Source organism: Cydia fagiglandana, chromosome 9 (assembly GCF_963556715.1).
Source record: "Cydia fagiglandana chromosome 9, ilCydFagi1.1, whole genome shotgun sequence".
In the NCBI taxonomy this organism is placed as follows: domain Eukaryota; kingdom Metazoa; phylum Arthropoda; class Insecta; order Lepidoptera; family Tortricidae; genus Cydia; species Cydia fagiglandana.
In genome coordinates this window covers 914,805-1,142,026 of record NC_085940.1, presented here as the reverse complement: position 1 = coordinate 1,142,026, position 227,222 = coordinate 914,805, and the positions used below count along the sequence as shown (strand labels likewise).

General features: G+C 39.8%; 5 protein-coding genes and 1 long non-coding RNA gene across 9 annotated transcripts; 2 read left to right on the top strand and 4 right to left on the bottom strand.

Moving 5' to 3' along the window:
• Positions 1-9,653: 9,653 nt before the first annotated feature.
• Positions 9,654-13,591, bottom strand: LOC134667114 (cuticle protein 7-like). Its single transcript, XM_063524397.1, has 4 exons — positions 13,515-13,591; positions 12,149-12,316; positions 11,127-11,360; positions 9,654-10,186 (listed from the first exon to the last, which is right to left on the bottom strand). The coding sequence occupies exons 1-4, from the start codon at positions 13,524-13,526 to the stop codon at positions 10,076-10,078; spliced, it is 525 nt and encodes a 174-aa protein (XP_063380467.1). The 5' UTR covers positions 13,527-13,591; the 3' UTR covers positions 9,654-10,075.
• Positions 13,592-25,350: 11,759 nt separating this feature from the next.
• LOC134667113 (coiled-coil domain-containing protein 40) lies at positions 25,351-62,493 on the bottom strand. The gene is made up of 22 exons (XM_063524396.1): positions 62,370-62,493; positions 61,222-61,410; positions 60,507-60,622; positions 59,761-59,899; positions 58,660-58,746; positions 58,207-58,339; positions 57,621-57,778; positions 57,369-57,482; positions 54,444-54,574; positions 50,511-50,653; positions 47,714-47,814; positions 47,285-47,467; positions 46,169-46,336; positions 44,587-44,664; positions 43,813-43,981; positions 34,237-34,445; positions 33,513-33,632; positions 32,385-32,480; positions 28,100-28,303; positions 26,804-26,962; positions 25,949-26,091; positions 25,351-25,569 (listed from the first exon to the last, which is right to left on the bottom strand). Exons 2-22 carry the CDS (start codon positions 61,402-61,404, stop codon positions 25,389-25,391), a joined length of 3,015 nt encoding a protein of 1,004 aa, XP_063380466.1. The 5' UTR covers positions 61,405-61,410; positions 62,370-62,493; the 3' UTR covers positions 25,351-25,388.
• Positions 62,494-62,573: 80 nt separating this feature from the next.
• LOC134667585 (intraflagellar transport protein 56) lies at positions 62,574-77,117 on the top strand. 3 transcript variants are annotated; one of them, XM_063525018.1, is made up of 13 exons: positions 62,574-62,624; positions 65,080-65,202; positions 66,317-66,500; positions 67,118-67,173; positions 67,705-67,880; positions 69,120-69,182; positions 69,840-69,986; positions 70,902-71,025; positions 72,790-72,969; positions 73,491-73,688; positions 74,506-74,661; positions 75,554-75,660; positions 76,834-77,117. In XM_063525018.1, exons 1-13 carry the CDS (start codon positions 62,622-62,624, stop codon positions 77,033-77,035), a joined length of 1,719 nt encoding a protein of 572 aa, XP_063381088.1. In that variant the 5' UTR covers positions 62,574-62,621; the 3' UTR covers positions 77,036-77,117. The 3 variants fall into 3 exon arrangements, with proteins under 3 accessions (XP_063381088.1, XP_063381089.1, XP_063381090.1); XM_063525019.1 differs by lacking the exon at positions 69,120-69,182 and having other exon boundaries at positions 76,834-77,114; XM_063525020.1 differs by lacking the exons at positions 62,574-62,624; positions 65,080-65,202 and adding an exon at positions 65,281-65,304 and having other exon boundaries at positions 76,834-77,116.
• A 10,123-nt stretch (positions 77,118-87,240) lies between these two features.
• On the top strand, positions 87,241-88,391 carry LOC134667584 (uncharacterized). The gene is made up of 2 exons (XR_010098657.1): positions 87,241-87,901; positions 88,200-88,391. It is a non-coding gene; the product is annotated as an uncharacterized LOC134667584 (long non-coding RNA).
• Positions 88,392-90,925: 2,534 nt separating this feature from the next.
• On the bottom strand, positions 90,926-92,410 carry LOC134667108 (protein FAM234B). Its single transcript, XM_063524390.1, has one exon. The coding sequence runs from the start codon at positions 92,294-92,296 to the stop codon at positions 90,965-90,967; it is 1,332 nt and encodes a 443-aa protein (XP_063380460.1). The 5' UTR covers positions 92,297-92,410; the 3' UTR covers positions 90,926-90,964.
• A 4,956-nt stretch (positions 92,411-97,366) lies between these two features.
• On the bottom strand, positions 97,367-143,723 carry LOC134667107 (suppressor of cytokine signaling 2-like). Of its 2 annotated transcripts, none has more exons than XM_063524389.1 (5): positions 143,359-143,723; positions 106,143-106,360; positions 102,824-102,969; positions 98,887-99,117; positions 97,367-98,340 (listed from the first exon to the last, which is right to left on the bottom strand). In XM_063524389.1, exons 1-5 carry the CDS (start codon positions 143,375-143,377, stop codon positions 98,247-98,249), a joined length of 708 nt encoding a protein of 235 aa, XP_063380459.1. In that variant the 5' UTR covers positions 143,378-143,723; the 3' UTR covers positions 97,367-98,246. The 2 variants fall into 2 exon arrangements, with proteins under 2 accessions (XP_063380459.1, XP_063380458.1); XM_063524388.1 differs by lacking the exon at positions 143,359-143,723 and adding an exon at positions 112,572-113,238.
• Positions 143,724-227,222: the final 83,499 nt, after the last annotated feature.

Sequence of the window (227,222 nt, the reverse complement as noted above, 5' to 3'; positions counted from 1 at the left end):
CTTGAATGAAGGCGTTTTTTTGCTGATAAAACTTTATTGCGTATTCAGCTGCTCTGGAAGTAGGGTTCTAGCAACTAATTAAAAGCTAATTGAATATATTCTAGATTTATTAATGTCTTTATTATTGCAACACTGTAGACGCATATGGCACAGGTTCATGTTGAAATATATTTAGATCGCAGAAGAGAGACTTCTACGAAGTAAGTAAATGCTTACGAGTAACCCAGTAGGAATCACGTATTTGTACTGTACCATCGCCCTCACTCTTAACTGTGGATTTAGTTTTTGTAATACGGTTCACCGATGGACAGTTAAGAGTGTTGGTGTTTGTACTCGAACTGTCAGGTATGTTATAACATTATATTTTTTTTGGTCTTCCTTGTCCTTAAACTTGAAAGTATTAAATTACTTTCAAGTTTTAGGACAAGGAAGACCAAAAAAAAATATAAAAATTTTACCTTCCAATAAAATTATTATTATGTTTCCTATCCACATCGGATATCTTCATTGAGAGAGTAACGCGATCGTTGACCAATGATGCCGCTAGCGTCTATGTAGTCGCTCCGCCCCACGCCGTGACGTAGTTCCGCTTCCACTTCCTGCGAACCGTTGCTCGCTTCCCGCCACTCGCCACCGCCATGTCATTGTTGAGGAGAAGTACCGTCGGCATAAAAGTAGCCTAGTAGCCTGCCAGGAAGGCATTACTCAGATATCCGATGTGGATAGGAAACATAATAATAATTTTATTGGAAGGTAAAATTTTTATATTATGTGTTCCGTACTCCACATCGGATATCTTCATTGAGACCTGTTTATTATCTCCTGGTGGCGAGTTAGCGGGCGCGCAAGCGATAGGGCTACACCTACTGTCATAGAACTCAGAGAACGAATAAATATGTATACACCATATTGCAACCCATGAAATCACAGTGACTCGTTATAATGTGAATTACAGGAAATTGAGAATTGAAATTGTAATCTCAGGTTCGAATCTGACGTTAAACTGGTTTAAGAGAATTCTCATTCGAAATCGCATCCGATCCGCAGAATCTCGGCGAGTCATGTTCCCAATTAACATAAGCGAAAATATCGCTAAGTGAATAGCTTTCCAGCCAATTTAGTTATTAAGTACATCGTGGATCAAAAGCAATCGTAGGCGAGGCCGGCTTGGATGAGACTGTGGCTGAAAGAAATAAGCGAAGTGTCCCCTAACATTTTGTGTAATTCTCGCAAGGTGACGTACCCAGACTACCTACTTATACTGGGTCTATACTTTATTCCGGAGCTTCTAAGAGTCCAGTCGGTAAGACACGTTATCTGGTTTAGAGCCGAATTTCGGACACAAAATAATAGCGTTAAAGTTATCTATAAATAAATAAATAAATATTGGTGGACGTCTTACACAGATCAACCTAGCCCCAAACTAAGCAAAGCTTGTACTATGGGTTGTAGCTTGTATAGCTTGTATCTATATAATTGCCCGGGCTACAGTGTAGTAGAGTAAGGTCATTGACCCTGCGGCCTGATGCTAACAGCAAAAGTGCGGCAGCTATTCTATCGTACTTCTTCTAACGTACCTAACGTTGTAGGGCTATTTAAATTAGGGCAAGTAGATGTCTCGCGTCCCAAGCTGGTGCTTTGGGAGGCGCTGGTCTCGCTATTAATGGCGTTGGAAGAAGGCATAGTGTCCGATAGTGGTTCATACACAGCACTTGTGAGAGGCTTATGAACGAGTATCGTTCTGAAAGCTAACATGGATAATAGAAATAGACGTCTGAGATAGCTCGCTACTTCACTGGATAGAGGTACCTGGCAGTTGATCTTATTTTTGATGCACCATAAAGACCGTTTCTACATTGTGGCCGTACATGCAGCCTAGACAAGGGGACGATCTAGGGGCTCCCGTTACTGTGTACTGTGTTTCTATACAAACACAGTACCGGAATCGGGAATATCCGGTTCTTCCATATTAGACAGTTGCGTTTCGTTCGCTACGTAGCGTTAGACCTTGGCATGTTATATGCATGCGCCAGTCACGCCAGTAGCGGACGTCACTCCTGATCCCGCCAGCTCGGTGTTGGAGCGTCCTATCTGACAGGAGCTACGCCTCATTCTTAAGGTCGTTGACTCGTAAGGGAGGGCGGTCTGACGTTGTGTTCACTAGGACCGCCAGTAAATTGCAAGCTTACCACAGCTGCTTTAGGACTCCTTATCACGCCGTCGCAGTACACAGACTAGGCTGGGAGGTGGAGACATCCATGCCAAGTCTCACAGGCAGCTGTCAAAGGTCGTGGTAGCAGTTCAATGAGTCTGTTAAGAAATACCGTGGCACAGTGCGAGGGCTCTCGAAAGCGGAGGCCGGCCAACAAGGCGCCTGTCAGGTGAAGACAGTCTCGGCGGCTGCTGGGCGCAGCTGCCACTCGGGCGCGCAGTGACTTCTTGATAAACCGTTGCCCTCGGGGGTTGTACCGACCTGGCAAGTAGCAAGCAACCAGCGCGACCTGTAGACGGTCTGCTGGCATCAGCAGTTTTTGCGACAGCCGTAGTAACGGAAAGGATGTAGTGTCGCCGTCGTTTTATGTATACTGTACCGGTGCGGTTGTATGTTTACACTTCTGTCGTCAGCGCTGCAGATGCGGCCCGTTAACGGTTACTCTTCGCTGAAAGGGCCTTACCTCGTACATTGTCTACCAATATTGGAGATTGTAACGGACTGCTTGCATAAGATGAGGAAGAAAGTGGTGCGAGGCTTTCGGCAGCTCCGTGTTGCTGGGGACTGCGAAGGCTTCACCTTCCTCCATGAACTAAAGTTTGCGAATTTGAGACTGAACAGAAGGCATTGAGTCTCATTTCTGCGAGAAACTCTGCAGCAAGGCAGGCCTGTATGTCGCGAAAAAGAAAACTTTCAATCGGTGTGTTGTGCCGCGTGTCCCACGTGATGTCTAGGAGCGTGATGGTCTAATTCGCTTTATCCGAAGAGACACCCTATATCGAGTTAGTATAGGGCATCGAGTTAGTAGCATGCTTTTAAGGAAATCGAACTGATGAAATCAAGTCTAAAATCGATTTTGGCGCTTTGCGTAACAAAACTGTTTCGATAAAGTCGAATACAGACAGATGGAAACTGCTGGAGTCCTCCTGGCCCCTTTCTCTTAGCACCGGAAACTCAAGCTTGTTCAGGCGCAGCGGGTTTATTTGTCCCATTTTGTTTATTATGGCTTTTCGCACGAGTTCGTCTTTGTAAGACGGAACTTAAGCTGGAGAGCGCGAGCAAGTAGAGATAATTATGTGAAGTCTGCAGACCTTTTCGATGCCTTTCACCTCGGTTTCGAGCGGTCGCACAGGGCCTTGTCGCTAGCTGTTCTCCGGTTGGACCACTCCATGGCCTCGAGAAGTCGTAGGAGCTTCGAAGCGACACAGCGAAGTCGATCAGCACCTTTATGAAGCCCGGGAACACGACGTATTTTCCTCTGAGTATCGACATATCTTACCGCTTTCAACTCCGGGCAGTCGAGCCGCGCTAGGACGGGGCTCTTTACGACCTTGTCTGCCGTCGCCGGAGGATTCTTTAACCGAAACCAAGAGCTTAGCGGTCTGTTCGTGCTGTACCATACCATACCTATACCTGCACCATAGCTATAGGCGCCTGCGTACCTCAATGGAACCATGTGGACAGGACAAAACTGATACTGTGGCGCCCAGCGAGCAAGGGACGACATCGTCGTAGTTGCAGCATCGGTGGACAGCATCGGCGTGATTGTGGCAACCGCCGCCGCTCGGGAGGCGCCGGTGCGTGAAGCTAGGGGCGCCATCGTGGCGGCCGGCTCGGGAGGGGGGGGGGGGGCACCGGTGCCTGAGGCTGGGCGGCTCATGGCGGCCGCCACTGGTTCGGGAAGCGCTGGTGCGTGAGGCGAGGACCCATAGTGGCGGCCCGCTCTAGAGGCGTTGTCGCGTGAGGCGGGCGGCTCCATCGTGGCGGCCGCCGCCACCGGCTCGGGAGGCGCCGGTGCGTGCGGCGAGAGGCGCCATCGTGGCGGCCAGCTCGGGAGGCACCGGTGCATGAGGCGGTCGCCGTCTGGCTAGCTGGTCTGGGATGCACTGCTGTGAGGCGAGAGGCGCCATCGTGGCGGCCAGCTCGAGAGGCGCCAGTGCGCAGGTGGTGGTGCCATCGTGGCGGGCGGTATCATCGTGGCGGGCAGCGCCATTGTGGCAGCCGCCGCCGCCGCGTCGATGCGTAATGCGAGAGGCGCCATCGTGGCGGCCAGCTCGGGGGGCAGGCGGTGTCATCGAGCGGGCGGCGCCATCATGGCGGCCACCGTCGCCAGGCTCAGGTGCGAGAGGCGCCGTCGTGGCGGCCAGCTCGACAGGCGCCGGTGCGCGTGACGGACGTTACCGGCACGGGAGGCGCCGATGGCTAGGTTCGTAGTTGCACGCATCATCACGGCGACGCTGTTGCCCTCGGCGGTGCCATCGTGGTGGCCACCACCGGCGCGTAGGTCACCAGCGACGTCATGACGGCCGGCAACCAACGCGGCGATCGTCGCTGTACTCGTAGCCTTTCCACTGCTTACACGTAACTTACCTTCCTTCCGCTCGAGCAGTCGGGACGCAGAAGCGGTCCGCCTTCACCTTGGCGCGATCCACCCGCGATGCGCCCGCAGCTGCAGGAGCGGGCGTGTGACGCGCAGAGCCACGCGGATCTCTCGGAGTCCCGCTGGACTGGAAGCGTCCGCACCGCAACTGCAGCAATAGGAGCGGGCGTGTAACGTCTCGTGGAGTCCCGCGGACTGGAGGCGTCCGCACCGTGACTGCAGCAACAGGAGCGGGCGTGTGACGTCTCTCGGAGTCCCGCGGACTGGAGGCGTCCGCACAGCGACTGCAGCAGCAGGAGCGGGCGTGTGACGCCTCTCGGAGTCCCGCGGACTGGAGGCGTCCGCACCGCGACTGCAGCAACAGGAGCGGGCGTGTGACGTCTCTCGGAGTCCCGCGGACTGGAGGCGTCCGCACCGCGACTGCAGCAACAGGAGCGGGCGTGTGACGTCTCTCGGAGTCCCGCGGACTGGAGGCGTCCACACCGCGACTGCAGCAACAGGAGCGGGCGTGTGACGTCTCTCGGAGTCCCGCGGACTGGAGGCGTCCGCACCGCGACTGCAGCAACAGGAGCGGGCGTGTGACGTCTCTCGGAGTCCCGCGGACTGGAGGCGTCCGCACCGCGACTGCAGCAACAGGAGCGGGCGTGTGACGTCTCTCGGAGTCCCGCGGACTGGAGGCGTCCGCACCGCGACTGCAGTAACAGGAGCGGTGTCCACCGTGGCCCGCAGCGTCGCGGTGTCTCGGAGTCACCTTGGACGACAGCAGAAGACGCGGCGCGCGCGGGCGGGGGCGGGCGCCGGGCCCGCGCCCCCGCGCCGGGGGACGGGGCGCCCCGGTCGCGCCGCAACTAACAACACGAGGTACTCCCAGGCTACTGCCTGAGAACCCTCCGCGAGTGACGAAGTAACTTCTGAACGCCAATAAAATTAGAATATCTTAAACTGGCTCACCGGATGGTTCGAGACAATCCAAACCTCCTTATCAGCGAAGCGCGGCGCCCGAAAGCAGCGCGCGCAGGCCGTCCGCCGCCGCGCCGCCCGGGCGCCGCCCCCGCCGCCGCAGGCACGATGACCGCACGTTCCCTCTCCGATGCGGAGCGACTTGTTACCACTTGTTAACAAAAACCACTGACGCACTTCCTACTTCGATCTCGAAAATGCGAGTTAACGGTAACGATTTTAGCAGCATGGAATGTGAAAATTAATTTAGCAAGAAAAAAGTGGGTAGAATCGAAAAGCACCGTTCGATGACTTCGATCGCGAGACCGCCAAAAGACTAATAGTGGCGATCTCTGCCATATCTCACTATTTAATCGACCGAGCTTTGGATCGGAAATGTTAAAGCACCATGCTGAAAAAATATACGCAAAAAATATTTGCGGACCATCGGTCAAGACGGTCGACGAAACAATGACATGGCGGTGGCGAGTGGCGGGAAGCGAGCAACGGTTCGCAGGAAGTGGAAGCGGAACTACGTCACGGCGTGGGGCGGAGCGACTACATAGACGCTAGCGGCATCATTGGTCAACGATCGCGTTACTCTCTCAATGAAGATATCCGATGTGGAGTACGGAACACATAATATAATGTTATATATTTTTTTTGGTCTTCCTTATTATTTAAAATACCTACCCAACTAGCAAAAAAGTCTCAGATTGCGCACTTTATAAGAGTAGTGAGCTTATAGCGCTCTTATTTTTGTTTTGAACTTGTCATCGCTCTTATATTAGTCTTAGACAAGCTAATACGCACTTTAGTAAGTTTAGTCTTATTACCTAGTCTTATATATGTATATAAGAGCATTTTATAATACCATTATAAGCCTCTCGCTCTTACAATAACATTTACTAAGTCTCATTGAACTTGAGAGTACCTGGTCTTATATCCACATTCTCTAAGTTCATTTGATCTTATAATAGACTTTCTAAATGCTATTATAAGAATGTAAGGCTAATATCAACATAGCATAATACTATTATAAGCCTCTTGCTCTTACAACAACATTTACGAAGTCTCATTGAACTTGAGAGTACGTGGTCTTATATCCACATTCTCTAAGTTCATTTGATCTTATATTAGACTTTATAAATGCTATTATAAGAATGTAAGACTAATATCAACATGGTATAATACTATTATGAGCCTCTCGCTCTTACAATAACATTTACTAAGTCTCATTGAACTTGAGAGTACTTGGTCTTATATCCACATTCTCTAAGTTCATTTGATCTTATATTAGACTTTCTAAATGCTATTATAAGAATGTAAGGCTAATATCAACATAGCATAATACTATTATAAGCCTCTTGCTCTTACAACAACATTTACGAAGTCTCATTGAACTTGAGAGTACCTGGTCTTATATCCTCATTCTCTTAGTTCATTTGATTTTATATTAGATTTCTAAATGCTATTGTAAGAATGTAAGACTAATATTAACATAGCATAAGAACACTGTAAGTACGTACTTTTCTGATCTTACTAAAGCTATAATAAGATCAACAGCAGCACTTTAGTAAGATATTAGAGTGATATAAGATCAATACACTTATATCACAATAGAGAAGATCAATATCAGATGGTTTGATCTTAAATCGTTTTTGGGAACACTATTGTTAGTATAAGTAATTCAACATGGCCACATCATTTGTATTCAGAATGCTTAAAATACTCTAATAGTGCGCTTGAAAAATGCACCTACATCAATGGCTGACTATCAATACAAAATAAAGAAATAAAATAATTATAAAAATATTCAAATACCATATTTGAGTAGGCGCATAAAGTTTGAAGTGTAAAACAGGGTCTACTTTACAATAAATAATATTTTCCCATGTGAATACTTACCCTGAAACATAAACAGACGATGATAAACAGCACGTTATTATATTTAAACATAATTCATAAAAAGTTTGATAAACACTTACACTAATATTGTTTTTGTCACGTTGCAGTTAATTTCACCCGTATATTTATACTTCACAAATAGAATGTTTCAAACCAAAATAAGCTTATTTAGGCTTACAAGATTCTAACGTTCGACCAATATAAGCCTATGTAGGCTTACAAGATACTTACGTTCAACCAATATAAGCCTATGTAGGCTTACAAGATACTTACGTTCGACCAATATAAGCCTATGTAGGCTTACAAGATACTTACGTAAAAGCGATATTAGTCTAAAGCAGCTTAATATAGTTTTGAAAAAGATTACTGTGAATGCAAACAACATTCAATTAGACTGATATTAGAACGATATTAAAATAAATACGCTTATGCTTTGTGCCCAAACCCGGGCTTATACGATGATATAAAATCAATATAAGAGCGACAAAATTGTAGTCTAGAGACTGTTGTTAGCGTGATTTTGCTAGTTGGGTACACTGCGGACAAACGGACATAAGTTAACTAAAAGCCGTGCGCGCGAACTCGTATGCGATTTTAGTTACATTGAGGACTATTGGTTACATCCAATTCAACCGGCCGATCAAAACCCGCAATGGTATGAAACTCGCATGCAAGTTCTCGCATCCTCTAAATCAGCCCCAAGTAGATTGTTAGCAGAGTTTTAAATAGGTAAGTGTGTAAACATGTGTTTTCTATCTATAGTCTCCAGTGAAATGAAAATTATCCATTATTTTGTAACGTTTATCTATATCCGATAATAATCTGCGTAGTTATCTAGCTGCCTTACGGGGCTGGCTCGATTAACATATGTCTTGCCCTAACCGCATGGTAATACTTAGCTCGTTAGGCGAACGGAAACTTCACCCAGTCTACTGACCGCCGTGTGCCACATACACAGATGTAATTACTTCTTAAACACTCTACCTATAATGGAGGTATAAAGTAACCTTTAATATCGTCGGTCTAAGTCGCAAACCTCGTAACTCCTCCGGGGGAGTTACGTGGTTTGCGACTATAAGTACTGTTGTCAAAATACAAAAATACAAATACAAATACAAATGCGTTTATTTCATTACTTTTTACATAAGTTCTTAGGTATAGGTTGTCCAAGGTAGCAATTACTAATTTCCTTGAAATGGAGTTACGAGGTTTGCGACTTAGGCCGACTATATATTATGTATATTCAAATTTTTTATTATTGTCCGCACGAAAACGACATTTTCCAGGGTGATTTTGATTTATACAAAAACTTATTTTATATTAATTAATTCACTAAGCTAAGCCATTCGGCCATTAACATTGAAATGATTTTATGGTCTGTCTTAGTGATATCATCTACCACTTAGATATCATCTAACTATATACAACGTACCTATACCTATATGGTGCCTGCAATACAGCCACTTGGGCACCAAATTCTAGGATACTATATTTTTATAAATTAGGTACTACGATCTAATCTCCAAAAATGATTAACTCTGAGATATGGCCGTATTGCAGGCATCATCTCTTGTATCTCGTATTGGAGCAGTATATTAATCTTCGTGATTTCAAACCTCGGTTGCGTTTGAAAACATGGCATCCAAGGTACAGCTGACCTCAAAGATATGTTTACATTTTTCACCTTATTATAGGAACCTCTAATCGAGGGGGTGCAGGAGTGTAGGTAACCTAAATGTAGATAGAGGAATAACATATGTATACTAATCTATGGGTATACGGTAATCTTTAACGTTGACTGTAGAAAAAACACGTTTCAAATGCACTTTACTACCTCAAATTAAGAATCGATGACAAAGTTGAAGCAAATTATGATAATTTTTAGGTCAGCGACGTAAGCCACGCAAGTTGACAGCAGTTTAATGCTGTAATTAGTCGGGATTCCGACATATTGATTGATTTATCACTCGTAACGTAACTGTTGGAAGTTGGTTGGAAGAGATCGTGCTCAAATATTTAGTTTTCCTTGAGTGATTCAACGATTAGTAGGTTACATCTGTTACTTAGATCACCGGATACACTTGGATCTTTTGATTGCCTGTTCATATGTTGAACAAGTGGATACTAATACCTAGAGCTAATAGAACCTAGGTCCTTAACAGGTATCTCTTACTAAGTAGGTAAAAAATCGAGGAAAATGAAAAATATTAGAAGTCGGTGCAAAACTTGCATTTATTTATTAACTATTAGGTACATTATATTTACATACGTAAACGCGTCAAGATCATGTTCGTAGGCAATAGTCAAAGCATTAAATAAATACATAAACAATATTCGTGTCGTTCGGTCCATGGGCGAGCATTGCTGAGCAACAACCACTAATAATACTTTTAAACTTAACCGACGAAATTCAAAAACCATTCCATTTCTTTCCATTCTGCGCTCGCTCTCACAGAACTTAGGCGTTTTTACAACTTCAAACAAAACACAAACGGATTTAAAACGGAAAAAACGCCGCTTGATTTATGCGCAGTCGAAAAAAACGCCTCATTTTCAAAATATCACAGACTAACCTTGCTTAACCTTTGCTATAACTAGAGCGGGTGTTGGTCAACAATGCGAGGGCGGGTGGTCGGTTAGCCCCAGGGGTGGGCGATGGCGGGGAGCGTGTAGCGGGCGGCGGGGGCGGCCACGGCCACCGGCGCGGGCGCCAGCGCCACCGGCGCGTGCGCTACCGCCACGGGCGCCTAGGAACAAATGCAAAGGCATGGTATAATAATATACTCCGCCTGGTACTCTCTTCCCGTCTTTTCTAGGTCACCTGACGGACACAAGCCTACGTCATCATGCGACAGCGCTATATGATAATATGCGATAGCGCTATATATAGCGGCCATGTTATTGTGACGTAGGCTTGTGTCACTCTGGGAAGAGAAGACCATGTTTTATTAGACTATGTGCAAAGGTTTTAAGTTTTCACATAGTGCTGGCACGCAAGGAATGCGAGATGATGAGAGAGTAAAAGGCAGTCTATATATCTAGTTTTTAAGTACCGTATCATTCATTGGACAACTGGCTTTAGCTTTCAGGTATGTTACCCTGTACTCCATTCCCAATTTCCCAGGTTCCAATTGTTTTTTTGTCTGCGGCGCACTTGTAAGCTTAAAATTTTGGCGCCCTAATCTAATTCGAAATAGATAGGTAACATGGTGACGTGGATTGCCTCACGGCGCCCCTCTCCTCCTGTCTACGGTGCCCCAGGGCGCCGCGGCGAACAGTTTGGGAACCCCTGCTAAAAATTATGTCAGGAGGTTCGCTTTCTTCAATTAGATTTAGTAATATTTTTTAGTAACAATAATACTGGCGTATTCGAACTTCAAGAGAGACGACACGTACTAGATCCATTCTAGATACGTTATAGTTTAGATATCAACTAGTTCTCTTTTGCAGCGCAATTCGGGCAACCAATGTCACTTTTACGTTAGATAGAGTCAGATATCTATTAGATGTGAATTGGATCTCTAAGTCATATCCTGTGGAAATCGTTCAAGAGTATCTCCAGAATCGCGCAAATGTCAAAGGTTAGATCTTAAACATATCGTTATCGTATCTTGGTGATGTCTAAAAGATATCTAATAGATGTCTATTTCAAAATCCGAATCGGGCCCATAATAGCCTGTAACTCACCGCATGAGCAGCAGCGCCAGTCCTCTCCACAACAGCATTGAACCCGTTCACCTTGTCGGCCGTGTACGTAACCTTCCGGACATGTCCGTCGGGCTCCACGAGGCTGTACGAGCCGTGCACGACGCCGTTCTGCAGCGTCTCGGCGGCGTTCTTCTGGTCGCCCGTCGACGGGTCCGCCACGCCGTACGAGAAGCTGTACGCTGGGTTGGGGTCTACTGGCTCCGCGCGAATTATCTGGACACAAATTAGTTGATTAGGATAATTTATAAGTACTTTATATGCTACCTTTCTTACTCATAAAAATACACATCTATTAGGTAGGTACATACCTAATGTCATTAGAAATTAAAATTATAATCATTTAACTAAAACAAAAGTTATCTTCAAAATATTCTCATTAAACTTTGATATACAAACGCAATCAACAAAATGCTGCAGTAAAAGTTATAGCTTCGATTTTTATACACTTACAATGCAGTAAATGTACCTACAGAATATGTAGTGCACAATTATTTTCCATCGGAGGTATTTTCACGGAAACGTACGAACGTTGTCTTGCTATTTCAGTTAGTCTAGGCCGTCTAGGCACAAAACATAGGTACTGACATTGACAAGTAGCATATAAGAACGTTTCCGATAAAATACGATGGAAAAGAATTATGCACTACATATTATAGTCTGTTTGAGATCCTGAAAACGGTGAAAAATAAAGATACTACTCCTAAAAATACGTTATTATTAGTACATATTCTGTACTTTTACAGCGGGTCAAACGAAATACATACGAAATTTGATTCAACGTTCGTTGATGTCTTTTGTTCTGCGGTTTGGTTTTGTCGTAGTACCGGGGGTGTACCCAAAGGCTACAAATTTAAAAAATGTAGACGCGAAAGATCGATCTTCCATACACATTTTGAATTTCGCGCATTATTCTACTGATAAAGTTGGTTTGCCAAAGTATAGTTTGGTGTACAAAGCCTTGATTCAAACATAAAAATATGGTAATTTACTAATTTACTTACCGGCGCATGCGCGATGGCGGGCGCATAGGCGGGAGCGATAGCGGGCGCGATGGCGGGCGCATAAGCGGGCGCATAGGCGGGAGCGAGAGCGGGCGCGAGGCCGTGTCCGAGCGGCGCGTACACCGGCACCGCCGCCGCCGCCGCCAGCGCCATCACCGCCACCAACAACTAACACAATTAATCTTAATCAAATAGGTACCATTTATATGTCGGCGGCCGATCGTAAGATCAGGCAAATCGTAACGTTCCTGTATAATGTTTTGACGATAGTCACATTAAACCAATATATAGGCAGGATAGGTTCGTTAGGTTGCTTCTGATGCCCGAAAGGCAAACTGCCCAGAAATAGGAGCGTAGCGGGGCTCCGTCGTCGACTCAGGGAACGTGTTAAAGATTTTCACGTTTTACGATATGCCTAGCAATTTCACGATATGCCTGATCTTACGATCGGCCGCCGACATATATACAGTCAAGTGTAAAAATATAGGTGTAGAGAACTTACTCAAAAATATGTCCCATAGTTCTTACCTAACTATGTCAGCGAATGAACAACTATGGGATATATTTTTGAGTAAGTTCTCTACACCCATATTTTTACACTTGACTACCATTTATTTCCAGGCAACTAAGGAACACACACTTTATAAACTATATACTTAATACACTCTATAGTTATAACCTGCGTGCCGTGTGGTGCCGGCATCAGTAAGAATAGCACCACCCCATCTCGTCCCGTGGGTGTCGTATAAGGCGACTAAGGGAAAACTGGCGACAGATATGCATATGAGCAAGGCTCTCCCGTATCCTTAGTGGGGTCCTTGCTCACGCGCGCCACATTGAAAAAAAAAAAGTTATAACTTGCACCAAAGAAGGCCCGGTTCATAAGCTGGACTACTTTTAAATTTTCAAGCTTTTATAAAAGTGCGAATGGGTTCAATTTGGCGTCCATGTTCACTAGTAAGTACTATAGACTAAAACTGCAAGTTAATATAAAATAGAAGAAAAAAAGAATTTACAGCTGGGAAGCTCGGAGCCGGAATTTCATAGATTTCACAGATTTTAGAATTTTTAACGATTTCAGGGTTGCCTCTACAGTGAAAGTTGTTCCGTATGGTACAGACAAAGAAAATAGAGTACGGATGACGGACAAATACACCTCAGTTAAATTTAATAAATAGTTTATAATATACGTATTATAGAAAATGTATGTTCCATGATTTTTAATGATTTTAAAATTCATTTTTAATTTATTATTATTAAATTTAATAATTAATTTCGGCCTCCTTTAATTTTGTTACTATTATCTATAATTTCCTATAATATTCTTTGATAAAAATATTAAAACGCTTTAAAACAGATATCGTACCTTAGCGATCATGATCTTGCGTGGAGGTAGACAGCACGTGTGGCCGGCCCGGCGCACGCATGCTATATATGTGCGCAGGAGTCGCACTTGATACATATTTCGCAACGTGCACAGTATAAAGCTACAGGCAGTAACCGAAGTTGCACGCTCAAGGAATTTGATTTCTGTGTGAATCAATATGCCTCTAGGGAGACATCGTCTCTAGGTACTAAAGTAACACTTTTTCTTTATACACTAGCTAAGAGTATGCCTAGCATATTGTCCCAAAATAAAAACAATGTGGCAGATGGTGACAGACGAGATGGACGGATGGACGGACGGACAGACAGAGTCGCAGCGTAATCAATCAATCAATAATATTTTATTTCGAACCAGCCGGCCTAGGTTCGTTAGTAGTAAATGATGTGTCACAAAAACTAACTTTTCATTTCATATCCTTTATTGCCCTGAATAGCTGATGGAAATAAGTTTAGCACCTGTTTGAGCTTTTGGTAAGTTTCAGTGTTTATTTAATAGAGTAACCTTAATTGTCCGTGAGTTTCCTCAGGGTGAAACCCACAGCCGGGCTAGGAACATTTACGTGACAAGGTTACAATCGCTATCGCTTCGACAACGAAAACCATTATGTCTCTCTATCACACTTCCATATTAGTGCGACAGTGACAGTTGCGTTTCGATCGCTACGGAGCGTAAGCGATCGGCATCTTGGCTAGGCGGCCTGAAGTCCATATGTGTTAGTAACATACTAATGCTTAAATCTAGGGTTAGTACAAACAAAACATTAACATTAAAACAGATTTTTACATAATGGGGCATGTAGCTGCACCCAGTGCTTCAGCCATGGTGAGTCCCACCGGTCGGCCAACATGCACAGGATGGTATTCGAGCTGGCGCGCCACCGCCTCAACAGCGAGCTGCACCGCTTCCTGATGATCGCGTGGAAGCCATCGATCCGTCCCTCCGTGAACATTCCCGAAGCGCTGCAGTGAATGGTTCCTTTTGTATCTTTTTGGTACGGAACCCTAAAAACTATTGTTCCAATTTGGTACAAAAGCGATTGGATAGAAAGACTAGAAAGTGATTGGATAGTCAATAGTGCATGGCCAATTGAACTGTCATTTTAGTATAAAAGTAAAGTTAGTTTTAGTTTAGTGTAAAGGAAAGTGCCTTTTGTGGGACGCCACCTGCGTCAGTACATTTGCCGCCACGCACCTTGGCCGCACTGTGAGGTCGGCAAGTGCAGCCGCTGAGCAGGCGGCGTCCCTTAAGAGGGACAAGTACTCGGGGTTAACGAACTACTTGTTCGTTCCCTTGGCTGTGGAGACATCGGGGTATTGGTGCGCGGAGGCGAAAACCTTTCTCGGGGAGCTGGGGCGTCGCCTGCGGCAGAGGGGTCTCGACCCCCGCTCCGGGTTGTTCCTGGCGCAGAGGTTGTCCATCGCGGTTCAACGCGGTAACGCGGCAAGTGTGATGGGCACCTTTGCGCCGGGGGCGATGCGGGGTGGGTTGTTTGAATAGTTTTTTAGGTTAGTTTAAGTTTAGGTTTAGATGTATTTTATAGTTTTAGATTTCGTAGTTTTTAAGTGAAATTAATGTTTATTAATGTGTTTTTAATTAATTTAATGTTTAGATTATGTAGTGTATTTTAACTGTTTGCCTAATAAATAAATAAATAGTATTTTAGTATAATATAATATAATATATCTGTAATATACAAAACCGAACAAGTGAATGGAATTCCTTGCCGGCGTCTATATTTCCGTGTTCTTATAACCCGGCAACCTTCAAATCAAGAGTGAACAGGCACCTTCTGGGCGAGCTCGCTCCATCGTAGGCCACGTCTACGCCTCGGCTAGTCTGTGGCCATGAGTAAGCCCATTCATAAAAAAAAAAAAAAAGTGGGAGTTGGACTCGCACTTGTTGGGCGGTCCGAGGGTTCCGTTAGTATTTGTTGTTATAGCGGCAACACACCCACATCATCTGTGAAAATTTCAACTGTCTATTAGCTATCTCGATAAATCGATTCATAAGATACAGCCGGTGACAGACAGACAGACGGACAGTGGAGTTTTAGTAATAGGGTCCCGTTTTTACCCTTTGGGTACGAAATCCTAAAAATAGAAACTGAGAAATATAAATTTGTTGAGTGACTGTATTATTGTAAGTACTGTGCTTTGGGTAGCGACCGAACTTGGGTCGAATGTGGGACTAGATAATCTAGATATTCATTAATTCATACAACAGGCAGTACTGTGTCTATCTAAATTGTCTTACAAAACTATGGCTTGTTCTTATAAACCTCTTCTTTAAAGTGCAGTTTGCATAACCTAATATAAGAATATAGCTGTAACATTACTTCATTGGCTGTAATTTTTTTAGACTAAAAGTTTTTCCCACCGGTGTAGGGGGACAATTTTGACTGCGGGAAATTTCAACTAATTGAAATATCTTCCATGTTTTACATTATTAACTAGAGTGCCATATATGTCCAGATAGCGAAAAATATGTTTCTATTTTTGTTTCGGATTTTAAACAGCGCGCCAAGCAGGATTTCGAAAGTTCTCGTTCTATTTCTGCAAGTTTTCATAAAAAAAAAATCTCCATACAAAATGATACCTACATAACGCAAACGCGTAGTGTACGTCACGTCACGCTATCGAATCAAATTTACACTAGGAAAGTATAGTCGCACCAATAAAAGTCTGCAGCGGATTTGATAGCCCACGCAGTGTATACGTCATGATTTCATAGAAGTTTGACGTTTAAAATGACACTTGCACTGCGTGGGCTATCAAAATCGCTGCAGACTTTTTATGCTGACTATAAAGACATTGAACATAATTTCAACTTGATATCTATTTTTACATTGTCTTGACAAAATAGGTCATCATTCATCAATATCGACTAGAGTAGGAGGGAGGTTATTGTTGATTTATAAGAACTTCATGAAAATACATATTATGCAATCTAGAAAATTATTAAGGCCTCTCAGCCCACTTACTTTAAATATTGAGACATTTCTCGGGCTTCGTTACTCGTTATGTTTGACGCTGATTGGCCACATGAGTCTAGTTCTGGTTCGCAATCAAATATTTGCATATATTGGCTACATTTTATTTTAATTTAGACATTTACATACCTCCCTAACACCTAAGAGTCTTGGTTTAGGTACCTAAACTACACCATATGTACTTATGTCTATGTTTGATAATAAGAATCCTGACCGAATTCACTTTTTGCATTATTTTCGAGAAATATTACTTTTTGTTTTGTAGGTACAACATAGTCGTTTCTCCAATGATGTTCGGCTCGAACACCAGATCTTCAATTTCCTGGTTTCTGCGGAGTCTCCATGTTCCATCCTCTCTACGTACGTACGAAAGCCGCCAAACTCCGATGGCGGGCACGTAGTCCGGATGGGATACGCTCGTGCAGTCAAGAAGCATACACTCCGAAGACCGTCTGGACGTCTCAGATACCGCTGGAGAGACGAAGTACTTAAAGATCTTAGTGAAATCGCCGCCTTACTGGACTGAAACGGCTTTGGACAGAGAAGCATGGCGGTCTTTGGTGTCGCAAGCCAATATCCACTTCGGGTCGTCGCGCCACAGCAGTACCGTATTAGGTATATAGCATAGCACAGTCGAGGTATATAGCACCCACGACGGCCACGACACTATACATACCATACGTTACAAAAGTTTTAAAGTTATTACTTCAAGGAATACGAAAAGTCATTACTTCAAGGCGCCACCTTCAGTAAAATCTGACACAATATCTGCAAACTATTGCGTGCCCTGTCACTACAACCACATATTAGACAGGATATACTACACATAACATTAACCACTTGATACCGTGCGTATATTTGGTCTGGGCAACATATACGGGCCAATTTACATAATTTACGATCGATATTGCCTACAAACAGTCGCAAGGCTCTTTAATAAAACATTACGCCCTGTGTAACGTGTTCCTGGGACAAATATATTGTGCTAAGGCCTACGCAATTGTTGCGTGTGGTACGGACATGTACAGTTGTTCGCATAAATATTTGTGAATACCTTCTTCACTTAAAATTCCCACTTGTTTTGATAATTGGTTAGCTTTACTTTCCATTTTCCGCGGGCATATTGGTGCGTGTGAGTCGTGAAAACTGCAATCATATTTCATATTCAATTCAAATATACTTTATTCATGTATCAACAATCACTTAAGAATCGTTGTTATTACATTATCTTACAACTACGAATCCGCTTCCAAAAGACAGATTCTGTTTTACCAATTTGTTTTGGTTTTGAAACTTTTGGACTTGTAGGTTGTATTAAAACCAGCAGCGATATTATGGTTGCTTTTTTATCACCTGTCATGTCATGCGTTACTTACGCACTTACATACATGTTAGAAGGTGACAGGCATGGTGAAAAATAAGGGTGTGTAATGTTTAATATAATTATAAAAAAACTATCATACATTTGTTATAACGCCATTTGATATATTATTGTATGTTATAATGTAATTTTTAATATACGTTTCCTTTAATATATTATGATTTCATCTAAATTGTCATGATATAATGCCTAATGTGATATAATTTTCAAATATTATAAAGACATGTTTTATAATAACATTTGTTATATTATATTTTTGTATAACGTAATACTTCATACAATTTTATCAAGTATAAATACATATATTGTATAACCTTTTGTGTCATATTTCATTTACTGATAACGTAAAGTTTTACATACTTTTTATAACTAGTACGCAAGCCTACTGCTTTTGCTAGCTATTTTAACCTAGGGAGGTCACAGTTCTAACCTAACCTAACCAATTTTTTCACGTTTTTCGTTCTGCGGGGGCCGCAGTTCAAACCTAACCTAAACCACTTTTTTGTTAGAGTATTTTATTCTACGGAGGGTCAAAGTTCTAACCTAACCTAACCCTCCTTTTGTTAGGTAGTTATTCGTTTATACATAAATAGTCGCAGTTCCAACCTAACCTAACCCATTTATGTCATGCAACTATTATGCCATACAAATAATTATGTGATGTCACTTGTTATAACAAATAATACACTTTAGAGTATTTAATCATTATGACAATGTATATTAGGGGAAGTGTAAATATACCTTATGATCATTATATCAATAATAACATTATGTATACCGTTAATTAGGCATTACGGTAGTATGCCATTTATTACGTTATTCCAAATAACGATATATCAAACTATAATATATGAAAAGTAATTATAACAAATGTAATGCACCCGAAAAATAATAAAGAGCCGACCATCTTAGTCCTACTGCTCAAAACTGTAACAATTCTAGGTCGTATCAAAACCATCTCAAAACTATAACAAATTATTATATCAGAATCAAGCCCCAGGTGTGAGTCTACGTTTGACGTATGTAATGCGGGCATGGCGCATGGTCCGGAGCGGCATGCCGGGCGTTGCTGTCACAGCTAATTGCGGAGGGAAGGCCGCTCACACAGTTCCGAGGGCCCAATCACATAGTGTTACACGTGGCCTGCGAGTAACGAATACTTAAATGTACTTAGATAGCTAAAAACTAAAAGTTATATAAGTAATGTGAGAACATAACTGAGCAAGGAAAATAACCAATTTGTATGTTCGTAAGCTACTTCGTATAAATCGTTCCCACACCCCGTAGCAGCATTCAAAAAGATCCGAGTGCGTACACTGAGAGAAAAGTACAACAAAAATACACTTAGAATTACATAATTTTTAAGAAAAAAAAACCGACTTCCATGGGGGCCGATGAAAGATTACTGTAGATGGTACACTATGTAGAAAAGGAGGTAAAACCACCCACTTTTCTACTATCATTTCGCTTCTGTATAATGGCTCCTCTACAGGATGGGCCAACGCCGGCCACTCCAAGGGACGCAGCCATGCGGTAGAATGAGATAGCAATATCACTTGCTCCCTCTAACGCATAAATGCGTCCCTTGGAGTGGCCGGCGTTGGCCCATCGTGAAGAGGAGCCATGAGGGTCGTAGTTCTAGCCTAACCTAACCCACTCCTCAGATAGCAGTTCGGTTCTGTGCGGATCGCAGTTCGAACCTAATCAAACCCACTTTTCAAGTAGCATTTCGTTTCTGTAAGGCTCGCAGTTCTAACCTAACCTAATCCTTGTTCGGTTCTGTGAGGATCGCAGTTCAAACCTAACCTAACCCACTTAATGGCGCATGCCGTGCGGTGTACGGGGGTTTAAGCGGGAGGGGCTAGTAAGATTGGCATCATCGTACTTTATACCTACATTAATTTTATGGTAGGTAATCATAGTTGTTTATTTAGTTAAGGTATCATAGTGGTTTTCTGGATCAAGGTCCGGGTCCGAGTCCGGGTCCGAGTCCGGGTCCGAGTCCGGGTCCGGGTCCGAGTCCGGGTCCGTGTCCGGGTCCGAGACCGGGTCCGAGTCCGGGTCCGAGTCCGGTTCCGAGTCCGAGTCCGAGTCCGAATCCGGGTCCGAGTCCAAGTCCGGGTCCAAACCGGATCTGGGTCCGAACCGGATCCGGGTATGAGTCCGAGTCCGGGTCCCAGTCCAAGTCAAAATCGAAATTCGTAATCACCAAACGTGTACCATGCGTCATTGAAGAGTTCTGTTCTGGTCATCATCAGCAGTTCCACTTCATGAAATGCGACAGTTTTTAATGTAAATGCTTGATTTTATGATTAAAATACAAAAAAATCTATACGTATGCCTTTAATATTTGAGGAGTTCCCTCGATTCCTTATGGATCCCATCATCAGAACTCGAACTTGACAAAAATGTGGCTTAAAAACTTAACTTGCTTAACGAACATAACGAAAAGGAAAAATCGCCAAACGTGAACTATGCGTCGTTTAAGAGTTCTGTTCTGATCATCATCAGCAGTTCCACTTCATCAAATGCAACAGTTTTTAATGAAAATGCTTGATTTTCTAATGTAAATACAAAAATCTCTATACGCATGCCTTTAAGATTTGAGGAGTTCCCTTGATTCCTCATGGATCCCATCATCAGAACTCGAGCTTGACAAAAATGTGGCTTAAAAACTTAACTTGCTTAACAAACATAACGACGAGGACAAATCGCCAACTGTGAACTATGCGTCGTTGAAGAGTTCTGTTCTGATCATCATCAGCAGTTCCACTTCATCAAATGCAACAGTTTTTAATGAAAATGCTTGATTTTCTGATGTAAATACAAAAATCTCTATACGCATGCCTTTAAGATTTGAGGAGTTCCCTTGATTCCTCATGGATCCCATCACCAGAACTCGAGCTTGACAAAAATGTGGCTTAAAAACTTAACTTGCCTAACAAACGTAACGAAGAGGAGAAATCGCCAACCGTGAACTATGCATCGTTAAAGAGTTCCGTTCTGATCATCATCAGCAGTTCCACTTCATCAAATGTCACTTTTTTGGGTGTATATGCTTGATTTGTTGATAAAAACCCAAAAATCACTATATGTATGCCTTTAAGATTTGAGGAGTTCCCTCGATTCCTCATGGATCCCATCATCAGAACTGGGTTTTGACAAAAACGGGACCAATCTGTATGCATATACATTCAGTCAAAAAAAGAATTTTCGAAATCGATCTAGTAATGACGGAGATATGGAGTAACAAACATAAAAAAAAATAAAAAAAATAAAAAAAAACATACAACCGAATTGATAACCTCCTTCTTTGAGATTTGGAAGTCGGTTAAAAAATAAACTTAATCCGGGGACAAGGAGAGTTAACTAATAGGAACAAATTGACTTTTGCAATTTCTATTATCTGTTTCTTGAAATTATATTTGGGATTACTGAGCTGTTTGTAGAAATAAATAAACTTTACAGAAATAGTGAAACGTCCATAATTATTACTAAAGCTTAATTTTTTCCCCCAGTACAGAACTGTTTTTTAATTCCTGGTGATGATTTTTCTCTCAGTGTAGGTGGGCATTTTCACTTAAAAGTGTACCATTTTTTTTTTCGAAAATCCTACAAGTTTTGGGTTATTTCTACTCAGAATCACGACCGTTACAAAACTGACACCCAAAATTTGTATGAAAAACTGGGGACACTTGTTTTCTTTGTCTCATTCAAGAGTACCTGAGTCTAAATAACCCAAAAGTTGATGTTTTTTCAAAAAAAGTAAATGGTACCATTATTTCTGAAAACCCCCAGGTAGGTGACCCGTATGTGGAGCATTGGACGTGTGATTCAAGTATGTAATTTGCTTGGACTTACGAGGAAATTAAAACTATTTGTACGGGGACTGTTCACCTGTTGACACTTTCCTTTTTCCTCCAATATCATAAATTATTAAGCTTAGACTAGTTGGACTTAGTTAAAACACAGCATATAATTGCACCACATAGTTCTAAAGAATTTTGCAATCTCACTAACTGTATCAATTGAAATCAACCCGATCCTGTGTCGTTATACACTTTAATCCCTGGTGATAAAGTGCAGTTTCGGTAAACAGGTACATACGAGATATTAGAAGTGGGGTTTGTATAGAAGTGGGTCACATTCGATTCCGGTGCAAGCCACATGGTGCGTGCTTAAATTCATATCTGCCGCGCCCTGTCGCCGGCACAAGGATTAGTGCTTAGGGAGATGACAGTATTGGGTAGATGCGGCATTGGTATCAACTTAGCTAATTAGGGTTCCATACCCAAGGGTTAAAAATGGGACCCTCTATTACAACGACTCCACTGTCCGTCTGTCTGTCACTAGGCTGTATCTCATGAACCGTGATCATTGTCTTTACCGTGATCAACCGTGACAGACAATTGAAATTTTCACAGATGACGTATTTCTGTTGCCCCTATAACAACAAATACTAAAAACACGGAACCCTCGGTGGGCGAGTCCGACTCGCACTTGGTCCAGTTTTTTTATTTTATTTTTATGTCCCAGATTCTAAAACAGGTCGGCTCGTACAGTTAATTGTACAAATATTGGTGTACACATCATACCCATAAATATGTCCCATAGCTCTTATACATATTAGCGAATTACGAACATTTTAACTAAGCAATTGCATATATGTATTTATAACTATTATATTATTAACTATGGGACATATTTTCGTAACTTATTGTTGTACGATATAGTAGGTCAGGAAATGAATGCTCAAAAAACGTTGTAGAGGGAAATGCTAGGAACACAATTTTTGACTCCGTAACTTTGTTTAGACTAGTTAGGAGGTGAATATATCAAAAGTCCCCGGCTGTAGCCCCGGTGCTGCGGGGTAGAGGGGGGTAAGAAGGTCGAATTTTTCGGTTTTTCATTGATATCTTGGAAACTTTGCATCTTAGCGACATGACGACTAAGACAAACCGAAAGCTCATAAAATTAGTTACAAGTTTTATTCAGTCAAGTTTTTCGATATCTTGAATAGTTTTTGAGATAGACGCTCTTGAAAGTTTATTTAGGGATTTTAATGTTATCTTGATATCTACATCAGTGATGCTGTTAGGCCATGTTTGGCATCATTTTCGTATAAATCGGGGGTGCTGAATTCATTTATGGTATCACATTGACATTATTCCGAAGTAAAAACAAAATTAAAAAAATATATATATTTTTTAAATTCCCTCTTCACGCTTAAACCGCTGAACCAATTTCGTTGAAATTTGGTACAGAAATAGTTTCAGTCTCGACACAGGACATATGATAGTTTTTATAACCAAAAGCATCTTTTGAGGATGTGAAAAGTGGGGTGGAAGTTTGTATGGGGAGTCAGTAACCGCTGAACCGGTTTAGGTGAAATTTAGGATGGTATACATCTGTGATTTAGATGAAAATGATACCTAACATGACTTCAAACCTTACCTTAAGCAGTATGAACCTCAGGAATTCAGTTTCGTCGATGAAGTTGAATTCCCCCATACTCCATTTCACAACTTTAAAGGATGATTATTGAGATAAAAAGTATCTTATGTCCTGTCTTGGGACTTGAAATATCTGTATACCAAATTACAATTAAATCGGTTGAGCGGTTTAAGCGTGAAGAGGAACTTAAAAAAAAAGTTATTTGTTTAAAGTTTATATGTTTTTTCTTAGGAATGGTGTCAATGTGATACCAAAGATGAATTCAGCATCCCCGATTTATACGAAAATGATACCAAACACAGCCTAACAGCTTCACTAATGTAGATATCAAGATAAAATTTAAAGCCCTAAATAAACTTTCAAAAGCGGATATCTCAAAAACTATTCAAGATATCGAAAAACTTGACTGAATAAAACTTGTAACAATTTTTATCAGCTTTTGGTTTGTCTTAGTAGTCATGTCGCTAAGACGCATAGTTTCCAAGATATTAGTGAAAAACCGAAAAATGAGACCTTCTTTCCCCCCTCTCCCCCCCAGCACCGGGGCTACGGCCGGGGACTTTTGATATGTTCACCTCCTAACTAGTCCAAACAAAGTTACGGAGTCAAAAATTGTGTTCCTAGCATTTCCCTCTATAACTTCTTATTTCTTGGCCTATAGGTATCATCTGACATTTACCAGTCGTTTTCAGTGAAGGAAAACGTCGTGAGGAAACCGGACTAATCCGAATAAAACCTAGTTTCTCTTCAGATGGCAGTCGCTTGGGATTATTTGCAAATCGGACCTCAGGCTCCCATGAGGCGCGGCAAAAGCCGGGACAACGCGAGGAGGATAGATAGATAGAATACTCTTTATTGGCACACCTCAGTAAAAAGATACATAAAGCAAAGAAACAATGATTAAATGTAGAGGCAGACAACAGGCGGTCTTATCGCTAAAGAGCGATCTCTTCCAGACAAACCTTTGGGTAGCGGAGACAGAGAAATTAATCCAAAAAGTAGGTGTTGCAAAACCGTTATGGATATGGAGTCTATATTTACACACACACAATTACAGTGATGATGATGATTGTGTGCATTCAATTTAACAGCCAGCCAATTACAAGATTGACTAACAAGTTTATAACTGCGGCCGTCAGCTAGACACACTTTGCCTGAGACTCACACATCTACCGATAACCTGCATCAGTCCCGTATGTTGCAAGGACAGGTCCACGCCTGGCGATATGTTATCGGTCGTTCATTACATTAGGTACACTAAGCACTATCGGCCCGGCGTCCTATAATTCATTAATTATTCCTACTTGCGCAAAATTAGTGGTGCACGTGCAGTATGGAAAGCATAGGGTTGTTGAGCTGATAACAATTTAACACATTCAACACCAAGAACCCGACTGTCGGGTACACTGTTCGTAGCGACTACGCGCTACATACGGCGAAACCGTGGCTACGCGCTACGAGCGTAACCCGTAGCACTTAGTGGTAATGAATGTGTTAAATCAGCTGTCAAAAATAGATGCATACCTTTTTGTTCTAACTCTGGTCAGATGGAAAATAAATAAACAACCACAAATAATAATACAGTAATTTTATTCATTTTACGTTTGCGTCTAATCCGGTATTTCTGATTTTTTGCAAACTTGTTTATGATGTTGCGCCAATGAATAATCCAAGTTTGAGACCTCGAGCGCCGAACGCAACTTTGTCAAAAATCGAAAAAACCGCGAAAATTTCAGATTTTGTTTCGTTGAATCCAATCCAATCGTGTGAATAAATATATCACATGTCTCCATTTGTGTCATTCAAGCGCTTTTTTAACTCGCATTGAAAAAGCTCTCGTGTAAATGGGGCCTCAATAAAAGTAAAAACTTGTCAAGAACCTTGTTAAAATACTACAATATTTATTTGAAGTCATCAAAAACACTAAGTACTCACACATAACAACTAAATGTATCATAAATATTGAGCATAAAAAATCATGATCAAAAGATGTTCAGCGTGTCTTCAACCGCTACTAAATTAAGTGTAGTTAAGGGCACAGTGGTTTCTCAGCGACATCGCTAGCTTCCAGCTCGCTAGTGATACAATCCCCTCCCTCGTCGCAAAGTTGAGGCATCTCGATCGGCTCAAAGATGTTCAACGTGTTGGAGATAGTCTCCAGTCTCTCTTCTAGGTGAGGGTATTCGCGGCTGAGCTTGGCTACTATGAACCTGAAAATTAAATTTTCATATGACATGCTAAAACGATCACTATATTTTACATATAAATAATATTATCAAGGTCAGAAATATTACGTATCTGTTCGAAACTCTTTATTTGGAGTTCGGTAAGTCAGTAAAATTTATTCATAATAAATAATAATAGAGTGAGCCTAATACAGACCCTTTGGGAACGCCTGTGTTTAGTCAGTAGTGTGTATTGTGTGTTAGTCTGTAAACTCTAATAATGTCTAAAGTATATATCTATGCTCCAATGAGAATATTTGTCCATTGATCTACAATCTACTGTCTTTGACCGAAGCTTCCATAGAAAATTTTCATGTTAGACTCACTCAAAGGCCTTTGTCTGTTCTAAAAGGTCCAGACTTACCTGATGCGTTCATTCAGCTCAGTAGCCTGCTTATACTCAGCCAGTACGGTGGCTTTAGGTTTCTTGACTCTCAGAGACTGCCGTTTCACTGCCGTCCCCAACTCGGCGCCGAGACGCTGAGCGCGCACCACTCGCTCCAGGAGCTATGGATGAACATAGTCCAATTCGTGAGATGAGAGAGACAGCGCAGGCACTTTTAATTTGCATTATTATGCATGTGGATGCGCCTTATGTATCAGATAGTTATAGATAGTAGATTGGCACGACGTAATTTGTTGGTGTCTGCCGTTTGCCGTTATTACATCTTTGAATGAAGTACTGCGAAAAAGCTCTCGTAATTTCTGTGGTAAAAAGCAATGTCTCTTATCTTTGACTCTTGCCATGTACCTACACTATGATATGATGTTGATGAGATACAGGCGACGTACAGTCGAGATGGCTTACTTTACTTATAACTGAACTAGACACTTTACACACTTTTATAACTGAACTTTGGCTTGGCTATTCAGCATGAATAATACAAGATATGACTGCTAAAATGGCCAAATATATCAGAACACATCGTTATTTTATTTCCTATGGTAACAAAGGTGTGTTGCGATATATTTGGCCAATTTGACCGTCACTTCGATAGTGACTGTACTATTTCTTTGACCTTCAACCGCTGATCCTAACCTTCAAGTAGCACTGACTTATTGCTTGTCCCGCCCTCCGTCTTTCTCTACAGCCTGCTATTTCTGTCTACATCTAGAACTGACCCACTGCTTGTCCCGCTCTGCTGGAGTTGCGTATTTGAGAGCCCTATACTCTGTCTTTCTCTACAGCCTGCTATCTCTGTCTACATCTAGAACTGACCCACTGCTTGTCCCGCTCTGCCGCGCGGCAGTCGCGCAGCAACGCGGCAACTTGCTCCTCGAGCTGCGCGTTGAGAGCGCTGGTTTCTTTTGTCTCTTTCTCCAACCTCGCTTGTTCTTGTTGAAGACTCTTCATTTTTGCATTCGCTTCTGCTAATTCCTGCAAATTCGAATGAGCGAGAAATTAGAAAAAACCCTACCTATTGTATATTGCAAGCAGGAACAAGCTTGTAATTTATTCAATTCAATTCCACAAAACTGATACATGCGTTTAAAAAGGTTGTGTGTGTCGAGTGGCGAGTGTCTGTGTGTGCGTGTGTTCAGAGTGTTCTGAACTTGGTAACTCGTTGCACGTCAGCTCTCGTCAGCCTCAGTTCATGATGGTACATACATACTGTGTCTGTGATGTATCAGAATGAAAGGCCAAGAAAGAGACCCATTAATGTTTAGGTCATACTGAGCAACTTTTACTATGGGACCAACCCCGAAAACGCGGAAAAAAAATTTGATGTTTCATACATTTTGCTGGTCTGATGTTGAAATTTCCTATGGGAGAGTTAATTTTTTTCCGCCTTTTCGGGTTTAGTTCCATAGTAAAAGTGGCTCAGTATTACCTAAAATGGGTCTCTTTATTTGCCTTTCGTTCTGATACATGCTGTATAGTACAGGGTGGCCAAATAAGAGGTATACACTTTATTTTTGAAATTTTATTCTATAAAACATAAAAAATATTAAGTATTCCTTGTTAAATATAATATGTAGGGTCAGCAATTACACATGGAAAATAATGTCAGACAAATGTTCACCTCTAGCAGCATGGCAGATGCGAACCCTTTTCATCGCGTTTTCATCACTTTTTCACACATTTCTGGCGTTATCTCAGCGACAGTGTTACGAATATTTTGTTTTAATTGCTGAAGGTTCGTTGGCCTATTAGCATAGACACGTCCCTTTAGATAGCCCCACAGAAAAAAGTCAGGAGCTGTTAAATCAGGCGATCTTGGGGGCCAGTCAATGTCACCGTTTCACGAAATTAATCGACCGGGATACGTTATTTTTAATGTTTCTATTGTGGCTCGTGGCGCGTGACACGTGTCCCCGTCTTGTAAACGCTCCATAACAAATTTGCCGTATCTACACAAAGTAATTTTCATGCAACAACTGTCATATTTGCCGCCAAAACAAAATGGCGGCAAAAAAAAGTTGTATACCTCCAAGTTGGCCACCCTGTACCATGGGAACTATGACTCCAAACAGGTTATGACTTGACCTTCAGACCTTGACCTATTATTCTTACCTTGGTGACTCGTTGTACATCAGCCCTCGCCAGCCTCAGTTTATGATGATACTGCGTCTGTGACGTGGTCCCATGGGACCCGTGGGCGACCTCGAGAGCAGCCTGCGAGCGGTTCTTTTCTATGGCGGTCTCGCGTCGGGTGACCATCAACGCCAGATCATCCGACAGTTTCTCGGCGGTGCGGCGAAGTTGTTCGCGCCGGACCTGTGCAAACTTGTTTGAGACTGGCTTATCTTCTGGCACTTTAGTGTCACAGTCAACGGCAAGCTATATTTGACAGTCATTTATAAGTTTAAGGTAAAAGTACGCTTCACCGAACGCTCAATATCCGTCCGTATCACCGAATTTCTTCTATTTTAGGCTATAAGTCGATTATTTACAGCTGATATTTACTTGCGTATTTTTTTTCCACGAGTTAAATACCTATCCCTTCCACTATGCCTCAGAGTCGGCCAATTTGTCCCGCAGTTGGGACGTGGCAACTGATCGAAACGGATCGTTGCTGCCGATTGCCACTTTGTATGGGCAACCTTAAAGAAATCGGTAAGAAGTTGCGTATATTTCTTAAGGTCATAAAACCTTTTAAATTTATTTCTGTGTTTCAAAGTATGGTTTTTCAGTGTGACTACTTAATTAGTTTGTGTATTTTAGTAAATTTAATTAATTTAGTGCAGTCATATTATCAGAAATTAAGCTTAATGTGAGTTCGGTGATGAGTACACCGACAATTTGATTGGATGGTATTATCGAACAGCGTCCGGAATCAGGGAAAGCGTATGTTTTTGAAATTATTTTTATAATGGTTGATTACGAACTATTTAGATTAACTACCTAATTTCACAAATAACTTAATGTATTTGTAATTTTATGAGCAATTGCCGAACAACAATAACCTATATAGATTATTATAAAACTGCGTTTGAAATGTTCATGTTTTACGACTTTTTGGCATCAAAATAAGGTTTTTGGCAAGACTATTATCAAACAATAATTTTAGATATTTACGTCAGTATTAGCAAGAACTTTATACATGTACGGTTTTGTAATGGATTCAAGTATTAAATTTAATGATAGATTTGTAGTTATACCACATTGATTACGATTTAAATACTATTTTCAAAATCCGTTCGCGAAATAGGTTCCACATATTTTCCATGTTTCGTTCACCGAACGGCCGTTCGGTGACTGGTACCCATGGTCTCTGCTACCGAACTCATGTTTGCGTTGGCCATGTTTCTATTCGACGTTCATGAGAATATCATCCTTATTACGATAACGGCTAGGTCGATATTTATATGTTTATTTTTTGTGACCATTATTTCAATGCCAGCGCTTTTCAAACTTTAGACATACTTATTGGACGCCTGATAATAGTCTTGGAATGTGGACAAAAAAACTGAATAGGATAATAAAAACAATGAAGCAATAATATTTTATACAGGGTGGTCCTAGATGTTCAAAAATTTTTTTTAGATTCCTCTCGTCGTGGGCGATTGTGATTTTTTAAACTTTTATCTTTTGTTATGAAATTCCGGGGTTCCCATACAGGGTGGCTAAAAATTAAATACATTCCCATTCCCAGGGAGGTTTTGGGATTATACTGAGCAACTTTTACTATGGGACCAACTCCGAAATCGTGAAAAAAATTTTACCCTTCCATAGAAAATGGACCAGCCAAAATTTATGAAACAGCCAAATTATTTTATACATATGCGTACATGTTTTATAATTGTTGCGTACCTTACTTACTGACTTATTTTTCAAAAGTATTTTTCAATAAAAAAGACACGTCAAGATCGCTTACCATCTTTATAATGCTAAAAAACGAAGCATAGTAGGGATTTAATAGTGAACTACTGAAGTTTGAGCACCACTCAACACCATATTTTCATACAATTATTTCCTAGTTCGGTAATGCGGGCTCCCTATTCGGTATAATGTGCAAATCTCGTTTCTTAGTTCGGTAAACGGTACAAACAAGGACATTGGAAGAAATGACTTTAAAAATGTATTTAATACACGTCCAATAATTTCAGTAATTTATAGGTATGTTTAAATGAGGACAAATTTATCTGTGTTTCTATTTTAGTATTGAACATATTCGTAAGAAAATATCAGAACGAATAAAAAAATTAAACGTAAGTCTAGGGCTTAAGCATTCGGTGAAGCGTACATTTACCTTATTATGGGAAGTATAGTTCTCGTCTTAGTGACAGACCAGTCCAACATTAATGGTTGGTGCAACTAGCCCTTGGTCCTAAAGTAAGTGCTGGTTCAGCAACCCAAAGAGGATCGTTACCTCCGACAAAAAAGCCGCTCTTCTCTATTCTGGGCCACTTCACAGTAGTTGTCATTTTCTAGGACAGTTAATAAATTGTTCATTATTTCATTCGAGAATCTACAGCTTGGCAAAAAAGAGTAGAAATTAAAAAGTGTCGTCCCCGTTTTCTTATTTAAATTGGTTTGAAAGAGACACTATCATTTATATATTTTAAGTAACTATATATGTACTAGCTGTTGCCCGCGACTTCGTCCGCGTGGAATCTTATCTTCAACATTTTACATCTTTAGTACCTATAATTTTCATATCCAAGCAATGTTGAAATTACTTTTCTTATTTAGCAAGTTGTATGAAGTTTTAAGTCAAGTGGATTTTGATGTTGGTTGCTGAAATTACTTTTCTTGTGTTGTAATTTAATAGGTACGTTTTTACAAAGCTTCAAGTTCATAGTTTAAAAAAATTGCACCTGAAGACGAACTTTCATCTCCTTTTTAACCTCCTAAGGGGTTGAAATTCCAAAAATGTTATAAATACTTTTTTTGCAATCGGCTATTATGCCTTTCTAAGAAGTTTCAAAACAGTTTGTAATGGATTCAAACTTTCAACCCTTTACTAACCCTGTTAGGGGACGAATTTTACAAAAAGCTGAAATTACTTTTCCTGTCTTCTAATAATATCCCTAAATACAAAGATTCAAGTCCCACGCTCGAAAAAATGTTTGATATCTATACAAACTTTCAACCCCTTTTTTACCACCTTAGGGGATGAATTTTCAAAACCACTGAAATTAGTTTTCTTGTATTTTAATAATATATCTTTTTACGAAGTTTCAAATTCCTAGATTAAAAGAAAACTTTAACCCCATACAAACTTTCATCCCCTTTTTAACCCTGTTAGGGGATGAATTTTACAAAACGCTGAAATCACTTTTATTGTCTTCTAATAATATCCCCAAATACAAAGATTCAAGTCCCACACTCGAAAAAATGTTTGATATCCATACAAACTTTCAACCCCCTTTTCACCACCTTAGGGGATGAATTTTCAAAAACGCTGAAATTAGTTTTCTTTTATTTTAATAATATATCTTTTTACGAAGTTTCAAATTCCTAGATTAAAAGAAAACATTAATCCCATACAAATTTTCATCCCCTTTTAAACCCTGTTAGGGGATGAATTTTACAAAACGCTGAAATTACTTTTGTTGTCTTCTAATAATATCCCCAAACACAAAGATTCATGTCCCGCGCTCGAAAAAATGTTTGATATCCATACAAACTTTCAACCCCTTTTTCACCACCTAGGGGGATGAATTTTCTAAAACGCTGAAATTAGTTTTCTTGTACTTGAATTTGATACCTTAATACAAAGTTTCAAGTTCCTAGCTTAAAATAAAATTTGCACCCGAAGAAGAACTTTCATCCCCTTTTTAACCCCCTTAGGGGTTGAATTTCCAAAAATGTTGCAATAACTTTTTTTTGTAATCGGCTATTATGCCTTTCTAAGAAGTTTCAAAGCATTTGTAATGGATTAAAATTTTCAACCCCTTTTTAACCCTGTTAGGGGATGAATTTTACAAAACACTAAAATTACTTTTCCTATCTTTTAATAATATCCCTAAATACAAAGATTCAAGTCCACCACTCGAAAAAATGATTGATGTCCATACAAACTTTCAACCCCTTTTTCACCACCTTAGGGGATGAATTTTCAAAAACGCTGAAATTAGTTTTCTTGTATTTTAATAATATATCTTTTTACGAATTGTCAAATTCCTAGCTTAAAAGAAAACTTTAATCCCATACAAACTTTCATCCCCTTTTTAACCCCCTTAGGGGTTGAATTTCTCAAAATCGCTTCTTATCTCTTGTACACTTTATAAATGCAATCTGGTGTGCAAATTTCAACTTTCTGGCTTTTGTAGTTTCGGCTCTGCGTTGATGAATCAGTCAGTCAGGACACTTGCATTTATATATATAGATATAGAAAAAACACAGTTCTTACTTCCATCCTGTGAATCTCGATCCTCATTTGACCGACTTCACCGGCCGCGGACTTGGCGTTTTGCATGTTTTTCTTCAGATCAACAGCCATAATACCCTGTCCAATACAACATTGTAACTAAATCTTCATGGAAACGAGGAAAATCCAAAGCAAAAAAATTAACGCAAGAAAATATATTTATTGTAGTGTGTGGAACAATGCAATATAGATAAGTAGGTAGGTACTGTACTATTTCTTTCTGTTTGACTCATGGGGATGCATAGGTTAGAAATGCTTAGTTAGGTTAGGATAAGCAGGTTTGGCCATACATTACATTCCCTGTTCCGTGCCGTGGACCACTATTAGCATATTAGGTTAGCATTATGGGCGGGATCATTTCTTGGTAAACTATTTATTTATTTTATGTTTAACTTTCTTTGTTGCTTTATATTGTGTACGAATAAATGCGATGATTATGATTAGTGATTACTCTCAGAATGTAATGTCAAAAAGAAGTAGGTACCTACCAACCTACTTAGGGCGGGTATTGCAACCATCACCTCCTCATAAGGTACAGAACATTACGGCCCAAAGAAACTGGACTTTTTTGGATTCAACGGGCATTAGTAATGAACTTAAAAGGGCCGTCACAATAGATCACTGCTTGTTCGACGTGGCAATCAAAGGCCCACAACACTCCAGTAATAAAAATAATTTTGGTAATGGCATCAAAATGTCTTCATCTGGCATTGTAAAGAACCGCATATACAAAGAGTAAAAAAGCCTGCACTAGGGCGTCGCGAGCTAATGGGCTAGGTGGGGGACAGTTCATACGGCCTATGGCCTTGATCTTGGCTTGGGAGGAACATACATTTTGTTAGAAATTTTGTTCTCTAGCCTGCCCTCCCTTGGCGACGCAAATGAGTCTGCAAAAGCAGGAAATAAGGGTATCGTCTTGGGTCGTCCCATTCGTTTTTCGTCAAGTTCTTAAATTAGTCCTATTCTGCTTTCGTCACTCATTCTACATTGAAAGCCACCGACGATTGTGACGAATGTTAGAATGGGTGACGAGAGCAGAATAGGACTAATTTAAGAACTTGACGAAAAACGAATGGGACGACCCAAGACGATACCGAAATGAGAAGCCACCTTCCGTTGCCAAATGAGTGCTTCCCTCTGCACGCGGTCGAGGCTCTGCGTCAGGTTCATCTTCTCCTTGTCCAAGCTCTCTATAGTCTCCTCCAAGTCGAACACTTCCGCTTCCGCATCCTGCAAGTGAGTAATGGGTTACATTTCTCAACTAATATGTTTATTCTAGATCAGCGGTCGGCAACAAGCGGCCCGCGACTCGCGAGCCCCCCTGGCTATTTTGTATATAATATTGTAAAACAACAATGTCTGATAAAGTCACACATAACAAAAGTACGGCCCGCGTCAACTTCCTTAACTACTATGTGGCCCGTAATTAGCTGCTAAAAGGTTGCCGACTGCTGTTCCAGATGTTTCACTTGCCGAATTTTCATTTGATCGGACGTGTTTACCGAAAACCGTAAAATTGTTAAACTTTTGCACAGAGCATCCTGTAAAAGCCATTGGGTTAGGTTAGACTAGATTGGTAACCCTTATAAAAATTCTTTTTTTTTAAAAGGTGTTTGGTCAAATGAACGTTTTTCTAAATTTCAATAATCGTGTGTTTAAAATTCTCTGAGACGACGTGTCACGCCAAGGAAAAGAAAGGTGACGTGAAAGAAGTAGTCGACGCCTATGATCTATGAACGTACAGTCAGCCAAGAAAGTAGTCTACCACTTTTCGACTCTATCATCTGATTCATAGAGTCGAAAAGCGGTAGACCACTTTCTTGGCTGACTGTACCTTGAGCTTGGCCTTGTATGCTATAGCCAGTGAATCGTATTCCATCTTCAACGCTTCCCCTCTCTCTCCGGCCTCCTTTCTCTCTCGCTCCAACACGCCTAGGCGCCCGCGCAGCTCACGCAGCGAGCGATCTACGCTTGCGCGCTCCGCGGCCACGCTCTCGATGTCCGCTTGGATGCGCATGCTTTTTTGATCGCAGATTTGGATTTCTGTAAAGAAAAAAATGGTTTAGGACGCGTCCGAGACAAAAAGAGACGTAGGGTGCGACATTTATTATGATACAGAAAACTTAATCCAAAATGTTTTTGGATTATAAACACACACACACACACATACACACACACACACACACACACACACACAGACACACACACACACACACAAACACACACACACACACACTCATATGGACTTGCAAGTCCATATTCTATGTTAATTTTTGTGCGGGTTGCGGGTTGGCGGTGATGTTAAAACGTCCGGAGAGTAGTAGCAAAAGGGGTTTATTGTATTACAATGTTCAATGTTAGAGTTTAAAATGTTAAATAATGTTAAGTCTAGAATGTTATAATGTTAGTAAAAATAGTGAATGTTAATGTTTCGAATGCACCCGGTCGCGATGGTCCCGAAAAGTACACTAAAAGTAATTTTACTGTAAATTATTGAGGTAATGTATCTTTTGCTGACTAGATGCACGTGCCGCACGAGGCTTAAAACGTGTTAAGGTGCATTGCACCGAACATCTTGACGGGGGCAAACGATGAGATGGGATGAGTTGCTAAGATATTTAAGTGGTACAAGGATGATCAACAATGTTTCTAAATCTATGTAATTAATTTCTAAACGATGTTTGTCGGAACACTGGCGAGCAACTTCTGTCCACTTGTTTTAATTCAATGTTTTCTAGTTTATCGCACTTTTCCACTTTTTTCACATTTGCACTGCACTTATCACTATCACTGACGCTGCAATGACGCGTCAGCCCGCGGCGTCCGCGAGGGCTGCGCGTGCGCGGAGCGGGGGACGGCTCCTGCGCCTGGCCCTGCCCGGCGACACGTACTGGATCAGCTGCTCCTTGTGGTTCCGTAATTATCGATGGTGGTGCTACTTTGACCTTCCACTGGCAGCGCATCTTTCGACTCGCATAAATAATTATCCCGATGATCACTACACCCCATAGGCAGTATATAGCGGTATAGTGATGTATGTCATTCGAGGAGTAGTTGTCCAGAAGGGGTTGATTCTGTTTCATAGTGTTTATTTTGTTTCCTAAGTCCTTTAATTCTTCCTCATTGTATGAGCTATCGCTAGTGCTATTTTCGTAGTCAGATAATGTTATATTTATAATGTGGTTTATAGGGTCTATTTCCGGTGTTAGTATGTTTAGTTTCACATTAACTTGGCTTTGCATATTTTGATGCGTGTGAATAGTAAAGTTATCAGTTTTGACAACGCAATCCTCGTCTACGTTAATAATGTTCGTCTGGGATACCGTCTGAGACGTAACTTGACTCTTGCATAGCGTGCGCAAATGACACGCGTCACAACAGAAGTATAGGTACTGATTCACTTTCGATAGACTTATCCATTTGTTTTGACAAGCAGCTGTGTTTATTTTGCATTGATAATTTTCATTTTTAATGCAGAGGTCTTTGTCGGAATTCATTTTGAAAACTGGGGTTTTTAGGTAGCACATAGTTGTTGTCACGTCTCGAGTAATGCATTGCTCCATTTCCTTCTCCGTTATAGGCAAATAGGCATCCTTTCGTAAATTGATAGCTATGTATTTTTCTATAGGGATAATCGATATCATGTTTCTTCCTGTACTGTGTTGTATGGGTATAATGTTGTATAAGTCATAACTAACTCGGCTCACAAGTGGAATACGGATCTCTATAATCATGTATTGGTCAGTCATCTTGGCTTTAATATTTAATAGGTGATAGATGTCTTGCAAATTGGTTTGAATGTTATCAATAGGTAACGATAAGTCGCTTACTAGTTGTCCGGATATTATGTTCAGTTCTCGTTGAAATTGTTTAGGGTCGATGATGTGAATGTTCATTTTTCCGTTATATATGTTTGTAAGAGTGTCTAGTAAATCATTCTGAATAACTGTTAAGTGATTTAGTAGGTTATTAGCGGCCATCGCTATCATGTTGAATTGCGCCATGCACTCTGCGGCGCTTACTTCTTTTTGCAATGCGGAAGTCCCTTGATCTAAGCTAATTAAATGAGCGTGTATCAATTTATGTTGTTTTTGTATGGTATCTTTGTTTCTTAATAACATGTTGTATTCGGCCTCCATTACTGATGTCTGGTTTTTCCAAAGGTTGACGAGGTGCTTTTCGTTGTTTTTAATTAGTCCAATGTCTTTTTGATATTGCTCTGCAAATCTATCATCCAGAACTCCAAACAGGGTATTTGCGAGATTTCCAACTCCGTTAACTAGGCCACGCCGTCTCCGGGTCTCTGGTTTCAACTGTTGACTCGATAAAATGCGGTTGTAGTGCTGTAATTCGTCATAAGAGTGACGTAGTTGCAATATAACGATATCACAGTGTGTTAATGTTTTAACTTGTTTACAAATGTTTTCTAGTTGAGTGTTATACTTTTTATAGGCCGTGATTCCTTCCCAATATGGATTGAGGTCCTGGTACGCTACTAGCTTCCATTCATCTTTCACGAGTAGCATGTTTCCAATGTTATCGAAGTATAGACCTTGAGTTTTATTTACGTGAGTTACTTGAACGCAGCTTCCCAATGTTAATAATGACATGAAGTACATTAATGTCATAAATATTGTAGTTGCACATCCGAGCTTTTTGTTAGGTTTCTGTTTGTTCGTTTGTTGTTTAGGCTGGGATTCTTGTTTATCTTGCTGTTCGGTGTCCTTTGGTATTGGTAAGAGAGATAGTTTTATTACTGGGCGCTTTAGGAGTCCATTCTTTGTTTTCAGAGTAACAACTCTAACATACCCGTCTGGTCCGGCGTGAGTGTTTACAACTCTTCCGAGGGCCCACTTTCCCGCGGGTAGGTTGTCGTCGTGTATTACTACCATGTCATCTATTTCAAGATTCTTCTGAGGTGTGTTCCACTTCGGTCTGGCGGACAGTTGACTTAAATATTCGAATTTCCATTTTTTCCAAATGTCTTTAACAATTTTTTGTGTTAGGTGCCATCTCGTTCTAGCGTCCTCTTCTGTTTCTATTACCGTGAGCCCTGCTCGGCCTGTTAAAAAGTGTGCTGGAGTGAGAAAGTCAAGGTCCTCGATATCTTCAGTTAGTGGGCATAACGGCCTTGAATTCAAACAGGCCTCCAGTTGCGCTAAAATCGTAGAATATTCTTCGTACGTAAGTTTCTGTTCTCCTATTACTCTCTTTAAGTGGTGTTTAAGACTTCGCACTGCCCTCTCCCAGAGGCCACCTGCGCTGGGCCACGACGGGGCATTGAAATGCCATTCAATCTCCATTTCCGTAATTTCCGAAAGAAAGCTGTTGTTAAAAATGTTCCGTAAGTCTTGCCATTGTTCTTGTAGAATGTTGTTCGAGCCCACAAAATTGGTTCCGTTGTCAGAATACATGTGACGAGGAGTTCCTTTTCTGGCCGCCATTCTTCGTAAAGCAGCTAAGAATGCTGAGCTCGTTAACTCAGTCACCAGTTCCAGATGAACAGCCTTGGTAACCATACACACGAAAATCGCAATGTATCCCTTTAATGTTTTTATGCCACGACCTTTGCTCGCCTTGATATCCACATATCCTGTGTAGTCTACACCTGTGTGATAAAATGGCTTGGCTTCATTCACTCTAGCGGCAGGTAACGCACTCATTATTTGTTGCTGTTTCTTTCCTTCAATTTTCTTGCACCTGACACATTTTCCAAGTTGTTTCTTCACCGTGTTCATTCCTCCCATCACCCAATATTGTTCTTTAAGCTTAGCCATGGTGAGTCGGGCACCACCATGGAATGTTAGGAGATGTGCTTGTTCTATTAGCAATGTTGTCAATCGTGCATGTTTTGGGATGATTTTCGGAAATTTCATCTCGTAGGGAATGTTAGCTTCGTTAAGTCTTCCTTTTGCCCGTAGAATGTTGTTTTCATCAATATAAGGGTTTAGTTTCAAAAGATTACTTTTTGTTTCCACTCTGTCATGTTTACGTAAGTACTCTATGTCCGTTCCCATTTCTTCTGTTTGCACATGTTTTATTATTGTCAATTTAGCTTTCTGCAACTCCGGTAACGTGAGATATGTAGGTAAAGTGGCACGAGTCGGTGTCAATACCCTGAAAATCCATGCGACGATTCTTATTACTTTTGCAATTGAGCTATATTTATGTAATAAGTTGTTTATAATGTTGTCTTGGTTATCCGATTGCGTCAGACAGAGGAGGGTACTGTTGTTAATGTTTGTTTGGGTTATGTTGTTTGAGCGGGTTTTTTTCTCTTCTTCGTTAGTTGTGTACTGTGGATGTTCTAAGTTATCGAAAGTAGGTTGAAATGTTAAGAGCCAGGATGGAGCTTGCCACCACAAAGTATGGTTTTTTAATTGCGATGCTGTGAGACCCCTGCTAGCTGCATCTGCTGGATTATCTGATGACTTAACATACCTCCACTGGTCTGCAGGCATTACTTCTTTTATTTGTGTTACTCTGTTAGCCACAAATGGCTTCCAGCGGTTCGAGTCGCCTTGTAACCACCCAAGGACTATTTTTGAGTCAGTCCAGCCAAATGTTATCATTTCATGTTTGTTCAAGGAATGTTTAATCTTTTTCATCAGTCTTGTTAGCAAATGTGCACCACTAAGCTCGAGCCGGGCTAATGTTAATGTTTTCTTATGGGGCACAAGTTTTGTTTTTGCTGCCACCAGTATTACTCTGGATTGTTGCGGTATTCTCGCATATACTACGCAAGCGTATGCTTCTATGGATGAGTCACAGAATCCATGGAGTTCAATGACGTCGTTCTCTTTACACCCTAACCACCGTGTTATTTTGCATTCGTTGAGTTGTTCGATATCCCTTATCGTCCTTGACCATTCTGAGAGGAGTTCGTCAGAAACCAAGTCATCCCATTGAGTCTGTTCTTTCCATGCCTTTTGAAATAATATTTTGAGTTTTACTATGAATGGGGCGATCCAACCGAGTGGATCGTACAGTTTGGAAATTTCGGATAAAAGTGTTCTTTTTGTTAGTTTCTCTTTAAGTTCGGGCATTTTACATTTGAATGTGAAGTTATCTTCGGTCGGGCTCCAGCATAAACCCAATGTTTTTGTAATGTTGTCTGCCTTGAAGTTGAATACCATTTCTTCTCTACCCTGTTCTCTGTTTATGTACTCTAAGATTTCCTTGTTGTTTGACGACCACTTTCGTAAATTGAAACCTCCGGTTTTTAAAAGATTGTTTAAATCAGAGACTAACTTTTTCCCTTGTTCTAATGAATGTGCGCCATGTAACAGGTCATCCATGTAAAATGCTTCCTCGACTACTTTCGCTGCTTCCGGAAAATGTTCTCGTTCGTCGGCTGCTAGTCTTTTTAACGTCATCATCGCTATAAATGGTGCTGATTTTGTTCCGTATGTTAGTGTTGTTAGTTGAAATGTTTGTAATGGTTTTTCAGGACTATCTCGCCAAATTATTTTCTGTAAATGTTGGTCAATCTCATTCACGAGTATCTGACGGTACATTTTCTCAATATCCGCCGTAAATGCGTATCTGTATTGTCTCCACTTTAACAAAAGTACTTGCAAGTCTTGCTGTAAATTGGGGCCTGTATACATCAAGTCATTTAAAGATCGCCCTGTAGATGTTTTGACTGATGCATTGAACACGACCCTGTGTTTTGTAGTTGCTGACTCAGCACGTTCCACAATATGATGTGGCAAGTATGACTCTAATTCCGAACTTGTGTTTGCTGGTTTCATGTGCCCTAGGTCACTATATTCATCCATAAATTGTTTATAAGCTTCTGTTAACTTTTCTTGTTTTTGTAACTTCCTTTCCATGTTTTTGAACTGGGCGATTGCTCTGGATCTTGACTCTCCAAGTTCTTCTTGAAATTGAGGTTTCATTGGAATGCGTACTTCATACCTTCCGTCGGGTCTCCTCTTCGTGTTTTCTTGATAATGTTTGATGCATTCCTGATCCTCTTGAGATAAGTCTCCTTCTTCTGTAATTTCCTCTACCTCCCAAAATTGTTTGATGTCTTCTAAATTGTTAATTACTACGTTACAGTTGAAGGTACGAGCATTCCCACTTATCATCCACCCTAGCTGAGTTTGCTGTAGCAGAGGCTGGGTATAGTCCTCCCCTTTAATCATTCCGTCCATAATAATCTGCTGGTAGACTTCGGCTCCAAGCAATAAGTCTATGGGTCGCTTTACGTAGAATTGGGGATCGGCAAGATTTAGGTTCTGTATAACAGACCACGATGGCTTGGGGAATGTTCTGTTAGGTAAGTCGTCCATCAGGTCTTTCACAATGAAAACTTCAACATAGAAAGCAAAATCGTTGTAAAGCGAAGCGCCTTCTATAATCCTTTTCCCATTGAAGCTGTTTTGTCTCTTTCCAACACCGTTAAAAATCCCATTAAACTTCTCGCTCTTTAAATCTAATAGTTGTACGGCCTGTTGAGTCATAATCGACATTTGACTCCCTTGGTCAATGAATGCTCTAAGTGTTGTATAAGTTCCATCACCAGCCTTAACCTTAATCAGGGCTGTTGCTAACAAAACCTCCGAATCCTCGTATGTAGGTAATTGCGAAATGTTTGTTGACTTGTTATTTTCCGTAATGATTCCATTTGCTGATGGAGCAGAGGTCGACGGCCCTGGTGCTGACGATAATGTTTTGACACACGCCTCATGTATCAGCGTATTATGTCGGCCAGTGCATTTGTGGCACGTTTTTGTTGAGTTGCATTTATTGCCGTGGTGTGTAAAAAGACAGTTAATACATAGTGCCAGTTTTTTAACTGTCTGATATCGTTTTTCTATCGGTAATTGTAAAAATTGACGACAATTGTAGATTCCATGTTGATTGTTACACATGGGACATTGGATGCTTGACACGTGCAATGTTTTACCTATTGTTGAAGTTCCGTAACTTTTATTGACCCCGTTGTTTGTATAAGTGGAGTTAGGATACTGTCGGTTATTATGTTGTGTTTGAAATGTTCTTCGTTGGTTCGTATCGTAGATACTATTTGTAGCTGATTTCCCATATGTTTTAGGATTGACAGAGTCTTGTTTTCGGCGAGATGTTTCAAGGCTCGTAAACTTGCCTTCCATGAATTCCATGAATTCCTGCAGGACCGGTAGCGCTCGGGAGTTGGTTAAAATATCCCAGCAAACGATGTAATTGTCAGAGCTTATTTGTAAATGTTGAATGAGTCTCTCCGCTTCTCCTTTCACTCTGGACTTTAAAAACTGCATTTTCTGTGCATTTGATAAAGCAGTGTTGTTATGAATGGCTTCACAAAATAAGTCTTTGAATGAAACCCAAGTGTTGTAGTTCCCATGAAAAGTTGGTATATCTAACTTAGGTGTTGATTTTTCGCGATGCGCCACTGACCAAATCTTCTTATTTATTTCTTTTTTCAAACTGTTAAATGTTTCCTCATGAGCGTTAAATGAAGTCTCGTATTCGACGTCTGTTTCCGTGCCCTCACTCTCTAACTCCCAATGAAGTGTATCTATCGCTGTCCAACGAGCTTGTAAGGACTTGAGCGCGTCTTCTAGCTCCCACTTATCTGTTAGTGTGAAAATAGCACTAGCGATAGCTCATACAATGAGGAAGAATTAAAGGACTTAGGAAACAAAATAAACACTATGAAACAGAATCAACCCCTTCTGGACAACTACTCCTCGAATGACATACATCACTATACCGCTATATACTGCCTATGGGGTGTAGTGATCATCGGGATAATTATTTATGCGAGTCGAAAGATGCGCGGCCAGTGGAAGGTCAAAGTAGCACCACCATCGATAATTACGGAACCACAAGGAGCAGCTGATCCAGTACGTGTCGCCGGGCAGGGCCAGGCGCAGGAGCCGTCCCCCGCTCCGCGCACGCGCAGCCCTCGCGGACGCCGCGGGCTGACGCGTCATTGCAGCGTCAGTGATAGTGATAAGTGCAGTGCAAATGTGAAAAAAGTGGAAAAGTGCGATAAACTAGAAAACATTGAATTAAAACAAGTGGACAGAAGTTGCTCGCCAGTGTTCCGACAAACATCGTTTAGAAATTAACTACATAGATTTAGAAACATTGTTGATCATCCTTGTACCACTTAAATATCTTAGCAACTCATCCCATCTCATCGTTTGCCCCCGTCAAGATGTTCGGTGCAATGCACCTTAACACGTTTTAAGCCTCGTGCGGCACGTGCGTCTAGTCAGCAAAAGATACATTACCTCAATAATTTACAGTAAAATTACTTTTAGTGTACTTTTCGGGACCATCGCGACCGGGTGCATTCGAAACATTAACATTCACTATTTTTACTAACATTATAACATTCTAGACTTAACATTATTTAACATTTTAAACTCTAACATTGAACATTGTAATACAATAAACCCCTTTTGCTACTACTCTCCGGACGTTTTAACATCACCGCCAACCCGCAACCCGCACAATTTTAAAATATATATTACATAACAAGGAAGAGCGGTGCCTCTTAACACAGGTATTTATTACTTAAAAAGAGGCGCCAACACTTACAATTGTATAAGTACTTCGTAAACTGAATAAATATTTTTTCATTTTCATTTTTTTCATTTTTCATTTTCATTTCATTTTCATTTTTCATTTATCACTTTACCAAGTACCATTTGTAGCTCGAGTTTCAGGTTGCCGTTAAAACTCTTCAGTACCTTCTATTCTCAGAGCCCTGTAACTATTAGACAGCAAAATAATTATGCGCGTTCGATAGAGATGGGAAATGGCGGATCAATATACAAAATTCTTCGAGCTTATCTTCCTTACTAGCTAAATTGTATAAATATACCTGAATGATTATTTAATAATTTGTTACCTTTTAGTTACTGTTATGTTTATTTTTTCCTCTCTATGTGTTGTCTGTTTTTAATGTTATTATTGTCTGTATTCCCTATTAGCTTTAAGTTAATTATAATTTATATAGGTCCCCACTGAAAATCAGCGCTGCGGCTTACCGTAGCATTACGCTGAGTGGGGGTCCTCTTTAACGTTCATCTGACCAATGTCTTGTTTTCAATTTAACTGGTTTTGTAACTATGATGACGTAAATAATAGTACATTGTGCAACATGGGGCGTAAGTTGAATTTTGCAAACGAGAGTAAGTTTTAATTTATAGACTCGAGTTTGCAATTATGATTACGTCCCGAGTTACATACAATATTTTTCATCACACTTGCGATACAAAAATTAAGTATAAAGACAAAAAACTGTTAATTATGGCATTAGAAACTTCATAACTCCCTGGGGAGGCTTTTTCTATAACTCCCGCTAAACCTGCGTGCAATTCCACATTTACTGAGCGAGTGTGATGAAGATTTTTTTTTTTCTTTCTTTTCTGAATATTGCAGTAGCACTCACGCTTGTTGATGAGGTGGACGTCGGCCACCACCTTCTGGTGCTGCTGCGAGAGCTTCACCACGTTGCTCTGCAGCCGCAGCCACTCGTGCTGCATGCCCTCCGTGCGTTCGCGCAGCCCCTTGATCTGCATCTCCAGCTCCTCGATACGACGCTCTTGGGGGGATTTACTCTGCGTACAAAATTTAATCATTTGTAAGTACTTTAATTAATCCTTTAATCATTTGACATTTCTTTCTAGTCATTCGATTTCGAACCGTAATTCTTAATAGTAGAGATGCATTTTTGTTTTAAGCATGATGGCAAGCATGTTGCCGCTACGGACTAAAGGGTTAACTCATCATCTTTCTCGCGTTATCACGGCGTTTTGTCACGATTCATGGGAGCCTGGGGTCCGCTTGGAACTAATCCCGAGAATTGGCGTAGGCACCAGTATTTACGAAAGCGACTGCCATCTCACATTCCAACCCAGAGGGTAAATTAGACTTTTTGGGATTAGTCCGATTTCCTCACGATGTTTTCCTTCGCCGAAAAGCGACGTAAATATCAAATGATTTTTCGTACATAAGTACCGAAAAACTCATTGGTAACATTACATACGAGCCGGGATTTGAGCTTCGGATTGAACGCTCTTGCCGCTAGGCCACCAGCGCTTCTAAGTACTTCACTAACTAACAGCAATTAATATATTTTGTTTGGTAATTATACTAATTATTGGCGCATCCTACACGGAAACCTCTAGATCTACATTCAAAATCATCACTCCAGAACACTTACGTCAAAGATCTCCTTCAGTGCGAAGTATTTCTTGGTGATGATATCCAGCTCTCTTTGTTTTCTTGTTGCAGCCATTGTCTGAAAAGTGAATATCATATCAAGTACCTACCTACTTAGAGACGTCTCAGAAATTAACTCACATTGATAGACGGGTCTAACGCGAAATTTATTCAATTACCTTTATTTACCGACGTTTCGAGTTTCGACACGGGTTTCACTGGTCGTGGTCGCGGCGGTAATAATAATAATAATAAGCCCCCAGGGCAGCTTGTGGCGAGCTGAATGGGAAGTGACGTCCCTTGGGTCCCATACCCCCGAGAGTCGGTCAGGCCCCTCTCTCCAGCTTGCCTTCATTGGCCGGCTGGAGTGAACACTGAGCAGGGGCCGCAGGACTCTCACCTCTGGCTTGCCTTAACCGGCCGTCCAGAGTGGGGTGTCAGAGCTATATGCTCGCAGGGCGGAAGTGAAATATGCCTAAGACGCGAGTTGGCACAGTGGCTGCCTACAGCCACTGGGTAGAAAGCGGTGCACACCTCTCCACGCCCTGAGCCGCTCACGTGATGTTGTCCCCTTGTCGCTCCGTGCGAGCGGCCGTTTTCGGGGACCCATATTGTGAGTTGGCGAGTCACCACCTGGCCCATTTTTTCATGTTTTTAACATATGAGCAGGGCAGGTGCCATAGTCTCCACCATAGTCCCGGTTACTAGCCCACTAGCAACTCAACGCAATAGCCCGGTTTCTTTTTGTACCTTTTCTTGCAATAGTCCTACACTAACCGGGGCTTGTCCTTGGGTGCACTACTATAGTGCAAACAGGGATAATCGTCGGTTGGTGTCACATTACATTTAGAGTAAATTGTCTTATTACAAGGGGCCTCTACGTGTTGGCTTCGGCCCCACGCACGCCTTCCAAATGCCCGGGACCCCATGGTCCCGAGAATTTGTAAAAGACAATAATAATAATAAATTCATTTATTTCAGATACATGATCCATAATTACACAATTAACACATAAAACACACTCAATATGTACATTAAAATTAAAATTAGAATCAATAAAAAATAAATTAATTAAAATAATAACATAATGTGTGATGTGTTCAAAACGCGGAAGTTTTAAATATTATAAGTCTCAGAAAGTTTTCACAAAGCTTAATAATTTCTCGGAAACTAGAAAATTGTGTAACAAATCGAGTGTGAGAGGACGAATGGGAGAAGTTTACGTATTCAGCACATTCCTGAACAAAAGATCATCGAAAGCAGTTTTCGTAATTTGACATTTCATAGAAGTGTCAGATACGTGACGATATTTTTGTAACACTTAGGTAAGAAGATTAATAACATAATATATAATACAAATTAAAACTAAACTAAACCTATCTTAATATATGGGAGTCCAAATTATAGCTACAAATATCTCCAATTCCGCTGGCACTTGATAGTGGCATGATAACGTTTAGTAACTCAGGTTTAATTTCTGCAGATTACCAAGGTGGCTGCCATACTCCACATACTCGTCTTGTACCCGACTAAGTAAATCTTAGTTCATCTTAAATCGGTGATAAATGAAAGGCAGTGGTCACCTTTTGGCTATACTTCTCTTCGAGCTGATCGATCTCCCTCTCCCGCTCGCGCACCTTCTCCTCCACCCCTTCCAGCACCTTCTTGTTGCGCGCGGACAGGCTGCGGTACACCTCGATGTCCAGCATCACCTTGGCGTGGGCGTTCTCCATATCTACTAGACCTATTTCCTGGAAAACGCGAAAAATTTTATGAGCCAATAAATATTGCATGGCGAAATTGTTCTAGAATTTCCTTGAGTTGGGTCTACAAATTCGGTGGAACCAAGACATCTGCAGTCAGCGTTTAAAAAAACTTCACTGCGATGCGACGTTGATCAGTCCGCTAGTTGTGGTTGGTGCAACTGGCCCTGTGAGAAACTGGCCTTGTCGTACAGCCTTCGAGCAACACCGGCTTCCGACACATCGGAAGGGAGGGGCCCAAGCGATATCTTACCGTACAAATCTTTCTGCCATTTTTTGCGGGGGGAAGGTGCACACAGTCGCACTTCTCACTCACTTACATACAAAATCTAATCTGTAATGACGACACAAATACATAGAAAATGACACACGTCAAAGACAAATCTTGTAAACCTCGATCTCTTTTTGTGTACGGACGAGTGACAAGTGTCACAACACGCACATTAACACATTTTCGTTGAAGTATTCTGAGAGATAAAAAGTCGGATTTGTCGCTCGACCGATCCGCAATTTGTACTGGGCGAGCAAAATCAATAAATCCAACAATTACATGAGACTAGCTATAATAATTGTGTTAAAATGTAATTAAACGTATGATATGTAAAAAAAATATTTCATGTGAAATGTAACACCTTCTTTTTGTAAATTTGATGTCCCAGACCTCTTTTTACGACAAAAAACCGAGCAATTAGGCATTTTTTCAGCTGCTGTGTGCACGCGCGCGTCAGGACTCGGTCTAGTGAAAAATCCGAGCGCAACTAGTTTTATTACCCGCGCTAGATCAGTTGATCTTGTACCTAGGCAGAGGGGAAATAGTGCGAATGCCGCCTCCTGTATATAGGTATTTTGCAGATCTCTGTCTTCAGCTTCTCTTTAACTAATCTCTTTAGTATCGCTCGCAGACGTTTCTGCTCGATAAAAAATTGTTTAACTAACCTGTTTCCTGGAAATCTCTCTCATCTTCTTGATGCCTTTAGCCATGGCTTCTACGGCCTTGTCGTTAAGCAGACAGTCCTGTATGTTCTGCAGTATCTCCGTCTCCAGCTTAAGTTTCAACTCCGCCTTGTGGGCGTAGTCTTTCTCTGTACTCGTGAGGATATTTTGCATTGCTTTGTTTTCCTGGAAGCAAACGTTAAATTACTGTGTCTGTTGAATACCGCACTTAATATAGTGCGCTAGTCTGTCTAGGCTAACTCTGCGTCGATTTTGCAGTGACAAAATTTGGAAATGTGTAAAGTCCGGAAGGTCTGTCGCTTGCCAAGGCGATGCAGAGTTGGGTTAGTATGTGTATCGTCAACATTCGACAAGCTTTGCTCAGTTTGGAGCTTGCTTGATATGTGAGATTGCCCACAAAGATTTAATAACCATTGTAATAAGCTCTTGGTCCCTCTCGGTCATCTCGATAGATTCGGTGAGTTCTTGTATCTGCTTCTCATACGCCTGGCGCTTCGCTTCCTCCCCGTCCACTGTAAAAGTAACAACATTATGAAAACGACTTTAAAAATTACTTAAAATTTCAAGTCGTCTATTTTCCTCTCTTGCATATTCGTGCGGAAGAAAAGCAAATAGACGAACGAACGAACGAAGGGCTTCGCGGTTATTTATTACTTACTAAACGACCTCCTAGCCTAGTCGGTAGTGACCCTGCCTACGAAGCAGGAGGTCCCGGGTTCGAATCCTGGTAAGGGCATTTATTTGTGTGTTCATCACAAATATTTGTTCCTGAGTTATGGATGTTTTCTATGTATATAAGTATTATATATGTGTATATTATATATATATCGTCGTCTAGTACCCACAATACAAGCCTTATTGAGCTTACTGTGGGACTTAGCGGAGTCAGTTATGAAGTTGTCCCAAAAAAAATTTATTAAGCTATGAGCTTCATCACATATGATCTTTGAGTAATTCTAAGCATTTCAAGCCTGGGAGGCCATAAGGGGAGGGGGGGTACAAAGATGGCCGCCACCCGTCATCATTCAAAAAAATCTGTCCTGGTCCTGGTGGCTACTAGGGCAAGTTTGGTATCATTTTCGTATAAACCGAAGACGTAGAATTCATTGCTGATATTTGTTTTTTTCAGCTTCATAGTAATTTTACAAGCAAAACGTAAAAAGATGAAAATTTAGGATGGAGATATTTGCTTTGAGAGCTAATAACTTTTGTATAGTAGCGAAAAATATCATATAAAAAATACTATAATAAAGCGTAATTCATGCAAATTCTAAACATATACACGTTGAGTAATATCCTACTGCAAAAAGACGGTGAAAAAATTATTAAATGACCGCAGCGCGGGTAGTTGGACTTTCGTTTATCTTGCGGACCGTCGTTTATCTTACAAAATGATCGAGTACGAGTATCTACGTAGGTATGCTTACTTTGCTAGATTTTATAATGACGAATAAAATACTTTCATCCACACATAATTCATCATACAGACATAATTTTATGCACTTTAATTTTAATGCACTTGCAACGATTTGAGTGGGGCCTAGTGTTATTTGACCGGTGTTTTCTGTAAGGTGGAGGTAAGTACGTACTTCCCCAGTTGGGCTCTGCTCGGATAGATCTGGAATGACATCCGCTGTGCTGTGCCCTACCACACAAAGCGAGATGACATTTACAGTGCCCATACCTCTCTTTTGAACGTAGTTTAAGGATATACCCGGGTCCAAAATTGGGTCCGAGAAATAACTATTATAAATGAAATTATTCTAATAAAATAGCGCTCTTATTTTTGCTGATAATATTAAAACACTATTTATGAGAGAAATTGTACTACTTAGGAAGAGGCAAAATATTTATTTTCACGATAATTTTCATGCTATAACTCACTTTAAGTAATTTTATAGGTACTTACTTGTTGTTTTTAATAAATAACTTCAACCTGCACATAACATTCATTTGGATTTGATTTGGTTTGATTTTGTTTGATATTTTACATTTAATATTTGCTTCAGGTTGGTGTGGTGAAAAATTCTGTGTTTCACTCGGCGGCAAATTTTGTTTAACCCTCGTTCTTTGAAACCCTTACAACGCTCAAGATTTCATTTTTCGAACCACTCACTACGCTCGTGGTTCAATTTTGAAATCTTTCGCTTGATCGGGTATCAATATTAGCACGAGCGGTTAAACAACAACTTTGCCCCCTTGTAAAACAAATAACTATTATGCGGAGAGCTTACATTTAGAAATCATAACAGCTATGTATATTTGTCATACTAATATAGGTTATGCAAGTATGACTTGGTGACAAACCAACGAAGCCCCGAAGGGGCTTTTTTTTTTGCTCTGAGGGATAAAAGGTAACTAACGAATCTAACCCAACCTGAAATTGCGGTTGTACATGATCTTATTTGTTAAGCGAGCCGCCCTCCTCTTTAGACATGGGGATACCTGTGTCTATTTTTTTAACCTATACCAGATTATGTCGGTGTACTGGAAACTGCGGACATTAAATATACAGAAAGCATTTTATTCGTCATCATAAAATCTAGCAAAGTAAGCATAATTACCTACGTAGATACTCGTACTCGACCATTTTGTAGGATAAATGCCGCCTAGCGAGAGTCCAACTACCCGCGCTGCGGTCATTTAATAATTTTTTCACCATCTTTTTGCAGTAGGATATTACTAAACATGTATATGTTTAGAAGCTGCATGAATTGCGCTTTATTATAGTATTTTTTGTATGACACTTTTGGCCACTATACAAAAGTTATTAGCTCTCAAAGCAAAAACCTCCATCCCAAATTTTTATCTTTTTACGTTTTTCTTGCAAAATTACTATGAAACTGAAAAAAACAAATATCAGCAATGAATTCTACGTCTTCGGTTTATACGAAAATGATACCAAACTTGCCCTAGTAGCCACCAAGACCAGAACAGATTTTTTTGAATGATGACGGGTGGCGGCCATCTTTGTACCCCGCCCTCCTCGACTAGACGCACGCTTCTTATCGCCTCCGAGGCTAGAAATGCTTAGAATTACTCAAAGATCATATGTGATGAAGCTCATAGCTTAATAAAAATTTTTTGGGTCATATATGGCAGCGATCCGTAACTGACTCCAGTAACTAGGTTGATCTGTGTAAAATTGTCCTATAATTTTTAATTATTATTATTTATTTATTTATGGTCAAGTATGGCCAGTACCCACCGAGCTTGCTAATGGCGCCGGTATCATACAACAGCTTGTCTTTGTGCATGGCCAGCTCGGCACTCTTGCCCATCTCTTCCATCGTGATCTTCTTCGTGATCTCCAGATTGTTCAGGAGTGTGCGGTAGCTCTCCTTCAGGGTGCTGAAAGTGAAAAGGACTTCGTTTAATTTTTCAACACGAAAACTCTCCCTACTCTGATCTAATCTATTTTAGAATACATATACTAACTAAAACCATTTTCTCAACCCCGTGAATGTTTAGGTCATACTGAGCAACTTTTATTGTGGGATTAACCCCGAAATCACGAAAAGAAATAATATATGGCAGTCATTTTGGCTGGCCTGATTAGGAAAATTTCTATGGAAGAGTATCTTTTTTTTATCGCGATTTCGGGGTTGGCCCAGTAATTAATAAAAGTTGCTCAGTATAGTAGTGGACCCTATAATGGACGTGGAACCAGTAATGGGACAAAAAAACATAATTCCTCTAAAATAAGTATGTAAAAGTAGTTTATGAACACTGGCTGTATATTATCATAAATAAGAGTCCTAGAGCTGTTATAGTTTGAAGTTTTATTAAATTTGGTTGTTTTTTAAGAAATTGGCGTCAACCTAAAAGTTGTCGTGTCACTGAAAAAAAAATACCACTACGAATTCTTAACAACTTCGCTAAGAGAGGTGAGTTAATCTATTAAATTTTAATTAATTAATACTTGATGAAAACTAGAATGTGTTCTGTTAATTGCATTTACCATAAGATAAGGTATACAACACACTATGTTGTGACTCCACACATGTAAAAAAATAGTGGTATTTGGCCCAATCCCATTATAGGAGCCTTAAAACTGCGTACCTCCTATGATGGGACAAATGACAGAATGATGCTTGCTATGCCATAATTTCATGTTTAAACAATACCGAAATAAAATGTAGTTAAGAAATATGTCAATCAGGAGGTATTCTCCGACTTCGGATAAATTAATATCGTTTTTCCAAACTTTTATTTAACTTGCCCTGTTAGTTAGTGTGGGTCCAATCTTGGTAGCTGAATTTGAGCCACTTTTCGATTTCCGATTCAGTTGAAATTTTGTGTAAGTACGTAATTAGGATTGTTCATTTTTTTTCAAATGTTCTATTTCGAAAACCATTTCTAGATATAAGGTTTTTAAACAGTTTCCGATATTTGCTGCGATATAATAATTGAGGATTGAAGATATTTCAACAAATATCCTTATGACCTTAGTTTGACCTTCTCCTGGGCTGAATGTAAAGTCATTGCATAATAAAAGTTATCGAACCATAGTAAATAAATCCATCACTCACGTATTGTCAAAGTTATCATTGTCATCGATTGTCATAACAAAATTTTTCAGTTAAACCGCTGCGCTTGTTTGTTACAATTTGATTTATAATTAATACCTAAACAGTAGATTTCATTGCTTAATAATATATCAAAAACCTTGTTCCTATGTGTGGGAATGATTCACAAAAATAATAGTTCGAATCCACGAAGACCTACGACGTGAAAGATGGTGCCGTGAATTAAACTTGGAATACCTACCTACTTCACGTGTTACACACAGTATTGCTGTGAGAATCACGTCGATGTAAGTATAAAATTAATATTAATTTACTACAATTAAGTATTTAAAAGCCCACTTTATTGGTAGGGTCGTGGTATCTATTTATTTTCTGTGGTAATGTAGCCAGAGTATCTAAAGGCAAACCGTTAAACAGAGATGGTGCCTACTAGAAAGAAGGAATATACAAGAATACATAGCCATACTCAAAATTCAGCCTGAAACTGCTTTAAAAAGATATAATTTCTAATTTCCAGGTACATGTTGCAGTTCAAGCTGCTGATATCATGTTGGACAAGACTTAATAAAGAGTTGTGAATAATAAAACATGTTTTTGTTTACCTACTTTTTTATTAATTTGGGAAATATGTTATATATGTTTCCAAAAAAAATAGTAACTTTACATTAAATGTATGTTTATCATGTTCTGCACGAGCATCTGACAATGATGGCTTCTTGTTGACCATCCAGAAGAGAAGTGTATGGTTTGTTATTTACTCTGTTCCCAGGCATTATTTACGGTCGTAAAGTATTACGACCATTAATAATTAATATGACGTTCGTTTCAATACAAAATGCTCAACTTTGTTCTGGGCCCAAGTGCAGTTACATATCTCACAGCTGTATCTAAATAGGAATCACGATGACCTGAAATAATAGGATATAATTAGCAAAATTGGCATGTTCCTAATATAGTAGTATAAGTATGTAGTACAATATCCAAACAATGGTGACAAGCCGGTAGAAAGCACCCACTGGGTGTTAAGCTACCTTTAGCAATGGACGCTTGTAACGATTTTATGAATCCAATCTTCTTACAAATCGAATCAGTTAAAATATAGATGATGTAGGTAACTTACATTTGTATTTTTGCTCCCTTGATTTCAGCCAAGTTATGGTTGGAGTTGGATGCTATATGAATACATACTCCAATAAAACTAAGTTATATTATATAACTTAGGCAGATTTCTGGAATCAGCTTTCTCAAATGTATAGCGTAGGTATTTTGAAATTAATGATTCAAAATAAACGAGTTTTCCATTCCAGACGATTGTTATTTATAGAAACACGTGACACTGACATTGTCGACAGGTGACATTACAATCAATTGACAATGACAACTATTTTTTTAATGCTTGTTGTTGCTTGTGCATTATCCTAATCAGCCGACGACATGTAATTTACGAGAAGTCGTATCTCATATTTTCAATAAATTATAAATATTCAACCGAGCCACGAATTACTAAATCATTCAAATAGGTATCTTAAATTAACCTATATTTTCAGAAAATAAAATAAAAATGGGGGTCTAAAAAAAATGAACAATCCTAATTAAGTATGCAAATCGGATGATAATGCAATATTATGATAACATGGACCTGATCTGATGATGGAGACAGGAGGTGGCCATGGGAACTTTATCGCATTAAACCCTAACTAATTGTGTTAGGGTACCTATATTATAATTGTCTCGATGGATCTAATACAATAATAATTGGCTGTGGAAAGAAAAATACATTCAGCGATAAAAGCTTATACCAAAAATTGTTTTATTTTGCCGTAATTTATTCCCCATTTCAATATTTTATACTGATAGAGCAATGTCCATTATAGGGGGCCCATTACTGGATCCACGTCCATTACCGGGGGCCCATTACTGGAACTTTGGTGTCCATGACTGGAGAAAAAAAGCATAGTTTTAATTTGTTAAATATGTGGAAACTAATTGCAGTATCTTTGATACAACACGCCTAAAACATGAAAGACGGATAGGACTTTCATTTTTTAACACGCTAAGCGGTAGACCATTTACATGTATAAGGGAAATATCATAAATACTCCAAATTTCCTCTTAAATGTCTCATGACTGGTGCTGTTACTATATGACCTAAACATTTAACAGGTTTGAGTAAATGGTTCTTGTTAATATACAAGGGTATAATCCTACCTCTATGGACTACATGAGAACGGGAGTTGTCAATAGGAATTCTCAGCTAATTCCGCATAGGCAATGACAAAACCTATCCTATAAGACAAATGGGAATAACGCTTTTTAGTGGATTCTGGAAGAAAAAGACCATAGACTTTGTCAGCTATCTATGTAGCGCGATTCTGCACCAAGGATCTTTCAAAATCAGAAAAAATGAATTTACAATAAATTGTTTTATCTTACGAGACAAGAGCCGTCTACGAAAGTATTCGCCGCGATTGTTCAGTCTTTATTCAGTTGATAGAGCGGTGCACCGGTGCACACATCTAGTAGAGCTGTGCGGAGTTGAGTATAGTTGTATTCGATTCTCGCTCGAGGTGATGATTTGTTTTCGATTTTACTTCATTACTCTATTTACTCACTTGTAGTCGTCCCGGACAGAGTCGAACACCTTGTCTCGCTGCGAGATGTTGACGAGCACGGAGTTCCAGAGCGCCACCAGACGCCGCTTCTCCAGCTCCAGGTCTTCCAGCTCCGTCGAGTATGCTGTCACCTGGAAAGGCACGGTATCGTCTTGGGTCGTCCCATTCGTTTTTCGTCAAGTTCTTAAATTAGTCCTATTCTGCTTTCGTCACTCATTCTACATTGAAAGCCACCGACGATTGTGACGAATGTAGAATGAGTGACGAAAGCAGATTAGGACTAATTTAAGAACTTGCCGAAAAACGAATGGGACGACCCAAGACGATACCAAAGGCACATCGAGACTGTTGAAAAATCTATAAATATACACCCTGTTTTTTTTGATTTCCGTTAATTTCAATGGTGCATTCCTGAGCTTAAATCAAGTAACTTTCTCAAAGACACCGATATTCTAATTAACTCCATTTCGGAGATAATCATTAATTTTTTTTATCTCTAAGGCCTCTAAGGCCACCAAGTGGATGCCGCAAAAGAAGCGCGGACGTGGCAGGCCCAGACGGAGATGGCGGGATGACTTGGACGCCTTCATCAGTGGCTGGCCGGAGAAGGCACTACAACGGGAGTCATGGAAATCAGGGGGAGAGGCCTTTGCCCAGCAGTGGGACACCACAACAGGCTAACAAAAAAAAAAGGCCTCTACAAGTGTGTACACTTGCCTTAGGGCCGGTTTACATATTGATTAGTGTTTAGAATGAGTTCATACATTTGCTACTAAACTTAAGTACAATCTCGGGTCGATCGATGTACGAAATGACATTGATATGTCACAGACTTCAATTGTTTTGTTGAGTTAAATGTAATGCCCATGTTACAACAACGCTATATGCTACATTTAATTACTTTTTAAACTTATTTTTTTTCCTAAAAAAAGCTCAAAAAACATATTTTTTTAAGATATAACTATGCCATTTAGTTCTTTTAAACGTACTTAACCATACCCCGAAGTTAACGGAATTCAATAAAAACACGGTGTAGACCAGGCCGCGTAGCCAAGATGCCGATCGCTTACGCTCCGTAGCGATCGAAACGCAACTGTCACTGTCGCACTAATATGGATGAGTGATAGAGAGACATTATACTTTTCGTTGTCGAAGCGATAGCGATTGTAACCTTGGCTAGGCCGGCAGGTAGGGAAAGGCTACGTTGAAAACTCTGAGGGTAATTGCAATTTGGTCACTAAGCTCGGTGATGGATGAATGATGATGTGAAACCTTCTATCTGCCACAGAAGACATTTTGTCGCACCATTCGAGTTTCTGTTTAAGATTGCTTGAAACTCAATATCCCTACTCGCGGAAATACTAACTATAACTAATATTCTGCATAATGCCATTATGCAACCAAATATAGTAGTGTACCCTATAATGGGCGTGGAACCAGTAATGGGACAAAAAACCACAAATCCTCTAACATAAGTGTCTAAAAGTAGTTTATAAACACTGCCTGTATATTATCATAAATAAGAGTCCAAGAGCTGTTTCCGTTTGAATTTTTATTAAATTTGGTAGTTTTTTAAGAAATTGGCGTCAACCCAAAAGTTGTCGTGTCACTGAAAAAAAATACCACTACGAATTCTTAACAACTTCGCTAAGAGAGGTGAGTTAATTTATTAAATTTTAATTAATTAATACTTGATGAAAACTAGAATGTGTTTTGTTAATTGCATTTACCATGAGATAAGGTATACAACATACTATGTTGTGACTCCACAGATGTAAAAAAATAGTGGTATTTGACCCAATCCCATTATAGGAGCCGTAAAACTGCATACCTCCTATAATGGGACAATTTACATAATGATGCTTGCCATGCCATAATATCATATTTAAACAATACAGAAGTAAAATGTAGTTACGAAATATGTCAACCAGGAGGTATGCTCGGACTTCGGATAAATTAATATCGTTTTTCCAAACTTTCATATCTTGCCCTGTTAGTTAGTGTGGGTCAAATCTTGGTAGCCGAATTTGAGCCACTTTCCGATTGAGTTGAAATTTTGTATTCGTAATTAAATATGCAAATCGGATGATAATGCAATATTATGATAACATGGACCAGATCTGATGACCTATTTCAATATTTTATACTGATAGAGCAGTGTCCATTACTGGGGGGCCCATCACTGGAGCGTATGGTGTCCATGACTGGAGAAAAAAAGCATAGTTTTAATTTGTTAAGTACGTGGAAACTCATCGCAGTATCTTTGATACAACACGCCTGAAACATGAAAGACGGATAGGACTTTCATCTTTTAATACGTTAAGCGGTAGACCATTTACATGTATTAGGGCAATATCACAAATACTCCAAATTCCCTCTTAAATGTCCCATGACTGGTGCTGTTACTATATTTAAATGTTATGTTTTTCTTTAAGACGAAACAGGAGCTGAGTTTTAAATATTTTAGGTAAATATACCCGTCTCGCTAACGGAAGCGGCTCCTAAAACTAGTGCGATAAGGACAAGGCGAAAAATCCTGCATAAAAATCTCAATAATCGAGGTTTCGTACTCGACTGTTTCCTCCTCTAAAACTTAACCAATCGTAGCCAAATTTGGAAATCTAAATGATTATGAAAGTAGCTGTGTCGGACCGTTTTGCTTTTTTGGCTAATTGATATCAGTTTTGATTACTACGCCTCTCATTGCGGCATAGTCAACGAGGCCATTTTCGCCATTGTTGAAGGGCAAAACGGTCCGACACAGATATTGACAAAACTAATCTGTGTTGGAAAAATCAGTGCTCTAGCATCACAACCCACGGAGGAAACAGTCGAGTACGTTTGTATGGAGAAATGACCACTCCAGTTGGCACTCTAAAAATTAAATGATAGGGGCAGATTATATTGGCAAATTTCTAAGCGTACCCTGTCATTAATTATTTCCATCTCATTGTTCTTGATCTCGAACTGCTTTTTGAACATCTCCAGCTTGGACTCCAGTTTCCAGACCTCGTTGCTTAGACCGTAGATCACCATGTCCTGCAAATAAGTAGTTTTTATCATAAATATGTAGTAATATCCCTTCTACAGGAAACTGCCGATCTCTCAATCTCTTGTTTCTTGTGAGTGTGAAGTATGATGTATGACACCATAATAGTACATCTCTCTCTAACTCACCAGCTGTCTCTTCTCGTCAGCCATCGTCTTCTTCTCAGCTCTCATCTTGTCAGACATTCGCTGTTTGACCGTGAGTTCTGACTCTGTCTCCTCGCGCCACGCTTCGAGCTGTCGGCAGAGCGATGTCAGTGCCTCCATTTCTTCTATTGCTTCTCGTTCTGTATTAAAAACCATATTACTGAGAAATATGTTCTTCATTACTATTACATTTATCAACTTCTTTCATGTTTAATAGAACATCATAATCACGTGAATAATGTTCAAGGATCATTTCAACTGGCAATATTAGTCCCATAGACTCTGGTGGCCTAGCGGCGAGGACGTGTGACTTTCTCGGCTCGAACGAATAGTTTCTCAGCACCAGCCCTTATGTGAGAATTATCATTGGCGGCATTTACCAACCACTATTCAGTGAAGGGAAACACCGTGTGGAAAACCTGCATACCTCATCCGCGAAGAAATTCAAATGTGTCTGTGAAGGCCCCAGCCAACATTGTGTCCGCGTGGGGACTATAGCTAAAGCCCTCTCGTGTATGGCAGAGGCCTTAACTCAATGGCGGCGGTAAAGGGATAACTTTATACGTACCTGCGATCATGTTCTGTTCCAGCTTCTCCTTAGCCCGCTTGTAGTTCTCCGTGGACTCCTGCGCACGCTTCTCGGCTGCGATTCTGAGCTCCCTGTTCTTGGTGATGGTTGCCTCGTACTCTTCTATCAGGGTCTGCAACATTGCATCAAGTAATCTACATGTTTTGGAGCAGCGATCGATAGTTCTTACGCCTGCAGTGAAAGGCACTTGAATTGTAAGTTGCATAGGGTTAACTTTGAAAGCGGGGTAATTTCGAAATAATTTAGGAAAGCAGAAAATCAGCGCCGTTGGCAACGCTTATTAGTCGTGCCAACCACGTTCGACGTGTTGTCTCCCTGCCACACTTAAGTACGAATTTACAAGTGCGACAGAGAGGTAACACGTCGAACGTGATTCGAGGTAGGCCCTCTGCTTATGCATATTTTACTAGTTTAATAAATTAATTATCTTACCCTTTGCGCATTAGTGTCGTGGTCGCTTCTGTAGATGTTTTCCAAGTCTTGATCATACGCCAACTTACTCAAGCGCAGCTTGTCTTTCTGTCAATAAACTTAGTGTCATATTAATCAACATTAAGTGACTAAAAAGAGGACATGGCTTTTCTGAGCTAGCTCCGCTAGTTTTGCCAGGCGTGGCTCACTCCGCGATTTCGTCGCTTTGCAACAGGTAGCTACATTTATTTCCGTTCCACGCCAATTTTGGTGGCTATTAGCCATAAGCCGCGCGTGGCGCTGTCGCCACCTAGCGGCCATACCTGTCCTGATCGTAAGAGACGCGTTTTGTTAGAGTCTTCTGTACCTATAGTACTATTATTTATTATGTGGTTTTGTGTCAGTCTTCTACACCTGCAGTACACATGGGAATCATTATATACCGCTAATAGGTTAGCGGTAACTTTCAGGGCAGCCTGAATAAGGGATCCCTTTCCTACAGACAGTGGAAAATTGGACCATTCTCATCATAAATATATGTATGTAAATAAATAAATATTATGGGACATATTTACACAAACGGACTAAGCCCCACGGTAAGCTCAAGAAGGCTTGTGTTGCGGGTACTCAGACAACGATAGATATAATATATAAATACTTAAATACATAGAAACACAACCATGACTCAGGAACAAATATTTGTGTCATCACACAAATAAATGCCCTTACCGGGATTCGAACCCGGGACCATCGGCTTCATAGGCAGGGTCACTACCCAGTAGGCCAGATCGGTTGTCAAATCATGTCCATAAACATACCAGCTCTAGTATCTCCTCAGCTGCGATAGTGTTCTCTTTCGCTAGGAATTGCCTGAGTGAGGCCTGGAACTGCTGTTTGAGGCGTAGACTCCAGCACAGCTGTCATGGCGCCTACGTCGCGGTGTGACAGACAGAAGTATGATTATACATACGAGTTCCAGGATCTCCTCGACTGCGATAGCGTTCTCCTTCTCCAGGAACTGCTTGAGTGAGGCCTGGAACTGCTGTTTGAGGCATGGACTCCAGCACAGCTGTCATGGCGCCCACGTCGCGGTGTGACAGACAGAAGTATGATTATACATACGAGTTCCAGGATCTCCTCAGCTGCGATAGCATTCTCCTTCTCAAGGAACTGCTTAAGCGAGGCCTGGAACTTCTGCATGAGCGGGTGCGTGGACTCCAGCACAGCTGGCATGGCGCCCACGTCGCGGTTCCTGCGCCATCTGTTGGTATCAAAAAGCGTTACTATGAGAGTCGACGTCTGAAGTAATTATAATGACCGTGATGATTAGACATAGGTGAATTTGTCTTGTTAGGTCTGATTTACATGTGAAATAATTATCTTATCATAGTTAGTTAATAATCAATCGCACAACAATCAATGTAGCAATTATGGCATGTCCCTAACAGAACCGTATATCTTCACCAACTCTTAGTATAACTGGACCATCAAAATGGCTGCCACCGCCCTTCCTCTACGATGACACTGCATGGCTGTTAGAGCTGTCAGAAAATATTTTAGATGTTATTATAAATAAAAAAACCGTCAGCCGGTTGTACCTATAGCGGTGGAAACACCGTCAGCTACTTGCATAAACACGTAAAAAATAAGCGCTGTACCATTTTATTATATAGCATCTAAACTATTATCTGACAAAGTATCAAGCGGGAGGCGATGACTGACGATATTTGCTTCTGGCCCGTGGTCTACTGGATCACATCGTCGCCAAAGCCGGTAGTTTACAACTCGGCAGCTGGATCCTTCAACTAATAATGTAGCTGCTCTGACCACATGAGCATAAAGCTCTCTACATGTATCAGAAGACTCACTCATCGACCGCCTCTCTGCCTGCCTTCCTGCAGTGGCATTGCTCCGGAGGGCAGCTGCAGCATTTACACAAGCCGTCTTCGAACTGCGGCGTCACGCACTCACACACCTCTGGTACCTGTTAAAAAAAGTAAAAAGTATTTATTTTCAAGAATATGGGTTACAGATTATGACAGGGGTCTCCGCACTAGGCTTTGCCTGTATCGCGGGGAACCTCGCACGATACTGTAGAAGTATAATCAACGTCTTATACTTATAATACCTAACATTTTGCAGCAGGCCATACGCTTATAAGGCGGATCACTCACGTAATTTTGATGGAATTCCGTTCGACAAATTTCGATCAATTAGGTATGCAGTGGGATGCAGGTGCAAAAGTGCAGAGGAAGAAGATCATTATTGATCGAATATTGACTAAAAATATGTGTGACGAGAAAGATTTAAATCTTTGTTTATTGAATGAAACAGATCCGTTACTTTAACTACATACACCGCACTTAAAGAAATATTTATGTACAGTATAACCGCAGTCAGGTGTGGACATTAAAGCTTACGTGTGGATATATGAGGGTCTCATGTTTGTACATGAGACAGTGCTCCTCATGGATCACGATGTCGCGCTCATCTCTGGGGCACACGCAGTGCGGGGACAGCAGACGCGGCGTGGATTCTTTGTCTTCAGTACAACCGCAGTCAGGTGTGGACATTAAAGCTTACGTGTGGGTAAATGAGGGTCTCATGTTTGTACATGAGACAGTGCTCTTCATGGATCACGATGTCGCGCTCATCTCTAGGGCACTCGCAGTGCGGGGACAGCAGACGCGGCGTGGATTCTTTGTCCTCAGTACAACCGCAGTCAGGTGTGGACGGCCGGCTTGTGCCGCTTGTGGACTGAGACATGGTGATCTATGAAAATATAATACACATTTTATTTCATTTTAGATATCCCGATGGCACAAATAGAGTATGTAATCAATGTAAAGAAAACATGATCACGGTTATTATTCTAACTCCTCAAATACCTCTCTAACTCCATAAATAGGTACTGAATATTTTAATGTGTATATGCAAAACTATAAGGTGGTGGTACTGGTGCTCGACGAGGTCCCAGTACATGTCATCTTGAAACTTAAGTCATTGTCAATAGAGGTGACAGCAGGGTGACATTTATTGGGCATTAGCATGTCGAGCACTACTACCATCACCTTATATAGTGCCTGTATTTTAGCAATAGCAAAATTAAGTAAAACTTCGATTTGCCGTGTATGACTGTATGTGGACTTACCCTCTTATTCATAAACGTTTACTAAAGTTGACTAGCCGATAATAATCGTTTGTCCCTTTCCGACGTATTGGTATGATGGAAAGAGACAAACGATTATTATCGGCTTGTCAACTTTAGTAAACGTTTATGAGTAAGGGGGTTAGAGCATAAGCGCTGCGAGCTGCGACAGAATTTACATAGTAACTAGTTAATAATCTGTGGACAGAATCTCGCGCGCGAGGTAGACTACTTGTCTTTCTTTAAGTAGTAGGTATATTATTAATTAGAGAGGGACGGGTAGCCTACCTCGCGGGCGGAATACTGTCGCGGCGTTCCTGTGCTAAGCATACTGCTCTAGAGTACCTATGTAGGAACTTACCGAAGCATTACAACTAATAGGTGAGACACAACATTGCTTTAAAATGTCAATCAATTGCTTGACTGGCAGATATGCCTTATGGCCTAAGTCATCAATTTTTACCCTTAATTTTATTTTAACGAATAAAGGTAGGTAAATTAAATAAATCACAATGTTAATCCTAAAGGTATGACGGGTATAATGTTAAATGTTAAACTATACACTCCTTTTTTTGGTACTTACCTACAGTTATATGAACACAAATCTTCCAAATAACTACAATAAATAACACACAAAGAAATAATCCACAATTTTATCAAAATGATTTTCATTAGCTTCTCAACGTGCGTTTCCCAGCAACTGTTTTCGTTCAAATTGACAAAACTTTTCGCGCGAAGCGTTGCCATGGCAACGCGGGTGGCGACTTTATGTCAACAAATGTCTGTCGGGTGTTTAGAGGTGAAACGCATGTAAAACAGTGAAATATCGTGAAAAATGGTAAGTCTATGTATCTTTAGTAGGTACCCAATTAATACATATTATATATACGTACTAAGTTGCTAACTACACAGTATACTTCAATTGATTTAAAGGTACCTACTTTTTTTACGGTGGATAGTTGAATATTGGAATTGAGCAAAATATAAGGTCCTGACTTGATCCCACTTTTTTTACTAGCTTCTGCCCGCTTACCTTGCCTGCGTAGAGTATATAGGTAGAGTTAGACCAAGAAAAGTCTGCAGCAATTTTGATAGCCCACGCAATGCAAGTGTTATTTATACGTCATTCATAATTGCATAGAAGTTTGACGTTTAAAATAACACCTACACTGCGGTTACATATCAGAATACCGAAAACTGATTTACCTAATGTTGAATCACCTATGCTTGATTCACCTATTTTTAAATTACCTATCGATCATTTTACCTAAACATTGACTAACCTAAGTTTATAATACCTAAGCTCAAATAACCTAATGGACGAAACACCTAATGCACGATGTACCTAATGCACGTTTTACCTATTGCACGTTTCACCTAAAGCTATTATACCTAATGCACGAATCACCTATAGCTGATATACCTAATGGACGATACACCTAAAGCTGATATACCTAATGAACGATGTACCTAAACTTGATTTACCTAATGGACGAAATACTTAAAACTGTTAAACCTATCGCACGAAATACCTAAAGTTGATATACTTCCTGCACGAATTACCTAATGTCGATATGCCTAATGCACGGAATACCTAAAGTCTATATACCTAGAACAAAATTCATATCATTTTGCCGAATGATCAAGTGGCAATTCCACCCAATAATTCGTATAATTTCCCAATATTACAATAGAAACTGTTTGTTCGGATAACAACTTAAAAATACACTTTTTGAAACGCTACTTTTAGGTAGTAGAATGATTTTGTAAGTCTGATACAAAATTAGTTATCTTATCAAAAACTAAATTTTTGTAAATTAACATCATGACGATGAAATAAAAGTCGGTTTTGGCACTGTTTGGTCGCAGTTAACCTAACACGCTCCTCCTCGCTTTACTCGTCGTCGCACCTATCTCGACTCTGGCAAATAACTAGACCTTATATTATAATAAAAAATAGTTAGCCAATTGAATGATTTGGCTATAAAATGTATACTAAATGTTGTATGCCCTAGTAATATTCTACTAAACAATAATTATATTTTTTATTTTAGGTACATATTTCGTTCATTAAGTGCATCGACTTCAGGTATTTCGTGCATTAGGTGTATCGAATTTAGGTATTTCGTTCATTAGGTATGTTAACTTTAGGTAATTCGATCATTAGGTATACCGACTTTAGGTAATTCGTGCAGTAGGTATGTTAACTTTAGGCAATTCGATCATTAGGTATACCGAGTTTAGGTATTTCGTGCATTAGGTATATCAACATTAGGTGTTTCGTGTATTAGGTATATTAGCTTTAGGTATTTCGAGTATTAGGTGTTTCAACTTTAGGTGAATCGAGCATAGGTATTCTGAGCTTATGTAAACCAATTGTAGGTGAAACGTGCAATAGGTAATTCGTTCATTAGGCGTTATGAGCTTAGGTTAATTGATCAGTAGGTATTTAAAAAAATAGGTGAAACGAGCATAGGTGATTCAACATTAGGTAAATCGATTTTCGGTATTCTGATATGTAACCTACACTGCGTGGGCTATCAAAATCGCTGCAGAGTTTTCTTGGTCTAACTCTAGGTAATGATGATTTCCCCGGACTCTATCTTCATACCTAATTTCGTCTAAATCGTTTCAGCGGCTTAAGAGTGAAGATGACAGTATATTAGTAGGGATTAGGTACCTACCTAGGAGAATTTGTATGTATTCATTTATAAGCATCTTATTTTTTAAGTATGTAGGTAGATTAAAATATGATCTTACAGTAAATGAATTAGATTGAATAAGAAAAATCTAGATTTTTATTTGGGGCATTATCTATGAAAAGGGACCTTATTGTCGATGGCGCTTACGCCGCACAGCGTAGCGCGGCATTGTATTTATATTGGAGCATCGTTAATAATGGCGTAAGCGCCATCGACAATAAGGTCCCTTTTCATAGATAATGCCCCATTTTATTTCAAAGACATTTATCAACAAAGCCTCAAAAAAACGTAAGAGGTTTATAATAATTATAATAATAGGCTACTTTCCTACTAGTCAAATCAGCTTCTTTTTTAGAACTGTCAAAACGATTTGCTAATATGGAATTTATATGAAAACGAATATAGTGACGTCACGGTCAACTCACGTACTTTTTAAATTTCAATCGAAGTTATAAAATAGAAATTGTGCTTAAAAATAACTGATGTGACATCAGTGATGTCTATGGTTTTCTAATAATTATCTGGTGCTTTATTTCGTGCACAGGGTGAAATAATTTATTTTAAGTAGAGGAAACATCCCTATTCCAACAGATCCTGTCAAGATCGAAGCCTGCGACTGACAGCCGCGCCAGTAGCAGCTCAGTCAAGCATGTGCCGCAGCTTGAGGACTTCGTCGCGAAGCGGGACTATGTTGGGGCTCTCACGATGCTTGAGGTAAGACTATGTTGGGGCTCTCACGATGCTTGAGGTAAGACTATGTTGGGGCTCTCGCGATGCTTGAGGTAAGACTATGTTGGGGCTCTCACGATGCTTGAGGTAAGCCACACCGAATACATGCGTAGCTCCTCCAAACCCCAGGGGTATCACATACGCGATGTCAACCCTTAAAAATCCTACCGACTGCGCCATGTACACGCCATGTTTAGTAATATAACCATTTGTTGCTGACACTGAGTTTATATTATAATAATAGTAAATAATTACTTTGGCCCACTTGCACCATCCCACAAACCCGGGGTTAACAGTACAATTTGACACTGGATTTACGGTTTAACCGCTTAACCCTGGGTTAGTGGGATGGTGCAAGTGGGCCTTACACATGTGCCTTAAATCAATATCTAGGTATCTACCGGTGCGGCGCGCTCATTCTTTCTTCCGTGGGTAAATCCAATATGGCTTAAGTGGCTAACCCTAAAGTTACCCAGTTGCATTCTTCTTCAACAGCCTCTGTATTACTTAACAAATGCCTTGGGTCATAAACAGTCTGTAGTTGCGATCTGTTACAAGCATACATTACAGTAGGTACACCTTTTTTGAAGAACTATGTACCATCAGCCGTAGAAGTGCATGGCGACTTTATCAATTAATTCATTCGTAATTTCTCCTGCAATTTCGCAGCTTAGGTACTTTGTGCCCCCTCGAGGAAACCTCGGCATTACTAACCCGCGAGCATTTTTTGCGGCAAAAAATATCTTAAGCCTTACAGTATGTTGTAATTTGCTATGGTCAGTTAACAGAATCCCATGTGTAGCCTGATGTAATTTCGTCTACACTTTAGTTTTAGATACCTACTACTCGTACTTATAGTCTGTATTTAGGTATTTAAATAAAAGTAAACAAACAATTTGTACATTTCGGGTAGTTATAAAATTTATTGGTTAACCGACCAATTACAAAACTGCCTGGATCAGTCACTGAACGACCTGACTTTAACCTACATTATTTGAGCGTCTAATGTTTTCATCTACCCTCAATTTCTGGGTAGATATTGTTTACTTTTATTTAAATACCTAAAAATACAGAGTATAACTCAACGAACAAATTGCAGTTCCTCAAGCACGAAGGCAATACGGAGGTGTGGCCTGACGTGTGGGCTGCGTGGTGTTACTTCCACCTCGGCGAGTATCGGCATGCACTCGACGCGTACAAGCGCGTACTGGCGCGCACTCCGCTCGACCCGCTCATCGCTGATACTGGACGAATGGATCTCGCTGTCTGCTACTTCTACCTGGGTTAGTGTGCCTTTACTACTGGGTGAATACACAGAGAAATATAGTAAGACAAGAGTGCTCACTCCATACCAAAAATATTAGTATTTTCATAGTCGACATCTATCATCGAGTAGCGGAATTATCAGTACTTGCCAACAGATGTAGCGGCGACCGAAAAATCTAATGCTCAACAATTGTCAGCCAATATTATGAACGGATTAACCGGAACTCTATTTTCAACTTCTTCTGCTTCTAATATTAGTTGTAAATTGTTGTTCAATACAATTTTCGTGGGTCGCCACTCGAGAGACATCTAGTATCGAGTAGCGGTACTGATAATTCCGCTACTCGATGTTAGATGTCGACTATGAAAATACTAATATTTTTGGTACCAAAACTGATGTATGGAGTGAGCACTCTTGTCTTACTATATTTCTCTATGGTGAATATGAACGCACTTCTCATCGCACACATACTCGTATCTTTATAAAGATCTTATCCAAGAGAAAATGTGTTGGACCTAAGACGTTTCCTTGTGGTATTCCAAAAGATTCCGATTCAAGTTTACCTCCACACGATTTTATGAAATAACGTGTGCGGTATGAAATAAAAGCAAATAAACACTTCTTTTTGCGTAGGAATGTACAAGGAGTCTCAAGAGGCTGTGGAGGAAGCACCGAATTGCGCACTCAAGGTAAACGAACTAAATGTATATTTAACATTTTATCAATACACTGTGATTAAAGTCGGATGGGTGGTGGGTAAGAACAACGGGGAAAGAGGGATACTTGTAAGGGATTGTCATTTTGTTTGTATACCTAATAAATAAACTATTCTATTTCTTTTACCTCATCATTCTCCAATGATTGTGACGAGATAAATTTCGACAGTTCTTTATTAAAGAGTCGTCCCATACCTAATAAGAATTATGTAGCAATGTCGCATGTTCCTATATAACCAGGGCCGTCTTTAACTATGCTGGGCACATAAGAATTTGGGGCCCTTTCGGAAAGTAATTCGGAAATAAAGTGGAGGCAATTTTTACTACTATGATCTTCTATTTAATATGGGTAATCAACTAATCAAATATACTGTTACTGTCTGTCCTTCGGGCCCCCTGAGGATGGGGGCCCTGGGCACGGGCCCCGTGTGCCCTTATGGTAAAGACTGTGAATAACATAATGCTTCGACCCTGCACGTATTTATAGAACTCTTTAATCTTCAGACCCGTCTCCAGTTCCACCTGGCCCACAAGCTCGGGGACGAGGAGACACTGATGAGTGCGCACGCGGCGCTCCGCGACGTGCCCGAGGACCAACTCAGCTTAGCCTCTGTGCACTACCTGCGCGCGCACTACCAGGAGGCCATCGATGTTTACAAGAAGCTTCTGCTGGAGAAGAGGTATAATAGCTTTCGTTCAGAGTCCTATCTTCAGCACCATTCTATAGGCGTATCCATTCATTTTTCATTCATTCATTGGCCTGTTACATCAATAAGGTGATGGTCTAAACAGCGTCTATATTAAGAGTGCGGCACTTCCGCAAATCCAGATTAGTCAATTTTACGCCAATCTGATTCAATTGCCCGATCGAATCAGGAGGTGCGGAGGCAAATACCAATTTGGCTCGCCGAATTTAACCGCTGATAATGACCGATATTACCGATAAAATGAGGTGCGGATGCAAGAATACCAATTTGTGAGGCCATTTTCGTTCTGGGGCATTTCTTCAATTTAGAGGGCTCTAATATCACCATAAATCTAAAATTGGAGATTGACGCCAATTTCATTTCTGATCGAATCTACCGATTTAATCAGTCCCATCTGGATACCTTTATACGTGCCAGTGCTGGGAACAAACTATAGAAGAGGGTTTGAGCTATATATCGGTTTTCAACGATAGTTTCAACGATAGCTAATGCACTACCACAGACATAGACACACACACACACATAGAGAGAGTGTATATGCTAGACTTATCTTAACAGGCGTTTGAAGGTTTCTTTACGATGATTTACAAGCTTTTTATAAACTTGCAATGTAACTGTGTAACTATGTTTGTACGGGTCAAATCTTACATCGTTGTAACTTCCAATCGATCGCTGCTAGTGTTTATAACAGTAATGGTATTATAATTATATGTTAATTTACGGATAGCACATGGGGTTTTTTAGGTTTCCGTAGCCAAAATGGTATAAACTGTTGCCTTACACTCATTTTAAGTGCAGATACCTACTAATCGTTATTTGAAAGTACGAAGGTTAGATTATGAATTTATGACATCATAGTAGTAGAGGGCATTGCATTGACATTGTTTGTGCCTAATTATTATGTGTCTGCAGTGCATGCCCTGCATAAGCAAATAGGTATAAATGACTATCTGAGTTATATAATCCAATCTCTTATAGCATAGACTTGGGGTCTCGCGCTAAAGCATATAAATATATCTACAGATTTGAAGAAAGGATGTTCATTACTTATATGACGTTTTTGTGAGTGGAACTTGGGAAGGACTTATTATCAATTATTAATAATAGTTTTAAAAGGTCTTTGAGTTCTCCAAGTGAAGATGAAGGTACCTAACGTTCATCTTGTAGCCCAGTGTCTCGGCTGCGGGCTATTAATGATTATAACATTTACAGATATTATAAATACCAAGACGATGACGAAACGGATTGGATTAAACTATTGCCGTATGAATCAGGGTAACTTAAGCTTACATACCTAGATAAACATCTATCTATATCTATATCTTCAAGTATCTATACAACACTGTAGATGGGTCAAACACATCTAAATAAAGTATTTCCACTACACCTGTAAGTAAACAAGCGGAATGCATTTTTCAGTAATTGAGACCCAAAAAAATGTTATATTTGTATCCTGGACGTGAACTTTTTTCGACAACAGGGACATTTTTCTAAAATAACTATGTTTGACCCTAATATTGAAATACTTAGGTATCCGTAGGCACATATAAATATTTAGATTTAAAGATAAATTTAGTAGAGTCATAACATAATCATAACTATTAGGTACATTATTCAGTAGTAGGGTAGTTTAGAGCAACCAGAAAGTAATATTCGATGTATAAGTTAAAATCTTCCGTAGTTTTTGACATAAACGGCGGTTGCATCATCATCATCATCATCATATCAGCCAGAGGACGTCCACTGCTGGACATAGGCCTCCCCCAAAGAGTGCCACAATGACCGGTATTGCACCACCCGCATGCAGCGGACTCCCGCGACCTTCACCAGGTCATCAGTCCACCTTGTGGGGGGTCTAACCACCATAATTCGTCACATAAAAATGTCAAGCAATCCCCCTGATATATTTAACCGATTGCGTTGTTCTTCTAGGGCATACATGGCCCTGAATGTGTACGTGGCCCTGTGCTACTACAAGCTGGACTACTACGACGTGTCCCAGGAGGTGCTGGGGGTGTATCTGGCGCAGCACCCCACCTCCACCGTCGCTGGCAACCTGAAGGCCTGCAATCTCTTCAGGTGATGGACCAATTTTGACCAGCACGGATATGATGGTCGTTCTTGTCTACTTGACAGCGTGATACAACGGTGTCCGTCACTTTCTATCCCACGGTGTTAAAATGTGACAGTTATTTTATCACGTGGATAAAGATGGATAAACCTATCCATAATACGCCGGCAGGATGATTCAATATGATTTCCTTCATTGACGTACAATATCTAAGGATGGGCCTTACGGGCACTAAAAATGGTACTAGTTCTGCGGTGTTACTCACGAATTCCAGCCAATCGTGCAGTCTAAAGCAACTAGTTGCGACCAATAGCGCGCGTAATGCAAACTCGTCAACCAATCGCGCGCGTGACGCGAATTCATCAACCAATCGCGTTGTAGCGGTTTCACACCGCTGTACTGGCCCCTGTCATATCTCATTATTATTGTCCGTAAAGCCAGTCCCTAGATATCTATGTCAATGATTTCCTTCCAAAAGTTTGTTTGAAAGTGAAGTATTAAAAAGGTAATAAAGATGTAGCGCATAATTGTTTTCCATCGTATTTTCTCGGAAACTTAGTCTGAAAAAACCTCGTCAACTTTGTCAATCTCGGTACTTTTTGTACCGAGACTGACTGAAATAGCAAGACGTGTTCATACGTTTCCGTAAAAAATACGATGGAAAATAATTATGCACTATAGGTACATTTGTATCCCTGTATAAGTCCCTGTATGAGTCACTGACCCGTAATCATAGCGCATGTCTAACATCAGAAATCATGCACTCAGCGCTAAGAAAAATCAAAAGTGTTTGACTGTGATTTGACAGGCACGATTACGATTTCCGCGGTACGTACCTACGCTGCACCGCATAAATCGAAATTTCGCTGTAGGCCTGCAATAAAGCGCTGTCCTTACCCATTTTTCAACTGTTTATCGAACAGGCTGTACAATGGGAAGGCGGCCGAGAACGAGCTGAAGCAGATCGCGTCGGAGCAGCATACGTTCGGACAGGACCTCGTCAAGCACAACCTCGTCGTGTTCCGGAATGGAGAGGGAGCGCTGAAGGTATGGTTCCTTTTTTACGGAAGAGACATATAAGTATACAAGGTGTAACATGAGGAAACCGAATAATTTAACTCACGCATTTCTGAGGTCAAAAGAATGAAAAAATGTAATATGAGTTTAAGTAAATTTCGCCAAAAAAAAAAATTTTTTTTTGTTTTGTTTTTTCAATTTTTTGATGTATTTGTACATAAAAAATAAATGTTATCGGTAAACTTGTTACTTAAAATTGAATTTTACATTTTTTTTTCGTAAAACCTTCTTTTTGCAAAGTGTTACTTGTCACTTTTTTACATCTATCAATAAGGATATTTAGACTACGTCCTATAGCAGCAACATTACCATCAAAAAAGCCTTTTACATCATGTAACAACAGAAACTTGTTTATTTTTAAATTAATATTATCTCTGAAACTATTAGGCGTTTTAAAAAAAAAGTTTATAGGACATTTTTGTCTCTAAATATGATCAGGAATACGCTGTTAAAATTATTCGGTTTACTCATGTTACACCGTGTATAAGTACGATTCCTTTTTTACGTAAGAGACACGACATCTTCTTCTCATGGGAGCCTGGGGTCCGCTTTGCAACTAATCCCGTGAATTGACGTAGGCACTAGTTTATACGGAAGCGACTGCCATCTGACCTTCCAAGCCAGAGGGTAAACTAGGCCTTATTGGGATGAGTCCGGTTTCCTCACGATGTTTTTCTTCCTGTGTGTGTGATGTGTCCGTTTACGTAAGAGACACATATATAAATACTTATATAAGTACGAGTCACTGAAACTGAAGATGTCACTTTCAGAATTCGACTCAATCCAAACCCTTCTTACCTAATTAATGACAAATCACTAAAATAGATAGAAGCGTTGGTAGACAAGCGGTTAGGGCGTGCGGCTTTCAATCATCAGGACGACTGTTCAAACCCTGGCTTGTACCAAGAGTTGTCTGAATTTAATCACTACTCACTGGCGTTCAAAAGTGTATTTACCGGTCGCTCTTCAGTGAAGGAATTAATTTAAACACTGTGAGGAAACCGGACTAATCTCAATAAGGCCTAGTTTATACCTTCTAGGTTAGGTCAGAGACAATTGCTTTCGTAAAAACTAGTGTCTACACCAATTCTTAAGGCCCCAGTACACAGTGGTGAAGGATGGTCCATGCCGCGCCTGAACATCTACGTGATATAGGCCTAAAGTTGCGCATTGCAAAGCATGGCTTGGCATGGACCATCCTTGACCACTGTGTACTGGAGCCACAGACAAAACATCCTCTAGACTGAGCATAGTCGCGCTACCCCCTCTGCCACGCATACGGTAATATTACTCCATGTTCGTGTCGAAAATGTGATTGTGTGGGTATCGTCTTGAGTGGTCCCATGCCTTTTTCGTCAAGTTCTTAAATTAGTCCTGTTGCTTTCGTCACTTATTCTACATTGAAAGCCACCGACGATTGTGACGAATATAGAATGAGTGACGAAAGCAGAATAGGACTAATTTAAGAACTTGACGAAAAACGAATGGGACGACCCAAGACGATACCATTGTGTGACGTCCGTGTCTTTGAACGGACCAATCATGGCACGGGACTTCGCTCACCTCGTCCCGCGCACCCCCGCATTTTAGGCATCATCGGTTGTATGAAATAATTTCTCTAAACTCGGTCTAGAGGATTCCTAGTTTATAACTGGAGCCTTTAGGATTAGTTACCAAGGGCACCCCATAACCCGTAAACGGGATAAGAGCAAGCGGCCGATGACTGATTTCCAGGTGTTGCCTGAGCTGGTGGACGTGGTCCCCGAGGCGCGGCTGAACCTGGCCGGCTACCGGCTCCGCGCCCGCGACGCGCTGGAGGCGCGCGCCCTGCTGGAGCCCCTGCAGCCCACCTCGCCGCTGCACTACATCCTGCGCGCCGTCGTGGCCGTGCGCCTCTACAACGACACCGGGGATGTGAGTACACGCCCGGTGACGCGAATACATCAAAATCATGTCAAACGATATAAGTAATTAAAATTGGTTTAAATAAGACAACATGAATCTCTCCGAATGATCCCGGCTCGTCCAGGCCGCGTAGCCAACATGCCAATCGCTTACGCTCCGTAGCGATCGAAACACAACTGTTAAATAGGCCAGCAGATAAGATTTTCGATATCTATGTACGCAATATCATTTGATGTTTTCCGTTGCTTATTCAGTGAAAAAAAAAACCACTGATCCAAATGAGTAGGTAGTAGTAGTAGTAGTAGTAAACACTTTATTCCACAAAACAAGTACATAACACAGAGATAATACAGTATTATGTACAAAAACAGAAATGTGTGTATGAGGTCTCCCCTCTGTCGGTCAGAGATGGCGGTCGTTTTTGTACAACCCAAACGCTTTTGTTATTTGGTTGACTTGTGCCAATTCTATTTGATTGTCGAGTGGAGCTCAGTCTCCCTAAGTTATGAAAACGTTTTTGTTCCATTCAGGAGGAGCAGATGAAGCTGGCCCAGCAGAGCTACCACCTGGTGGGCAGCTCGGCGTCGGAGTGCGACACCATCCCCGGCCGGCAGTGCATGGCCTCCTCCTACTTCCTCGCGGCGCACTTCGAGGAGGTGCTGGTCTACCTCAACTCCATCAAGAGCTTCTTCGTCAATGATGATACCTTCAACTTTAACTATGCTCAGGTTAGTTTATTGGTGTTCTCGTTTGTGCCCGGAAAAAAGGCCATTCTTCGAACCTAGTGAGCATGTGAATTTTATGTGAACAGGAGCTCTGTTATTTCAGACAAGGTGGCGAACCAGCAGGAATTTATCATGTGGAAGCTCCAAAACTAGGTACTCAATGTCCAAACCAGGTGGGATATTGGAAGAAGCATCCCCAGGCAAAGTCCATAAGTTGTAAGCGATGCAACCCTATCCGGTCCCATATTGGGATACCCTCCTCCAATTGAGGGGGGATTTAAATCTTCTCGAGGCAGAGGTGTAGGGTAGGGTTGGAGCCGGTGTAGCTTTATTTGACGTTCATAAGCACATTGTAGTAATGCCTACTTGAATAATAAACTAGGTATCTTTATCAACTGTGTCCTCTGGTGCAAAGAGAATAGATAGTATAGAGGGGTCCTGTCATAGTAAATTTTGTAGTCACTGTAAATTTACTGCCATCTATATATCGACACACGACTAAAACTCAAAATAAACACGTATAAAATTATCAAAATAGTGTATATAAATGGATAAATAATTTTATTATTTTTATATTATTCTGATCCATGTTCATTCTTTGATATCTATGTTAAAATTGTTAAATATGAAACGGTGTCGTCACGCCATCTAGCCGAGCATAGGCCAAAGGTGTGTGCGCCATCTATCCGAGAATGACTTTTTCTTGATTTCCGAGGCACGTTTATTTCTTAGTCATCTTATACGAAGTTACATATGTCTTTGTCTGGTGCTTCTGATAATTTGTGTTACATTATTAGAGAAATGGATCATTTGTTAATAGGCTAAAGTGGCGACGGGATTGTACCGGGAGGCGGAGGAGTGCCTCCTAGCCATCCAGGACGACGCCATGCGGAGCTCCTTCACCTACCTGGCGTGCCTGTGTCGCTGCCACATCATGAACAAGGACGCTCATCTCGCCTGGGACATCTGTGCTAAGGTCACATAACCTCCTAAGGTCCAAGGTCCTATCTATAGTACCTTTTCAGTTCGATGAAATTTAAATCCTATTCAATTGGAACAAAGTCGCTTTTCCTTTGTTTTTTGTTCAATTTTCCAACAACGCAAGATCAACACTATTTCCTACTATATATAGGTTTAAATTTCAGTGGCAAGTTTTGGATTTTGGATTTGTATGGCTGGGTCTTAGGCGGATATTAACACACAAAGGCTCGTGTCACGAGAAAAGAGACGTGATAGTCACATTGAACCTTTTAGGCGGCTGTCAGCGGTTACGGTTATCTATTGATTGGGCGAGTTTTTATGCATGCGAGCAGATATCCGTATAATCGGGGTAAGGGGGTACTATAGTCTTATCTAGAAACACTTAGCGCCACTTGTACCATCCCACTCACCCAGGGTTAACCGAATAAACCTGGAGTTACCATGGTTACCAGTACAATTTGACACTGGATTAACAGTTTAACCGCTTAATCCCGGGTTAGTGGGATGGTACAAGAGGCGCTTAGGGTATAAACAATTCTGTCATCGCACTTTCTCGCCGCTGATCGAACAACTCTCTAAAACAGGGCTATAACCGCGAAAATCGAAGTTCGCAAATTGCGGGCATTTTTCTCTGTCACTCTAATTACGCCTTCATTGGAGTAAAAGAGAAAGTCCCCGCAATTTGCGAATTTCGGTTTTGGCGGTAGCCCCTCAGACATTAGCTATGTAAATCTGCGGGCTCAGCACGGTTCCATTTTTATCGACTATCACTATGCGCGTCCCTTTCGCACTTACATACTTGTTAGAACGTGACAGGCATGGTGACAAGGGATAAAAACGCGACCGTGCTAAGCCGCCTGATATTCATCCATGCGTCCGTGTAACAGGCGGCGGGCACTCCGGACAGCTTCGCCCTGCTTCAGCTTGTGGCCAATGACAGCTACAGGATGGGGCAGTTCCTGGTCGCTGCCAAGGCCTTCCACATGCTTGACAAGTACATCCAATCATACACTTATAATAACTTCGCTTCGCTCTTTCTCCATTTATTAACTCGAATTTTAGGGTTTCGTACCCTAAGGGTGAAACGGGACCCTATTACTAAGACTCCGCTGTCTGATGTCCGTCCGTCCGTCTGTCACCAGGCTGTATCTCACGAACCGTGAAATTTTCACAGGTGATGTATTTCTGTTGCCGCTATAACAACAAATACTAAAAAGTACGGAACCCTGTGGTGGTGGGCGAGTCCGACTCGCACTTGCCCGGTTTTTACGTAACTACTAAATCAACCAACTCATAACGATAACGCAGCATTAATGTTTCCCATCACTAATGGTGGTCCCACCAAACCAAGCGTGTCTGTACCCAAACTAAATTCGGACGTGATAGAGGTCTTAGGGACAAAGGTTAGGAATAACCGGGTAAGTGCGAGTCGGACTCGCGCACGAATGGTTCCGTACCATAATGCAAAAAAAAAAAAGCAAAATAAAAAACGGTCACCCATCCAAGTACTGACCCCTCCCGACGTTGCTTAACTTTGGTCAAAAATCACGTTTTGTTGTATGGGAGCCCCATTTAAATCTTTATTTTATTCTGTTTTTAGTATTTGTTGTTATAGCGGCAACAGAAATACATCATCTGTGAAAATTTCAACTGTCTAGCTATCACGGTTCGTGAGATACAGCCTGGTGACAGACGGACGGACGGACGGACGGACAGCGAAGTCTTAGTAATAGGGTCCCGTTTTACCCTTTGGGTACGGAACCCTAAAAACGATTCTGGTCTTACAATTTGTTAAGATTCTCATCTTGTTTTGACAAGACTCGGGCTGACAGAGTCGTCTCATTCAATGACATCAATAACAATTGTTTAATTCAGAATCGGCCTCAGGATCTATTTGTCTATTGATTTTAATAATTAGAAGGGTTCGTGGAACGCGATATAGTTCCATTATTTTTACCTCGTCCCACATTTCAGCTGGGTTGCATCATCACCAGCAACTTCACTAGACAATGATTGTGTATAGTCAGTAGCAGAAGTTCCTAAGCGGGTGAGATGTTCAAAATTACCTTGACACGCTCATTATGAACACCTGGCCCGCTTAGGAACTTCCGCTGCTGACTGTAAAAAGCGCGAGAATTTAAAGTGTTGAACGTTGAAATGACTTCAGACTGGACGGCGGCCCCGAGATGTGGGAGGGGCTGCGCGGCGCGGTGTGCGGCTGCGCGCAGGCCGCCGCCGCGGGCCGCGCGGGCGCCGCCGCCGAGCTGCGCGACGCGCTGCAGCTGCTGCGCGCCACCCGCGCGCCGCGCGCCGACCACATCCTGCGCCCTATAGCGCGCTGGGCGCAGCAGAATAGGATACCAGTTTAATAAATGTTTCAAACAAGATTTTTTTTATTCACTTAAAGCAAGCGTAAAAGCGTCTCGAGAAGGGGAGCGCTTGGAGGTGTTAGTACATTTAAGTATTAAGGTAAGTACCCCTATTAACGACCCCATTAAAATTGGCATTAATTACCGCGGTATGTACAAAATAGCATTTAATAAGAAAGCTCATTAACTTTCTTTGAATCTAAGAAAACAGAAATAAAGCCTTGTCTTTTGACTGTCGAATAAGTATAACATTACTACGAAAACATCACACAAACAAATCTAAAAACGTAAACTAGCGTATCAAGAGCGCAAGATTTGGTTGCTCCATACTAACACGCAACACCTCAAGTAAGTAAACGCGTATTCTATTTAGTGATTAGCATAATAATGGTAAATATTATGGAAAGACTAAGACTTGAGATTGATTCTTAGTTATTATTTTTATAATTCCCAAATACTTTATTTGCGATATTTGCTCGCCAATAGGGAAAAAAATAGGAAATTAAAAACCTCGGTGTTAGGTTCCATTTTCTTTGTGTGACACCTAATTTCGAGGTATACCTCGGTAATAACGGAAACGGTATTTTAGATTCGAGCGATCTTATATTCATATATAAATGCACATTTTCTTGACTTTTGATGTTATTGAATTATTTAACCACCTATAAAACTAAAGAGCTATTAACGTGGTATGAAATCTATGCAAAAACTCTTAATTTTGATTACAATTTTAGACACCTTCTCAAACGTTTTCTTAGAAACCCTTATGTGAGAAACTCGTTCAAGTATTGATATAAAAACAGAAGTATGGTTATAAAGTTTATTTTAACCATTGTTTTGTAATATTTGGAATCATCCATATTGATCGTATTAAAAAAATACAAGATAACTATTTATTTTGATTAGTCGTAAATGAGTTTTAAAATTATTTGAATTGAACCGTTTAACGATGGTCAGAAAAGACATCACTCGGTAATAAGCTGTATGAGAACCTAATACAGACCCAACCAAAACTTTCATAGCTTCGAAATTAATAGGTTCTTAAAATACCTAATACTTTTGATACTCTTTTGTATACCAGGTACATATATATATATATATATATATATATATATATATATATATATATATAATTATATATATATATATAAAGGTTCTTAAAATTCAAGGGCCGAAGACAGGCCAAGGATTTTCAGACCTAATGTTGTACCGTTGCACACAAAATTTTTTATAAGTCAGCAAACTTAAAATGATATATAAAGTCAAAGTAAATATTGGTTTTTAGATCTTTGCCTAGAAAATAGATTTTTTTTAATACAACTCTTGGCTATTGTGATATTTCTGATCATATAGACAAAGGATACGGCCCCCTACGCACCGCGCTTCAAATGTAGCTGGTTTAGATATCACTGGCAGTCAATTTAATCGACAAATAGAAGTGTTGGAGTAGAAAAATATATTTTATGTTACCTATATATAAAATAGACACACAACACAAACATACAACATTACATTACACAGATCTTGTATATGTATTGTGTAGAATATAATTGTGATAGCTTGAACGTTTTGGCGCAATTTGCCCTCCACGTCCGGTTGAAATAATAAAGTACCTATTTATTTAACGTAGATAGGTAATAAATTAAACCAGAATTTCGACAGCATCACACTTGCTCGTAAAGGGTACCACGATGTTTTAGCGTTAAAGGATCCAACTATTTCTAATATAAATTCAATAATTAAATAAGTCTTATAATATGAAAAGCGTAGGTATTGAATATACTATATTTTATCCATTATTGTCAAATAAATAATATTTATCATAATTATGGAACTAAAAATGCAACGAGTTATCTACCCTCGTAAAAAGGAACCCACATCCGCGGTATTTGGGTAACAGTGGTCCATTACCTCGGTAATAGGCGATTTCGACATTTTGGTTTTGATAATTATTTTTTCCTTTATAATTTTCTAAAACGAGGCCAGAAATTAAAATAATATAAACTTTAATTAACAAACTAACATTAAAAAATATGTCTTGGTCCATACACCGCCGGTTTATGCTTAATTTTTGGCTCTTTTTGGGAAACTTGCTTAACCCCCTCGTTAATAGGGGTACTTACCTTATTATTGTTTATTTACTGGAGATTGTGCAACCCGAGATTATTAATAAAATTGATTGATCGAAGACTTTATTGTATATAGTTCATTATATATTCATTCATAAACATTTTAGCACACTTTACCTACCTAGGTATCTACTATTAAAATATTGCTTTTATTGATTCAACATTCCGATAAAACCGCGTAGGTAGGTATATAATACTTTCCCGGTAAACGGTGTAGGTAATTACTAATTAGATAATAGCAAACGTTCAAGCTAAAACGTACTTACCTACTTTTATATATTAGGTACACAAAATTAAATATAGGTATCTTAGTAGGTAACAAAAGATATATGTAGTTTATCGGCAACCGCAACTCTTAACTTTCATGTTAGGATAACTTTTAAGCACGACATTGTTTTCGTCGGAGATATATATCAAAATGACAGGCTCTAGCTCGGTCGGCACGCAGCACGGCTTCGGCACACCGACAGCATCCTCCAGTCTATTCAAGAGTGCTTGTATGAGGGCGTGGCCGGTCGCGTTAGGGAGGTTCGGAGGCAGACAATCGCCGGAGCAAACGCCGGCATCGTAATCGTATGGAGCAAGTACGTAGTCGCTCCATCCTAGGTCTGCAAATTTGACGGTCAGCGGCCGCCGTTGACACACGTGGTCTGGCACGCTTGTCACTTGCTTGACTTGCTTTGATGGAGACAGGAGGACGGATGGTCGAGCGAACTTGTCAGCTGGCGTGGTGACGCGCACGGCTGGCGTGCAAGAGTTGCAGGGCATTGGAACTTCTAGTGGGGACGTTAGGTTCTCAGCCTGAAAATAGAAGACGCGCTAAAAAATGGACTTGGTACTTTCGCCAAGTCGCCATATACCTAGCCAAGGCACTCACATATCTGAACACGTCTCTATTGCCACGGCGTAGGCGTTAGAGTGCGTGTTCAGATATATTTGAGCTCCGATACATCTAATGGCGACTGTACGAGATTTTCGTAAGATATGGGTAGAAACAAAAATGCTATGTTTATGACTCTGTAATCGTCAGACGATTAATTAGTTTTATGTAGATACTTGAGTCAGCAGCAGAAGTTGCTAAGCGGGCGAGATGTTCAAAATAACCTTGAAACGCTCTTATTCTCTTAACAATAAAGTCGCGTCAAGATAATTTTGAGCACCTGGCTCGCTTAGCAACTTCTGCTGCTGACTGTACAGTTGCCATCAGATATATATCATAGCCGGCGAGTTATTCAAATATTTCGGAGCAGTATAACTTTTCAATACTTATATTTGTTTATTATTCTACACTAGTTATGGTCAATAACATCAAATGCAATTTGTCATAAATATTAGATCAGCGACATTTCTAAATAAAATGTAAAATTTGTACGGGACCCTCGGTGAGCGAGCTTTCTAATATTATTACTAGATTTTGCCAGCGACTTTGCTTGCGTAGAATTAGTAGAAACAGCAACACTCCTAACTGTACATCGGTGGACTGGACCTTATTAAGTTATTACAAAAGGCATAAGTCCACCAAATGGTACCGTAGTTAGAAAGTACAGCGCCTGGATACAATCTAATGGCAATAATTTTGAGCATGATGTACTAAGCATGTACCTAGGCAATTCATAAATTTTCTCATTTCCACTGTCCACCCCCTCCCTCTGCCTCCTTTTCCCTGTTTAGGGATGACTCCCGACATAAAAACTACCTCTCCTCTAACTATCTCTATGCCAAATTTAAACTAAATCCGTTCAACGATTTAAGCGTGAAGAGGTAACAGCATATTAAGTAAGGATTAAAGACTTACCCGTTTCTCAAGGTCCGGTGGCGCACCATTTGCAGTTACACACAGTGCAAGCAGCACGCTAATCACGACGCACGCGCATGTTTTTGTACGCATCTTCAACTTGTTCATGTTCCGTCTGAAAATTCACACGGACGCACAGCGCACAGTGCCTGCGCCAATTTGGAATTGGATCTCGGGTTTTAAGAGCCCATCAACTGCACACTAGCGCCACTGCTAAATAATCGTGATTATTTAAAATTGAGAAAGATATTTAAAAAAGAGGGCCACTACACTGTATTTTGTACACTTAAAGTACATTTTGGATACATCAAACTAGTCATTATGTTGCTGGATTCGTCGATCTATTAATTCAAAACAAAAACGGCCGTTTTAACTTTGGACGCATTTTTTAAATATCTCTCGTTAAATTTAAATACTTATTAATCACTACTATATAGCAGTGGCGCTATTGTGCACGTTGATGGGCTCTTAAGGTAACGGGAAAAGCTCTACATAAGAGTGTCCAGAAACTGATTAGAGACTAGCGACCCTGGGGCTTTAAATAAATTTACCCGAAAAAAATTATTTAAAATACGGACAAGATGACTGTGACCTCACGCGCGGCACTAGCCGTGCAAGAGTGATCCGTGCGAGAAAAGCGCTCTTTATTTAAATGATTCATCTCGTTGTTTATCATATTATTGTTATTAAACTCATCTTATCTGTTGTTTATCCGGGTTTACCCGTGAACGATAGTTTTAATTGGAATGAACGGTTGCCAAGAGTGTGACGACGTTGAAAATTAACGCTGTAAGTATAGAATAGCCTATAATTATATCTCGTCAAACAAAATGTAAAATTACGATAACTTCTTAGAAGCTCACAAAATAAATGTCGTTATGTATATAGTTAACACTGACTTGATGGCTTAAGGCCTGCGCGAAAACCGGCGGAGCGCAAGCGCAAATCACTTTAAAGTTATCAATGAATATAGTTATCTCTTCTATTTTAATTACATTCAGGTATAGATTTGAATGCTCTGAGACCGGCCATCACGGAGGATTGTTACTCCGCGGCATCGAGGAGCGCGTTAGGATACCGCGGCGGTAGGCGCCGACATCCGCCAGCATGCCCTGAAGCCTCCCGAGTGCGCCGGGACGACAGGGAAGAACTCTAACACTAGTCTTTAATCCCTTTTAATAGAGTACACGCGTCGGTAGGCGGCGGCATGCCGCGGATCCCCCGGCATGCGCTGAGGCCTCCTGAGTGCGCCGGGATAGCGCTGGGACGACGGGGGATAACTGGTGCACACTAGTCACTTTTGATAGTTACATATTAGGCGGCGGCATGCCGGGGGATCCGCGGCGTTGGACATGTCATTTTCTATGACGGCTGATCGGTGATCACGTGGTGCTTTCCATAGAAAACGAAGCGCTGGAAGCTCCGGCCCGGCCCCGGTCCGGTCTAGCGTGAGTCATCCTTTATTGCGATTAGTCCGGTTTCCTCGTTACGTTGTTTTTCATCAAATATCAAATTAATATTCCGTAAATGAGTTCGAAGAATCTTGGGAGTTCGAACCTTCGACACGTCCGGGTTGAAAGTGATATAATGCTTATCGCCAACAGCGATTCTTAGTAAAAACATATTATTATCATAAAGGAATTGTTTTAAATTACTTATAATAATATAATACTTACGTACACAAGCCGATTCTAGTGAACAAATAGGCATTGTGAGAATAAAATAAATGTTGTTTTATTATTTACGGCACGTGGCTATATAATATAAGCCCGCCGAGACAACATTCGCAATACAATCATTTAAATAGGTATCTTCTGATCAGTTGGCTATAAAAAAATGAAGATTATTTTCATATATTTTTCCTTACTTAACTTCATATTCATAAAAGTGAAGAGCGAATGCTGCGGCACTTTCACCGTTTCATTCGTACCAAAAATAGATGAATTCGGCAAGTGCGATACCACCGTACCATTCGCTTACAGACACACGGAATTCACCAATGGCAAGCCGGTCCGCGTCCGGCCTGGTCCGTGCAAGGTCAGAGTATGCAACGACGGCAAGCCGACGGTCGGCGTTTACTGTGGGAAGGGCCCATGCAATATCTTCGGCTGCAATTGCGATGGAGGGTGTATCTTAGGGCATTCTGATTATCCATGGGATCCTGTGAGGAATTTTATGGATCATTATTCGCGTTCAGTGGATCTCGCTACTAAAACCCCCACCCCGCAAACCATCAGTACCACCACCAAACCTCCACACACAAGAAAACCATTCTCGGCAATATTGTTTAAAACCAATAATAACATTAATAACGATGAATACACGTTCTATGAATATTGAAGATTTAAAAAATAAATATGTAAATAATAAATTATAATAAATATTATACGACTTTTTTTTAACACAAATTGACTAAGCCCCACGGTAAGCTCAAGAAGGCTTGTGTTGTGGGTACTCAGACAACGAAATATATAATATATAAATACTTAAATACATAGAAAACAACTATGACTCAGGAACAAATATCTGTATCATCATACAAATAAATGCCCTTACCAGGATTCGAACCCGGGACCATCGGCTTCATAGGCAGGGTCACTACCCACTAGGCCAGACCGGTCGTCAAATAACACACACACGTCACAACAATCGTCGTAATAAAAATATTAGAACACACGTTAGTCATGTGATATTCCTAGGATCCTAATAGTAACAAAAGGTGTTACGAAATGGTTACGAAAGTGTATGATAGAGTTTTTAAACTATTTCCATCTATTCCCCACCAGTGGTCTCGCAGGCGTTTTTTTTCTAAAACATTTATTTGCTGAAACTAAAAGCAATGGAATTTTTCGTACGACGTTATTGGCCGCATTAACAATTCAGGGGCCCATTTCTCGAACGATATTAGACTAATATTATTAGTTCACGAACTGTCAAATCGTATGGGTTGCCATGGCAACACACTAATAATATTAGACTAATACCGATCGAGAAATGGGCCCCCGTGTGAACTGAGGGTGTTGTCTCCCTGTTACACTAACGTACGAATTTACAAGTGCCCTCTGAACTGACAGTGCGTCGAGACCCCTTAGACCCCCCTATCCCTAAGGGCCCCCCCACATCTGGCGTCTTTCGAGCGTCGGCGTCTGTCGGCGTCGGTCCAGCGCTATGGAAAATGACGTCGCTGCGCAGTTGCGTCGACGCTGCGTCGACGTTGCGTCGACGTCGGCCATAGAATTGTAGACGCCGACGCTCGAAAGACGCCAGATGTGGGGGAGCCCTAAGAGGAAAGACTCTGTAAGTATGGCATTTTAAATAATTTAGCAATATATTAATTTATGTTATAGATTTACTTGCTCTCTAAACTTGGATACAAAGAATATAACACATTTTCGGTAATGTTTCCTTTTACTTAATCTCCATTCAACCCTCCAACTATCTACCCATTTGAATATCAATCATATCTATTTTATTTTATAAGCACGAAGATTAGAATAAAACATCATTGTTCCAAAATATATCAGCGTATGTTCCAAATTTAATTGTCTATCATTAGTCATTAGTTACAGATCACATTCTATATTTTAGTAATTTAATATGTTTGCTAAACAAAACATTTAATATAAATTTTAATTATTAATATTAGGTATTATATTACAATACAATTTACAGTGTAAATGACTAGATTAGTTACCAAATCTCACTAAAATGGATACCTAATTAATTATTGAAAATTGATACATTTGGATTTTTTCCTCTATTGCTAGTAAAAAATATATTTCAAGTGCTTATAATGTCATACGGATAATTATTTGATTTATGTGATTATTCCACTATATTGAAGAATTTTTAAAATCGCTTTCAGTTATATCGGAGCGCGTCCGATACGTTTAAAAATATCTGAACATGCCTCTTTTGTCAAGCAACACACGTATCAAAAATTCGTATTCGTTCGTATTCAAAAATTTTTTTAGTCACTAGAAACTAGAGTAATATAAGTAGGTAAAGAAAGAGTGGTAGGAGCTACGAAGAAAACTGATTCATGGAGCATACATCAGCACCTCTAGCACAACTGGCCGCGACAGGCGCGAGAAGTGACAGATCCGCGCGACTTGGCAGCTTGTCGCGTGTTGGCAGCACAACTCACGCGCGAGAGCCGCGACAAACTCGCGATCAGGTGTCACTGTCAGAAAATGACAACGATCGCGACTTTGAACTAAAATCCGTAGCACAACTGCCTATTTTGAGACAAAATATTCTCTCGTCTTTATGTCAATCCGCGAGTCGAAGTCTATGCGACTTTATAACGCGACTCGCTCTCGCGGGTGGTTTGCTTGTACTTTTTTAACTAAACTCATGATAATTATAACTTAAAAACAAGTTTCATATATTATGTAATAATATAATTTGTATAATTACTTATTTCCACAAGGGATCAGGAAGTATGGAACATTCAAAACAAACTATCCACTTAGTAGTAATATTTATAATCACGGTTAGATGTCTAATTTCAACAATCTTTTACTATTTCGGTACCGTTTGGAACCTTCCTCGACTTCAACAAGACATACCTACATGTGGCCTGTGCCCGCTGCTTCGTACAGATCGTACTGTAACAGAATGATGTAATACGTGGCTATAACCGGATCATGTCCGGCTCAAAATCATGCTTTGTATGAAATATTATCAGTCATCACCCACTAAATCATTCCATCCCCTGCCAACACCATACCGTGACGTGACTGGACCGAGCCGACCAACAATATTTTGAAGGAGTCGTTACGCTCATGTCATAGTCTGCGTAGCATAGGTACGGTTTTGTCGGTTATCATATGGTCTACCATATTGAAACTCCTCTAGATCTACCCGTGTTCTAGATGTTTCACTTCATGTTTGACAGGGCCTGATACGATCATGCTATGATACGTTGCTATCAGCATTAGGTATGAAGTGGGCCTTCGGGAGCTAACCTACTTTATTTTTGTTTCTTTTCAGGTAAAAATACAGGAGAAAAAAAAAACAATATTTAAATTAATAGTATATTGCTTTGCCTTATATATTCTTGCAATATTCGACTTCTTATTATTAAACCTAATATATATTAACATCTAGAACCACAATAGAGAAATTGTAAGAATCTTCTTTATTACCCTTGAAAAGTATTTTCTCTTCCTTTTTCTTCGACAATTAAATGTCCTGCGGCGTAGGACAATTAAATATCACCCTGGAAAGAAAATTGGTTCATAAACAAAATAATACAATATGGTCATGACTTCATCGAGGACTATGAAATAAGCTTTTCATATCAATTTGTCAAATCATAACAGTTACACAGTATTACACACACATGCCATTATTGGCACAAGAAAAATTATATGAAACTTATTTGAGAGTTACTGCGGCAGCTTAGATAGGTAGGTACGCCATAATAACTATTAGGGTTGTTATTAATAGTTCACTTCCTCGGTGGTGTTCTTAAAGCTAAAGCGCTTCTCACATCTTAGTTAATTTGGAAAAGGGGACAGCTCCGCGTTTGAAACCTACAAGCTTGCCTCGTGTGTTTCTTTTCCTGACTCTCCACTTCGGGTCCCGTTGGCACGTTCCTGTTAACAATATTTTCCTTTGGGTGCTGGGATATCAATCGTGTCTAGGATAATGCTGAACTTATTCTGAAAAAAAAAACACTATTTACAACAGGAATATGAGAACAAAACCAATAATAGCAATTCCATTAATTATAGTTACTTACAAAAATATATTATTTAAAGGTTTATTAAACAGAAATTTTTAAACAATATATATTTTAAGGAATATTATCAATATTAAGTATATAAGGCTCTATTACTTACATTTTTTTCATATTTTTTCCCATAATTAAATGTTGACAAAATTTGAAGTTCCTTGACTTTGACAGGAAAAACTTAACCATCGACAAAAAACTAGATTTTTTACCACCAAAGAACGAATGATTTAGCGCATCCCTGGTTTCCGATTCAGTGTTGCCACTTGCAAATATCGATTTGTTTAGACTTTGATTTCGCCGGGTAACACTGACGAGTCGCGCCGCGACTTTGAGTTCTCTACGCGGCTGTTGCAGTCGCGGGTGCAAGTTATGCTACGGAAATCGACAGATTTGACAGCTGCGGGAATGGCGACTCGAGTCGCGTTCTAAGTCGCGGATGCAAGATGTGCTAGAGGTGCAGTTGTCTTACCAAAACGCTATTTCGTAGTCGACAATTAACGTCAAGTAGTGGAACAATCAGCAACCCTACTTGACACCAGCACCTCTAGCACATCTTGCATCCGCGACTTAGACCGCGACTCGAGTCGCCATTCCCGCGGCTGTCAAATCTGTCGATTTCCGTAGCATAACTTGTACCCGCGACTGCAACAGCCGCGTAGAGAACTCAAAGTCGCGGCGCGACTCGTCAGTGTTACCCGGCGAAATCAAAGTCTAAACAAATCGATATTTGCAAGTGGCAACACTGAATCGGAAACCAGGGATGCGCTAAATCATTCGTTCTTTGGTGGTAAAAAATCTAGTTTTTTGTCGATGGTTAAGTTTTTCCTGTCAAAGTCAAGGAACTTTCAAATTTTGTCAACATTTAATTACGGGAAAAAATATGAAAATATGTAAGTAATAGAGCCTTCCTTATATACTTAATATTGATAATATTTCTTAAAATATATATTGTTTAAAAATTTCTGTTTAATATACCTTTTAAATAAAATATTTTTGTAAGTAAATATAATAATGAAATTGCTATTATTGGTTTTGTTCTCATATTCCTGTTGTAAATAGTGTTTTATTTTTCAGAATAAGTTCAGCATTATCCTAGACACGATTGATATCCCAGCACCCAAAGGAAACTATTATTAACAGGAACCTGCCAACGGGACCCGAAGTGGAGATTCAGGAAAAGAAACACACTAGGCAAGCTTGTAGGTTTCAAACGCGGAGCTGTCCCCTTTTCTAAATTAACTAAGATGTGAGGAACCACCGAGGAAGTGAACTATTAATAATAACCCTAATGGTTATGGCGTACCTATCTAAGCTGCCACAGTAACTCTCAAATAAGTTTCATATAGTTTTTCTTGTGCCAATAATGGATGGCATGTTTGTATACTGTGTACCTAACTGTTTATGATTTGACAAATTGATATGAAAAGCTTATTTCATAATAGTCCTCGATGAAGTCATGACCATATTTTATTGTCTACAAATAAATTTTCTTTCCAGGGTGATATTTAATTGTCCTACGCCGCATGTCGAAGAAAAAGGAAGAGAGAAAATACTTTTCAAGGGTAGTAAAGAAGATTCTTACAATTTCTCTATAGTGGTTCTAGATGTTAATATATATTAGGTTTAATAATAAGAAGTCGAATATTGCAAGAATATATAAGGCAAAGCAATATACTATTAATTTAAATATATATTGTTTTTTTTTTCTCTCCTGTATTTTTACCTGAAAAGAAACAAAAATAAAGTAGGTAGGTAAGTACCTAGAACTCCTAGAAGCCATTATTAATTAGCTCCCCAAGGCCCACTTCATACCTAATGTTGACAGCAACGTATCATAGCATGATCGTATCAGGCCCTGTCAAACATGAAGTGAAACATCTAGAACACGGGTATTATCTAGAGGAGTTTCAATATGGTAGACCATATGATAACCGTACCTATGCTACCTACGCAGACTATGACATGAGCGTAACGATTCCTTCAAAATATTGTTGGTCGGCTCGGTCCAGTCACGTCACGGTATGGTGTTGGCAGGGGACGGAATGGTTTAGTGGGTGTTGACTGATAATATTTCATACAAAGCATTATTTTGAGCCGGACATGATCCTGTTATAGCCACGTATTACATCATTCTGTTACAGTACGATGCAGCGGGCACAGGCCACATGTAGGTATCTTTTGTTGAAGTCGAGGAAGGTTCCAAACGGTACCTAAATAGTAAGAGATTGTTGAAATTAGACATTTAACTGTGATCCTAAATATTACTACTAATACTATGGCTTACTTAATATGTTAGATAGTTTGTTTTGAACATTTGTACCTACCCACCTCATCGGCTTCATTTATGTACAAGCAAGCGGGCTCCGTTGTTAGGTTCATGAAAGTTTTGTGTAAGGAAGTCTTAGGATTACTTTTACAAACTTACGAACCTGAATTGAAATTTAAAAATCCTACATATGTACCTAATTACTTAATTGAGTACCTACAAGCTAGCTGTTTGAAATTAAAGTTGTAAACATGATGGGTGTGTTGTGGTACTTGTAGGTATCACCGTGCATAATCGATATATGAGTGCGTAAAGCGCATTTAGTGATTGTTCCATACTTCCTTATTCCTTAGGGCAATAAGTAATTATACAAATTATATTATTACATAATATATGAAACTTGTTTTTAAGTTATAATTATCATGAGTTTAGTTAAAAAAGTACAAGCAAACCACCCGCGAGAGCGAGTCGCGTTCTAAAGTCGCGTAGACTTCGACTCGCGGATTGACATAAAGACGAGAGAATATTTTGTCTCAAAATAGGCAGTTGTGCTAAGGATTTTAGTTCAAAGTCGCGATAGTTGTCATTTTCTGACAGTGACACCTGATCGCGAGTTTGTCGCGGCTCTCGCGCGTGAGTTGTGCTGCCAACACGCGACAAGCCGCCAAGTCGCGCCGATCTGTCACTTCTCACGCCTGTCGCGGCCAGTTGTGCTAGAGGTGCTGATGTCACAAGTGTAGCTGTAGCTACTGACGAAAAATGTACATACTTACTACTAAAACAATTTACAACTAATATTATAAACAGAAGGCATTGAAAATAGACTTCCAGTTAATCCCGTTATAATATTAGCTGAATATTGTTGAGCATTAGAGTTTTCGTTCGCCGAGACATCTATTGTCAACGAGCAGTACTGATAAATTCCGCTACATGACGCTAGATGTCGACTACGAAATAACGCGCGTTTTGGTAAGAAAACTAAGGGGTCATCCATTAATTACGTCACACGAATTTCTAGGTTTTTTGACCCCTTCCTTGTCACACTTGGTCACATTTGGCATACCCCTTCCCCCCCTAGTGTGACGTCACATTTTTTCTACGAAATGGCCAAATCGAATTAAGTAAGTACCTAAGTATTATTAATATTTTATCGAAATATTTTTGACGATATAAATATTAGTAATTTTATAACCCAAAACTGCTTAGGAAAGAAAATTAAATGAATAAAAACGATTATCGTTTTAAAACCTTGTTATTTAAATGTAGAGTGAATAAAATAATTTAAATATTTTTTCGGTTACTGATGAAGTTAAAGTGACGTCACAAAGTTGGTGTCTCCCCCCTCCCCCATGTCACAATATGTCACATTTTCTTGACCCCCTCCCTCCCCCTAAACGTGTGATGTAATTAATGGATGTTACCACTCTTTCTTTACTTAGATTACTCTATGGTGTGAATCATAGTATTCTTAGAATTAAACATTATTAGCAACAAACAACTTAGGCAATTCAGATTCTAAACGAATAACTCTAACTACCGACGTCAAATGTAAATCATTAGGTTCCATAGGAATGTCTTTGGGACTGTAACTTTCAGGCGCCACAAATGTACTGTAATACGATATCAACTCGTGGGAATGATCACCGTCTAAATCTGCAATCATTAGTGAGTTGTCCTGATACTGTAAATCAGGCTGGCATATTGGCTGAGGAGTCGGAGTATCCACAGAACCCCGCACACATATTTGAACGATATCCGTCTGACTTACATTAACATTATGTGTCTGCATTTTATCAAATGACACTAACACAATCCGTTCCGATATATCATGAGCTGTGAAGTTCTCATATTTGATACATGATGATATAGAAGCAACATTAATCATGGGTCGATAGTAGAAAATATCATAAGTATTCTTCGGGCTATGATTCTGCACATTGTACTGGATATCGTTGACTTTCTGCGCACCCTTTGCCAGGTGTGCGCTGTTCCACTGTCATAACTTCAATACAAATCCTCGTATAGAGTTTGCGAAAGCAAAAGAACTAGGTCTCATCGCATATACGTGATTAGCAGTGTATTCCCAACTAGTGTTTGTAGAATTATTCCTACCTAAGAATAGTTTAAGCTTGACTTGGCAGTTGTTAGGGCATTCCCCAAAATTCTCTACGATTAACTTTCCAGGTCCGTTCATGAATATCTCTCTCGTATTCCCAATACTCTTCTTTAAGCTTATTTTCTGCTTCTTAGTAGCATTTGTTATCGGTGAAACGTGACTGACCACTGTCTGGTCTAACTTGGCCAACTTCCTGCTCAGAGCGGAATATGAGGTCCATCTAAAGGCTTCCGAAGACCCGTTTTTGCAAAGATAGGTGATGTTTACCAAATCTGACTCGGTAAGTAGCTTAACCGATAAACAGTCTTCTATAGTCATCGGTTCACCTATGATGTTGCCCGTAGCGCCGGAGATGATAAGCAAGGAGTTGTGGTTAGTGTTAGGCTCAACTGTAGCAACTGTCAACAGGTCATACACTTTGTCTTTATCCATGTCTTTCATAAGTATAGGGAAGTCTATAGCTACAATTTTACTAAAAACATTACCATGTTTATGTATGTACCAGTAATAAGTCCCGGAGATGGGGTTTATAGCTGCCAGCAACCCTTGGGAGCCTGATACAATGCAATCTTTCTGCTTGTCTCGGTTAACATCTATAAGGTGACAGTTGATCTCAGTCGGAATCCTTTCCTCACGAGTATACCAACCGACCTTACCAGAGTTCCCAACAATCAATAACACACCATTAACTATTTTGTTATTTTTTTCCGCATGCACCATATGGTTACCTCTATAGATGAAAATTAAGTTCTTCGTGTTGGGAGCGACTCCGTCCACAACCTGTATAGCGCCGGACAGCTCAATGTCTTCATATGGCAACTCCCAACTAGTAGTTTTGTCTTGCCACTCATTATTCGTGCAACTATTCAGCTCCGAGCACGGAATCCCCCATAAGAATATTACCACAGTGAATATACAGACCAGAATAGACGCTATGAAGGCGCATCGGCGCGGAAAAGACATCTTATTCGAGGTATCGGACTGCAAAAAACTTACGTTGTCCATGGTGCTTTCTACTGTGTTTTCATGTGTGTTAAAGTCATCCATATCGCTCAAGCTGATATTCTTCGCATGTTTAAGACCACTGTTGATGTCCAGATCGCTGCTACCGATGATTTTTGTCGCATCTTCTTTTCGCTCATCATCAGAATCAGATTCGGTAAGTATTTGCTTCAGCGGCGCGTAGATACCGCTATTACCATTGACTGACATGGCGTGAACATTAACGGTATTTTTCACATTGTTTATTTTAAGCGCGAATTGGTTAAATCGGCAAATTTATTTATAGCTTTGATGAATAAATAAAACGCTGCGGATCAATACAATGCATACGGCTGACTTTGACGTTTTCTTCCGTGACAGATGACAACTGAGGAACGCGTTTGTATATTGCCCGATGCTCTCACAAAAGTAGTTGAGTATTTCAAATAATATTTTTAATATAATAGTTTCTTGTGCAGTGGTATTTTATAATACTTTTTAATAACATTTAAATAATCTGCAACTTTTTATTTCTTCTGTCTGTTCTAGCGATACCTTACGATTGGAGGAAATCTAGGATCAAAATTTATGTTTCTGAACGCAATTCAAAATACGAATGCGTTCTGTTAAAATGCGTTCGGTTATTACTGTTTCCTATTTCTTCTTAAAGCAAGTATACTCTGGCACAGCCACATAGCCAGTAGAAAAAGGCGGCAATGTAGGCGCGCGTTGTCCACCTATAGAAATTTTAATTACGCGCCTTTTTCTACTGACAAGTTGGGTGTGTTTCAGTATCCTTATTTATACTATTGCGTTGCTTTAGTTTGTCAAAGAACTGTCTCATTTCAAACATAGACAAGAGAGAATCATACTAAACTTGGTCAAGCAGATCTTGTCAGTAGAAAAAGGAAGTGTCAGTGAATTTCGCGCCTTTTTCTACTGACAAGATTTGCTTGACCATCTATATATTTGCCTTACACTAGTACTAACACCCAAAAAAGATAAGGATGTGTAGTTTTTTTGTTCTTATTTACTGACAAATTTGGTTGGACAAACTATACATACGTGCACCCGTGAGGGCAGAACATACGCAATGCGATCCATTCCTGACATATTCTATGTTACGTGATTTAAGTCGGATTCATTGTTGATCACCAAGCACTGGCGAGTGCATATCCTGGCGATAGTAGTTTAGGAGAGTTTAGGCAATTAGGAATTACAAGTACAAATAAAATTCGGTATATTTTGTCAGAACGTATATTTGTTTCTGTATATAAATTATTTTCATGTTTAGCATACATTAGTCTACACACACGCACACACACCTCATTTCTATTATGTCACACTTATGTTGCACAATTGGTGATATTTTCTTAGAAAATGTACAAAACTAATTGAACTTATTTTGCATAGGTATGCTCGAAAATTTGGCGCAAAATGTATCGGGACCGTATAATCTAAAGACATAGTATGGAAATACCAGTATAAACGACAAATTCAACTGAAAATACGACTATGGCAATTCCACACTATGTCACTGCGGTGATACGGATTCGATTGTGCCATCAACATTATTATGCGCCATATTTTCGAGAATACACTCAAAAATAACGATAAGAACAGTTCTATTCATATCTTCCTGCATTTTAATGCTTCTCATGTGATAATATCGGCCACCTATTTCTTTGGTGCCCGATATCAGGATTATAGCAATAATATGAAACCCTCATTGGTAAAAAACTTCAAATTGCATATTTTTTAAAGTAGAATTTTAAAGTTATTGAAAACGATTACTGGTTTTAGTTACAATTCGATTTTTTTTAGTTGCATTTCGAAATTTTTTACCACTTATGAAAAGGAAGTTTGAATGGACTTTACAATCTTTACATAGTTCCACTTATAAATTAATATCCCTGACCAAAACTGACGCAAAGCGCTTTTTGACATTTACCCAAGGGCGCCATCTACTTTGAAGTTTTAGTTTTTAACCTCATTCAATGGGTTTAAAAACTACCAATTGCTTATAGATGGTTGGCTGAATAGGGCCTATCTGACCGGCTGGTTATACTCTATAGTTGATATTTTCCATAAACAATTTCTTGTAAATTCGAACACACAAGATCACCTGTTAGTTAGTTATTCATTAGATAGCAGCGCCATCTGCATCAAGCTTTACATTTCACTTTATTAGTCAAGGGATTGTGGAACTCAGATGAACAAATGAACAGGTAAATACTAAAAATAATTGAGATTATTCAAGGTAGGTACATGATTATTCTATATTATTAGTGATCACTAGCCACCCAGGCTCTTGGTACACCAACCAAATACCGCCACAATTCTCCTGTCTATACAACTCGATTTCCACCGGCTTGCCTAGTTTTCAGAAAATAGGGAACTTCTCCTTGTATTGACTTTGTATCTCAATCGTGAGAAATGTAACGGTATCTAATATTTCCTTGTTTATTGAACGTAAACGCCATCACATGGCGCGCGTATAATTATTCTACTTAACTACATTACATCTAAGAAATAAATAGAAAACAATAACTATTTACAAATTCAGCCTCAAACTAGCTTTCTCATGGCGACCCTGCCGATGGCGATTGAAAAGCCAGACGTTTCCACACCGGTCACGACATTGCGCGACCGGCGGCGGCGGCAACCATAGGTGGGAACGAAAGGTCCGATCGCAGTGACTCGCTCCAACCTATGGCCACCGCTCGTTGCTGCCGCCGCCGCGCAATGTCGTGGCCGGGCCGTTACTGTTGCGTTCGAGAGCCTTCAAAATATCCAGAATATTCTATAAACGGATTATTATGTTTCAGGGCCATATTATTCTAACATACGATTGTTAAGTTTATTTTCTTTTTTCAATATTATAAGGTGTATTGGGGTAACTTCGAAAATGGGGTGATTTTGACCATGTTATGAATATAAATCTTTTGACAGTTGAGCAGAAGAGTCGATGTAATGTTAAAAATGGTAAATTACCAAATAATTTGAACTGTATGTTAAGAATCAATAGGGCCCCGTAGTTCATGGCACTGATTCAAGTCACATTTGCGCCGAAACAGAGAAGTAATTTTAAAGTGAATTTTCCAACTGAAATAGGAACACAATTCAACCTTCGTGTAAATCTAATTCTTAACCGAATAATAAATAAATTAAATAGTTTTCTAACAAAATAGTGTGATGATATCTTACTTCGAATGGACAAGAGCGGCATTAGGGAACAAATGAGTCAAATTTGCTATAATACAAATATCTAAATTTAAGAGTTTGACAAAATATTTCTTGTTGTAGCCATGGTTATTTTTTCCATATAACTATTAAGACCTGTATATGTGGAACTTAATGTATTGTCGTCATTAGATATATTGGAGCGGCCATGGCGCCCACAAATATCTGAGCACGCGTCTATTGTCAATGCGTTAAAGTGCTTGATCAGATATTTTAGAGCAACTTGGCCGGTGTGCAATTTGATCGCAACTGTGTGACCTTTTGCAAAATAGGCCACATTTTAGTATGTTTAACATTTATATTTTTCTAATAAAGAATGTTGTTGTAATTCTGGGTAACGGAACAAAATAACAAGAAATACTCAATCTTCCCTTAAACTTGTTTAAACAAAACATATTGTTATTAAAAATAATTGTGTATGATATGGGTTCAGCCGGCCTAGCCAGGCTTACAATCGCTATCGCTTCGACATCGAAAAGCATTATGTCTCTCTATCACTCTTCCATATTAGCGCGACAGTGACAGTTGCGTTTCGATCGCTACGGAGCGTAAGCGATTGACATCTTGGCTACGCGGCCAGTTTATGCAATTTGAATTCACAAAGAAACAAACTAAAACTGTAGCGAATTAAAATAAGTAGTAAGTAGGCGGGGATCCAACCGCTTGAGTGGAACACGGGAGTCATCTGTCCTGTTCATAAAAAAGGATGCAAGAAGAGGTGTGCGAACTACCGGGGTATAGCATTGCTTCCAACTGCATATAAGGTGTTGTCATACGTACTCCTCAAAAGACTGGAACCGTACGCGGAAAAGATTCTCAGCGATTATCAGTGTGGGTTCCGTCGAAATCGCAGTACGGCTGACGAGATCTTCCTCCTAAAGCAGATTATGGAGAAAAGATGGGAATATGCACAATCTGTACACATGGTGTTCGTGGACTTCGCTAAGGCATACGACAGCATAGACAGGGACTCTTTATACGCCATACTGAGGAACTTCAACATCCCGAACAAGTTAGTCACCATGGTTGAGGCGGTAACGAGGGCCAGTAATATGAAGGTACGGGTGCAGGGCGATCTGACGGATGCTTTTTCAGTGGACACGGGGCTAAAACAGGGCGATGCCCTATCACCAATGCTTTTCAATTTAGTGCTGGAGTATGTCCTCAGGAAAGTTCTAGATTTGGATGCTGGACTAGAGCTAAACGGAAAGCATATGGTGGTGGGGTATGCAGATGACCTGGCTCTATTGGGTAGTTGTAGAGAAGGGGTCCAGGTGGCGACTAAGACCCTTGAGACTGAAGCTCTGAAAGTAGGCCTACGTATTAACCACGATAAAACTGAGTATCTCCACATGCGACGTTATAAAACCGGTCGAGGCAAACCTGCAGATCTACATGTCGGAGATACTGTGTTCAAAGGGGTGGCCAAATTCAAATACCTAGGTTGTACAATCAACGACAACAATACCCGTGACGAAGAAATCGACATTCGCATTCAGAATGCCTTGCGATGCGGCGCAGCTCTGCATAAAGTCTTGGTGTCCAGGCTTCTCAGCAGAAAAACTAAGATCCGAATTTACAAGACCGTGATACGACCTATTTTAACATACGGATGTGAAGCCTGGACACTAACTCTGAAGGAGGAAAATAAGCTGTTGGTGGCCGAAAGGAAGATTCTCCGCAAAATCCTCGGCCCAACGCAGAGACCCGATGGCAGCTGGAGAATCCGAAAGAACGCCGAAGTTGAAGAACTAGCTGCTGAACCAAACATCATTGGTGTGACAAAGGCGCAAAGGCTTCGGTGGCTCGGCCATCTTCAGCGAATGGAAGGTGATCGGGCGGTGAAAAGAGCGTTTGAGGGAAAACCGATAGGACGCCGCCCGGTTGGTCGACCTAGGTATCGATGGGCGGATGTGGTGGACGCTGATCTGCGCGAGCTCCGGGTTGAGAACTGGCGAGACACGGCACAAGACCGGGATCAGTGGCGAGCAGTCGTGTTGGAGGCCAAGACACACTTTGGGTCGCTGCGCCAGAGGAGTAAGTAAGTAAGTAAGTAAGTAAACAAGCGCTGAAGTAGATGCTCTCAATATCAGTCTTACAAACAAATCTTTATATACAAACAGTACTTAATTAAATAATATGCAGATTTTCCGCTAAATACCATAGTTGAGTCCCTAGTCCTATATTATAATACATAAATTAAAATCGGTAAAAGGTCCCTGCCTTAGCAACCTGTGCTTACAAAGGAAAAGGTACCCGGGTGTAAAGTGACTTCAATTTTGTGATCGTAGGGCGTCCGGCGCTACTACAAGAGTTTACAAAGTTAAGAAAGTTGTTCCAAATGTTAAAATGTATGCACATTAAGTTATGAACTAACTGCTAAAGAATCTAGAGTTTCTCATCTTATTATGCCTTTGGCAGTAACAACAAGGCTCTGATAAAACATAATCCTGTTCCGTACCTGCAATATGTTACACAACGGAGACCGCATATGTTACAGAACGGAGAAATATCTGACACGATCTTATTTGTAGTCATAAGAGCGTGTCACATATTTTAGCGGCCTTCAAAGAGTAACATTATTGCAGGGACTGTACAACAGATACTTCATACCAATGTCAACGCATGACGTCCATAGACTGTGAACGAACATATTCGACTCATAAATGGGTCTAAAATTATGGTTATGTTTGCAAAATGACGGCTGTATTTTCGAGCCTTGGCTATCAATCTGATACAGTGACTTTAATCTAAAATTGTACCGGAGTTACAGCTATCATAGGCACAATAAGCTATCGTGCGCGACGCGTTATTGTGAACCTTATCGGAATATAATTAAGGTTGATATTGGGCTGTAGCCACGCGCGTCAGAGGCAGTACATGATTTTGAAGTCACTTTAGACCTAGGTTTAATCTATCTAGTCTAGATACAGACGTGCTAGATCGAGTAGGGGTACTCGCCGAGGTAGTCTAGGAGCGTCGTCGGCAGCGGCAGGAGCCGGTGTTTTGGCGCGCTCCATAGTTTAGGCGATCTGGAATTCAAGTTTTATGTTAGACAATTTAAATTGACGTTTAATATTTATACTGGGCATGTTTTATACCGAAGAAAATTGTCAAAGAGTACCTCAGGGCCGCCCTCATACTATTGAGGCGCGTTCTGCGTGCTTCAGTGTGGGATGCTTATTGTTTAAGGCGCCCTTATATCAAAAGTGTCGGGCGAAACTAAGCGATCGAGGCGAGTTCCAGTGTTAGGCCCCGCAAGCGCCGTCATATTAAAAAGTCGGGCGACTCGAGTGTCGGGAGCTCACAAGCTAAAAAATCGGACGAAGTCCGACGTTCGGCGCGTGGTCTAGTGCCAGAAATCTACAGCGCCCTTGTAATAAACTGTTACTACTATCTTGTTAAAATGATAGCCGCAACATATCGGTATTCTGTTTTTCTCTAAGATTTTTATGTTACAGGCCGAGCCCAGGGTGGGGGTTACTGCCTCTCCTAGAATGCTAATTTCTTGAAATTTTTAAATATATTTTGAATTTCTGACCGATCAGGGGCGAGCGTCATATAAATCCGAGTATTACCTAGGGTCAGAATCCAGCGCTCTATGTATGGCTAGCCTCGCGCAGTGCAGCAGGCTGGGCGGCGCGCTGCGGCGCGGCGTCCTCAGCAGAACGGCGGAGTGCGGCGCGCCGGCGCGGTCCACCCACACGGCGCCGGCGGCGGCGCGGCCCGAGCGCGCGTAGTGCTGCACCAGCTCCGCCACGCAGCGGAACCGCGGCATGTAGCGCGCCAGGGGCTTCTCGCAGTCCAGCCTGGAAAAGGAAAGGTTCCGTTACGGTCGGTCGCACCAAACTTCGGATCGTTAAAGAGTTCGCTTTTTAATGTATGGAAAGTTTCATAGTGAAGCGCTTAGGCGCGCCGGCTGACGTAGATCAGTCTGTCAAATGTGGTCGGTGCAACTGGCACTTAGTGCTGTAAGGTAATTAGTTTCGAGAATGTTGTGTTGAGTCTACAAATTTTTATAAAAACATATAGTCTGACAAAAAAAAAAGAATAGAAATCAAAAAGTGACAACACTGTAGGGTCGTCCCGTTTTCTTAGATCGATTAAAAACGGACGACCCTACAATATTACCACTTTTTAATTTCTACTATTTTTTGTCCAGACTATACAAACAAGTTTTTACAAATAAGTTATTTATTACCTATTTATTAGTGTCCGACCGAAACATGTTTTTTTGCCGAAACCGAATGTTCGGCTTTGGCTCTAGTTTCGGCCGAAACCGAAACCGAAACCGAAACTTTTGTAGACTTGTTAAAATCGTTGAAAAAATGTCATAAAACCTCTTTTATACACATATTATGGGGCTGTCAACACCCAATATCCTTGAAATTGATGTTACTTAAGCAGTTTTTCAAGAAAATTACTAGAGTTAGACCAAGATAATTCTGCAACGATTTTGATAACACACGCAGTACAAGTGTTATTCTAAACATCAAAACTTCTATGAAATTATGACATATAAATAACATTTGCACTAGTTGCACTGCGTATGCTATCAAAATCATTGCAGAATTTTCTTGGTCTAACTTTATTCCTTCACCAGTCAAGTTAACATGTAGATACAGGGTCATCCAAAAAACCAACCAAAAACGCGAACGCGAAAGTTTTTGTTGACAATATCGCAAGGCCGGGTACCAATCTTCACCTGGGCCTAAAAGTCCGAAGTGCCCCAGTGAGGCAAACTTTCATGTGAAGTCAAAGCCGTGCTTCAGGCTTCAGGATAAGTAGTTGAGCACAGACTCCAACCAATGTTCATTGTATTAACAAGCGAGACCGCAGGCCGAGCACGGCGCAGCGAGGCCAAAGGCTAAGCTGAAGTAGAGGACATGTGGAACACAAACCAATAGTAAATTGAGATAAAATCACTCATTCGTTCCGAAACAATTAGACAGTGTGCGCGTTATAGTTATTGACAGCCTCTTAAGACTGCGTCGACCGTCCAGTGGCGCCCTCATTAGTGGAATTGTGTTTTATAATAAACCAATTAATTTCTGTACCTATACATGGATCATTATAATATGTAGACCTATTAATATTGTTGTCCTACTTATTTTTTTCGTAAGTTTCGGCCCGGCCGAAAGGTTCGGCCGTTTTTTGGCCGAAACCGAAACTACAGCCGAAACATGATTTTTTGGCCGAAACTGGCCGAAACCGAAACCGAACCTTCGGTCGGACACTACTATTTATATTCTAACTCTATTGAGTTAAACTGAACTAAATTGGCAACAATTTAGATAGCTCACCCTGTGGAAGTGTTATTTAAATGTAATAATTTCATATAAGTTTGATGTTGAAAATAACACTTGCACAATCTAATCTAGGCTATCAAAATCGCTGCCAACTTAACTTGGTCTACCTCTCAAATTTCATGGTACCCCATGACACATAATTTACATCATATTTCAACATACAAACAGCAACAGTCCTAACTGTAGATAGTGTAGGTACTTCGGAATATCTTATTAAAAAAGGCATAAGGTCCACCAATGTACAGTTAACAATGTAGGCGATGGTACAACGCAGAGCCTAAACCGTTGATGGTAAGACCCTGAGATTTGGAACATAATATATATTCTTCAAATGTTGTAGACCTTCAACTAAGAAAGGATTTTAGAAATTAGACCCCAAAGGCGTAATAAAGATGTAGATACTTATGTTTTTTAACAACCTCTAAGCAAACAAATGTTAGTTTCCTTATAAGACCTTGCAAAACACGATTTTCAAGCTCAAAAAGTACGAAGATGACACATAATGACCGGTTTTTCATATCAAACCTTCCTCAAGGAAACTAAATAATGCGATGTGACGAAACTTAAACGTACAAAATCTAATGAGGAAATATGAAAACCAGGAAAGTGATATATAGAAAATTACATGGGGATGTAAAAATCTATTAAAGAAATATGAAAACCAAACGAAGTGAGACATAGTAAACTACATAAAGAAGTAGACAGGGAAATAATTAATTGTTAAGTATAAGGTAAATGATAGTAGGAAGTTGTTATGGACTGTGATGTCACTGCTGCCATGGCCATTGGCCATGGTATAAGAATAGAATTTATTTATTGTTACTTTTTTGTTACAAGCTTTTTTATCGCTGACTGGAATGTAAAAATATGATTGTACATTTTACATTGTTTTATCACACAATTTCTATGACCAGCAGTCAACAGATATTTATGATGGAGTTAATAGTATTTAAGCTCTGTTTTTAACCTCATATTTCCCCGCGTACTTGTACAAGTACAAATTAAATTCGAGTAATGAACTCTTATAGAAATAAAAGAAAGTTCCAAATTCAAAAGCGCAAAAATTGGCTTGGGTCTTACTAGTTAAAATAACAGTTCGATCTACCAACCTCTCATATACAGTGTGGAAAGATAAGTCGGGCCCTGGAGGGACACTACCTTAAATCCTTAAGCTAGCTAATTTTACTTAAAGGAGACATTCCTTTATTTTTAAAAAGTAACAAAACTGCATTCAAAGATTTTTCTTTTTTTTCTTCAATTTGGCTTGTCTAAAAAAATCTTGAGAGCTAAATATTAGATTTTATGGATATTTTATACGACAGACGAGTGTAAGACCTAATGTTTCTTTGAGAAATGTTATCATTAACATTAACTGTATCGACTAGTAGAATAAAATTGCGAGTGTTTATTTTTTGGGATTTTTAGTCGGTTCGAGTCCCGGGCGAGGCAAGCGAGTTTTAGAAAATCTTTGAATGCAGTTTTGTTTCTTTTTAAAAATAAAGGAATGTCTCCTTTAAGTAAAATGAGCTAGCTTAAGGATTTAAGGTAGTTTCCCTACAGGGCCCGACTTATCTTTCCACACTGTATATTTTGTATATCTTTCAACTCATTTAAAGACATTTACGATAACCGCGATACACAGGGCCGTCAAGAATGACCTTTCCCGTCCCTAATATTTAATGTATGTCCCATTTAATCTCACGCATACATCACACTTATCGCTATTTCACGCGACACGCTGTTATCTGTCACTTCATAAGGTTGTTAAATATATCGCATGCCAGAAGGCGACATATATAATTGTCACGCATGGTCACTTCTAAAAACGCCGTATGATTTAAGTCAGAATCGCACCGCGTGCATAGATTTTTTAGTGGTTGCTTATTAGAAAAAACTTCTCAAAAGTAAATTTGGGTTTCTCTTTAGATTAACGTTTTATTAGATTAACAAACTAACTGTCGATATTAGAGTCAAACTAAGCTAGGTTAGCAGCGATTTTGATAGCCCAGGCGATGCAAGTGTTAAGTCAATTCATAACAGTTTGACGTTTAAAATAAGACTTGCACTTGGGTTATCAAAATCGTGGCCAACTTAGCTTCGTCGTCCATCGTTTGTCCCTGTTTGCCAATTTGACATTTCAGAGTCAGAGACACAGTCTAAGAGAGGTTTGTGAGTTTGCTAATTTAATTTATAAAAATATATTTACCTAAAGAAGCCACATTCAAAATGTAGCCTAACAGAGGTGGGGCCTCTTTCCGTCTGCACCGACAGTGAGAATATGAAGTTCCTATCGCCCGAGTCCCGGACCACGAACGCGCCCACACTAGCTTCTTTGAGAAGATTTCTCGCTCCCTGGAAAAAAGAAAACTTTTTGTTAGATACATGAAATATCTTTAAATGTGACGTCCCACGGGTATAGGTACGCAGGGCGCTTGCGTGACGTCATGTGTGACGGACAATGTCATTGTTTTTTATTTGAATGCCATCTAGTGAGTTTCCCTCAAACTGGTATTAATATAACTGTAGTACTCACAGTGATGTGCTTAGGGGTTTCAAGTAATGCGACGATATAACGCTAGATGGCGTTAACCTCAATTATACATAGTGCTACAGACATTCTGCACTATATGGCGCTGTTATTAATATTTGGAGTTACAATGTCGTTGAGTTTTCACTTCTGCCGGCACTCCCGGAGTGCAACCCGTTGTTTTTTTTTGTTCTAAACAATAAAACTATACTCATCCTTTTCTTTTGGGTGTTATTACTAGTGTAAGACAAGGATTCTCTCTATTGGAGCGTCGTGAATAACAGCGTAAGTGCCAGCCGCCATAAGGTACCTTCGCAACGTGCAGTGTGTGCTATCAAAATCGTTGCAGACTTACATTGGTCTAACTCTATCTATCTAACAAGAAGTAGAAATTGGTATTATTACTTTACGAATACATTTTATAGACATAACAAAATACGTAAAATCTTGTCAATCTCCTGCTCTTGCAAAGCGAATTTACAACAGGAAATAAGATAATTTACGTGGAAATAGTCAATAAGTATGATAAGTTTGCTATAAATCTATCTTATCTCTTCTAAAAACGTTATCTCTGCTCGTTTCCCACAATACTGATAAAGAGACGTAAGTACAATTCGTACTAATTCGTAGAAGCCGTATAACGCGAGAGTGCCACCATACAGTCAGCAGCAGAAATTGCTAAGCGGGCGAGGTATTCAAAATTACCTTGACACGCTCTTATTCTTTTCACAATAAAGTCGCGTCAAGATAATTTTGAACACTTCGCCCGCTTAGCAACTTCTGCTGCTGACTGTACCTGGCTGACTGTGCTACTGTACCTAATCTTACACCCTTTATAAGGGTGTAAGATTATGCAAAATTGAACCCTGTCACTTTGAAACAAAGTTCATAATCATGTGGGAAATATATTCCCTATGCCTTAATAAGTGCATTGTGCCGTGTCTTACACGTGTAAGTACAGACAGCATCTATAGTAGTTGATAAAATTGTCTACTCCAGAGGGGCTACCGCAAAAACTGAAATTCGCAAATTGCGGGGATCTTTCTCTTTTACTCCAATGAAGGCGTAACTAGAGTGACAGAGAAAAATGCCCGCAATTTGCGAAATTCGATTTTCGCTGTTATAGCCCAGAGCACACAGTCGCTGTGACCTAAATTGGTCAGGAGAGCATCATCATCATCATCAACATCAGTGATAAGTCCACGTCTGTGGTCCAAATTCAATCACATTACCATCACTATTTATTAATTTCAAATTCCACTGCCAATTCTTTGTAAGGTGGGCCTTTGGAGGAAAAGTTAAAAATTAAATTTAGTAGAGACACGTTTTTTTTTGCTGCAACTACAAAATATTGCACAAAAAATACACTTCATTGCACAAAAACTTGAACAGTTAACTATGTCTTATAGGAGATTTTGTGGTACATACACGGTGTAACGGAGATGGCGGGACGACCTGGACGCATATCTTAACGACTGGCCGGAGATTGCCCAAAATCGAGACGAATGGAAATCAAGGGGGGAGGCCTTTGCCTAGCAGTGGGACACCGTATAGGCTTGCTTGCTTGTTTGGGTATTCGGTTTCCTCATGTTACACCGTGTATAAACAATGGGTATTCGTAAAACTTTTAGAGAGTAACAGATACTGTTGGCATGTTGTTCTGCTCGATTGATATTTTGATAGTGACATACGCTTTACAATTTTTTTTACAATTTACAATTTATAACAGTATATATATCCTCTAGCTGCCCAAAGGCCTATAAAAAGGTCTCCCGTTCCATTCTAATTTGAATCTTTAGTTTGACATCTCAAAATTGCAATTTGTATTGGCAAGTTTTGATGTCTGGGCGGCTAGAGGATATAGGGAATTATGTTTATCAATACGAGATCGACAAATACGACATTTTCCTCAAATATTGAGGAAAATCTAATATTAAATGTACCTACGCGTTAATTTGATAATGTTAATGTTATTGTTAATTTGTCGCAATACGATTTAGAATTGTTTTCTACAATTTCGCGTTATAGATAATGGCATCTGAATGGCGCTTCACAAATACTATAAATAAACCAGACACGTGTTGCAATACACTACATTGCTCTGTTGAATACTTACAATTATACGACTGATGTCAAATCGTTCGAGTCGCGAGCGCGCGTAAAGTTGCATAGGGCAGGCAATGCAATGCAGTTCGACCACGCTAGGAATGTTACGGGTATTTGACATTTCAACTTTGTTAGCCACTATACTGCAAAACGTTAATTCAAGACCAAAAAAAGTAAGAAATGTTGCCACTTTTTTACTAGCGCGTCTTGTATTTATGTACAAATAAATAAATAAAAGTACTTTTTTAAATAGTAGGAGTAAAATTACCAATGAATAAATTATCTTAGCGTGATTATTTATCAAAAGGTATTTACAATTTTACAAACAAATTATTGCAATTTTTGGTCTTGAATTACGTTTTACAGTATAGTAGGTATATGTAGGAATACACATATTTACACACCTCGCTGGCCCAATATTACAGGGTCCTATGTTTCATTTTAATCGAACTGAAATTTGAACATTATCAACATAGTGACATTAAGTCAAATTTCAGCAACTGTCTTGAAAACGTAACAGAACCCTGTAATATTGGGCCATCGACCTGTCAATTAAGATTCAGTAATACCATCCAGACAATCTCAGTTCCTTGACGGTATCAGCTAGCTTTTTGGACTCGTTGTAAGCAGACTGCAGCCTTCATTAGACTCTCTCGCTCTCACTTTGACATTAATAGTTTTTAAGCAAATACACACCTCGGGTGAGACTTGAACTCACGCCTTCTGGATATTTTGGAATTAGTATGCGTAGCACATCGTAACTGGTGAATTTCCAATGTAACTTTGAACTCCGGTAGCCGTTTAAGAAGGTAGATGTCGCTATAGGGTCCCCCTTGAGCCCTTGACCCGTAATATGGTGGAAACATTTGCTGGTTATGGATGAAATACACACCTGCCAATCAAGATTCCCATAGTACCACCCGGACAACCTCAGCGCCTTGACGGTATCAGCTAGCCTCTTCAGCTCCTCGTTGTAGGGGGCCGGGTAGAGGGGGGAGGTGGGCGTGGCGTACGCGGGGTAGTGGCCCTTGCAGCCCAGCAGCAGCTGCTGCCGACAGTTGGGGCAGCACACGCCGGGCCAACCGAGGGGCAGTGCCACTTCTGTTGCATCTGGAAACAATGGAAAAAGAGGTTACTTCTTTCAAATCTATAAATTAAAGACAGGCGGTATTGACAATTGTAGTGACAAAAATTGAGAAAGGTATGTTGAGATTTGAGATGGTTCAGGGACAGGAACCGGTTACCTTAACCGGGGTTTTTCATAGGGTTATTTTAGAAGCGGTTATAAAAACCCCTACCATAACGGTAACCGTCTGAAAAGGTAACACTTTGATTCGGTAACCGTATCAGATACGGTTAACCTCTGTTACCGGTAACCGAAATAAAAACCCAGTCTATTCGGTTACCTCATTATAAGGTTTTTGACCAGTTCAAACGATTGTAATCTTTACGCACACTTAAATTCAACTTGTTATTGAATAACCGAGGTTGGCATGGGCGGTCTATGAAGTCAGCACAAACAAGTATTTTGCCGTTCCTTTGTTTATTTTATACCTACCTGTGTGGTGTGTTCTTATTATAAATCTTATTATCAGATCGGGGGGACCTAAGGCAGGTGGGTAAGTTTATTTTTTTTTTTAGTTTTAGTTTTAATTTATTTTGTTTATATTAAAATAAAAAAAATAGAACAAATAAAATAAATAAAATAGATAAAATATATAAAATGAATAAACTGGATAAAATGAATAAAATTAATAAAATGAATAAATAAATGAAATAAATAAATAAATAATATAAATAAAATACATAAAGTAAATAAAATAAATACTCCCAAGGTCGTCCGTTTAAAACTAATCCTCAGCCCGCAAGTAGCTACTTCCGAGCCTCGACAATAATGTACTATTAAATGTAGCAAACCAAGCAACCGTAAAGGTTACCTTAACTGAATGAAAACCTGTTAAAAACCCTTAACAAAGATAGGGTTACCGTTTCAATAAGGTTACCATTACAATCAGGTAACAGTATGATAGGGTTACCGAATGATAAGGTAACCGAATCGATTGGGTTACCGAATTGATAGGATTAAGCGTAAAGAGGGGTTTTCCGGTCCTTGAGATGGTTTGGACACGTGGAAATAATGAGTGTAGAAGTGGGAGTTGGAAGGGGTAGACCTGGACTTTCTCTGATCAGATCGGGGAAATCCTGAAGAAAGGCCACGTCAAGAGCCAGCGAGCGTGAGGAATGTTATGAAAGGGAAGACTTTAATTATACAACTAGCGACCCGCCCCAGCTTCGCACGGGTTAAAAAATATACACAAACCTTCCTCAAAAATCACTCTGTCGATAGGTGAAAGCCGCATGAAAATCCGTTCAGTAGTTTTTGAGTTTATCGCGAACATACAAACAGACAGACGCGCCTGAGGACTTTGTTTTATAAGGTATAGTGAGATTAGTGAGTCTATTATAAATGCGCTTATATTTAAAATACGCAAATGAATAGGTTGGGCAAACTCCACTATCTCGTTAAGTGATTATTCATGTCTCACAAGAAATCAACTCCATAATCATTAATAATCATAATTTGACAACTCACTAGTTCCACTTTATAATGACTCACCGAGTACTATGAATTAACAGTTTTATGAGCGAGTGTTGCTCATCATAACAGTTCATAAAAATCATAAATGAGAAACTAAATTTATAAGTAGCACAGATTAAGTAGGCTCTGAGGGCCTACTGCGAACTACGTTCGACGTGCTGCCTCTCTGTCAAACTTACGTATTAATTTACAAGTGTGACAGAGAAGCGACACGTCGAACGTGGTTCGGAGTAGGCCATCAAAGTTGTCTCTCGCAAGCTCGGTTCTCCATACAAACGTAGTTACGCTCTAATTTAAAAACCGGACAAGTGCGAGTCGGACTCACCCACCGAGGGTTCAGTACTTTTTATTCTTTGTTGTTATAGCGGCTACAGAAATACATCATCTGTGAAAATTTCAACTGTCTAGCTATCACGGTTCGTGAGATACATCCTGGTGACAGACGGACGGACGGACAGCGGAGTCTTCGTAATAGGGTCCCGTTTTAGCCTTTGGGTACGGAACCCTTAAAACGACTAGCTAGATTGCTCTAAAACTTTGTACTTACAATAGGGTATAATAATCTGAAACAAGTGTTATTGCATAGTGTACCTAACTCATAAATTTTACTTTGCTCTATTCTATTCATCCTCAATGTCATCATTATCATCATCCATAATTCCGCATCATCAAGATTTTTGTTACTGCCTACTCTTTACCTATACATTTCGCCGGATTCCTGTTTCGCCGGATTAACTTAGGAATAATTCGAGTACCTAAACTATACTATACTAGAATCTGGCGAAACAAGAATCTGGCGAATCGGGACCACCCTAAAAACGCCTCCGTCAAATTCTACGAAATTTACAATTTATAGGGCTTTACATAAATCAACCTGGCTGGAAACGTAGGTACATATATACTTCTCGGAAAGTCACGTTTATGTATTTAAGCGAAATTCAGTACTAGGTATTTCATAAATAAATTCCTCGAGTATCCAACTTAAAGGCATAACCACGCCAGTATCCTTTAACTCAAGAGTGAACAGGCACCTTCTGGGCGAGCTCGCTCCATCGTAGGCCACGTCTACGCCTCGGCTAGTCTGTGGCCATGAGTAAACCCATGCATAATAAAAAAAAAAAAAAACTCTTTTCCAGGCATAGTACGATTTATCGAAAATCTGGGAGACCGAGCTTTGCTATATAGGAAAACAAAAAAAAACACAAAAATGCGCGTTTTCCCAGAGATAACACCTTAATCTTTCTGGTTTGACCCATTGGTTGACTGGTAGAGAATGCCTTAAGGCATTAAGTCCGCCATTTGTACCTTCATGTATTGTGCAATAAAGATTAAAATAAATAAATACCTAGCTAGATCGATTTTTCGCCCCCAAAACCCCCATATAGCAAATTTCATCCAAATCGTTAGAGACGATTCCGAGATCTCCGAAATAATTATAAATAAATAAATATATATGTACATACAAGAATCGCTCGTTTAAAGGTAGAAGATAATGTGTAATCCTTTGTACTCTATTTCTGTGTCTAAACCCTGTGTTACTGTTTATTGAAAAAAAATGTATACACAAATAGTAATGCACAGCCAACTGTCTTAAGGTGGAGGTTCGCGCCGCGACAGAGACAAGCGACCGAGACAGAAGACCGCGACCATCACTTGACCATAGGCAACATATAAGCGACAGTTCGCAGCGAGACAGAGACAGGCGACAGAGATGCGAGAGGTCTCGATTTTCGGTCTCCTCGCGAACTGTCGCTTATATGTTGCCTATGGTCAAGTGATGGTCGCGGTCTTCTATCTCGGTCGTCTCTGTCGCGGCGCGAACCTCCATCTTTAACCGCCATGACAACAAGGTCTATTAGATAATGTCAAGGTTCCCTTTAGCAATATCATTGTTTAAATAACATGGGGTCATAATTTGATACCATTATGCCACTTACACATTTATCTCAAGTTCGCAAGGGTCATCAACATTTAACACTTCAAAATAGCCTGATAATTTTGTTTAAATTAAGTCTATTCTAGAAGTGGAATATTCCGTTTAAAAAAAAAGTGACTGTGACATACACGGACAGACGGACAGACATGACGAATCTATAAGGGTTCCGTTTTTTGCGATTTGGCTACGGAACCCTAAAACAAGTAACACAATAAAATTGCGGTTTACGGTTTATGACGTATTAAAAAAAACTACTTACCAAATCTTGTTCAAACCAATTTTCGGTGGAAGTTTGCATGGTAATGTACATCATATATTTTTTTTTAGTTTTATTATCCTCTTATTTTAGAAGTTACAGGGGGGGACGACACATTTTACAACTTTGGAAGTGTCTCTCGCGCAAACTATTCAGTTTAGAAGAAAATGATATTAGAAACCTCAATATCATTTTTGAAGACCTATCCATAGATACCCCACACGTATGGGTTTGATGAAAAAAAAATTTTTGAGTTTCAGTTCTATGTATGGGGAACCCCAAAAATTTATTGTTTTTTTTTTCTATTTTTGTATGAAAATCTTAATGCGGTTCACAGAATACATCTACTTACCAAGTTTCAAGAGTATAGTGCTTATAGTTTCGGAACAAAGTGGCTGTGACATACGGACGGACGGACAGACAGACAGACAGACAGACAGACAGACAGACAGACAGACAGACAGACAGACAGACATGACGAATCTATAAGGGTTCCGTTTTTTGCCATTTGGCTACGGAACCCTAAAAAGGGAATAATGGAATAGAGTCTGTTTGGAAGGAGAAGAGCCGTGGAATGTATTGGGCCCCATATATTCCACGGCTCTTCTCTTTCTGCATAGACTCTACCACTGCGGATGCATATTTTGCACATTTCTAGTTCTCTGCGTAGTATGTCGCTAGCCACATATGTTATGAGTAAAGGGGCCCCCAGTGATTAACAGTCAGTCGGACGGTATTTGCCTGTCAGTTAGAACAAAATTTAAAAAGATAAAAAATAGTTTATTCAAGTAGGCATATTACAATGCGCTTATGAACGTCAAAAAAACCTTTACCGGCTCCAACCATACACCTCTGCCCCGAGAAGATTTAAATCCCCCCTCAATTGGAGGAGGGTATCCCAATATGGGACCGGCAACAAACTCGGCGGAACACAGCTTTTCAAAACATTATTACATCTTATAATTAACATGCATTACGAGTAATTAAGAAAAATACAATTTAAATTACTATAGAATTCATGCAATTATACTCAGTGAGTACATAACTTTATACAAATACGTAGCTATTTTGACAGTTCAGAACAACTGACAGGCCGATAATGCCTGGCTGACTGTTAATCACTTAATCAGTGACCTCCTTAAGGGCCAGTACAGACAGACTGCAACACAACTGCAACTTGTATGGGAACTGCATGCTGATCTTGCAGTTGATGTGCAGTTCCCATACAAATACAGTTGGGTTGCTGTGTGTATCGGCTGTAAACCTTATCAATGTTGCAATTCATGGAAAATTTGGCTTGACAAAATTACCAGTAATTTCATATGAAATTAAGTAGTGGCTGTACTACAACCACACTATAGTTCGTTTTTTTTAGCATTAGAAAGAACTTGAAAGAAGGTAAGCGATCTTGGCATGTCTTTTAATTGAAAAACGCTTTTTAAAAATCAATAACTATTACTTATGAAAGCAGAAGAATATAAACGATCGTATTAGATTCATAATTGTTACATATTTGCCGTAACTTAGTTTTAAAATGTGTTTTTCAATTAAAAGACACATCAAGATTGTTTACCTAATTTCTAATGCTAAAAAAAACGAAGTATAGATAGAATTATACTAAAAACTTAATTATTTATCGTTTATAAGCCAAAATATTGTCAACAATTTAAATACAGTCAGCAGCAGAAGTTGCTAAGCGGTCCGGGTGTTAAATATGATCTTGACGCACCCTTAGTGTTCAGAGAATAAGTGTGTCAAGGTCATTTTGAACACCTCGTCTGCTTCACAACTTCTGCTGCTGACTAACATATTTTAAATGAGATGCATAGCACTTGAGGCTGATAGTTAAGAGACTCCTGGTGTATGTACAGTCAGCAATACTATTCGCTTAGCATCTTTGTATTACAAACTTCTATGCACGGGGCTCTATTTTTTTAAGTTACAGGCTACAGAGAGGTGTGGAAGAGAAAGACATGCACACAAGTGTATTTTAGTACATCCAAAATATCCAAATTTGTTTCATCATCTTCCTTGCATTATCCCGGCTTTAGCCATGGCTCACGGGAGCCTGGGGTCCGCTAGGCAACGGCCAATATCCAAATAAAAACCCATGCCAGGATCAAGACACAATTTCCAACGTCAAAATCATTACAATGTCAAGAAAATAAATTATTTACCAAATAATATGCATGCACAAAGTTTAAATTATGTGCATACGTTCAATTCTGCTTACTTGTTATGTGATATTAACGATACCTACACAAGTGTACGTACTGTACATTCATTTATAAATAACTACTCATTTAGATTCTCGGAAACTGATCAGAGGATGCCAAGGTTGTAGCTTTAAATATAGGTTTCATAAAGAAACAAATTATAGTGTCTACATTGGAATAGTTTTACGTGTAGAAATAACCATTTCGATCTTCAATAAGTTTCCTAACCTTAAAGTTCCAAATAAACTATATATATTATTAAAAAATAATAGTAAACGATATTTGATGACGTCTTATACTCGTATTTAACTTACATTGTGGATATCTGGCTGCCAAAGTCATGTCTAAAGGACTGATGCTGGCCTTTCGTTTCTCCAGCAAACACATTTGTTGTATAGCACTATTAGCGCTACACGGCGCGCCGCGGGCTCCGCTACTCTCCTCTCCAGAGGCCACGGTTTATCACAATAAAAACACACAGCACAAATTCCAAGAGGCATTCACTTCCATAATTTTTTCACCAAAGTAACTTTGTAAAGTGGCTTGCACGCAACTTTCAAAAAATTCAAATCCCGAAACGTCACTTCACATAAAATTTGACGCTAACTAGTGTTGGGCAATGTCCGTCAATGAACGGTACCGTGAACTGAATGAATGAACAAATATTTTAAATAAAATAAACGAGTTTAAAGAAATAGCGCGCTTGTAACCGTACAAGACAGCCGACTATGTCGAGCGACAGCTAACAACTGAGTCAACAGTCGGCACCGCGTCTATATTCTACACACGACTCGTCAGAGCCCGGAGCGAGTAGATACGAGCCCTCCGTCACTACTACGGTCTGCTAACAAACTGGCATGTCGATGCGAATGAAACTTGCCGCTGGCATGCCTACACTGTTTGTTTTCCTAGAATCCATTCACCTACCGACAATGATTTAACCATTTTATCTAGTCATTGCCATTTTGCATTGTATATTGTTGGTATGTCGCGGTTCCGAGTATCGTAGTAAAACGTGCTTTCACGCCTACCTATACCTATATATGGGCTTCAACTTATTTCTAATTTAGAAATACCTAGTACATATTTTTATGATTTATTGCTAACACCTTTTAACTACTTGATAATAAAAACTTGTTGCTATCAAGTTTTATAGGTTTCCAATTAAGCCATTGCGTCAGATTATACACGAATTCTGAGACATAAAATCGTTTCCGAGAATACACACCGTGGATGAATATGCAATTTAACCCGAAACGGATATGGTAATATCGGTCTTAAAACGAGATTCGCCTTGATCAGAAAACGAGGACAAGAACCGTCCTACTTATTATTCATAGTAGTAATCCAATACTAATTATGCCCTTCTCCTATCGCTTAATCATCAGGACTTCTAAGAATGTTTTATTGATGCCTTATCAGTAAGTAGAACAATAAGAATGAGTAACGAGAATAAAATTATCGGGCGCATGCGATAAGTCAGAAATAGAAGATGAAAAACATTACTTCGATGTCCCTAGTGCTGTTGAAACGAATTTGTGAAATTCTCGTAACAAGGCCCGTGATTAGCAATTACAGGCACGCACGATTGTGAGGGGATTTTTGATGTTGTTACTAATGGGTCAAGATCACCAGTATAAGTAAGCATTAGAGCAGTGTTTTTTTTGCATGCTTCCCAGGCTTGCTCGTGCGCAAATTCAATTTACTTTTGCTTTTGAGATACGAGTATTAATCGGCATTTCGAAAACGTGTTTAATTTTGTGTTGTTTGAAAACACAATACGCACTACATATACAACAATAGTAGGCCAGACAATCGGTTGATTCTCCATCGGCATTGACATCGCATTCAGGACGCAGGTGTTCAATTCGCGCTGCGCCGCGCCATAGAGAGTGAGTTCTCCGTATTGCGATTATATTCGGCGTTCTCGGAATCCCTTACCTGCGCCCGCGCGGCTTTCACAACCATCTGCCTCGCCGCATGTCGCGTCGAAAAACGCAGCTGTTGTAACTGCCGAGTACTTTCAAATTTATCTCCACGAATTCAATTTGGGACTAATTTCTTACTCGGAATTAGTTTCTCAACGCGGAGAGTACGTTTTATTTAAGTGCCGTATTTAATTAACTTATTGCGTAAACAAGTACAAAAGGTAAACTTGAAGGCATTACGTTTTTTTATACGATAATTACCAGTAAATTAAGTACTACATATACTAGGGCAGATGTTGATTAAATAAAAAAATAAAGACAACATGCCATAAGCATCGAAAACCTTTTTAGGGTTCCGTACCCAAAAGGTAAAAACGGGACGCTATTGCTAAGACTCCGCTGTTCGCCTGTCCGTCCGTCTGTCTGTCACCAGGCTGTAACTCATGATCAGTGATAGCCAGACAGATTTTAACAGATGATGTATTTTAGAAATTAAATAAATATTTCAGTGGGACTCCCATACAACAAACGTGATTTTTTGACGTTTTTTTGCGTAATGGTACGGAACCCTACGTGCGCGAGTCCGACTCATACTTGGCCTGTTTTTATTCAGTCATGTCATGCATGCGTTAATACGTTAATTAAGCATGCAAGTAAATACATACAATATAATGAATAAAAAAAAGACATTTCAGACGAAAAACATAATCTTTCTTCATATTTTATATTCTCTGTAAATTCTTAAGTAAATGTCTTAAACCTGTTGCTGGCAGTACCTATCGACTTTAAGTTGCTCACGTTATTCATAATAGCACGTACTAAAATATTAAATTTAGAATACAAAATATTAAAACTCCATAACGTGTCACTGTGAATATTACCTTCGTCCTTTCAAGTCTTTGACCCCTCGGTTCTTTGTAACACTTGAAGTGAGGCGACCGATGGTGCCTTTCCGAGAAACAGTCTAGAGGCAATGCGTTTTTTCTATAGAACGAACGCCTGTCGATGTGTACACACTAAGAACATAGGTACTTGGTATAATGGTGTGTGTGATTCGGCCATTGGGTGTGATTATCTTTTAATATGATGATTTCGCAGTATATATTTTCAATAAAAGCAATTAAGCATAATTATTTGTAATTAGTGAACTTCTTCGTCATTTTAACTGTAATAAATTTAAATGTAAATTGGCTATTGTTTGTTGCCGACGTCTTAAGACTTTCGGTACAGTGGTTAGTTTATACAACCGTAGAATAAAAACATATTTTTTAAACACAATTATAGGTATTCCAGAAAAAAATATATCATTAAGATTTCCTTACCTCACCTTACAGCAAAATTAAATCATTAACAACTTAACAATAAAGTTGCCATCCGGTTGACTAACTAGTTTTTTTGTTCGTTCTATTTTTGTCGACCATCTAATAAGCCTTCGCACCAATTGCCAAGTCGGAATTTCGTCATTCGTTAAATGAAAACCGATGTTTACCGGTATACTAACATTGACTCCCGCGTGTCTGCCTTATAGGTGTCACTTTCTATTATAGTAGAACGAGGCGTTGTTAACTGCGAGAATAAAAACCCATAGCAGTATTATACGAGTAGAATGGAAATGGAATCCTGTCGATATTACTGAAATAACTTTTTTAACTTGATGAAAACTATTACATATGTACTTACTTTAAAACAAAAGTCATCTTATGGTGAACATAATGCCGTTTTATTGAGGGTTAGTATATATTATACATGTCGGATATTTCGGTCTGGTTCAGACAGACAGTTGAAATTTTTGATCCCATAATCGTACTAGTCACCTGAATCACCGATTATTTATAATAAGTCTACGCTAAATATATCGTAATTACCTATCTAAACATTTGCGGTATTAGTATAGTCGTTATTTGTAGCTGAAACGTAGTCGAGCGAAGTGACGTAACTGTCGTCGCCCGGACCTCGCCCAAGATACCTCGGTTCCAAGAATTTACCTATAATGCCTATTGCCTATATAAGTCCGGTTTTTAAACACGTATATTAGTCAGGTATTGAAATCGACTCCGTAATTTGACAGCTTTTGCGAAATAAGAACAACGGTAACAGTTTATTACCTAACCTACGTCGGCATTTTGGAATTAATTAATAAAAACGGCACGTAATAAATAAAATATGTAATAATTATGGATGATTCACTTTAAAACGGACAATTTCATCATATTATGTCAAGCATATATTATGTACCTAATATATGTAAAAGTTTGGTTAAATGTGAGATATAACTAATCTTATCTAATCTTGTAATTAACTCTCCATGATTTTAAGATAATTAATTAATTATTACCTAGCTTTATTCAAAGTTTATATAATCAATCGGTCACTTGATTAGGTCCACAAATATTTTTTACTTCATGAGAAACCAGTACATAATTCCAAGAAGGTCTAGTTTAATAATCAGTTTTATTTTTTAGATTTCGTTTATTATTTACTTTGTGAAGTCAATAAATGTTATCCAATCAGAAACCGGGTTGTCAGGCAAGGGCACCCCTAATTGGCTTCACTAACCAGCGGTTTGCATTCGACACTTTAATTGAAACCGAAGCTATTCCGGTCGAGAACGGCATTGATCGGGATTTCGGCATGAGCTAGAGTCGAACTAGAGGAAGCTTGTTACTCGATTTAAAAAAAAAAGCATGTTCGTTATTATCAATTCCATTATTTTCATTGGCTCATTCCTAGGCCAAAGAATAGGCATAGCTATTCAGCGTGGGAATGTAGCCAGCCTTATGGGCACACTTCCGCAGGGGACAGATCTGGGGGATCTAAGGTAGGTGGGTAAGTTTTATTTATTTATTTTATTAGTTTTAGTTTTAATTTATTTAGTTTATACTTAATTTTAATAATAGTTTGTATAAGTTTTGTTATTGAATAAATTTTCCTAATTATTTTTCAGTGTCAAAAGTGACATTTCTTCAGCCAAAAACGTCACTTTTGACACTCACAGATCAGATCCATATCTAATTCACAATCTCATTAAAATTAGAATAGGTAAGCCACATCAAGCGCGTATATTGACCTAAATATGTGTGCTACACATAACTACATTGATGTGACCCCATTGCAATAAGTGTATTGCATAACATTAATATTTTATGGTAAAGATAAGGTTCAATTGGACTAATGTTACATATTTCAAGAATTGTTAACGAGTTTATCCATTAAGCCTAATCTTGGATTAATTAGTTAATCGTTTCCGTCTGATATTAATTAATGATAAAATATAAGGATCTCATTCGATAAACAAGCGTCGCGTTGGGTTATCACTTATCAGTGGCAACAGTTAGGGATTTTTCCATCATCTGCTACCACTGGGAACAACTGAGAAAAAAATCCCAGTAATTACTACCAATTCACTGCAGTAATTTTTTCAATTGTGCAGTGGAAAAGGCGAGAAGAAAACCCCAGCTGTTATATTTCTGCAGTACAGTACCAGTGGTATATTTCTGCCGTAAATGACGATTTCTAGACTTATTTCGCTCAAGGTTGTATATAAATAAAACAAACGAAAGGCCTATGACTCAGTTCGTTTAAAAAGAGCCTATTCGTGGCCCGACATTTTTGTGACGAAGAGTTCCCCGTATAACGATAATAGAATTATATTTTCGTGATTTTTGTATTGTATTTGTAGTCTGAACATGTTTTAATTAGACTCAATTACTAAATAAAAATAAAGCTAATACAGTATTTTACAAATTTACAACTATTTTGTATTCAGACCGTTAATTCATTCATTATGTTTAAAAGGACGTATGTTTATATCTAATCACTTCATATAATCAGAATAGAAAATGATTGAGGTACTAAGGGTACTAGTAAGTTCACATGTAATTATCTCACAAAATCATTATAAATGTATCAACCGAAAGGCCTGTGAGTCAGTTCCTTATAAAAGCCAGCCTATTCTCGCACGACAATTTTACATTGAGAGTTCCTCGTATTCCGTTAATAGCACAGCGTTTTCGCGACTTTCAATTCTTTGGAACTGACACCGTTATTGCGCGACTAAAGGACACTGAACGGTAACTTTCGATGTTAGTTTACCTGAGCCTCCATAAAAAACTTTTTGGTAAATTAAATATGGTCTTTTTATTATATGGGTGCAGGACGCAGGTAGGTTAAAAATCTATGGACTCTCAATTGTTTCTATCAATTAGTCTCCTTTAACGAAGACATGGGTTACAATCTTTTTTTTTTGAAGCACGTTTATTTTATACGATAGGTACGACACGATACCGAGTAGTAAATCATATTTTGAATTTTTCATTCCAACAAAGAGTCAGATTATAATGTTAAAGACTAAGACATATTTTTACAAAATCATAAATTCCCTTTTGCCAATCATATTTGTTTCGGTAGCCAATTACAATTTATTATTTCTACATTTTATATAAAATACAAAATTTAAAATATAAGAATTCCAAATTATACATCCATCATTCATTCAATTTTAATCATTCGGTCATTCGCGCACATCACTATTTCTACCTATTTCCCGCGCAAATGACAGAGCGAAAAGTCCGAAAACGCCGACTACGAGAAACAAGGTTTATGGTATAAACATAAACATATAATACGTTATCGATTTGTCGTCTGTACGTTAATGATGTAGGTAGGTAGGTAAGTACTTACCTATATTAAGAGCGGTGTCCTTCGTGCGCCCTCTACTTCAGTTTCATTTTATTCAAATATTGATCAATCAAATGAAAAATAAATACAAAGATTATAATTGTTATGAACATAAGTTTTATGATACTTATGATTATAATTGTTGTTGTTGTTGACTGAGCATTATGCTGAGTTCGTGACGACGTTTACTGTTCTATTTTGTCTGTACAATTGTACATGTTCGTACATGTTTCTGTACAAGCGGCAAATTTAGAAAATGTAGGCGCTAAGGGTTATCGTCCCATAGAAAATTTGAATTTCGCGCGTTACCTACTGACAAAGTTGTTTGACGGACTGTGAATTTCTTCTTTGCGTATAATATACAAGTACAAGTGTGTATTATAGAAGAATTTTCTTAATTCTTACCCCGACAATGTAATATTAGAAGCATAACAGTGTAAAAGCAGTTAAAGAATAGATTAACATTGCAACATTATATTCAAAGTCTGCATTCAACGATTCAACGCAACGTAGTTCTAGGCTAGAACTTCTAGCCTTAACAAAGGCTTTAAAAGCTCTGTCTTGTTAGGCCGAACTTTAGTTTTATCCTCTTATGCAAAACTGTAGGAGCAGTTTCGAAGTGTTCACGTTGTTCTGGGTAAAGTATGATATTGTATAACTTAATGATATGTAGGTAAAGTTTGAAGGTATAAGACTAGTTACAGTCTTGCTTACAGTTACCCCTTAGTGTAATTTTCATTCGATATAGCCTGTTTCCATAACGTTCGGCTTGGCGCGCTGTTCAAAATCCATACAAAATGAGACTTAATGGCTCCTCTACACGATGGGCCAGCGCCGGCCACTCCAAGGGACGCAGTCATGCGGTAGAATGAGATAGCAATATCACTTGCTCCCTCTAACGCATAAATGCGTCCCTTGGAATGGCCGGCGTTGGCCCATCGTGTAGAGGAGCCATAATGCAAAAAGCTAACGCGTACGTTATCGAATAACGGCTAATACGGCTATCGAATGAAATTTACATTAGGGGTTCAGATGTGCAATTGCAATTTTCCACAAAGATGGAAAAGTTTTAGGAAATTTCACGAAAGTTTCACAGGAAGCTAAGGAGACTTTCATTTTGAAATGGAAAAGTTATAGGCACCTATACAAACATATGAGCAGTTTTCGAAGTTTTTGCAACTTGGTTTTGGAAATTTTCCCAAGGTAAGTACCAGTTTTGTTTACACGACAAGAGCAAGAGGCTATCTTTTAGAGCATGTAAATAAAAATGGACTGCATTTTTCTCTCTCGGTCTCGGTATTATTGACTTTTCATACAATTTAACGCTTATCCGGGTTGTTCCAACCATCCAATGTGAAGTGAAGACCACTACGAGTCTCTAATGGCCTTTCCAAACGCCACTGATAATCTGATGTGATTTGCAATACATTGCGATATTTGGTCGATCGATTGAATTCGTAGCCAGCAAGCAGATCTTGTCAGTAGAAAAAAGCGGCAAATTTGGAAAATGTAGGCGCGAAGGGATATCGTCTCATAGGAAATTTGAATTTCACGCCTTTTTCTATTGACAAGATTTGCTTGATCGCATGTCAATCATCGCAAGTCGCAACGTCTGTAGAAGCCTTAATTAATATTCCATAGAAACCGCTCAAAACGTTCCAATTCACGTTAAACACGAAACAATAACCGAACCGATTCCGAGAACATTCGAGCCGTACGAAACTGGAATTTTTACACCGACCAATGTTTATCTTTCGCGAAACGGAACGTTTGAGCGCCCGCTTTGTGCCACTCGCGAAGATTGTTCCGGGAATCGATATAATGTAACTCGTTAACCGACTACGGCGAAAAATAGCGGGTTGCACGGACGGGTTGATTTGTGGAATCGTTACATTGTAACATAAAAATATAGGGCTGTTTCCGATTAAATTGTTTCCAGTCATGAAATCAAATTAACGGAAATATGCTGCTAGCGCTGGGTACGGTGATAGCTGATGTCATCCCATCCCAACACAATTTTGTAAACTATATGTGAATAATATTATAGCTTATCGCGACGGACAAACTGATTAAAATTATTTATTACTCTCTGCGAAGGAATTGTCGGTGGTAGGTGGTGTGTGGGGTGGCATGGCACCCGCTTTCACCCTTTCAGTTAAATTCACTTAGTAAGATGGTTTCATTCCATTAAGGTTATCTTCTCGAGTTTATCGAAGTTAGTTTTAGTCGTTTGATATTACGTGTAGCCAGTACCGTCTTTGCAATTAATGATTACCCATAATAAATAAAAGATCATAGTAGAAAAAATGTTAATAGTTTAATGCGCTTTCTTACTTTCCAAAAGGGCCCCAAATTCTTATGTGCTAAGGGCCCCAGCATAGTTTAAGACGGCCCTGCGTGTAGTAAATATTGTTAGTACTATTAGTAGGTATCTTGTCTCATCTACTCGAAGGTTAGCTGGAAGAGATCCCTTACAGGGATAAGTTCGCCTTTGTACCTTTATTTCTGTAAATATTATGTAAACCTGTGTTGTGTGCAATAAAGTGATTACTACTACTACTTGTCTTAATGAGAACTTCTCTTAAAGTAAAGCTATTGTAAGAAACATCTTAATAATAGTGTTCTAGGAATGAAAATGGTTGTTAAAAAGAAAAAATTCTTGGCGTTAATTAAATGAAAGCGAAGTGCCGAGAAAATTGCTTTTACGTAAAAACCGCTCTAATAATAAAGATAAAGACGTTCGTAGAAACTATAAAAAAATTAAAAATTCTGAAAAGGAGAAAACTGAGCACGTTTTATTGTGTAACAGTTAGGTACTAATAATTATTACAGTTCAATTCTTAAAGCTTAAAAATTAACTTAAAAGTTAACCTTTAGAATTTCCATTAGGTACCTACTTAGGTATCTCTACTGAATTTAATTTCTTTCCATTTCGCTAAATTTTAATATAAACGTTCAACTTTTCCAATGTCGAACTATAACTATATGTAAAACTTTTACAATTAAAAAGAAATTCAAGCGGACGCCTTCTAAGAAACTGAAGTATTCATGTGAAATAAAGTATCGTCAGTACTGAACTGAATAATCATAATCATAATCATAATCATCATTTATTAATAATATAAAATTACATGTCAAATAGGTACTACAATATGTAGGAAGGTATTACATAATATTATTCTTATTCTATGACATAGGTTTACTTATAAATAGCTCTTTGTGGTCATAGAACGTCTGCTCGAGGAGCCAGTGTTTCAGTTTAGTTTTGAACATTGACGCACTTTTTGCAGTAACAATTTCACGCGGAAGGCAATTGTACACTTTTCGACCCATTACATGACTTAGCTTTTTGGTTTTCGCGAGTCTGTGCGACACGAGTGGCAGCATTCCAGCGCGCGCGCTGCGCGCTGCGTACCTACGCGGGGCTTCGATTATTGGATTGGAGTCTACTTCATCACGTGTATTTATTGCCATTTGCATTATTAGAAGCGAGGGAAGCGTGAGTATTCCCAACGACTTGAACAGTGGCCTCGCGGAGTCACATTGAGGGACGCGACCTATCGCGCGAAGGGCGCGCTTTTGAAGCCGGAAGACTCTCTCCCAATCGGCGGCCCCGGCCCACAGTTCGACTCCGTACTGCAGGAGAGCGTGGACTGAGGCGAAATAGCACGCTCGAACCATTTCAAATGGAAGTACTCGAGCCAGCCGCTTTAACGCAAAGCATGCCGTTGCGAGTTTCTTGCACATTTGATCTATATGGCCACTCCAGGTGAGGCAGCTGTCTAGCTCAAAGCCAAGAAATTTGGAGTTCATTACTTGGTTGATTACAGTGCCATTCGCTATTACTGACAGCTGCCTAACCTGCCGCCCAGACAGATCAAAGCTGATGTAATGCGTTTTGCTCGTGTTTAGGATAAGTCCATTAATGCCAAACCAATTAGCGAGTGATGCGGCGATCGAGTTAAGTTTGAGTTCAAGCTCATCGTATGTAGGAGCGGACACAACAACAGCCACGTCGTCGGCATACATGAAGGTCTCTCCGCCGGTGACCGCCTCTGGCAGGTCGTTCAGAAGTATAGAGAACAGAATATTTGAAACCGACGAGCCCTGTGCGACGCCCATACTTGTGGTCGCGGCGTCAGATCGAACTGTACCGCCATCAGAGACCACGACTTGTGTTCTGTTCCGTAGAAGGTCAGATAGCAATGTCAGGGCTGATCCTTCGAAGCCATAGTGACGAAGTTTGCTGGTCAGGACTTTGTGATCCGCAACGTCGAATGCCTTTGATAAGTCGCAGCATAAGACTGCGACTTGGTTTCTGCACTCGCGGGCCTCTGTAACCTGCCGAATCACGGTCCGAGCCAAAGCGGTTGTTGAGCGGCCTTTTCGGTAGGCATATTGCCTCTCCGAAAGCGCATTTTTGGAAGATAGAAACTCCGTTAATCTGGAACTTAACCCGCACTCAAATATCTTAGCTACCACTGGAATTATTGCTATAGGTCTGTAAGCGTCGATATCCTCTCTCTTTCCTTTCCCTTTGAATAACGGAGAGATTCGGCTTTCTTTAAGTGGGTTCGGAAAGATACCTTCGCTTAGACACCTGTTATAAACTATAGCGAGTACGGGTGCTAGTTCCGCGGCAACGGAGTGGACTAAGTTCACAGAGATGTCAAAAATATCCCTAGTTGGTTTTTTAGCTAATCGGGCCGTGATAATGTGAAATACTTCGTCAGGCGTGAAAGGTTTCAACCTGATGCAGGAGTCGGCGGGCGGGCGCGCGGCACGCAGCGCGGCGAGCGCGCGCGGCAGGTCAGCAGGCGTCGCGCTACAGGCGGCTGCCGCTCCGGCAAACCGTTTGTTTATAGCATCGGCTGCCGCCTTTTTTGTTTTAAATTTGTTTCCACCTAAGTCGGTAATTACCTCTGTAAAATCGAGTTGATTGTTGCAAGTTTTGCCCCTTTCCCTGTTTAATACTCCCCACATACATTTCACGGTGTTCGAATTGTTTTTAATTTTTTTGGTGTAGAACTCGGCTTTTTTTGAGTTAAGAAGGCTGATGTATTTGGTGTTCATACTTGAAATAATTAAATTTAGTTTCTCGTTATTGGGAAAACGTCGTCCTAATTCTATTATTTCAAAGAGTAGGTTTTTGAGGTTTGAAGTTTCGTTTGTGGCCCACGATTCTGTTTTTTTATTAAACACGGTTTTAATCGGGAAGCAAATATTAAATTTATTTTTTAGTATATTTATAACTGATGACGTTAGATTTGTGACGGAATTTTTATTTTTGTGTATAACATCACGCCAGTCCACGCTTTGCAGCGCGGTTCGAAATTCGTTGTAGTTTCTCGTGGAGTAAATCCTAGCGCGGCGGGTGCGGGGCGCGGGCGGGGCGCGCGGGCGCAGCAACTCAGCGCGCACAGCGAGGTGGTCGCTGAGATGAGTGGTGACAGGAGAGGCGCTCAGCGCTGAGCGGTCCCCGTTCCAGTACACGTGATCTAGATTTGTGGACGTAGTACCCGTGACTCTAGTAGGAAAATCGACCACATTCCTAAAGTCGTGGGCCCTAAGTACGTCATATAATTTTCTTAAGTCTGGCTTTACGTTACTCACTGTGTCGTCTATGTTCGTGTCCCCCAAAATAATACACTCCCTATCAAAAATACTTAATTTATCGAGCAGACGTTCTAGGTACCCTAGGAAGTCGTTACCACTAATTTGACAGTTCGATCTATAAATACAGACTATTGTTATATTATAATCTATAAGGTCAATAGCCGATATTTCGCAATATCGTTCTTCAGATAATGCTGTCAGTTCTAGATTTTCGATGGCCCGTATGTTATTGCGTACATAAATACACGATCCACCGTGTTCATAACAAGAGCGACAAAAATTTGAAGCTAGATAATAATCATCGAGATATATGCATTTTAATTTAGCACTACTCAACCAATGCTCGGTCATAACGAGTACGTCACATTGCAATTCATTCTGCAGTAGTATTTCGAGGCGCTGTGTTTTGTTGTCAAGCGCGCGTATGTTTTGGTTACATATTATTAACTTGCGCGGCGCTTCGGACTCATTAATTTCGCTTGGTGCGGGTGGATTAGCTCTGCCGCGCCGGTGACTCGGAGGTGGTCGGTAGTGCTGCGCCGGAGTGACGTCGTCGGAAGCCCCGCGCGGCGCGGGGGCGGCCTTGAAACCACTCTGTGAATCTTACGCGCGGTGGCCACACAGTAGGCGAATTGAATTTTTCGTATATATTCTCTGGTATACCTATTAAGAAGGATGCATGCCTATTTGTTTTTATTTGTCTCTTCTCTACAACGTAGTCGTCGGAGCTTACAGTATCCTTCAGAAAATTTATAATATTTTCCGTGGTCGTCTCTGGTCTGAAGGACCAGGCTTGAATATATCTTAGTTGTTCAATAGCTTTGATATCGTTATGATTTGAGCCCGTGCCTACGATAATATTGCTACGATTTTTATTCCTGTTTTTTCGAGAGCTAGCTACCTCCCATTTATCAGCGTCTGGTACTTCAGTACTGGTCAACGTGCATCGTACGTCTGACTGATCCGCAGTTTGAGTGGGCACGCCGGACAGCGCGTTGTTGTTGCTGATCGGCGCAGGCTCGGGGTTGTTCGGGTGCGGGTTAGGCGTTGTTGTAGATGCGGGTTTAGGCTTACTCACAGGTGCGACGGTGACGGGTGCAGTCGCTGGCGGCGGTGGTGCCGGGTGCGATAGAGACTTGCGTGTTGCGTAGGCTTGTGCGTTTATAGTCCTCGCACTCGCACGCGCGCTACGCGCTGATGTTGACATCGCAGTTGTCGCTGGTGACGTACCTGTCGGCTGGCCTCGTGTTTTCTTCGGGGCTGGATCGTCAGTCTTCGTAACTTGCTGTGAGCGATCTTGTTCTGCCGCTTTGTCGCCATCTTTGCTGTTCGTCGGTTTGGAAGTTGAATTGGCCGGCTCTAATTTAGCTAATATCGCTTCCATTTTAAAGTGTAATTCGTTAATTTTTAGCTCAATCGGTTCTACCGCTTTTTGAATTAGGTTTTCTATAGCCTGTAGAGTGACTTTCGCCATATTAACTCGAAAATTAAAAAACAATTCACGAGAGCTTATTTAGACGACCGTTCGCGGTGGGCGCGCGGGGGGAGCGGAATACTCACGGGAATAGGCTAGGTAGTGACAGGCCCAGCTAGACGAAAAACCCTTGAAAAGTTTTTTTTCCATCCACATAGACTCCGTCTAAGCTAACATAGCATGATTTGAATAGAATAAAGTGTGGGAGTGTCATTATAAACGTAGTAAATAATAAATATTATAGGAGATTTTTACACAAATTGACTAAGCCCATGCAGCAGTAAGCTCAAGAAGGCTTGTGTTGTGGCTACACAGACAATACAATGATAAATATGTATAATATACCGGGTGTGGCCTGTACCATACTGACCAACATTTGTTCAGTGACTTTTAAAAATAACTTGTGGTTTGATTTTTAATACACTTTAAAGTTTATTCTAAGACGCAATGTATTGCGAATTTTGTTATTTTTTAAGGCGTGACAAGAACGTCAATCACGATGATATGGCGTGGCGATGGCGTCCATTGAAGATAATATTTATTTTGTATGAAACTTAGGGAGTCTATATACTTCATAATTTTTAAAAGTTGTTGAACAAAAGTGTCACCGTTTGAGGAATACAATCTATGTTTTAATTATTTGCTCGTGTTACAGGCCACACCCGGTATAAAACAACCATGAGTTAGGAACAAATATCTGTGTGATCACACAAACAAATGCCCTTACATACATTATTCCTTTCATATACAACACAATAATAATGTGGGTTATTTGTAGTAGATATCAAATCAACGTTTAATAAAAACGCGTTTATAAAATTTAAAAAATACCCTAATTTTTCCAGGCGTTTTCTGTCTCCTCTTAGAAAACAGGTATTTTATCAGTTTTCATACCTGAAACAAATAAAAAATGGTATTTTAAAATAGGTAATATTATTAGCTTTCTTTGTATAATACTATGTATAAATTGTATTATATTTTACAATACCACATACATAATAACTTGGCCTCTTTTTACCATTATTATTTTACGATCTTAGATACAGCAATATATATCTCTAACAAAAGAATCCTTATAATATAACGAAAATAAGTCCCGATTTCCGAGAACTAGTAATTTAGGGGCGCGTTCACCAATTACGTGAACATAATACGTAGATAATGATATAGCAATTTTATTTCTATTACGATATTGTGGAACCTTTGCCTTCTTTGAGACGTCCTTAAAAGATGTTTCTTTGAAATATTTATTTGCTGTATTTAAAAAAAATTATAAGTTTTCCCAAGAGATTAAAAGGACCTATGGAGTTCTTTAAAGGGCGGCAATGCGCATGTGACAAACTTAAAACTTAGTTGATCAAAACTAGGTTACGTAACCCCGGTTACGTAGCCGGCCGAAGGGTCATGCAGTTGCACCAAGGTGTACCTACAGTCGCCATCAGATATATCGGAGCGGCCAAGGTGCTCACAAATATCTGAACACACCTCTATTGTCAGGGCGTTAGAGTGCGTGTTCAGATTTTGTGAACACCTTGGCCGCTCCGATATATCTGATGGCGACTGTACCATGGGTGTCCTAAATGTCCTAATAGTATTTTTTTGCAAACAAAACGTTTAAACGACTGCAGAGCTCTGGAGTCTGGTAAGGATTATGGGGGAAATCTTTGTTGCAGTTTTGCTTATTAAAAAAAATAAAAAACTGTTTCCTTTAAGTAAAACTTTAGTTCATTTGTAAAATGAGCATACTTAAGGTCCCATTAATTTCTCCACCCTGTATAACAGGCAAAGCCTTTGATGCCATTAGGCAGCCTCATTATCTCCGGCACAAAAGACGTTAAAGTAGATAAAGCTAGGGATACACTAGGTGACAAGTGTCCCGCGATTGACGTCGTCGAGTGAAGTGGCGAGACTTTGCCGAACTCCACTCGACATGTCTGGCCACATCGCGCGACATGTGTCGCCAGTGGGTGCCACAACACAGATCCAGCATATTTTCTACAGATGTGCTATACGCTTGCGCCATGCGACAAAATGAAAAACACATTTTAACATTCCTGACAACAGTGACAACATACTAAAAACAACCTATGTAATTTGGTCGGGTTATTTGTTACCCACCATCACATATACCATACAAAATTTACAGTGGGGAATAAAAATACCATGCATGCAATGAATAAATAATGATTATGATTATGAAAAAAAACTTGAGACTGTGAGAAAGGCAAACCTAATAACGCAGAATGAAAGATACATAAGAATATCACATTCGGTCATTTCCCCCCACCGCTCTTGACAATCCAGTTATTTGATTCATGATGGTGTCACAAATTACACGCACGGAATATTCTAATTCATTGGTCACAAGTCGTGCGATGTCGCTATATGTCAGGCGAAGTTTGGCGAGCCCGTACAACTTCGTCTGCCATGTCGCCGACACGTGTCGCGTCGCGTGACGTTAGTCCCCCAGTGTATCCCTGGCTTAATGCGCATATTACGACCCTTGCTCGGGTCAAGAGCTATGCACAAAGCCAGGCAACCTCGTTAGTCATTATCTCGTGGACTAAAGAAATTAGATCCTGCGTCAAAGAGCGCTAACAAGGGCAGAAATAGAAATGTTTATATAGGTATACCAGCCGGCGTATTATGGATGGCTTTATCCATCTTTATCCACGTGATAAAATAACTGTCACATTTTAACACCGTGAGATAGAAAGAGACGGACACCGTTTTATCACGCTGTCACGTAGACAAGAACGACCATCATATCCGTACAGGTATGGCTATTATGTGACGTAAAGACTCGTTTCTTATAACTTAGGGGAAAAGTCTCATTATTTTATGAACTGAGGGCCCGATTCGGATTTTGAAATAGACATCTATTAGATATCTTTTAGACATCACCAAGATACGATAACGATATGTTTAAGATCTAACCTGTCAAATTTGACATTTGCGCGATTCTGGAGATACTCTTGAACGATTTCAACAGGATATGACTTAGAGATCCAATTCAAATCTAATAGATATCTTACTCTATCTAACGTAAAAGTGACATTGGTTGCCCGAATTGCGCTGCAAAAGAGTCCATCGTTATCCACGTGATGAATGAATGAATGAATGAATGATTGAATGATGATTTATTACATTTCTATGAAACCAACAATACGTAGGTGCTTTCAAATAAACAAGCTTAAAGAGTGTCTCCCACTCGTATCAGAGAGCGCGGGCGATTTTGCGACGACGCAAGAAAAACAGACAAATAACATATCCTCTAGCCGCCCATACGTCAAACCTTGCCAAGCAAAATGAAATTTTATTATGTCAACACAAAGTTCAAATTAGAATAGAACAGGAGACCTTTTTATAGGTCTCTGGGCGGTTAGAGGTTATGTACTTATAAAATATCAGTTCTTTGAAATCAGCTTCATGTAGGCTAAAAACCAATGCCATTGGTCCTCTCGAGATAATCGGCGCGCTTCTGGAAATGAATTAGAGATTTACTAGACATGAAATAGTAAAGATAAGTGATATTCCACGGAAAAATGTACCATTGCCCCGGCTAAATATTGGATCGGCGTTCATAATAGCGTAAGCGCCAGCCGCCATAAGCTGCCTTTTGCCGTGGAACGTCACATATTTAAAGAATACTATTTCATATCTAAAGAATCTAAGTGAATCTCTAATTCATTTCCCGAATCGCGCCGAATGGACAGACCTTTTTTAGCGTATTCTGATTTCAAACAGGCACAACAGTGAAACTATTAGCTTATAACTTATATAGATATTAAGGGTGTGTACAATACGATTTTAATACGACTTCCCACTTAACACGCCATTTACATTCTTATTTTTTAACACGCTTTCCCGCTTAAGTAAAACGCGCTTGTGGCGTGGACCCTAATTTTAATTGTTTTTCTTACTGTGATTCGAACCCGGGACCCCTAGCTTCGCAGGCAGTCACAAGTCACAACTAGGCTAAGTTTAAATTGATATTCAAATAGGCTTCGTTCGGCAGTCGCCGGAAGTCATACAAAGCACAACGGTAAATTAACTTCCTGTGCAGAGGCTAGAATAGAAGACTGACAACATCTATACAACAGCGTTTTTAAATATTTTTTGCGGCAAAATCGTTTAATATCTTCACGTCACGTCTTTGTTGTTAAAGAGCCTCCTTGCCAGTAAAATAAGTTAGTGGGGGATCAACTTTTTGACCGACATAAATCTGTCCACATTTCCACAACTTTTAAACCTCGTTGTAAAAGGGTCCATAGAGCCATAGATTAGTTCGCCGGACGATATCAGCCTGTCAGTTGTTCGGAGGTGTCAAATTTTGCGTTTGACTGCATGACAGGCTGATATCGTCCGGCGAACTGGTAATCAGTGGGCCCCGTAAAATTTCACCTTTAAATAATAGCTAAAACATTAAAGGCCCCAACTGTTCAACCTAATAAACAGATACTATGGATATTAGAAGTCCGATTTCTTGCTAATTTCGATTACAAATTTCGAGATGACGCGTGACGGTTTACGAAGGTTAACCACAGTTTAGCTGATAATACTATTACTTATTCTGTGGTTTAGCACTCTTGATTAACTTTACTACTCCCTGCTATAAGACTCGGAACTCAAATCGGAAGTAATAACTTTAAAACATGGCGCCGCGTGACAATGAACTACGAACCACGTTTAATTATTTTAATTAAGGTCATAATGTCTGTCCGTTTAAAGCGAATTTAAATCTGGGTTCTCGTGATAATATTAAATTAAATGAAAGTTCAAAATTAATTATAATTATGGAACTGCATTTTCATTTCGAATTTCCGAGTGGCTCCCGTAGTTAGTTTGCTTGGCAGCGACCTACACCCTATTATATTTAGTTTTAAGATTTAATATTGAATTAAGTAACTATTAAGATTTGTAGTTCGTCGAATTACTATGTATTTATTATAAAATAAAGGTATAAGTAAATAGATTCTTCAATTCATCATATTAGAAATCCCGATACATTTTGATTGTGTCTGGCCGTTCGGCGCTCGCGCATCTCGGCCCAGGTACTCCGTTCCCAGAACCGTTTTTGCTCCTTTTTCGACTCGTACCGAGAACGGCCCGCCACCGGGCCTACTCGGAACTCGTAATTAATCCGTGGAAGCCTTCCAGGGTTGTTATGAGAATTATGACTTCATTTTTTATTTCATTGTCTAGAATTTGTAAGTATTGTTCGGGGAATTGGGGCCGTTCGCCTTTTGACCCCGCGAGGACTGCTCTTGTCGTAATTGGTTTTACACTTCGATTGTTGGAACTGGTTCACTTAACGTCACAGCCAGGGCCAATAGAATCTGTTCAAGATAATATCGCTTGTAAGGTCCATATTATGGAGACGGACATAATTTATTTTGTGAGAAGACCGTCTTAGGGCAAGAACTTTCTTATTTTGTATACGACCCTACTTCGCTCTGCAGACACAGCCAGGAAGGAAGAGCTTCCCTCCTGCTGCTCTGCCGACCTTCTGTAAGATGCCAAAATTAGCTTACACGAATTATTTACCCTGCCGGGCTAGCACATGACTAGGGGGCCATTGGGCAGCTGGGAGGCTCGGACTTATTACAACGGGATGCCCGAGTCTCCCGACTGCCCAATGGTCCCCTACCTCCCCTATCTCGCGCCGAGATAGGATATTTACCCGTCCCTCTTTAATTACTAATTACTTTCCCTCGTCTCCTCCTCTTTGATACTGTCGCGTCAATCATGTGCCTACTGATTGGCCATTTTTGGCCTTTTGGGGCTTCGTTTGGTCAGCTATTAAGGGCGTCCACGTGCACCCGCCCACGCTAGCGGACGCCTTAAGAGCCAACAGGAGTGGTCATTTCTCCATACAAACGTACTCCTCGTTTTCCTCCGTGGTTTTTGAAGCTAGAGCAATGATTTTTTCAACACAGATTAATATTTTCAATATCTGTGTCGGACCGTTTTGCTTTTTTTGATATTTTTGTTTTTTAAGGCGCTACAGTCCTTCAAAAATGGCCAAAATGGCCTAATTGACTATGCCGCAATGAGAGGCGTGGCATTCAAAACTTATATCAATTAGCGAAAAAAGCAAAACGGTCCGACACAGATAATTTCATAATCATTTAGATTTCCAAATTTGGTTACGATTGGTTAAGTTTTGGAGGAGGAAACAGAGGAGTACGAAACCTCGATTTTTGAGATTTTTACGCAGGATTTTTCGCCTTGTCCTTATCGCACTACTTTTAGGTGCCGCTTCCGTTAGCGAGACGGGTATATTTACCTAAAATATTTAAAACTCAGCTCCTGTTTCGTCTTAAAGTTTACATCTAAAAGTAAATAATGACTTTCCAGTTTCATTTCCATTCTCTCACGACGGCCACCGATCGGTTGGGATAGGGCCGGGAGCAAAAAGACACTTTCCCGGAACAGAGGTTTGTTTAAATTTCAATGGATTACTGCGAAGTCGCTGTTTCTCATTATAGACATTATAGTCGAATATAAACTAGCATAACGTGACCTGGGTTAGCAAGAGACTAAATTAGAACTTGACACATATTTAAAAGACTGCATAGTTTTTTTTTTAGTTTTAGGAACGTCTCTCAAAAGAGTTTCTTTTAAAAAATGGCTTCCATCAAAATTATGATGATTTCGCCAATGTATAAAGTGTTCTCGTAGAGCAGCGGTCGGCAACCTGCGGCCCGCGGGCCGCATGCGGCTCGTGAATCTGTCACTTGCGGCCCGAGTGCCACCTTGGCTATTTTGTATGTAGTAGTGACAAACGACAATGTCTCATAAAGTCATAAATATTAACAAAGTACGGCCCGCGTCACCTCCGTTAACTACTGTGTGGCCCTTGGCTGCTAAAAGGTTGCCGACCGCTGTCGTAGAACATCATTATTCGCTTGTCCTTATCCCATTCACTTGGGGTCGGCGCAGCATGTCTTTTTCTTTCATACCTCTCTGTCGCCCGTCATCTCATCATTGGCATCGCAAGTGGTGTTCGATCCATATCATCTCTCACACAGTCCATCCACCTTTTCCTCCCTCCACATTCATTCGTAATACCATTCTCGTCATATTGCTTTCATCCCTCCGTAGAGTCCGACCAGTCGTGTCACAAAAAAAAAACGCGGGAATTTCAATAAAAACCGCACCTGGCAATAAAATTACTATGAAATTAAATGACAGCTTGAAACTGACAGCTTATTTGATAGGAAAAAAGTTGCCATATAAAGAATTAAAAAAAAAAGCTTGTGACACGATTCGCTGGTCAGACTCTATCACATGCCCGTGTGTGCCATCATAAGTGTTCTCGTGGAGCATTCAAAAGTCTTTAACTTTACAAGTAGCCAAGATGGATTGCTGGGTGTTAACTAAAGCATGGTTCAACGCGTTTCATGTTCAAGATTAAAGGCCGAGCCACACCGGCTTGCGTGTGCGTGACGTGCGCGTGTGCTTGCGCTAAAATGTTGGAGCCGCACACGCACACGTCACGCAAGCGGTAAGCCATCTCTCATAAGGATCTGTATACTACAACGCCGCAAGCGCACATGCACGTCACGCACACGCAGCCGGTGTGCACAGGCCATAATTCTTCATTAGCTGCACACTTCTACATTAGTTCTGGTTTCCTCAAGAATTCGCCTCTGTTGCAATGTTACTCGCCAGTTCTAACGAACTGATTGAATTGAAATATTGCCTCAAACTCGACACGCTAAATCTAACCCTAATAAGTACTACTTAAACTTCATAATCGCACGGACTAGCGTATTTTAATTTGCTGATTCTGCGAACGCTTTTTGAAGCATCTCAAAAAGTGTTAGAAATAAAAAGTACGTTAGTGGCAGATATAACAACGTTATTCGGAACACAAAAGTGGTTCTAGGAATTAATTTTGATATATTTTTGATAAGATAAACTAGGATTATCATTGGAGAGGTTGCTCAACTTGAAATCTAACCCCCTTAGCAAACCTTTGTTAAATTTTGTCTTTTTCTAATAAACACAAATGTCAAAATGACAGATAAGGACAAACGATTATCAAGTGTTCGTTAGACTTTAAAAGAGACTTCAAGGAACTGTCATAGGGACCATCATTACGCGAGAGGTATAAAATGTTATAACTACAAGCGATTAGGTCACCCTCGGTGTTGTCACTGTTATAATGTCTTGCTATCTTTGTGTGGGCTTCCGACTGACGTCACAACACACACACGCGTCCGACACGTCTTATGAATTATGTATGGACAGATAATTAAAACCTCACGCGTTCAGATCGAACCGATAGACGTTTTGACGCTGCGGCTGTTACGAAAATAATAAACAACACGTAAAATCCTCAGAAGCATTGGCAACCTTTAAACACTACTCGGAAATTTTAAAATAAACTTTATTGCTTTGCTTATGAAACAGAAATCGAGACTTTCTAAGTATTCGCGAAACAGTTTTGTTATAAGCGAAAGCTACAAACTTGTTTAATCCACTTTCACTCGCAGATAAAAATAGTGACGGTTACATAACCTCAAAATAGGCGCATATCGGGACTCCGAATTGAAACGTAGAATGGAACGTTCTATTTTAAAAATCGAACGGCTGGACTTCTTTCCGGGAATCGCTGGGCTATATTCCTAAAGCATCGCAAGCATTAGCTTTACAGAAACCACATTAAGCGTGACCTCTGTGTGTGTGGGAAGTATGAGAAGACTCTTATACTGGTTCTTTGGAGGTGAATGTTTTATAAGCAATCTAAACAAGGCCGGCGCTCGACTCAAAGAACACAGTAAGTATACAGTTACGTATGGACTTGGAGCGTTCCTTTGCGATGCGCGTTTCCGAGAAGTTCGAGCTAACTCTTTACCTCGAATTGGAATGGTTATTGCGATTTTATGTAGCACTCAGGATATTGCCTCGCTAATTCAAGTTAAAATAAAACCATAAAGGTAAACGCCCTAGTGGTCGACACGCTAATGCCCAATAGATGACTGCTGCCACCTGTACAATGAGCAAGAACAAGATTAAAAATGGCATAAGCTGGGACAGTGATGAGCACTTGGACGGGTGGACGGCTCTACATATACAGCACAACCGAGGTTTGAACTCACGATTTTTTACCACCAAAATCCCGACAGATGACTGACTGTACAGCGAGGACTTTCAGGCCAATTTGAACGTAAGTATTTACACTGATATCAGAATGATGTCATTATGATATCGTGCATTTCGCACGTACTTGTGTATTGGCGCGTGGGCGCGAGCAAGACGCGCTATAACTAAATGACACCATTCAAATAAAATTGGCCTGTTTGTATTGATCCTCAATCCTAATCTCGTCCTTTGATAGTTTGTTTTCGTGAACATTTTTTTTTCTACTCTACGGCACGATCTAGGTTTGAACTTTGAACCAGATTTTTGGCAACCAGACATAAATGAAAGGTGAAATCCCGACAGATATATAGCTTTGACTGTACCATCGCCCAAACTGTAAACTGTCCATCGGTGGACCTTATGCCTTTTGTAATAAGGTCCTACAATGGTTGATGTTTGTAAGATTTTGTGAGTTGATTGGATTGAGGCCCGGCGCCGCGCCGTCGCTCAAAGATCGCATCAGTTTACGTTACCCAGGAATGCCCTAATGGCCCTCCCACGGAAAGTAAGATCCGATATTCCTGACGCTGAGGATCCGGAAATTGTGCAGAAGCTTTGCATATAAAATTTCTACTCGCTGTATTTTCTTTTGTAATGTAACTTACTGCCCGATTCGAACTTAAAGAAATTTAGAAACGATATATGGATTAGATAAACAAAACAAAAAGGTCACTTTTGACACTGACACATCTAATCCATATCGTTTCTAGATCTATTAACTGACGTATCTAAAAGTTCGAATCGGGCAGTTACCCCTTTTTAGCATCGCGAAATTTCATGTAAATTAAGCATGTCGTATTAAAATGAGAGCGCAACTTGGATTGTATGGGAGCGGCGTATTGTCGGCGGGTGCGTGACGTGAATGTAAAATTTATCCGATTTTAGCATCATCCGTCTTGTTTACTGCACTTAAATGTGACATTTTCAACCAAAAGGGTATAATTGTCGGTGGTCAAGAAGGCGCTATATCAGTATAGGCGTATCTAAAGGTTGATGATTTTGAAGAGCGGAGGAGGGTAGGCCTTGATAATAAACGAGATGCTCTAAAGGCCCGATCACCTACAGCCTTCACCTATCACTACGTTGACGGAGTCCTGACGTGCCCTCGGTGTGGACGAGCAATGCAGACGAAGATTGGGTACTGCAGTCACATAAGGGCGCACGAGCGAGCGGACCAGCTCAGTTCCCGCTCCTAGGCATAATATAATGCAGTCGCTGTGGCCGAAATCGGCCGGGAAAGGAGTAGTAGATGTCTTCGCGTTAGTGATACCCGGCACGGGAGATACCTAGTATACCTAGAGAACTATTACACGCATGATAAGGCATACAAGCGTGATAGATAAGGGCCACACATAATATAGGATCATAAAGGGATAATCACGCGATATCACAACGTTTGCAATGTCACAATCGAACAAAAAATAAAGTACAATGCCCCTTCGTCGAATGCGATAATAGTTCCGAGTATTATTGCCTTCTCGGTAATCGTTTCCTTTGTTTTCATTTATTGACTATTGACTTGTTTTTACAGTTTTAAGAAGGGTGACAGTGACAGTGACAATTTGCAGATTCCATGAAAGCCTGATCGCGTGTATGAATATGACAGGGCTGAAAAAACCGGGCAAGGGCACGTCGGGCCATGCTTAGGGCTTAATAGCTATCCCGACATTTTGTCGCGGCTAGCACGTGGTTTTTAAGGCTCCTCTTCACGTTGGGCCAACGCCAACGAGGGACGCAGCCATGCGGTAGAATGAGATAGCAATATCACTTGCTCCCTCTAACGCATAAATGCGTCCCTCGTTGGCGTTGGCGTTGGCCCAACGTGAAGAGGAGCCTTTACGCAAGCGACTGCCATCTGACCTTTCAATCCAGAGAAACTAGGCATTTTTGGGTTTATTTAGTCCGGTTTCCTTGCGAAGTTTTCGCCGAAAAGCTGTTGGTAAAGCTTCAAACGATAGGTATTTTGTAAATATGTTCCAAGAAACTCGGTTTGAATTCGAACCTGCGACCTTCGGTTTAAAAGTAATAGGGCTTGCCGCTAGGCTACCAATGCTTCTGTTGTGTACTTAGGTATATGTTGTACAGTCACCTGCAATAATACGTTACTCTTCGAAAGCCGCAAAAATATGTGACACGCTCTTATGACTCTACAAAAAAGAGCGTGTCAGATATTTTTGCGGCCTTCGAAGAGTAACATATTATTGCAGGTGACTGTACCTACATTCACCTGCAATAACAATTAGGTAAGTAAATTACTCTTCGAAGGCCGCAAAAATATGTGCACGCTCTTATGTTATGATTCTACAAATAAAGATTGTGTCAGATATTTTTGCGGATTTCGTTGTGTAGCATACTTATTATTGCAGGTGACAGTACTTACTAATTATTATGATATTTATTACTTAAAATTCAAACGTGTTGTTTTTAATACATTAATGTAAAATGACATGTAATATGAATTATTATTAATAAACGAATATGAATATGAATACATGTGTGTCATATTATTATAAAGCATCGCATATTGGGTGTCACAACAAATAAATTGAGATTAGAAACGTGCGTAGGACAACAGAAGTACCCAACTAACAAATTGGTCATAAGATCTGAACCTTTTACGACTGATTAATCGTAGATGCGTCGTAAATAAGCAAGGTTTACAACGTGACGTTGTATAAATGTCATTTTTACAGCACTTTAGTTTTAAAGCAATTTGTGCTTAAATCACAGTTGTACAAACGTTTGTATAACATAGTAATAAAGCAATTTAGTCATTGTCGTATAAAAGTTTTAACCATGACCTTTTCCCGGATTTACAACTTCAATATGACATCTTACAGCACTTTGGTCATAGAAAAGCTTTATGAGTTACTACTGTACAACTAGTCATAACATCAGCTTTTTACAGCTGTTAAATTGCTAAAATGCCATACAACAGTCATAAACATGACCGTCTTATAGCTACTGGGTGATGATCAGGGTAATGGCGGCCGTATCGTGTCGGCTTACGAGTTATAAGTCGTATATGAGTCATATAACTAATCAAAGATAAATATTCAATTAATTTATTAAATTATATATAATAAATAAACAATATTTAGAGGGGGCATTAAAAATGTCTTACAAAACCTAGTAACATTCGTCGAAAATATTATGTTCGCATGCGTATCTGATTTGTTATACTCGTATCTAGTAGATGTCGAGTTACTAGTACTTAAAATGGTAGAAAGTATAATACTAATACTTATTACTGCTTTTCACAAATTGTTTGACCTGTTATGATACTTATGATTGAAACTGCTTCGCTATTGCATTTCACCGACTCATATGTCGTACAAACGTCTGCGTTATGATCACTCTACAAGCAATTGCACTTACAAAGCGAGAACTTACGATACTTTTCCGACTAAAAAGTCGTTTAATATATTTTTTATGACAGCTGTAGGACTAAATGTGCTTGCTTATGACGATTGAGTGACCACTCTACGACTGTTTGGCCATAAAAACTGCGCCAAAATCGCGTTGTATAAACGTTTGTATGCCTAAAATTGCATACCAATAAGTTTTATGAAAAACGTTTGTAAAACATATTTATGACTTATTTTTGCTAGTTGGGTACCTAGTACATAATTGTTTTCCATCGTATTTTCTCGGAAACTTTCGTATTCGTCATGCTACTTCAGTCAACATCAGTTTTTGTACCGAGACTGACTGAAATAGCAAGACACGTTCATAATATGTTTCCGTGAAATACGATGAAATATAATCTTGAACTACATCTGTACCTACACATAAGTTCCTACAATCCACATCGAAAAAGTTACAGATTTACGATTTACTTACTAGCTTTTTACTAGTGCCATCGCCATCATATTAAGCCCTTCTATTTATTAGTTATTACCATACACGATAGGTTTCGGAACAAAAAAAAATCTTATACAAAAAAATGATGACGTCATAACTCCTCTCTTTTTTTATTTTTTTTGGTGCTACGGGTCAAATTGATTCAAATGGCCCATAGATCTATCCCACCGATGTTCATGCTTTTAACGCAATTTGCAGCGTGTTTTTGGCGTCTAGCACTAATGTCACGCGCGCGAAAAACATGTCCCTCCGGCAATTGAAAAATAAAACACGTTAGAATCGAAGTAAACACAATAATTATTTCCACTACGAAAAAGGATTGGGGCAAACGGTTCGTAGAAGCGACCATTATAGCTAGTTAAACAATAATGCGCTGGTAACAATGGGCAATTAGATGCGCGTGCGGTGCGCGTCGACACTTCTCAGTGCCGCTACCGTAAGTACGGTCGACGTCAAAGTTATGTTTACACTTTTCGCCTTATTACAAAGGAGTAAGGTGCAAAAGCGACAAAAGCGTGACATATCTTTGACGTCGACTGTACTCTCATACAGGCCATTTCGAGCACCTGAAATCACTATATTTGATATCGGAATCATAACAGCTGGCTGTTCGCGCGTTCATTTCGCTAGGGCAAGTATTCGCCCGAATGACAGCTAATAACTGATAAGTATCATGATATGATTCTAATATAGGTAGTTTTGATGTCAGGTACAAGTTCGGATTCAGGATTGGCCTGCTTGTCATAAGCCGTAGAAATGTTTAGAAAATTTGGAATAGGTATAACTTTAACTTGTCACAAATTTTATGATCTACAATTATTACCTAGATGTACCTAAACATAGTTGAAGCTATAAAAACCAAATACACGAAAAACCTAATTTTGTGACACTTATAATGCTTCCTTTTACGTGTATCCTACAATTGTTTTCATTATTAAGTATCAACATATGAATTGTGTGCAATCTGCCGCAGCAAATTAGTTATTATATATGTTGTGGACCTTATTATAAAAGGCATAAGGTCCACCGATGTACAGTTCACAGTGTGGACGGTGGTACGACTAAATTATCAATGGGCAGTTTTATTGTTTCCAAGAATGTTTACAATATACTTACGAGAAACGTATCCGTACGTAAATAACAGATAATAATGATAATACATAATGACTTATTGTGAATGACAATAATCGCTAATAATGCAAAACTAACTCTGTCTGTCTGTTATCCCTTCACGTGCTGAACTGCTGAACCGCTTTAGGGGTTTTTTGACCCCTCCCCCCATTGTCACACTTGGTCACATTTCGCAAACCCCTCCCCCTCTGGTGTGACGTCACATTTTTTCAACGAAATCGGCAAATCGAATTAAGTAGGTTGTACCTACCTATTTTTAATAATTTATCAATATGGTTTTGAAAAAATAACTGTTCCAAATTTTAGGTATCTATGTCGAACGGTCTCTGAGAAAAACGTATTTAACTGATTTGCAAGACCGAAGTATCCCATAAGTGTTCCGTGAACAAAGTTTTGTACGGAACACTAAAAATCTAAGAAGTACATATATATTTTAGTAATTTTATAACCCAAAGCTGATTACGAAAGAAAATTAAACGAATAAAATTGATTGAATGACCTTGTTATTTAATTGTACAACTAATTAAATGATTTAAATAAGTTAAAGTGACGTCACGAAATTGTGTGACTCCCCTCCCCCCTGTCACAATATGTCACATTTTCTTGACACCCTCCCCTCTAACGTGTGACGTAAGACGTGTGTCTGTAGGACGAAATTTGGTATGGAGATCGTTCGCAATTTGAGGCCCTAGGAAGGATATAGGATAGTTTTTGAGGGTTCCGTAGTTCCGTACCCAAAGGGTAAAAACGGGACCCTATTACTAAGACTCCGCTGTCCGTCTATCTGTCACCCGGCTGTATCTCATGAACCGTGATACTTAGCTAGGCAGTTGAATTTTCACAGATGATGTATTTCTCTTGCCGCTATAACAACAAATATTAAAAACAGAATATAATATTTAAGTGGGGCTCCCATACAACAAACGTGATTTTTTTGCCGTTTTTTGCGTAATGGTACGGAACCCTTCCTGCGCGAGTCTGACTCGTACTTGGCAGGGTTTTTATAGCAGCAACATAATCTTAAATGTTATCTTTTTTATTCCTAGCCCACTTGCAACCTGCAGAGTGCAGCATCTGAAAATGACTTGCATATTTTTTAAAATCTCGATGGAGCTTAGATCATATAGACGAGAAGAGAGAAGAATATAGAAGAGAAGAAGATGAAGTAAGCTTTGAAAGAAAAAAGGCAAATAAAGTAACAGAATGAAAGGAAATTTCAAAAAACTTAAATCACATTTGAAATATCAATTTATCGGCAAAAATAACGGAAACTGAATTAAGCGCGTATCCGGAGTCGGGCTTTTCAAGTTGGCTTAACTGAATTGTAAAATAAATACATTGGAATGAAAGAGCAATCTCGTAATGGATTATCGGATTTTCCGAAAAAGCGTTGAAAATCCGGCGAGTTTTGTTTGCAAGAGGGCATATTTAAAAAATAGCAATCAACATCTTTTTCAGTTTTGAGAATGATTGTTTCTACTCGCGAGCTAGGGTGACTGCAAGGGTGACTGCTGTAGTTGGCCACTACAGACTAATTGGCCACTTTTAACAATAAGAAAGTTTTGATAATACATAGTGCGTTCACATGCTTGACGAGTTTGGCAAATTACAAAACCGTTTCATATCGTCAAATAAGATGAAAAATGTAGTTAAGGCTTCTACAGACGTTACAATTGCAACGAGTGGCATGCGATTTGAGATAGGTAATTGTTGGCTACGAGTAAGATTGTAATTAATTCAATCGATCGACCAAATACTGCACCTATTGTAAATCGCATGTGATTAACAGTGATGTTTGGACCTCTCCAAACTCCTTTAGTCATATCATAGGTATCTAGTCGTACGTTACCATACGTCGTATTATTTAATTTAATTTCAAAAAAGGCTCGTATCAAAAATGCGAAAACTTAATGGGGGGTTTAAAAAAATTACTTTTTTTTCCAAAAATCGTTATCTTTAGGGTTATTTAGACTCAGAATCAAGAGTACTGTTGAATGAGACAAAGAAGAAAAGTGTCCCCAGTTTTTCATACAAATGTGAAAATGCGTCACAAAACTGTCATTATTATGGGGACTCATTTTTTTTTATTTTTAAATCAATAGTCCTCGTGATTCTGAGTAGAAATGACCCAAATGTTAATGGATTTCCGAAAAAAAGTAAATGCTACACTTTTAAGTGAAAATCCCCGCATACACTCATGTCATGACGCAGTGTTCGCAGCTTCATGCCAACTTCATGCCAACTTCATGCATTCACGCAACGCACCAAGTGTGGAGAAGGCTTTAACTATGACTATCATCTATCAGCTAAAACCGCTCTATTCCGGTTATCCATGCATATGCAAATAGCTTATTTACAACAGGAAATATTTCTACTACGCGCTCATCCGAATTCATGGCGCGTTCTCTATAGATTTTATAAATAGATTATCCATAATAGTTGGGATAGTAGGTATATAAAATTCATACTGAAACAGGTACTATAGTGATTTTTTCTGTTGAATAATGCCTACAGCAACTGGACCAAAACACAATTACCTATGCGATTCGACGTCGATTCGTGGAAAATCTATGACGCGCGTAATGAAAAATCATGACACAAAGCCAAAGGGTATGTGACTTATTTTAATTATTTCACAGTAGCTAGATAGATGTAAAAAAAAATACGAAGGACTTTATGAAGGACCAACATTCAGACGTAAATTTTGATTTATAAGCAAGCACGCTTTAAATTTGATAACGGTCTCCCAAATCATGTTACCAAACTAGACCCAATTATTAACGTATTAAAGTTCAATTCCGCTAAACCCGTTCCCGTAAAAATATCTACAACTTTGATAACGATACGCTGTATGTTATCATACATTAAACATCTCGTGTTTATATATGACGTAATGGCAAACGCAATTTATAATTAGTTGGACATAAAGACGGCAAGCGGCGTCACGCGTTGTTTACGCTCGGCTCGGAAAAGCGTCACATTTATTCATTTGACCTCGGTTGAGTTGATATGGGTTGGCGCCACTTGTTTATAGTGTTTATGCGATAAACATGATGTGAAAATGATACTGAAATAAAATTGGGAAGCTATTTATAACCGGTCAAACAAGTTTGTCAGTAGAAAAAGGCGCGAAATTCAAATTGTCTAAGGGACGACAACCTACGCCTACATTTTTTAAATTTGCCGTTCTTTTCTACTGACAGAAATTGCTTGACAGAGTATAGTAAGCAAAATTTAAAATAATATTACTATAATTACCTGGTATTTTAACCACCATTTGAGGTGTTCGCTGGTGGTTGGGATCCAACTTAAACGTTTGAAAATGACACCACTACACGGAACACTTATAATTACAGATATTTCCTCAAATCCACTTCGCGGCCGTTTTCTCGGTAAACTCTATAAGCAGTTTCGTAGAAACAAGTCCAACGGAGAAATTAATTTGCGGGAAGCGCGTTCCGTCACAGAAAACGGTTCTTAGAACGCGGCACACGTTCAATTTCACTGTATGTAGGTAGCATTTATCACAGATAAAGATATCACGAGAGGTGAAAGTTCGGAGGCGAAACGCCTCGCGGCATTGACGTCCCTCTACCGTGTTCAAAAGCAGACTGAACGAAACGAAACGCAAAGCGCGGTCGAGGCGACCGCGCACGCGCGAGAAAAGGACGCACGATTTACGTTTTCAAAAGAATAACCCCGAATTAAAATTCCACATGGTAACTGAGTACTACTTCGATTCAACCTCGAAACAGCTGTCAAGCTAGCTACCCTTCGTCAATTAATGTGACCGAACAACTCGAAGGTCAAAAGCCGAATATAATGCAGCTCGCCTGCCATGTACTCGACGTCAAAGTCAAAGATATGTTCACACTTTTCGCCTTATTACAAAGGAGTAAGGTGCAAAAGTGTAAACATATCTTTGACGTCGACTGTACTTAGGTTCCTAGAATTAGATAGCGCCACAGTTACCAGTATCGGCATTGTCACTGTAATTTATTTGAAGGTTCTTGCTGGTATAGCGTGGTGTAGCCAACAAATGTAGGTGTGTTGACCTCTGGTTCTATCAATCATATCTCCCGCGAGCATGGGAAAGTTCATTCACTTTTGGTCTATTTGTGTGGGTGGGTGGGCCGGTGGGCCTCGAAATTCTTTGCTGTAAAGGCTGTGTGTGAATAAGTGTAGATGAGCTGGCAGCAATGGCACAGTGGTGACACCAATGAACATGTGCCAAATGCACTGATTTAGTAATGATAGTATCATAAACAAAATAGGGGGTCATCCATTAATTACATCATTTGACCCCTCCCCCCTCATTGTCACACTTGGTCACATTTGGTAATCCCTCCCCCCTCTCGTGTGACGTCAGCGTCACATTTTTTCAACGAAATCGGCAAATCGAATTAAGTAGGTTGTACTCGTACCTATTAATAATAGTTTATAAATTTTTTTGAAAACAGAAATAGCTTAATAGAGTCTGGCTACTGAAATTTTACCTAAATTATTGGCGGGAAATTCAAAAAATCTTGGGCTGGTCACACTTTGTGTAGTAGGAATTATAGTTTTGATACTAGACAATATCTTTGATATTCTGTGCACAAATAAGGTACCTAAGGAAATAAGCTAAATAAACGTTTAAGTGCACTCAAAGTCAGCTCACATAATTTCTACCACTATTTAAAGTACAGTCAACGACAAACACACATGTTTACGTTCCAATATTTAGATTTTATAGATATTTTTCAGAACTTTTAATTTATCCGTTTCTTTATACACTTGTCCTATTTATGAGATTCAGGCATTAATAAATTCACGTACTTAATCAAAGTAATCGGCAAATGTTAGAACTAGTACTTAAAGTATCAAAATATTTATAGAGCACCAACCTCGTATTTTGTTTACATTTGGTTAGAAGTTGTAAACATTGCACTTTTTCATTATACAACGCTACACGTCGACTTCGCACATTGTCGTAATTATTTACGAGCTTAAATAATAGTTTGTGAACCTCACTCAGCATAGAAATTATTAATATTATTTAAAATAAACCCCATAAAAACCGCAAACAATTTGAATGAATGACATAAATCGACAACTGACTTTTAGCTTTTTTTCAAATCATAGACAATTGGTGATACAACAACGAAATATCTGTCAACAATTTTTGGCTAGCCAGACTCTAGGTATTATTACTAAATAACTTTATAACCCAAAACTGATTAGGAATGAAAAATAAAGGAATAATTTTTTATTCCTTATCGATCCAAAAAAATGTAATTTAACTGTACAGCGAAATAAATAAGTTAAAGTGACGTCACTAAGTTTGTGACTTCCCCCTCCTCCTTTTCACAACATGTCACATTTTCTTCACCCCCTCCAAACGTATGATGTTATTAATGGACCCCTTATTTTATATTAGCTAGAGGGATTGCGTTGGTCTCTAAATTGTAACCTTTTCCCGAGAAATCTCCTATCTAGTGCCACAGATTATATAATAGTTCTCTAGTACCTATAACTATACCTATAGGTAAACGACTAGTATACGTGACGTTTTCTAACATATTATAGTTATCATCGATTTGTGGACACGCATCACGCACGCACGTAGGTACCTACATATGTATTTAGTCTATGATAGGAAAAGTATAGAAACATGCGTAAAAAGCTTACCTAATACCTATCGAATAATCGATCATTACGCAGAATTTTAACAATTAGTTACGTAAGTAGCCTCGGTAGGTATCTGTAGCAACACTAGCAACGCGTATTATAGGTCACCGTAAAATTGTAAACAGTCATATTAAATATATTTAAAAAAAACGGGTCACTCACGTTTGGTATTAAAATTGTAAACACTCAGTTTACAATCTCGTTATTTATTATAAACCAGCGGTCGGCAACCCGCGGCCCGCGAGCCTCTCACTTGCGGCCCGCGAGCCTCCCTGTCTATTTTGTATGTAATATTGACAAATGACAATGTCATGATAAAGTCGTAAATATATTAACAAAGTGCGGCCCGCGTCCACTTAGTTAACTGCTACGTGGCCCTTGGCTGCTAAAAGGTTGCCGACCGCTGTTATAAACTGACGGTAGGGAGAGGAGATAAGGGTGGTATTCCACCTGTCCAATTCCATTGTACAATGTGTTTTGCGTCTCACATTTTGCTTTGATGAGAAAGTGAGACGCGGTGACATTGGACAAAGAAATTGGACAGGTGGAATACTACCCTAAGTAACTTACACTCACAATAAGTGAGAGTGAGAGAACACGAATTTACGGGCCTTATACTGACCATCGGTGAATCTAAAGGGGCCGACTGATCAACAGTCCGCCGGACGGTATCGGCCTGTCAGTTGTTCGGAATTGTCAAAATTTTGTTCTAACTGACAGGCCGATACCGTCCGGCGGACTGTTAATCAGTGGGCCCCATAATGCGTTTACAATACGGTCTATGAATTATCTGTTAACAGCTGTACAGTTTGCAGCAGAAGTTTCTAAGCAGGCGAGGTGTTCAAAATGATCTTGACGCTACTTTATTAATATAGAATTGTTAAATATCTGGGAGACTGAGCTTATTATTAAAACTCAAAAATGCGCGTTTTCCCAGAGATAAGACCTAGCTAGATCGATTTTCGCCCCCAAAAATCCCCATCCCCCATATTGCAAATTTCATCGAAATCGTTAGAGCCGTTTCCGAGATCCCCGAAATATATTTACATACTTATAAATAAATAAGAATTGCTCGTTTAAAGGTAGGTATTAGATAGAATAAGAGCGTGTCAAGGTAATTTTGAACACCTCGCCCGCTTAGCAACTTCTGCGTATGCACAATGGCGAACGATCAATAAGGGGATCTCTCGTGTTCCGGGAACGCCGCATGCGTGCGCCGGCGCGGGTTCCGCGAAGAGACAGTGCCGAGTTCCGACTGTCTTGCTCCCAGTACTGCACGGAGAAAAAAATCTAGTGTTCTTTACCAGAATATTGTAAATTTAACTTGATTTTATTGTATTATATGTGACAACTAGACTTTTTTTACACATTAATAGAAAATTCTAGTTCTTTACAACATCATTTCTAGTTCCTATTACCCACTTACCTAGTATCGTAGAAAATAAATTTTGTGTAGTATACAAAACCTATCTGTAGCCATCATTATAGGACAGGGTAGAGTTTATCAGATATTTCATTAGTGTTCAATATCATTACTGCGGTCTGAAATAATCAACAATTTCTGTTTACTATATGCAGTATTGGAGAATACCAGATTTATGTTTGTGTTAAATATAATTGTTGTGGCATGAAATAAACAGTATGTTCTGTTTACTATATATATTGTAGAGTTTAACGGGTTTTATATTTGTGTTTAGTAAATCATTATTGCGGACTGAAATTGTAATATACTGTCGAGTGAAACAGAGTTAGGTTAAATATCTTAGGTGAGTCTTCGCTTTAACATGCTTTTGTTGCGACGAAGACTTACCTAAGGTGTTTAACATTATTCTGTTTAACTCGGCAGTAAGTACCTACATTGGCTTAGTCCGCAATAATGATGTTTGTGGTATAGGTGTGGTGGCCTGAAACATAAACAGAAAAATCTCAATCCTAATAATTACTATGAGTAAAGTAAAAACAAACTTTTCTTTTTAAATTCGTTTTATTTTTAGTAGTACATAACATAAATTATCGGGCGCAATTTTAGTGAGCGTATGGCAAATATATCACAGAGATCATTTTGGTAGCAAACACAACACACAAACAGAACACTCCAATATAACCTCACTATTAGCAACATATGTATAAATTTTCAATTAAACCGCAATTCGCTTCGTCCGCACTTGTTCACTACACACCGACACTTTTTTTTGCTAAAACCGGTGATCTAAACAGGAATGCAACCTGATTCATTTATTATTGGCGACACTTGAAATGAACTCTGTCCGGACTTCGGTGAAAATGACAGAATGTTCTAGGCGCTGCGGGCGGCGGCGCAGGGGTGCGGGGGGCCGCAGTTAGCTCATGTCGTGGACCGAACAGTTTTTCGTTACAGGCAAATAATATTTTGTTTAGTGTGCAATAATATTGTAATGCCAACAATTTTTATCGTTGCTGGAACCACTCTTTATTGTTATCATTAAAAAGAGTATGTTAGACAACAGAGAACGTATCTAGTTATGAGTAAAAATATTCATAGTAATCAAGAAATTTCGAGTAAGTAATGGGTATTAAAAATCCGCTAACAGGTACGAGAAAATCTAGTACCTATAAATGAATTACATAAGGTGGACCTTAAACAAAGATTTTGTAATACACACTTTTATTATTGGTGTGTTAAACTAGATGATAGTGAACCGAATTCATAAATATTGTAAACATCGCAATTATTGTAAAGTGCTGTATGCTAAATGCATATTTTACTCTGTTACTATTAGTTTGTTACCAAAACGATATCAGAGTTTTAGTGTACTAGAATATTTTAACTAGAATATTCTAATATTGTCCAAAATACGAGTCTATTAAACATGGCTGAAATCTGTTTTCCTACACCAGAATCATAACTACTATACAATCTGGTAATATTGTAAAATATTTTTTTCTCCGTGTGGTGGGCGCACAAAGGCATTGAATTTAACTTGGAATTTGTGCTTAACTATTACTTATAGCGACAGTAGCGACCCGCGCCGGCTTCTCACGGGTTACACGAAACCGTAACAAATTATACACGTAAACCTTCCTTAAGAATCACTCTATATTACTCAAAAACTCAAAACCGCATGAAAATCCGTTCATTAGTTTTTGAGTATTACGGACATACGTACATACAAACACGTCTTTCTGACAAATTGCATCTTTTTCTAGCTCTAGCACAAACGGTTACAGTGCAAAGCCTGGGACGGACAGACAGACGGACATAAATGTTCCTAGTTGACTGAAATACATAGAGACGATTTGTCACTTCTGGGGGCCGATTTTTGAATTTCGATCGTTTGATTTCGTCACTCGAAAATCGGTGGAAAACGGCGAAATGCTAAGTTTTGAAATACGAGCGATAGAAATTGGGAATCTATTGGTATTGATCACTGTTTTTCAACTATACTCGTATTAGTAGAATTTAAACGTCTAGTAGTGAAGATATTATTGAACGAAATACACGAAATCGAGCGGTCGAATTTCAAAAATCGGCCCCCTGGCTGAATTCACTGCTATAACAGCGAGGTAACTTAAAATAAAGACGAAAAAATGTTAGACACCCCTGCAAACATTTCCGACTTTCAAGCTAAACTTATTTGCAGAGGTGCGCAACCTTCGTTGGAAATAATATCAAAGCTAGAGTTTCCTCGTTAGAACATTACATATATGCCAAGATATTCGTTCTGGAAATGCCGATTGAAAAATCCTTTAACACTACAAGCGAAATCGAACCTAATCTCAATAAAATAAAGCTCATAATATAAAATAATACATTTCTATATATCCGTAAGAAAGGAATGCTCAGTCGTCTGGTTGAATATTGAAAACTAAAAATATCTAACGGCCGGGAAACCCGTGATTTTTGTTTATAAGTAGTATTTTACTAGAATTTATGTTCAGCAGTTGTTTCGTATTAATGATGATCGGCCTAGTTAGCTTTCTTTGAATTGAGGCTATTATTTAGTGAAGTGCGTTGCACGTTGGTGTTACATAATTAGATATTATGACCCAGCTATTGGTGTCAGTTCAGCGCTATAGTTCGTTTTTTTTAGCATTAGAAAGAACTCCACAGAAGCAAGCGTGTAGTTTTTATCAGGCTCTTTAATTGTTAATAATTATTGAATTATCTAATGTAGAATGGTCAATACATATAATTTACTTCAAATTATTACCGCTAAAAGTGCCGGATTTGGAACCACAAGCTTACTTCTGCGAAGTTCTTTCTAATGCTAAAAAAAACGGACTATATATTTTTTTTTATAGTGATTTATGAAACACTAGCGTCTGTCCGCGACTGCGTTCATGTAGAGTAGAAGAAATTACAGTACCTAGCGGCAAATAATCTATTTTTTTTTCAGATACAATTTCATATAGGTTACATTTTTTAATAATTTCTTAAAAACGGCTGCAGCGTTTTCGATGAAATTTACAATATAGTAGAGATGGGCCGAATATTCTGTAATTATTCGGCATTCGGCATATTTTTCAATGTTCGTATTCGGCCGAATAGTTCGGTTCGAACTGCCGAATATTTACCGAATACAAATTCTTTTTTAAGGGGGAAAGGTCAAAAATCGCGAAGTGCAGATGCTGTGTCATGTACAGTCAGCAGCAGAAGTTGCTAAGCGGGCCGGGTGTTCAAAATGATCTTGACGCGACTTTATTGTTAAGAGAATAAGAGCGTGTCAAGGTAATTATGAACACCTCACCCGCTTAGCAACTTCTGCTGCTGACTGTATGAACTTGTTTTCAGCGTTTTACGGCCGAATATTCGTATTTGGCAAATTCCATATTCGGCCCATCTCTTGATCTATCTCTACTCTAGGCCCCAGTTAGATTGAGTTTACCAAAGCGACAGGAATATTCGCGGTAGTCAGGTACTCATTATGAATTACAGAGAACTGTCTCGACTAAATATCTAATCGCAAACATTCGGGGAAACCTTCATACGCAGAAAAGAGGTTATATTGGATTTGTGGTCTGATACATAGAATACAGATCTTTATTGGTAAAAGCAAAAAGAATAGATAGTATTGAGGGGTCCTGTCATAGTAAATTTTGTAGTCACTGTAAATTTACTGCCATCTATCTACACACGACTAAAACTGAAAACGAAAACTTATAAAAATATCATAAAAATGTATATATATATATAGATAAATGATTTTATTATTTTTTTATAATTTTGAGCCATGTTCATTCACTGATATCTAATATGTCTTAAAATTGTTAAATATGAAACGGACAACGGTGTCGTCACGCCATCTAGCCGAGCATAGGCTAAAGGTGTGTGCGGCATCTATCCGAGAATGTTTTTTTCTTGATTTCCGAGGCAACAGGTTTCATTTTATACATATTTACGAGAAATATAATACGAGTAAGTATGTTAGTCAGGTACATACGTAAGGCACTACACCCTTCGGTTATTGAGGGTTGTCAAAATTCAAGTTATTATCTTATATGTTCGTGCACGCAAAGGGACGTCAAGGTGTGTCAATCCTGATAATTGCTAGGGGCCCACTGATTAACAGTCCGCCGGACGGTATCGGCCTGTCATCAGTTAGAACAAAATTTTGACATTTCCGAACAAATGAAAAGCCGATACCGTCCGGCGGACTGTTAATTAGTGGGCCCTAAGCAATGCTGAGTCGAAAAGCCGAACGGAGTCGAGAATGCCCGAAAGGAGGAGTGTCGCCCCACCGCCAATACACGTGAATGTTTTTTATGACACCCGTCAAATTAATCTGACGGTCGACTGGGTACGCATGCGCTAATGAGGTTTTAATCGCCGTTTAATTGCTAAAGTGGGACAGACGCCGGTTCGCGGAATACGGTAATAGGTGGCAGGATGTTCGTAGAAACGGTTTTTAGGGTTCCGTAATCATCATTCGCTGCCCTTGTCCCTTCACTTGGGGTCGGCGCAGCATGTCTTTTTCTTCCATACGTCTCTGGGCCCGATTCGGATTTTGAAATAGACATCTATTAGACATCTTTTAGACATCACCAAGATACGATAACGATATGTTTAAGATCTAGATTCTTGAACGATTTCCACAGGATATGACTTAGAGATCCAATACACTAATAGATATCTTACTCTATCTAACGTAAAAGTGACATTGGTTGCCCGAATTGCGCTGCAAAAGAGAACTAGTGTCGTCTCTTGTGAATATCTTGAGTTCGAATACGGCAGTCTGTCGTCCGTCATCTCATCATTCATTTCCGTTCGTTTCGTATTATCTCTCACACAGCCCATCCACCTTTTCCTCGGTTTTCTTTTCCACGTACTTAATAAAAATAATAAATAAAGTAATAAAAAGGTAAAAACGAACCTTATTGTGCGACTCTCTCCGTCCGTCTGTCTGGCACAAAAATAGGTTTATGAAGGAAAAAAAAGAACCATTTCTCTACCCACCCATATCTCCGAAGTTTAGGTACCAAAGAAAAACTGTCGTGTTTGTAGATGCATGAAATAATTGAAAGTTTATACGTAACCAATGATATAATACCACAAGAATAGTACATTACTACAGAGGCCGGGACAAAAGGGGTTGCCGGCCGAAGACATATAGACGGCCGAGCGAAGCGAGGCCGGATAGGTCTGAGCGCGGGCAACCCCATTTCCCGCCGAGGTATGTATAGTGCTTTTCTCAAACATGCAATGAAATAAATAAAATAAAAAATCCACGAAACCCAAGTTTTATTTATAGAAAAAACTAAAAGTAAACTACACCCAAAATATAACTAACACGTACCTATATCTTTATCACGCGTATGTTTTACACGAGTCGTGTATTTTTACTACCCGTATATTTTCATGTACCTATCTTTGATTTTTTCGCCTTGTATCCGTCTGACTGTCGTTTTCGTCACATAAGTTTACATAGTCTTTCATGTTGATATCATGTTTCACATAAATCGTTGCTTTATGCATGGAGAAAATAAGTATAATTTCCACAGTGTTCACGATTTTGTAGTTACTTTCATTTCTTTAAAATATGCCACAAAACTGTTTCTAATAAACTGTAAGCCATTTTTCTTAGATTCTAAAATAATAAAATTGCCATAAGCAACCATATAGATACTTCGTCTTTGACTTGACGGCAGAGGCAGCAAGTTATTTAAAATCAATTCTGGTTACGCTGCCAATTCCAACTCCTACGATTACAATTAAATTTAATTTCATTATTTTGTCGGGACTCATATTAAAGTAAAAAAATCAACAACGCACCATAAATCCAATAAAACAGAAATACAGAATGAAAATTTTTCAACTTTGCCTCCTTACAATTAAAAAAAATAACTACGCGTGTTTGAGTAGACCTTTTTACCGCTAACGTTTAGATGAAATATTTTAAATGTATTTATTTGTGTAGTTAAATATATAATTTAAAATTACAGAATTTGGTTAATGATGTATTATTTATTAAGTTCATGTTGATTTAAAGCCAAGCGCGCACCACCATTTTTTGTCGCGCGATAATTTAGTCGCAGAAATGTAACGTATGGGTTTATATGGCGGTGCGCGCATATGCGACAAAAAAATCGCAGCGATTTTAAAATTGTGATTTGTTACATTTTTCCGCGACAGCGCGCGACGCGATTGTCGCAAAGTGAATTGCAGCATACGAAGCTGTATGGCCCCGCGCGCACTGCGATAATAAAATCGCAGCCGGGACCTCAGTCGGCATTTCGCTCTCCAAGCGTCAACATATCGGAACCTGCTTCTCCAATGGAGTTACAAGATGAGACGCTAGATGTTGACCGTTTAATTATAGAAATAGAAGGAGATCACCTTTGTGGTATAAATACTCAGTCATACAGCGATTGCATATTGTTTCACGACAAGCGACTGGTACGACATCCATGTCGAGAATGAACAAATCGTCGACTTTTTCATCGCAGTGCGCGCACTGAATTTTCTGCGATAAATTACAGCGCGATTCTAAAATCGTGTCGCAAAAATTAAAATCGTGGTGCGCGCTTGGCGTTATACAAATAAAACTGCAAATTGTAGCAAACATTGTTTTTGTTTTTTTTTTATAGGCGTAGTGGCAGAGTGTCATTACGAACCATAAAGCAAATACTGCCTCTAGTTTTTTTTAATGGCTGAATGCCACGATGCTGTGTCACAAATATCTGTGAAATGGAAATTAAAAAAGAGGACTTTGCCGGCCTAGGCCTGCAAGATTTGTATGAAATTCCATTAAATACCTCTTGTCCTAGCCGAACCTGAAACGTCATACTTCGCAGCCTATTATAAGGAACATAACATCAATATTTCATTGCATGTTTGAGAAAATAATAGTACTACCGTACAGAAAGGACACTTCCTACAAACCCGAAGTTTGACAGCAGTTCAGGGTCGAATCATGCTATCCCTTTCTAATATATGGCACTATCCCTTTCGGCTATTTAGGGTTGTCAAAATTCAAGTGATTATCTTATCTGTGCACGCACAAGGAAGTCAAGTGATGCCAACCCTAATAATTGCTCGGAGCAATGCTGAGCCGAACGGAGCCGAGTTCGACCGAAGTCAGGAATGTCTTCTCCCCACTGATACTTAATACCAGATTATGTTATAGATCGACGTTTCAAAATTAAAGCGCTTACCTTGTACAAATTGTACAAGTTGCGTTCAGTCGCGCCTGGGCAAGCGAGAGATGTACACGTGCTAACGAACTCCCGCACACTGAAAGAGAAAGAGACAAACTTATGTTTAACGACGAGTATGACAAAGATGAATGGAATGCGAAAATTAATACTTAACAAAAACAGATTCATTCGTAAGTATTTTTTGTGCTTCTTATCTATCAGTATATATACCTATCTTCTTCCTCGCATTATCCCGGCATTTTGCCACGGTTTATGGGAGCCTGGGGTCCGCTGTCAGCTTGACAACAAATTCCAATAATTTATGTAGGCACTAGTTTTTGCGAAAGCGACTGCCATCTGACCTTCCATCCCAGAGGGGAAACTAGGCCTTATTGAGGCTTATTGGGATTAGTCCGCGGTTTCCTCGCGATGGTTTCCTTCACCGAAAAGTAACTGGTAAACATCAAATAATATCTATTAGTACCTAATAATATAATTTTACGGAACCCTCGTTGCACGAGCTAGACCACTTGACCGCACTTTGATCGGTATTTTTTTTTAATTTCCGAGTCCAGCGGGCTATGGAACTTCCTATGCCAGAGATTTTATTTTTTTTACAAACGTGACTTTTCTGTTCTGTATCTACCTAAAGCTTTGTAAAATATTATTAGACTGAAAAATCATTTCAGACTTTTCACGCAGGTACAACAGTCAGCAGTAAAAGTTATTAAGGGCGAGGTGTTAACTGAACTGATCATAACTGTATTGTTAAAATTTTGCCTGGAAATGAGTCATAAAAGCGATTTAATATATTTTTTTAGTGCATATAAGAGGATAATAGTGGAGGAGGACTCCATTACAAACGTAGACCACATTTTCCTCTCAGGATATTGATATTATGGATGGGTCGCGATCCATGGTGGGTCTCGAGCGAATATTGAGTGGACCCTGGAGCTACTAGGGCATCTACAGCTTGGCATAAAAGAGTAGAAATTAAAAAGTGGCAACACTGTAGTGTCGTCCCGTTTTTTTATATAAATTGGTTAGAAAGAGACGACACTAGAGTGTTGCCACTTTTTAATTTCTACTCTTTTTTGCCAAGCTGTAAGCGTTGCCAATCATATTTTTATGCCCCCTTTTTAAGGCGGCCAAGAGGTGGGTCCCGAATAGGCAGTTTTTGTAAGGTGGGTCGGAGCCCAGTCAACTTTGGGATTTGGGAACCACTGATTTAGGTACTTTAGCAAAAAAGAACAAAGGGTTCTGCGAACCGGCAGAAGTGAAAATTCAATGACATTGTATCAGTTTTTCGATCAGGTCACGTGACCGTCTTACGAAGCGTCTTCCGTCTTACGCTCTCGCGAGTTTAATATTTTTTCCCCATTACAAAAAGTACACAGCGCCGCTAAAGAAGTTTTCACTTCAAAAATGTTCTTACTCGTAAGGACCTCTATCAATTGACAGTAGTGACTAGAAAACATCTTCCGTTACAAAGTTAGTTCCCGGAACGACGTAACGTCTTCATTCGATTAGAAAAAACGGACATTCCAGCCCTTATGTGCAAGGTACATCTTGAAACATCTTGTAGGTATTCTGATTATAATGTACAAAATGGATCCTAGAGTCCTAGCTAGCTATTTAGATAGTACAGTCACCTGCAATAATATGTTACACAACGAAGGCTGCAAAAACATCCGACTCGATTTTATTTGTAGAGCCATAAGAGCGTGTCACATTTTGAGGCCTTCGAAGAGTAACATATTATTGCAGGTGACGTACCTACATTGTAGGTTTACCAAGTGCTTCACTGTTAGTAATAAATAAATGGAATTACAGTTCTAGGCGCCATACTGTCTGTTTCCAGAGTAGGTATTATCTTAGGTACAGTCAGCAGCAGAAGTTGCTAAGCGGACCAGGTGTTCAAAATGATCTTGACGCGACTTTATTGTTAAGAAAATAAGAGCGTGCCAAGGTAATTTTGAACACCTGGCCCGCTTAGCAACTTCTGCTGCTGATTGTACAATGTACAGTATACTTTCACGAGTAACTGACGTAACAATCGTGGAGACATCCGTTTAATTATATACCGTATTCCCGCGAAATAAAGTCCAAATTGAAACTGATGCGTGTCCGAGGTTGGGACAAAAATATTAGGTTTAATAAATTTCCTAGTACTAGGCCACAAAGCAATGAGTCCATAATGTTGAGTTGCACCCACTGTATGTCTGTGTACATATGATTGGGAAAAACCGCAAATACGCAAACGATAGTGAAATTAATGTTCAGTGGATTCAGCCAGCAGACTTTTGAAAAATCGGATCGCTTTTATAGATCATCATCAACATCATGCATAAACCATTGTAAAACAAAGTCCCCCGCCGCGTCTGACTGTTTGTATGTTTGTTCGCGATATACTCAAAAACTACTGAAAGGATTTTCATGCGGTTTTCACCTATCAATAGAGTGATTCTTGAGGAAGGTTTACGTGTATAATTTGCTAGCCCGTACGAAGCCGGGGCGGGTCGCTAGTAGATAATACGGTTGCCAAATAATGGGGTGTTACACGTTTTTGTTATATCCACAGATCATTTTGAACACCTGGCCCGCTTAGCAACTTCTGCTGCTGACTGTACAACATTATCAATAAGTATTAAAAGTGCGACGAGAATCGGAATGATGTCAAGTAATATCGAATTCTCTGTAACATGTTGCGTACTTAAATTATTTGCCTTTGTAATAGTAAATTCCAAGATATATTCGCCCACCGTATCTCCTGAATACAGCTTTTCGTATTTTCTAGTCCATTAACCTTGTTTTGGTACATTCAAGCGGCTTAAGGTACAATTACCTGCAATAATTATGCATGTTACACAACGAAGGCTGTAAAAATATCTACACGATCTTATTTGTAGCAGAGCATGTCTCATATTTTTGCAAGCAAGCGTGCAAAGACGAATACTTACGCGTCTATGCAGCTACGCTTCCGTGGACAGTAGGCCTAACATACTCGTATTATTGCAGGTGACTGTACATGAAATTTCACTCGCCTTTCCAATAGAATGACTGTACAAAAGTGATATAGGAAATAAAACAAAAACAATATTCGTAGAAAATTAATTTTAACCTCATCAAATGTTATGTGGTTGACCGTTCCGCGGAATATCGCTGCATGTGGTTAATTATCAGACAGACCAATTTTAGGTATATTAATTATTTAAATTAAATACATATTTCATATAAGTAGGTACATTTGTGTTTCATTTAGAAACAATGAAAGAGTACTTTAATTATATGTAAACTGCAAAACGTAATTCAAGACCAAAAAAAGTAAGTAATGTTACCACTTTTTTACTAGCGCGTCTTGTATTTATGTACAAATAAATAAATAAAAGTACTTTTTTAAATAGTAGGAGGAAAATTACTAATGAATAAATTATCTTAGCGTGATTATTTATCAAAAGGAATTTATAATTTTAGAAACAAATTATTGCAATGGCAACATTGTCTCACTTTTTTTGGTCTTGAATTACGTTTTGCAGTATAGTAGAAGTTATTTACTACTTTAAGTAGGTACATGGCGAACGCAGATACATGATCAGTACCGTCTTTACCATAAGGCACAGAATAAATAATAGTACTAGGTACAGAAGACTCACTCTCTAACAAAACGCGTCTGTCACGATCAGCACAGATATGGCCGCTAGGTGGCGACAGCGCCACGCGCGGCTTATGGCAAACCCCAAAATTGGGGTCGAACGGATGTACTTTTAGCTACCTGTAGCAAAGCAACGAAATCGCGGAGTGAGCCACGCCTGCATAAGGGCACAAGGGGCCCGTCAGGGCCCCCATTCTCAGGGAGCCCTACTGATTGCCCCTGATTACGTGATTACCCATAATAAGTCGAATATTTAAGATCATAGTAGAAAATATTAGTTTAATTTGCTTTCTTTACTTTCCAAAAGGGCCCCAAATTCTTATGTGCTCAAGGGCCCCAGCATAGTTTAAGACGGCCCTGTACATGATCATGATTTTTTCTCAGAATAACCATCTCATACCTACTTATAAACGCCTTCAATGAATCTTTGCCTATCAGAAAGGACTATTATATACGTTTTTTAGGGTTCCGTACCCAAAGGGTAAAACGGGACCCTATTACTAAGACTTCGCTGTCCGTCCGTCCGTCCGTCTGTCACCAGGCTGTATCTCACGAACCGTGATAGCTAGACAGTTGAAATTTTCACAGATGATGTATTTCTGTTGCCGCTATAACAACAAATACTAAAAACAGAATAAAATAAAGATTTAAATGGGGCTCCCATACAACAAACGTGATTTTTGACCAAAGTTAAGCAACGTCGGGAGTGGTCAGTACTTGGATGGGTGACCGTTTTTTTTTTGCTTTTTTTTTGCATTATGGTACGGAACCCTTCCGAGTCCGACTCGCACTTGCCCAGTTTTTTTAAATTTAGCTTGCTATGTTTGTATATACGAGTAGGTGCAGAAAGACCTTAGCGAACTCTGCGTCGTCGACTGGACAGTAACGGCTCTGGACAAGTAGCATGGCGGTCTTTGGTGTCGGAGGCCAAGATCCACTTCGGGTCGTTGCGCCACAGCAGTAAGTAAGTAAGTAGGTATAAGCATACTAAGCACAGGCAAAGTTATAAGTAAGTATGCTCGAATCAAATCATGCAGGCTAAATAAGATCCGCTTCCCTCTTCCCATTATTCGATTGAGCTGAAACTTCACATCGTCGGGTAACAAGCAAAAGTCACTAAGTAGTATCAAAAAATTAAAGTAACAATGCACTTTATTACAATTGTAACACGGTTTATTGTCCAATAATTTCAATGGTGTTAGTTAGTGACTTTTGCTTGTCACCCGACGACATACGCCTACGTGTTGAGTGACAATGCTATATTGTAGGCCATGCAGGTTTTGCAGGTGCCATCGAGCTGATCAGATGATGGAAACAGGAGATGACCATAGAAACTCTGTGATCACTGTGACAAGGCAACCTAATAATTGTGTTTAGGTTTCTTATCTGTCTCGATGTGTATCAAGAATTATTTTTTGACACAATACTTAAGTTATATATAACAGTAAGTACCTCTAGTTATAAAGCACAATATTAAAAAAATATTTTTATATACATTAGGTACATGTATCATTTACAAACAATGGAATGGAATATACGAGAGTTCGCTGTGGCTGTGAGTCAATTTACACTGAATCTGACTCAAGGGTCGTCATTTTTACAGAGAACTATTATTTAACTCACAAATGGCTTCGTAATAATTTTCCGTATTATGTTACAGGTCACGTGTTCGAATTGGTATCATTTGTGGTCTTTTTTTAACATTCCTTTCGTGGTCGGAGTCAGAACTGGGTTAGTGGTCCCTAAAGATCAAGAGGTGCCTAATAAGTATTAGGTTCTTAAATTCACCACAATACACGCAGCCATGCCTTCTAGTCGTAATAAGGAAGAGGTTATCGTAGGGGAAAATGCGAGAGTTCGTCTAATTTGTAAAAACCCTGGCACGCGTCCATCTCCGAGGTTTTCCCATTACGACACAGAATGTCTAGAGACGTAATAATATCTTCCTGTAGTATACGAATGCTTTAGCAGTGTCAAACATGACATATTCGCTAACGTCTAAACGGAACTGACTTTCTCGCTCGCACTAAATAATAGGTATGCGAGTACGAACGAGATGCATAAAAAGTAAGTTACGCACACGCTAGCTGCCAGCGAATATTTCAGTGTCAAGCTGTTGGTAATCATTAGCTTATCACACGCACATACATATGACCTTCCCGGGATTCGAACCCAGAACCTCAACTTCTCGTTTGCACCGACTACGAAAGCCGACAAACATGACACCTAACCTCCAGTTCAAATTTCCCAAGACACATAAACACCGTATGATCTATTAGACAGGAAGTCTATGTTGAATGTTTGCCCGCCGCACTGACCGCACATGCACCCACTGCTAAGCACTCCAAAGACAAACACAGAGAAAGCGTTTCCCACCCAAATCACTTAATGGAAACCTGAGGACCTACCAAACTACCAAATGATTTAACCCTTCAAGAGGCTTAGGGATATAATTATATTTCTCACACACGGCACTTCAAACATATGTTCTATTTTCAATGAGTAAAACTGACATTCCATTTCAAAATAGGTGTTCCAAAATTGAAGCGCTTACTTTGTGACAAATTGTACAAGGCCATGAACTGGCAAGAACATATTTCAATGATAAAATCAAAACTATCCCAATTCATTTTTGCCTTGAATTTATTGAAATCTAATACACACTCTGAATGCGCTAAATCTGCATATTATGCTTATGCCTACTCGTGGCTGAAATATGGCATTATTTTATGGGGACACAGCTCAGAAGCGCACAGTCTATTCGTAAGCCAAAAGAAGTGCCTTCGAATAATTGTAAACGTTCGCAAACGAGCTGCATGTAAAGAACTCTTTATTAAAGAAAATATGCTTACCCTCCCCTGTCTCTACATTCTTGAAACTGCAGCTGCTTTTGTTAGGAAACATATTACATTGTACGACCATGTAAAAAGTGCCCGAAGACAGGATAAACTATTGTTGCCAGCAAAACCAAATTTACAAATGTTTAAAAATAGCCCTCATTATAGATCTGTGATAATTTACAACCAATTACCAAAAATCGTTACTAGTGAGCAAAAACCGCAATCTTTTATTAACAAACTTAAATCAATTCTAATACGAAAGGCATATTATACAATCGAGGAATTTTTATCAGATAATGAATTAGAGTAAATATTAGTTGATTATTTTAATTTAATTTTATTATTTATTATTGTTGGACTTTTATGATGAATTAAATATATAAAATAAGTAGTAATGCAATATGGATGATATTTAATTAAAATTTAATATTTTGTTTATTATTATAATTTATTTTGCAATTCTTAAGTTTAATAATGTAATGTATCATTTGTAAATAGTTACTATTAAGTAGTATTAAGATAATTGCAATGCCCTAACGGGGTATCATGTACCTACTTTTCACAATGTTTTATACCATCCTCTGTAATGAACATGATCGCAATAAATATATGAATATGAATATGAATATGATTGAATGACACCTAAATATTATTTAGTAATAAGTTAGGTATTTCATTCAACTACCATTCAATGTTGGTATCTCCATAGTTTTCCTGTTTGGTGACGTTGTGACGACACGGAATGCCCGCTGTAAGGAGTTTAGAACCAGTTTGATTCAGATCACTGATGTGACGCAGTGGTTTTCACAACTCCAAACAAGTACCTACATACCTAAGTATAGTAATGTTTAAAAAAGCCAAAATAACTTTAATAGAAGCGTGCCTTAGGTATTTCATTCAAAGTTGGTATCTCCATAGTTTTCCTGTTTGGTGACGTTGTGACGACACGGAATGTCCTCAGTGAGGAGTTTAGAACCAGCTTGATTCAGATCACTGATGTGACGCAGTGGTTTTCACAACTCCAAATAAGTACTTATCAAAATGTAAAAAAATAGGTCAAATATGATCACATGATTTCTGGACGACCCCTAAGGTGTAGTGATACGGTATACGTATTTTGCATAGGTTGCGTTTTAAAGTTATAAATAGCTGTCACCGGTACCACCCGGTACCGGTACCCAAGTTCTGTGAAAAATACTACCTTATACATATCTTATAATGTACACATATAGTACCATAAATGTAATCTTTAGCGGGAACTGATAACAGCATTACTGATAAAAGCCACCATTAACTATTATTTTCTGCGTATCGTTATCTCGCGTTCCTCGAATCATTAAGTATACGAATTTCCATTAACTACGCAATTTTATTCACGGAGTGGTACAGTCGCCACCAGGTATATCGGAGCGGCCTTGGTGCTCACAACTTTCTCAACACGCCTCTATTGTCAAGGCGTTTGAGTGCGTGTTGATATTTTTGAGCACATTGGCCGCTCCGATATATCTGTGTACCTCAAAGTCAAAGTACAAAAATCGATCTACTGCTAAATTCTCTTCTTGAGTATTCACCCTAAAGTATTTCTTTCCTTGCCTTCTTACCTTCTTGCCTTTTTCTTCATCCATGTATAAAATTGTAGATATATCTGCCTCTGCCTTATTTTGTATAGTACTCAATGGATTGTCCCACTTTTCAGAAGTGTTTTTCCGACTACAAACGAGGTTAGATAACTAAACAGTTTTTCTTGGAACGACGACTATGTTTAGGTAATGAGATTCCGCTGTGTTGTTTTGACTTTCGTTAATAATATGCCGTTAATATATTGAAGCCGGAAGAATGCGCTCGGGAATTCGCAAAATACTTTCAATCCGTGTACAGTAGTGTTGAACCACGTCTCAACCCGAGTATGGCGGCAGAAGAAGCAGCGGCGTGCGGCGCTGAAACGAGCTCGCGCGTGCACGTATCGCGCTTACAGCTGTCAGATGTGCAAGCGGCCCTGCGCCGCCTCAAACCAAAGCGATCTGCCGGACCCGATGGAATTCCGCCTTACGTGGTTAAAGACTGTCGAGTTTTGCTCGCGGAACCATTATTGCACATTTTTAATCTGTGTCTGGACCAAAGCGTGTACCCAGAGTGTTGGAAGACCACTCGAGTTACACCAGTCCCAAAGGGCGGATCCGGAACTGATGTGAGTGGATTCCGACCGGTGGCAGTTTTGTCAACGTTTGCAAAACTCTTCGAATCTGTGTTGCACGCGGCGATATTTCCGCAGGTTGAGGCGAGACTGAGCGAGACCCAACATGGTTTTCGACCGGGCCGCAGCACGGAGAGCAATTTACTCTGCTTTATGAACTATGCGACATCGGAAGTGGATCGACTACGCGGACAGGTTGATGTCGCATACTTCGATTTTCGGAAGGCGTTCGATACTGTCGATAACGACATATTGTTGACAAAGCTGGCTGCTGTGGGTTTTACGCCAAGTCTTATTAGCCTATTTGCCAACTACCTTAGGAACCGCAAGCAATATGTAGAGTACAAAGGCCACATATCGGACTGTTATCGAACGCTTTCAGGAGTAAGTCAGGGTAGCAATTTGGGGCCATTAAATTTCACTCTCATGATCAATGACCTTCCAAATGTGGTCGAGCATGCTAGTTGCTTGATGTTTGCAGACGACCTTAAGTTGCTGTTAAAAGTAAAGGATGGTCAGGATTGTGAGAGATTGCAGAGCGACATTGACAGGGTAGTAAGTTGGAGCCATAAGAACAAACTCTATTTCAATGTGTCCAAATGTAATGTAGTGTCTTATACCAAAGCCGTCTCTCCATTGCTCCACTCGTATAATATAAGAGGGGAAGGGATCACGCGCGTGTCGTCTGTGCGAGATCTGGGATTGCACGTTGAGTCGGATCTGTCCTTCAGAAAGCACATAGTAAACATATGTAAGAAAGCTTTTCGAAACTTAGGCTTCATACTGCGTCAGACAAAGGACTTTTACAACACGGCAACAGTCAAGGCTCTGTATAATGCGTTAGTTAGAAGCAGGTTAGAGAGTTGCGCCATTATATGGAACCCACACGAGAGTAAATACTCAGCCATGGTCGAAAAAATACAAAATAAATTCGCCAGATATTTGTATTTCAAGGAGTATGGGGTATATCCTTTTTACCCACTCATGTATCCGACGCTCTTCGTTCTCGGCATGGTAGGTTACACAAAATTAGAAGTGAGACGAAACTTGGCGTTAGCAACTTATATCTTTAAAATATGGCGGGGCGTCGTGCACGCACCGGAAGTGCTGGGGGCCTTGGGGCTGGTGGTGCCGCGCGCGCGCGGGCCGTGCCGCCGCGCGCCGCGCCTGCTGGCGCGCCCGACTGCGCGCACAAACTTACTAGCTAGAGCACCGTTGGTCACAGCAATTAATATCTTGAACATGATCTCGACGGATATAGATCTGTTTAACTGTTCTCTTACTGAGTTCACAGAGGTCACCTACAAACATTTAAGTAAGTAGGAAATTGACAATAGATATCGTAAGGACTTTTTAAAATTGTGCAAATGATGTTAATTAATGCTAGATTTTTTATTTATATTTATTAAAAGACATTATTATTATTGAATTTATTATGGAATTGCTATGGAATTAATTTGCTGAGTGTATAAATGTGTATTAAATGTTTTTATTTTTAAATTGATGTGACTAGTATGTAAGCGCTTTGGTATAACACTGTAATGCTTATATATGCTGAAATAAATGAAATGAAAAAAATATGGTCCATAAATTGTAAAAAAATAGGGATATCGATACAGCATCGATACAGTTCTTATTACTTCTTATCGATAACTTCTATCCCTTTCCCACCACCTGGTCTTTTCTGGCACGCGAGGTAAAGCGTCTATGGATAGGTCTTCAAAAATGATATTCAGGTTTCTAATATTTTTTTTTTCTAAACTGAATAGTTTGGGTGAGAGACACTTCCAAAGTGGTAAAATGTGTCCCCCCCCCCTGTAACTTCTAAAATAAGAGAATGATAAAACTAAAAAAAAATATATGACGTACATTACCATGCAAACTTCCACCGAAAATTGGTTTGAACGAGATCTAGTAAGCAGTTTTTTTAATACGTCTGAAATTGTAAACCGCAATTTTATTGTTACTTGCTGCTACGGAACGGAACCCTTCATGGGCGAGTCCGACTCGCACTTGGCCGCTTTTTATTAAATAATCAAAAATCAACAAAGTCAAACGCGTATAGGTAGGTAATGTAGGTATAGTCCCTACGCTATGCTGTGATTAATACATCGAATATGTAGGTAAATATGTTTTCCATAATGTCAGTATTCGGAGAACAAAATGGGGACTACGTTTGTATGGAGAAGCGCGGCGCTTCTTTCCTCTTAAAAGCGACTAAAATGAGTACCTACCTATAGTTCGTTTTTTATAGCATTAGAAATAAGGTAAACAATCTTGATGTGTCTTTTAATTGAAAAACACATTTTAAAAATAAGTTACGGCAAATATGTAACAATTATGAATCTAATACGATCATTCATATTCTTCTGCTTTCATAAATGATAATTACTGATTTTTAAGAAGCGTTTTTCAATTAAAAGACATGCCAAAATCGCTTACCTTCTTCCAAGTTCTTTCTAATGCTAAAAAAAACGAACTATAACACTATGTTAAGTTATTACCTATATTATGAAAGACGGTGACTGTTTCATTAAGTACATTTAGAGAAACAAGAGAGAATAAATATATTGTGGTTTTACATTTAAATAAAATTAACGCACCAAATAGCAATGTATTTCCCGATGATTAATTAATAGCTTAATTTGTTTTACGCAGTATTTGTGGTAATTAAATTATTATAGAATTTATGGACCTAAAATTGTTGCGGTTAAAATATGCGGGGTTTAGCTAGTCCGATGTCCTTTTGAAAGGGCAAATTAAAAATGAATTTTGAACTATATTGGAATAAAAAGTTTCTAATTATAAATCGCAGAAATGACTCTGGGAATTAAGATAGGAGGCTAACTAAGTACATAAACGCATAATACCTTTCCGGCGTAAAAATCTTCACAAATGAGTCAAATGACTTACAAAAGTTAACTAATGTAACACACAGTGGCAATTACACGCAAAAACTAATTGCCCCCGCAAAACGGCGATTCTCCGAAAGAGTGGCTACTGACTAGCGTAATTAGTGATTGTACAGAGGGCCCGCTTCGCTACGGCGAACTAATTAGTTACCCTGATTACTGATGTTCGTGAATGGCCATGTCACGACCGGTGTAATCTGACCGCCGTTGCGTTCACAGTAGTAGATTTTTTTTTGTGGTGAACGTGAAGACGACTTCTAGCGACTTTCGCCAAGGAGTTTTGGCCAAAGGGTGCCATTTTCCAGCGGTTCCGCGGCCGGCTCCCTGACAGGGTGCGTAATGCGTCGCCGTCGCGCCCATAATAACGTGTTTTGTTTTTAGTTTTTAGGATATATTTTTTGTAATATGTATGCTAGTACTTACTGCTGTGGCGCAACGATCCGAAGTTAATCTTGGCCTCCGACACCAAAGACCGCCATGCTACTCTGTCCAAAGCAGTTTCTGTCCAGTCGACGGCGCCGAGTTTGCTAAGGTTTTTCTGCACTTCGTCTCTCCAGACGATCTTCGACCACTGGACCTTGGCCCTCCAGACTGCGCGATCTTCTTCTTAGTCCGGATGTATGCTAGTCTTAAGGTATATATATCTATGATGGGCCATTAGTTGCCTGAAATGAAGATTATCCATTGAATAACTTTTGACGACATCGAATTTCGAATGGTCATGTTAGCAAATGTAGTTAGTAAATGTCATTCGATAGCGTGACGTGACGTACCTACGCGTTACCTAAGTGTATTTTGTTTGGGATTTTGAGTTTCCAAAACGTCCGGCTTGGCGTGCTGTTATTTTAGTTTTAGACAACATTTAATTCCTATAATTTTTTGCGTACTTGTACAAATAATATCTTTGAAGGCCGCAAAAATAATATGATATGACACGCTCTTGTAGCTCTACAAATAAGATCGTGTCAGATATTTTTGCGGCCTTCGTTGGGTAACATATTATTGCAAGTGACTGTACCGCAGGTCTATTTATACTAGTCGAGCGTATAGAGTTCCAGTACCAAACATGTCACGAATTGTAGCAATACTGGGAACCGTGAGATGCTGCTTTAAGAAAAAAACAATTCAGTCAACCAGAGATAAAGATGTCCGTGATTTTGTTCTTCAGCCGACCGTACAATGTACTTTGTAAAGAACATTATGTCACAATAGGATACATTTAAAAGTGGAAAAATTACTGTCTTGGTTGAGACTTGAACTTACGGCCTCTGGATCGATACTCCAGCGCTCAATCTAAGCCACCAAGACCTCATCCATAGCCAGCAAATCCTTTCCACCATATTATGGGTCAAGGACATCGTGTGCAGACGTTTCTGCCTGTTAAAAATTTAAATTCACAACAATCAGTTTCCTCGAATCGAAATCGAACTGTCAAATCCAGTATCCGCTGTGGAATCTCTATGATATACCTACAGAACAATTTAATGGTATGAATCCAGGAAATGTCAGGCCTTTAAGATTGATCCGGACTTTTATCTGGATATTCTATTTTGATCCTATCCGCATTAAAATTCAAAAATAATGGCCAATCACATTTCTACCTCTTTATAGATTCAATTTCAAAAAACCTTTTCGTGGTGGTTGCTTTACAACGTTTGAAGCATTATATGATCCCTTGTGTCCGTCAGTGCCATTTACCATGTACTCATAAATATCTAAGTTATTTTTTTTTTAATTTTTAGCCGTCAAAAGGTAACAGACAGAACAGACAGCCAAATAAAGGTACTTTTACATTTATAAAATATTTTTCACCGCACCAGCTCATAAAGGCTCTATATGCTTTTGAGTTCCCTAAGCTATACGCTCGTGGTTTAATTTTGGAATATTTCGCTTGCTCGGGTATCAATATTAGCAAGAGGTAAACTACACATTTGCCCCCTTGTAAAATAAATAACTATTAGGTACCTACGCATATATACCTACATACATAATATATCTTCATAATTTCTCACGAGAAAAACAAGCAACCATCCATTATAAGCCTCTACTCTCTAAGATTTTTCTAGTAATTGTTAGTTGTGTTTGTAAGGTAATTAAGTTGTCTTGTTCTTTCTGAGTGGATAACCACAAATGCTCCTCTAACCACTGAATACATAATACTAACAGTATCACACTTAAGAGGATAGTGGACGACCGTTTCTCCATACTTAGTTTTTTTTCCCATTTCCCTCCCTGGATATTAACACTACGGAAAATAAGTAGGTATAATAAGCGTCCATGTTCAGCATCTGAAGGACATCATAATAAGTGACTACATTCATATTCATACTATTGTTTTAACGGCCTCCTAACCTAGTCGGTAGTGACCCTGCCTACGAAGTAGGAGGTCCCGGGTTTGAATCCTGGTAAGGGCATTTATTTGTGTGTGCATCACAAATATTTGTTCCTGAGTTATGGATGTTTTCTATGGATATAAGTATTTATATATATGTGAATATTATATATACCGTCGTGTCTAGTACCCACAACACAAGCCTTACTGTGGGACTAGGTCGATCTGTGTAAAATTGTCCTATATATATATAATTATATATATATAATATTTATTTATTTATTTAAGTGACTGTCTCACCTACAAACTGCATTTTAAGCAGTAACAGTAACTTCAAAATTGATTATGTTTTAAAAATGAAAGAAAAAAACAACTGCTGTGGTTTTCTTTAAATATATGCCTCTTTTTATGTAAGTAGCTAAAATTGGCCCTAGTGAAAAAGGGTACAAGTCTCGCACAGATTAGGTGTAAAAGGGCATAAGTGTTACGTGGAACTTACACCCTTTTGCTCCTGCGCTACCTGAGACTTGTACCCTTATTCACTAGGGCCACAGCTATGTTTTCTATTGCTTCATCGTATTGTGCATAGACAGCGAGACACTCGATTGCGTACGAAAGGTGATTATTTCTCAACATTACAAATCTTACCCAAATCGATTAAATAAGTTGACGCCTTTTGGCGTCCATAGCGTCGCCGCTATCCATTGGTGAGGGTGAGAGTGTATGGCACGCCAGCGCGAGAGGTTTGACAAAAGTATGAATGTGGTTTCTTGATTACATAAATGAGCATACAGACAAACTGAAACAAGATTAGTAAGTAAAATGTATGGCTTAATTTACTCACGCATTTTTAGTCATTCGCATGACAGATTTATTTTGGGGAGGTAATAGAAGATGAATTAAAAACTAAGTAGGTAGTTAAACTGACTTATAAAAGCTAATTTCGTCGGCTGACAAGCAAAAGTCACTAAGTACTATCAAAAAATTAAAGTAACAATGCACTTTATTACACATGTAACACGGTTTATTGTCCAATAATTTCAATGGTGTTAGTGACTTTTGCTTGTCACCCGACGATTTACTCTTCAGTTTCCCAACATAAAATAATACCTACTAATATTTTATTTAACTGTCGTACTCTCTGTCGTATGTCAAACATTAAAAAATAACTAAAGATCGTTCGGAAAATCCTTATCCTCTACTAGGTTTTCGTTTACACATACGATTGGAATTGGAACAATTTACTCTGAAATTCCAGAATCGAGTGATATGTAGTTTGCCAGGCTTTTGACCCCCTGTTGTATCCTAGCCTAGCTCAACGATCAGGGCCGTCTTAAACTATGCTGGGGCCCTTAGGCACATAAGAATTTGGGGCCCTTTTGTAAAGTAAAGAAAGCGAATTAAACTAATTTTTCTACTATGATCTTCTATTTATTATGGCCATTATGGGTAATACAGTTATACAGTCTGTCCTTCGGGGCCCTGGGCACGGGCCCCGTGTGCCATTAGGTATGGTAAAGACGGTACTGTCAACGATATAATATTGACCCCCCCGTACTTAATAAATATTAGTTGAACACGCAACCGCACAACGGTACGACGCAATGTGGGATTTCTGTATAACTAATTTCCGAGCGTAGTCAGTCCTAGTTCTCATTGGTTCAGTCGTGCGGGTCGATATAGTTCTGACAAGTGTAATGAGACCTTCCAGATATGTGAGGAAATACATACTTGTACCACTCGTACTTTTTACTCTCATCTTTGCAAAAATACATACATGCGTCCAGTGAACAGAGTTGTAGTCATGATTTTTTGACTGAGACTTTGTCACTGAGAAGAGTGTCATGATTTTTTGAGCTTTGTGTTGTGCTAAATTCTGAAAAGGAATTACTTATTCAGATCAGGATCAATTTTACTAAATAAAATTACATAGGTTCCTGACAGTCCTGGCTTGGCTTTGGATACGTGGAGGAAGATTGGGTGCATTCGTAGGAGTCTGAACATACAGTAGGTACAGTTGTAGTTTGTTGTGCATAATTATGTACGAATATGTACGTACTTGCTATAATTTCAGTCAGTCTCGGTACAAAAAGTAGGTACTAAGTAAAGGTAAGAAGTAGCATGACAAATACGAACATCAGGTTGACTGGTACAAAAGGTGGACTGGTAGAGAATGCCGTGTAGCATTCAATCCGCCTTTTGTCACTGTATATTTTTTTACTGTGCAATAAAGTTTAAATAAAAATCAATAAAATAAACATCACTGAGAAAATATGTTAGAAAACAATTATGCACTAGGGCAAACCTTGGCCATTCGGTGATACGTAGTTATTCGGTGATAGTCAGTTTTACTGTCTTTTAGCCGAGTTACTCGGAAATTTTTTTGCTTAAAACAATGTACCATGGATGTGACTAATGTGGTTTAATATGGTTTCAAGTAATATAATTACCAGGTAACGCGGATAATACACATTAAAACTGACTATCACCGGATAACCAAATATCACCGAAAGGCCAAGGTTTGCCCTACATTACATCTGTAGCTACACGACCCTAGCCGCCGCCATACAATCCGAAGTATAGCTAATACTTGCCACGCAATAGCAACACCACTAGTTCCCGATACGGCGCAACGCTAGTATTAAACTTTTTCTCATCCTCCGGACTATTACATTTCCCGCGAAAACCGCAGTGCATTGCCTCCAGTACTGGGAATCTAGAAAGTAGGATATGGATTTCTAGTGTACATGCGACTTTTGTGTTAAAGCGATTTGAAACTGCGTTACGGGTTGTGGATTAGTCAGTAAATGTATTGTCGCTATTACGAGTAAGAGGGAAGTATAACTTACTGACAAAAATAACTTTTTTCATACAATTTCCATTTCACCATAAAACATTTTCCACTAACTATAAATCTGAACATATCACTTTGATTTTGATGTCGATCGCTTCAGCATAATATATTCTAGGTTATAGGTTTCGCTTTTATTTTATTTTAATTTTGTATTTCATAATTTGAAAAAAAAGGAATACCTACCTAGTTTTTCATTTTGTCAATGACAAACTAAAAACCATGGAAGATGGAAAATCGTTTTCTCTTTTTGTATGGACGATCAAGTGCTATACTTCCCTCTTAAGGCCCCGTAGGTTCAGGTTCCTGTCTTTCTCTCACCTCACTGAGCGTAACAAGTGAGATGGCTGCGCGTGCGTCATGTAGATATGAGAACAGTCGGACAGTTGGACATACGAACAATTTTAACCAAGCTGAATTGGAGACTTCGCGCTCGCTCGCTCAATGAATTTCGCTAGCGGTTACCGCAAATTCTAAAACCTGTAAAAAAAAATTTGTATTAACACGGGTGCAAAACTCCTTCCTTCGGGCATACTCGACTCTGTTCGGCTCAGCATATTGTTCCGAGCAAGTATTAGGTTTCACACAACTTGACTTCCCTTTGCGTGCACGACCACAGATGAGATAATGGCTTGAATTTTGACAACCCTAAATAGCCGAAAGGGATAGTGCCATACATTAGAAAGGGACACCATGACTCTACCCTGAACCGTCTGTCAAACTTCGGTTTTGTAGAAAGTTTCCTTTCTATCTATAATATAAATATCTATAAATAATAGTACTACCGGTACTATTATTTATTCTGTGGTATCAATATGATCGGGTACTAATAAAGGCCGAGCTACACCGGCTTGCGTGTGCGTGACGTGCGTGTGTGCGTGCGCTAAAATGTTGGAGCCGCACACGTCACGCAAGCGGTGTGCCATCTCTCATAAGGATCTGTATACTACAACTCCGCACGCGCACGTGCACGTCACGCACACGCAGCCGGTGTGCACAGGCCTTAATAGATAGCTCTACTAATACATGGGCTCTACTAACAATTTGGTATACAAAGTAAACTGCTATTACTCCGATGGTCATTATCTGCAACGCATTGGGGTTGTGGCTGCTTCACAGATCAAATCATTTGCACACTAGATATTGCATAATACCTAGTCATTTGGCTAACTTTTGACCACCAAGTTTCAGAAGTTAAAGAGAGAGAGTTTTTTTTAGCGAAGAGTCTCGTAATGACGAGTCGAGTTCTTCAGTTGTAGACTCAAAAGACTCGAGTTCCTACCAACACGAGGGAAAGGTAGGTATGAGAAAGCTGCTAAATAGTGGCAGCCACAGCTAAACTTTTTTGACGTTTTCGGAAAGACAGACAGACGGACGTATAAAGTTGTATCCAGACGAGACTATTTTTCGCCTATCTGATGAAATTCTCCGATCGAACAGGCCGTGCGGACGCAAATACCAATTTGATTCCCCGATCACATCAGCAGGTGCGAACACAAAAATGCCAATTTTCATAGTAGAATGCAAATTGGTGATTTAATTTGTGTATACGTGTGGACGCTAGATGAGATTGACCAATTATTTTCCTGAACAAATCGCCTGATTTCGTCAGTCCCGTCTGGATACCCCTTAAGACAGTTGATAATGTTGATACGCGGTATCTACGTGTGGTGATCTGCGCTTTGCGTATTATTGCCTCTAGTAATTGGTTTTCCTGGAATCCATTATGAGCGGGATAAGGACACTGACCGCGATCAGGAGGCCATTCGGACTTACGTTTTGACATCAGAATGATATTTAAACGATCTCATTTTGTTCTTATTCGCTTGCACGCCTCGCTCGACCCTTTCCATGTAGAATGTAGATTGTATGGGAGCGTTTTCCACTTATCCTTAATTTATAAGCATTGTGGTATTGGTATCGTAATAGTATATTGCTTCTTCTTCCAATCCTGTTCAGGCAGGTCCTGCAAGTTATCGGATTTGCTAAAAAGGGGGCTTCAGTTCACCCACGCCATACACGGACTGCTCGAGCAGTAACCCAGTGATCAACATATACGGACTGCTTTTGCATCTTGACCGCATGATGAAATTTCACCGCGCAGCCAACCGCCCGAAGCAGTTGCAACTGCTTTAGCGGTTCGTGTATTGCGAATGACGATTTTGTATTGAAACTGCAGATCACCCAATCAACGGCGACCGCTTGAAGCTGTTGCCACCATAGAATAAAGAAGTAAGTGTATGGCGGACGTGTTTTACCTAATGCCGGCTGTACACACACGCCTAGAGTCTCAGTACCGCTCCGATGAAGAACGAGACGAGAAAGGACCAATTGTGTATATGTATACACTCGTTCTCGGTCTGTCTCGGGGTCCCTCGACGAGTGTGTACAGCCCGCATACGGTATAAATCATTAATTAAGCAATCTCGAATCCAGGGGGCTCCAAACTTTTTTGCCTGAGGGCCATATTGCGTCTCAGAATTTTCGCGCGGGCCACCGTCCGCATCGAGGGGGGGGGGGGTTGGTTATATCTTGCTGAACTGATACTGATAGGGCTGAACACCTGGAGCCTGGCTCCCGCGAGCCGGATTGGACCGCTGTCGGCGGGCCGGATTGGAACGCTTCGCGGGCGATTGGCCCGCGGGCCGGGGTTTGGAGAGCCTCTAATCTAATGTCATCTATAAAGCAACTAAGCAGCGTAGTTGACTTTATAGGAGTAAGCTGAAAGCAATTTAAAACGTCTATAGTCAATTAAGGTCTATGAATAAACTCCAATTAACAATTTCGGCTGAAATTGGCTTTTGATTCAGGACCTACTGAGCCAGTCTCAGAGGAAATTGGTATTGCCGAGTGACTAGTTAGTTAGTTTTACTGGACACTCTTCTCAAATCGACAAACATTGTGTCTATTTTGCGTAATAAGTACTTAGAAGTGGTCGTAAATCTTTTGCAATATTTGAAGCACAAAATATGTATATAGATATTGTAGATTTATACAAAGAAGATACGGGGTCAAGCTATATAAAACCGTTTAAAAAAAACGAAGCTCTCTAACCACCCCAGTTCTTCAGCGCCCTCCAGACTATGCGCGTGAATCGCGGGCGAAGCCGCGAACGCGAGTGTGGAGTCTAGTTCGCTGATATGCGAAATCGACTCCAGACTCGCGTTCGCGGCTTCGCGCCGCGATTCGCGCACGAGTGTGGAGCGGGCTTTCCACGAAACCTAGCAAGGTTTTTAGGTTGCTTACCTACTGCCTCCTTTTGTGTGCACAAACACTTTAAAATTAGTGTGTTTTAACTGATTTTGAGCAGGATATTCACGTCGACCATACAGGTCTATGATGTCGACAACAACTTTTGGCATTCTGTCACGATTCTGTCAACACAACAGACAAATCTGAATGGTTTACAACTTTTTGTAAACTTAAGCCTGATGTACGCTTTCGGTCCTAATTTAGAACTTACATTTTTAGTGTACAACTTGCGTTTTATAGTAGTAAATTGTATGAACTCGCATTCAACACTAAATCAATGTGTAAACAGGTCCTCAGAGGGGTCAAGCGATATTGCAATCTCGGTCCATTACGTAGTTGTGTCGAAAGGTGGCTCATGAACACCAAGCTTAAAATTAGCACTACCTTTTTCACAACCGTAACCTCTTTAGTTCTTAAAACTAATTTCCTTTTTCGCAAAATCGCAAATCGAACGTTATTCAAAAATTCGAACGCCAAAATCTGCCTATAAATAGCCACAGAAACGTCGCCCGCTCATTCAATTCTCACACTCCAAAACTTCAACAAGCAGTGTTAAATATAAACAAAAAAAAAATACAAAAAAAGTGTTAAATCTCAATCTCTCATTCACCGTGATAAGAATCCCAAGAATCTCAAGATGTGTTATCCTTGCTGCTCTCCCTGCTGCGGGCCGTGCTGCGGACCCTGCTACTCCTGCTGCGCGCCTTGCTGCAGTCCTTGCTGCGGGTATCGGTGCTGCTGAGTACTACCTACCAGGAGGATGGCAGCGCCTGCCGTGGCGTGGCCGCCTGCCAGCGAAGCAGGATGGTTGACCCGCCGTGGCGAAGCTGTCCCATGCACGCCAGCGAAGCAGGGTGGTTGGACCCGCCGTGGCGAAGCTGTCCCATGCACGCCAGCGAAGCAGGGTGTTTGGACCCGCCGTGGCGAAGCTGTCCCATGCACGCCAGCGAAGCAGGATGGTTGGACCCGCCGTGGCGAAGCTGTCCCATGCACGCCAGCGAAGCAGGATGGTTGGACCCGCCGTGGCGAAGCTGTCCCATACACGCCAGCGAAGCAGGATGGTTGGACCCGCCGTGGCGAAGCTGTCCCATGCACGCCAGCGAAGCAGGATGGTTGGACCCGCCGTGGCGAAGCTGTCCCATGCACGCCAGCGAAGCAGGATGGTTGGACCCGCCGTGGCGAAGCTGTCCCATGCACGCCAGCGAAGCAGGATGGTTGGACCCGCCGTGGCGAAGCTGTCTCATGCACGCCAGCGAAGCAGGATAGTTGGATGCCGTCGTGGTGACGCTGGCCCATGCACGCCAGCGAAGCAGGATGGTTGGACCCGCCGTGGCGAAGCTGTCCCATGCACGCCAGCGAAGCAGGATGGTTGGACCCGCCGTGGCGAAGCTGCCCCCCACTTGCAAGCGAAGCAGGATAGTGGGATCCTCCGTGGCCCGCCGTATCGCCGGGGAATGTATGCTGTATGATTCTTCGTGTCGCGGCCAAGCCGTTTAGTGCAGTGTCGGAAGCTTGTTTAGTTTTTTAATAAGATATATAACTTACATATTTTAATCCTGTCTTTTCTTTTGCGTTTTTATCAGTTATCACGAGTGGTAGCCTAATAGTCCTTTTTCCAGAAAGGCCAAATTTGTCAGACCTGAATCTGGACTATTAGCCTTAGCCGAGATGGCATCCTGCAGCTGCAGACTTATCGAGTTAAGCCAAAAAGTCTGCAGCGATTTTGATCGCAGTGCAAGTGTTATTTACATCATCATTTCATAGTAGTTTGACGTTTAAAATGACAATGACACCACTGCGTGGGTTATAAAAATCGCTGCATACTTTTCTCGACTCTGCCGAAGAGGTCTGGATAAAGATAGGTTTAGGTCTAGCCGAGAGGGCGCGGACAGGTTCAGGTCTAGCCGACGGGGCGCGGACAGGTTCAGGTCTAGCCGAGAGGGCGCGGACGGGTTCAGGTCTAGCCGAGAGGGCGCGGACAGGTTCAGGTCTAGCCGAGAGGGCGCGGACGGGTTCAGGTGTAGCCGAGAGGGCGCGGACAGGTTCAGGTCTAGCCGAGAGGGCGCGGACGGGTTCAGGTCTAGCCGAGAGGGCGCGGACGGGTTCAGGTCTAGCCGAGAGGGCGCGGACAGGTTCAGGTCTAGCCGAGAGGGCGCGGACGGGTTCAGGTCTAGCCGAGAGGGCGCGGACGGGTTCAGGTCTAGCCGAGAGGGCGCGGACGGGTTCAGGTCTAGCCGAGAGGGCGCGGACAGGTTCAGGTCTAGCCGAGAGGGCGCGGACAGGTTCAGGTCTAGCCGAGAGGGCGCGGACAGGTTCAGGTCTAGCCGAGAGGGCGCGGACAGGTTCAGGTCTAGCCGAGAGGGCGCGGACAGGTTCAGGTCTAGCCGAGAGGGCGCGGACAGGTTCAGGTCTAGCCGAGAGGGCGCGGACAGGTTCAGGTCTAGCCGAGATGGGGCGCGGACAGGTTCAGGTCTAGCCGAGAGGGCGCGGACGGGTTCAGGTCTAGCCGACGGGGCGCGGACAGGTTCAGGTCTAGCCGAGAGGGCGCGGACGGGTTCAGGTCTAGCCGAATCTAGTACAGTCAGCGTCCAACACTTTAGCAGCCAAAGTAGCCAAATAGAACCAAAGTACACCATATATTTAGGCACTTGTCCCACCGCCGGCGGTGAGCGATAAGCGAGTAGAACGAGCGCGGCGCGGCGCGCTCATTCTTTCTTCCGTGAGAACGATAAACTAGAAACGAGTGGGCGAGCGGCGAGAAACGAGTGTTAGCTCCAATAGTTTTTGTCGCTCCGGTCGCTCGGCTATAGGCGAGTGTTCGAGTGCGACGGGCTATTACTCGCGTCACTCGCTCGGGCGGTGCAGCGTAGCCGAACACGCAGACTGATTCGTCTCGCAGCTTGAGTTCTAACTACGAAGCGAGCATCGCCTAGCGAGTACCGCTGAGCTAGTTTTATCTTATCGCGGCGACAAACTAGTAGAGCGAGTGTTCTCGCCCGCAGTGTGAACAGTCAGCGATGAACTATGAATATATGTGTCTCTTGTTAATCGCTTACTCGCTCTTGGTGGGACAAGTGCCTAAGTCATATTTGGCCACCTTGACCTGCTATTCAGGCTTTACAATTTTATTGCGGAGTATATCGGAGCGGCCAAGGTGTTTCCAAATATCTGAACAAAGCCTCCATGCTCATGTTTTGTGTCTTTTGTGAGCGCCCTGGTCACTCCGATGTATCTGATGTCTGATATATAACTTACATATTTTAATCCTGTCTTTTCTTTTGCGTTTTTATCAGTTATCACGAGTGGTAGCCTAATAGTCCTTTTTCCAGAAAGGCCAAATTTGTCAGACCTGAATCTGGACTATTAGCCTTAGCCGAGATGGCATCCTGCAGCTGCAGACTTATCGAGTTAAGCCAAAAAGTCTGCAGCGATTTTGATCGCAGTGCAAGTGTTATTTACATCATCATTTCATAGTAGTTTGACGTTTAAAATGACAATGACACCACTGCGTGGGTTATAAAAATCGCTGCATACTTTTCTCGACTCTGCCGAAGAGGTCTGGATAAAGATAGGTTTAGGTCTAGCCGAGAGGGCGCGGACAGGTTCAGGTCTAGCCGACGGGGCGCGGACAGGTTCAGGTCTAGCCGAGAGGGCGCGGACGGGTTCAGGTCTAGCCGAGAGGGCGCGGACAGGTTCAGGTCTAGCCGAGAGGGCGCGGACGGGTTCAGGTGTAGCCGAGAGGGCGCGGACAGGTTCAGGTCTAGCCGAGAGGGCGCGGACGGGTTCAGGTCTAGCCGAGAGGGCGCGGACAGGTTCAGGTCTAGCCGAGAGGGCGCGGACAGGTTCAGGTCTAGCCGAGAGGGCGCGGACAGGTTCAGGTCTAGCCGAGAGGGCGCGGACAGGTTCAGGTCTAGCCGAGAGGGCGCGGACAGGTTCAGGTCTAGCCGAGAGGGCGCGGACAGGTTCAGGTCTAGCCGAGATGGGGCGCGGACAGGTTCAGGTCTAGCCGAGAGGGCGCGGACGGGTTCAGGTCTAGCCGACGGGGCGCGGACAGGTTCAGGTCTAGCCGAGAGGGCGCGGACGGGTTCAGGTCTAGCCGAATCTAGTACAGTCAGCGTCCAACACTTTAGCAGCCAAAGTAGCCAAATAGAACCAAAGTACACCATATATTTAGGCACTTGTCCCACCGCCGGCGGTGAGCGATAAGCGAGTAGAACGAGCGCGGCGCGGCGCGCTCATTCTTTCTTCCGTGAGAACGATAAACTAGAAACGAGTGGGCGAGCGGCGAGAAACGAGTGTTAGCTCCAATAGTTTTTGTCGCTCCGGTCGCTCGGCTATAGGCGAGTGTTCGAGTGCGACGGGCTATTACTCGCGTCACTCGCTCGGGCGGTGCAGCGTAGCCGAACACGCAGACTGATTCGTCTCGCAGCTTGAGTTCTAACTACGAAGCGAGCATCGCCTAGCGAGTACCGCTGAGCTAGTTTTATCTTATCGCGGCGACAAACTAGTAGAGCGAGTGTTCTCGCCCGCAGTGTGAACAGTCAGCGATGAACTATGAATATATGTGTCTCTTGTTAATCGCTTACTCGCTCTTGGTGGGACAAGTGCCTAAGTCATATTTGGCCACCTTGACCTGCTATTCAGGCTTTACAATTTTATTGCGGAGTATATCGGAGCGGCCAAGGTGTTTCCAAATATCTGAACAAAGCCTCCATGCTCATGTTTTGTGTCTTTTGTGAGCGCCCTGGTCACTCCGATGTATCTGATGTCTGATGGCGACTGTATTCCATCCTATGATGAATATCCCAGGTACTTAATTTTCCTACTTGATTTTACAGTGCATTGGTGTTAGCTGTAATGCTGTAAAATTTGATTTCAATAAATATCAAATATCAAATAAATGAAACAAAATTCACGTAAAATCATTGTATTCTTACAAACAATTCACAAGTTACATTCACAGATTCTAGGTTTCCACATGACAGCTAGCAGGGACCGCACGGGGGAGGGCTGGGCGCGCACGACGGCGGGGGGCAGGGCTCCGTGCAGTTACCGCAGGGGCGGCGTGGCCCTCCGCAGCCCCCACATGGTCCACAGCAAGGCCCGCCGCAGCAAGGCCCGCACGACGGCCCGCAGCAAGGCGAGCCACAGCAGGGCTTACAGCACGGCCCTCCGCAGCAACCACAAGGACCGCAACCGCCACAGCAAGGACCGCAACCCCCACAGCAAGGCCCGCAACCCCCACAGCAAGGTCCGCAACCTCCACAGCAAGGCCCACAACCCCCACAAGGCCCACAACCCCCACAACAAGGCCCGCAGCCGCAGCAACCTCCACACGGTCCACAAGACATTATGCTTATTTCAAATTATTTACTTAAAAAAGTAATTGTAAAAATAACTGGTATAATTTTGAAAAATATTTTTTGATTTATAATATTTTTGATTTTTTTATTACATGTGTTTTGTATAAAATTCTATCAGTAATGATTTTGACAAGATTGAGTTGAAATTATGTCAACTTCGATGTTCCGATTTCAATTCAATAGTATTTAGTTTTTTTTACAGAAAAACTATCCAGCCATGAATTTTTGACTAATGCCGGCTATACACGTAACCAAAGAGAATCCATTGTAATATAGAGGTAAAGTGAAAGAAAAAAACGTATCCCTTGACATCCAATTCAAAATAGATGGCGCTGTTTTACGGTCACTGAATTGTCAAACGTCAACTTTTGACGTTATACAGCTCACGTAGTGGTTATATTCTCTTTGTACAGCTCCTAACCGGAGTCGCCTACAAGAGCTTATCTGCCGAAAACCTTGATGTAATGGTCTGAGGGCTTACCGCGAACCACGTTCGACGTGTTGCCTCCCTGTCACACTTACGTACGAATTCACAAGTGCAACAGAGAGGCAACACGTCGAACGTGGTTCGCGATAGGCCCTCTGACATTTAAGCTACTGTTACACATGCTGATTTCTAGCACTAAAGCATGCCACTATTGAGCAATTGCTACTTAGTAGTATGTGTCGAAACATTGCTAAGAATGAGCATGCTCGTTTTGAGTTTGCTCAAAAATCAACGGTCGTGCGATTTTTGGCCATGCTACCTGCAGCGCGGGTGGAGGGGGGCGTGCTTTTAGCGCGTGTGAACAGGTTTGCTTATTGAGCATGCTAGTATCTTGTTTCTGTATAGCGTTTTCAACTCGAGAGAAATTCAAATTGACGTGTACACGTGTACGTGTACGTGTACGTGTGTGTGTGTGTTTGTGTGTGTGTACGTGTGTGTGTGTGTGTGTGTGTGTGTGTGTGTGTGTGTGTGTGTGTGTGTGTGTGTGTGTGTGTGTGTGTGTGTGTGTGTGGGTACGTGTAAATGAAGTCTTTGCTTTGAGCATGCTTATTCAAGAGCATCTTAAGAGCATACTTAAAACTAGCATGCCTATTGCTAGCAAATGTAAACTGCTCATAAGCATGCTCGTATTGAGCATACTCAATAGCACGCTTTTTAGCATGCTATTTTAGAGCATGTGTAACAGTAGCTTACTTTGCGCCGACTTGCAAAGAGTTGCAAAGGGAGGGAGTGTCATTATACTCATAAACCTCATATTTATTTACTTTTCTACACTCCATACTCATATTTTCATAGCAATGACATTAATGATGGCATTGCCTCATTTTGTCATTGCAAACCATGCAGAATCAGCTTGTTCCGACTATCTTTACTTGATTCACGCGTTGTTCGCAAATCTCATCCTAACGAACTTAAGTTTAGGTACGTAGCGCGAGCGGCACATCGTGGCATTATTTGAGGAGAGTCTTTCTAAATGAGCTTACGTCTCTATGATCACCATACAAAATATACGCCCTTTTGAAAAGATACTCCTCATTTGTAAGGTTGGACGCATGACACTCACGCGTGCCTAATTAAAGCAACTCATGCAAGGCTTGCATAAAAGCTTATGTGGATAAATAAAGAAACAGACGTAAAACAAATCATTGTATTCTTACAAACAATTCAATCCTCACACTATAAAGCACAGCACGCAAGACCATGAGGTTTACACGACAGTTTGACAGGGGTTCTCAGCAGCAGCCACCGCAGCACCCACCGCAGCAGCCCCCACAGCAGCCCCCACAGCCACCACAGCAGCCCCCACAACCACCGCAGCAGGGCCCGCAACCACCGCAGCAGGGCCCGCAACCCCCGCAGCAGCCTCCGCAACCCCCGCAGCAGCCTCCGCAACCCCCGCAGCAGCCTCCGCAACCTCCGCAGCCTCCGCAGCATCCTCCGCAACCTCCGCAACAAGGCCCGCAGCCCCCACAGCAACCCCCGCAACCCCCGCAGCAAGGCCCACAGCCGCCGCAGCAAGGCCCACAGCCGCCGCAACCTCCACACGGTCCGCAACACATATTATTGCTATTTAGTTATATTTACTTAAACTTGTAAAATTGTATATATTTAATATATAACTTGTAAAATTTTGTAATTTTTACTAATTTTATAAATTTTAACTTTTTTATTTACATGTGTTTTGTATAAGATTTTATCAAAGAATGAATGACAAGAAATAATTGGCATCATGTCAGTTATGAGATTCCAATTTCAAACGGATTTTTATTTTTACCGATCATGCTAAGAGGTCTGAAAGCAGAATGTATCAAAATGTTAAGGGCCTCACAGACTGTACGATTAATCTGGTTGATCAACCTACTAGCTCTCTATCCGATACCGTTTTGCAACCTTCGATATATCTGCACAGTCTGAAATTGCTATGATTGTATTAGTTTGACGTATACAGCCGGCATTAGCTTTGATCTGAGGCCTATTTTATAAAGCTACAAGTTACAATTTACAAGCGGAAGTCTCGTTCTAACACATAGGGTTTGAAAGAGACTTCCGCTTGTAAATTGTAACTTGTAGCTTTATAAAATAGGCCACTGGTTGGGTTGAATATATACAATCGCTACGTCTAGAGAACTGGCATAATTTATAACTGGCCATTCTCTTGCATACCTGACAACTTCCATAGCCAGAAAAACAGAAGAATATTTCTGTCATTCTTATAGAAAAATTACAAAAACACGCAAAAAAAATCTCACATTTTCTAAATTATCTTTAGCAAAATATCAATTGAACTGTGAAATATTTGGAAAAAGTCTTCCTGAAACTTTATTGAAAGCCCTAGAAAAGTTGAAGATGCCTTGTTGCGGTAGTTGCGGAACGCCGGCGTGTGCCCAATGGGCGGGGTGCGCGTACCCGGCGCCATTTTGCGGGCCCTGCTGCGGCGTTTGCAGAAGTCCTTGTGGAAGGCCTTTTGGGATTTATAGCTGGAGGTACAGGTGTGGATGCTGCCCTTAAGTGAAGACGCCTTGTGCTGTTTGTGGGAGTTGTGGGCCTTCAGGCTGGTCTTAAACTGTTGACAAGGCCCTGTTCTACAGGCCCAGGTCTATCGCTGTGCGAGTATATAGCTGTAGACCCTTGAGAAAGTCCTTTTACATGTTTATGGAAGATCTGTGGAGTTTCCCCTTGGAATACTGCTGGAGGTTTAGGCCTGGATGCCCCTTAGACCATGAGGTCGTGTGCCTGTAGAAAATCTGCTGTTTTCCGTTGGAGTAGCTGGAGACTGGAGAGTGCTGTCCTTTTTAAGATAAGTGAAGCCCATTGTCTCGTTTTTGGACCTTGCTGTGGGGCCACAGCTCCTGTGGGAGACCTTTCGGACCATACTTCGGCTGTTTGGAGTATGAATAGGTATACAAACTAGAGTCAGACCAAGAATAGTCTGCAGTGGATTTGATAGCCCACGCAGTGAAAGTGTTATTTTAAACGTCAAACTTCTATGAAATTATGACGTATAAATGACACTTGCACTGCGTGGGCTATCAAATCCGCTGCAGACTTTTTTTGATCCAACTCTACACTTTTGGTCTTTATTGCTTGTCTCTGTGAGAGTACAATAAAGTTATTGGATGGAATTGTTCTTTTTTATTTATTACTATAATTATAGGAGCTACCAATAGCGGTTTTTCAGCCACTATAACTATAATCGTTTGCACTAACATGAGTTATTTGATAGGGATAATGATTTCCAGCAGGCGTTAATAATATATGATACCAATCATTACCCAGAGCCCAAACATAAATAAATTCCACGAATTAGTATGTAATAACTGTTGAATCTGGCCCCAATTTCACATCGGTGACAGGTGTGACGAATTGTAAAATCACTGTTGCTGACGTCACAGGCATCCATGGGCTACGATTACCACTCACCATCGGGCGGGCCGTATTCCTGTTTGCCACCATCATTGCAAACTCTTGCGAGAAATATCTGTTTTTTTCCGATATCATAAAGTTTTTTTTAATAATACAATGATGATGGCAAACAGGAATACGGCCCGCCCGATGGTAAGCGGTAACCGTAGCCCATGGATGCCTGTGACGTCAGCAACAGTGATTTTACAATTCGTCGCACCTGTCACGTTGGTGAAACAGGGGCCTGTAGCTCTACTATCACTATCAGTTGGCAGAGTATTTTTCACTTACACTCGGTGAATAAACGTGCCGTGTGTCACGTTTTACGTTTCTTTACGGTCTTATGTACCTAACTTCACTCCACTCCAAACGATGCTGTCCCTTTCTAAGTATATTAAAAAACAGAGCAAGAGTTATATCGGAGTTTTATACAGCGCCTCTAGGACTCACTTAAAGAACTAAATAAGAAAATTGACACATTTTCTCACGTCTACGTAATTTACTATCTATGCATCTCGCTCTCGCATATTAGTGCAAGTGAGATGCACAGAAAGTAATGTTACATATACTGATGGTAGCCGTGAATATGGAGGGTAGAGGTAAGGAGAATCCTTTATGACTTTATGAGAAAACTCCTTTATGGGAGAATATTTGCAAAAACTGGGCACGCTGTCAGCTATTATAATTTTTCTGAATCTCTCCAGAGTAGCGAAAAAAGAAAACCCATAAACATAGTTTTTCATTGTATCAATACCATACTAAAAATCATGGAGAATGGAAGTTTCTCGTATTTAGAAGTAGAAAAACGTTTTCTATTTTTGTATGGACGATTACGACGTATAGTCAGACCGTAAAAAGTCTGCAGCGATTTTGATAGCCCACGCAGTGCAAGTGTCATTTTAAACGTCAAACTTCTATGAAATTATGACGTATAAATAACACTTAAGCTGCGTGGGCTATCAAATCCGCTGCAGACTTTTATTGGTACTACTATAGTATACTTCCCTCTTAAGGTTTTTGACGGAGACTTTTTCATTAATTAATTACATGGAGATTGTACTCCTTTACCTCTACCCGCCACTTAGAGAATTTAGAAAGGAGATGTCATCGCTGTCATTTTCTTTACAAAACGCGGGGACGTCCAATGTATTGCTATTTCTACATGATTTGTACGTAACGTACAAATAGCCATGTCAGTCCATACAAAAGTTTGCACAATTGTGCAAGTTTTTCGGCACAGGGGTGAGTAATATTGTCAACAAAAAAAATAAAGAATGTAGACTAGGTATCTGCCGTATTCGAACTTCAAGATATTCACAAGAGACGACACGTACTAGATCCATTCTAGATACGTTATAGTTTAGATATCAACTAGTTCTCTTTTGCAGCGCAATTCGGGCAACCAATGTCACTTTTACGTTAGATAGCGTAAGATATCTATTAGATGTGAATTGGATCTCTAAGTCAAATCCCGAGGAAGTCGTTCAAGAGCATCTCCAGAATCTTAAACATATCGTTATCCTACGAGTATCTTGATGGTGATGTCTAAAAGATATCTAATAGATATCTATTTCAAAATACGAATCGGGTCCTATGATATTTGATTTATTCGGTTGTCAATATAAAACAAATGTACCTAGTTGTTCTTTCTTCTTGTATGAGACGCCATTACTATATAGTCTTGCTTGAGATTAAGAAACATTATTTGGTGTTAAAACAAGTTTTTTTTTCCTGCTTGGAACCCTAATCTTAGGATTAGGGTTCCAAGCAGGAATAATAGTAATCACTCAATGACCACTCCAGTTATTAAATGCTCTAAGACCAATTTTGTCACTTTGTTACTGACTCAACCTTCATTCTAAATTTTTTTAAGGTTTGACGTTGCCATAGTTACGAAAATAATAAACACATCAATATTAGTAAACAATGTATAAAATAAAATATATTGTATTCAAGAAAAAAATTGCAAAATATAATAATTACGTAAACATCATTAATTAACGAGTTAAAATTATAACTTTGCGTGTTAAAAAATAGGAAGCAAAGTATATGGCGCGATTATACAGGCTACTTTTGGCTACATATTTATTACCTATGATGAAAATAGTACACACATGAGAAGAAATCTTAAAATACTAAAATAGGTATATATTATATTATGGTCCGCTTCAGTCCGCATCATAACAGCGGCCGTCTCCTACTGCTAAGTACCATTATCAAATAGAGTGTGCGGAAAGAGAAGAGTTGTGAAATGTAGGGGAGCCCATACATTATACCTACGACTCTTCTCTTTCCGCACAGACCCTTTTGTGGATTAGGAAATTTGTCAATTTAAAGTACTAGGTATGCATATGTTTAAATTTAAATTATTTAATTAATAGCGATCTTAATTTTATAGTAAATGATCTCGAGTATATTTCAGTGCCAAGCGCCCCATTTCCAATACAAAATGAACCCACGCAGCGGGTTTTTGGCAATAAATGTGTTTAAATCTTATTTAAATTTTCAGATTCTAAACCACCACGAAAAGTTTTTGAAGAAAGTTTTATATTTCCTGTTACCAAATTGACATGAAAAACGATTACCTACAGTTGCCTCCAGAAACTCGCGAACTAAATTGACATGAGTTTGACAAATAAAATGATACCAGGAATAGCAAAGAAAATATAGTCAGGGGTATATGTCGATAAAATGATATCGATAAAAAGATGCACTTACTACCCATGTGATAATTAATTATAAAGGGGTCACAAACGATTTCGACTTGTATGAATGGGACGAGAAAAGTGGTTCATCATCATCATCATCTCAGCCATAAGACGTCCACTGCTGAACATAGGCCTCCCCCTAGAAAAGTGGTTGATTCGATTGTAAGATTGTGACGTTACCAATCAAATCAGGAGGTGCGGATGTGAAACTGACAATTTTCAATGTTAAGACGAAACAGGAGCTGATTTTAGGTAAATATACACATCTCGCTAACGGAAGCGGCTCCTATAACTAGTGCGATAAGGACAAGGCGAAAAATCCTTATAATATAATCCTTAAAAATCTCAAAAATCGAGGTTTTGTACTCGACTGTTTCCTCCTCCAAAACTTAACCAATCGTAACCAAATTTGGAAATCTAAATGATTATGAAATTATCTGTGCCGGACCGTGTTGCTTTTTTGGCCAGTTGATATCCGTTTTGAATACTACGTCTCTCATTGCGGCATAGTCAAAGAGGCCATTTTGGCCATTTTTGAAAGGCTCTAGCGCCTTAAAAAACAAAAATATCAAAAAAAAGCAAAACGGTCCGACAAATCATTGCTCTAGCATCAAAACCCACGGAGGAAACAGTCGAGTACGTTTGTATCAAGATATGACCACTCCTGTTGGCTCTTAATATGCAGGTTTGGGGGCAAGTTGTTTATATCAAGAGCTCGCGGTTGTCGCCATAAATCTAAAATTGGTGATTTAATTTTATACAATGTGACCGGTAGATGAGATTGATCGATAATTAAAGTTAGACCAAGAAAAGTCTGCAGCGATTTTGATAGCCCACGCAGTGCAACTGTTATTTAATACGTCATAATTGCATAGAATTTTGACGTTTAAAATAATACTTACACTGCGTGGGCTATTAAAATTGCTGCAGACTTTTGGTCTAACTGTATTTAAATTCTGACCTAATCTTATTTTCCCTTCTGGGTCGGCCTTATTTGTATTTTGAGCCAAAATCACTGTTTCTATGTTATCACCTACAACTTGTTACTCTAGCTGTAAGTTTTCCTAACAAATAAAATAAAATAAATATAATAAAATATTTATTTAGTTACCTACAATATGTTTATCCAATATTCCTGTATTTATTACTATAAAATTGCACAATTTTCGAAATACCAAGTAACATTTGTAAAATAATTTAAATTACTTAAAGATACATTTTAACTGACCGCGCAACAGTAGCGCCGCTAGCGGTCAATTCTCGCGATATTCTCTAATTCAAACTTTTTTGAAAATATCGATATGAACAGCACTGGCCAAACTGTGGTATCATTTGTGCACATTGACCTGTCAATTTAGTTCGCGAGTTTCTGGAGGCAACCTTAGGTATCAAATACAAGAATTTGAACATCGGAAAATAAACTATACTTACTTATTAAAGAAAAATAAATAAACTCACAGAACATTTGTATGTTTTATTTTATGTAAGATGATAATACTTAATAAAATACGTAGGAATTCTTGCGTACATATTATAATAGGTCTTGCGGTATTCTTACTATGTGTTATGTGCAGTGTGCACCCAGCAACAAAAGCAGCAACATATCCTACCGCTCCTTGTAATGAGCCTTAATTCTTATTGCATACATGCATACGCATGCATACATGATGCCATCCGGATTTTCATGGAAATGTTGGTTCTTGCCTAAAACCAAAAACTGCTCGTAAGCAATGTGATCTTCGCAAATGTAGCAGTAGAAACAGGAAAATATGATATCAAGTATAACTCATTACCTTTGTACTAAATCAGCCTTTTATCGAGCTATTAATTGATTTACCCCTTAAAGTTTTGCTTCAAGTTCACGTACTGTTATAAATTTATACATATTACGTTGAAAATTGCATTAATACTCGTGAAAAATCTGCGTATTTGTTGTGTTTACAAGTTGACAGAAATGTCACGTTGGAAACGCACGTATTTTTCGATAACATCTGTCACGTTTACTCGCGTAAAGTATTTACGCAGAATAATTCTGGCTCAGTTTTCATTATATAATTAGAAAGAGAGCGTTTTAGGTGTGAAGTTAGGCAAGTATGGAAAACTCGCGTAAAAACGTCTATAACTCATGGTACCAATTGAAATTTTTAGTTCTTTAGGTGACCGGTAGAGGCTCTGTACAATTACTCCATACATTTTCCTTAACTTTCTCACTATCGACTGTCATTCACGGAACTCATAGTAGAGCTACTGGTGTTATCGTTAGGCCGGACTACACACGATGCGATTCCTTAATATAGGTACAGTCACCTGCAATAATATGTTACATAATGAAGGTTGCAAAAATATCTGACACGATTATATGTAGAGCCATAAGCGTGTCACATATTTTTGCGGCCTTCGAAGAGTAACATACTATTGCAGGTATCTACTACGATATGTCAAGGGTTCAAAATATATTGATGCACTAGCTTCCCACGACTTCATCTTCGTGGAACATAGACTACTGTGTCGTGGAATGATGATGATGATGATTGATAAAAAACTATTTACCGAACTCCATAAAGTTCATAAATTCATATAAATCTCCATAGAGTTCATAACTTCATTTAAAATTCATTAAACGGTTTTAAGCGTGAAGGGATAACAGATAGGCAGACAGACAGGGTTAGTTTCGCACTTACGAGTATTAGGTAAAGATTTACAGAAATTTTAATTAAAATACTCACTTGATTTGGAGATTTGGAGTCATTCACACCACATATTTGCCCCACATGACCCTATTTAATAAGGAAAATGACACAGCGACGCAGAGCAACGCAACCTGGCCCCTATTTCACCACCGTGACAGGTGCGACAATTGTCGACATAACTGTTACTGACGTCACAGGCCTCTATAGGCTGCGGTAACCGCTTACCATCTGACGGGTGGTGTGCTTGTTTGCCACCAACATGTTAATAAAAAAAAACTCCACTATATCGCCAGTTAATAAGTACTTATTTTGCGAAGCTAATGACAATTGTCACAAGAAACACGACAATTGTCACGAAATTCCGACACAGAACTCATTTGCTGTCAAGAATTACCGAAAGTTCTTTGAAATCTTGTGACAATTGTCATCATTATCATCACAAGAGAAATACCTGTTTTTTGCCGATATAATAAAGCTTTTTTAAATAATACAATGATGGTGACAAACAGGAATACGGCCCGCCCTATGGTAAGCGATAACCGTATCCCATGGATGATTGTGACGTCAGCAACAATGAGACTTGTCGAATTGTAGCATCTGTCACGTTGGTGAAATAGGGGCGGTGGTGTGTTTCGGCCTTAATTCCGCGAATTTTCATGGTTGGTTGCCCAATTACTAATTCCGGGAACTCGGAGTGAAGCGGAATCCGACGCATCTGATATCACCGGAAGTGAGATGGCTAAGATATGTCTTTACCTGCCAAAGGGAAGTGACGGCGTAGCTTGAGGACGCCAAGACATGATATGATCGTATCGAATAAAATTGACTCTCCCATTGTATGGGGAACATTTTCGCTCGAGAATATTTCCCATCCTCGGAATGCGATAGAATAGGTTCCGAGGTTAGGGATAGGTACGTCACGTATTCCTATCCTCGGAACCCATTCTGATACGTGGAAGAATAAGAGGGAGGCCTTTGCCCAGCAGTAGGACAATACAGGCTCATGATGATGATGAATATTTCCCATAGTAAATGGAGAATGTTTTCGAGAACGACACAACTCTATTTAGGTTTGACTACTTTTGAATGACGCAGTTTTAAGGCAAAATATTATGACTAAAATAGTCGTTGTATGGAGAAACGTTTCTGATTACGTAAGTAGCATTTAGCAGGTTCAGTGACTGCGTAAAATCCGAACCCATTTAATTTCTAACGGACGTTCGAACAGGAAAACGAATACTGCGAACCGATTCGACTAACCCTCGCGGAATCGTACAGCCAGCAGGCTGATACGTAGAAAGTTATAATATTTTAAACTTTCGCGTTTTGTACACATATTAATTCACATTTATAGATGCTTAAACTAATAAATGGGTCTAACGCGAATTTTATTCAATTACCTTGATTTACCGACGTGAAACCTGAAACCTGTGTCGAAACGTCGGTAAATCAAGGTAATTGAATAAAATTCGCGTTAGACCCGTCTAACTATAAATTATGTGAGTTTTATACGTAGAACGTTTCGCGCCAATCGTATAGCCCCTTATTCAATAGGGTATTTGACTGTATTTTTATTAAACCGTCATCACACATTATGTTTAAACCATCATCTTATTGATGTTACAGGCCAATGATGAATAGTAGATTGTTAACCAAGGCAGGCGTGGCTCACTCCGCGATTTCGTAGCTTTGCTACAGGTAGCTAAAAGTACATCCGTTCCACACCAATCTTGGTGGTTGGTGGCTAGCCATGAGCCGCGCGTGGCACTGTCGCCACATAGCGGCCATATCTGTCCTGGCCGCGTAGCCAAGATGCCAATCGCTAACGCTCCGTAGCGATCGAAACGCAACTGTCACTGTCACACTAATGTGGAAGAGTGATAGAGATACATAATGCTTTTCGTTGTCGAAGCGATAGCGATTGTAACCTTGGCTAGGCGGCCTGATCGTAACAGACGCGTTTTGTTAGAGAGTGAGTCTTCTGTACCTAGTACTATTATTTATTATTAGTGACCACCAAGGGATTAAATTATGCCTTTCACCAAAGTTAAACATTCTACTTTTAATTTCGAATACGAGGAAAGAAAAATGCACTGGTAACTACTTTAAAATAAGACCGAAGTGATCCCATATACGTTACTTATCATGAATAGTGACACAAAACAAAATGAAATGCCATTCGATTTTAAATCTTACCAGTAAAAGATAGAATATTAAATGCAAATAGCATTTCATTTTGAGTTGTGCCACTGTTAATGATAAGCGTATAAGTGTTCCGTGAACAGTTTTGTACGCAACACTAAAAAGAAACAGAATTTGATCAACTGATCAACTTCAGTTGCTAGCTGTACTTGACAATAGTAAGTACCTATAGCAACGATGAAATACTCACATAACTGATCGATTTTAAACCTTAAGGCAAATTGATAAAAGGCTTATTTTATTGTCACATTACATAGTGTATCACCTCCTTTTGTATATTGAGTAGTAGTAGAGGGAATGCCTGAATTAAAATAAATATTATTTAAATTTTTAATCAGTCATGTTCAAATTTAACGATCAAATTGATTGATTGACTTTAAACCGTCATCAGTTTTTTCTTATAAGTAATTTTTTTGGAATCGGTAAAAACTTTAGGTAGCTTCTGTATCCTGGGTCACAAAATGGGACTTGACGCATCATTCATCAAAACCCAGCCACCCAAACACACGCGTAAGATGTATTTGGTTAAAACTTGAATATGTGACGTGCTGCGGGTAAAGGCACCAACCGCCATAAGTATCTTGCAACGTGCAACGTCTAGGTACTTATGTTACTTGTATTATCTATTTCCGAATGTGAGGTAATTCCCAAAAAAATGTTTATTTGGACATTTTAGACGGATACGTAGCTCTACAAACTTAAAAAAACGGCAAAAAATATAAAATTCCGCCCACAAAAGCAGACGGTATTAAATAGGCCAGTCGAATAGTTTTTAGTACTTTTTAGTAAACGGTTGTACCTGCAATAATATCAATAATATGTTAGTCTTCGAAGACCCCAAAAATATGTGCCACGCTCTTATGGCTCTACAAATAAGCTCGTGTCAGATATTTCTGCGGCCTTCGTTGTGTAACATAATATTATTGCAGCTGTACGTTCCCTTATTGCATGCAATGCTAATTTTCTACGAAGATCGTGTTCGCTAAACTAGGCTACATTAATCATCGAAATCGACCATTCCCATTGCGTGTAACGCATTTGACTATGACACGAACACTCCTAATTCGGCGAACAGAACTTGTGACAATCTAGCTTACTTAGAACCCCCCCATACTATTATGTATGTGGGGACACAGGTCTAAGTTAACTGGTCTTTGCTGTGTATGGCTAGGTTGACAAGATACCTAGAATTTTACGGACAATTTTGCGGCACTGAATTCGGCGGTGTCTCGAAAAATGGGGATTAAAATTGGGAAGTTTCCCCCTAATTTTGGTCATCATATCGAAAACCTATAAAATAACTAAGCTACTTTTAAATTTCCAGTCCTACATTACATATTCTTTTAATAGAAATAAATAATTTAATAATTAATTTCATAATTACCATAAATCTCTAAATGGGCAACGTGAGGTTGTTTTTCTTTTCACTAAGTAAATTACATACTCGTATAATTTTATTCTAAAGTTACAACAAAAATGCTTTCACTAAAAATCATTCATTAATTAAAAATAAATAATTATGCAAAAACATAGCGTAGAGGTGGTACTATTGTTTGCCTTTATAGGTGTGTATGTAGTCTTGTTTTTCCTCTCTTTTATTGAGTCAATAGGTGTCATACATAGGTACAGTCGAGTGCATAAATATTTATAAATTTTTTCACCTTATTGCAACGGGTTAAGGTGGATAAATGTATACATATTTATGCACTCGACTGTACGTTACTCATTATGTCTTTTGTGTGTTAACTCCGAGTCCCGAATTTTGAATGTAGCTGTCCCGGTGTTCGGAAATCTAATGGTAACCCTACGTATGGGGGACTGTTTCACAGAAGCCAGGCAAGGGCCGGGGCCTTTCTCCGAAAATAACCCCCTTCAATGTCACTGTGTTTATTTTGAGAGCTCGTTTTGAGAACCGATCATATTCCTGGTAAATGTGGTTTGTATTTGTGGGTATTATTAGATTAATTTGAATTAATTACTTTAGTTTTGTTTGATTAATTGGGGTCGATTGTTAGTTAGAGTTAGACCAAGAAATGTCTGCAGCGATTTTGATAGCCCACGCAGTGCAAGTGTTATTTCAGTCATAATTTCATAGAAGTTTGACGTTTAAAATAACACTTGCACTGCGTAGGGTAACAAAATATCTACATACTTTTCTTGTTCTAACTTATAGGTACTTAGTTTAATTTGATTTAATTAGGTTACTTTTGTTTCATCAATTACGGTCGATTGTTTATACCGGGTGTGGCCTGTAACAAGAGCAAAAAATTTAGATATAGACTGTACTCCTCAAACGGTGACACTGTTGTTCAACAACTTTTAAAAATTATGAACTATTTAGACTCCCTATTTTGATACAAAATAAATATTATCTTCAATGGACGCCATCGCCACGCCATATCATATAATATAATACGCCAGCCAGCACAACATGAAGTATAATCCGGACAAGTCAGAGTTAATGGTCATGGAAGCGGCAAATATGCCGTTGAGCGTACCGCCACTGTTACTTGATGGAGTTCAACTGCGGAGAGTCTACGAGGTTAAATACCTAGGCCACATCCTGCTGTCTAGTTTGAAAGACCACAGGGACATTGAAAGGCAAAGACGAGCTATTGCAGTACGAGCGAACATGCTAGCCAGAAGATTCGCCAAATGCAGCGACGACGTGAAACGGCAGCTGTTCCTAAGTTTTTGTACTTGTGTCTACACAGTGGAGTTGTGGTCAGATTACACCTGTGCAGCAGTGGGAGACATGCGCGTACAGTATAATAACGCATGGCGGGCGTTGTTCCGGCTGCCACGCTGGTGCAGCGCGAGCGCCATGTTCGCGAAGGGGCGCGCGCCGGGCTGGGGCGCGCTGCTGAGAGCGAAGAGCGCCGCCGCCAGAAAGGCGATAAATGCATCCGCCAATACGCTGCTGGCCGCAGTGAGGGAGTGGGACGGTAGCCCGCTTCATGAGCGCTGGAGGACCTACCACAAACCGGTCACCATAGGGTCGGGGCGATACGCCCCTTGGGCTAGTTAATATTAAGTTTTAATTTGTATTTAGGTATTATTTATAGACGTGAATATTTTAATTTTATTGTACAGTCGAATAGTTTAATTTTAATTTAATTTTATTGTAATTCTATGGAAGTTTTTTCTGGAATTAAACAATTTCATTTCATTTCATTTCATTTCATTTCATATCATTGTGATTGACGTTGCTTGTCACGCCTTAAACTCTTAAACATAACAAAATTCGCAATACATTGCGTCTTAGAATAAACTTTAAAGTGTATTAAAAATCAAACCACAAGTTATTTTTAAAAGTCGCTGAACAAATGTTGATCAGTATGAGGAGTACAGCCTACAGTTAAATTTTTTGCTCATATTACAGGCCACACCGGGTATAACTAATACGAAATTGATACAATACATTATGGCTTAATACATTATGGGAAACAACCCCACAACACCCGTCTCTACTCTACCCTCTGGACATAAATGAATAGGAGGTGTCGATTTGGGTATTTCTAACCTATGTACAAAGTCTCATAAAGTCTCATTCCAAACGCACAGTAGATATTAACGGAGAAATTACTGATTTACGATTTCATACTTCGGAACAGCCTGTATGTAGATACCTACACGGCAATTACGAGTAAAAAGTATGTCATGTGTCATGACTCATGTCACTATACTGTATGCAATATTATTTGCGTTATTTGACACATTGTGACTGACGTATATAGAGATGTAACTAACCCAAATCGATTGTCACAGCAAGCGATTACGATTGGATGCCACGTAGACTGAGGTATCGAATTGTGACGTATAATGAATTTTTATTTGAGATTTAAATAAAGATAGAATTATATGGTTTTCCCACAAGGTAAATGCATTTAATACACCGACCGAGTAGGTCGCACCCATCGTCAAAATCTAAACTAACTGGGGATCTATTTTAAAGTTTATTTATGTTATTTCTGTGTCAAATTTGTTGTCTGTTAGGTGACGATAAATATATCCATATTTACAGTTAATTATCCACCTTTTCCTTACTTTTATTAAAAGAAAAATGAAAAATTCATATCGATTTACTTAGACTACTACCGATTCATAACGGTGGTGTCCGGCCAACCCTAAAATTAAAAAAAAAAGACGTAGAACGTAAACGTTCGCAGTGCATTTGTTTTCCTTTGTGATTTCGATGTGCAAGACATTTTACGTTGTATTGCTGTTGTGAGTGACAGATGTCAAATAACGCAAATAATATTGCATACAGTTTAGTGACATAGCACTAGTGTCATTATAATCTTATCGCCTTGTGAATGACTGGTACAGTATGTTAAATGAATTTGTTAGATAAATGAATAATTTTAAAAATATTAAAAACTCAAAATTAATAATCAAAAATTATTTTCAAGGCATAGGTTGCCATTAAGTTAAATTATTTACCTTGATTCACAATTATGTAAAACTGTTAAATCAATAACTGGATACTATTTTAAGTTTTAAGTAAAATAAATAAAATGATAAACAGATGTAATTGAAAGTAAAACTGTTTTATTAAATTAAATAATCCAATTTATTCACCTTGTCATCAACAATTAATAAATACAATTACTATTAGTTTATAATTCAATAAATAAAATAAAATAAAATAAAAAAATAAAAAAAATAAAAAATAAAAAAATAAAAAAGCCTTTTATTTCGAGTCCAATTCGTTACATTACATTACAACAAAAATATGTTAGTATCTATTTGTAAGTATTTATTTAAGATATAATGTCAATTTTAATTATTTATTGTTATTGTTAAGTCAATTTTTCACATATTATAAATATACAAATTATTGATTATTTGTGGTGGACAAGAACCCCTCATCGGGTGAAGGCCTCCTCCAAGGACTTCCATCTATCCCTGTTTGTAGCTATATATTTCCAGTTTGTACCGGCTGTTTTATTTATGTCATCAGTCCAACGGCTGTTTGGTTTCCCGGAGCGTCGCTTGCCTGCAGGTCCTTTCCAGGTGGTAGCTTTCAAAGTCCAGCGCGAGTCTGACAGCCTGGCGACATGTCCAGCCCATCTCCATTTTTGTGTTTTGGCGTGCTCGAGAGCGTCTATTAGTTTTGTTACAGCTCTTATATTTATATGTGGTATTTTTTGAACTCTTTTTATGTTCAGCAAGCTTCTCTCCATTGCTCGCTGGCATTTAGTTATTTTAGATTTAATTTTTGCAGTAAACAGCCAGGTTTGACTTGCATAAGTCAGTGAAGGTAAAATACATATATCCATGACTTTTTTCTTGATTTTCATATTCATATTACTTTTCAGGATTTCCTTTAGGCTCCAGTATTTGTTCCAAGCTATTTTTACTCGTCGGTCTACTTCCTCTTCGTTTCGTTGACTACTGAATGATATCTGCTTACCCAGGTAAATATAGCTGTCTACGTACTCTAGTAGCGTCCCATCGACGGTTATGTCCTTTTGAGTGCTATTAGTCATAAGTTTTGTTTTTTGAAAGTTCATTCTTAGGCCGACTTTTGCACTAGCTTCATGTAGAGTTTGTATCATGTATTCTAGCTGGGCGCAATGTTCTGACATTCTGACAGAACATTGCGTCAGAACATAATTCAATAAGAGATGATTAAATTAATTAATCAAGTAAGTACATAATTATTACAATAATTACCAACATAGTATTTACTTAACTTTCAATATTCCTTTGGCGATGATTAACTCAGTGCTGATGCTCAAAGCAGAATGCAGAATGAATCAATAATGGATCGGTCGATCCCTTTTATACCCATTTCTACCTGGCAACTGGTTGATCATGCCACTTGTCATTCGATAAGTGACGTCACAGAAGTAGTTTCTCATGTACCTCGTCCATTTATCAAATTATGCAGAATAAAACTATTAGAACATCTTTTAAATAAACTCCGTTATACATAATTATTAATTAGTAATATTAATACCAAATATAATCACTTGAAAGTAGTTTATAAATTATGCTAGTAGTAGGTTAACTTACTGTTTCTCTTGTCAACCGTGGTTTCGTATCGTACCCACATAAATAACAAATTCTGTAAAATTCACGTGATGTTGTGTTAAGTGTTTAAATAGTGTAATATATCATCAACATTGGACGTCAAAGAGAAACAGGTCAGTTTATATGTAATACAATTTGTATATTGAACAACAATATTCTAACAAATTCAAATAAATTATCAATGACTGGGAGCATTTATTGATAATTTATTTGAATTCATTTAACTTTTATTTATCTAATGAAATAATTTACCATTCGAGGTCTCGGTCATTGTCCAGAGAGTAGAGACACGTTGTATATAGGTACCTACATACATTGTGAGCATATTGCAGTAAGTTTCCTAGTCGTCGAGCACAGTTGAGCACAGTAATAGTTACAGTGAAGTAATTTTGTCAACTCCACGTAATTGTGTAATAATGATTACATGGAAGCAGAGATATGCACCGTCGCGTCGTTCACACTAATATTACCTGGGTGCCTATTTACGTACCTACATATAAAGGACGGGCCTAAGCCCCCCCCCCTCCCCACATCTAGCGTCTTTCGAGCGTCGGCGTCTGGTCAGCGCTATGGAAAATGACGTCGCTGCGCAGTTGCGTCGACGTTGCGTCGAGCGCGGCCATACAGTTGTAGACGCCGACGCTCGAAAGACGCTAGATGTGGGGGGGCCCTTACGGACAATAAGAATAAGGGTAAAGTAATTTGGTGCAAATCTTGAGATGATTTGTTATATTTTGCAGCTACAGTTAAGCCACGAAAAGTCTGCAGCGATATTGATAGCCCTCGCAGTGCCAGTGTTATACTTTATACGTCAAATTTGAATCATAGAAGTATGACGTTTACTTTAAAATAATAGTACTTGCAGTTTGCACTGCGTGGGCTATCAAATCCGCTGCAGACTTTCTTGGTCTGACTCTAGTATTTTAATCGCGGTGGTTAAAGCGAAAATTGTGTTTTTTAACTCGGCAGCAAAGTTAATTCACCTATAGTGCTTTGAAATCCTCGCAACGCTCACAATTCCACGTATGAATCACAATTTCGAAATCTTTTGCTTGCTCAGTGTTCAGCAGGGTGAGCAAACAACAACTTTGTTTCCTCGTTAGACAAATATTCCGCGTGCAAAGGATTTCGTGAATAGAAATGTTTGTTCTGTTGAAACAACAAACATTCAACATTGCTTGTTATTAAAATGTACCAGAGGTTAGTAAATAGAAAAGACCGATCAACTTCATACAACGTGCAACGCCGCGAAAGTAGACATTGTTGAAATAATGGTGCTACTTAAATTTCACTTAAATGTTGTGAGAGAGTACAACAGAGAGTTGTTGTTGTTTCCTCGGTAGAGAGTACCATTTTGTACCATTTGGAGTTGAAACTCTAAGAGGTCCATGGGGTCCCAGCGCGCATAAGTTGTTCGCAGAAATCGCGAAGCGTCTGGTTGACGTAACTGGTGACCGAAGAGCTGGCGGCTACCTCGCACAACGTATCAGTATTGCGATACAGCGGGGAAATGCCGCCAGCATCCTTGGTACAATGCCTCAGGGGCCTATTTTAGATTTAAGCTAGTTATTAATTTCGTTTAGTTGTACCACTAAACACTGTATATATTGTATGTAAATAAATGATTTATAATGTTGTGTGTGTGTATTTATAATCATCATCGTCTAGTACCCACAACACAATACAAGCTTTATTTATAATTATATCTGGTGGGACTAGGTTGATTTGTGTAAAATTCTGTGGTAAAATTCTCTAGCATTTTTATTAGTAATGCTATAACAGCCAGCGTTATGGGCTCAATGCCGCAGGCGGAGGTTTTGGAAGGGGTATATTCTTTTGATATGTAACTTCTTTTTATTTTCTTCTATTTTATTAGTATATTTAAGATTTTACTATCCCTAATACTTATTATAAGTATTAGTTTAATTTTATTCATAGTTAGTTTTAATGTTTTCTTATTCTGTTTACATTGAAATAAATAAATTTTAGTTAGATATGTATTGTTACTTACTGAATTGTTATTTCTAACTTTGAAACGCGAAATTATACTTTCAACCGAAGCATTTCAGGCATAATAGTTAACTAATAGCGCCATCTACTAATTGTTAAATTTTTTTGACAAAAATTAAAACATATTAATCACAGCTCGACCTCACTCGAGTCTCGACAAGACTCTTATACTTAGGTACCTACAATTGCAATAGAAATAAATCGATCTATCTAATGATGTTGTCGGTCTTCTCTATTAGCTAGTCTCTGGCAAAACGCAATAAAAGGCATGTCGACATCGAATCCAGGAAGCGGGATAATAGGAAAACTACTCTTATACCGTAAAAATATTGTGAAATAATGACTATCTTTCGCGGAACGTGATGCAACGCTAACTGTGGAAACTCACAGGAAACAGTTTCCACAGTAATGAGAGTCATGAAGCTTACAGGCCACGTAGCCAAGATGCCGATCGCTTACGCTACGTCTTACGTAGGCGAACAACGCGCGAACGCGGCGCGGCGCGGCGCGGCGAAAGCGGCCGCCGCCGCGCCGCGCCGCCTGACATTCGCGTGCAAATCGCGCCGCACCGCCGCGTTCGCAACGAGATCGCTTACGTAGGACACTTCTATGGGCATCAAAGGATTGATTTCGCCGCGCCGCGCCGCGCCGCGCCGCGCCGCGCCGCGTTCGCGCGTTGTTCGCCTACGTAAGACGTAGCGTTACGCTCCGTAGCGATCGAAACGCAACTGTCACTGTTGCACTAATATGGAAGAGTGATAGAGAGACATATTGCTTTTCGTTGTCGAAGCGATAGCGATTGTAACCTTGGCTAGGCCGGCAGCTTATTTATTACGTAGTACTTATAAGAAATATGTAGGTACCACTGTTTGTACTACACATATCATTGCTGGAGTGGCCGGCGTTGGCCCATCGTGTAGAGGAGCCATTAAACACAAGGATAGATCGAGCATTGTGCATTGTTAGTCTTGTCAGTCATTGTCTGAGTTCCGAGACAATTTGCTCATATGTTTGCGGTCTAGTAGCTTTCCTCTCATGCTTGTTATCCGGTATCAGCGTAGGCGTCCGTAGGCTACGGCGACTGCTTACCATCAGGCGGGCCATATGCTTGTTTGCCACCGAACGTGGTATAAACAAACACTACTCACAAAACAAATACAAGAACATGTCAAAAGCAATACATAAAAACAACTTATAATAAAATTACCATGGATAAAAATACTACATATACCTACCCAAATGAATCAAATCAATAACGGTTTTATAGTTATTTGTACAACAAGAGATCAAAGTTTGATATTTCTTCGAGTGCTTATTTTGAGTCCCGTGCAAGCGAAAGATTCTATAATTTAGAATCTTGAGCGTAGTAAGGGATTCAAAAGCGCACGAGATGTAAATAACTTTGATCTCGTGTAGTACACAAAATTTTTCACCCTAAGCAGCGAGAACATACCTAGAGGGACAGAGATAATAGAACCCAAGTATATCGAACTATTGTATTAGACCCCGCATGTTGAAATGACATTTGACTATAAATGTCACTTGAATGTCATTTTGCTCACTGAGTGAGACAAAATGTTTTTAAGAAGCAAAGTACCCTTGTTCGAGCTGCTGAGGTGAAAAAGTAATTATCATTCAACTTAAAACTTAATCCATTAGTGCTTGGTTTTCAAAATAAATCGAGACGGAATAAACTTCTCCACCCTAGATCTCATCGTCGGCATTTACCATCAGGGTAAGATTGTGACAAAAACCGGGCAAGTGCGAGTCGGACTCGCGCACGAAGGGTTCCGTACCACAATGCAAAAAAAAAAGCGAAGTAAAAAACGGTCACCCATCCAAGTACTGACCCCTCCCGACGTTGCTTAAGAGCCCTTCAACGTGCACACTAGCGCCACTACTAAATTATCGTGATTATTAAAATTTCACGAAAGATATTTAAAAAAGGAAGCCGCTACGGACTGTATTGTGTATTTAAGTACCTTTTGAATACATCTAACTAGTTTTTATGTTGCTGGATTTGTCAATCTATGCGTCCAAAGTAAAAACGGCCGTTTTTGTTTTGAGTTCCTAGATCGACGAATCCAGCAACATAAAAACTAGTTTGATGTATTCAAAAGGTACTTAAATACACAATACAGTCCGTAGCGGCCCCCATTTTTAAATACCTGTCGTTAAATTTAAATAATCACGATTATTTAGCAGTGGCGCTAGTGTGCATGTTGAAGGGCTCTTAACTTTGGTCAAAAATCACGTTTGTTGTATGGGAGCCCCATTTAAATCTTTATTTTATTCTGTTTTTAGTATTTGTTGTTATAGCGGCAACAGAAATACATCATCTGTGAAAATTTCAACTGTCTAGCTATCACGGTTCGTGAGATACAGCCTGGTGACAGACGGACGGACGGACGGACGGACAGCGAAGTCTTAGTAATAGGGTCCCGTTTTACCCTTTGGGTACGGAACCCTAAAAATGTATGAATGTATGTATTTTCGGTGCAGTGTCTAAGTCCCATACATTTGTATGTCGCAGACGTAGCGACGGCAATTTGGAAGTGCCGTGGGAAGGGACGGAGGAAACCGCCCGCCCTGAGAAACAGGGGTACTCAACCTTTTAACCCATTTAAATACATTATGGACCCGGGTATGTCCTTAAACTACGTCTAAGACCACCGGTGGACGGGCAGCAGCGTCCCTCAAAATCGGTGTACTCGACTGCGATCGCCAACCCGCCTGCCAAGCGTGGCGATTATGGCATTCACCCCCCATCATGCAGAGGTCCAAGGGTGAGGCCTATGTTCAGCAGTGGACGTCTTATGGCTGAGATGATGATGATGATGAAATACATTATCAATCAGCAATTGGCGAGAGGTCGCACAGGACCGAGAAAAGTGGCGCTGTCTTGTGTTGGAGGCCAAGTCTCATTTTGGGTCGCTGAGCCAACGGAGTAAGTAAATACATTAACTAGAATGTAGGTAGGCCTTTGCCCAGCAGTGGGACACTGTAGACCTTATAATAATAATATAAGTCTAATGTACCTACTTTATAGTTTTAGGCAGCCAGTAATTTTAGCTTATCACGCAGGGGTCGTACAAAAAGTGCGGATGACGTCAAACCACTTATAGGATGATTTCAAATAGTATTTTTGATTTTCATAAACAATTATCACTTATCATTTATCAACCTCTTTATTAAACGATAACGCCACTTGAAATGAGTAAGTACGTTTTTGACTGACACATTGTCAATCAGATGAACAATAAATTGACTTCGTTATTGTTTAGCTATTGTATCTTCACGATTATATTTAGCTAAAATTTATATTTACTAATGTATAAGAAAACGCTCTAAATGTCATCTTTACTCGAATATTGTGGCAATTTTCCGTTTTTGGAGGTACGTGACACGGAAGTTTAAATACAAACTCAAACATCATCCTGTGTGCAAGATTACGTCATTTTTACGTCATCCGCACTTTTTGTCCGACCCCAGTAATAAAAAATAAATATCACTATCATAAAGAATAATGTAATAAAGTAAAAATCTAAGTGTATTTTTTTTATATAATTATATATAATGATATCTTTGTAAATAGCCCTTAAACTGTATCATATTTTGGAATGTAGTGTATGAACTATATGTACCATCAGCCGTAAAAGTGCATGGCGAGTTACTTTCGCAGCTCACTGAACCTAGTATATTTAATCCCACACGTGCACATCCGAAATGCACGGTTTGGATTAATTATGCAACTCCGTCAAGTGGACGAAAACTAGCGCAGTGACCCTATACTTAATGATTTGCAACCACTCAACTCATCTCTACTCAACTATGCTTCTCTGTTTGGCCTAAAGGTTGACTGGTAGAGAATGTCGTGTAGCATTAAGTCCGCCTTTTGTCACTGTATATTTTTTACCTATACAATAAAGTTTAAAATAAATAAATAAATCTCTCTCAGGGTTGTAAGGTTGTAAGGGATAATGTAAATAGGGTGTATAGAATAAGACGAGGGTAAATATATCTATAATGACGTGTGCTCAGTTGCGCGCCCCTGGCCGTTTAGCGAATGCGTGAGCGCGTACTATGCGCGTACGCAGCGTTTGTGACAAAACGCGCAGCACAGCGCTGCCGCAGAGAGAGCACTTGCCGCAAAACCGCTAGCGCTTTGACAATCTTGTCTTGACTACTCGACGCTTATCATGAATAGTGACACAAAACAAAATGAAATGCCATTCGACTTTAAATCTTACCAGTAAAAGATAGAATATTAAATGCAATAGCATTTCATTTTTAGTTGTACCACTGTTCATTATAAGCAACGTGTGGTTAACTAATCTAATAGGTTCGTTATCTAAATGACTAGTTTTAATGAATGACATCAATCGATTTCCATTCTTTAAACCAGCGGTCGGCAACCTTTTAGCAGCCAATGGCCACATAGTAGTTAACGGAGGTGACGCGGGCCCTACTTTGTTAATATTTATGACATTATGAGACATTGTCGTTTGTCACTATTACATACAAAATAGCCAAGGCGGCTCTCGGGCCGCAAGTGACAGGTTCACGAGCCGCATGCGGCCCGTGGGCCGCAGGTTGCTGACCGCTGCTTTAAACCATCAACGCTAACAACTATTGAATAAATAAACAAATAATAACCGGCCAAGTGCGAGTCGGACTTGCGTTCCAAGGGTTCCGTACACTTTAACAATGTATTTTTGTGAAACGCGAGTGAATTGCCTTTAAAAAGCCCGTAGGGGTCGAATCAACTCGGTCGTGTTTTAATTTATCACCACTCGTTGCGAAATTATTACTTTCCGCACTTGTATCGTAAAAAACTATTCACTAATACTAATATACAATAAATTAGTCGCATTTGAAAAAAAATTTAAATTATTGTAGAGAATAATTTTTCGGGAAATTGGTTATGTTTTAATCAATAATTTCAGTATGTCAAACCTGAAATTTGCGGGTTTGACATAAAGGCCCTCCAGACTATGCGCGTGAATCGCGGGCGAAGCCGCGAACGCAAGTGTGGCGTCGATTTCGCAGATTGTTCACGCCTTCGCGCCTTGTTCTCCGTTTTTTGTCGGTATTTCGGCCCGCGTCAAAGGAGACGCGAAGCGTGAACTTGCAAGACTCCACATTACACAATATTTTGGCTCCTCTGTGGCAAGATAAATATGAATTATATTATATTAAGCAGCTATATTTTACGGTTTTACAATAAAACAAAATGGAAAAACAGCTAAATCACGTATGATGCCATAGATAACTAACAGTTAAACTCGATCAGCTGATGCTGTTCCGCCATATTGCCGCGAACCAAACTGCGAAATCGCCATGAAGTGTGCGAGTGTGGAGTCTTACGTCAACTTCGCGATATGTTCGCTCCGCGACGTCGCGCCGCGATTCACGCACATAGTCTGGAGGGGGCTTAACGCTGCCCCAATAATACAGGGTTCTATGTTTCACTTTTATCGAACTGAATTTTGAACATTGTCATAGTGACATTACCTATCTTTGAAAATGTAACATAGAACCCTGTAATATTGGGCCAGCGATAATACACTGACTCCCCAGCGTTTTTTATCAAGTGGCTTGTTCAAAGTGCGCTGCTCATTTCTATGGAAGCGCGCAGGAAGCGGCTAAACGGTGTTCCCCCTCCCCCCCTTACCTTACCCAACCACCGTGATTCCTCTACACACACATTTACATAACAATTAAGTGTGTAGAGACTAAGGGGAGAGGCCTTTGCCCAGCAGTGGGACACTCAAATAGGCTAGAAAAAAAAAGTTTTAGAGGGCTGGGGCACAGAATAAATAATAGTACTAGGTACAGAAGACTTACTCTCTAACAAAACGCGTCTGTTACGATCAGCACAGATATGGCCGCTAGGTGGCGACAGCGCCACGCGCGGCTTATCTTATGGCTTTCCCCAAAATTGGGGTGGAACGGATGTACTTTTAGCTACCTGTAGCAAAGCGACGAAATCGCGGAGTGAGCCACGTCTGGCTGGGGTAAAGTTACTATTGAGTCCTATGTTTTAAAACTCGACTCATTGTCAGTTTTTTAGAATCTTAATAATGTCGTAGGTACTCGAGTTCTTTTCAACCTGTTAAGGTAGAATACTAGTGCTCGACGATGCTGCACTGTATTCGACATGGGCACTTTATGTCAAAGTAATATAGGTTAAATTTGAACGGCGAAGTATTTTCTGCAGTGGCGTAGCTAGAGGATGTGGCGCCCGGGGCAGACACCAAATTCGCCCCCCCCCCCCACCGAAATGAACTACAAAAGGGTTACTTTTTTTTCTTATAAAAGTTTACTTTTAATTTTGGCAAATAGAGTGTATATGTTTTTTTAGTACATCGGTGGGTAACATATTTACGACCCACCTGATGGTAAGCGGTCACCGCATCATATGGACGTCTACACTCCAAAAGTGTTACATGCGCGTTGCCGACCATTTTAAAACTTATGCACTACTTTTTTGGAGATCTCCATACAGTAGCCTCTCGAGAAAAGGGAACTTATTCAACTTATTGTGGAATGAGCTCCCTTTTTTCGACAAATTCAAATTTCCTCCCGCCTTCTACGGTGTGAGGATAAACACTCTGCCTATCCTAATACGGCGAGCGGTGCAGTCATGGCAAGCTGTCACCGTTGGCAACAAGGCAGCATGTCAAACAATTTTTCAGACAACAGCTCATTGTACTTATTACCTACGAGCGGTAGAGAACATCCTGTATACAGGGACAGGGTGCCTAAAAAATAACTGCATTCCCGTTGCCAGGGAGGTTTTGGGATTATAATGAGCAACTTTTACTATGGGAACAACCCCTCAGTCGCGAAAAAAAAATTTGACTGGTTCATACATTTTGGTTGGTCCATTTTCTATGGGAGGGTAAACTTCTTTTTTGCGATTTCGGGGTTGGTCCCGTAGTCAAAGTTGCTCAGTATAATTCCAAAACCTCCCTGGCAACGGGAATGTAGTTATTTGTAACCAGCCTGTATAGGAATCCCCAATGCAGTACCTACTGTCGTCCAATAGACAACATGTCACAGATATGCAGCAGCAGCTATTGGAGTAGGTTCCGTCTACTACGGCTTATATGCGCCTGCCGGACAAAGGGCTACCCATATAACCATTCCAGTCGCAGAATCATCAAAGTGGTAACTAAATGTCAGATGTGTCGTAACAGAGTCCACACAATGTGTCTAGAATTGTTTCGAAACAAAGTGTCGTCGCCGTGTGTACACTTTTCCGTAACAAGGTGTCGACACATTTGTGTGCACTTTGCGTGCGGTTTGCGACTAAATCTGACAGCAAATTTGTGACAGCAAATGTCAATATAAAATACCTCTTGAAAACCAAGGTTTGTCAAACTACTATTAGCGTCTCGTGTGCTCGTAATTCTAGTAAGTCATCATGGGCGATGCGAATGATAAAAATCGACCAAAACCATATAAACACCCAACACCCGTCAACCTTTTACAGAAAAGTTTTTAAAGAAATGCAATACGCTACTAGGTCAGGCAACGAATGCTCAATAAAGTGGTAGAGGGAAATGCTCGGAACACAATTTTTGGCTCCTTAACTTGGTTTGGACAAGTTAGGAGGTGAACATATCAAAAGTCCTCGGCCGTAGCCTTTGAGCGGGGGGGAGAGAGGGGGCTTTGAAGGTCCCATTTTCCGGTTTTTCGATTATATCTCGGAAACTATGCATCGTAGCGACATGGCCACTTATAGAAAATGAAAGTTAATTTAATTTGTTACAAGTTTATTTAGTCAATTTTTTCCATACATTGAATAGTTTTTGAGATATCCGCTCTTGAAACTTTATTTAGGGCTCTCAATTTTATCTTGATCTCTACATCAGTGAAGGTGCTAGGCCGTGTTCCACAAAATTTAAAAACAATTTTTTTAGGGTTCCGTACCTCAAAAGGAAAAAATTGAACCCTTATAGGATCACTCGTGCGTCTGTATGTCTGTCCGTCTGTCACAGCCTATTTTATCGGAAACTACTGGACCAATTAAGTTGAAATTTGGTACATATATGTAAATTAGGGACCCAAAGACGGACATATAACGTAAACAAATTGATTTTATACCCAAAAAATGACCATTGCCCCCCCCCCCTTTATCTCCGAAACTACTAGGTCTTAAATTTTGAAAAAAATACACAAAATAGTCCTTTACGTATCACGATTATTAAGATGACAGGAAAACCTATTAGAAATGTGCAGCCAAGCGCGAGGCGGACTTAATGTACGGAACCCTTAATACGCGAGTCCGGCTCGCACTTCGCCGGTATTTTTTAAACTCCTCTTGACGCTTAACCGCTGAACCGATTTCGTTGAAATTTGGTATAGAAATAGTTTGCTTCCCAGAACAGGACATAGGATAGATCTTATAACCAAAATCATCTTTTGAAGGTGTGAAAAGTGGCGTGAAAATTTGTACGGACAATCAATAACCGCTGAACCGTTTTTTATATGAAATTTGGGATGGTCTACAATTCTACATCTTTGATTTAGTTGAAAATGATAAAAACATGACTTCAAACCTAAACTTAAACAGTAAGTATTAACTTCAAGAATTCAATTCTGAATTCCCCCCTGCACCACATTTCACACCTTTAAAGGATGATTTTTGACATAACTTATTATGTCCTGTCTCGGGACTCAAAATATATGTGTACCTTTAAATTAAAACTGTTCAGCAGTTTAAGCGTGAAGAGGAGTTTAAAAGAAAGTATTTTAATAAGTTTATATGTTTTTACTTCGGAATGGTGTCAATGTGATACCATAACTATAGTCCGTTTTTTTTAGCATTAGAAAGAACTTCGCAGAAGTAAGCTTGTGGTTCCAAATCCGGCACTTAGAGCGGTAATAATTTGAAGTAAATTACATGTATTGACCATGCTACATTAGATAATTCAATAATTATTAACAATTAAAGAGCCTGACAAAAACTGCACGCTTGCTTCTGTGGAGTTCTTTCTAATGCTAAAAAAAACGAACTATAAATTTGGTACTGTGAATTTATACGAAAACGATACCAAACATGGCCTCGTAGCTTTACTGATGTAGAAGTCAAGATAAAATTGAGAGCCCTAAATTCTTATTACTTGGCCTAACTTGTGTAGAAGGAAAAGGAAAAATAAAAGTCTTCGGCAGGAATATAAGACACAAATATAATTTTTAGAGTTACTATTTCAACCATCAAACATAAACATACCTTGATTATATTATTTTAGTGAGATACGCATATATAAACAAAAACATTAAAAAAATTACAAGGTCGAAATGTCACGGAGCTTGTGTGAGTTATATTATATGTGAAAAATAAAAACTTTTATGACAAGAAAATCTGGACACAATTTAAGAATCATCCAATTGCGTCGAGGAATCATCAGTATTTTTGCTTGTTTCATTACCTCCTTGCTTCTTTTTTTGTCCTTTGTATTCTGTAGCAATTGGTTAGATCTGAAAATAAAGATAACTTGCGTCGTCACGGATGTCGATTTATAGGTTTTAGGGAGTGCAGAATTCGAAAATGATGACCATTTTATAATCCAAGATGGCGGCTACGCATGTTGTCATAAAAGTCGTCATGAATATTGTTTTATAGGTTTTAGGACGTGACAGGTCCAACAATAGGGTATATTACTGCCATGTTCTGCCGCCAGAGTGCAGCACTACCGACTCAGTAAATTCATAGACTAACTTATACATACTGTGCCTTAAACTGTTTTTGACACGTTTTCAAAGACAATAAAATATGACATTGATGCATCAAGGCGGTTTGTTAACAAGTGCCTACCGGTAAACGCGAAAATCGAAATTTAGTTATCCGCCTCTTTATCGCTCGAATATGCGAGAGTGATAGAGAGGCAGAAACCGAACCCTCGATTGTCGTGTTTTACGATAGGCGATATGTGAGTGACGTAGTGACGCATGTTTGTTTACTGTATGTGTACTACTAGTGCCACCTACGCAGAGCTTTGCCTAATATTCCCTATTGTCTACATCACTGTAATTGAAGTCACAGGCCTCCATGGGCTACGGTAATCGCTTACCATCAGACGGGCGGTGTGGTTGTTTGCCACCTACATGTTAATTAAAAAAAACTCCACTATATCGCCAGTTAATAAGTACAGTCAAGGAATTTAAATTCCGACCCATTTCGTACTTTGTCACAGTGACAATCAATATGAAAGCCGCTAGAGACCTCATACGGTTGTCACTGTGACAAAGTACGAAATGGGTCGGAATTTAAATTCCTTGACTGTACTTATTTTGCGAAGCTAATGACATTTGTCACAAGAAATACGACAATTGTCACGAAATTCGGACACAGAACTCAAGAATTACCGAAAGTTCTTTGAAATCTTGTGACAATTTCCATCATTATCATCATAAACATCGCAAAAGAAATACCTGTTTTTGCCGATATAATAAAGTTTTTAAAAATAATACAATGATGGTGACAAACAGGAATACGGCCCGCCTGTGGATGCCTGTGACGTCAGCAACAATGAGACTTGTCGAAATGTCGCACCTGTCACGTTACGTCACATTGTCACGCCAGGGAGTACATCTGAAAATTGTGTGTTCCCATTTGTCCCCATCCCGATAAGGTGGGAAAAAATGGGAAATATTTACATGCAAATCCTATTCCATCTGTTCCCTACGGAGATAAATGGGAATACATCCGAAAATTGTTTGTTCCCATTTGTCCCCACCCCGATAAGGTGGAAAAAATGGGAAATATTTACATGCAAATCCTATTCCATCTGTTCCCTGCGAGGATAAATGGGAATACATCCGAAAATTGTGTGTTCCCATTTGTCCCCACCCCGATAAGGTGGGAAAAAATGGGAAATATTTACATGCAAATACTATTCCATCTGTTCCCTGCCGGGATAAATGGGATTACATCTGAAAATTGTGTGTTCCCATTTGTCCCCACCCCGAAAAGGTGGGAAAATTGGGAAATATTTACATGCAAATCCTATTCCATCTGTTCCCTACGGGGATAAATGGGAATACAGCTGAAAATTGTGTGTTCCCATTTGTCCCCACCCCGATAAGGTGGAAAAAATGGGAAATATTTACATGCAAATCTTATTCCATCTGTTCCCTGCGAGGATAAATGATAAATGGGATTACATCCGAAAATTGTGTGTTCCCATTTGTCCCCACCCCGATAAGGGGGGGAAAAATGGGAAATATTTACATGCAAATACTATTCCATCTGTTCCCTGCGGGGATAAATGGGATTACATCTGAAAATTGTGTGTTCCCATTTGTCCCCACCCCGATAAGGGGGGGAAAAATGGGAAATATTTACATGCAAATACTATTCCATCTGTTCCCTGCGGGGATAAATGGGATTACATCCGAAAATTGTGTGTTCCCATTTGTCCCCACCCCGATAAGGTGGGAAAAAATGGGAAATATTTACATGCAAATACTATTCCATCTGTTCCCTGCGGGGATAAATGGGATTACATCTGAAAATTGTGTGTTCCCATTTGTCCCCACCCCGAAATGGTGGGAAAATTGGGAAATATTTACATGCAAATCCTATTCCATCTGTTCCCTACGGGGATAAATGGGAATACAGCTGAAAATTGTGTGTTCCCATTTGTCCCCACCCCGATAAGGTGGAAAAAATGGGAAATATTTACATGCAAATCTTATTCCATCTGTTCCCTGCGAGGATAAATGATAAATGGGATTACATCCGAAAATTGTGTGTTCCCATTTGTCCCCACCCCGAAAAGGTGGGAAAATTGGGAAATATTTACATGCAAATCCTATTCCATCTGTTCCCTACGGGGATAAATGGGAATACATCTGAAAATTGTGTGTTCCCATTTGTCCCCACCCCGATAAGGTGGGAAAAAATGGGAAATATTTACATGCAAATACTATTCCATCTGTTCCCTGCGGGGATAAATGGGATTACATCTGAAAATTGTGTGTTCCCATTTGTCCCCACCCCGAAAAGGTGGGAAAATTGGGAAATATTTACATGCAAATCCTATTCCATCTGTTCCCTACGGGGATAAATGGGAATACATCTGAAAATTGTGTGTTCCCATTTGTCCCCACCCCGATAAGGTGGGAAAAAATGGGAAATATTTACATGCAAATACTATTCCATCTGTTCCCTGCCGGGATAAATGGGATTACATCTGAAAATTGTGTGTTCCCATTTGTCCCCACCCCGAAATGGTGGGAAAATTGGGAAATATTTACATGCAAATCCTATTCCATCTGTTCCCTACGGGGATAAATGGGAATACAGCTGAAAATTGTGTGTTCCCATTTGTCCCCACCCCGATAAGGTGGAAAAAATGGGAAATATTTACATGCAAATCTTATTCCATCTGTTCCCTGCGAGGATAAATGATAAATGGGATTACATCCGAAAATTGTGTGTTCCCATTTGTCCCCACCCCGAAAAGGTGGGAAAATTGGGAAATATTTACATGCAAATCCTATTCCATCTGTTCCCTACGGGGATAAATGGGAATACATCTGAAAATTGTGTGTTCCCATTTGTCCCCACCCCGATAAGGTGGGAAAAAATGGGAAATATTTACATGCAAATACTATTCCATCTGTTCCCTGCGGGGATAAATGGGATTACATCTGAAAATTGTGTGTTCCCATTTGTCCCCACCCCGAAAAGGTGGGAAAAATGGGAAATATTTACATGCAAATCTTATTCCATCTGTTCCCTGCGAGGATAAATGATAAATGGGATTACATCCGAAAATTGTGTGTTCCCATTTGTCCCCAGCCCGATAAGGGGGGAAAAAATGGGAAATATTTACTTTCAAATCCTATTCCATCTGTTCCCTGCGGGAATAAATGGGAATACATCCAAAAATTGTGTGTTCCCAGTTGTCCCCGCCCCGAAAAGGTGGGAAATATTTACATGCAAATCCTATTCCATTTACGTACAAAAATGTCCCCCTGTCAACTTTCAATCGAGATTTAATCGATAATTTATTCGATTAATATTCAGATTAATGCAATTTCAATCTATGTTAGGTCGACTAAATTAATCGCGATAAAAATATGAGGATTAACTTTTTTTTATTCCACGGCATGGCTCTTACACTTTGAGAATATCTTAAAACGAATGAACACAAGGAGCCATTTTGCAAATCCAGTAACTTTGTTATTACTTTTGACAGCGCGTGTCATGTGTCAACACAGAGTCGACACAAAGTCGAAACATTTGCGACTACTTTGTGACTGCAATATTTCTCAGCCTTAAACCATATTTATACATCATAATTAACAAGTTTCGTAGTATGTAAAGCGTTATTTCTGTTATTTAAGTATAGTATACGCATCCAAGTACTAAAAATGCATCAAATAATATAGTTATGAACACAGGCACTGAGAAGTAAACAATTTCATTTCCGGCTAAACTAAAACAATGTGGTGGCGCGTTGATTATACTACACTTAGTTTATCAAATCACTCGAGCAGTTTAATTCCCCATAATAATTTAAGTCCTATTGTAATATAAATGCAAACAATATATAATTACGTCTTGTAATCCGTTTTAGAGATGGCGTATTAATGTCACTTATTTTTATTTAAGCATTTTTCCATCTGACAGTTTCCATTTGACAGGAACAAAATGAACGAATGAACGAATGATTTTGGCATAAAGTAGTCGCAAACCCGAAACAATGTGTGCACACGGCGACCACACTTTATGTCACTTTGTGTCATGTGTCGACCCTTCCCCATTTCTGGTAACTGTGTCGACACGGCGACGACTCTGCGACTGGAATTGTGACCGAAACAGACGGTGTCGACACAAGATGTGTCAACACCGCGTCGTAACGGCGACTAGAAATGGTTGTATGGGTAGCGATCCATTTGCATAGGTAGTCACTTGGACAGTCCATAAGATGGTAACTTCCCGACAGGAGACCCCTGAGGGAAAAGATGCGCTAACACGGAACACAACTCTGAAGCACTCGGCCCGCTCACCTTATAAAATGAAAGCATAGCAACTCCCACCCCACCGAATATCACTCTGCTTGATAGAAGTTTCTGGCATAGAGTATTCGCACTGTGGGATGGTGGGCGGTAGGGCGCTACCGTCGTCTTTCAAGGTCGACTTCGAGGCAAAAAAGAGTACCTAAAAGATCGGCTTTCTCTTTTAAGCTGTGGGCCAGATTACCATCCGCATTTCACACTTCACATTGGTGGTAAATACGACTGACAAAAGTTTTCCTGCTGTGCCTTTGGCAAGGCGGAGAGGTAGTCTTTTGCCCATTTTGGCGCCCCCCCTTGGACGGCGCCCGGGGCACGTGCCCCCTCCAACCCCCCCTAGTTACGCCACTGATTTTCTGTATTCAAATTTAATCCTTGTCACTTAGTGCAGCGTCGAGCACTAATAATTTTAATTTTTTTTTTTTTCGAGCACTAATAGTTCTTCTACCTTACAGTGTTATTGTAGAGACTCGAGTGCTTTTCAGAGATTTCTCTATTTCAAAAAGCATTTGTCTTCATGTACCTAAAAATCATTAATTATTATTTCTTGTACGTAGATCATACGCACATTTTATTTACTTACATTTAGTGTGTCCCACTGCTGGGCAAAGGCCTTCCCTCTTGCTCAATGCACACACCCGCCGCTATTTGATAAAACCAATAAAATGTTTGATGGTCGGCTCGATTTGTAAAATGAATTTGATCTATTAGACATCAAGAAGTTACGATATGGATAATTTAAAGATATTTGTAAGGTATATGTCAAATTTGACGTTTCCGCGATTCTGGACGTCCTCTCGAACGATTTCCACAACTTATGACTTAGATATCCAAGTCACATCTAGTCGATATCTAATGTAGATCCCAAAAATCTCTAGTTCGTCTCTAATCTTGCAATTATCTCGTTTCCCGAATACGCCTGGGTGTCTTTATTCGGAGGCCGAGGCGCGAGGCCGACGCGCGTTCTTGGAAATATTCGGACGCAATTTTTAGGGTTCTGTACCCAAAGGGTAAAACGGGACCCCATTACTAGGACTCCGCTGACCGTCCGTCCGTCCGTCCGTCTGTCACCAGGCTGTATCTCACGAACCGTGGTAGCTAGACAGTTGAAAATTTCACAGATATTTCTGTTGCCGCTATAACAACAAATACTAAAAACAGAATAAAATTAAGATTTAAGTGGGGATTTTTGACCGAAATTAAGCAACGTCGGGAGGGGTCAGTACTTGGATGGGTGACCGTTTTTTTTGTCGTTTTTTGCATTATGGTACGGAACCCTTCGTGCGCGAGTCCGACTCGCACTTGCCCGGTTTTTCTTATCACTAAACAGGCCCCCTAGCCAAGGTTACAATCGCTATCGCTTCGACAACGAAAAGCATTATGTATCTCTATCACTCTTCCACATTAGTGTGACAGTGACAGTTGCGTTTCGATCGCTACGGAGCGTTAGCGATTGGCATCTTGGCTACGCGGCCTGACCTTGTAATTGAGAGGAAACAAAAAGCGTTTGTTTTTATACGTCTGTGTTACAAAAATAACACTAATTTTAATTAAGTAGTTAGTTTCCCAGTATTCCGTCGTCAGAAAACAATCAGGATCACGTGATATTCAAGGGCGTACGAAAGACACTATTGTCACAGCAGGGGGCCTACCGCGAACACAGATGTTTGCAAATTGCGGGCATCTTTCTCTGTTACTCTAATTACTAATAATAATAACTACGCCATAATTTTAGTAAAAGAGAAAAAAGAGATAGATGCCCGTAATTAGCGAACTTCGGCGTTCATGGTAGGACGTAACGTCTGATATATGTAGGTACAATTACACTCCACCACGGTCCGATCGACCTCAAATATAACCTTCATACACATTCCACATCAGTGATTTTCAGAATTCAACTATTATATTTACTTTTTTTCATTTTCTTTAACCACAATATTATGGTAGAGAATGTCGTGTAGCATTAAGTCCGCCTTTTGTCACTGTATATTTTTTACTGTGCAATAAAGTTTAAATAAATAAATAAAATATTAGTACGCTAAACATGTCACATTCACACGAGAACACGTTGACTCTACATCGCTTAAAGCATTATAGCTAATTCCGTTTCATTTTTATTGTCTCTAATTCGGAATATATAATTCTGGTATTCCGGATTGCAAAAAAAATCAAGCGCCTGACTAAATATTCATCGCAAAGTCTCTTTCGATTATTGCCTGTTTATTATTAGTAGGCGTGTAGAGTAATTCATACTCTACGGAAAATATTTGTTTTTATAAATATCCCAGAAATTGTCAGTTAGATGGCATCATGACCTATGGAAAATACAATAAGTCGTTCGTAGAAATCGCGAAGCGTCTGGTTGACGTAACTGGTGACCGAAAGAGCTGGCGGCGGCTACCTCGCACAACGTATCAGCATTGCGATACAGCGGGGAAATGCCGCCAGCATCCTTGGTACAATGCCTCAAGGGCTTATTTTAGATTTAAGCTAGTTATTAATTTCTTTTAGTAATACCACTGTATATACTTATCTTGTATGTAAATAAATGTTTTTTTCCATTTTGTAATTGTCGTTTTCCTCTAGACTGAACTCACGCAGTTAGAGACTTAGACCAAGAAAAGTCTGCAACGATTTTGACAGCACACGCAGTGCAAGTGTTATTATAAACGCCAGACTTTTATGAAATTATGACGTACTTATAAATAATACTTGCACTGCGTGTGTTGTCAAAATCATTGCAGACCTTTCTCGGTCTAACTTTACACACTTTAGCCATCTTTAGCGGACTGTCAAATATCGGTGTTATTTTGACGATATAAATATTAGTAATTTTATAACCCAAAACTGCTTAGGAAAGAAAATTAAACGGATAAAAACGCTTATCGTTTTAAAAACTTTTTATTTAAATGTACACAGCGAATGAAATAATTTAAATAAATTTTCGGTTACTCTTCATCAGTAACCGAAAATTTATTTAAATTATTAAAACATAGTTTGTACCTGATATGTATTATATAAATGAGTTATAGTCATTTACATTATTACAAACTATGTTTTACATAATTTTCATCCGTTGACACAGAATAAGTAATCCGTTGAGTAAACTCATTGTCCTGTTTCCTTATCTATTAAACTTTATTTCCAAAAAATATAATATTTCTTTTTTACAAAATTTCTTCCTTTTTATATTATACTAGACGAGCCCACAGCTCCGCTCGCGTAACTAAATGAAATAAAGAAACTGTTATGTTTAGTTAATACCGACATTATTATGTATTCAACCGACATTATTTATGTATTCTTCCTTTTTACTATAGTAAAAAGTAGTTTTTATTTTTTTACTATAGTAAAAAGTAGTTTTTATTTTTTTACTATAGTAAAAAGGAAGAATACATAAATACTTTACTATAGTAAAAAGTAGTTTTTATTTTTTTACTATAGTAAAAAGGAAGAATACATAAATAATGTCGGTTGAATACATAATAATGTCGGTATTAACTAAACATAACAGTTTCTTTATTTCATTTAGTTACGCGAGCGGAGCTGTGGGCTCGTCTAGTATAATATAAAAAGGAAGAACATTAAGAAATAATGTCGGTAGTACCAGTAGTACCAGAGTACTTAATATTCTTCTCTGGTAAGAAACGATACGTTCCCGAAGTGTGTCGCGTTCCCCTGCTGCACGTCCGCGTAGTCGACCAGCGAGAAGTACCGCTCGTTGACTGGCGTGACCCGCGCCATGATGTCGGGCACGTGGGTGGGGCTGGTCACCAGCTTGTTCGATCTCTGGTCCACTGGGCACGGAGACATTTGGTTTACGATGAAACCTAATAATATAATAAAAAGCAAATTTAATTAAAAAAAAAGGATTTTAGGGTTCCGTACCTAAGGGTAGTCGCCAGCCTGTCGGTATTCTACAGGTTGCACTTCGGGGAGTGTGCCCAAGAGCTACACGAGCTTATTCCACCGTCCCCATTCTACCATCGGACTTTTAGACGCACGGCCGGTTTCCATCCTTACTTGGTAGATATTCCACCAATTCGCACGAAGCGCTTTGCTTCTACTTTCCTTATGCGCACTGCCAAGGAATGGAATTCCTTGCCGGCGTCTATATTTCCGTGTTCTTATAACCCGGCAACCTTCAAATCAAGAGTGAACAGGCACCTTCTGGGCGAGCTCGCTCCATCGTAGGCCACGTCTACGCCTCGGCTAGTCTGTGGCCAGGAGTAAGCCCATTCATAATTAAAAAAAAAAAACTAGACCCCATTAATTAGACTCCGCTGCCCGCCCGTCTGTCTGTCTGTCACCAGGCTGTATCGCATGAACCGTGATAGCTAGGCATTTGAAATTTTCACAGATGATGTATTAGACATTAGTATTACTGTTGCCGCTATAACAAAAAATACTAAAAACAGAATATAATAAATATTTAAGTGGGGCTCGTGATTTTTTTTGCCATTTTGATAGCTCATGCACGCAGTGCAAGTGTAATTTTAAACGTCAAACTTCTATGAAATTATGACGTATAAATAACACTTGCACTGCGTGAGCTATCAAAATCGCTGCAGACTTTTCTTGGTCTGACTCTATCAAAGTTGATGCGGATATAGTGTAGGTACTTGATATAAAATGATCATAAATGTATTATATTATTTATATTGCATCAATTTACTGACCTGTAAGCAGTGGTGACTGGTGGCCGAGTGGATATGAAAGCAGTTGATTCGGTTAAATTATGTTCTAATGTATGGGCAAGAAAAACTAATTATAGCCAGCATTCTATGAATGTAGTATGATACCCTTGGGTATGGTGCTTTACGCACACTAGCGTCCCTCCCCCTCCCCCTGACGCAACCCCCCCTTTTGGCATGAAATATGTCCCGGTTTACGGTTTTTTTTTTATTTTTGAGAAAAGTATTAGAGTTAGGAAATAAGTGTCAAGGTAAGAAATAATCCTTAATAAATTTTAAACAAAAAAGGTTATATACAACTTTTTAGTAAGACTCACCATATTCATGTATTAACTTGTTGAAGTTCATTATAAGTTAGTACGTGATAGTACTGGATAAAATCTTATACGGAAAATAAGCTTGCAAGGTTATTGTCCTGTATGATTTCTTTTAGTAGGTACTATCACGTACTATGTTATATTGATCTTCTGCAAGTTTTTCAACGGTTAAATTTTGTCGAAGTTCATCTAGCCATAACATGAATATGGTGCGTCGTATCAAAAAAATGAATATAACCTTTTTTGTTTAGAATTTAATAGGGAACATTTCTTTCATTGACACTTTTTTCCTATATTATATACTTTCCCCAAAAAACAAAAAAAACTCCCAATCGGGACATATTTATGCTAAAAGGGGGGGGGTTGCGTCAGGGGGAGGGGACGGGACGCTAGCCTGCGTAAAGCACCATACCCAAAGGTATCATACTACATTCATAGAATGCTGGCTATAATTAGTTTTTCAAAAAACACAATATGACCGAATTAAGTGGTGGCCGAGTGGATATGACATCTGACTTTCAATCCGGAGGTCGCGCGTTCAAATCCTGGCTCGTACCAATGAGTTTTTCGGAACTTATGTACGAAATATCATTTGATATTTACCACTAGCTTTTCGGTGAAGGAAAACATCGTGAGGAAACCTGCATACATCTGAGAAGAAATTCAAAGGTGTATGTGAAGTCCCCAATCCGCATTAGGCTAGCGTGGGGACTATAGCCCAAGTCCTCTCGCGCATGAGAGGAGGCCTATGCTCAGCAGTGGGACATATATAGGCTCAAATGATGTTGATGATGACTGACCTGTCGGTAAGTCTGAAAAGAAAAGATAGATTGTCATGATATTTAGGTGACTCTACTTTATTTTTAACACTACGTCATGGAAAAATCTACTATCATATAGCCTGACGCCCATAAACACCTGCAACATTACAAGAGTTGCAAGTGCGTTTCCGATTTTTAAGATGGGAGTTATGTTCTTAAAGGTTTGAAGTGGTAACCTATCGGTCCGGAAATACCACGGACAGTTCATTTACAGTTTAGTCGTGCGAGGCCAGAAGTTGCTGGAGAGGAGACACGCACAGTTCAGGGCAGGGAAAATGTGTTCTTGACTGTACAAACACACCTTTTCACATCACCTATTCGGAAAAAAGCTTTTTCTTCCCTGCTAGGAGGGCAAAGAGGCTTTTTTCTATTCTAGGACATTGCATTTTGTTCTTTTTTTCCTCATAAGTGATGTGTAAAGCAGTATGTGTCGTATGGTAGCAAATTTATTTTCACCTTGGGCGTTAACATTTGGCGAGCAATAGAAGGCTATGGAGGAACCTGGTCTTCCTCAGAAGAACATGATGTCACGATTATACCGTCATAGTTTAGTATTAGGTATTACCTATTAGTCATGTATACAGTATATACTTACTTACTTACTTCGCTGGCTCAGCGACCCCAAGTGGATCTTAATCTTGGCCTCCGACACTAGATTGCGCCATTCGTTCCTTTCCTGTGCGATCTGACGCCATTCAGCCGCTTGCATGCCACATAGGTCTTTCTGGAGAGGAAGATCTTTAGAAAGATCCTAGGCCCTACAAGATGTGAGGATGGCTCTTGGAGAATGAGGAGAAACTTGGAGGTTGAAGAACTGGTGGGCGAGCCCAACATCATCGGCGAGAGCAAGGCTGCTCGACTTCGCTGGCTCGGCCATGCGGAGAGGATGGGAGAGGATCGTGCGGCTAAAAGAGCTTATCTGGGGCGACCAACTGGGAGACGTCCGGTCGGAAGGCCTAGGATACAGTATATAGTACCTAATACAATAATTTGTAACGTTTATAACTTACATGTTTGGTATTCTGTTAATGTAAGTTAGTCAATAAATAAATAAATGATAATGATAAAATGATCCTCAGCATGAGGGAACGGCTGAAGAAGAAGAGAGCACATATCATATCATATCATATCATTTATTCAGTAATGGTCAAACATTGTCATTTATATATACAATTCAGTTAATGAACTAAGGATAATATAGAATTAACAAAAGAATTTTCATGTCAATTTGCATAGTAAAAGATGGAATGTTCATATTTTTATATAAGTAAAAAATAAATAAATAAATTATTATATACATACCTAGATACAAGAAAGGCCAGGTCAAGAGCACCCTAAACCGGCGAGCGTGTATGAGGAATGTTATGAATGTGAAGGAAGCGAAAGAGGTATGTCAGGATCGTAGCAAGTGGAAATCCGTGGTCTCTGCCTACCCCTCCGGGAAATAGGCGTGATTATATGTATGTATGTATACCTTTAATGATCCACTCCCCGTCATAGCCGTCCCTCCCGCCAATGGCGATATATTTGATGGGGAAATTATTCTTATCATTTAGGTTGAAGTGGAACTGATTATAATAGCTTTTGAAGCTGGAACGCGTAACGAGGAGCCAGCCCGAAGTGGAGTTCCAGTGGATCACGTACTCTGCCCACTCGTCTTTGCCCAACAAAGATCTGCAATTCGTTTTATAATGTAAGTAACTGTCAATAGTAAGGTAATCGTCTTGGGTCGTCCCATTCGTTTTTCGTCAAGTTCTTAAATTAGTCCTATTCTGCTTTCGTCACTCATGCTATATTCGTCACAATCGTCGGTGGCTTTCAATGTAGAATGAGTGACGAAAGCAGAATAGGACTAATTTAAGAACTTGACGAAAAATGAATGGGACGACCCAAGACGATACCAATAGTATTTTATACAATCGCGTGATATATTGGAGAGTTTTTCAGAGCCTATCAACGTGCACACTAGCGCCAGTGCTAAATAAACGCGATTGTTCCAATTTAACGAAATAATTATATATAAAAAAAAAGCGGCCAAGTGCGAGCGTCGGACTCGCCCATGAAGGGTTCCGTAGCAGCAATAAAATAGCTGTTTACGATTTATGACGATTGAAAAAAAACTACTTACTAGATTTCGTTCAAACCAATTTTCGGTGGAAGTTTGCATGGTAATGTACATCATATATATTTTTTAGTTTTATCATTCTCTTATTTTAGAAGTTAGAGGGGGGGGGGCACACATTTTACCACTTTGGAAGTGTCTCTCGCGCAAACTATTCAGTTTAGAAAAAAAATGATATTAGAAACCTTAATATCATTTTTGAAGACCTATCCATAGATACTCCACACGTATGGGTTTGATGAGAAAAAAATTTTTAAGTTTCAGTTCTAAGTATGGGGGACCCCCAAAATTTATTGTTTTTTTTTCTATTTTTGTGTGAAAATCTTAATGCGGTTCACAGAATAAGTACATCTACTTACCAAGTCTCAACAGTATATGTAGTTCTTATAGTTTCGGAAAAAAGTGGCTGTGACATACGGACGGACAGACAGACATGACGAATCTATAACGGTTCCGTTTTTTGCCATTTGGCTACGGAACCCTAAAAAGGAGGCCGCTATATACGTATGTATTTTGTATTGAAGTACATTTTGAATACATCAAACTAGTTTTTATGTTGCTGGATTCGTCGATTTCGGATGAATTTTAAACATAGGGGGCACTCGGGGGGGGGGGGGGGTAAAAAAAGACAATAAAAACAAACTCTATCGTGTTATATATCAAATGAAAGAGCTCATTGTGGGAATCTCAAAAATATTGTTGTATAATTTTAAGATAAGTTTAGAAGTATTTTAAGAAAAGGGAAAAATACCGTGGCTCTATCTCCGAAACTACTGGGTCTAAAATTTTTGAAAAAAAAATACACAGAATAGGTCTTTTATCTATCAGATGACAGGAAAACCTATTAAAAATGTGCAGTTAAGCGTGAGTCAGACTTAAATACTTAGTTTTTGTACCGACCCCTACGTATTTTTTTAAAGACATTTCACTCACTTTTTACACAAAAAAAATTGTTAAAAATTGTGTAATGTACGGACCCTTGGAACGCAAGTCCGACTCGCACTTGGCCGGTTTTCCCTGTACTTGTAGTGTAAGAAGAGTAGTACTTTGTGTAGTGTATTAAGGCCCATTTACATGGTGCGAGTTTCTCGCCTCGACCAAGTCGACCATAGGATTATCGTAGCACGAGAAAAAAACTTGCCAAAATTAGTTCTCAGGTCAACGGGATGGACTGAGAACTATTTACCCTATAAATTTTGATTCCCTTGAGTGTCGAAAGTCGAAATTACGTTTTTTGCGGCATAAACGGAAACAAATGTTTTTCGTTAACTTAATAGAAGTTTGATTTTTTCACAGCTTCAAGGGAATGTATATCTGAATATTTTCAACTCGATGCTTCTGCGCGTTCCTGAGATAAAGGGTCTTTACAGACGGACGGACGACAAATTGATACTGTGAGGAGTATAATGGTTCCGTTTTTTCCTTTTAATGCACCCTAAAAGCGTGTAAGGTAAACGTACTATAGTGCTCGACATGCTAATGTCCAATAGATGACACCGTGCTGTCACCTCTATTCACAATGACTAGTTTCAAGATGACATGTACTGGGTCCGCGTCGAGCACTAGTACGTTTAACTTAGTAATAAACAGTGGCGGATTTCCCATAAGGCACAGTAGGCCCGGGCCTAGGGCGGCAAAATATTAGGGGCGGCAAATTGTGACAAAAAAATTCGCTGATGATAACAAAAAATAACTCAAAATTAGGCCAGTCAACGAATTCTCAAAAAAAGGTACCTATAGAGGGAAATGCATGAAACACAATTTTAATTTGACTTCGTACCTAACTTTATTTGGACTATCTAGGAGGTGAACATATCAAAAGTCCCCGACCGTAGTCCTTGAGCCGGGGGAAGAAAGGGGTTTGAAGGTCACATTTTTCGGTTTTTCGCTTATACATATCTCGAAAACTATGCGTTCTAACGACATGCTCATTACACAAAATGAAAGCGGGTAAAATTTGCTACAAGCTACAAGTTTTTTGATATCTTGAGGGCCCCGTTTTTAGGGTTCCGTACCTCAAAAGGAAAAAAACAGAACCATTATAGGATCACCCGTGCGTCTGGCTGTCCGTCTGTCACAGCCTATTTTCTCCGAAACTACTGGACTAATTAAGTTGAAATTTGGCACACATATGTATGTTTGTGACCCAAAGATGGACGTGTAACGTAAATAAATGAATTTTAAATATGGAGGCCATTTTTGGGGGGTAAATGAGAAAATTAAAAATTAAAGTTTTTCAATATAGTTTGCGTGTTACATATCAAATCAAGGAGCTCATTGTAAGAATCTCAAATATATATATTGTTTTCATAATTTTTGGATAAATAGTTTAGCAGTTATTCAAGAAAATAGGCAAAATATGACCATTCCCCTCCCCTCTTATCTCTGAAAGTACCTACTGGGTCTAAAGAACTTCTAATTTGTCCTTTAAACTTCTCTGGAATTCGCTGGAGGCCAAAAAAAGGGGAAAAAAATGATATGAGTGTTTATAGGTATAGCAAAAAAATGTTTTTCTTACTTACTCAAAAGTCAATGCTATTGGTAAAACTGTCACTTAAAAGGAATAGGTAAGTATTTGCTTATTTTTTTCGCAAAACCTAAGTTCCCATGATGATATCACAAGGACGTATAGTTTCTGAGATATACCTAATAAGCGGAAAACCGAAAAATGTGACCTTCAAACCAAACTCCCCTACCCCCGCTCAAGGGGACTTTTGATATGTTCACCTCCTAAAGAGTCCAAATAAAGTTACTAAGTTAAAAATGTGTCCCAAGCATTTCCCTCTATACTTTTTCGGTTTTTCGTTGCCTGACCTAAATGTAGTCAATATGATGGGTGATGCTGAGAAAGGGGCGGCTACAAGACCTGGGGCCTAGGGCGGCAAAGACTGCAAATCCGCCACTGGTAATAAACGTTTTCTTGTTTTTAAATTATCACAATGAAGAATATGTATAAATCGTATGGTGCCTTCAATACGGCCATACGAGCACAATAAGCTTTAAGGCATATTTCTTCCCTGCTAGGAGAGATCAAAGTGAAACTTTTCTATTCTAGGGCACTATTTTCGTTTTTTTCCTACTTACAAATTTTTTAGCTTACCTAAATAATATTTTGCAACATAATAATTTCCTCACAGGGGTAGGGGTGATGTGAAAAGGATTATGGTGTCACAATGGTATCAAAATTATTTCCACCATGGGCGTTAACACTTGAATCTCTCACTGCGCTCGGGTTTCTATTCGAGGATCCAATATACGCCCTCGCCGTAAATATATCATTTTGGTCCCTTGTGACACAATCTACATTTTTTTATGTTAAATAACATTATAGGTACATTTTAAGATGTGGCGGTATTGCAGGCACTTTACGAATAGTTATGTTTCTTACGCATAATCATACTGTTCAGTCCAAAACCACGGGTTTTCGTAATCGTCTTTGTATATTGCGCCGTAGCCCCTATGGTAGTGGTCATCGATGACCATCTATGGAGTTATTAATTATGTGTACCGGCAAACAAGCGTACGGCATAACCTCGGTTAACCCCTCGAGCGGAATATTTCAAAGGGTATAGCCAGCATAGCCAGAAAGAGAGAGAGGGCAGGATAGCCTTTGAAAAATTGCCCCCAACGTTTTTGGGTCGAAACTATAAACAAACGATGTCTTTTGAAGAGGTAATACCCTGCACACCTCCGCGTCTGCGTCTAAAGCCCCCTCCAGACTATGCGCGTGAATCGCGGGCGAAGCCGCGAACGCGAGTGTGGAGTCTAGTTCGCTGATATGCGAAATCGACTCCAGACTCGCGTTCGCGGCTTCGCGCCGCGATTCGCGCACGAGTGTGGCGCGGGCTAGACATAAACATTTATTCAGCAAATAGGCCACAAGGGCACTTTTACACGTCAATACTCGACAGGTAGCAAGTTTTCAATTTTAAAAATGGCGGCCGCCGCATTTGCGGTTGTCGGAGAGCGTCCACTTCGAGGTATCTCGCCGCATGAGGGGTTAATGAGCTGCAAACTGCAAAGTACTGATCTTTGCTCAAGATAAGTCCCAGGGACACAATAATATTAAGGCTAGGGAATGCTGCCGGTACTGAGTTTATATGGCGAGAACCGGGAATTCCCGGTTCCGGTATTGTATTTCTATAGAATACTAGTACCGGGAGCACTCCCTAATTAAGGCCAGTCCAGACAGCGGACAGTTTTCGACAATCTGATTAAATTGTCTGGTCTAGTCAGTTGGTGGTGGTGCGGACGAAAGTTTGGTACGCCAATTTTGATCGCCGATTATGACCGATATCGTGTATAAAATGGTGGTGCGTGCGCAAGATTACCGATTTGTGACGCTAGTATTCGCGTATAGGGGCATTTTGTTAATTTAGAGCGCTCAAATGTCACCATATATCTATGTAAAATGAGTGATTAAATTGGAGATTGAACCCAATTTCCCAGCGCCATGTCTTATGCATATGCTGAGCGGCATCCTATTTGGAGTAGGTACGTTTCTTTACTTATTCAATTTGCTGTACCTACCTAATGTATGTTTAATACGCCAAATAAATATTTTCTATTTCTATTCTATTTCTTTTTCTGTTTTATGTGACCGACCGATTTGATCATCCCGTCTGGACTGGCCTTTAACATGTACATTCATCACCACAAGGGATTGTTCCGCCATTTAGGGTTCTTGCTAAATTGGAAATTCTACATATAACGTAAGTATTGAACAACCAATATAGCTAGGACCCTATAAATGGCGCAACAAACGCGGAGCGTTATGGTACAGTCACCTGCAATAATATATTACACAACGAAGGCCGCAAAAATATCTGACACGATCTTATTTGTAGAGCCATAAGAGCGTGTCACATATTTTTACGGCCTTCGTTGTGTAATATACACCGTGTTTTTTTTGATTTCCGTTAATTTCAAGGGTGCATTCCTGAGCTTAAATCAAGTAACATTCACAAAGACACCGATGTTCTAATTAAGTCCATTTCGGAGATAATCAATAATTTATTTTTTTCCTATAATGCCTCTACAAGCGTCTACACTTGCCTTAGGGCCGGTTTACATATTGATTAGTGTTTAGAATGAGTTCATACATTTGCTACTAAACTTAAATACAATCTCGGTCGACTGATGTATGAAATGACATTCATATGTCACAGATTTCAATTGTTTGGTTGAGTTAAATGTAATGCCCGTGTTACAACAACGCTATATGCTACATTTAATTACTTTTTAAACAAAAAAAAACCAAAAAAAAACAAAAAAAAATTTTTTGTTTCGAAAATTAACTATGCCATTTAGTTCTCTTAAAGGTACTTATGACCCCGAAGTTAACGGAATTCAATAAAAACACGGTGTATTATTGCAGGCGACTGTACAAGCAGAGAAAAACGGCGAATGAACTTTTTGACCGACTCTAATCTGTTCACAACTATTGGTCTCCGTTTTAAAATTTCACCTTTAATAATGACTTTTGTAATGTTTCAGTTTATGGTGTATGGTTTATGTTCAAACATTCAAGGCCCCAACTGTAAAACATTCAAGGCCCCAACTGTAAAACATTCAAGGCCCCAACTGTAAAACCTAATAAACAGATACTATTTTGCTATTATATTAGAAGCCCGATTTCCTGGCCCCTATTTCACCAACGTGACAGGTGCGATAATTCGACAAGTCTCATTGTTGCTGACGTCACAGGCATCCATGGGCTACGGTTATCGCTTACCATCGGGCGGGCCGTATTCCTGTTTGTCACCATCATTGTGTTATTAAAAAAAACTATTATATCGGCAAAAAACAGGTATTTCTCTTGTGACGTTTATGATGATAATGATGACAATTGTCACAAGATTTCAAAGAACTTTCGGTAATTCTTGACAGCAAATGAGTTCTGTGTCGGAATTTC

Bases quoted from the DNA above. Each gene is read 5' to 3' on its own strand.
- LOC134667114 (XM_063524397.1), bottom strand. The intron at 11,361-12,148 runs GTAAGTAAATTA...ATTTGTGTCCAG, and splicing joins CCGCCATCGCGCATGCGCCG to ATAATTCGCGCGGAGCCAGT. The intron at 10,187-11,126 runs GTGAGTTACAGG...ATTTGTTCCTAG, and splicing joins CTGGCGCTGCTGCTCATGCG to GCGCCCGTGGCGGTAGCGCA.
- LOC134667113 (XM_063524396.1), bottom strand. From the start codon at position 61,404: ATGTCTCAGTCCACAAGCGGCACAAGCCGGCCGTCCACACCTGACTGC. The intron at 58,340-58,659 runs GTAAGATAATTA...GCAATGTTGCAG, and splicing joins ACGACACTAATGCGCAAAGG to ACCCTGATAGAAGAGTACGA. The intron at 33,633-34,236 runs GTACAGTCAGCC...ACTCACTTGCAG, and splicing joins CATACAAGGCCAAGCTCAAG to GATGCGGAAGCGGAAGTGTT.
- LOC134667585 (XM_063525018.1), top strand. The intron at 69,183-69,839 runs GTAACTTAAGCT...TTGTTCTTCTAG, and splicing joins CTATTGCCGTATGAATCAGG to GGCATACATGGCCCTGAATG. The intron at 71,026-72,789 runs GTATGGTTCCTT...ACTGATTTCCAG, and splicing joins ATGGAGAGGGAGCGCTGAAG to GTGTTGCCTGAGCTGGTGGA.
- LOC134667108 (XM_063524390.1), bottom strand. From the start codon at position 92,296: ATGTCAGTCAATGGTAATAGCGGTATCTACGCGCCGCTGAAGCAAATA.
- LOC134667107 (XM_063524388.1), bottom strand. From the start codon at position 112,644: ATGTGTTTGCTGGAGAAACGAAAGGCCAGCATCAGTCCTTTAGACATG. The intron at 106,361-112,571 runs GTAAGTTAAATA...CATTGTTTCCAG, and splicing joins GGCAGCCAGATATCCACAAT to ATGCAACAGAAGTGGCACTG. The intron at 99,118-102,823 runs GTAAATATATTT...TTCCTTTTCCAG, and splicing joins TTTGAATGTGGCTTCTTTAG to GCTGGACTGCGAGAAGCCCC.